The following is a 288,358-nucleotide window of genomic DNA, read 5'->3' on the forward strand; positions in this document are numbered from 1 at the left end:
TTTGTTTGTTTGTTTGAGACAGAGTCTCACTGTGTCGCCCAGGCTGGAGTGCAGTGGAGTGATCTCAGCTCACTGCAACCTCTGCCTCCCGGGTTCAAGCGATTCTTGTGCTTCAGCCTCCCAAGTAGCTGGGATTACAGGTGTGTGTCACCATGCCCGGCTAACTTTTGCATTTTTAGTAGAAATAGGGTTTGTTCATATTGACCATGCTGGTCTCAAACTCCTGACCTCAGGTGATCTGCCCACCCAAAGTGCGAGAATTATAGGTGTGAGCCACCATGCCTGGCCTAGTTTTCAAATTTATTTATTTAGTTTGAGACAGAGTCTCGCTCTGTCTCCCAGGCTGGAGTGCAATGGCACCATCTTGGCTCACTGTAACCTCCACCTCCCGGGTTCAAGCCATTCTCCTGCCTCAGCCTCCCAAGTAGCTGGGATTACAGGTGCTTGCCACCATGCCTGGCTAATTTTTGTATTTTTAGTAGAGACGGGGTTTCACCATGTTGGCCAGGCTGGTCTCGAACTCCTGACCTCAAGTGATCTGCCTGCCTTGGCCTCCCAAAGTGCTGTGATTACAAGCGTGAGCCACCACACCTGGCCTAATTTTAAAAATTGTTTTTAGAGATGGGGTCTCAGTATGTTGCCCAGGCTGGTCTCAAACTCCTGAGCTCAAGCCATCCTCCCACATCAACCTCCCAAAGTGCTGTGATTACAGGCATGAGCCACCATGTCTGGCTCTTCTTTTTAAATATGCATGTTTACAGCTAAAGATTTCCCTCTAAGTGTTGCTTTAGCTGCATCTCATGCATTTTGTTATGTTTTTGTTTTCATTCATTTAAAAGTGTTTTCTAATTTTCTTTGTGATTTTTTTCTTTGACCCATTTATTGCTTAGGAGTGTGTTAATTTCCATATATTTGTGAATTTTGTAAGTTTCTTTTTACTGATTTTTAACTTCTTTCCATTGTGGTCAGACAACATACTTTGTATGTTCAATCCTGTTAAATCTATGGAGGCCTACTGTATGGCCTAGTGTATGATCTGTTCTGGAGAATGTTCCTGTGTACTTCAGAAAAACATGTACAGTTATCCCTGGGTATCCGTGGGAGACTGGTTCCACGACCTCCGGAGGATACCAAAATTCATGGATGCTCAAGTCCCTGATATAAAATGGCATAGTATTTGCGTATAACCTATGAATATCCTACTGTATACTTTAAATCATTTCCAGATGTGACTCACGCCTATAATCCCAGCAATTTGGGAGGCCGAGGCAAATGGATTAAGCCCAGGAGTTCGAGACCAGCCTGGGCAACATGGCGAAACCCCGTCTCTACCAAAAACACAAAAATTAGCTGGGAGTGGTGGTGGGCACCTGTAATCTCAGGTACTCGGGAGGCTGAGGCACGAGAATTGCTTGAAACCAGGAGACGGAGGTTGCAGTCAGCCGAGATGGCGCCACTGCACTCCAGCCTAGGCCGCAGAGTGACACTCGGTCTCAAAAAATATATAAATAAATAAATAATTTCCAGGTTACTAATAATGCCTAATAAAGTGTAAATGCTATGTATATAGCTGTTATACTGTATTGTTTAGGGGAATAATGTCAAGAAAAAAAGTATGCACATGTTCAGTGCAGATGCAATTTTTTCCTGAATATTTTCCATCTGAGGTTGGTTGAATTCACGGACGTGGACCGCCCCCCATAGGGAGAGCTGATTGTATTTTACTATTGTTGGTTGCAGTATTCTATACAGATGTTAGGATGCTTTTCTTAAATGCAGATTTTTAAGGCTATACTCACTGAGTCCTCTGCCCCAGGGCCTGGAATCTGTATCTGTAATAAGTTCCCCACATATTTCCTCCGCAGTACCCACGGATCCGGAAACCATGGCCCCACACGTCCTTCAGGTCTGGTGTCCTTTGATTTAAGTGAGTAACTCTGGTGGTGTCATCGATCGCTCTGACAGATTTTTCTTTTGCTCTAGTCTTGCTGCCAGGTCTGCGGAAAAGAGAATCCTGTGTTCTCAGGCTCGGCTTGCGTCTCGTTCTGCCTGGGCCGAGCTACAGAGGGATTGGGCCGCCGGGACGTCACGTGGACTGGGGCCGGATAATGGCGGGCGCTGCAGAAGATGCGCGAGCTCTTTTCCGGGCTGGGGTCTGCGCGGCCCTGGAGGCCTGGCCGGCCTTGCAGGTCAGTGGGGCCAGGGCCAGGGCAAGGTTAAGGTTAGGGCCCGGGGCAGAACAGGAGTTGGTTGGGCTAGGTGCCTGAGGCTTGGCTGGGCGGCGTAAGAGGAGTTGGCTGGGCGGCGTAAGCGGCCTCCAGGCTACTCCAGGTCTGCTCCCAAGCTGACTTGGTGGGCTTGGACCTGTGTTTACAGATCGCTGTGGAGAATGGCTTCGGGGGTGTGCACAGCCAGGAGAAGGCCAAGTGGCTGGGGGGTGCAGTGGAGGATTACTTCATGCGCAATGGTGAGTGAATGTGAGGCGCTGCGACCCGCCTGTGTGGGGGTGTGGAGAGGAGGAGCCCCATCCCGCAGAGCCTGCATTTCCTCTCGAGCAGTTGTGGATTGGTACCTAAAGGCGAGGTGGAATGAATTCAGCTTTTAGAATCAGAATCCTGGATTCCAGTGCTTTACGGGCTGTACCACTGACTCGTGGGATTACTCTGGACAAGGCAATTTACCTCCCTGAGACTCAGTTTCCTAGTTCCTAAAATGCGTATAAAAGTATCCACCACAGCGCTGTACAGTAGAAATATTATGCTAGTCACATGTAATTTAAATTTTTTTAGTAGCCACTTTAATAAAGCAAATAGCAGATGAAATCAATGTTAGTAAACTCGGTGTGTACGAAATATTTCAACATGTAGTCAGTATAAAACATTGAGATATTTTACATTTTTTAGTATTAAGTTTTCAAAATCTAGTATTTTACAGTTTTAGCACGTTTCCATTTGGCCTAGCCGTATTTCAAGTGCTCAGTAACCACCTGTGGCTGTTTGGACAGCAAAGAGCTACACTGTAGGCTCGTCTTGAGGGATATACAAGAACAAGAGGCCCAGTAGAGGGCCTGTTGCATAGTATGGTTTTTAAAAAAATCTTCAATTTCTAGCTTTGGAGATGACATTAGGCAGAGTCATCTCTCTCAAGAAAGTATACTATCCATTGAGGATCCACACACGTAAATAGTTACAACATTGATAGATTTTCTGATAAAGAGGAGCTCAGGGTGCATGGGGTAACAGGCTGGGGAGACAGCTTCTCAGTGGAGGTGGTGAATTGGGCTGGGTCTTAATGAGAAGGAGTTAACTAGGTGGGGGAAGCAGAGAGAGAGCAACACTCAAGTTCTGTGGCATGAGGGTATAATGTGTTATATTTGGAAAGTAGCAGGGAGCTCAGTATTGGAGTATGGGTGTGTGTGCATGGTGGGGTGGAGGAGTGGTAGAGAATGAAGCTGGGGTGTGGGAAGCCCCCTGAAAAGCATACGACATGGAAGCCCTTATGTGCCTTTGATTTTATCATTTAGGCCAGTGTTTGCCAAAATTCATGCTAACTAGTCCTGTTAGATGTTCAGTGAAGAAGCTTCTCCAGTTACCTTATGTAAGGAAAACTCTTTTCTTCTGCTCCCATTGAAAAGTCTTAACACTCATGAACATATTAAAGGCTTGGGTAAGAATAAGAACCACTAAAAAACCTGTTTGCTTTTGTTTCTCATTAGCTTTCTATGGATAGTGTCCCTTAAGACCCAGCAGAACAGATATTTCTCAAAGGCAAACTGTGAAACACTGCAGTAGCTGGTAAAAATTCGTGGGCAGGTTCTAGGGTGAGAAATAGGATGGGATTTGCTGGCTAGAAAGTTCAGGAAATAATCAGTATGAAGCATAACCTGGAGAGGGAAAGACTGATGAGAACGCTGTTTTTGTCTAGAAACTGATGAGGCCTGAAGTAGGACAGTGGCAACAGGCATGGAAAAGAAGGGGTGGAATAGGGTCTTGGAGATTGGTTGGCTGTAGACAGGGAGGGAAAAAGAGGCAAGTTCCTGGTTTGAGTTGATGGGTGGATTAGGTGTCTTTTGTCGGAGTAGAGGAACCCTGGAGGATGCGAAGCAGGTTTGAAGAGTAAGGTGATGAGTCTGGCTTTAGATATGGAAGATCTGTGGCATCTGTGAAACGTCCAGGCACAGAGTAGTCTCAGTTGGAGATAAATTTGGGGGATATTAAGTTTGAGTGGTAGGGAAAGCCAAGAGTGTGGATGAGCTCTCCCAGGGAAAGCACATAGAGGGGAGAGGGCTAGGAGCTTTGTGGAAGACTTTCTTGAGTTACTCTCTAATTCAGAAAAAGTGGAGCATAGGCCTATAGGTAACTGAAGCCCAGAGAGGAAGGTGGCTTGGTCAGAGTCACACAGTAGGATGTCAGTGTCAAGGCTATGATGATTTCATCATTGGAATTACTATGTCCATTTCTTCTTAACTATCCCATTGGTCTGTGGCTTCTTTTGTCAGTGGAACCACAGTTGTGAAGGTTCTCTACACTTCAAAAACTTCAGCTTTGCATGATAGAAATTAACATGGATTATGGATCTTCACTGTGCTAGGCATTGTGTTGGATGGTTCCTCATAACAGACCTTTGAGGAGGCCATTAGCCCCACTTTGCAGATGAGAAAACTGAGGCTCAGAAAGAAGTAGCTTGCTCAAGGTCTCATAGAGGGGAGGCTAGTTAGACTAGGCCAGATGAGAAAGGGTGAGCGTAGGGCTGGGAGTTGTGGGAAGAGGCCTTGGTAGGATGGAAGAGATTAGAAATGAGGTATCAATATTTAGTGGTTCTTTAAAAAATTATGTTAAAACCCGGAATGCAGAACACTTTAGCAGATAAAAGGCAGGATGGAAGAGATTGGAAATGAGGTATTAATATTTAGTGGTTCTTAAAAAATTATGTTAAAACCTGGAATGCAAAACACTTTAGCAGATAAAAGGCTCACTGTGCCTTTACCCACCCAGTTGCAGATCCACCAAGTAGATATTGAAGAGCAGTGGGCAGGGGTGATGAAGTTGGCTGGTCTTTGACCCAAGGGCCCTGTCCTTTTCTACTTAGCTGACTTGGAGCTAGATGAGGTGGAAGACTTCCTTGGAGAGCTGTTGACCAACGAGTTTGATACAGTTGTGGAAGACGGGAGTCTGCCCCAGGTGAGCTTATCATGGGCACAACTGTAGTCTCCCTACCTGTAGTCTTTCTTCTCCCCAGCTGTCTGTTTTGGGCCAAGACTCTTGACTGTGACTCTCTGTTGCCTAGAGAAAAAAGTGTAGCCTTTCCAAACCCTGCCTTCTTTTCTTTCTTTCTATACATCATTCGCATCCAGGCCTGTTCCTCAGCCCCATCCCAAGGGCAGGTCAGGCCAGTCCAGGTCCATTTTCACCCCCGCTCTGGTTACCATTGCTCCCCAATAAGATTACCTTCCCTTTTACATCTTATTTCTTTCAAAGCCCAGTTCTAGAGCATTCCCTGCTAGTTAGGCTCTCTTTTGATGCTTTAGGCCTTCATTTGAGCCCTTCATATGTGGTTGCTTCATTGGTTAATTCCTTGGGGAGGAAAGAGCTCTGTTCTCTTCTGGAAAAATCCAACCTACTCCCCACTGTTGCTTCAGACACGTGCTGTTTGTATAGTAGATATCTGGAAAATCCAAACTGGTTGAATATTTTCTTGGTAGGTGAGCCAGCAACTACAGACCATGTTCCACCACTTCCAGAGGGGTGATGGGGCTGCTCTGAGGGAGATGGCCTCCTGCATCACTCAAAGAAAATGCAAGGTCACAGCCACTGCACTTAAGACAGCTAGAGAGACTGATGAGGATGAAGATGATGTGGACAGTGTGGAAGAGATGGAGGTGAAGTGGGTGCCCCTTGGGTTGGGGGATACAGATGTTTTCAATTTTCTGGGAGAGCAGCTAGATTCACAGGGAAGTGATAAGGGGATGGTGGTGGTTGGTGGTAGTAGTATTATCCAGAGAGGGCAGGGAACTTTCCTAAAGTTACACAGCCAATCCTGGAAAAGCTGGAGCAGAGCCTGGGTCTCCAGTGGTCAGTGTATTCAGCTCTCTTTTTAAATCTCCCCTCCAGGTCACAGCTACGAATGATGGGGCTGCTACAGATGGGGTCTGCCCCCAGCCTGAACCCTCTGATCCAGATGCTCAGACTATTAAGGAAGAGGATATAGTGGAAGATGGCTGGACCATTGTCCGGAGAAAAAAATGAGTGGGGATGATTGGAAATGGCTTTGGGCCCTTATTTGCTGTTCTGAGAGTTGTCTGTAGGGGGTTTTTTTTTTTGAGGATTGCAGACCTGTGCACTGGTTACCCCATCTCCACCCTCTCCCCTGTTCCTGTCTGGCTCCCTCCAGGGCAAGGAAAACCTAGGGTCCTTGGTCTTGGGGGTGGGGGGACCTTGTCCAGCATATTCCCCTGGGCCTTTAGTTAACATCCAAGTGACGAAGCCGGGTTCCCCAGTACAGTGTCTTTTGGGTGCGGTCATTGTGAGGAAGGGGATGAGTGAGTGTGGGTTTGGCTGGAGGAGGAGCTAGATGCCGGTGGACAGTGGGCAGGTGGATTTGGGGAGGAGAGGATCAGCAGCAGCAGCAGTACTCAGTGATAGGGGGCTGGCTGGGTCAGGAATGGTGAGATGAACATGCAAGTGGAAGAGAGAATAGTTGAAAATGTGAACGAAAGTAGCTCTGGAGCCTCTCCCTTACCCCACCCCCCACACACGCAACAGCTCTGTACCCCTGCCCAGAACTTGGAACCTCCCAGGAATGCTGCCTTCCTTCAGCCCAGCCTCCAGTCCTGGGTTCCCTCAGGAATTCGAAGACCTTGGCTAGGTGGTGAGCTTGGAAGAGCTGGGCTTTGTTTTCTGTCTCCTCTAACCTCTTTCCTTGCTCCTTATCCCATCCCATTTGAGTTCAGGGGTGAGGCTTAAGATCTTAATAAATAATACCTTACTGCTTAATCTGTGGCTTGACCTGTGAGTAGTAGCCTTAGAATCAGCCTTCTGGGAGCTCAGCTTCAGAGTTTACAAGGGAGCGGCGGTTTCTGGGCCACCCTAGCAGCCTGGTACTTTGGACAACCAAACAGATGAACGAACGGAGCACAGCAGTGCTATGAAAGTTACTGTAAGCCTGAAATAAACTGTATTTTTCTTAAAAAAAAAAAAACAAAAACAAAAAAACAAAAAACAAAACCACAAAAAACTGAGTATCCATTGTCCTCCCCCTGTTTCCCTGTCCTGCCCGGTGGCCCTGCCATGGGTCTGGACGATAAAATACTGGGTAGCCTTGGGGCCGGGTAGAAGCTGTAAGCCATGGGAGAGGCAGGAGAGGTCTAGTTGCCACCCCACGTGGAGTTGTACGTGTGAAGACACTGGCTGAGGAGGCAGGGGTGGGTCGGGGCCCTGGGGTCAGTGGCAGAGCTGGCACTTGAATCCAGGTCTCCTACCTCTGGTGCTTTGTGGGGAACTGGGTGGAGGCAGGATCTGTGGTAGGGTATTGAGGGATGAGGGAGAAAAACGACCTAATTCAGGCGGGACTAGCAATGGCTCCCACCCTCCCTGGGGACAGGGATTAATAAAAATTGACATCACTGTAGGAATATATTTTTTAAAAGCCCACGTTTTGTGAAAAGATGAATTAAAAAACCCAAGACCCAGCATTCGGGATTGAAAGTGCCCGTGATGGGAGTTCAAGTATTGACTGAGCTGGGAGGGAAGGGGCTAGAGCCCCCAATCAGACATGGGCAACTAGAGTGTGGGGTGGGGGCTCCCAGTTTGTCCCAAACCCTCTAGGTCTTGTCTCGGGTCTGGGGGGATTCGGGGGGTTCAGCAGTGGCTCCTAAAGCAGCCACCGGTGCCTCCTCCATCTCCCTGTCCTCAGACAGTGTGGGCCCCGGGCAGAACGTGTCCCCTCGGCCCGCCCGGCCAAGCACAGCCATCCAGCGTCGCTGTAGTTCCTCTGTCTCAGGGCTGAAGTACCAGCTGAGGTGGCTCTGGGTGATCTTGAAGACATGCCTTCTGTCAGGCCGCTCCCCTGCCTCAGGTGGTCCCACCTCGAAGCCAATGAGGGGCAGGCTGCGCTGGGCTTTCACATCCTGGCGGGAGGAGGGACAGAGCTGGGGCCACCTTGGGGCTAGACCTTTCCCCCTGCCCCAGCTTCTAACTGGTTTTGCATATGCTCTGTCTTCCGTCCCCTACTCAGGAACCTTCCGTGGCTCCAGTGTTATCAACAGGAACACGTCAGAACTGGGGCTAAAATGCAGGCTGGTTTAAATACCTGTCTCCCCCTGCCCCCGCCTCTTCTCACAAAACTGCTGGGCTAGTCTCTTTAGCATACCAAATAATGTCTTCAGGCCTCTGTCTATGCTATTGCCCCTATCTGCATACTTTTTTTTTTTTTTTTTTGAGACAGAGTCTTGCCCTGTTGCCCAGGCTGGAGTGCAGTGGCGTGAACTTGGCTCACTGCAACCTCTACCTCCCAGGTTCAAGCAATTCTCCTGCCTCAGCTTCCTGAGTAGCTGGGACTACAGGCACACGTCACCACGCCAGGCTAATTTTTGTATCTTTAGTAGAGACGGGGTTTTACCATGTTGGCCAGGCTGGTCTTGAACTCCTGATCTCAGGTGAGCCACCTGCCTCGGCCTCTCAGAGTGCTGGGATTACAGGCGTGAGCCACTGCGCTTGGTCCCATCTGCATACTCTTACCCACTCCAAATTGGACCTAGCAGTTCCCCATCTCTACTCCTTCCAGGAAGCCAGGCCCACAACTCATCCTGGTTTTCCCTACACACCACAACCACTCCTTGTCTCTAGCCAGTCTTTGTCTCTCAAGGGTTGGGGTTCTGATTTCCTCTTAGAGATAGGCTCACCTTATCTTCCAAGGCCAAGGAGAGGTCAAGGACTGGACCTGGCTTTGCCAGGTGGCTGAAAGGGTCCGAAGGAGTAGGATGCATACCTGAGGGGCTCCGTAGATATACAGCACCAAGGGTTCATTTTCAGGGACCACGAACCATGCCTTGTGCCATCCTTTGCCACCCTTCTCCATGTAGTGCAGGAAGCTGCAGATGACGCTGTTCTCCGCAGCCACCGAGGCCTGTTTCTGTGGCCAGAGACACCGGGCATCAATGTTGACAGAAGGCCTAGCCTGGCTCCTCCTGGCTTTAATACTTCCTCAGTGTAGGGACTACTATTCCTGTCTCAGATGAAGATGCTCAAGCTCAGGTGGCAGGAGTGATTTGTCCAGTGCCACCCAGTGAATCAGCTAGAGCTGAGATTCAAAGCTAGGTTCGTCTGCCGCATTTGGGCAACGGCTGCTGCCTCTACAGGCCAGTGGAAGGAGTGTGCGGATCTCAGGCATTCTTTCTTCAGTCAGGGCATTCATTCCTCAAGCCATTCACACATTTAGGCCTCATGTTTTTTTTCTGTCTTTCATCACACATCCATTTCCTACACTCAGTGAGAGGTAATCTAGTATTGTGGTTTTAAGGGGGTATGTGGGTGGTTAATGAAGTCTGGCTTAGAATCCCAGCTCTAGATGAAAATGTATTGACTTGGAGAGCAAAGAGGGCTGATGTGAGAATTAAATGAATTAATAAATGCAAAGTGCTTAGAATAGTTCCTGGCACAGAGTAAGTACTCTTTTAAGTGTTAAATGAATATCTAGATTTGTTTTTAAAAAAACCTCCAAAATGTGTGTTTGTGCATATATGCCTAGAAAGGATAAGCCCTAACAGTGGTAACTTTTGAGTAGAAGGGATACAGTATTTTATTATTTTTTGTTTATATTGTTCTACTTATCCTACTCTGTGATAACAAAAGACAATTTTTAAATTTTTTTTTTTTTTTGAGACGGAGTTTTGCTCTTGTTGCCCAGGCTGGAGTACAATGGCGCGATCTTGGCTCACCGCAACCTCTGCTTCCCAGGTTCAAGCGATTCGCCTGCCTCAGCCTTCCCGAGTAGCTGGGATTGCAGGCGTGCGCCACCATGCCTGGCTAATTTTGTGTTTTTAGTAGAGACAGGTTTTCTCCACATTGGTCAGGCTGGTCCCGAACTCCCGACCTCAGGTGATTCGCCCGCCTCAGCCTCCCAAAGTGCTGGGATTACAGGCATGAGCCACTGTGCCCAGCCAATTTTTTAATTTTAAAAAAATCCAGTGCTGTCACTCATTTGCTGTGTAATTTGGGCAAATGACCCTTCTGGGCCTCAGTTTCCTCATTTGTAAAATAAAGAGAACAATACCATGGGCAGATTAGTTACTGTGGGGATTAAATGTCTAAGTACTTAAAGATGACTGTCTTTCATTCACTCTTGCCATCATTTTACTCACTCCAAGCCTGGGTCCCTTGATCACTACTGTTTCCCAGATACTCGGGCCTCCTCAGTCTCACTGGGTAGAGTTGGAGCCCATTTGCCCACTGTGGGAGAGTTAGTCAGGGGCTGGCTCTTACCTCCAGGATGGACCTCCGGCGTTGGGGTGTATGCTGGCTGCAGGCTGGACTGCTCCCAGGCACCCCGTGCAAGGCCACATAGCAATCAGTGCACACACGGTTGGAGCGGTTGTTGTCATAGACGAGGCGGGCCCGGAACTCGGAGCACTTCCCACAAACCACCTGGGATGGCAAGTGGGCAAGAGTAGCCTGATTCCAGCGGGTCTTCCCTTCAGCATACCAACCTCCACAGCAGACTTGTGGCCTCCCCCCACTTGGAGGGCACCCACTCTGCAGTGGGCCTTTGGGCTGCCATTCTGTCCCCTCCCTAGCTCTGCCCCTGCCTCCCAACACTCACATGCCCGCAGGCCTTGCAGTGGTGCCTGCGTTTGGTGATAGAATTGAAGGGCTCCTGGCAGCGCATGCACATGGTGACTTCCTTTTCCCGGATGGGCGTAGGTGCCCGCTTCCCAAGATCCACGTTCTGTAGGGAGGGCCAGGTCTCAGGTCAGAGACAGCTACTCCCCAACCCAGTCGAGCCAGCCCTTGTTCCTGCTCCAAGGCTTGGATTATCATGGGGTGGGGATGGGCTGGGGGTAGGGGGAGCAGCCACATTCAGAAGACCTGCCTTTAAGTCCTGGCTCTGCTCCTAGCTGTGCTACTGAAGACAAATCACTTCTATTATACTTTCTGGGCCTCAGTTTCCCCAATGATTTCTCTGTGGCCCTACCAATGGAAGACTGCTTCTGAAGTCATGCATTGCCGTCTGGGAAAGGGAGAGGATCATCTAAAGGTCAGGTGGGCATTTGGAAGTCTGGAAGGGGTCCCAGTGCAGGGGAAAGAGGGCGGGGACTCTTACTGGTGAGTTGGGTGGGGTGTCTTCATCTTCCCTGTTTGTTGAGTTCAACAGTTTGAAGGTCTCCAGCGTTTGTTCATGCTTCAGGAGGGTGGAGTTGATGGCCTGGGGAGGAGGTGTAAGAAATGAGAAGTCAGATCACCCCACAAACCACCCATTTCTACCCTCGCCTCACCTTCCTATACCCTAGCCTGAAGTTAGAAAAGCTGGGTTTCAGACCCAGTTCTGTCACTGGTAGGTGGATGACTTTGAACAAATCCCCTCCCAAATCCAGGTCTCAGTGTTACAAGTGTAAAATGGGGGAGGGGAAGTGGTGGCTGAAAAACCTCAGGTGGCTTTCCTGGCCACCTTCTGGGCTTAAGATTTTACAGAGCTTGACACCCTCACCTTATACACCCTCAGAGAAACCAGCTTCCTAAAAGAAGAGTTTGTGAGTTTCTGCTCAACCTCTGCACCTCAGTTTGCTTATCTGTAAAATGGGGATAGTAAAGTTTGTTGAAAGACAGTTGTCCGGGACCATTCTGGTTAGATGTGAGTTTTGAGGGAGACTCTATCAACCCCTAGGAGACCTGTTAATACTCTTCTAGCCCCCTACCACAGAGCCTTGGATGTTACCTGGACCCAGTCTTTCTTCTCCTCCTCAGTCCTTGGGGTGGGGAATAAAAAAAGAAAGATGTTTGGTTAGGCAGGCCCACAAAAAGCAATTGGAGTGGAAGAGCAAGTGTTTTGGAGTCAGAAAGACCTGGGCTTGACCCTCTTCTTCACCTATTACTTATATGACCTCGGGCAAGTCACATAATCTGCCTGGGTTTATTTATTTAACGATTACTAATACTTTCCAGACCCTGTGCTAAGAACTTGAGCTTCAGAGAGGACCCTGCCCTCAAGGAGCTCATTGTCTAGTAGAGGAAATAGACAGGGACAATACAGGGAGATCAGTGTTTTGATGGTGAAAATAAGGCCAAGGAGCCCAGAGGAGGTGACATGCCCCAGTCTGAAGTTTGGGTGAGGACTTTTCAAGGAGGTGCTAGGCCTCAGGTAGAGGGGTAAGGGTGAAATGTGTGGGAGAGAATATAGAACATAAAAGAAACCATGTCAATAATTATCAGTTGGCTGGGTGTGGGTGGCTCACACCTGTAATCCCAGCACTTTGAGAGGTCAAGGCGGGTGGATCACTTGAGGTCAGGAATTGGAGACCAGCCTGGCCAACATGGTGAAATTCTGTCTCTACTAAAAGTACAAAAATTAGCCAGGCGCGATGGCTCATGCCTGTAGTCCCAGCTACTCAGGGGGCTGAGGCATGAGAATCGCTTGAGCCCAGGAGGCGGAGGTTGCAGTGATCGGAGATCGTCCCACTGCACTCCAGCCTGGGTGACAGAGTGAGACTGTCTCAAAAAAGAAAAAAAATTCTCTGTTGCTGGAATGTCAAGTTTGAGAAAAGAGGGTAGTTTTTTTTCTTCATTTGTAAAATGGAGAATGATTATCACTCTCTGGGTTCTCAGCAGTAACTGAGGTAATGTGTACAGTGCTCAGCACAATATCTGGCACACTTGATGCTCAATCAGTGTGAGTTCCCCTTCCCTTTGTCTTCCTTCCCTGACTCTTCTGTCTGCCCTGCACTGCACTGCAATCACTTTATTCTGACTGTATTCTTTTTTTTTTTTTGAGACTCCAGCCCTGTCACCCAGGCTGGAGTGCAGTGGCGCGATCTCAGCTCACTGCAACCTCCGCCTTCCAGATTCAAGCCATTCTCCTACCTCAGCCTCCCAAGTAGCTGGGATTACGGGTGTGTGCCACCACGCCTGGCTAATTTTTGTATTTTCAGTAGAGACGGGGTTTCGCCAGTGTTGGCCAGGCTGGTCTTGAAGTTGTGACCTCAGGTGATCTTCTCGCCTCGGCCTCCCAAAGTGTAGGGATTACACACGTGAGCTACCGCGCCTGGCCTATTCTGATTGTATTCTTTTAAAAAATTATTTTATTGGCCAGGTGCAGCGGCTCATGCCTGTAATCCCAGTACTTTGGGAGGCCGAGGCAGCTGGATCACCTGAGGTCAGCCTAGCCAACATGGTGAAACCCCGTCTCTACTGAAAATACAAAACTTGGCCGGGCGTGGTGGCGGGAGCCTATAATCCCAGCTACTTGTGAGGCTGAGGCAGGAGAATCGCTTGAACCTGGGAGGTGGAGCTTGCAGTGAGCCGAGATGGTGCCACTGCTGCCACTCCAGCCTGGGCAACAAGAGAGAAACTGTGACTCAAAAAAAAGAAATATTTTATTTATCTATATTTTCTAATTTATAATTTCTTAGAAGTGAGCAAGTGTTGCTTTTTATTTTTAAGAGCCACAATAGACGGAGTGGTGGCTCATACCTGTCGTCTCAGCACTTTGGGAGGCTGAAGCGGGAGGATTGCTTGAGGCCAGGAGTTTAAGACCAGCCTGGGCAACATAGTGAGACCTCATCTCTACAAAAAATACAAAAATTAGCTGGGCATGGTGGCATATGCTTGTATTCCCAGCTACTTGGGAGGCTGAGGCAGGAGGATCACTTGAACCCAGGAGTTTGAGGCTGCAGGGAGCCATGATAATGCCACTGCACTCTAGCCTGGATGACAGGGACAGACCCTATCTCAAAAAAAAAAAAGAACTACGGTATAGTAGAGTTTTTTGGCTATTCATGCTGAAGTGTATGGGGTGAAGTGTCCTGATATTTGTAATTTACTTTAAAATGGTTCAGCAAAAGACATTTAATGTCAGTAGTTGCTGACTCTTAAATAAGTGGTTGTACACGCTGATACACACATTAAAATCACCTAGGGACCAGGCGTGGTGGCTCATGCCTGTAATCCCAGCACTTTGGGAGGCCGAGCCGGGCAGATCATGAGGTAAGGAGTTCAAGACCAGCCTGGCCAATATGGCGAAACCCCGTCTCTACTAAAAATACAAAAATTAGCCGGGCGCGGTGGCATGCACCTGTAGTCCCAGCTACTCAGGAGGCCAAGGCAGGAGAATCACTTGAACCCAGGAGGCGGAGATTGCAGTGAGCCAAGATGGCGCCACTGCACTCTGGCCTGGGCGACAGAGTGAGACTCCATCTCAAAAATAAATAAATAAAAATTAAAAAGTAAAATAAAATCACCTAGGGAGCTTTTAGGGCTCTCCATGTTCAGGCTATCCCCCAAGCCAATTAAATCAGAATCTCTGCAGGTGGGTCCCAGGCATCCGTATTTTTTAAAAGCTCCCCAGCTGATTCCAAAGGTTGCCAAAGTTGAGAAGCAGCTGTCTAAGTTGTGGGCATCTGGGTGCTTGTTGTACTTATACTTTTCCGGATATTTGAAAATTTGCATTAAATTTCTTTCTTCTTTTAAGGGCAGTAAAAGTGACTGCAAAGCAAAGCAAACCCTCTACGCCTTCCTGCTGCCACTAGGAGGAAATCCTACACTGCTTGGCTGCCCCTTCTGGGCCCAGTGTCCCACTGCAGCCCCTTTCCTCTCTGCAGATGATGAGTCCCTGTCACGTGGCTTGTCACTCCCTTGGATGTGCAGGGCATCTGCTTTGCTCTCACTTTCCCTGCTGCAGGCCTCCATGAGGCTCTTAATCTCCCCAAGCTTCAAGACCCACTTCATCTCCCAGGAGGATACCCTCTATCTCACATTCATCTCTCTCTCCCACCTCCTTGCAGTCCCAGCCAGTCATTTCTCACTTTCTCACAGCCTGTCAGAAGCAGGCCATCTACTGACATGCATCCATCCTCTGGCCCTCACCATGACCCTGATACCCTTTCACCTGGTCCCTCAGAAGGCAGCATAGACAGTGGTTAGGAACGTGGACTCCAGGGCCGGATGACCTGAGCTCCAATCTCAGCTCTGCTCCTTTCTTGCTCTGGGATCTTGGGCAAGTACATAAATATTCTTTTTCTTTTTCTTCTTTCTTTTTTTAACAGGCGAGGTCTCGTTATGTTGCCCAGGCTGGTCTCGAACTCCTGGCCTCAAGTGATCCTCCTACCTTGGCCTCCCAAAGTGCTGGGATTACAGGCGTGAGCCACTGTGCCTTGCATGCAGAACTGTCCTACACCTAAGTTTCCCCATTTGTAAAGTAGATTTATGGTAACAGTAGCTACTTTTAGGGCTCTTGTAAGCTTTTGACTAGTCAACTTAGACTTAAAATTTTAAGTTAACATTAACTTAAAACAGTACCTGGAAAAAAACTAAGTCTTCAGGAAATATGAGCTATGATTATAATCATCCAAGTAGAGAATGGATATGAAAGGCCCCTCTGTTAAATGGCTGGCCATCATCCCATGCTATTATTTTAAAATGTTTATTATAAAAAACTTCAAGCATACAAAAAAGTAAACAGGATAGCACAAGTACAATACATATCTATATACCCACTATAGAGATGCAAAATTTTTTAATATTTTGCCATATTTACTTCATATATATGTACATACAGTCACGCGTCACTTAACCATGGGGATGTGTTCTGAGAAAGGTGTCGTTAGACCATTTCATTGTTGTGCGAATATCAGAGAGCGTACTGACACTAGTACACTAGATGGTCTAGCCTACGACACACCTAGGCTATAAGGTACAGCCTATGGCTCTTAGGCTACAAACCTGTAAAGCATGTTACAGTTGTACTGAATATTGTATTAATTTGTAGCACATTAATTATTTGGGTATGTAAACATATCTAAACCTAGAAAAGGTATAGTAAAGCCAGGCACAGTGACTCATGCCTGTAATCCCAGCACTTTGGGAGGCCAAGGCGGGCAGATCACTTGAGATCAGGAGTTCGAGACCAGCCCGGCCAACATGGTGAAACCCTGTCTCTACTAAAAATACAAAAATTAGATGGGCGTGGTGGCATGCACCTATAATCCCACTTACTCAGGAAGCTAAGGCAGGAGAATTGCTTGAACCTGGGAGGCGGAGGTTGCAGTGAGCCGAGATCATGCCACCGCACTCCTGGGTGACAGAGTGAGACTCTGTCTTAAAAAAAAAAAAAAAAAAAAAAAAAGAAAAGATAGAGTAAAATATGGTACTTCAATCTTATGGGGCCACTGTGTATATGTGGTCTGTCATTGACCAAAATGTTATTATACAGTGCATGACTGTATATGTGTATGTATATGTGTGCAAATGTGTATGTATGGTTACATATGTATTTTTTGGGTGCTGAACCATTTTAAAGTAATTAACAGACATTGTGACACTAAGCCCTCAGCACGCACTGCTACAAAACAAGGCCATTCTCCTGCATAACCACCATACCATTATCACACCTAAGACAGCAATAATTTCTCAATATCTAATGTTAACTTTACATCCAAATTTTCTCTTATTGTCCCACAAATGTCTTTTAGGGCTCTTTTTCCCAAACCAGGCTTCTGTCATGGACCAAGTACTGCATTTGATTGTTATTTCTCTTAGATCTCTGAATCTACAATAAACTATTTGTGGTGGTATTATTCATGTTGGGTTTCACATCCCATTCTTCTCTCTCCTCTAACAAAATCCACCAGAAGAAATTCTTGCTTTAATTAGGGAGAGCTTATTCATTTTCCAAAAGGTTTCCCTGGCAGGAGTGCCACCTTTCCCCACATCGTGAAGTACTCACCCTGAATCTAAATGGCGTCTAACCCTTAGGGATCACCCCCACCGCTGAAGAGCAAGCCTGCATCTTTGGGGAAAGGTGCCCATCCTTTCTCTGGAACAATCTCTGGGCCTGGAATGCCTCAGCATATCTGAAGAAAAGGGAGGTAGGTGCTGGAGGAAAGGCATAGGCAAGGATAAGTACCTGGCCTGAAGCTCGAGGGAGCGCTGCTTTCCTGACACCAGGAAGGTTCGAGGCAGATTGAGGTTGGAGCTCTCCTTTAGCTGAATGGAGGCAGAAAGGGGCATGGTGAGGCCACTGAACTCCACAGGGCCCTAGCCCTCTGCACACATACACACACAGACTCGGGGTCAAAGCCAGCATCTTTGTTCCTCCCAACACCAATGCCCCACTCCAAGTTCCCATTTCCCACCTCCTGGATGCTTACCTCCATGCCATCTACATCAATGCGTGCCCGCACGCTAAACTTCTGGCCAAGGAGCCGCAGCCTGGGCACGCAGTAAAGGAGGCGGTCGTTGAACTAGGAAGGAAAAAGTTTGGGATGTATGTGCAGAAGGCCTAGTGGGGATGTGGCCCAGCTCCTTGCCCTGAAGCTTTACTGCCAAGGACTGTAGGTAATAGATGGAGAAAAGACAGCCCAAATTGGGCACAGGGGTCACAAGGAAAGAGCCTAGGCATGGAAGACACTTCCTAGTGGGGAACCTCGGGCAAGTCACTTCTCTGCAAGGCTTATTTACCTCATCTGTAAAGTGGAGAAAAAAAATCCTAGCTAGGTAGTGAAAATACAATTTGTTACTAGAGGAGAGAATGGCTAGCAGGAGGTAAAGTCTGTTTTTCTTTTTTTCCTCTTTCAGGAATGAAAAGAGGTATAGTCTTGAATGAGTACCAGGTCACTATGTGTGTGTGTGTTGGGAGGGGCATGACCCACCCACAATTCCATGCCTGGCACTTACTAGTATGAGGTATCGGTCTTGAGTGGTCCCATTCTTTGCTGACAGCTTAAGGATGTGGCCTTCTTTTATGAGCTCTTTGGTGGGGCTGACAATGTCCTCCTCGCCCCCTAACAGCTCATATACCTTCAGCAGCTTATGCATTCGCTCCTGGCAGAAGACAGGGAACAAAAGGCACGGTTGGGGTGCCAGCCTCCCGTCGGATGCCCACAGGTCATGACACCCCCACCCCAGGATGGAGACACCACAGGTGGGTGGCCAAGGAAGGGCAGGGGCTAGAAGGGCCACTCACCATTTTGCGGATGGCAGCATTCGAGTGCTCTGCTGCTGTGGCGATCAGCTCCAGAGACTCTACAGGCATAGAGGGGTGAGGTCAGATGGGGAACTAGCAGAGAGGAGCCTTTCCAGGACTTTGTGGTTTTTTTTTTTTTTTTTTTTTTTTTTTGAGACGAAGTCTCGCTCTGTTGCCCAGGCTGGAGTGCAGCAGTGTGATCGCGACTCACCACAACCTCTGCCTCCCGGGTTCAAGCGATTCTCCTGCCTCAGCCCCCCAAGTAGCTGGGACTACAGGCACGTGCCACCATGCCTGGCTAATTTTTGTTTTTTTAGTAGAGACAGGGTTTCACTATGTTGGCCAGGCTGGTCTCGAACTCCTGACCTTGTGATCCGCCCACCTCAGCCTCCCAAAGTGCTAGGATTACAGGCGTGAGCCACCGCACCCGGCCTCGGGGCTTCTTTCCTCCCTGAATACCTCCTCCTGGCCTGATCACACCCTCCCATCTCAGAAAGCTCCACCCTCAAAGATGTCCACAGCAACATCATTTAAAATCAGAAGTTGTCCAATGTCACAATGCCAGAATCACAATAGATGGAGTAGTTGGCAGCCAATTAAAAAATGCAAGCTTGCCATGATTATTATTACCATTAATAATAACAGTAATAGTTACATATGTAACCAGAAGGAAGCATACCCATGTTGTCTCTGGTTGGTGGGACTGTGGGTGGTTTTTATTGTCTTCTTTAGGTTTTTCTGTATTTTCCATATTTTTGACAAAGAACATGTATTACTTTTATAATCAGAAAAAGCCATATAAAGAAACAATGAGATGATCCTGTTCTTTGTCTCAATGATTCTGATTCTGGGTATCTATGCTAGGAAAATACACATTCTATACACAAACACACTTTTGTCATATTGGTATTTACAACAATTCCAAGTGGGAAACAAAAATGTCCATCTGTAGGGGAGCACACCTTCACCTGTACCTCTTCCCTGCCAAAAAAAATGGCCAACTGTAGGGGTTCAGTTAAATACATTATGGTGTCTTCATATAATGGAACATTAAACAACCTTTACAAATGATCCTCATGTAGGGCTTTTAATAATCTGGGAAATGCTCAGGGTATTTTAAGAAAAGGATACAAACATGTTTATATAGAATGATCTCACTTTTACAATTATACATGTCTAAAAAACACCAGGAAGAATTTATGTCACAATGTTCATTGTGCTTATTCTCTGGGGGCTCAGATCACAGGTGATTTTTTTCCTACTTCATCTTTTTCTGTAATTTCCATATTTCCTATAGTGACCAGGTATCATCAGAAAAAAAAGAAAAAGCTGAAATGAGTCCCTGTACATCTCCACACACTAATAAATCCCACCCATGCTTAAGGCCTGGCCACAGTCTTCGTTTACCCCATTCTGTATGTGCTGGATCTCCCCACTCAGATCAGCCTGTGCTGGAGGAGCAGAGGTGCTTCTGAAGGAGGTCCATATGGCTGGCCAACCAAGTCGTGTTTTCCTAAGAGGCTCTCTCTTCATGACCAAGTTTTGGTGCTCACAGAGATCTATGGCCCCTGTCCCAGCTCAGGCATCCACATGCCTTTCAGGGGCCGGGCTCCAATCTCCAACCCTTCTTCCATCCTGGCTGCCAGAAGGAGCTTTCTCACACAGTTTACTGTCACTCCTCTGCTCAAATCTGTCAGTGGCTCCCCTGTGCCTGCAGGGTAAAGACCTAGCCCTTTAGCCTGACATTCAAAGCCCTTGATGAGGCTGGGCGTGGTGGCTCATGCCTGTAATCCCAATACTTTAGGAGGCCGAGGGGGGCAGATCACCTGACTTCAAGACCAGCCTGGCCAACATGGCAAAACCCCATCTCTACTAAATTTATAAAAATTCGCCAGGCATGGTGGCACGTGCCTGTAATCCCAGCTACTCGGGAGGCTGAGGCAGGAGAACCACTGAACCCTGGAGGTGGAGGTTGCAGTGAGCTGAGATCGCGCCACTGCACTCCAGCCTGGGTGACAGAGCGAGACTACGTCTCAAAAAAAAAGACTCAAAGCCCTTGGTGATGTGGCTTCTGCTGACCACTCCAGCTTCCTACACCTCCCTAAACATGTCCCGTCTTACTTCATCTGGCCAACTGTCATTCTGTCTTCTGGATCCAGCTCACCTCCTCCAGTGAGCCTGCCCTGAGTTCCCGGGCTGGGTTAGGACCCTGTCTGGGTTCTCACATTCTCCTTTGCTCCCTTCTGTCCCACTAGTCACAGTGCTTATCATGTATTTATACATCTGCATCCATATTCCTCAGTAGACTACGAGCTCCCTAGGACAGGGCCAAGGTCCCACTGCCCTCTCCAGGCAGATGCTTTGGATAAATTAGCTCCTTCAACCCTCACAACAACCCTGTAACATAGATGATTGTGCCCCATTTATCCAATGAGGAAACCAAGACTCAGGGAGAAGGTGGCCACCCTAGGTTGCCTACCTGGGTGGCAGAGTTGGCATCAGAGCTGGGAACGATCTCCCAGCTGCCTTTTCTCCTACACATCCTACATCTCCCCCACCCCAAGGCAGGGGGCAGACTGAGTAGTAGAGGTAGGGGGCACCCAGGGAAGGAGATAGGAAGAAGACTCTGGCAAGCTGTGGGCACACAAGCTCAGGCCTGTGTAGGCTGATGGGCTCTGACTGGAGGCTTTGTTACAACGAGCTCTGTCTGGAGATGTCTCATGTGGAGTACAGACTGGCATTTCCAAGGATCCAGGGTGTACAGTCCCTAACTGGGGGCTCAGTGTGGGGATTTCAGTCTAGAATTTCACTTAGGGGTTCAGGCTAGGGAGTGTAATCTGGCGGGCCTGATGTAGGGGCTTGGTTTGGAAGCTTTAGTGGGGCCTGGTCTGGGCTTGGCAGTCTAGGATCTTGGTTTGGAGTTTAGTCTTGGGCCCAGTGTAGGCAACTGAGGCCAGGAGTTCCAGATGGCCCGGTATGGGGAGATTGGTCTAGGGTCCAGGCTCCAGAGTGCAGTCTGGAAAGTAGAAAGTGGGCAAGTCAGTCTGGGGAACCAGACATATGATTCAGTGAGGCTCAGCCTGGGGAATTTAGTCTGAGGGGTAAAAAATTGGGAGCTCAGCTTACAATCTTGGGCTGAGGATCTTAGCGTGCATATCTCAGGCGGGCTCTCATTCAGAGATTCTCATTCTGAACAGCTCAGAAAACCAGACCGGGAAGTTGTTTCTGGGGACAAAGTTTCATCTTTGGACTTGATGTGGGGAGCTCAATCTGGGAGGCTCCATTAAGGAAGCTCAGTTGGCCAAGCTCTAGCTGTGAGGTTCTTCCCGGGGCCTCAGATAGGGTTGGGATTGATACAAAACAGGAAGCTCAATTTCTTCAACTCAGGCTGCTCTGCCTATGGAGTAGCCATTCTTTATTTCTTTACTTTCTTAATAAACTTGCTTTCACTTAAAAAAAAAAAAAATAGGCCAGGCGCGGTGGCTCACGCCTGTAATCCCAGCACTTTGGGAGGCCGAGGTGGGTGGATCAAAAAGTCAAGAGATTGAGACCATCCTGGCTAACATGGTGAAACCTCGTCTCTACTAAAAAAAAAAAAAAAAAAAAAAAAAAAAACAACAAAAATAAATAAATAAAAATAAATAAAAATAATAAAAAAGATAAAAGGCCAGGCGCGGTGGCTCATGCCTGTAATCCCAGCACTTTGAGAGGCCAAGGTGGGCAGATCATGAGGTCAGGAGATCGAGACCATGCTGGCCAACACGGTGGAACCCCATCTCTACTAAAATAGAAAACTTAGCCAGGCGTGGTGGTGCGTGCCTGTGGTCCCAGCTACTTGGGAGACTGAGGCAGGGGAATCACTTGAACCCAGGAGGTGGAGATAGCAGTGAGCCAAGATTGTGCCACTGCACTCTAGCCTGGTGAAAGAGTGAGACTCAGTCTCAAAAAAAATAAAAATAGGCTGGGTGCGGTGGCGCAAACCTGTAATCCCAGCACTTTGGGAGGCCGAGGCGGGTGGATCACGAGGTCAAGAGATTGAGACCATCCTGGCCAACACGGTGAAACATTGTCTCTACCCAAAATACAAAATTTAGCTAGGTGTGGTGGTGGGCGCCTGTAATCCCAGCTACTTAGGAGGCTGAAGCAGAAGAATCGCTTGAACTTGGGAGGCGGAGGTTGCAGTGAGCCGAGATCGCGCCACTGCACTCCAGCCTGGGCGACAGAGTGAGACTCTGTCTCAAAAAAATTTAAAAAAATAAATAAATAAATAAAAATAAAAATAAATAAAAAATAAATAAATTTCTTAAACTCAACCGAGGGCCAATTTTAGAGGGATGGGCATTAGCCAGTGCATTTAGTAATAAAAGCAGCTAACATTTATTGAGCCTTTACCATGTGCCAGGCATTGTGCTAGGAGCTTTACCCAGATTATCTCATTACTTCTCAAAACAACCATATGAGGTAGGTATCATTATCATCCCCATTCTACATGTGAGAAAACTTAGGCTGAGAGGCTGAGCAGCTTGCCCAAGGATATACAGTTGAGAAAATGGACTCTATCTGGAGCCCACCCTAGGTTGCTTTCATTGGTGGCTCACTTTGGGTCTAGTGCAGGGAGCTTATTTGGATAATTTTCACCTGGCGATGTTATGCTGGGGATCCAGTGTGAAAATAAAATTGCAGAACTGAGTCCTGGGAGCTCAATGTAGACATGGGACTAGGCACTTAACCTGTGTGGCTTAATTTGGGGGACAGTCTAATAATCTAGGGCATTAGTCCTGGAGCTCATCATGGGACTCTCCATCTGGTAAATGAAAAATAGGGGTCGTTGGCCGGGCACAGTGCCTCATGCCTGTAATCCCAGCACTTTTGGAGGCTGAGGCAGGTGGATCACGAGGTCAGGAGTTTGAGACCAGCTTGGCCAAGATGGTGAAACCCCGTCTCTACTAAAAACACAAAAATTAGCCGGGCACGGTGGTGGGTGCCTGTAATCCCAGCTACTCGGGAGGCCGAGGCTGCAGAATCGCTAGAACCAGGGAGGCGGAGGTTGCAGTGAGCGGAGATCGCGCCACTGCACTCCAGCCTGGGTGACGGAGCAAGACTCTGTCTCAAAAAAAAAAAAAAAAGAAAAGAAAAAGAAAAAAGAAAAATAGGGGTCATCAGTCTAGGGGACTTGGGCTGGGGAGAACACAGTCTGGAATCTCTGGAGCTCAGTCTGGGCTGCTGAATTTCAGGGTTCCCTCTGGGGAACTCAGGGAATCCAGTCTGGGGGCTCAGTGGGGCTTCAGTCTGTAGGATGGACCTGGAGAGTCAGTCTTTTAAGTTCAGGCTGAAAGTTTCAGTCTGAGGGATATGAAATAGGAGAATTAATCTAGGTTGCTCAGTTTGGCAATACTTGTCTATAGAATGGTGGCCAAGGAGATCAGACTGGGAAGCTCTTTTGGGGACCTCAGGCTGAAGGCTGTCACTGGGAACCCACTCTCAGGGCTCAGTGTGGGAAGAGTATTCCAGGTGGGAAGAGGCCCAGTCTGGGGATCTTAGTTTGAGAAACCAGTGTTGGGATCTATAACTGGGACCTCAGAATGGGCTTAGTATGAAGGTTCAGTTTGGAGATGTCAGTCCATGGGGCCCATCCCAGATAATCAGTCTGGAAGGCCCTTTCTAGAAGTTTAGGCTGGCACCTCAGTGAGGGCTCTTTTTCAGCAGGAGGAATGAGGTACTTACTTATGCTGCAGATGTCTGCTTGTAGAGCTTAGATATTAAACTTTCTAGAGGCCTAGTTCTTTCTAGGGGTCCAGGCTTGGTAGCAAAGTGCCCCATCTGGCGGGGTGGAGAAGGCTCAGTTTGGGAAGCGGACACAGCAGTGGACACAGCTGTCCACTTCCCCTTCTTTTTTTTTTGAGACAGAGTCTCACTCTGTGGCTCAGGTTGGAGTGCAGTGGCACGATCTTGGCTCACTGCAGCCTCTGCCTCCCAGGTTCCAGCCATTCTCCTGCCTCAGCCTCCAGGGTAGCTGGGATTACAGGCACGGCCACCACGCCTGGCTAATTTTTGTATTTTTAGTAGAGATGGGGTTTCATCATCTTGGCCAGGCTGGTCTCAAACTCCAGACCTCAGGTGATCTGCCCGCCTCAGCCTCCCAAATTGCTAGGATTACAGGCATGAGCCACCACGCCCGGCCTCAACCCCCATTTTTATGGCTTTTTAGGACCCCATACTTTCTTGGTTTTCTTCCTACCTTTAGGGCTGCTCCTTCTTTTTTTTTTTTTTTTTTTTTTTGAGATGGGGTCTTGCTCTGTCACCCAGGCTGGAGTGCAGTGGCGCCACCTCGGCTCACTGCAACTTCTGCCTCCCGGGTTCAAGTGGTTCTACTGCCTCAGCCTCCTGACTAGCTGGAATTACAGGCGTGCACCACCATACCTGGCTAATTTTTGTATTTTCAGTAGAGACAGGGTTTCACCATGTTGGCCAGGCTGGTCTCAAACTCTTGACTTTGTGATCCACCTTCCTCGGCCTCCAAAAGTGCTGGGATTACAGGTGTGAGCCACCGCGCCCAGCCTAGGGCTGCTCCTTCTAAGTCTCTTTTGCTGATTCCACTTCCCTGAGCTTTGTCCTTGGCCTCCTTTCTCCTCCTTTTATACTCACTCCCTTCGGTGATCTTAGCCAGCCCTATGGCTTTGGAATACTATCTATGTGCCAATGACATCCAAATCTCTCCCTGGAATTCTAGATCCATCTAACTGCCTGACTAGCAGCTCACTTTGAACATGTCCAAAGTCAGACTCCTAAGATCATCTCAGGAACCATCACCGCTAGCCAAAAACCTACAAGTCATTCCTGACTCTTTCTCCCAAGCCCCACATCCACTCCACCCTAGTCCTCTCAGTGCTGCTTCTGAAAAGAATGTATCCTGAATCCAACCATTTCTCACCGATTCTACTGCTACTGTCCTCATCCAAGCCAACTTTTCTCACGTGGATTATTGCAAAAGCCTTCTAACTGATCTCTCAGCTCTCTCTCTTGCTCCCCAAGTAATCAAGATCGAAACCTTCCCATGGCTACCCACCAAACTCAGAATAAAATCCATCTCCTTATCTTGGCCTTCAGTCTTTGCTCCTCTCTCCAACCTCATTTCTACCATTCTACTCTCACTTGTCATGTTCAGGTCACACTTACCTTCTTCCTGATCCAGAGATATGCAACCTGTCCAGCACCCCACCTCCCCTAATATCTCCCCTTGCCTTGGACACTATACTTGCTGTTGCCTCTGCCTGGAACATGCTCCACCCCAACAGGCATGTGCCTACCTTCTTTTTATTCAGGTTTTGACTCACTGTCTTCTAGTCAGACAGGCCACCCAATCTCAAGTAGGCTCTCCAGCCACTGTCATGCCACCCTCTTCTAATTCTCTGAATTATACTCAGCACCTATCTAATATTCTACTGTGTATTTATTTACTTCTTTATTTATTCTTGAGATGGAGTCTCGCTCTGTCACCCAGGCTGGAGTGCAGTGGCTCATCACAGCTCAATGCAACCTCTGCCTCCCGAGTTCGAGTGACTCTCCTGCCCCGGCATCCCGAGTAGCTGGAATTACAGGCACCCACCACCATGCCCAGCTATTTTTTTTTTTTTTGAGATGGAGTCTCGCTCTGTTGCCCAGGCTGAAGTGTAGTGACGCAATCTCGGCTCACTGCAACCTCCGCCTCCTGGATTCAAGCAATTCTGCCTCAGCCTCGCAAGTAGCTGGGATTACAGATGCCCGCCACCATGCCCAGCTAATGTTTGTATTTTTAGTAGAGACAGTGTTTCACCATGTTGGTCAGGCTAGTCTCAAACTCCTGACCTCAGGCGATCCCCTGGCCTGGCCTCCCAAAGTGCTGGGATTACAGGCGTGAGCCACTGCGCCCGGCCTCTACTGTGTGTTTATTATTTTTGTTTACTGTGTCTCATTGCTGACTAGAATATATGCTCCCTGAGATCAAGGACCTTGTCTGTTTTGTTCACCTCTATATCCCCAGTACCTAGAACAATGCACAAAAACATGGAGGTGCTCAGTAAGTAGCTGTTAAGTGAATGAATGAATGAATGAATGAAAATAACAATCTGGGGAAGAAAAAGTGGGGTAGGCCGGGGGAGCTCTATCTGGGTTGTGGGGTTCAGGTTGATACTGGAGGAATCGGGATAGAAGACTTTTCTAGTGGTTCAATGTGTAAGGATTCAGTCTGGGGAGGACGTATCTCAGCCTAGAGATCCAAATTTGAGAGGTGGAAAATTTGGGGTCCAGTCTAGGGTGCTCAATTCGGAGGTTCTTTTGGGAGGTTCATTCTGGGTAGTGGCTGGCGGACAAGGAAGATAGCTCTAAATCTGGAGGATGGAAAATTGATGAGCCAGGGCTCTTTCTGGGGAGCTCAGCTGTGGAGATTCTGTGATGTGGGCTTGGACCGAGGGGTCAGTCTGGCCTCTCAGCTTGGTGGCTCAGTCCCTGAGGTTTCAGGCTCGTTTCCTTTCTCATTTGGTACAACTTCATTTGGGGGTGAGTCTAGGGGTCAGCCTTGGGGTCTCGATCTAGGAAATGGATGAGTTCCTTTAGGGGATCATAATGGGCATGCCACTCAAACTCTGGGGTTCCAGTTGGGAAGTTCAGGTTGGGGATCTCCTTCTGAATGTTCTCTACAGGTGTTCAGGCAGGGGTCTCAACTTGGAGGTCCCTGCCTGAATACCCAAAGAGAACATTCAGAAGGAGGATCTCATCCTGGGGTCTCACTTCAGAACCTCAATGTGGGCCTTTCAGTTTGGAGATCCTCCTCTGGGATCTCAATCATGTGGCAATGGAAGGCCGACCCTGTCAATTAAGTCTTGGGGTCCTGCCTCAGAGGTCTGGCCTAGAGCTATTAGTGTGGAGGAGTAGGAAGGGGCCTGGGTGCACACACTCACTTTGGGCATCCTTGCTGTCTGGGGAGCCATGGGGCAGCTTTAACAGATAGTCCTTGAGAAGAAGCTCATAGCGGGGGATGCGCTGCACAGGCTCCAGCATGTGGTGCTGCAATGTCAGGTTGCCACAGGCTTCCTCCTTCTGTGACAGGCAGAAGCAGAGGGGCTCAGATCTGGCTGCAGATCCCCCACCACGTCCCTGCAGACCTCTCCTCCCCCAGTCTGCTCCCTCCAGCTTGACCACTTACCTGCACCTCATGGATGATGACTTTAAACTGGGTGGAGCGCTCTGTCCAGGTGTTGACCAGCTCCACGGCCCGGTCAAAGTTCTTCACATACTCACCATACATCTTGAGGAAGGGGGCCAGTTTCTGCAGGATGTCTCCAATGCGTGGGTAGCGGTCCCTGGGGTGGAATTACGGGCTGATGTGGTCCTGCTGCTCTTTGCCCCTCAGAAACTTCCCCCACAGGTTTCCAGCCCCAGGCAGATACCTTTCATCTCAGTCCTAGAAACCTACTTCTCAGCTAGTCTTCTCCTTCAGAAATGCTGCTTACATTACAGGCCAATGAGGCCAAGAGGCTCGGCTTGACTTCAGACCACAGCCTGGGATGCCACCTGCCTCAATTCTGCCCTGCCTGAGTACTGGTTGAGGTACTCACCCTGAGACCCTACTGCCAGGACCACTTCATATACTTATTATCAATTGTGTGCTGGGTGATGCTGGGGACACAGAAATGAGTCACACCCATTTGAGCCCTGAGAGGGTCACCATCTGGTAGGTAAGAAAAAGAGACCAGGCCTGGTCGTACTCCTCATTGGTCAGTCTGGTGCAGGAGCAAAGCAAACCAGACCTGGTCCCAGCCCTCAGGGTTCACAGACTCGTGGGGAGATACAGGAACCAGGCTTCATGCTGGCTCTCTGTGGTCACAGTCTGGTGAGGGGGGCACACTTGACTCTGTAGGTGTGGAGAATCTGTAGGTATGGGGAATGTCGACATGATTTTAAGCAGGGAGAGACATGGTCTGACTGTTGTTTAGAAAGACCATTCTGGCAAATGGTGTGGACTCTAAAGGCTGGATTGGAAGAAGGCCTGAGAGGCTGCCTGTAAACCTTGCCCTTCTACCTCAGGACTCAGCTTAGGCATCACCTTCTCCCAGAATCCTTCTGTAATCTCCAAGCTAGGCTTGGTCCATTTGTCTGGATTCCCACAGCCTCCCATTCTCTGCTCTATCATAGCACTGTAAAAATAACAAAAGCTTACATCCATTGAGCACTTATTGTATATACCTGGTACTGTTTTTTTTTTTTTTTTTTTTGAGACAGAGTCTTGCTCTGTCGCCCAGGCTGGATGCAGTGGTACGATCTCAGCTCACTGCAAGCTCCACCTTCCAGGTTCACACCATTCTCCTGCTTCAGCCTCCTGAGTAGCTGGGACTACAGGCACCCGCCATGCCCGGCTAATTTTTTGTATTTTTAGTAGAGATGGGATTTCACCGTGTTAGCCAGGATGGTCTCGATCTCCTGACCTGGTGATCCGCCCGCCTCAGCCTCCCAGAGTGCTGGGATTACAGGCGTGAGCCACCATGCCTGGCCTATACCTGGTACTGTTCTAAGCTCTTTTATGTATTATTTAATCCTTAAAACAACCCTACAAGGTAAGCCGTTATTATTTCCCCCCATTTTATAGATGAGGAAACTGAGGCATAGCAACTTAAGAAACTTGCTCAAAGCTAGCAAGTGGCACAGCTGGAATTTGAACTCAGCCAATTTGGCTCCTAAGCTCATACTCCTGTAGGCTATGCTATTCTGTTGTAATTTTCTGAGTTCTGGTCTGTGTTCCACATCAGACTGGGAGGTCCTGGAAGGCAGAGCTTGGGCCTGATTCTTTTTTCTTTTTCTTTTTCTTTTTTTTTTAAGACAGAGTCTAGCTCTATCACCTGGTCTGGAGTGCAATGGTGCAATTTTGGGTCACCACACCTCCGCCTCCCGGGTTCAAGTGATTCTTGTGCCTCAGCCTCCCGAGTAGCTGAGACTACAGGCGCGCGCCATCACGCCAGGATAATTTTTAATGTTTTTAGTAGAGACAAGGTTTCACCATGTTGGCCAGGCTGTTCTCGAACTCCTGACCTCAGGTGATTCACCTGCCTCAGCTTCCCAAAGTGCTGGGATTACAGTCGTGAGCCACCGTGCCCGGCTCTGATTCCTTTTTCAAAAGTCACTAAGAGGAAGAGCAAGCAGAAATGAAGTCTTGTGTACACCTCTGGGTCTGGGCTCGGCAGGCAGGTGGACAGGGGAGTGGGCAGTCTAGGTCTAGGGCCCCTCACCATTCCTCCATGCGCTTCTCTAGCTCAGGCAGCAGGAACTGCTGGTGGAAGCAATAGATGGAGCAGATGTTAGAGAAGATGCCGTGGACAACGTCGGCCGGGAAGGAACTGCGGTTCCGAGCTTCTTCCAGCAGCCGGGCACAGAACACCTGTGGGGCAGGGCAGAAGCACTCAGCCCAGCTGGGCCTGGGGCTTGACTGGTGAAGGGTGAGGGCAGTAGTTGTGGGGAGGCTTGTGGAGCTTTGGGATCAGCATTGGTCTTGAGACTGAAGAGACAGGGAATGGGGTTAGGGTTATATATTGGGGAGATGGATTTCAGGTTATTCCAGCAGTCCCTGGCTTTGGCCCCCACACTTGAGGTTGGTCCCGGCAGAGCAAGTATTCTGGCTGAGATCTAACTCAAGTGCGAGGGTGCCTTCTGAAGAAATGTTAGGCTGCTTGGGCACAGAAAGGAGTCCCTGCTGCCAAGAGTTAGGCTTTGGAACAATTAGAAGTCAGGATCAAGGTCAGGCTTAGAATTAGATTCAGGGTCAGAGAGAAAGTTGGAATTAGATCTGTTCATTTAATGAATATTTTTGAGTGTCTGCTGTGTGCGAGGCACTGTCATACAGGGTAAGATAGAGCAGTGAACAAAGATAAAAATCTCTACTCTCAGGGATTCTAGTGGATTTGGGATCTGGAATAGGGCCAGGGTTAGAATGAAGTTCACAGCTAGGGATAAATTCAGGATCTGGGTCCAAGTCAGTACTAGCGTCAGAGTCACAGTCAGGGCTGGTGTACCTGCCCAGCGTTAGGAGTGAGGGTTGGTATCAGCCCTCACTGATCAAGCTTGGGGCATAATCAGAGTTGGCTTCAGGGACAAGTTGACTTCAAGGTCAGAGAGGAGTCTTACCGCCTCTAAATTCTGGCCACAATGGTGGGATTGAACTCAGGCCCTATCACTTCCTCCTTGAAAAGCACCTACAAGGTCCTGGGGCCCTGGTACCCCCAAGGGGCCACTCACCTGATCCAGGAGATGGAGCCTGGAAACATAGGCCTTCTCAGTTTGCAGGAGCTCATTGGCAATGTGAAACACCTTTTGCTGCACAGTCAACTGGAAAGGAGAAATAGTAACCCCTGATCCATCATCCTCTATTGTAACCCTCACCCAAGCTCCCAGAATTCTTAAAACGGTTCCCATGCCACTCTAAGCCTAATACCACCCTAAGATAACCTTGACCCCCATCTCTAGATCTGTAAGTCCTTCAGCTTCATCCCTGAGTCCCCAGTCTACCATAAAGCCTACCCCTCCATTCTGATGATGTGCACTCCCTCACTCAACAACTCATTCACCTGCTCTCTCTATTCACTCAGCAGAGTGTAGTGGTTAAGCATGTGGGATGGTAAGTCAGACTTCCTGGGTTCAAATCCTAAGCTCTGCCATTCACTAGCTTGCGTAAGTTCTTTAACAGCTCTGTATTTAGGATGCCTCATCCATAAATACAGATAATAATAGAATCTATTTAATGTAGAGGCTGGTGAGAAACAAAAACAAAACCAAAACAAAATAATAATAGGACCGAAGTCCATTGGTAATGGAGACAATTAGATAATTTAATATAAATAAAACACATCAGACTACAGATTAAATGGTGTATAAATGTTAATTAATCATTTATTCACCCACTCAGTACACTATCAGCAAGGGCTTGCTGAGTACCTGGGGTGTGAGAAAAGCACAAAAGTATAAGAACGTATAAAACTCATTGCCTGTTGGCCCAGTTTCCTATTCCTTAGATATATGTGTTGACCACCTGCCATGCCGGCAGTCCCTGGCTTTGGCCCCTACACTTGAGCTTGGTCCTAGCAGAGCAAGTATTCTGGCCGAGATCTAACTCAAGTGCGAGGGTGCCTTCTGAAGAAATGTTAGGCTGCCCGGGCACAGAAAGGGGTCCCTGCTGCCAAGAGCCTTCATCTGCACAGCCTTGGGCCCCTGTAGGGCTCTAGCTCTTGCGCCCCTCCTCCAGCTGTTGAGAAGTCTCTATGGATGTAAGAGACTTTCCGTTTTACAAATAAGGAAACTGAGGCTTATGGTAGGGAAGCGGAGAGGGAAAAGACTTGCCCAGTGTCACAGAGCTTGGAAACAAGGTCTTATTTCGAGAAATACTGAGCTAGGGGAAGAATCAAGCATAAACGGCTCCCAGGTTCTCCACATGGACCTGCCTCTCAGTGAACACAGGTCAGTACCTCCACAGACTCCTGTCTCTCCATCAGGGGCACTGGGATTTCTCTGTCCTTCTCTTCCTCCTCCTCCTCGTCGTCCTCCTCCTCCAGGTCACTGTCAACCTCTTGGGAGCCAGGCCGGTGGGGGTCGGCCAAGGCAACAGGCACACTAGCCAGGGCAGGGGGCCCAGGGCAGAGGCTGTGGCTGGGGGGCCCGTCATCACTGACGAAGCAGGTCTCCTCGCTGTTGGATGGCGAGCTGATGCTATCAATGCCGCTGTCCCGGTTGGGCACCTTCTCGCCGTCCCGGGGCCCAGGAGCCAGCAGAAACAGGCAGCGGGAGGCCTCACCCTCGGGGAGCTGGGGCACTGGTGGCTGCGAGGTTGGCTGTGGCAACATGGCTGGCTCTGGGGGACCTGGGCTGGGGCCAGGGGCTGGCCTATCCGAGGCGACAATCACAGGCTCTCTGAGGTGGGTGGTGGACACACATGGAGGCAGGGTATGAGCCTGACTGAGAGGCCTCTCCTGACTATCCCTTCCTGTCCCAGGCTCCCCCTTTCCCCTAGAGGGTGCCCTAGGGACCAGACTCACCTTTCAAACTTCTCAATCAGTGAGGATACTGCTGCAGAACTGGGGCTAGCCTCTGCCCTGGGGGCTAGGCCCTTGGCCACTCGGGGGTCGGCAGGCAGTGGGCGTGATGGTGGAGGGGGGATGGGCTCCAGTGGGGGGGGCATCCGGGGCATCTGCAGGTAGCTGGGCTTTGGGGGCACTGGAGAGACGAATGGGGAAGAGAGAAGGGAGACATCAGTGAGCTGGATTTGAGCCTGGCTAACATGGTGAAACCCCATCTCTACTAAAAATACAAAAATTAGCTGGGCGTGGTGGCACGTGCCTGTAGTCCCAGCTACTTGGGAGGCTGAGGCAGGATAATTGCTTGAACTCAGGAGACGGAGGTTGCAGTGAGCCAAGATCATGCCACTGCACTCCAGCCTGGTGACAGAGTGAGATTCTGTCTCAAAAAAAAAAAAAAAAAAAAAAAGCTGGATTTGGAGGTGGCTGTCTGTCATGGCCAGGCCACAACCCCCTCCACAAACCCCAATCTGCACCTTTGCCTGAGGTAGACACAAAGGGGCTGAGGTGAGATCACAGTATGCACACATTAGCCTCAGGCCACAGCCCTCTGTGCACTAGGTAGGTAGCACTGCCCCGGGAGCACGGTGCCTCCTTATCCTTCTAACAAACCGTCTCTTCTCTGCCACTGGCTAACTTCTCCCCTCCTCTGTCCCCTCCCCTGGGCCACTTCTCTGCTCTTTTTCAGGACCACTTACCCTGTGGCTTCGGGCCCGGTGCCCGCTTCAGTGGTGAAGGACGCTGGCTAGGGGTTTCGGTTGGGGGGCCTGGGTCTGAGCGAAGCCGCTGGGGACCTTCTGGATGAGGCTCTAGGCTTTGGCCAGGGTCAAGGGACAAACTTTTAACCAGGATCCGGTTTCCCTGGTGCAGCCCTGCAGGAAGGGAGAAAATGGGTGTGAAGTAACTGACTTTAACCCAAAGGGGACTGGGGTTAAAGTTAAGACTGGCATGTCTTAGCAGCTATCTGGGGTATTGGGTTTCCCTGAGCCCCTTTCCTGGCCACAGTGTTTTTCTGGGAAGCCCCTATCCTAGCCCTCAGATGGAGAGCCAGACCCAGGGCTGGGGCTGGCTGTTTTCATCAATAGATAAGAATTCTTTGTGACTAGTGCACTGATTCCATGTATGTCAGCAGGCAGTATTACTAGGGAGTTTAACCAGGCTGGGGGTGGCTGTGAACACCCTAAAGTTTATACATGCGTTTGCATCCCTTGTTTCTACAGCCACATAGGTATGCTGAGTATAAACCATTCTTCAATGTTTTTGTTAAGGCCCTGAGAATATCTAGACTTTCTTGTTTACAATTTTGTGCAGCTAAGTGTGCTTAAAAATGATGAAATTGTGTTTCATGAGCAAGTTTTGCTTCTTGAAATCCCAACTTCTGGCTGGGCACAGTGGCTCATGCCTGTAATCCCAGCACTTTGGGAAGCTGAGAAGGGAGGATTGCTTGAGCTCAGGAATTCGAGATGAGTTTGGGCAACAAAGTGAGACCCTGTCTCTACAAAAAATATAAAAGTTAGCTGGGCATTGTGGTGTGCACCTGTATTCCCAGCTACTTGGGAGGCTGAGGTGGGAGGATCACTTGAGCCTGGGAGGTGGAGGTTGCAGGGAGCTGAGATCACCCGACTGCACTCCAGCCTGGGCAAAAGAGCGAGACGCTGTCTCAAGAAAAAAAAAAAAAGAAGAAGAAAAATGAAAAAAAAAATCCCAACTTCTCAGCAATCTGTACTACCTTCCTCAACTTCCACATCTACACAGACCCACATGCATCCCTGCCACACACACACGTGCAGCATCCAGAGTTCAGGTCACAGGAATAACTTTAAATCAAGCAGCCAGTTCAGAAAAAGGGGAGGCCTTTTTATACTGTCCCTCTTCCCTCACTGTATGTCCCCTAAAGCCACCTCTATGTTTGGCTCTAGAGGAGATGATGGTCATGCTTAGGAGAGAGGATTTGGTCTGGGAGGCAGTGAGGGACCCCCCCATCCCAGGGATGGCATGCCCCAAAGAAAGGAATGTGGGGCTCATGTGGTCCTGGCTGGGCAGGGGGCTGTGGGAGTGCCTCAAATGATAGAGAAGTCACGTGGGGCCAGAGAGGCGTGGGAAAGGCCTTGGATGCTAGGCTGACATCCATCCTGTAGCAGAAGGGAGCCACAAAAACCCCTTGCACAGGGAGAGATGGAGGCAAACAGGTGTGAGGACAAGAGAGTGAGCAGTAGTCAAGAGCTCCCGGAGGTACCACCATCACATGGTGTAAGTTATGCTGTGCCACAGCCACATGGCCTCCCACTCACAGCCACAAAGGGTCTGTTAGCCTATATCACACACAGTCTCATAAATGACTAGTCACAAATGGGCCCACTCAGTCACAGAAACACTTGGTGTTATTTATACCATTTCGCCCAACTGCAGGTGATTGCCCTCCTGAAAGCCTAGTTACACACAGTCACAAAGACCTGCGGTCACAACCTCATACGATCACACAGCCTCACAGTATCACACACACCTGCAAACATGGTCATGCAGTCACAAAGACACACAGTCACACAATGGCAATTCTACCATCTCACACACAGCTTCATACAACCACCCAACCACATACAATCATATACCCAGTTAGACATTCTTCAAACATGGTTTCACTGAGTCACAAAAGATATACATTGTCATTTACACTGTGTCTCACAATTGCAGGGCCATGGAGTGTCATACACACCATAATGTCACACCTGCAAACATGGTTACACACAAAGACTATAGGCACACAGAGTCAATTATACCATGTCAGACACAATCACACACAGTGGCGAAACAGCATAAAGTCACATGATACCACACACTCAGAAACACAAACTCACAATCACAGACATGTGGCATACAGGTGGCCCTCCATATTCATGGGTTTTGCATCCTCAGCCTCTGCATGGAGGCTGATTGATCGAAATGTTTGGGAAAAAAAACAAAAAATAACAATACAACAATAAAAATTATATAAATAAAACTCAATACAGTATAACAACTATTTACATAGCATTTACATTGTATTAGGTATTATAAGTAATCTGGCGATGATTTAAAGTATACAGGAAGGGTGAGGTGTGGTGGCTGACGCCTGTGATCCCAGCAATTTGGGAGGCCAAGGCGGGTGGTTCACTTGAGGTCAGTAGTTCGAGACCAGCCTGACCAACGTGGCAAAACTCTGTCTCTACAAAAATACAAAAATTAGCTGGGTGTGGTGGTGGATGCCTGTAATCCCAGCTACTTGGGAGGCTGAGGCGGGAGAATCGCTAGAACCAGGGAGGTGGAGGTTGCAGTGAGCCGAGATCACGCCACCACACTCCAGCCCGGGTGATAGACTCCATCTCAAAAAAAGAAAAAAAAAGTATACAGGAAGATACACATAGTTTATTTGCAAATAACATGCCATTTTATATAAGGGACTTGAATGTTGGCGACTTTGGTATCTTCAGGCTGTCCTGGAACCAATTCCCCCATGGAGACCAAGGGACAACTGTCATTTACTATGTCATACTCATCTAACAAACACATCCACGGTGTCCCTGGGTCTTAGCCATAGGCCCAGGAATACACACATTTATGGGACACTTGCCTCCTCCTAAACAGTCACATACAAACTCTGCTGTCAAAACATACACACACAAAGACCTCTGCACCCTCCCTTCCAGTGTCACACAGGCAGAAAGAGTCACAGGGGATTTTAGGTCTCCCGGTCCCAGAGGGAAGAAATAGCCCAACCCACAGGGTTCCAGCAGCTTCCCTAGGCCCCTGATCTCACCCCTGGCTACATCCCAGCCAGGTCCACCCCAGGGGACTCAGATCAGGGTCCTTTCCCAGCACTGAGGGAACAGGGTGCCCCAGACCCCAGGCCGAGTGCCCCTCCCCAACTCTGTACCTTGCTTTGGGTGTCATTCCTCACTTCCTTCCCCACCTAAGCTGGCAGGGCCTGGCCAGGATGGAGGAGGCGCTCCTCTCCACTCAGCTGTGCCGCTTACCCTGCCCTGCTCAGCACATCCTGGCCTGGTCTTGCCCTGCCCTCCCCCTGGGCGTGGGGGTGAGGAAGATGAATCACCTGGAGGGTGGCACAGGCGGAGACGTGGTTGGAGAGACACACGGCCAGAGCAAGGGAGAGAGACAGAGAGGAGCTGACAGGGCCAGAGTTGCAGTGAGTAAAGCCAGGCACCCTGCCATGCAGAGACCCCTCCTCAGATATACACACATAGGTGCCAGGGTCCCTGGTGCCCCTTGTCTGCCTCCTTGGGCCTGGAGGAGCCCACCTATCTCCACACCTCAAAGCAGGCAGGCCTCTCTGGGCAAGCCCTCCCTACCCTATCTGTAGCAAAGCAGCAGGGTCCCTGGATAAGGCTGCTCTCCTTCTGCTCCAGTGCTGGTCCTCACGATGGAGTGACCATACATGCCACTTTCCATGGCCCTGCCCTAGCCCACCCACTGCTCCCTCCTCACCCATCTCACCTGAGAACCCAGAGACAGGCCTGCCTCTCCATTCTCTCTGCCTCCTTGCAGGCAGCCCTGCAGGAAGAGGAGGCTGAATGAAATGCAAAGATTACCTGGAGTCCCAGGTGAGAGGGAAAGAGATTGTCAGCCCAGTTTCTAGTGAGGAGATGGAGTCAGAGAGAGAGGCAGTGACTTGCCCAACGTCACAGAGCAAATCAATGAATGGCACACTTTCGGGCAGACTGGTCACGGACTGGATTCCTTTCTTATTAACCCTGCTCTCCAAGGGGAAGCTGGAAAAGAGGGGAACCAGGAGGCGCGGGTGGACCCAACGGCTTCAGAAAGTCCCAAACTGCAGTGTAGCTAGTGAGAGGGACACCACTCAACCCTGTCCACAGGGAGTTGAACAGGGGTCCAGTTTAGGAGCCTAGGCCTGGCCAAGAACCAGACTAGGTTTCACTGAGCGGGGGAAGGTTCACGATCCCTCCCTCTTCGTTTCAGGACTCCCTCTCCCTTGTCTCTCTGCCTACATTTCCCTGTCTCCTATTTTCCCTCAGTGGCCTCCTTGGCTCCAAGTCTTGCTCCCTCCAGGTGGCTGAATGAACTTACTTACAGTCCAGCTCAGATCATGCCACTTACCTGCACAACAACCTTCTGTAACTCCCTACTGTCCATGGGAAAATAGAAACTTCTCAGCTAGGCCGGGCGCCGTGGCTCACACCTTTATTCCAATACTTTGGGAGGCTGAGGTGGGTGGATCACCTGAGGTTGGGAGTTCGAGACCAGCCTGACCAACATGGAGAAACCCGATCTCTACTAAAAATACAAAATTAGCTGGGCGTGGTGGCGCATGCCTGTAATACCAGCTACCGGGAGGCTGAGGCAGGAGAATCGCTTGAACCCAGGAGACGGAGGTTGTGGTAAGCTGAGATCGCACCATTGCACTCCAGCCTGGGCAACAAGAAACTCTGTCTCAAAAAAACAAACAAACAAACAAACAAAACACCAAAAAAAGAAACTTCTCAGCTAGCTCTCAGTGGCCCCTCATGACCATGCTGAACTCTATGGCTTTCCTTGGCTGAGTTTGGTCTCCAGAATATTTTTGAACCTAGTAGACCCTGTGCTTGGGGATGAGAAAATCCCATCCCTACCCTTGGGGAGTTCCCAGGGTAGGCCCCCCTCCTCCTTCCTAGCAACCACAGCCCTTCCCACTGCCCCATCCCATCCCTACCCAGCAAGGTCCTGGATTCATTTTCTCTAGCCCGTTTTTTTTGTTTTGTTTTGTTTTTTTGTTAAGACAGGGTATCGCTCTGTTGCTTAGGGTTAAGTACAGTAGTGTGATCAGGTCACTGTAACCTCAAATTCCTGGGCTCAAGTGATCCTCCCATCTCAGCCTCCCAAGTAGCTGGGACTACAGGTACTCACCACCATGCCTGGCTATTTTTTATTTTTTTTGTAGAGATGGGGTCCTTCTTTGTTGCCCAGGCTGGTCTCAAACTCCTGGCTTCAAGAGATCCTCCTGCCTCTCCCTCCAAAAGTGCTGAGATTACAGGCATGAGCCAGTGTGCCCAATTCCAGCTCATTTTTCTTGTGGTTGATAATTCACAACATTATCACACCCACACCCACACCTCCACACCTGACAAGATCCTCCACCAGCACTGCCCCTTCCATCAATGGATTTACAATTCCCCAATGCCCAGTAGAGCAGAGATCACCAAAGAGCCCCCGTCACACACATTTGGTCACACCACCAAATCTTTCTTATTTTTTATTTTTGAGGTGAGGGCTTACTATGTTGCCCAGGCTGGTCTCGAATTCCTGGGCTCAAGCAATCCTCCTGTCTCAGCCTCCCAAGTAGCTGGGACTACAGGTGTGTACCACCACACCCAGCCACCACCAAATCTGATAACACTTTGTGGAAACGTACCCAGCCACACACCAACTGTGCACATCCCTCAAAGACCCAGAAAGAGAACCACAGAGCTACTCATGTCTGTGTGCACCGTGCTCGGCACAACTGCACACACGCAACCACCACTGCCACTCGGACATCTCTTGTCACCTAGGAAAGCATACTCTAGGCACCCCAGGAGTGCCAGTGCACTGTGCCAGCTCTGCTGTGGGGATGGGGGTGGGGTGTGCACCTTTCCTGCCCCACTCTCAAACCCCTGCCCCCCCAGGCATTCAGCAGGCCAGAAGGGCAATCTTGACCCTTACCCTCAGGGAGCTCCCAATCTCAAAGACAAAAGACTCTAACTCAGGAAAGGCAAGGAGGGTGAGCCTGTGGGGACTGGGAAAGCTCAGGGGAGGGGAATGGATAGGGTGGCCAGATAAAATACAGGACACTCACTTAGTTAATTTTTTTTTTTTTTGAGACAGAGTTTCGCTCTTGTTACCTAGGCTGGAGTGCAATGGTGCGATCTCAGCTCACTGCAACCTCCGACTCCTGGGTTCAAGCAATTCTCCTGCCTCAGCTTCCCGAATAGCTGAGATTTCAGGTGCCTGCCACCAAGCCCAGCTAATTTTTGTATTTTTGTAGAGATGGGGTTTCACCATGTTGGCCAGGCTGGTCTCGATCTCCTGACCTTAGGTGATCCACCTGCCTCAGCCTCCCAAGGTGCTGTGATTACAGGCGTAAGCCACCACGCCCGGCCACTCAGTTAAATTTGAATTTTAGATAAACAAGGAATATTTTAGTATAATATGTCTCATGAATACTTATACTAAAAATTTCTTAAGCTATACTTAAAAAATGACTTGTTGGGCCAGGCGCAGTGGCTCATGCCTGTAATCCCAGCACTTTAGGAGGCCGAGGTGGGTAGATCACGAGGTCAGGAGTTCGAGACCAGCCTGGCCAACATGGCGAAACCCCGTCTCTACTAAAAATACAAAAATTAGCTGGGCATGGTGGCAAGCGCCTGTAATCCCAGCTACTCGGGAGGCTGAGGCAGGGGAATGGCTTGAACTTGGGAGGCGGAGGCTGCAGTGAGCCGAGATCGTGCCACTGCACTCCAGCCTGGGTGACAGAGTGACACCCTGTCTAAAAAAAAAATGACTTATTGTATATCTGAAATTCAAATCTAATTGTATTAAATACTTTCTGAAGGCTAATTCTGGCAACCCTAGTCAGGGAAAGCTTCCAAATGAATGTGGCAGAGCCGGGCCTTCAAGACAGCACCTGGTAGCCAGAGTTCCTCCAGACTCTTGTCCACTTAAGCCTCAAGCAGGCTAGGGACTCTACCCAATTTTTTTCTGCAATGGGCATCTGAATGCTCACAACAGTGCCATTATTTCAGGGATGGCCTTGAATCTGGTCTTTTTTTTTTAAGTCACTAATTTAAAAAACCATGATACGTGACTATTCCCAACAAGGGTGGTGTCATCATGATCACTGATTGAACTGCATGGATTGAACTCCTGCAGCACCTGTATTAGGAACAGCTGGCTTAGGACTTGCACAGACCTCAGTTTAGATCCCAACACTACCTTTTACTAGCTGTGTGGCCCTGGGCAAGTCTCCCCATCTACCTGAGCCTCAGTTTCTTTATCTGGAAAAAAGGACAATAATAGCAGTTCCTTGGTTTGGGGGAGCCTATGGGACAATGAAGGGAAAGAGCACAGTGACCCACCCCCACCCCACCACATACACACAGAGTGATATGGGTTAAATTTGAAAACCAACAGAATCACACATCCACAAAGCCCCAAAACTACACACATAGATACATAAGCCCATGGGCTGTAGGCTGCAACCCAAAGTAAAACTGTGTATACACTGAGAAACACAAGCAAACTCAGCCAGTGAGAGACACAGAACCCAGCCCCACTCACCAGGACAGCTCTGCAGATCAGGGCAGGATTCCTATGCGAGGTGGTAAGGCAGTGAAGACAATGGTGCCCTGTCCTCCCCATTCAAATTCAATTCAAAATACAAACCAGAAAAAAACTGTAAAATAAGTGTCAAGAAGTGTAGCTGAGGTTTGAATTTTCCCATGACAACTTATTATTATTGAAATAGGAAAATCCTTGCAAAAATTGTTTCTGGTTGCTGCATGCCCCTGCGTGGCAGGTGCCCTGAGCACATGCTTCCGGGTTTACTGGCAGAGAAAGTCCAGCATCTAGCTGAGTCTGAGGACAAGGGCTCCTTTTGCCCATTCCCACTGGAACTGGACCCTGCATCTCCTTCACCCCTTCCTGGGAATTTCAGCTGCCAAGTTTTCCCCCTCCCCAGCTAGTAGCAGCCCCTCTCGCTTCTCCCAGCTGTAGCCTTGGCTTAATCTCAAGACAGCTATTAGGGCCCCAGACTGGCCCTTGGCCATTAACTCCCTGGTGTCCTGGGACAAGTGGCTTCAAAGCTCTGGGCCCCAATTTCCCCATTTGGGGCCCACAGCTATGAAGGATAGCTCTGCAGAGATGCTAAAATAGGGAGAAAACGTGTGTTCTGCTTGTTGTGAGCAGTCGGCGAGATCCTAGGGTGAGCAGAAGCCGGCCCCTAGCACACAGGCCTCCTGACAGCCCAGACAAACTTCTCCCTACAGCCCTCAAATCTTTTCCTTTCCCGGCTGAGAGGTAGGCTCCCGGGACAGCTGGAATTCCTGGGGGTGGGGTGGGGAAAGGGAGCAGAGGGAGTGGAGAAGAACAGCAGAAAGGAAAGTGCCTTTTGGGAAGCCAATTCTGTCGGGGGAAGGGGCATCCCTCCACTTGACAAAAAAAAAAACAAAAAAAAAACCATAACTGCCCCACCTCTTCCCACCTGCCCCTTGAATGTGAGCTGCAGGCCAGCTGCCCCACTCCGCCTTCAAGGCCAGACTGCACCCAGGCTGCCTGACCTGGCAGATGTTGTCTCTGAAAGTTCAAACACAAAGCTCGGTCAAGTGTGAAATGTGCAGAAGGAGCTGTTTACAGGAACTCTGTGGGTAGCTCAGGGGTTCCTTCCCTGAAGTCGACTATTCTTCTCAACATAAGGACTCTGCAGAAAAATGGAGGCACTTTCTATAGCGTGAAGACACTTTTAAGAAGTGGGGGCCATTCTGGCAAGTCAGGAGCTTCCTAACTCTTTCGAGTTTCCTGAAGAGCGTTCCATCCTTCAAAACGGAGACACTTTCTGTGAAATGAAGATCTCTTTGATAAACAGAAGGCCCTTCTGTAAAGGGAAGAAGTTTTTCCAAAAAGAGGAGCCTTCTTCAAAGTGGAGGGACATGCTGTAAAGTGAGGAGAGTTCTCTAAAGGCCCTTTTGTAAAATGGATGGCCTGTTTGTAACCAAAGGACTCTTAAGGATCATGACAAAACAGAAGACTGTTAAAAAGGAGAACTCCTTTTTGTAAAGTGAGGCCCCTTCTGTAAAGAGAAGGATGTTTCTGTAAAGTGCAGACCCTAGTATAAAAAAAGACTCTACTTTCTGTAGAGTGGGACAGTCTAAGGCCATAGGGAATGGTGGGGACTGGGTTAAACTGGAAACTGGAAAGCACATGCCTAACCTGAAGTAGAAGCAGCAGCTTCTCCCCTCCACCCAGGTGTCACCTTGCAGTAATGCGGCCCTGTATTATCAGGTCTTCCAATATTTCAAGGGAATCCAGAAATCCAGATTTTTCTTCTTTTTTTTTTTTTTTTTTTTTGACAGAGTCTTACTCTGTCGCCCAGGCTGGAGTGCAGTGGCGCAATCTCAGCTCAGTGCTACCTCTGTCTCCCAGGTTCAAGTCATTCTCCAGCCTCAGCCTCCCGAGTAGCTGGGATTACAGGCACGCGCCACTACATCTGCCTAATTTTTGTATTTTTAATAGAGACGAGGTTTCACCACGTTGGCCAGGCTGGTCTTGAACTCCTGACCTCAGGTGATTCACCCGCCTCGGCCTCCCAAAATGCTGGGATTACAGGCATGAGCCACTGTGCCTGGCCGGGAAATCCAGGTTTTTCATGTGAAATCCCTTAATTTTAAAAACTGTGGGCAAGCCAAATGAAACTTGTGAGTCAAATTCAACTTGTGGGCCATCATGTTGCACTATCGGAGTTAGATGATCCTGAAGGCTCATTCTACTCCTGCTGTTTATGCCTTGCCCTATCTCACATGCTCTTGCCCTTGAGTAGAAGACTTGCAGGTCCTATCTCCCACTCCCTGGAAGGGCCCAGTTTCCTCTGTGTCTGAGCAGGCTCAGGGAGCTGGCCCATGCATTACTTGTCAGAAGTTCCCTGAACTGGAATCTGCCTTTTGTTCTGTCTGACCCGGTTTACCTTCTGCCCTGTGCAGGATGCCTAAAGAAGAGAGAGCAGGAGATTGTAAGAACACGCAGAAATCTCTGGAACTCAAGCTGTTCACTTTTTAGTAGAGGATATAAGATATGAGGATTCAACTGCTGAACACCTACTCTGGGCCAGGTGTTGTGTTGATGCTATCTCGTATGGCATCCTCCTAATGATCCGGTGAGCTATTACCCATTTTACAGATGAGGAAACTGACGCACAGAGAGACAAAATAATTTGCCTGCGGACAGCTAAAAGTGGTTGAGCTGGGACCAGATCCCAAGTGTGTCTGTGTCCAGAGTCACAGAGCACATCTTCAGTGACGGCTGAGTTAGGAAAGAAATCCCATTTGGAGGGGGGAGGAGAGAAGACTTCCTAAAGGAGGTGGTTTTTAGTTGTGCCATCCAGGATGGGGTGTGTTTTTTTTAGGTATAGATGGACTGAGAATGGCTCTGCAGACAAGGGAAGAAGAGTGGGCAAAAGTGTGGATATTGGGTGGGGAGGTATGAGTAAAGCACATATTTGAAGCACGTAATGTCATGGGTTTGCAAGAAGGCGCCACAGCAGGAAGAAGGATCAGGAAAGGCCAAAAGATACAAGCAAGCAGACACCCACTTCCCTACACCACAACCACCACCATAGACCTATAGGGGGCATGCAGAGACAGATGCAGGCACGAGAACAGACACAGGTATAGAAACAGACAGACACATCCACAAGATCTAAGGAGACCCAGGCGCAGAAACATCTAGAAACTCCCACATGCTTAGTGCCAAGGTGACATACAACCAGGCACAGAGGAGCACGTAACACATACAGACCCAGAGACACACGTGGATCTATATGCAAACACACAGATGGCCACACAGAAACAAGAACATTAAGACACACACACAAAATCCACGGGGACAAAGAAGGCCAGGCACATGCGCGCAGACACACACACACACACACACACACACACACACACACACACACACACACACACACACACACACCAAGCAGCCACATGAGAGCACAAGCAGCAGACACACACACACACACACACACACCAAGCAGCCACATGAGAGCACAAGCAGCCCATCCCTCTTCCAGTTGCTTGATTACTGTGAGGGCCTGGCCACCTCCTCCCTGCTTCTCTGGACTAGAGGCCAGAGGATAGGGGGCGGTAGCTCCACCCCCGCCCATCTCCCTCCCCCCGCCCCGGGAGGAGCTGGGGACTTCAGAGGACAGGAAGGGAAGGGAGTGGAGCTGCAGCTGGGAGCACTGGGAGCAGTAATTACCAGATGCTGGGGCTGCCACGCTGGCTGAGATTCCCCTTCCCGTGAGGCAAAGCCGCTAGGGGGATGGTCCCTCTGACCCTTGCCTCAACCCCAGGGACCCCAACACCCACCCATCTCCCTTACCATTCACCAGAGGCCTGGCCAAATCTGAGAGTTGGAGACACAGAGGGATTATGAGGGGAAAAGACAGATGATAAGAGAAAGACACTGGGACAAACACAAGGAGGGAGAGGACAGGAAAACAACAGAGACCCAGAGATGGATATAGAGGGAGATGGACAAAAGGAAGGGACAAGTCAGAAGGGAGACAGAGACAGAAAGGTTCACACAGGGCATGGCAATCAGCGAGGGATACAGGCCCAGGCAGAGGGGCAGGGACAAAAAGGGCAGGCCAGGGCCATCTGCTGAATATGGTGACAATGTGCCTTGCCAAGGGCTGGGGATGGATCTGCGGCATTGAATCCCTACAACAACCCTAGAAGGTGGGAATGACAACCCCATTTTCCAGATGAGAAAACCGAGGCTCAGAGGGGTGAGGTGACTTGCCCAAGGTCACATGACACTTTAGAAAGTGGCAGACCTGGGTCTGGGGGGCTCTCTCTGCTGCCAGCCCTTGCCAGAGTCAGGGAGGCCAAAACAGAGATCCCTGAGGGAATTCTCCAGAGAGAGAGAGAAGCAGTCAGCAAGCCTGGGAGATGCTCCCTAAGAGATGCGGTGAAAGTGACCCCAGCCTTCCCTGCCCCTCCCACACCCGCGCAGTGGGGGAGGGGCTGCGTCTACACCTGGAATGCATTAGGTAGGGGGGCCCCCCAGCCTAGGGGAGTAGGGAAGGAGCTGGAGGGGGAGCAGGGAAGGCAAAGGGGAAAGCGAAGGCAAAGGCGGTGGTGTGGGCGGTGGCAGCCCAGGCCTAGCAGGCCCCGGGCGGGCGGAAGGGCTTCTATGCCAGCTGCAGCTCCCAGAGGCCAGCCCTGCCAGTCCCGCCTTTCCCGCTTTCCACAGGCGCCTTCCCTCCGCGATTTAACCCCTTCCCTGCAGGGGCCATAGGGAAGCGCCAAGGAGGGCTCTTCCCTCTTAGTCTCAGCTACATACCTGTGCCCCTCACCCACCTGCCCTTACTCTGGGACCCAGATAGGCATATCTGATGCCAACTGGGTGCTGTCACCTAGATGTCCTGTCTTCAGGCTCCTCAGCCTCAGCACATCGTGAACGACACTCCTACCCCAGCCCCGGTCTGCTTCTCCTCCTGCCTTCCCCATCGCAGGAAGGACAACTCCATCCGCCCAGCTGCCCAAGTCCTAGGTTTCTTCCTCTCCCTCAACCCACATGTCCAGCCAGGCCCCAAGTCCTTTAGATGCACCGTGGTCAGTTGCTCTAGAATCCCTATGCTTCATTCCCCCTCCAGCCCCCTAACTGGTTTCCCTCCCATCTTCCGGGCCTCTACGAGGCATTCTCTACACCACTGCCAGCTTTTGGAAAACACAGTCCCCTGCAATCCCTTCAGCCTTGTGAAGGGCTCCCTTTGCCTTCAGCGGTGAAACTCCTGAGCACAGGGACAAGGAAGGCCTAGCTCAGGAACATTTCCCCGCCCCATGATCCAGCCACAATGGCTGTTTGTCTGTTCCTCGAAAGTGCTCTCTTCCGCCTAGGGCTTTGGCACATGTTGTTCCCATGACCCAAACTGCTAGTCTGCTTCTCCCTACCTCTGGACTCCTATTTATCCGTCAGGTCTCAACTCAAAATATCTCCTTTGCCCTGTCTGCCCACTCCCCCTACCCTCATGTGTTCTTGCAGCATCTGCGCTTGGAACTGCTTGTAGTGTGTCTTTCCTGCTAGATATCAGCTCCACGAGGACAGGGATAGTGACTGTCTTGTTGCCTACCTGGCACCTAAGCACAGGGCCTAGCACATAGTAGGCACTCAACAGGTACATGTTAAATAAAGAAATGCCCCCCTTGCTCCCCTCTTTCACTCTCCCTTCCCCTGTCCCCTATTTGCTCACCAAGTATTATTTACTGATGCCACAATGACCAGGTCTGTGATATTACAAATAGGGAAACTAAGACTCTGAGAGGGGAAGGGAGGCCTGGAGGAACAGTGAACCAATAGCAGAGCCAGGAGTGCTGAGCCTCCCTCGGCTACTGCCCTGCAGCCTTGTCTCAGGAGCTGTGTGTGTTTTCAGACATCGTTTGGAGGTGTCACACCTTCCAGGTCCAAGGAACTGGGCACCAGAGCCCAGAGAGGCTGGACTCATTGCTCCAAAGATGTTTGCTCTCTCCAGATGAGGGAACTGAACTCTGTGGTGCTAGCCAATGGCAGACTGCATTTCCTGCCCTCATTCCAGACAGGTCCTAGCCCCACCCAGCCAGCGTCTGGCCAGCTCTACATCTGCCTAAGGCATTTAGCTAACTGGCCCCCAGAAAGCCACGGCTTGGGTTTGTCTGGGGCATTGTTAGCTGCCACTCCACTCCACTCTCCCTTGAGGAAGCAGGCAGCCCCACCTGGGCCCTCCCCCAGGGACAGAGGGGCCTGAAAGGGCCAAGAGCGGACTGCCAACCATCTGCAATTTGGAAGCTTCTATTCTTTTAGTCTTGTCTGGGGAAGTCCTTTTCCCAGCTACCCAGTCTTTACATTTTGCTGTGTTTGTTTGGAAGGCCCTAGTGGACTAGGAACCAAATCTGGTTCTTTCCCCAGACTCTCCCCTGGAATCTCAAACTACTGCTCTCCAAAACTCCCCAGCAGACCCCACTACCCCCTCCTGTCCCAAACCCTCTCTTCTCCTTTCCATAAGCAAACCCCCTCACTGGCCTCTCAGGATGCCCTCAACAGAGAGAACACTGAGGGAACCACACAAATTTACTTTACCAATGTTTGATTTGCTTTTCAGAAGTACTCCTCCCTCAATACTTTGCAATAGCCAGCTACCCTGGGTGTACGTGAAATGGGTCTCAGCTTCATGCAAATATGTTTATTTATTTATTATTTTTTGAGACAGAGTCTCACTTTGTCACCCAGGCTGGAGTGCAGTGGCACAATCATGCTTCACTGCAGCCTCAAACTCCTGGGCACAAGTGATCCTTCCACCTCAGCCTCTCAAGTAGCTGTGACTACAGGCATACACCACCATGCCCTGCTAATTTAAAAATTTTTTTTGTAGAGACGGGGCCTCACTATGTAGCCCAGGCTGGTCATGAACTCCTGCCCTTAAGCAATCCTCCCCTATCAGCCTCCGAAAGGGCTGGGATTATAGGTGTGAGGCACCATGCCTGGCTTCAAATATGCTTTTTTTTTTTTTTTGAGACGGATTCTCGCTCTGTTGCCAGACTGGAGTGCAGTGGCAAGATCTCGGCTCACTGCAACTCCACCTCCTGGGTTCAGGCAATTCTCCTGCCTCAGTCTCCTGAGTAGCTGGGACTACAGGCGTGCGCCACCACGCCTGGCTAATTTTTGTATTTTTAGTAGACACGGGGTTTCACCATGTTGGCCAGGATGGTCTCAATCTCTTGACCTCGTGATCCATCCGCCTCGGCCTCCCAAAATGCTGGGATTACAGGCGTGAGCCACCGTGCCCAGCAAATATGCTTTATTTTATTTTATTTATTTTATTTTTTTGAGACAGAGTCTCGCTCTGTCACCCAGGCTGAAGCACAGTGGCACAATCTCGACTCACTGCAACCTCTGCCTCCTGGGTTCAAGCAATTCTCCTGCCTCAGCCTCCTGAGTAGCTGGGATTACAGGCGTGTGCCACCATACCCGGATGATTTTTTTTTTCTTTGAGACGGAGTCTCGCTCTGTCACCAGGCTAGAGTGCAGTGGCACAATCTTGGCTCACGGCAACCTCCGCCTCCCGGGTTCAAGTGATTCTCCTGCCTCAGCCTCCCAAGTAGCTGGGACTACAGGCACATGCCACCATGCCCAGCTAATTTTGTATTTTTAGTAGAGACAGGTTTTCACCATGTTGGCCAGGATGGTCTCGATCTCTTGACGTTGTGATCCACCCACCTTGGCCTCCCAAAGTGCTGGGATTACAGGCATGAGCCACTGTGCCTGGCTGATTTCTGTATTTTTAGTAGAGACAACATTACGCCATGTTGGCCAGGCTGGTTTCAAACTCCTGGCCTCAAGTGATCCACCCGCCTTGGCCTCCCAAAGTGCTAGGATTACTGGCGTGAGCCACCGTGCCCGGTCGATTTTATTTTTTAAGACACAGTCTTGGCCCGGCACAGTGGCTCATGCCTGTAATCTCAGCATTTTGGGAGGCCAAGGCGGGCAGATCACAAGGTCAGGAGTTCAAGACCAGCCTGGCCAACAGGGTGAAACCCTGTCTCTACTAAAAATACAAAAATTAGCTGGGCATGGTGGCGTGCGCCTGTAATCCCAGCTACTGGGAAGACTGAGGCAGGAGAATTGCTTGAACGGGGACCTGGGAGGTGGAAGTTGCAGTGAGCCGAGATTGCCACTGCACTCCAGCCTGGGTGACAGAGCAAGACTCCGTCAAAAAACAAAAACAAAGAAAACAACAACAAAAAAACCACAGTCTCGCTCTGTCACCCAGGTTGGAGTGCAGTAGTGCAATTTCGGCTCACTGCAACCTCTGCCTCCCGGGGTCAAGTGATTCTCGTGCCTCAGCGTCCTGAGCAGCTGAGATTACAGGTGTGAGCCACCGTGCCCAGCCCTCAAATATGCTTTAAAAACGGCTGGGTCTCAGCTTCATGAAACTGCTTTCCCCTGAAAAAAGGCATTTCTATGGCAAAGTTCCAGCAGGTACTGAATAATTCATCTGAGTGTGACCCTGCCAACCTTACTGTCTGTCTTCAAGGATGGGACTGGCTCCCAGATCTATACATGGTATGTGTTGGTGGTGAAAACTCCCAAACATCATTGGCCCAGGCCTCTTTCCTGAGCTTTCCAATCTTATGTCCAAATGCCTGCTTGCGAGATGACACAAACAAATGGGAAAACATTCCATGCTCATGGATAGGAAGACTGAATATTGTTCAAATGGCCATACTGCCCAAAGCAATTTACAGATTCAATGCTATTCCTATCAAACTACCAATGACATTCTTCACAGAATTTTAAAAAACTACTTAAAAATTAATATAGAACCAAAAGTGTCCAAATAGCCAAGGTAATCCTAAGTAAAAAGAACAAAGCCAGCTGGGCATGGTGGCTCAAGCTTATAATCCCAGCACTTTGGGAGGCCGAGGCAGGCGGATCACCTGAGGTCAGGAGTTTGAGACCAGCCTGGCCAACATGGAGAAACCATGTCTCTACTAAAAATACAAAAATTAGCCAGGCATGGTGGCGGGCGCCTGTAATCCCAGCTACTCAGGAGGCTGAGACAGGAGAATCACTTGAGCCCAGGAGGCAGAGGTTGCAGTGAGCCGAGATCATGCCACTGCACTCCAGCCTGGGCAACAGAGTGACACTCCGTCTGAAAAAAAAACAAAAACAAAAACCCCAAACCACAGTGGCTCACGCCTGTAATCCTAGCACTTTGGGAGGCCGAAGCGGACAGATCACAAGGTCAGGAGTTCAAGACCAGCCTGGCCAACGTGGCGAAACCCCGTCTCTACCAAAAATACAAAAATTAGCTGGGCACAGTGGCGTGTGCCTGTAATCCCAGCTACTCGAGAGGCTGAGGCAGGAGAATTGCTTGAACCGGGACCCAGGAGGAGGAGGTTGCAGTGAGCCGAGATCATGCCACTGCACTTCAGCCTGGGCTACAGAGCGAGACTCAGTCTCAAAAAAAAAAAAAAGAAAAAAAAGCCAGGTGCGGTGGCTCACGCCTGTAATCCCAGCACTTTGGGAGGCTGAGGTGGGTGGATCACGAGGTCAGGAGATCGAGACCACCCTGGCTAACACGGTGAAACCCCGTCTCTACTAAAAATACAAAAAATTAGCCGGGCGTGGTGGCGGGCGCCTGTAGTCCCAGCTACTTGGGAGACTGAGGCAGGAGAATTGCTTGAACCTGGGAGGCGGAGCTTGCAGTGAGCCAAGATCGTGCCACTGCACTCCAGCCTGGGCGACAGAGCGAGACTCCGTCTCAAGAACAATAACAAAACAACAACAACAACAAAAAACAAAACCAGAGGCATCACACTACCGACTTTAAACTATACTTACAGGGCTACAGTAACCAAAACAGCATGGTACTGGACAAAAACAGATACACAGACCAGTGGAACAGAATAGAGAGCCCAGAAATAAGGCCGCACACCTACAACCATCTAACCTCTGACAGAGTTGACAAAAGATGCAATGGGGAAAGGACTCCCTAGTCAATAAATGGTGCTGAGATAACTGGCTAGCTACATGCAGAAGACTGAAACTGGACCCCTTCCATACACCATATACTAAAATCAACTCAAGATGGATTAAAGACTTAAATGTAAAACCTAAAACTATAAAAACCCTGGAAGACAACCTAGGAAATACCATTTTGGACATAGGACCTGGCAAAGATTTCATAATGAAGGCACTAAAAGCAATTGCAATAAAAACAAAAATTGACAAATGGGACCTAATTAAATGAAAGAACTTCTGCACAGCAAAAGAAACTATCAACAGAGTAAACAACCTACAGAATGGGAGAAAATATTTGCAAACTATGCATCTGACAAAGGTCCAATATCCAGAATCTGTAAGGAACTTAAATCAACAAGCAATAAACAACCCCATTAAAAAGTGGGCAAAGGACTTGAACAGACACTTTTCAAAAGAAGACATACATGTGGCCAATAAGCATATGAAAAAAATGCTCAACATCAGCCAGGCGTGATGGCTCACACCTATAATCCTAGCACTTTGGGAGGCCGAGGTGGTTGGATCACCTGAGGTCAGGAGTTCGAGATCAGCCTGGCCAACATGGCGAAACCCCATCTCTACTAAAAATACAAAAATCAGCTGGGTGTGGTGCCAAGCACCTGTAATCTCAGCTACTTGAGAGGCTGAGGTGGGAGAATTGCTTCAACCTGGGAGGCAGAGGTTGCAGTGAGCTAAGATAGAGCCACTGCACTCCAGCCTGGGTGACAGAGAAAAAAAAAAGAAAAAATGCTCAACATCACTAATCATTAGAGAAATGCAAATCAAAACCACAATGAGATACCATTTCATACCAGTCGGAATGGCTATTACTAAAAAGTCAAAAAATAACACGCCAGGTTGCAGAGAAAAGGACATGCTTATACACTACTGGTGGGAATATAAATTAGTTCAGCTATTGTGGAAAGCAGTTTGGTGATTTCTCAAATAACTCAAGCAGAATTACCATTCAACTCAGTAATCTCATTATTGGGTATATACTCAAAGGAGTATAAATCGTTCTACCATAAAGACACATGCATATGTATGTTCATCACAGTGCTATTCACTATATCAAAGACATGGAATTAACCCAAATGCCCATCAATAGTAGACTGGACAAAGAAAATGTGTTATGTATACACCATGGAATACTATGCAGCCATAAAAAAGAATGAGATCATGATCATGTCCTTTGCAGAAACATGGATGGAGCTAGAGGCCATTATCCTTAGCAAACTAAGGCAGGAACAGAAAACCAAATACTGCATGTTCTCACTTATAAATGGGAGCTAAACATTGAGTACATATGGACACAAAGAAACAAAAAGCAGACACCGGGGCCTATTTGAGGGTGGAGGGAGGGAGGAGGGTAAGGATCGAAAAACTACCTATCAGGTACTATGCTTATTACCTGGGTGGTAAAATAATCTGTATACCAAATCCCCCTGACATGCAGTTTACCCATATAACAAACTTGCACATGTACCCCTGAACCTAAAATAAAAGCTTAAAAAAAGATTATGGTAAACTCATACAATGGCATATTATTATGCAGTCATTAAAATGTTGTTCAAAAAAAATAAAATGTTCATGAAGAGTTTTTAATGATGTTGGAAAAATACATACATTAAATGAAAAAGCATGATATAAAGTTGAACATATAGTATGATTTCAATTATGTAAAATATACATCAATATGTAGAAAAAGATCTAGCAGAAAACAGGCCAAAATATTAAAAGTGATCATCCTGGGTAGTAAAAAACAAAAATGAACCAAACCCACAAATGCCTTCTGGCCATCTTCACCTGCATGTACCCCCAGGCGTTTCGAATTCAACTTGTCTCAAACATAATTCACTATCTTCCCTCAAACCTCCTCCCTCTCTTGTATATAGATGGCCCTACCAACATCCACCAGGTCACTGTAGTTGGTTTCAGAAAACAACATGGAGCAATCTGGACTTTGCCTTCTGTCTCAGCCTCTACATCCAAGCTACTACCAAGGCCTGTCCATGCTAGCATCTAAATATCTCTCAGATCTTACCCTCCTTACCTGCCATCGCTCTAACCCAAGCTATCACTTCTCTCTGGGGAAACTGCAACACTCACCTGCCTGTCTCCCTGCTTCCACTCTTGCACCCCTTCCATCCATTTTCCCCATGCAGCTAGGCAGAGTTTCCAAACACCCCCATCTGAGCATGTCATTCTCATTAATAAACCCTTCGATGGTTTCTCTTCACCCTCAGAAGAAAGTTCCTTGTCAGCCTTGTCACTCCACTCCTCCCAATACCAGCCCTATTCCCCAGTGCCCCATGTCTCGCTGCCTTTGCTCCCACTGAACCTCTTACCTGAATTGTCCTCCATGTTCTTCTCTAGCTCTACAACCCTTTATTGACACCTCTCTAGAGCGCTTCCTTAGGGCCAGACCCTGCACTGGGCACTTATGATGCCAGGGTTTCCTCTGCCTAGAGTCCCAGAATGGCAACTGCCTTCCAATTTGAACTGCCAAATGGCAGCCATTCATGAGAGCTGAGAATAAGGGTAAACTGAGGCAGCCAGTGTTTGTGTGTATGAGGGCGGGAGGTTGACTCTCCCTTTGTGTTTAATCCCGTGCCTCCATTTGCGGTTGGGAGTGAGTTGACAGAAGCCCACGTGGGGCCCTAGGGAAAGGGCCTTAGATGGGGAGGGAGGCCGATGTATTCTCCTGGCCCTAATGATGCTGACTCACTGTAGGACCATGGCTAAAAAAAATCACTACCTCTCTGAGCCTTCCTCACTGCCTCATCTGGAAAACGGACTTAACTAGTGGTTCCCACTCTAGGCTGTGCATCACAATCACCTAAGGAGCTTTTGAAAATAGGTTCCTTAGTTGTCAACCCCAAGATTCTGGCGCTCTGAGATGGAATGTGTAATCCCATTTCTTTTTAAGGTCAACAAGAGATTCTGATGCTCACTCAGTTTGGGAAACCCAGAACGAGACAGTATTTAGAGTCTTTTCTAGCTCCAATTTTTACTCTTGGAGACTGTGAAGATGCCTCAGGATCCAAATGAGAAAGAGTCAGCCCCTCCTCTTGCCCCCCTCAACTGGCTCAGTTTCCCCCATTACCCACAAAACGGCTCTAACATCAGGTGCAACTCCTTTGACTTAGCTAGGGTCAGACACCAATATCCCCACAATCCCCGCATCTGGAAGGACATTCTAGGCCTCAACCCTGAGGAATAGAGCAGCCATCTCTGCAAACCCCTGCAAGCAAACCGCTTTCTGACTCTCTCAAACCCCTCTCTGGCATTTCACTGGGTTTTCCCAGTGATCCAACGAGGACTTTGGTTTAATCAACCTGGAAAATGGGCATAATAACAATTGTCCCTTTCCCCACCAAGAAGCAGACAGGATCACTGAAAGAGAAAGCACTTTGAAGCAATTCAAGGCTGTTCACATGGCTAAGATACAATTATTATTTTTAAAAGCCTCCCCCCACCCCCAGGATGAGCCACTGAGCCCTAAAGATGGTGATTCAATAAAGGTCTCAGCAGTGTTAGGGAGGAAGTCAGCAGGCACACGGAAATCTTAACATATGGACCAGCATGTTTCAGCCCTTTAATTGAAGCTCAGGAAACCCTCTCTGTCTCTCTCTTACACACACACCCTACAACCACTAACTCTGCCCTCTTAGGGCCAATTATAGGCGAGTCCCATGGAGAAGCCAAGTCACTTGTGCCTACCCCTGGGCCGGCTGGGCAGTGGGGGAGGCGGCCTCTCACAACCCATGCTGCAGTGAATCACATGGCCCGGCGCCTGCCTAGTCAGGGCCTGAGTAATTCCTCCGCCTCTTCTTCAGAAGGTTTTTCTCTTATTTTTTAACTTAATTTTATTTTTTTAAACTCCTGGTTGCTAAGGATTTATACCATGCTGCAGGCTTTACAACCATTAACTCATAGACTCCTCATTGCATTCTCTACATGAAGAAACTGAGGTTCAGAGAAGGGAAGTCACTCACCCAGGGTCACAAAGTGAATTAGTTAGGAGGCCAGGTCCTTCCCTGACACTTGTCTTATTCCTAATCCCCATCTTGAATAAAAAAAAAAAGACACCCACTATGCAATTACAGAGGCAGGGACTTCGTTGAGGAAAAGGATCCTGGGAACTCTGTGTTGCGTTTTTGGGGAGGAGGAGAGTGGTTTAGGAAGGGTATTATGATTTGTAATTTGAATGAATTGGTGGATTGGGAAGGCATATTCAGAATCATCACCATGTATTGATTACAGAGGCCAGAGACTGGGGGTCTAGACATTGCCCAGCTATTGACTTTCAGATCAAGAGTATCCAGAGGGCAGGAATTTGGTGTCCTTCTTTTAGGCAATAGTTACTGAGGGCCTACTATGTGCTTCTTTAGTATCTGTTTAGGCATTTATTTAATGAGGATTTCTTGAACACCTGCTGTGTGTTAGGCACTGCGCTAGTTGCTGGGGATACAACAGTGAGCAAAAGAGATATAATCGCCTTGCCCCCATGGAGCTCACATTCTAGTGGAGGAAGATAGGCCATAAACGAGTAGACACATACAATAAGATAATTTCAGATTGTACTAAGTGCAAGGATGGAAGCACACTCACAGTCTCTGATGGAGACTCACAAGTGGCCCTACCTAAAGTGGTTAGGGACAGTCTCTTGGAAGAGGTGACATTGACCTGAGACATGCAAGACAAGGAGCAAGCCAGGTGGAGGGCTAGGGGAAGAGCTTCCAGCCAGAAGGAAAAGCCAATGCAAAAGTCCTGGGGTGGGAGTGCTTGTGGCCTGTTTTGGCATCTGCAAAAAGGCACTGGCTTTACACAGTGTCAAGGGGAGTTTGGAAAGCCAGCAGAAGTAACGTGCAGGCCAGGGCGTTAAGGGCCTGTTGCCAGCTGGTTATCTTCAGCCCACACTGAGGGAGACCCCTGAAATCTCCCAGAGGTTCCATGACTAGCCCAAGGTCATGACGGCACCAAAAGGCACATCCTGCCCATGCTTTATACTTCACTACTGCTACCTGGTGCAAGGCCACGGTCCCAGAGATCTGTGGAGCCTGAGGTGTGAACCCGGGAGCCCCCAAGGGCTTAACAACTCCTTCAGTCCCAGTGGAAGGGAGGGCAGATGTGCGCTGCTCTTCTTCTGTGGCTCCTGGGCTCAGGCCCGTATGAGACTGTCCCCAGATGGGGAAGGTCCTGCTGCGCTCCTCAGACACTCAGGTCTGTGTAGCACAAAGGCAGTGGTCTGTGGCCTCAGCCTGACTTAGAGCTGCTCCACCTTTTCGAATCGAAGAAACCATCCTGATTTCACATCACAACCAACCTCGTGGCCCTGCAGCTCTCCAGCTCCTGCTACAACTGGCTTCTGCCTCTGTTGGCTTTTCTGCTGTCTCCCTACCTATCAGCCCCACCAGCCTTCTCCTCTAGCCTGACTCCCAAGGCCCACCTCTTCCACCTTTCTCTCTCATCAGCACCTTCTACTCCTTCCTTCCCTTGTTCTCCCGCCACACACACCTGGCAAAATCCCAACCTTGGATCAATCCACCATCTTTCTTTCTTTTTTTTTTTTTTTCCGCTCCTACTCCAGGGCTGCTGAATAGTACAGGAGAAAATCACATAAGCAAAAGGCTTGGCATTACTTTCATGGTCTCCAGCCTCAGTTTGGGGAAGCAGAAAGACCACAGACTTTGGACACAAATAGATCTGGTTTGAATCGTGGCTCCATACTAGCTGTGTGACCTTGGGCAAGTTGCTTAACTTCTCTGAGCTTCAGTTTCCTTCCCTACAAAATGGGACTAAAGGTATCTACTTCATGAGGGTTCCTGAAGCTGAAATGAAAATCCACGTAAAGCACCCAGCCCAGTGCCTGGTACAATGTAGGCGCTTGGCAAATGGAAGGCTCCTTTTTTTCTTCTGTTCTCCAAACTAAACCCTGGTTTCCCCAACCAAATATCCGTTGCTGCCTTGCAATCCTCCCTCTTTTTCTCGCGAGTGCTCCCTCTCCCATTAGCCTCAGCAGACAGACAAGAAGGGGGTTGGAGAGGTTGAGGGGCACAAGGGACAGAGAGGAGATGGGGACAGAGGTTGAAAGGACTGGACACAAGGCCAAGGGACGTGGGGAGGGGGAGGGGTTTGAGGGAACCCAAAGGGCCGAGGTAAGCGACCCTGTCCCAAAGTGGGGCATAGAGGGCTCGAGAACAAGAACCCGCTCCCAGTACCAGGCCCATGGCCCGGGCTCCCATGCTCTCTCAGTCACTCACTCACCAGGCCGAGGCTGCGAGCCCTCCAGGTGGTAAGAGAAGCGCAGGGCCCGGTGGTGCTGTGGACTGGGACCGCAGGGCAAGACCCGGTGGCCTGGAGCAGCGCCCAGGCTGGTGTCCGAGGGTCCGACAAACTGGGGATCCAGTGGGCCGCCAAGAACCGAACCTGAGCCCCTGCGCGCCAGCAGTCCGGGTTCCGAAGCTCCAGGGTCCGAGTCGGCACAGGCCGGCGGAGCAGCGCCCGGCGGGTTCGCGGCCGGGTGTTCGGGCTCCGAAGGCCCGGCGCCCCCCGGGGCTCGGTGGCCATGCATGGTCCGGGCCTGGGCGCGGGGCCCGAGCTCCCCGCTTGGCTCCAGCTCCTGGGGCGGAGGCGCGGGCGGAGGAGGCCCGGCGCCCGGCGGAGCAGCGGCCTCAGGATCGGGGGGCGGGGCTGCGGGCTCAGCCCCACTGCGGAGACTCAAGCCCCCAGCCCGGGCCCGGGCCAGCAGCCGTGGCAGCGGTGGCAGTAGCAGCAGCAGCCGCGGCCACCGCCGCTGCCGTGCCAGGCATTGCCGGCCCCGGCCCCGGCCCCGCGCGGGGAGTGGGCTCGGCGGGGCCGGGGGCCCGCTGGGGAGCGCTGTCTATGCGGCTGCGGTTGGGCGAGGGCTGGAGGGCTACGCTCGGCGGGGACTCTCCCGTGGACGGCGAGCCACTTCCGTGGCCCCGGGGCGAGAAGTCGGTCGGATCCAAGTGCGGGGTCTCTTCTTTCTCCCCGAATGGGAATAGATCTGGGCTCTCCTGGCTGGTTGGGAAGCGTTCTTCCTCCCGCCGCAGCCGAGGCCGGGGGCGGAGGAGAGGGGAGGGGAGAGGAAGGGAGGGAAGAGAGAACGGCGGTGGCCGGGGGCGCGCGTGTGCGCTGCGCTTGGGCTGCGGGGCTCGCCTTCAGCCAGTCGTCCCAGACGATGCTCCAGCCGCGGGGGCAGGAGAACGGCCTGGGCCGGGCTCCACCGTCCTCCCCAGCTTCAGCCTGGGTCTCGGCGGCGGCGGGCGGGAAGGAGCCCTGGGAAGGGGGGTGGGGAGGCGGGAGCCTCGCAGAGGGAGCCGCAGCCACAGCGGCGCTGGGACCCAGTTACCGGGGCCCCGCCCCCTCGCCCGGGATTTGCGCCTGACCACGCCCCCTCGCTCGGGCCCGCCTCACTTTTCGCTGCTACGGCTCTCAAGGCCCTCCTGCCCCTTAAAAAATTCCCCCGCTTTCCCCACAGGCAAGTCTCCGGTCTCAAACCCCTCCCCCCATATCTGCCCTTCCAACCCATCTCAGGTCTTCCCCCGTCTGCTTGCCCTTCACTCTCTTTTCCAAAAGCCTTTCCGCATGTTCCCGAGTGTTCCTAGGGCTTGGCTCATAGAGGACCTGTCTCTGATTCTCCTTCACTCTGCTCAGACCAGATATCATGATCCCTTACTTAGTCACTTTCTTAAATACCCTCAGTTCCCTGATTTGTCGCATCCGCCTGGCAACATCCCAGTCTTGAATCGGTCCAACTGTCCGCCTTTTTCATGCCTGCGCCCAGGCAGCTAAACATTGCTGGAGAAAACTATTCAACTTCACAGATTTGTGCCACTATAAACCCATGGTTCCCAGCTTCTACCAGGCCCTCAGTTTTGACCCACAACCCTACTAGTGAGCTCTCCCTCCGTTCTCCACAGTGACCATTTCAAACCTTCTCCTTTCCCCTCAAACCCCAACTGCTCCATCTGCCCTGTAACCCTCAGCAAATAACCTGACCTACTGCAGAGAGTAAACAGAGCCACCGTAGAGGAAGCTCTTGACTTTTTGCTACGAAGCCTAGGAATTTGTCCTTGCTCCTTCCCAACAGCATCTAAACATAGACCTCTTCCATCTAAAAACAAATAAACAATTACCAAGAATTCTGCCTCTCCAACCACCTCCTTCTCTTCTACAAACTTCTCAAAAGAGTTGCCTACACCCAACTGTCTTCATTTTCCCACCTCCCACTTATCTTTCAACCCACTCCAATCTGCCTCCACTACTTGCTTGAAACTGCTCTCTCTCATCAGGGTCTGCCATGAAACATCTCACTAAATCCCATAGAATCTTTTCTTTTCTTTTTTTTTTTTTTTTGAGACAGAGTCTCACTCTGTCGCCCAGGATGGAATGCAGCGGCACGATCTCGGCTCACTACAATCTCCGCCTCCTGGGTTCAAGCGATTCTTCTGCCTCAGCCTCCCGAGTAGCTGGGATTACAGGCGCTCGCCACTACGCCCAGCTAATTTTTTGTATTTTTAGTAGAGACGGGGTTTCACCATATTGGCCAGACTTGTCTCGAACTCCTAACCTTGTAATTCGCCTGCCTGGGTCTCCCAAAGTGCTGGGATTACAGGCGTGAGCCACCGCGCCCAGCCCCCACAGAATCTTTTCAGAGGTTATCCTACTTGGTTTCTTGATAGCATTTGCCACTGTTGACCACTCCCTCCTCCTTAAACCACTTCCATGACACTGCACTTTCTTTGTTTTTCTTCTACTTCCTTAGTAATTCTTTTTTACTTTCCAAGCTCCTCTTTGTCCAACCCTTTATGCTGGTGCTCTTTAGGGCTTTGGCCTGAGCGCTCTTCTCCTCTCTCTACATATAGTTTTTTTATTTTCTTTCTTTCTTTCTGAGACAGTCTTGCTCTGTCGCCTGGGCTGGAGTGCAGTGGCGCGATCTAGGCTTACTGCAACTTCCGCCTACCGGGTTCAAGCTATTCTTCTGCCTCAGCCTCCCAAGTAGCTGGCATTACAGGCATGCACCACCACGCCCGAATAATTTTTGTATTTTTAGTAGAGACGGGGTTTCGCCATATTGGCCAGGCAGGTCTCCAACTACTGACCTCAAGTGATCCACTTGAGGAAAGAGAAGCCTCGGATTACAGGCCGCTCTTTTCTTTATCTCATTTGCTCCCATGGCTTCAATGATCATATCTTTGCTGATGACTCCCAAATTGATACCTCAAAACCAGATATTTCTCCTGACCCATGCATTCAACTGGTTACTAGGCAGCTCTACCTGAATATCCCAGAGACACCTAAAACCTCAGCTTCTTCCCAACTCAAGGCATCCTCCTTCCAACCTGTTTGTCCTTCTTTGTGTCTTACCTTAGTGAATGACCCCAGTCAAAGCAGAAACCCGGGTTACACCCTTAATTCTTTTCTCTCCTCCATCCCCCATGCAGTCACCAAGTCCCATCATTTTGACCTCCTACCAAATCTATTTATGTAGTCTCTACATTTCTGGGGCCACTACCCTGGTTTAGACCAGAACCATTTCTAACCTGCAATCCTGTCACAGCCTCCCTATTTCAGTCTTGTTCTCTGGAATCTATTCTCTACACTATAGGCAGTGTATATCTTTTGAAAACATAAATAAGGCCAGGTGCGGTGGCTCGCACCTGTAATACCAGCACTTTGGGAAGCCGAAGCGGGCGGATCACTTCAGGTCAGGAGTTCGAGATCAGCCTGGCCAAGATGGTGAAACCCCATCTCTACCAAAAATACAAAAATTAGCCGGGCGTGGGGGCGGATGCCTGTAATCCCAGCTACTCGGGAGGCTGAGGCAGAGAACTGCTTGAACCCGGGAGGCGGAGGTTGCAGTGAGCCAAGATCGTGCTGCTTCCAGCCTGGGCGACAGAGCGAGACTTGTCTCAAAAAAAAAATTATAAATATAAATAAATAATTAAATAAAAGTTAAATCAAATTATATCACTCCCATGTTTAGGACCCTTCAGTGAGTCTCTACTGGCTCAAAAGGAAACCGACCTTCCTTAACAGGAAAGGTTAAACAGCCCTTCATGATCTGTGCCCCTGCCAGCCTTTCCATGCTGAAATTCTTAGACTATTCCTTAGTCTCTCTAGCCTCCAAGTTTTTGCATATGCTGTTCTCGCTGAGTGAAACTTTCTCTGCATCTCCCCAATTCCACTTCATTTGTTCTTCAGATCTCAGCTCATTCAACGAATGTCTTTTGAACACAAACTATGGGCCAGGCACCATGTGATGCACTAGCTATGCAGCAGTGAATAAGACAGACATGAACAAGACAATGGTGAAAAAACTGTCCTCAGAGTTCACTGGCTGGTACTGGAGAGGAGGTGAAATAAACACATAATTACAACACATAAACACACATAATTACAAATTGTGATAAGGTTATAAAGGGACAGAACAGGGTGATAGGAAAGAGAATAACGGGTATGTGTATGGGGGGGGGTGATTTAGCCTGAGGGGTCAGGCAAGGGCTGCTATTTAAGCTGAGCCCTGAAGGAGTGGGAGTTGGCCGATGAGTGGACACAAAAGTGCTCCAGGCAAAGGATACAGCAAGTGGGAAGGCCCTGGGGGGAAAGACAAATGGCCTATTTAGGAGCTATAGAAGGCTAATATGGCTAAAGCATAGTGCTTGGAAGGCAAGAGGGGTGGGATATGAGATTCAAAAGGTAGGCAGGAGCTAGATTATGCAGGGCTTTTTAGGCCATGTTAAGAAGAATGGGTTTTATTCTACAAGCAATGAAAAGGTATTGAAGCAGTGCTTTTAAATGTGGGTCAAACTGGAGAAGGTACTGAAATCAATTTAAGAATAGAAAATATAAGAATGGACTGGGCTCGGTGGCTCACGCCTGTAATCCCAGCACTTTGGGAGGCCGAGGTGGGTGGATCACCTGAGGTCAGGAGTTTGAGGCCAGCCTGACCAATATGGTGAAATCCCGTCTACTAAAAATACAAAAATTAGCCGGTGTGGTGGAGCGTGCCTGTAATCCCAGCTACTCGAGTGGCTGAGGCAGGAGAATGGCCTGAACCCGGGAGATGGAGGTTGCAGTGAGGAGAGATCGCGCTACTGCACTCCAGCCTGGGCGACAAAGCGAGACTCCATCTCACATACACAACAAATAAATTAATTAATTAATAAAGAGTGTATCATAAGATCATGTAGGAAGGGTAAATATGTTTCATGAAACGCTTCAGTTTGTATCGTATGTGAACTGGATCCAGAGGAAATAGTATCTCTTTTGCAGATACCTCACATCCCCAAAATGCTGAAATACACATTAAAAGGTTTTAAGCTTGAGATTCACAGGGTGTATTTAACATTTTACAAAGATGACTTTGGTTGCTCTAGATTGAATTGCAGGTGGACAAGATTAGGAACCTACTGCAGCCAGAGATGATGGTGAGCTGACTAAGGAGGTGGCAATGGAGATGGAGAGAGGCAGGCCGATTTGAGAGATATTTAGAATTGGGAAGGCTTGGTGTGAAGGCTTGGGAGAAGGAGGGGGAGGGGGGAATCAAAGATGACTCCAAGGGATCTGGTGATGGTAGGCCAGTCACTCACTGAGATGAGGAAGACAGAAAGAGGAACAGATTTTCAGGGGAAGATCAAGAGTTCAGTTTTGGATATGCTAAGCTGGACATGCCCTTGAGCTATCCAAGTGGAGAAGTCAAGTAGATAGTGGTATATACATCCCAGGGGAGAAGTCTGTTTCAGATATAAGTGAGAGTTGTCAGCATAGAAATGGCATTAAAAGTCAAGAGTAGAAAAAAATCACCCTGAAACAGTAAAGACTGAGAAAGGAAGAGGATCCATGACTGAGCTTTGAGGAACTTCAACTTTACAGGTTGAGTGAAGGAGCAGGAGTTGGCAGAGACTGAAAAAGAAGTAGAGAGCTCCGGGCGCGGTGGCTCACGCCTGTAATCCCAGCACTTTGGGAGGCCGAGGCGGGTGGATCACGAGGTCAGGAGATCGAGACCATCCTGGCTAACACCGTGAAACCCCGTCTCTACTAAAAGTACAAAAAATTAGCCGGGTGTGGTGGCGGGCGCCTGTAGTTCCAGCTACTCGGGAGGCTGAGGCAGGAGAATGGTGTGAACTCGGGAGGCGGAGCGTGCAGTGAGCTGAGATCGTGCCACTGCACTCCAGCCTGGGCGACAGAGCGAGACTCCATCTCAAAAAAAAAAAAAAGAGGCAGAGACATAACCAGGAGTGTGTCAAGGATGTTCCAAGAGTGCTGAGAAGATGAGGATTTAAAAGGGTCCATTGGCTACGGCAACATTGATATCATTGATGACCTTGATAGTAGTGGTTTTGGAGGAGTGGTGGGGGTGAACACCAGAACGGATGAAGAGTGAATGGATACCATTGGTGGGAGTGTAAATTGATACAACCATTCTAGAAAAAGTTGGGCATTTTCTAGTAAAGCTGAATGATGCACATACTCTGTGACCTGGCAATTCTAGGTATATACCCCAGAGCAGCAGTTCTCACAGTGTGATCTGGGGATCCTGTGGAGGGGGGTAGTGGGGAGAACCAAAACCATAATATAGTAAGATGTTACTTGCTTTTTTACTCTCATTTTCTCAAGAATGTAGAGTGGAGTTTTCCAGAGGCTACATGACATGTGATATCACAACAGACTGAATGCAGAGGCAGATATGAGAATCCAGCTGTCTTCTATTAAGCCATACAGTAAAGAGATTTACAAAAATGTAAAACAATGCCACTCCTTACTAAATTCTTTTTGTTTTGAAAAACAGTCATTTTTCGTAAAAATATATTGTTAAGTGTAATTGGTTTATTGTTATTTTAATGTATTTAAACTTTTTCAGCTTTAATTTCAAATACAGCAAATATCAATTGATATAAACCACATAAATCAAAGCTCTTTGGGGTCTGCAATGCTTTTTAAGAATATAAAGGGGTCCTGAGACCAAAAAGTTTGAGAACTGCTCCTTAAAGCAACCCTTGCACATGTATGTGTATTGGGAGTCATGTACAAGAATGTTCACAAGTCTGTTTGTAATAGCAAGAAACTGGAAACAAGAGTAGATAAATACACTCATACTTTTTTTTTTTTGAGATGGAGTTTCACTCTTGTTGCCCAGGCTGGAGTGCAAGGGCGCGATCTCGACTCACTGCAACCTCCGCCTCCTGGGTTCAAGCAATTCTCTGCCTCAGCCTCCCGAGTAGCTGGGATTACAGGTGTCCGCCACCACGCCTGGCTAATTTTTTGTATTTTTAGTAGAGACGGCTTTGACATGTTGGTCAGGCTGGTCTCGAACTCCTGACCTCAGGTAATCCACCCGCCTCTGCCTCTCAAAGTGCTGGGATTACAGGTGTGAGCCACCGCTCCTGGCCCACTCATACATATTCACACAACAGAATACTATAAGGAAATTTTAAAAATGAATGAACTGTAGCTACATGTATCAACATGGATGAGACTCAGGAGACCTAATACTGATTCAAAAAAGTCACAGAAGAATATGTTTATATAAAGCTGAAAACCATGCAGAATTAAACAGTATGTGGATGCAGTCATATATTATAAAACAAGAAAAGCAAGGAATGAAAAACGAAAAATTCAGGATGGCAGTTACCTGTCACAGAGGTGAAGGAGATATGACTGGGGAGAGTCATACAAGGAGTTTTGTCATTAGTAAATGATCTCTTATTGAAGCTAGGTGATAGGGACACAGATTTTTAAAATTGTTTATTCAAACTGTACAGATATGCATATTATAAAATTTATAATGTATATCATGAAGAACAAATATATTAATTAATTTAAAAAATATGACTAATTGCCTAGAGGGCTGGAGGGAGTGTAGATTGTTATAGGATCCTCACTGAGGTTAGAGGGAACACTTCCTCCCACCCCAGTGAAGTGGGGTTATGTGTGTATGCAGTTCTCTTGAGAAACATGGCTGTGAAGGGAAACAGATCCTAGGGAGATAGCATGATCATAGGAAGAGGGTCAAATAATGATTTTTTTTTTAAGATGAGAGATGTTGAACTATGTTTTCTTCTGGGAATGATCCAGTAGAGAGAGAGAGAGAGAGAGAGAGAGAGAGAGAGAGAAAGGCACTAACACAAGGGAAAGGAAAGGTTGGGGTTGGGATCTAGGGTACTGAGCCTCAGAGGGTCCCTGGACCCTTAATTGTAACAGGAAGGAATGAGAAAAAGACAAATGCAAATACAGGTAACTTTACAGATTGAGTGGTGGGAAGATAAAGGCCCTGTAAAAAATTCTCAATGTTTGATGCCTTCTATTTTGTCACTGATGCATGAAGTAAGGTCATTTGCGATAGAGAAAATAGAGGGCCAGGTGCAATGGCTAATGCCTGTAATCCCAGCACTTTGGGAGGCTGAGGCGGGAGAATGGCTGAGCCCAGGAGTTGGAGACCAACCTGGGCAACATAGTGAGACCTGTCTCTACAAAAAATTAAAAAATTAGCCAGGCATGGTGGTGCCTGCTTGTAATTCCAGCTACTTGGGAGGCTGAGGCAAGAGGATCCCTTGAGCCCAGGAGGTTGAGGCTGCAGTGAGCCATGATTGTGCCACTGCACTGCAGCCTGGGTGACAAAGCAAGATCCAGTCTCAAAAAAAAAAAAAATAGTCTTTCTTAATAGCATGGTTGATAGAAATTTGTTTTTTACTATTGACAGTTTAGCAAAGTTTCAGTTTCATATTATAATAATATTTTATACATGTTTAGGACTGCTATCAAATTTGGGAAAACCCTTGTCTAGTTTCTTTCATATATGAGCTGTAAGATTTCAGGACATTATAATTTTTTTGTAGAATGACAAATCTTCAGTACTATGATTGTTCACTGTTCATTAAACAGGGCCTTGGAAGAGACCTGTGCAAAGGAGGGGCCCTGAAGCTTAAGCTTCATTGATTTCTATGTAAATCTACCTCTGGCCTCTTTAAATTACCTCCTCTTCCAGGAAGCTTTCTCTGATTTTCCCAGGCCGAGTTTTTCCCACAGGGCTTTATTTCTGCCATTTCCCCAGTCTCTCTGAGCTTTCCCAGTCTCTCTAAGCTAGGTAGGTCTGCCTCGTCTACTAGGAGGGAGCTCCAGAGTACAAGGAGTCAGGACACACTTACCCTAGAGACCGCAGTCTTCCATTAGTCTGTCAGCAAACCTTCAATTGAAGCAGTATGGCATTGTAGTCAAACATGTAGTCCTTGGAAGCAAGCATACTGGAATTTGGCTTTTTGTATCTTCAGTGCATGGGAAAGGATTCATCCCAATCCTTGGTTTATGATATACTCTCACCATTGGTCCAGGCAGGAGCTTCATTCACTCCTAGCTCCTCTGTGTGATGCTGGGCAAGTTATTCATTGTTTGGAGTCTCAGTTTCCCCATGTGTAAACTGTGGATGATAATAACACCTACTACATCAGAGCTGTGAGGTTCTGATGACATAATCCACGAAAAGGCATGCACAGGACATGGTGCCTAATGTTTAATAAATGGAGCTCTCCATGTGACTGGCACTCTATCATGAGTGTAGGATACAGTAAGGAATAACAAAGGCCTGGGCCTTGCCTTCCTGAACTCATAGTCTAGTGGGCCCCATATGGCCCAGTGCTCGCCCTGATATAGCCAAGAGACTTGTGAATGATTGTTGGATCAGAAAGATTTAATCCTTTTTTCTCTATTTTTGTCTCTCTCTCTTTTTTTTTTTTTTGAGACAGAGTCTCACTCTGTCACCCAGGCTGGAATGCAATGGCACAGTCTCAACTCACTGCAACCTCTGCCTCCTGGGTTCAAGCAGTTCTCCTGCCTCAGCCTCCCGAGTAGCTGGGATTACAGGTGCCCGCCACCACACCTGGCTAATTTTTGTATTTTTAGTAGATACGGGGTTTCACCATGTTGGCCAAGCTGCTCTCGAACTCCTGACCTCGGTGATCCACCCACCTCAGCCTCCCAAAGTGCTGGGATTACAGGCATGAGCCACGGTGCCCGGCCACTATTTCTCTTTCGTGTTTTTGTCTCTCTTCCTCCCAGTTAGCCATTACTGTCACCACCTCTCAGACATCCCGTATCTCTGTCTCTATTTTGCTTTTTCTTGTCTCTCTGTTTACAATTGTCTGCTTCTTTTTCCTGTCTCTCCTATTCTCTTTCTCAAACTCTCTCACCTCTCACTCTTGTTCTCTCATTCTATTAGTTATGTTGCTGGCTACCCTGTCTCCATCCTGTCTGAGTCTAACTCATGATCCTCATCTTGGTCCATGTCTCTGTCCTTATATATATGACCACATTGTTCTCCCTCATCTGTTTTTTTTTTTTTTCTGAGACGGAGTTTCACTCTGTCACCCAGGCTGGAGTGTGGTGGTGTGATCTCAGCTCACTGCAACCTCCGCCTCCCAGGTTCAAGTGATTTTCCTGCCTCAGCCTCCCGAGTAGGTGGGATCACAGGCATGCACCACCACGCCCAGCTAATTTTTGTATTTTTAGTAGAGACGAGGTTTCACCATGTTGGCCAGGCTGGTGTCGAACTCCTGACCTCAAGTGATCTGCCTGCCTCAGCCTCCAAAAGTGCTGGGCGTGAGGCACCACACCCTGCCTGTTTCTAAATTTCTATGTGTTCCAGAATTTGTCTTTTCTGTTTTCCTTTCAATTTCCCTTGGCTCCTTGGCCTCTTTTATGTATTTCCAGAAGTCTCCATCACTCTGTCCCAATTTATCCTACCTCTGGCTGTCTCTCTCAGTCCTCATCTATTTGCGTTGCTGCATTCATCTGTCTCTGCTCCCCGCTACCACTGTCTTTCTCTATTCTCACCTTTCTGTTCCGATCTCTGTATCTCTGTCTTCATTTTTTCCCTCTTAACATTTACATTCTTGTTTCTGTCTTTCCCTCTCTCACACACACCCCTATGTTGGTCTTCTTGCCTCCTTCTCCCTGTCTGATTCTCTCTCATTACTCTATATCCAATTTTTACCTCTATTTCTCTGTCACCATCTCTCTTGTTGGGCTGTTTTCCTCATGTGTCTGACTCTTGTCCCCATCTCTCTGTCGCTAGGTGTGCTTCATCTGCTATCTTGTCCCCAGCTCCATGTCCTTTGTCTCTACCTGTGTCACTGACAAAGTAGTCAAGAGTATGGTCTCTGGTATTTGACTATTTATTTGGATTCCAGTCCTAGATGTGCTATTGACTTGCTGTGCCTCAGTGTCCTCATCTGTAAAATAGGGCTGATAATAGTACCTGTGCTTCATAGTGTTATTATGAGGATTAAATGAGTTAATACATATACACCTCTTAGAAGATGTTTCAGACAGAACAAACGCTCAAACATGTAGACTTTGACATCACTGACATTTTCCTCCCCATTGTCATCACCATCTCTGCTTCCATCTTTGTTTATCTAATCCTAGTCATTCCCCCTCCAACTACCTGGCTATTACTATTGCTTTTTCTCTCTGCCCACAATTGTTTTGTTTATAATTAATTTTATTTATTTATTTATTTATTTAGAGACGGAGCCTCATTCTGTTGCCCAGGCTGGAGTGCAGTGGTGCGAGCTTGGTTCACTGCAACCTCCGACTCCTGGGTTCAAGTGATTCTCCTGCCTCAGCCTCCCGGGTAGCTGGGATTACAGACGCGCACCAACATGCCAGGCTAATTTTTTTTATTTTTAGTAGAGATGGGGTTTCACCATGTTGGCCAGGCTGGTCTTAAACTCCTGACCTCAGGCGATCTGCCCGCCTCGGCCTCCCAAAGTGCTGGGATTATAGGCGTGAGTCACCGCACCCAGCCTAATTAATTTTATTTTAAAACAATTTTTAATTGAGGCATAATACATGTACATATTTTGGGGATACATATGATTTTTTATTTTATTTTATTTTATTTTTGAGACGGAGTCTCGCTCTGTCGCCCAGGCCGGAGTGCAGTGGCGCGATCTCGGCTCACTGCAAGCTCCGCCTCCCGGGTTCACGCCATTCTTCTGCCTCAGCCTCCCAAGTAGCTGGGACTACAGGCAGCTGCCACCACGCCCGGCTAATTTTTTGTATTTTTTAGTAGAGACAGGGTTTCACCGTGTTAGCCAGGATGGTCTCAATCTCCTGACCTCGTGATTCGCCCGCCTCGGCCTCCCAAAGTGCTGGGATTACAGGCGTGAGCCACCGCGCCCGGCCTGATTTTTCTTTTTAAGATGTAGTTTCACTCTGTCCCCCAGGCTGGAGCGCAATGCTGTGTTCTCCACTCACTGCAACCTCTGCCTCCCAGGTTCAAGCGATTCTCATGCCTCAGCCTCCAGAGAAGCTGGGATTACAAGTGAGTCACCATGCCTGGCTAATTCTGTTTTTTTTTTTTTTTCTTGAGACTGAGTCTTGCTCTATCACCCAGGCTGGAGTATAGTGGCGTGATCTTGGCTCACTGAAACTTCTGCCTCCCTGGTTCAAGCGATTCTACTGCCTCAGCCTCCCAAGTAGCTGGGATTACAGGTGCCCGCCACCACGCCCAGTTAATTTTTGTATTTTTAGTAGAGAAGGGGTTTCACCATGTTGGCCAGGCTGGTCTCAAACTCCTGACCTTGGTGATCCACTTGCCTTGGCTCCCAAAGTGCAGGGATTACAGGCATGAGCTACTGTGCCCAGCCTAATTTTGGTATTTTTAGTAGAGATGGTATTTCACCATGTTGGGCAGGCTGGTCTCGAACTCCTGACCTCAGGTGATCCATCCACCTTGGTCTCTCAAACTGGTGGGATTACAGGTATGAGCCACCACGCCTGGCTGGGGTACATATGATTTTTATCAATGTTTATTATTTTTTCAGATAGGGTCTCACTCTTTTGCCCAGGCTGGAGTGCAGTGGCGTGATCTTGGCTCCTATAGCCTCTACCTTCTAGGCTCAAGCCTTCCTCCCACCTCAGTCTACCAAGTAGCTGGGACTATAGGTGGGCACCACCATGGTCTGGCTAATTTTTTATTATTTATTGTGGAGATGGGGTCTTGCTATGTTGCCCTGGCTGGACTCCAACTCCTGGACTCAAGCAATCTACCCACCTTGGCCTTGGCCTTCCAAAGTAGTGGGATTACAGGCATGTGCCACTACACCCATCCACATATGATATTTTAATACGTTTATACAATTTTTAAAAATCAATCAGTGTGACTGGGATATCCATCACCTTAAATATTTGTCTTTATGCTAGAAACATTTGAATTATTCTCTTCTAGCTATTTTGAAATGTGTAATAGGTTACTGTAAACTAGTCACCCTACTGATCTATCGAACACTAGGTCTTATTTCTTCTATCAAATAGTATATTTGTACCCATTAATCTCTCCCTCATTTTTAATGTAGCTGCTTCTCTGACCCCAATCTCTTTCTGTCTCTGTCCCCATCTCTTTATATCTCTCCCTACATTTCTGCCTCATTTCAGCCAGTCCCTCATTCTCCATTTTGCTCACTTCATCTTTCCATATATCTGTCTCTATCCTTCTGTTTCTTCATATTTATACAAAGAAATATTTGAGACAGGGTCTTACTCTGCTGCCCAGGTGGGAGTGCAGTGGCACAATCTCGGCTGACTGCAGCCTCAAACTCCCAGGCTCAAGCAATCCTCCTACATCAGCCTCACAAGTAGCTGGGGCTACAGGCATGTGCCACCACACCCAGCTAATTTTGTCTTTATTTTTGTAGAGACAAAGTCTCACTATGTTGCCCAGGCTGGTCTTGAACTCCTGGGATCAAGTGATCTTTCCGCCTTGGCCTCCCAAAGTGCTGGGATTACAGGTGTGAGCCACTGTGCCTGGCTTATTTAAAAATTTTTTTTTTTTGAGAGATGTGGTCTCATTATGTTGCCCAGCTTCGTCTCAAACTCCTGGGCTCAAGCGATCCTCCCACCTCAGCCTTCAGCCTCCCAAAGTGCTGGGATTACAAGCACGAGCTACAGCACCCAGCCTCCTATTTTTTTGTTTTTTTTTTGACACAAGGTCTAACTTTGTCACCTAGGCTGGAGTGCAGTGGCGTGGTTGTGGCTCACTGCAGCCTGGACCTCCTGGGCTCAAGTGATCCTCCTGCCTCAGCCCGCTAAGTAGCTGGGACTACAGGTGCACACAAACATGCCCGGCTAATTTTTTGTATTTTGTAGAAATGGGTTTCACCATGTTGCTGAGGCTGGTCTCGAACTCCTGGGTTCAAGTGATCTGCCCACCTTGGCTTCCTAAAATGTTGGGATTACAGGCATGAGCCACTGCACCTGGCCCTCCTTCTGTTTCTTTATCTCCATTTTTTACTGTCTGTTCTCACCCTTCAAACCCTATTTCTTGGTCTCTGTCTTTCTGTCCCTCTATAGATCTTTATTTACTTACTTAATCTTATGCTGTTTCTTTGTCCCCATCTCCTTGTGTTTTCCTCTGGCTGCTCTGGACAATTTAGATTGGAATTGTTTTGGTAGATAATGTGGAGCTATAAAAGGGTTCAAGAGGAAGAAGTAGGCCTGGCAAGAGGTGAGTGGCAGGGTGTGGAATTTCATGGGTCTGCCAAATCCTCCTGAAAGACGTGGCCTCTGAGGTCAAGGTTAGCATAAACCCCCTCAACTCAGTCTCCTGAAAGACAAAGAATGCTGCATTTATTGGGAGGACCAGGAAGGGGTATTTTTCTGAGTGAAATTCCATCCGGAAGCTGGAATCCAGAGCATTTCCTGTTGTAATGTTTCTTCCAGACTTGGAGAGTCTGAACTTACCACGTAGCATGTGCACTCCATGCATATGCTTCTACAGCGAAAGACAGGGATGCATACAGAATCCTCTACCCTTAGAGACCCAGATGTGTGCAGAGACAGAGACACACATGGAATCAGACTCTCACAGATGCAGATACTCAGAGACATGGAAAAGCACACAGAATGAATCACCCGCTGGCAGAGATGGAGACATGCATAGGGACATTGAGAGACCCCCGGAATTACCCCCTCTCAGCTCAGGAACTGTGTGAACAGATACAGAAGAATAGCTACACAGAGGATAATTTAACCAATTCCCTTTTGAAAAATTGTTCTTGCCGGGCGTGGTGGCTCACGCCTGTAATCCCAGCACTTTGAGAAGCAGAGGTGGGTGGATCACCCAAAGTCAGGAGTTTGAGACCAGCCTGACCAACATGGTGAAACCCTGTCTCTACTAAAAATACAAAATTAGCCGGGCGTGGTGGTGCATGCCTGTAATCCCAGCTACTAGGGAGGCTGAGGCAGGAGAATCGCTTGAACCTGGGAGGCAGAGGTTGCAGTGAGCCAAGATCGTGCCATTGCACTCCAGCCTGGGCAATAAGAGCAAAACTCTGTCTGAAAAAAAAAAATTGTTCTCTTTCAGTCTTATATTTTCATATAAACAGAAGCACAGTAGAGCATCATGTATAAACATACACATTCCTAGAAGTATGCATAATCACATACAGTCACAAATATCCAAAGTCACAGAGAATCCCATTCCTTTGCTGGAAGTACAAAGGTAGGCAAACTCCCTCTGTTCCCCAAATGACAGGCATGCTGCTCCTCTGCTGCCCTCCTCTCTGTGAAGCCACCATCAGGCACTCAAGTCAGAAACCTGACCATTAGGAACTAGATGGGCTGGGTGCGGTGGCTCACGCCTGTAATCCTAGCACCTTGGGAGGCCAAGGAGATGGGGGATCACTTAAGGTCAGGAGTTCAAGACCAGCCTGGCCTTGAACGTGGTAAAACCCTGTCTCTACTAAAAATACAAAAATTAGCTGGGTGTGGTGGTGCTGTAGTCCCAGCTACTTGGCAGGCTGAGGCAGGAGAATTGCTTGAACCCAGGAGGAGGAGGTTGTAGTGAGCCGAGATTGTGCCACTGTACTCCAGCCTGGGTGACAGAGTGAGAGTACGTCTGAGAAAAAAAAAAAAAAAAGAAATATAAAATAAGAAAAATGGTATCTGAAGAAATAGAGAATTTGAATAGACCACTAAGTATTAATGAAATTAAAATCGGCTGGGCACGGTGGCTCACGCCTATAATCCCAGCATTTTGGGAGGCTGAGGCAGGTGGATCACCTGAGGTCAGGAGTTTGAGATCAGCCTGGCCAATATAGCGAAGGCCAATATAGCGAAACCCCATCTCTACTAAAATTACAGAAAATTAGCTGGGCATGGTGGTGCTTGCCTGTAGTCCAAGATACTTGAGAGGCTGAGGCAGGAGAATTACTTGAACCCAGGAGGCAGAGGTTGCAGTGAGCCGAGATTGTACTATTGCACTCCAGCCTCTGTGACAGAGCGAGACTCCGTTTAAAAAAAAGAAGAAAGAAAATAAATTAAAATGGTAGTCAAGGATGTCCCCCCAAATTCAGGCCAAGATGGTTTACAGGTGTATTGTGCCAGATTCTCAAGAGAACCATTAATTCTCTTCTTGCAGAAATTATTCCAGAAAATAGAAAAGGAGAGAAAGCTTCCTGGCTCACTTTATCACTCTAGTACAATCTTGAAATCTTGATTCTAAAACCCGATAAGGACAACAGAAGAAAAGAAAATTTTAGGTTCATTTCACTTACAAATATAGATGCACAACTTTTTTTTTTTTTTTTTTTTTTGAGACAGAGTCTCGCTCTGTCGCCCAGGCTGGAGTGCAGTGGCGCGATCTCGGCTCACTGCAAGCTCCGCCTCCTGGGTTCACACCATTCTCCTGCCTCAGCCTCCCGAGTAGCTGGAACTACAGGCACCCGCCACCATGCCCGGCTAATTTTTGTATTTTTAGTAGAGATGGCGCTTCACCGTGTTAGCCAGGATGGTCTCGATCTCCTGACCTCGTGATCTGCCTGCCTCGGCCTCCCAAAGTGCTGGGATTACAGACGTGAGCCACTGTGCCGGGCCAGATGCACAACTCTTAACTGCCTGGGCAACATGGTGAAACCCCACCTCTAAAAAAATAATAATAAGGCCGGGCACAGTGGCTCACGCCTGTAATCCCAGCACTTTGGGAGGCTGAGGTGGGCAGCTCACTTGAGGTCAGGAGTTTGAGACCAGTCTGGACAACATGGTGAAACCCCATCCCTACTGAAAATACAAAAATTTGGCTGGGTGTGGTGGCTCACGCCTGTAATCTCAGCACTTTGGGAGGCCGAGGTGGGCGAATGATGAGGTCAGGAGATTGAGACCATGGTGAAACTCCGTCTCTACTAAAAATACAAAAAATTAGCCGGGCGCAGGGGCGGGCACCTGTAGTCCCAGTTACTTGGGAGGCTGAGGCAGGAGAATGGCGTGAACCTGGGAGTCAGAGCTTGCAGTGAGCCAAGATCACACCATTGTACTCCAGCCTGGGCGACAGAGCGAGACTCTGTGTCAAAAAAACAAAACAAAACAAAACAAAAACAAAAATTAGTCAGGTGTGGTAGTGGCCACTTGTAATCCCAGCTACTTGGGAGGCTGAGGCATGATAATCGCTTGAACTTGGGTATCAAAGGTTGCAGTGAGCTGAGATTGTGCCACTGCACTCCAGCCTGGGCAATGCAGCAAGACTCTGTCTTAAAATAATAATAATAAAAAAAAATTAGCCAGGCATGGTTGTGTGTGTCTACGGTCCCAGCTACTTAGGAGGCTGAGGAGGGAGGATCATTTGAGCCCAGGAGGTCAAGGCTGCAGTGAGCCGAGGTGATGCCACTGTACTCCGACCTGGGAGACAGAGTGAGACCCTGTCTCAATAAACAAAACAAAACAAAACAAAAACAAAAACAAACAAAAGAAGAAAATACAGGCCAGGAACAGTGGCTAACACCTGTAATCCCAGCACTTTGGGAGGCTGAAGCGGGAGGATCACTTGAGCCCGTGAGTTCAAGAGCAGCCTGGGCAACAAAGCGAGACTCTGTCTCTATAAAAAAAAAAAAAAAAATTAGCCGGGTGTGGTGGCATGCCCCTGTAGTCCCAGCTACTCCAGAGGCTGAAGTGGGAAGATTCCTTGAGCCCGGGAGGTCAAGGTTGCAGTGAGTTGTGATCATGCCACTGCACTCTAGCCTGGGTGACAGAGTGGAAACCTTGTCTCAAAAAAATAAAAAAGAAAAAGGTAATTAAAAAAAGATACTTAAAATTAATCAGCAGACCAAAATATAAGCTTTTCTAAATGTCAGGATAATTACAAAAACAAGCAAACAAAACAGACTATATAGTGAAATGCTTTTAATATATAAACATATAGAAAGACATTAAAATAATATGACAGGCCGGGTGCGGTGGCTCACGCCTGTAATCCCAGCACTTTGGGAGGCCGAGGCGGGCAGATCACGAGGTCAGGAGTTTGAGACCAGCCTGGCCAACATGGTGCAACCCCATCTCTATTAAAAATACAAAAATTAGCCAGCTGTGGTGGCATGCAGCTGTAATCCCAGTTACTTGGGAGGCTGAGGCAGGAGAATTGCTTGAATCAGGGAGGTGGAGGTTGCGGTGAGCCAAGATCGTGCCACTGCACTCCAGCCTGGGTGAAAGAGCAAGACTCTGTCTCTAAAAAAATAAAATAAAATAAAATAATATGGCAATACTATCACTAAACATCTTTCATATATATAAATACAAACTGTCTTAGCTCAAGTGTTTAAGGAAAAATATTTTTCTATTGGATCACTGAGCAAAATTCAACACTAAAACAAATTGACTCAGAAAGGCTAAAAATACAAGAAAGGGCAAAGGCGTACCAATAAAAGGCAAACAAAAAAAGCAAAAATGTTGCATCTTAATTTCCGATAAGTTAGGAACTCATAACAAAAAGCATCGACAAGGTCATCAGAAACAAGGGAAGACTGGGAAACTGTCACAGATTGGAGGAGATATGGCGACTAAATGCAATGTCACATCTGAATTGAAGCCTAGGATAGACAAAGGATATCTAGTGGAAAACTGGTGAAATCTGAATAAAGTTTGGATTTTAGTTAATAGTAACACACCAATGTTAATCTCTCAGTTAGCTCAGATGAAGGTAGTCATACAAGATGTTAACATGAGGGGCAACTAGGTAAAGGGTGTATGGAAACCCTGTACTATCTTTGCAACCTTTCTGTAAATCCAAAATTAATCAAAAATAAAAAGTTTATTACAAAGAAGCATTGAGACAAAAAAGGCCACTGATATGGTTTGGCTGTGTCCCCACCCAAATCTCAACTTGAATTGTATCTCCCAGAATTCCCATGTGTTGTGGCTGGGACCCAGGGGGAGGTAATTGAATCAAGGGGGCCGGTAGTTCCAGTGCTATTCTCGTGACAGTGAATAAGTCTCATGAGATCTGATGGGTTTATCAGGGGTTTCCACTTTTGCTTCTTCCTCATTTTCTCTTGCCGCCACCATGTAAGAAGTGCCTTTTGCCTCCTGCCGTGATTCTGAGGCCTCCCCAGCCATGTGCAACTGTAAGTCCAATTAAACCTCTTTTTCTTCCCAGTTTCAGGTATGTCTTTATCAGCAGCGTGAAAATGGACGAATACAGCCACAATTCACAATGAAGATATAAAGTTACTAATATTTTTGTACCACATGAAATAGCAATTTTCACAAAGCTGAAATAATAAGATACAAGGAGAAATAGATTATAAATTGAAACACACTAAGAACAGGAGAAATTAAACTTACCTTTCTCATTCCGAACAGAGCAAAGGATCAAAAAACCTAGTAAGAACCAGAAAACCTAAACAGCAAACTCAATATTAGGACAAGAAGAAAATCTCAATAAATTCCAAAAAGTAAAACCAATATAGACAATGTTCTATGATCACAATTGGATAAAACTAGAGATCAGTGTAAAATGGATCTGAATACGTGAAAACTCTCAAACAACTCTTGGGTCAAGGGGAAACTCAAGCTGGTTTCAGTGGCTCATGCCTGCAGTCCCAGCACTTTGGGAGGCTGAGACGGGGGGATCACTTGAGGCCAGGAGTTTGAGACCAGCCTGGGCAACACAGTGAGATCCCTGTCTCTACAAAAAATAAAAAAGTAGCTGGGTGTCGTGATGCATGTCTGTAGTCCCAGCTACTTGGGAGGTTGAGGTAGGAGGATCCCTTGAACCCAGGAGTTTGAGGCTGCAATGAGCTACGATTGCACCACTGCACTCTAGCTAGGGCAACAGAACAAGACCCTGTCTCAAAACAAACAAATGAACAAACAAAAAACAAACCAAAATTGCTGAACTTCTAGACAATAACGGCAATAAAAACATTCCGTATCAGAATCTATGGATACAGCTAAGGCAGTGGTCAGCGGAAAGTTCATAGCCTTAAAATACTTATATTACAAACAAAAAAACTAAATGAATAAGCGTCAGATTGAAAAAGTTAGAGAAAGACAAAACAAATACAGGGAAGCAGAAGGAATGAATTAACAAAAATAAAAGTTAAAATAAAGGAGTTAGAAAATAGACAACAGTAGGACGAATAAATGAGTGGGTTGATTCTGTAAAAAAGAATTATATAAGCTATTAGATAACATAATCAGGAAAAGGAGAAAGCACAAATATACAAAATAAATGAAAAGTTGCAGATAACTATAGTAAGAAGACATTTTAAATATCACAAAACACAACTCAATAGAAATTGTTTAAAGAACTGGAAGAAATGGATAATGTCCTAGGAAAATGTAATTTACAAACTGACCCTAAAAGACAAGTCCATGTAGATCAATTTTCTTTTCTTTCTTTCTTTTTTTTTTTTTTTTTTGAGATGGCATTTTGCTCTTGTTGCCCAGGCTGGAGTGCAATGGCAGGATCTCGGCTCACCGCAACCCCCGCCTCCCGAATTCAAGCGATTCTCCTGCCTCAGCTTCCCGAGTAGCTGGGATTATAGGCATGTGCCACCAAGCCTGGATAATTTTGTATTTTTAATAGAGACAGGGTTTCTCCATGTTGGTCAGGCTGGTCTCGAACTCCCGACCTCAGGTGATCCACCCACCTCAGCCTCCCAAAGTTTTGGGATTTCAGGCGTAAGCCACCGCACCTGGCCTTGTAGATCAATTTTCATGGAAATAGAGAAAGTTATAAAGAGCTCCCCAATTCCTCAAAGCACCAGATAGACCAAGATCCTTTCACAAGGGGAAGTCTTTTCACACTAAAAAGCAGATAATTCAAATACTATTCTTATTTTCCTGAGCCTAAGGAAGGAACACTTTAAAAATGTTTTTATCAAGTGAATAATAACACTGATACCAAGATCTGACAAAGATTCCACAAGAAAAAGAAAACCATATAGACTAATTCTCACTTAGGAATATCGGCACAATATCCTAAATATTAACAAATAGAATCCATGACTGTGTGGGTTTTATTGCAGGAATGCAAGAATTGTTCAATATTAGGAAATCCATTAATATAATCTAACCTATTATTAGATCTAAGTAAAAAATCCTATCATTTTATTCAGAGATACCAAAGAGTTGTTTGTCAAAACTCAACACCCATTCTTTTATTTTTCTTCTCCTTCAGTAACTTTGGTATCAACACCCATTCTTTATAAAAACATTCAATAAAAGAGGAATATGTGGTTTCTTCCCTGATATATTTTTTATCTCATTCTCTATAGATAGATAGATCCCCCAAATCCAGCATTTCACTTAACCAGGAAATACCACCAGTATTTATATGCTAAAATCAGAAACCAACTAAGGGTACCTACTCTCTCCACTACAATTTAGCATTTTATTGGAGGTTGTCTGGGCACTGGGGCTCACGCCTGTAGTCCTAGCACTTTGGCAGGCCAAGGCAGGTGGCCAGGAGTTTGAGACCAGCCTGGCCAACATGGTAAAACCCCATCTCTACTAAAGTTGCAAAAATTAGCTGGGTGTGGTAGTGCACACCTGTAATCCCAGCTACTCAGGAGGCTGGGGCATGAGAATCACTTGAGCCTGGGAAGTGGAGGTTGCAGTGAGCCAAGATCGTGCCACTGCCCTGTGGCCTAGGTGAGAGAGAGAGACTCTGTCTTAAAAACAAAAAACAAAAAAAAAATTGCATTGGAGGTAGTAATCATTACAATTAGAAAAGAGAAATAAATTAAATATACAACTGAAATGGAAGAAGTAAAGCTATCACCATTTATAGATGATCAGATTGTATAGCCACAAAACCCAAACAAACCAATAGAGAAACTACTACAAACGAGAATTCTGTAAGGTAGCAGGATATAAAATTAATATATAGAAATCATTCAGTTAGAAGATATATGGAAGAGAAGGCTCCATTTATTAGAGCAACAAAAAAGATAAAATACCCACAAACAACCTTAACAAGAAATGTCTAAAACCTTAATGAGAAACATTCGTAACACTCTGAAGGAACTAATGGAAAGACATGCCATGTTCTCAGATGGGAAGACTTAAAATCATAAAGATGTCAAATTAATTTATAAATTTAGTATAAGCCCATTATCATTTTTTGGCTGCACTCGGTGGCTCATGCCTGTAATTCCAGCACTTTGGGAGGCCGAGGTGGGCAGATCACGAGGTCAGGAGTTCGAGACCAGCCTGGCCAATATGGTGAAACCCTGTGTGTACTAAAAATACAAAAATTAGCTGGGTGTGGTGGTGGGTGCCTGTAATCCCAGCTACTTGGGAGGCTGAGGCAGAAGAATCGCTTGAAGCCAACAGGCGGAGGTTGCAGAGAGCCGAGATCGCACCACTGCACTCCAGCCTGGGCGACAGAGCGAGACTCTGTTTCAAAAAAAAAAGCATATCATTTTTTTTTCTTTTTCTGAAACTAGATAAGCTGATTCTAAGTTCATATGGAAAAATAACAAGCAAACATAGCCAGCATACCTCTGAAAAAAAAGAACGATGATGGGGGACTACTGCCACAATAATGCTCTGTTGTAAACCAAAGTGAATAATTATGTACCAAAACTTAGAGTCTATGGGTCAGCTGGGAGGTTCTATGATCTGGACTAGGCTGTGTTAATCTCAACTGGGCTAGCTTATGTGTCTGCACCAAGTTGGTGGCTTGGCTGGAGGTTGGTTGGCTGCTATAGGACACATTGGCTGGGATGACCAAGCTCATTTCTACTTGTCTCTCACATCTCTCCAGGAGGCTAGTTTGAATATGTTCTCACAGCTGTGGCAGGGGTCCAAGAGAGGAATCAGAATATGCAAGAGCTTTTTCAAGTCTTTGCTTATATAAAGTTTGCTACTATCCCATTGATTAAAGCAAGTTGTATGGCCAAACTCAAGAGTCAGTGTGGGAAGGTACTACCTTTACCAAAGTTAGATAAAGAGACACATGAAAAATTGGGGTCATTAATGCAATCTATCACAAAACTATGACTCAGTATCTAGAATCCACGAAAGAAAACATAAATTTATTTATATAAATATAAAATCTGCAGCTGCGTGTGGTGGCTAACGCCTGTAAGTTCCAGCACTTTGGGAGGCCGAGGTGGGCAGGTCACCTGAGGTCAGGAGTTCGAGACCAGCCTGGCCAACATGACGAAACCCCATCTCTACTAAAAATACAGAGGCCGGACATGGTGGCTCACGCCTGTAATCCCTACACTTTGGGAGGCAGAGGCGGGCAGATTGCCTGAGGTCAGGAGTTCCAGACCAGCCTGGCCAATATAGTGAAGCTCTGTCTCTACTAAAAATACAAAAAATTAGCCGGGCATGGTGGCAGGCATCTGTAATCCCAGCTACTCAGGAGGCTGAGGCAGGAGAATCGCTTGAACCTGGGAGGCAGAGGTTGCAGTGAGCCGAGACCATGCCACTGCACTCCAGCCTGGGCAAGAGAGCGAGACTCCGTCTCAAAAAAAAACCAAAACAACAAAAAACCAAAAAAACAAAAACAGAAGTTAGCTGGGCGTGGTGTCAGGCGCCTGTAATCCCAGCTGCTCGGGAGGCTGAGGCAGGATAATCGTTAGAACCCAAGAGGCAGAGGTTGCAGTGACCTGAGATTGCACCACTGCACTCCAGCCTGGGCGACAGAGCAAGACTCCATCTCAAAAAATAATAATGAATAAATAAAATAAAATTTGCTTTGGAAAAAAGTCCATTAGCAGAGTCTGAAGAATGATGAACTGGGGAAAAAATTGACAGCTGAGATCATTGACAAAGGTCTATCTCTCTATTTATTTAATTTTTTTTTTTGAGACGGAGTCTCACTCTGTCGCCCAGGCTGGAGTGCAGTGGCGCGATCTCGGCTCACTGAAAGCTCCGACCCCCCAGGTTCACGCCATTCTCCCGCCTCAGCCTCCCGAGTGGCTGGGACTATGGCGCCCGCCACCACGCCCGGCTAATTTTTTGTATTTTTAGTAGAGACGGGGTTTCACTGTGTTAGCCAGGATGGTCTCGATCTCCTGACCTTGTGATCCGCCCGCCTGGGCCTCCCAAAGTGCTGGGATTACAGGCGTGAGCCATTGCGCCCAACCTATTTATTTAATTTTTAAAACTTGTATTTAAAGGAGTAGAGTTTATGATCTAATTATATAACAAAGTTCTGAAATGAATGAAAGGCCAGAGACCAAACAGAAAAAGGGACAGAGGACATAAATAGATAATTAATAGAAAAACACATAAAAAGTCCCTTAAACACATGAAAAAATTATCATCACTCATAATAAATGAAAATCAAAACTACACTGAGATACCATTTTTTTTCTTTTTTTCCTTTTTTTTTGAGATAGTTTTACTCTTGTTTCCCAGGCTGGAGTGTAGTGGCTCTATCTCGGCTCACTGCAACCTCTGCCTCCTGGTTCAAGCAATTCTCCTGCCTCAGCCTCCCAAGTAGCTGGGATTACAGGCATTCGCCACCACGCCCAGCTAATTTTGTATTTTTAGTAGAGACGGGGTTTCCCCATGTTGGCCAGGCTGGTCTTGAACTCCTGACCTCAGGTGATCTGCCTGCCTCGGTCTCCCAAAGTGCAGGAATTCCAGGCGTGAGCCACCGTGCCTAGCCTGAGATACCATTTCTATCCTATCATTGTCAAAAATCCAAAAGTCTCACAATACACTCCGTTGCTTGTGAGGCTGTGGTGAAACAGATACAATCACATTTGGCTGGTAGAAATGCAAAATGATACAACACCTGTGGAGGCAATTTTGGCAATATCTCCCAAAGTTACAAATGTAATTCTTGGAATTTATCCTACAGAAATATTTGCATATGTATGAACTATCTATCCTTTGTGGCACAGTCATTAAATAAATGTGCACATAACATACATTCACATTACCTAATACTCTGAGGTAGTAGTCCTATGTGCTTTCATACAGAAAGCTTTGTACTTTCATGCTTTCTACTTATCAGAAACTCTCTAGTGCTCTGATAGGGAAAGACCTCCAGGATGTATTAATTAATTAATTAATTAATTAATCTATTTATTTTGAGACGGATTCTAGCTCTGTCACCCAGGCTAGAGTGCAGTGGTACAAACTCGGCTCACTACAACCTCTGTCTACTGCGTTAAAGCGATTCTCCTGCCTCAGCCTCCTGAGTAGCTGGGATTACAGGCGTGTGCCACTACGCCTGGCTAATTTTTGTATTTTTAGTAGAATCTGGGTTTCACCATGTTGGCCAGGCTGGTTTTGAACTCTTGACCTCAGGTGATCCGCCCACCTTGGTCTCCCAAAGTGCTGAAATTACAGGCGTCAGCCACTGCACCTGGCCTCCAGGATGTATTATTAAGTGAAAAAAGCAATATGTATAACAATATACATAGTATGGCACCTTCTGTGTAAGGCAGAAGGTGGAACATGCTATACATTTATATTTGTTTGCATCTGTATAAAGAAACACTAGAAGAAGACAAAATAAACTAACAAAACTGATACCTGTGGGGGTGCGGGGGAACTAGGTGGACTAGATGGGGATAAGAAATCTCAAAGTATAATTTTTAAATAGTTTCAATATTCAAAATATGTGTTTTATCTATTACAAATGATATATTCAGGCTGTGCGCAGTGGCTCATGCCTGTAACCCCAGCACTTTGGGAGGCTGGGGAGGGTGGATCACTTGAGCCCCGGAGTTCAAGACCAGACTGGCCAACATGGTGAAACCCATCTCTGCTAAAAATACAAAAATCAGCCGTGCATGGTGGCACACAGCTGTAATCCCAGCTACTCGGGAGGCTGAGGCAGGAGAATCACTTCACCCCAGGAGGCAGAGGCTGCAGTGAGCCAACATCACGCCACTGCACTCCAGCCTGTGTGACAGAGCGAGACCTGATCTCAAAAAAAATAAAGTTCACAAAGTAACAAAACTTGAAGGCAATTAGAAATCTAATAAACATACAATTCTTTTTTAAAACTTACTTGTTAATGTATTTTAATGCATACGTAATTCCTGAACACATCTGGAGGATTTTTTTTGTGTGTTTTTTTTGCGACGAAGTCTTGTTCTGTTGCCCAGGCTAAAGTACAATGACGCCATCTAGGCTCACTGCAACCTCTGCCTCCTGGGTTCAAGTGATTCTCCTGCCTCAGCCTCTCGAGCAGCTGGGATTACAGGTGCCTGCCACCATGCCCAGGTAATTTTTGTATTTTTAGTAGAGATAGGATTTCACCATGTTGGTCAGGCTGGTCTTGAACTCCTGACCTCAGATGATCTCCCCGCCTCTGCCTTCCAAAGTGCTGGGATTACGGGCATGAGCCACTATGCCCAGTCATGGAGTATTTTATCGCAAATTCCAGACCTGAGGTAATCTCACACATAAAAACCATGTTTCTCTAACACACTTTTTTTTTTCAAAAAAAGCATAATTACAATAATGTTGACATACCCAACATTTTTTTTTGTGTGTGAGACATTGTCTAGCTCTGTTGCCCAGGCTTGAGTGCAGTGATACGATCTGGGCACACTGCAACCTCCGCCTCCCGGGTTCAAGCAACTCTCCTGCCAAACCCTCAGGAGTAGTTGCGATTACAGGTGTGCACCACCACGCTTGGCTAATTTTTGCATTTTTTTTTTTTTGAGACGGAGTCTCGCTGTGTGGCCCAGGCTGGAGTGCAGTGGCACAATCTCGGCTCACTGCAAGCTCTGACCCCCCAGGTTCACGCCATTCTCCTGCCTCAGCCTCCCAAGTAGCTGGGACTACAGGTGCCCGCCACCATGCCTGGCTAATTTTTTTGTATTTTTAGTAGAGACAGGGTTTCACTGCATGAACCAGGATGGTCTCAATCTCCTGACCTCATGATCCACCCGCCTTAGCCTCCTGAAGGGCTGGGATTACAGGCGTGAGCCACCGTGCCCCGCCTAATTTTTGTATTTTTAGTAGAGACGGGGTTTCACCATGTTGGCCAGGCTGGTTTCGAACTCCTGACCTCAGGTGATCCACCCGCCTCAGCATCCCAAAGTGCTGGGATTACAGGCGTGAGCCACTGTGCCTGGTCTAACATACCCAGCATATTTAACATTTATTCCTGAATATCATCTAACACCCAGTCCATGTTCTACTGTCCTTCATTATCTCAGAAATACCTTTTTTAGCCTGGCCAACATGGTGAAACCCCGTCTCTACTAAAAATACAAAAATCAGCTGGGCATGGTGGTGTACCCCTATAATCCCAGCTACTCAGAAGGCTGAGATGGGAGAATCGCTTGAGCCTGGGAGGCGGAGGCTGCAGTGAGCCGAGATCTTGCCACTGTACCCCAGCCTGGGTGACAGAACAAGACCCCATCTCAAAAAAAAAAAAAAATCTTTTTATACTTCATTGGAATCTGGTTGTTAACAAGACCCACACATTGCATTTGTTTGCTTTATCTCTGAAATTTCCTTTCCTTTTTATTTCTTTTTAATCTTTTTTTTTTTTTTTTTTTTTGAGACGAGGTCTCGTTCTGTCCCTCAGGCTGCAGGGCAGTGGTGCGATCTCGGCTCACTGCAAACTCTGCCTTCCGGATTCAAGTGATTCTCCTGCCTCAGCCTCCCCAGTAGTTGGGATTACAGGCATGTGCCATGATGCCTGGCTAATTTTTGTATTTTTAGTAGAGATGGGGTTTCACCATGTTGGCCAGGCTGGTCTTGAACTCCTGACCTCAAGTGATCCACCCGCCTCGGCCTCCCAAAGTGCAGGGATTACAGGCATGAGCCACCATGCCCAGCTTTATTTTCTTTTTAATCTGTAATTTTCCCTCTCTTTTCTTCCTTCCATTTATTTGTTGAATATACTGGCTCATTTGTCCTGTAAAATTTCCCAAGTTCTTGCTTTGGTGTATTGTTTCTCCCGGTATCATTTAACATGTTCCTCTTCCTATATTCCCTGAATTTTTTGTAAATGAAGTTAAATAGAGATGCTTGATTAAATTGTTTCCTTTTTCCTCCTTGTTTAAAAGTATACTTCATGAATAGTGCTGTATACTTCTTATTGCACAACATAAGAAGACGCATATATCTTGTTTTCTGTCTTTGATGATAAGTTTGATGAGTAGGGTCAGATGGTATCAGCCTAATTCCTGTGTTATAATTCCCCAAATGTTTTTCACCTATGGTTTTAGCAGCCATATTTTTTCTTAAATCCATTATCTCATTAGGGATTGAATTGTAATACTGCCATTTCTCTTGCATTTATAAGTTGTGAGTCTTCCATAAAGAAGTTCTTAACCTGCAATATGATTCATGTGGGAAGGCAGGAATAATGCCAGATTTTTTCCATTTGTTGATTAATTATCAGCAGAATCAGCTGATGCCTTAGCAACATCCAAGATAACCAATTCATTTTTATTTATTTATTTTTTTTTGAGACAGTCTTGCTGTCACCCAGGCTGGAGTGCAGTGGCGCAATCGGCTCACTGCAACATCTGCATCCCGGGTTCAAGCGATTCTCCTGCCTCAGCCTCCCAAGTAGCTGGGACTACAGGCGCCCACCACCATGCCCAGCTAATTTTTGTATTTTAGTAGAGATGGGGTTTCACTACGTTGGCCAGGCTGGTCTTGAACTTCTGACCTTGTGATCTGCCCACCTCGGCCTCCCAAAATCCTGGGATTACAGGTGTGAGCCACTGTGCCTGACCTCATTTTTATTTTTTAAAATATACAATTCTTAAGAGAAAACTTTAATAAAGAACACAGAAGAAGATGAACTGAAGAAATGAGGGTATGTTCCATGTTGTTGGATGGAATGAGTAATTATTACAATGATGGCAGTTCCTCCAAATTAATCTATAAATTTAGTGTGATCCCAATGAAAATCCCAGTTGGATTTTTGAAGACCTTGATAGACTCATTTTAAAATTTATGTGGCAATAGATCTAAGACACCTAAAAAGAACACTAAAGAGGAGGAAATGCTCCATGTGATATTTAGACACATTACAAAATACTGAAACCAAGGTGGTATTAGCCCAAGGACACAAAAAGACGTATGTGTGTTTACGTGTGTATGCATAATAACATATGATAATGGTGGCACGGCAAATCAATGGGAAAAGGAGGAATTGTTCAGTATTTGATGGTGGGAAATCTGGCTCACCATGTGGAGAATAATAAAACTACATCCCCATGTATTACCACATATGAGGGTGGAATCTAGATGGATTAAAACCTATTCCACCTATTAGACTGGCAAAAATTAGCCATCTTGGCCGGGCGTGCTGACTCATGCCAGTAATCCCAGCACTTTGGGAGTCTGAGGTGGGTGGATTGCTTGAGGTCAGGTGAAACCCCATCTCTAATAAAATACAAAAATTAGCAAGGCATGGTGGTGGGCGCCTGTAATCCCAGCTACTAGGGAGGCTGAGGCAGCAGAATTGTTTGAACCCGGGAGGTGGGAGTAGCAGTGAGCCAAGATCGCACTACTGCATTAAGACTCTGTCTTAATATATGTGCTGCCGAGGAGAGCAGAAGAGAGACTCTGTCTTAAAAACAAAAAATAGCAAGCTAGAGAATGTCAAGTGTTAGTGAAGATGTGGGGATACAGAAATCCTCACACATGGTGAAAGTGTGAACTGATACTGCCATCCCAGAGAACCATCTAGAAGTATTGGTGTTCTTAAGTCAAACTAAGTATATGCATACTTTAGAATGTAATCATGTGGCTCTTGAGTGTATGTTCCAAAAGAAATCCTCACACAGGTCAATAAGGGAATATGTACAAGGATGTTCACTGAAGCATTATTGGAGAGCTGGAGGAAATCTATGCAGTGAAGGCACAGTATGGTTACCATGAGCAGATAGAAGCAATGGATGAGGTCAGGTTGGGCGCAGTGGCTCACGCCTGTAATCCTAGCACTTTGGGATGCCGAGGTGGGTGGATCACCTGAGGCCAGGAATTCAAGACCAGCCTGGCCAATATGGCAAAACCCCATCTCTACTAAAAATACACGGGCATGGTGGTGGGCGCCTGTAATTCCAGCTACTCGGGAGGCTGAGGCAGGAACCCGGGAGGCAGAGTTTGCAGTAAGCCCAGATAGTGCTACTGCACTCCAGCCTGGGCAAGAGTGAGACACCGTCTCAAAGAAAAAAAAAGAAGCAATAGATTAGATGTACACACAGCAACATGGATAGACCTTAAAAACACTAGGCTGCATGGAAAACAGAATGAGTTTTTTTTTTTTTTTTTTTTTTTAAGACAGAGTCTTACTCTGTTGCTCAGGCTGGAGTGCAGTGGTGTGATCTCAGCTCACTGCAACCTCTGCCTCCCAGGTTCAAGCGATTCTCGTGCCTCAGCCTCCCCAGTAGCTGGGATTACAGGTGTGCGCCACCACACCCGGCTAATTTTTGCATTTTAGTAGAGACAGGGTTTCGCCATGTTGGCCAGGCTGGTCTTGAACTCCTGGCCTCAAGCAATCCGCCTGCTTCAGCCTCCCAAAGTGTTGGGATTACAAGCATGAGCCACTGCACCTGGCCAGAATGAGATATTTATGTAAAAGAAAAACAACAAGTACAAAGTATGCTCAATAGTGAGACAATCATATCATGTGCCTCTTGAGGTGACACAATACAAAATAAAGGATATCCCCTATGTACTGTTCTTGCTAAAAATATTTATTCTAAATCTATTCATGTGAAAAGAACAAATGAATCCAGAATATGGGACATATTATAAGACAATTGGCCTGCACTCTTCAAAAACATGTCATTTGAAACAAAAAATATAGGGGTATTATTCTAGATTAAAAGAGGTTAAAGGGATATAACAACCAAATGTAATACATAAACGTCAGGCGTGGTGGCTCATGCCTGTAATCCCTGCACTTTGGGAGGCCAAGGTGGATGGATCACTTGAGGTCAGGAGTTTGAGTCCAGCCTGGCCAATGTGCAGAAACCCTGTCTCTACTAAAAATATAAAAATTAGCCGGGCATGGTGGCGGGCGCCTGTAGTCCCAGCTACTCGGGAGGTGGAGGCAGGAGAATTACTTGAACCCAGGAGGCAGAGGTTGCAGTGAGCCAAGATTGCGCCACTGCACTCGAGCCTGGGCAACACAGCGAGACTTCGTCTCAAAAAAAAAAAAGAAATATAATACATAAACCTTGATTAGATCCTGGGATCAAAAAATGAAAGCTTTATTTTGGGGATAATTGGGCGGACATGTGAATATGGGCTCTACGTGATGGCATTATTGAATTATAGTTAAATCTTCTTAGGTTTGATAATGGTATTGTGGTTATGTAGGATGATATTTGGTGAAGTATAAGCGTATATGGGCTTTCATTATACCATTCTTTCAACTGTTCTGAATCTGGAAACAATATAAAATAAAAATTTGGCTGGGTACAGTGGCTCACACCCACAATCCCATCACTTCAGGAAGCCGAGGCAAGCAGATTGCTTGAGCCCCGAGTTCAAGACCAGTAAAAAAATCTTTTTTTTTTTTTTTTTTGAGAGAAGTCTCGTGCTTGTCCCCCGGGTTTGAGTGCAATGGCTTGATCTTGGCTCACTGCAACCTCTGCCTCCCGGGTTCAAACGATTCTCCTGCCTCTGCCTCCCAAGTAGCTGGGATTAAGGCGCCTGCCACCACACCCAGCTAATTTTTTGTACTTTTCTTTTTAGTAGAGACAGGGTTTCACCATGTTGGCCAGGCTGGTCTCGAACTCCTGACCTCAGGTAATCCGCCCGCCTTGGCCTCCCAAAGTGCTGGGATTACAGGTGTGAGGCACAGTGCCCAGCCGAGACCAGTAAAAACATCTTTAAAAATTAGCTGGGCATGGTGATGTGCGCCTGTAGTTCCCCAGCTACTCGGGAGGGTGAGGTGGGAGGATCCCTTGAGCCCAGGAGGCGGAGGCTGCAGTGAGTGGAGGTCACGCCACTGCACTCCAGCCTGGGCCACAGAGCAAGACCCTGGCTCAAAAAAAAAAAAAAAGGAAATACACATAAAGCAATAATACGTATTTCGTAAGAATGCATATATGCAAAAATATGCATAAAACACCTTTGAATGGCTGCCTATATGAGGGAAATGTAAGTGGGAAGTAGAGATGAAAGAGATTTTAAAAAATAACACAATCTCTCACTAAAGTAATAAATATTCATCAAATACATGGAAAACACAGAAAAGTACAAGGAAGAAAATTAAATTCACTGATAATGTCACTTTGATTTGTTAGAAATGCAAATCCTGGGCCCTAAACCAGACTTACTGAATCAAAACTCTGGGCATGAGGCCCAGTAATTGGTGTTCTAACAAGCCCTCCCAGTGATTCTGATGCTGGGGAAAGTTAGAGAACCACTAATCTAGATTTAACTATTATTAACATTTTGTTTCAGATCCTTGTAGTCTTTTAAAAAATATGAAATATTTCAGACATACAAATAAGTATAGAGAATATAACAAAAACCCACGTACCTACCACCTAGCTTAGAAAGTAAAATATTAGACAAACAGTTGAAGTTCCCTGTGTATCTCTCTCTCATTCTGTTCTTTTGTTTTCTTCCCCAGAGGTAATCAGTACTCTGGATTTGGTATTTCTCCTTAAAAATTATCGTTGGCTGGGGGCAGTGGCTCACACCTGTAATCCCAGCACCGTGGGAGGCCAAGATGTGGTTGGATCACTTGAGCTCAGGAATTCGAGATTAGCCTGGGCAACATGGCGAAACCCTGTCTCTACAAAAAATACAAAAATTAGCCAGGTGTGGTGGTACATGCCTGTAGTCCCAGGTACTTGGGAAGCAGAGGTGGGAGGATGGCTTGAGTCAGGGAGGTGGAGGCTGCAAGGAGAGGAAATCAAGCCACTGCACTGCAGCCTGGACAACAGAGCAAGATCTTGTCTCAAAAAAATTATTGTTTATATATCTATATAATCTATAAGCAACATTGTTTGCTGTTTTCTAGATTTTAAAACTTTATATAAATGGTTTCATACTTTATGTGTCCTTCTGCAATTTGTATTTTATCTCAGTATTTTGTTTTTGAAATTTAGCTGGGTCAATGCATACAACATGATTCATCCTTTTTCATTATAGTATTCTGCATAGTATTCTGTCATATGGCTATACCATAATTTACTTATTCATTCTCCTGTTGGTGGAATTTTGGGCTGTTCTCATTTTTTTCTCTATTACAAACAGTTCTGCAATGAACATTCTTCCACATGCTCATTGAGCAAATGTATAAGAATTTCTCTAGGAGTCAAAGTTTAGGGGTAATCTCTATCCATCTATCTACCTATCTATTAATCAATCATCTCCAATACTAGAACTGCTGGGTCCCAGGGTCATCTTCAGCTATTCTGGATACTTCCTAATTGTTTTCCAAAGTCGTAATAACTAGTTTCCACAAGATTTCATTGTATTTTTTCCCTTATATCTTGTGCATTTGGGATTTTGTTTAAAAAGTCCTTCCCCAGTCACAAGTCACAAAGATATTCTCCTGCATATATTAACTTCATAGTTTTACCTTTCACATTCACAGTCTACCCTCTTAGGTGGAATAAACAGAGATCCAGTTTTATATTTCTTTTCATGGAGAGCCAAATTTCCCAATGCCATCTACTAAACAGCCCATTTCCCATTTTTTGTGGTGCAGGCCTGTAAACTCACCCATTTAACAAACAGTTGTTGAAGCCTGCCTCGTACCAGTCTTGTGCTGGGTGTTGTTGAAAGCTTGAAGATACATGGCCCCTGCTCTCAGGGAGTTCACCCTCCTGTGGAGACACAGTCACATAAACAACTACAGTATTGTGATAAGTGCTAGCTTAGCTGTATAGGTAAGGTGCTCTGGGTTTCTAACTCATCTGGGAAAGTCAGGGAAGGTTTCATCGAAGTGACAAGAGTTAGGTCTTAGAGAAACAGAAAAAAATTGCAAATGCAGGGGGAAAGGTGAAAGTGGTCAGGGCTGGTTTGGGGGCCACAGGAATTTCATGTGTCTCTAGGATGAGAGGTTAGAAGCCCTCCAACGATGTAGAGAGGTAGTGAGTCCTGTTTATGTAAGGGATAAAGGGACAGAAGGAGTCATTTTCAGCCCGTCTGTACTTGAAGTGGAGAAACAAACCCACCCTCGGAGGCACAGAGTTCCACCTACTCTGTGCCCCACCCCAGGGTTTAGGCTTGAGGAGGAGGAGGAGCTGGAATTAAACCATCAAGAAGAAAACATTTGCAGACTAATATTTACTATTTTGTGGGGGGAGACCTCACCTCCCAGCCAGCTCCTTGACACGGCTTCAGAAACCCCTACTTGCCCCACTCCAGAGATATAAATTCATTCCCTTCTGCAGACGCTGCTCCGGGATTGAGGGAAGGATGGAGTAGGAGGGGAAGAAGGCAAAAGGGTGGGAGATGCTTCTAGTTGTTCTGGCTCCTGCTCCAGCTCGGGTTGGGTATGGCCATAGATCTGAACGTATGCAGAAAAAGCTGGGAGTGCTCAGGGATGGTCTGGGGCTCAAGGACCCGGGAAGGTGGTTGGGAACAGCTAATCAATTCACTTCAGGTGGGGAATACTCGGCCAGACATGTGACCCAGGCGGCCATTTTCTCACACTCTGCTGTCGCCATCTTCCAGGCAGACAAAGACACCATCCCCCACCCTTGTCTGATTCGGGCGTGGTGACTTCCTGGTTATTGAGATTTGGGAGCACGCATATTTAACCCCAGACAGATGCCCGCAGACAAAATTTTGGCTTGCAAGTAAGGTATATGGCCGCACCAGTAGACCCGCCGCTTCTTCCCGGTCACTTCGCCGTCCTCCTCCCTCCTCCGCTATTTCCTTACCAACGGGGCAGCCAGGAGGCGGGGCCAGCGTGGTCGCGAGGAAGGGACGGGCGGGCGTGAGCTGTCAGTCAGAAGCTCAGCCCCCCCCCCCCCCCGGGGAGACCGCACGGTGGGCGGAGTCGGGCGCCGCCGGCCTGGGATCCGGAAGTCGGAGCCTAGCTGCGCGAGAGTTTCTGCTCACCCAACCGAGTTGTCTTGTTGCCCTCGCTTCTCAGATCCCCGCCGGAAGTGTAGGTAAGAAACTTCTTTCCTCTTTTCTCACAGTGTGCGCTTACCTAGACGGCCGGGCAGTTAGGATCGTCTATTGGATGTGAAACCAGAGATGCCCGCCAACCTGGAATAGAGAGGTAAACAGCCGGATCCCTTCCAGGGTAGAAGGGCCCGGAAGAGGGGCAGGGATCGCGGCACACGTGGAGACGCGCCGAATTGCCTTTTCGCGGAGTGGAGTTTGCCGGGAGAGGAGCATTGCCCCATCCCACCTAGAAAGGTGTAGACCCGGGACACACTGTGTAGAGAGGCACAAACTTCACTTGGGTGGTGAAGCGTTGATCGTCCTCAAGATAGTGAGGCTCCATTCTGCATTCACCCTGTATAGACTGGAGTCGACCCACCAAAGGCATGGGGGACATCCACCCCAACCGTGTAGAGACATCTCCCTCCACCCAGCTGAGCAGTGCAGACTTCTCCCGACTTAAGGCACTTCCTTGGCTTGGCTCTAGACAGCCGCCTCGAGGCACCTCCTCAGGACAGACAGAGGCTTTGATGTATCTGCCCCCATACCAGTATAGAGGAGCTTAGAAACATTTAATATACAGAGGGAGGGCACCTCCTCCCCATTCGCGTAAACCTAGAGCCCTCCGTATCGCTCCCCAACTCACCCGTCCCCAGAGTGGTTGCGGTTACAGGCCTCAGCCTGTGGACAACTAAGCTGATTGATTGCCCCCTCCTCTTAGGTTGGAGTGAGTCCCCATTATGGAGAATCAGACCTGATCCCTACTTCCGTAGCCCCCGTTTTACCGAATGTGTAATTTTTCGAAGCACCCAACGTGCTTCGAAGCAAACAGGAACAGACCTTAATCCATGAAGAGACAGTGAGGGCTGCCCCTTGAGGGGCCGTGGGGGTAGAGGGGTTCAGATGTGTTCCTCTCCCTTTGAGGTAGACACAGATCATCCCCCTACCTCCCCTACCTCCCTCAAAGATTTAGAATCACTAAATGAAGCAAAGGAGATACCCTGTAAGGAGCAGATATGCAGGTCTCCCTCCCTGTAATGTTGAGAGGGAGTGACATCGCTGATTACCTGGCAGTTCAGTGCGTATGGTCTCTCCCCTTTACCCAAGGTAGTGGAGCTCAGATCTGTTTCTCTCCACCAAGGGTAGAATCACAGACGCCCCTACCCCCAAGTATTAGGGCTGATCTATTAATTTATAGCTGCGTTGCCAGCCCCCTCCACACACCACCCATGCAGAGAACCAGAGCCCCTATTTCTTTCAGTGTTAGTATGCCGCTGACTTCAACCAGCATAAAAGATGACAGCTGTCACAGTCCACCTCCCATAGAAGGGTCCAGAATAGCTCACTGCAGGTAAGGTGCAGACCCGCTTATTCAAAGCTGCATAGTTGTGGAATCAGACATATCGATCCTGTACCACAGTCCTCTCCAGGGTAAAGAGACGCAGGACCCATCCCCACAATCTAGAGATAAACAGATCTGTGATTCTTTTCCCATGCAGCAGAGATGCACACAGCCACTTTGTGGGTTTCCCCAGTTTCTCTGCACCCCAGAGTAGAGGGACAGATGGCAATCCCCCCAACCCACATCACCAAGGTATAGACCCCAGGCATATGCAGGCACAGATTTTTACCCCCTCCTCCAAGATTTTGTACTTATTTCAGTCCATATAGACACTCAGGTAAGAATCCCTGTTCTCAGGCCCCTTTTCCCCAGGGTAGACTCCTGGGATCTATTTACGCCCTTCCCCACCACCTCTCCCAGGGTAGATGAGATATGGAATCCCCTACTTGGGAAAAGAGGCACTATTATCACCCCATATAGAAATAGACCATCCTTGCATGTCCCTTTCCCCTCAGTGTGGAGGTGTTGAGCACTAGTCCCCTACCTAGAATATAACACTACCGTGTGGAGGAATAAAGACCAAAAACCCTATCTGACCCCATTTGATCCCACTGGGCTCAAAGCCCAGTGGCTTTGAGCCACTGACTCCACCCGGGATGAGGTTGAGACCTATTCCTCCCTTTGGGTAGTATGACACTGCCTTCTCTGTGTGGACTCAGCCACATGCGGCTTTAGCTCCAGCTTCTCCCAGTTTTCCTAATTATTACGCCTTCCTCATAATGTTCTTTAACATTTTACCTTTAGGGGACTTAGGAGGGGGCTTGTGGCATTGTGGTTCCCAGCTGTCTCCAAATTGCTTCTTCTCCCATTCTGACAGGAAGAGAGCAAGCAGATTTGAACCTATCTGCTTTCAAGCTGGTCATCATGATGAAACTTAGACACAGTGAGTTTCCTTTACCACCCCTCCCAATCCTGTGCTTTTAATGAATATTCATAGAATTTCACAGCAACTTTTTGTTTTTTTGGTTTTTGTTTTGAGATGGAGTCTCGCTCTGTCACCTAGGCTGGAGTGCAGTGGTGCAATCTCAGTTCACTGCAACCTCCGCCTCCCGGGTTCAAGCATTTCCTGCCTCAGCCTACCGAGTAGCTGGGATTATAGGTGTGTGCCACCATGCCAGGCTACTTCTTGTATTTTTAGTAGAGATGGAGTTTCACCATGTTGGCCAGGCTGGTCTCGAACTCCTGACCGCAAGTGATCTGCCCGCGTGGGCCTCCCAAAGTGCTGGGATTATAGGCATGAGCCACTGCGCCCGGCCTTCACAGCAACTTTTAAAAACTGTTGAATATGTTTCACATCACTCAGTCTGGATCTTTTTCATATGGTATCATTGCTGTCCTCCTGACTTCCTTGTAAGAGAATGTTTCCATTATGCCCCATTCTTAACTTACAGATGAGGAAACTGAGGCTTAGCAAGGTTAAGTGACTTGATCTGAGGTGAATTGCGATAAATAACATATCACACTGCCTGTAACCCCGACATGTCCTAACATTTTTCTCTATCAGTTGGTACCATAAGTTGTACTAGTGGTTAAGAGCGTGCCTGTAATCCCAGCTGCTTGGGAGGCTGAGGCAGGAGAATCGCTTGAGCCTGGGAAGCAGAGGTTGTGGTGAGCCAAGATCATGCCACTGCACTCCAGTCTGGGTGACGGAGTGAGACGCTGTCTCAAAAAAAAAAAAAAAAAAGAAAAAAACCAAAAAAAGAAAAGAAAATGATAACATTTGGATAGCACACTGGCACTGGGCAGGCTGGATGAGGATTGTGCAACCCAGTGGCTCTGTTTTCTGTGTGAATACTGGCCCTGCCAGTGGACAGCTTGGTGGGAAAAAAATACATTTTTTATATAATCATAAAAATGTCATCAAGAATCATACTGTTAATACCAAAAGCAAATAATCATACTTTTATTTTATTTTATTTTTTATGTTTTTTTGAGATGGACTCTTGCTTTGTTACCAGTAGAGATGGGGTTTTGCCATGTTGGCCAGGCTGGTCTCGAACTCCTGACCTCAAGTGATCCGCCTGCCTTGGCCTCTCAAAGTGCTGGAATTGCAGGCGTGAACCACCGTGCCCGACCAAATAATCATATTTATAAGTAACACAAGAAAGGTGGTAATTATACTTTATTTAGGAACATCTAATACTAGATGATAAAAATATTGATAGTGATGGAAAAGACAAAAATTACCTGGTTAAATAAAGTAAGATATATGCATACTTAAGAATTCTGGCTGTTTAAAAGATAAAGAAGTATTGTATAGAAAGATTATATGGAAAAACTGTATTGTGTGGAAAGACTGTTAGATGGAAAGATCTTCAGATTTGCTAACTGAAAGAAGTTGGCCAACAGGACTACAGTATGTTATCTTTTATGGAAGAAAATGGGAGGAAATAAGAATATGTATTGCTATTTACATAAAGAAAATGATACACAATAAACTGATAAAGTGGTTTCTTGTGGCAGTGAGGGGACTGCAATGGATAGGGACAAGCATGGGAGGGAGACCTCTCAAAATAACACTTTTTGTTTTGGAATCATATGACTATCACCTGTTAAAAATAAAGAATAATTCTACACATTTACATTAGTGAGGAAAATGGTAAAAATTAAATAGAAAAACTTCCTATGTGCACACAAAACCAAGACCTTCACTGGTAAATTGCAATTAATGATCAGACTAACTGGGATGATTGCTGGGAAAGATGGGGGGAGGTACCGTGTGGTGCAGCTGTCTGCACTCTGGGCTAGGGATATCTTGGACCCAAATGATATTAAGTCTGGGAAGGTTTTCGAGGAGTGCTAAAGAGTGTTCAAATGCAGTTTTAACTGTTGTGCATTCTTTTAAATTTTTAATTTTTTTCGAGATAGAGTCTCACTCTGTCGCCCAGGCTGGAGTACAGTGGTGTGATCTGAGCTCACTGCAACCTCCGCCTCCTAGGCTCAAGTGATTTTCCAGCCTCAGTCTCCTGAGTAGCTGGGATTACAGGTGTGTACCAACACGCCTGGCTAATTTTTTTGTATTTTTAGTAGAGACGGGGTTTTGCTATGTTGGCCAGGCTGGTCTCCAACTCTTGACCTCAAGGGATCCACCCACCTCGGCCTCCCAAAGTGCTGGGATTACAGGCACGACCCACTGCGCCTGGCCGCTGTTGTTCATGTTTGAGTGGTTATTTTTTAAGGGGGGAGTGTTCTATCACTTAGAAAGTTTACAACTGGCCGGGCGAGGTGCCTCACGCCTGTAATCCCAGCACTTTGGGAGGCCTAGGCGGGCGGATCATTAGATCAGGAGTTCGAGAGCAGTCTGGCCAATGTAGTGAAACCCCGTCTCTACTAAAAATACAAAAATTTAGCCGAATGTGGTGGTGTGTGCCTGTAATCCCAGCTACTTGGGAGGCTGAGGCAGGAGAATTGCGTGAACCCGGGAGGCGGAGGTTGTAGTGAGCCGAGATTGCGCCATTGCACTCCAGCCTGGGTGACAGTGCGAGACTTTGTCTCAAAAAAAAAAAAAAAAAAAGTTTACAACTATTGGTGTTGGTGGCACAGGTGTATACTCCATGGAACTTGCCTGCCTGCCTGCCTGCCTTGTCTGCCTGCTGGTCAGTTATCAAACACTGATAAAGATGTCATAGTAGGGCAATGGAGAGGCAAAGGAATTGCGGCTTTTTGCAGGAGTGCAATTGTAATAACAGACTGTGGGATGCTAGCTGGACAGGAAGGGAAGAAGGATGGCTGACAAATAAGGAACTGAGTAGAACGTTCAAGTCTCTAGGAGGTTGGACAAATGAGCTTGAAGATAGGAGAGAGGGGTGTCTGAGACTGCTTTCAGAAGTCCAAGCAGTTGCAGGTGGTTCCCCCATAGGTGTAACCACAGGAATGGATGGGTGAGTGGCTATGATTGAGTGGAGATCCTTGGAGATGAAGATGTCAAGGAAGTGGGAAACCTAGATTGTTGGAAGGGTTGCCCAGTGATCTCCAAAGTCACCCAGGTTGTTGGTGGCAGGAGTTGGGTCAAAAGAAAAGCAATGAACCAGGTGCTTCAATAGATGAGGAAAAGTAAGTCATAGATGACAGGCATAGCAGCCTAGTTGGGGCCTCAAAAAGAGCAGGGTTTTTATCTTATCCCCCTCCACACGTTTTTGAGATGGAGTCTCACTCTGTCACCCAGGCTGCAGTGTGGTGGCGCTGTCATAGCTCATTGCAGCCTCGACCTCCTGGGCTCAAGTGATCCTCCTGCCTCAACCTTCTGAGTAGCTGGGACTACAGGCATTTACCACTATGCCCCACTATTTTTTGTTTTTCAGTAGAGACGAGGGTCTTTCTATGTTGTCCAGGGTGGTCTTGAACTGCTTAGCTCAAACAATCCTCCCATCTTGGCTTCCCAAAGTGCTGGGATTACAGGCGTGAGCTACCAAATCTGGTTTTTTTTTTTTTTCTTTTCTTTTTAACGAGGGAAAAATAGTCTCAGCTTGGCACTGGTGAGTCTGGACGACTACGTTCTCTACCTACTGACCCCAGGATAAACATGTGCCAGTGAAAACAACAACCACCTTTTGAGAGTGCTGCAAGTGAAGCATTGTCCTTGGGAGAGCCAAGTATCAAGGCAGGAGCTTGGAGAATTGATCCCAGGGAGAGGTTGTTAGGGGGGAGTGCTGATCACCCAGGTGGGAGTTTCAGAGAATGTTGTGGGAAATTTGATGCTACGGCAGAGGAAGGATGAGGGGAATGAAGTCAGTGGCTGTACAGGGACATCTGTGGGTGACAGTATGGGAGATGAGGGATTAACGAATACAGAGATCTGCTTTTGAGTACTGATGAATTGGTGATTTTAGGCCTAGATGATGTTGGTGGATGCATTGAGGCTCAGAGAGGTTTTAAAAAATTCTTCAAGGTCATATAGCTAGGTAGTTGAGCCAGAGTAAGAATGTCTGCTGGTTGTAAAATGGTAGCTGTTTTTTCTCTGGAGTTGTTGAAAAACCTATGAGCAGAGGCTCCTGAGTGCTGGGAGGGATGACTGACTGCACCCCCTTCTCCTTTTTCCCTCCCCCCTTCTCTTCTCCCCTTTGAAGCACATTCTTTTTCTCTCCAAGTGATGTATTTTCTTTCATTGTGTGCTTGTATCCATTGCAGGTACTCAGTTTCCAGGGAAGTTAGGCAGATGGAAATTGTTGAGTAAAATGTCCAGACCCGGTTCATTCCAAACCTCACATTTTTTTGTTGTTGTTGTTGCAACATGAGTACTTTAGAAGAAAGGAGACTGGGGGTCTGTTTTGTGTTTATTTAAACTGTGTTTATTTAAATTCGATCCATTCACATTTGTTAGTTTATGTCTGGTCAGATTTCTACCGTCTTATTTTTTATTTATTTATTTTTTGAGACGCAGTCTCGCCCTGTCACCCGGGCTGGAGTGCAATGGCGCGATCTCAGCTCACTGCAACCTCCGCCTCCTGGGTTCAAGCGATTCTCTTGCCTCAGCCTCCCGAGTAGCTGGGATTACAGGTGCCTGCCACCATACCCAGCTAATTTTTGTATTTTTAGTGGAGACAGAGTTTCACCATGTTGGCCAGGCTGGTCTCGAACTCCTGACCTCGTGATCTGCCCACCTCAGCCTCCCAAAGTTCTAGGATTACAGGTGTGAGCCACCGTGCACGGCTCTCTACCATCTTATTTTATATTTATTATTTATTTTGTTTCTTCTTATTCCCTTATTTGTGTTTTGCTAACTTGATGAAGTTTTTAAACAATCCTCTATTGGTAATTAAAGTTATGTTGGTAATTGTATTCATATTTATATCAAACATAATTAATTCTGTATTTATCACTTTACCAAAGTTAAATAATGACTATTTTGTAACCTACCCTTTCAAAATGAAACCTTTAGCATGCTTTCATGCTTTTGCTTTTCCAACCCCCATTACTTGATTCCTGGATTTTGTTGAAATAATTTGGTATTTCAGTTCTGAGCTATTTCCTTATGATATGCTTCTTGGATTTTAAGAATCCTTTTTTTGTTGTTTTTTTGAGACAGGGTCTCACTGTGTTGGCCAGGCTAGAGTGCAGGTGTGATCATGGCTCACTGCAACTTCCACCTCCTGGGCTCAAGTGATCTTCCTGCCTCAGCCTCCTGAGTAGCTGGGACAACAGGCATGTGCCATCACACTTGGCTAATTTTTTTTTTTTTAAGAAGAGTCTTGCTATGTTGCCCAGGCTGGAGTGCAGTGGTGCGATCTTGGCTCACTGCAACCTCCACCTCCTGGGTTCAAGCAATTTTCCTGCCTCAGCCTCTCGAGTAGCTGGGATTACAGGCGCGTGCCAACATGCCCAGCTAATTTTTGTATTTTTAGTAGAGACGGGGTTTCATCATGTTGGGCAGGCTGGTCTCAAACTCCTGACCTCAAGTCAGGCACCCGGCTAATTTTTGTATTTTTAGTAGAGACGGGGTTTCACCATGTTGGGCAGGCTGGTCTCAAACTCCTAATTTTTGTATTTTTAGTAGAGATGGGGTTTCACCATGTTGGCCAGGCTGGTCTTGAACTTCTGACCTCAAGTGATCCACCCGCCTTGGCCTCCCAAAGTGCAGGGATTATAGCTGTGAGCCATCGCTCCTGGCCTCAGTGATAAGTTTTAGTAGATTTCCTGCCCACCACTATTTGTTTCCTTTAGCTTGGGATCTTTATACTGATTTAATTTTTATTTTGCCAGTAGTTTTATCCAAAAGGAAAAACAGGGCCAGGCGTGGTGGCTCATGCCTGTAATCCCAGCACTTTGGGAGGCCAAGGTGATCCAATGACTTGAGGCCAGGAGTTTGAGACCAGCCTGGCCAACATGGCGAAACCCCGTCTCTACTAAAAATAAAAAAATTAGCCAGGCACAGTGGTTCACGCCTGTAATCCTAGCTACTCCAGAGGCTGAGGCAGGAGATTTCCTTGAACCCGGGAGGTGGAGGTTGTAGTGAGCTCAGGTGGCACCACTGCACTCCAGCCTGAGCGACAGAGCGAGACTCTGTCTCAAAAAAAAAAAAAAAAAAAACAGAAAGAGAGAGAGAGAGAGAGGGAGGGAGGGACGAAAGAAAGAAAGGAAGGAAAGGAAAGAAAGAAAGACAGGTGGTAATCTTTGCTCACCTGAAAATGTCTTTTTCTTACCTTCACATAGTAAGAGTGATCTATTGGTTAGAATTTTATCCCTTTATCTTTGGAGTTCAGAAATTTCATCAGGATGTGTCCAGGGTATGTCTTTTTGGTTGTTAATATATATATATATTTTTTGAGACAGGGTCTCTGTTGTCTAGGCTGGAGTGCAATGGTGCCATCATAGCTCACTATAACTTTGAACTCCTGGGATCAACCAGTCCTCCCGCCTCAGCTTCCTGAGAGCTAGGACTACAGGTGCACGCCACCATACCTGGTTAAACTTTTTTTTTTTGTATAGACAAGGTCTCACTATGTTGCCTGGATTAGTCTCAAACTCCTAGTGTAAAGCGATCCTCCCACCTCAGCCTCCCAAAATGCTGGGATGACAGGGTGAGCCATGGCACCCAGCCTTGGTTGTTAATCTTGCTGCTGCCTGTGTCTTTCCAATCTGAAACCTCAAGCCTATGTTCAACTTAAGGAACTTTCGTCTGTTATTTCAGAAAATTATTGCTTCTCCATTTGTACCCTTTTCTCTTTCAGGAACTCCTGTTGTTTAGATTTTAGCTCTCTTGGCTCTGTTGTCCATTTTTTCTTTTATATTTTTGCTCATCATTTCCATTTCTTTGAATTTTTGCTCTAAGTAAGCCCCCTCCTTTGGTCTTCCAGCTTATTAATTTGGTTGTTAGTGATGTCTTTTTTGTTTTTCACTATTTCTATTGAATTTTTTTAAGAGACAGAGTCTCACTATGTTGCCTAGGCTGTTCTCAAACTCCCAGGGTCAAGTGGTCCTCTTGCCTCAGCCTCCTAGCTAGCAACAGGCAGGTGCTACTGTGCCCAGCTTAAGTTTTGACTGTTAAAGCAGTCTGTGTTTGTGTATTTTTTTAAGAGATGGAGTCTTGCTATGTTGCCCAGGCTGGATTAGAACTCCTGGGCTCAAGGGATCCTCCTACCTTAACCTCCCATGTAGCTGGGGCTACAAGCATGTGCCACGGCACCTGGCTTTTGAATTTTTATTCAATGTCAAGTTTTGGGAAATCTTTTTTTCTCACACAGTTCCTTTGAAGTATCTTCTTGATTCTCCTTGAGAATTTGCAGTAGCTCGAGGCTAACCTGGCTAACATGGCAAAACCCCATCTCTACTAAAAATACAAAAATTTGTATTTTTGTATACGAATACGGGAGGCTGAGGCAGGAGAATCGCTTGAACCCGGGAGGCAGAGGTTGCAGTGAGCCCAGATCACACCACTACACTCCATCCTGGGCAATAGAGCAAGAGTCAGTCTCAAAATAAAAAGAATTTGCAGTAGAACTTAAGTTCTGTTTCCTACATTAACTCTGCAGTGGGAGCCAACTGATGTGATTGTGGAGCCTGTTCTCTGTGTGGTATTCTTGAGCTGCTCATATAATATATTTGTTTGTGTATGTCCTGACCTTCCAGAAACTCCTGTCTCTCTAGGAATTCCTTGAACCCCTATGAAGGTGGTAAGAATTAAAGGGAGCCATTCTTCCCAATAGGCCAACTGTGAACGGGATGAGAGATGGGACTTCTTATTGAAGAAGGGGAGAGGCCTCATAAGTTCCTGGGCTTTGCTAGGAACTCCATGATTGGAGAAGTGGTAGATCTCTCCTTTTTGTATCTGAGGGAGGCGGCAGCATTTTGGCTGAGTAGGTCAAGTCCCTTTGGAGGCAATGGCCTGAGCAGGGTCAGCAGGAAGGATAGTTCTTTCCCCACATATTGAGGGCATCTGCCCAGGCTTAGTGGGCTGGGACTCCTTAGATTACCTTCTCATGCTGCCAGCTCCCTCACCTCAGCCTGGCACTTAAATTGTTGAGTTTCCTCCAGTAGGAAGTTCTAGGGGAAAGAGGAGTCACAAGCACATATTCAGGTTACTCTCTGTACAGAATTCCTCTCAGAATTATTTGAATTTGCAATGAAATAATGTTGCAAATATTATATCCAGTACTTCTCTGATACTATTGCTGCCGTCCGCATCTCTTGTCTTCTGCTGGATCTAGACAGACATGGTATCTGAGGCTTCCTAGCTAGGTTCCCAATGTGGCCTGGCCTTGATTCAGGTGTCAACAAATATCGTGTAGATGGATGACGGCTCTTTTCTTTCTTTTTTTTTTCTTTTGTAGAAAATAAAAAGCCAGGTGAAGGTTCCAAGGGCCACAAGAAGATAAGTTGGCCCTACCCTCAGGTAAGGTATGCCTGTTGTTGAGGGTAAGGTCACGAACAGGTTGCTTGCGCTGGGAGAGGCCCACTAAACCCAGTAAATATTGGGTGACTCTGGATAGAGTGCCACAATGGAGTCAGTGGATCTGGCTTTCGCTCCCTCTCTGGGTGGCCACAGCAGAGAATCAGCAGCATTTTTCCCAAGCCATATGCAGCTTCGTGCTTGATTTACCTTGGTAGGGATTATCATTATCCCCATGTTTTAGTTGAGGAAACTGTCCGTGAGAAAGTTCCTAGGTTCAAGGTAACACAACTGGGATTTGAGACTGTCTGATTCTCGAGTCCCTGTTTCTTATGGAGAAGAGGGAGGCCAAAACATCATCTTTGGTTCCTGGATCTCCTGGTCCTGCTTGGAAAGGTGTGGGTAAGTAAGGCTTGGGAAAGAGCAATGAGAAGAAGGTATAGGCCAGAGAAGGCTTGGGTTCTCACAATTTAGTATGGGTGAAGCTCTCAAACTTTAACCAGTCCTCTAGAATCACCTGGAGGATGGGGGAGAACATCGATTGCTGGGCCCCACCTCAGAGTTTCTGATTCAGTAGGTCTGGCATGGCATCCCATGATTTGTATTTCTAGCAAGTTCCCAGGTGCTGCTGCTACTGCTGGTCTGAGGACCACTCTTTTGAGAGTCACTTATCTAGAAAGGTTTTCCCTGGGCCTTGGGAAACCTTCCCAGCTGCCTGTCCCCTCTGAGCGGTCTCCTGTCAGTCCCTGCCTAGCTATGGGAGAGAGGACCTCTACCCAGCCAGATGGGCAGATCTTTGGGGATGGAGCCCATTTTGCCTCTCTCCTTTCTTTGTCCCCACAACTACACTTATCTGAGAAGCTGTAACTCCTGCTGCTCACCTTGGGAGTGAGAGGATGAGAGGATGAGAGGATTGAGAGATAGAAGGGGCATTTATGAGGGGATGTTGTCTTCCTTCTAGGGCTTCTTGCTGCCTTTTTGAGGTGATTTCCATGGGTTCATTACCTCTGTTTTTTTTCTCTTATGTGGTGGCCAGCCTGCAAAGCAAAATGGGAAGAAAGCAACCTCCAAAGTGCCCTCTGCACCTCATTTTGTTTACCCCAATGATCATGCCAATCGAGAGGGTGAATTAAAGAAGAAGAGGGTAAGCTTTTTGCCTTGGTGGGGAGAGAGAGGGCCTGCCTTGAATGCCAGGTCCGCAGAAGTGCTGAATGGAAGGGCAAAGGCAAGAGTTGTTAGGGTTGATGAGGCTATTTGTGGAAGCCAGGAGAGAGGGAGGTTACCATGATACTGGATTTATGTCTGCATTTGTTCACCACCCAGTCCATTGCTGTCTGGCTTATGCTTCCACTGCTCTGCTGACACTACCCCTGCTGGCCTCATCAGCACCTTCCCTGACATCACATTCATGAATAGTGTTCTTCCCTCATCTTATCGGAATGCTCAGCATTTGAGGCTATGCTTTCTTTGAAGCATGTGAACTTTCTTGTCATCTCACTCTCCTGGATGTCTTTCTTCTTCTTTGACTAGCCACTGACAGTCTCTTTTGCCACTTTTTCCTCTTTCTTATCTTTTTTTTTTTTTTTTTTGAGATGGAGTTTCACCTTGTTGCCCCGGCTGGATTGCAGTGGTGTGATCTTGGTTCACTGCAACCTCTACCTCCCGGGTTCAAGCGATTCTCCTGCCTCAGCCTCCTGAGTAGCTGGGATTACAGGCGCGCACTACCACGCCCAGCTAATTTTGTATTTTTAGTAGAGACGGGGTTTCACCATGTTGGTCAGGCTGGTCTTGAACTCCTGACCTCAGGTGATCCACCTGCCTCGGCCTCCCAAAGTGTTGGGATTACAGGCGTGAGCCACCCTGCCTGGCCTTCTTCCTTATCTTTAAATGATGAAGCATCCCAGGACCTTAGCTTCTTTCCATTTCTGGTCTTAAGTGGTTCCACCTGCCTAGGATACATTCTCTCTGCTTTTTATACCCTCTTTTCTCTGCAACTCTTTTCTTCCTTTCATCTCTCTTTTTCTTCTTCTCAAACCCTCATCTCCTGATGTCATATCTTCCCTCTCCCTGGGCCCTGCTCCTCCCACCTCTGCCATGTCACGCCATTTCCTCTGTCACCCATCCCTCCCTTGGGCTGCAGACCCAGTCAGCTCCAGTACCAGTGTGTGTTCACTCGTTAGGTTGAGGAGATGATGGAGAAGCAGCAAGCTGCCCGGGAGCAAGAAAGACAAAAACGCAGGACCATCGAGAGCTACTGTCAGGATGTCCTAAGACGCCAGGAGGAGTTTGAGCATAAGGTAAGAGTGCAGCCCTTGCCCCTGGATAGGTTTGCTCAAAGCGTCTTTTGCCGTTTTTCTGTGAAAGGGAAGAAGGAAGGGTGTGAAGTTGTTGGAGGGGAACAAAGGAATCAGTGTAGAGAGGATAGAAAACCGTGGGGACGGAGGAAGGGAGGGAGGGAGGGATAGAGGGAGATAAAGGGCCATTTTGAGCCTTACCCGTGACTGGACACCTCTGGAGAGCTCCTCTCTCCCAAGGTTGAGCCTAAAGACTGGAGCTGGTGGTGGGGTCAGGGGCTGGGAGAGTTACATGTGACCAGAAGATGGAGTTGGGGGAGAGGGAGCGAGAGTATGAGGAGAGGATTGAGAGACAGAAAGGAGCATATGTGAGGGGATGTTATCTTCCTTCTAGGGCTTCTTGCTGCCTCTTTGGCAGGTGTTCTTGTCTCACACACAGAATACATGCTTGCCAGCTCATACTCCCTTTTCTGACATGCAGTATGTATGCCTCCCCCATCCTGTGTCCCTCATAGATTGTTTTTTTCACACCTCCCTCCTCCATCCCTCCCTTTCACACCCATGTGCACGCTCAGGTCTCCACCTGGTGCTCGAGCACGCACATACACATAGGCGCACACATGAACCATGGGGTTCTGTCCATTTTTCTTCCACTTCCCAGCTTTATTGTTTGGTCAAAGCTACTTTTTGGTGGCCTGAGACTCACATGATTTTTTTTTTTTTTATTATTTTACTTTAAGTTCTAGGGTACATGTGCACAACGTGCAGGTTTGTTACATATGTATCCATGTGCCATGTTGGTGTGCTGCACCCATTAACTTGTCATTTACATTAGGTATATCTCCTAATGCTATCCCTCCCCCCTCCCCCCACCCTACAACAGGCCCCGGTGTGTGATGTTCCCCTTCCTGTGTCCAAGTGTTCTCATTGTTCAATTCCCACCTGTGAGTGAGAACATGCGGTGTTTGGTTTTTTGTCCTTGTGATAGTTTGCTGAGAATGATGGTTTCCAGCTTCATCCATGTCCCTACAAAGGACATGAACTCATCATTTTTTATGGCTGCATAGTATTCCATGGTGTATATGTGCCACATTTTCTTAATCCAGTCTATCATTGAACATTTGGGTTGGTTCCAAGTCTTTGCTATTGTGAATAGTGCTGCAATAAACATATGTGTGCATGTGTCTTTATAGTAACATGATTTATAATCCTTTGGGTATATACCCAGTAATTGGATGGCTGGGTCAGATGGTATTTCTAATTGTAGATCCTTGAGGAATCGCCACACTGTCTTCCACAATGGTTGAACTGGTTTCCAGTCCCACCAGCAGTGTAAAAGTGTTCCTATTTCTCCACATCCTCTCCAGCACCTGTTGTTTCCTGACTTTTTAATGATTGCCATTCTAACTGGTTTGAGATGGTATCTCATTGTGGTTTTGATTCGCATTTCTCTGATGGCCAGGACTCACGTGATTTTTTAAGCCTCCTGTAGTTTCCAAAGCCCTGCTTCTCTTTCTCGCTCTCTCCCCCTCCTCCCCTGGACCATTCTCTTTTTTTTTTTCTCCTTTAGGAGGAAGTTTTGCAGGAATTAAATATGTTTCCTCAGCTGGATGACGAGGCCACGAGGAAGGCTTATTACAAGGAGTTCCGTAAGGTACAGGGTTCCATTTTTTCAGGCTTTTGGGGGAGGGTTCCAGTCCAGCCCTTTTTCCTCTCCATTTCTGTTTTTTCCTGACTGAGATGGAGATTTTTGTTTCACGGGCCTGCGTCACTGCCACCCTATCCTTTCCCTGCCCTCATCCCCTGGTCCTCTGCCCTGCAGGTGGTGGAATACTCTGATGTGATTCTGGAAGTCCTGGATGCCAGAGACCCATTAGGCTGCCGCTGCTTCCAAATGGAGGAGGCTGTCCTGCGAGCACAAGGCAACAAGAAACTGGTCCTAGTCTTGAACAAGATTGGTGGGTGTTAGGCAGGATTGGGTGTGACAGGGAAGGTGGGCAGGCCATCTTTAATGTCTAGCTTGGACCAGACACTGAACCCAGCAACTCAGTGATACTCATAATAGTCATGCAAAGTAGAAATTTTTGTTCCGACTTTCAAAGCCTGTATCACAGAGTATGGTACAAGTTAGGTGTGGAGTCCAAGCCTGTCTGCCTTTCAGTCCCCTGTTCTTGCCATTTTGAGCCTTCTCTGTTTTTGGACAACCCTGGAGAGTTCCTCCTCCCTCAACTCAAAGACTAGGGCAGAGGAGCACATGGTCTCAGGAGTCACTCATGTCTGGGGTTCAGCCCCCCACCTGTCCTGATTCTTTTCTCTGAGACACTGGATAAGTCATGCCACCTCCAAGAGCTCCTGTTTCTCTAGCTGTAAAATGGGCCATGGGTATCCCAACTTCACAGATTTGTTGTAAGAATTAATGATAAAATGCTTGGTACATGATGGTCAGTACTTCACACATGATAGCCATTCTTTTTAGTGTTATCTTTGACATTTGGCCCAACCTAGAATGATCCAGAGAGGGGATAGGAAACACAATATTTGGGGGATCTTTGATGCTCCTGGCGCTGTTTTGGAAAGAGAACATTTGGGACCAGATAGCTAGTTTGTCCATTTTCCCTGAGGAAACAGAGGCCCCCTCAGGGAGGGCTAACGCATCCCATAGACCAGACTGTCCTTTCTAACTCCAACCTGCGGACTGGATGGGAATGACAGGGCCAGTTGGGAGACCTGTTGATGGTAGGTGGGCCTAGCTTTGGGTACGGGTGGAGGTGTCTTTGGAGGGAACCATGGAGGTGTTGTTCTGCTTACCAGCCCCATCCATTCCTATATTTAACCCAGACCTGGTCCCCAAGGAGGTTGTGGAGAAATGGCTGGATTACCTTCGGAATGAGTTGCCAACCGTGGCTTTCAAGGCCAGTACCCAGCATCAGGTCAAAAACCTGGTAAGCCTGGGGCTAGGGTCATCTAGCCGCTTTCAGGGTAGTTTGGAGCCAGAGCTGGGAGGGTCGTGACTTGGACTGGGACCTCCAGCCCTTTAGTAATTGAACTGGGCCTTCAACTTTGAGCTTTTTGCTCCACCGAGTGACTTTTTTTTTTTTTTTGAGATGGAGTTTCACTCTTATTGCCCAGGTTGGAATGCAATGGTGTGATCTCGGCTCACTGCAACCTCCACCTCCTGGGTTCAAATGATTCTCCTGCCTCAGCCTCCAAAGTAGCTGGGATTACAGGCACGCGTCACCATGCCCTGCTAATTTTTGTATTTTTAGTAGAGGTGGGTTTCGCCATGTTGACCAGGCTGGTCTCGAACTCTGACTTCAGGTGATCTACCCGCCTCGGCCTCCCAATGTGCTGGGATTACAGGCATGAGCCACCATGCCTGGCCAGTGACTTCTTAATATTAGTTTCACTTGACTTCTTCCTGTATTATCACTCTTCAGGAAGCATTTATTTTTTTTTCAGTTGTAAGGATAAAACATAATGTCTATAGGGAATTTGTAAAATACAGTTAACTACTTGTTTGTTTTTTTATTTATTTGAGACAGAGTCTCACTCTGTTTCCCAGGCTGGAGTGCAATGGCATGATCTTGGCTCACTGCAACTGCTGCCCGCCAGGTTCAAGCAATTCTCCTGCCTCAGCCTCCTGAGTAGCTGGGACTACAGGCATGTGCCACCATGCCTGGCTAATTTTTGTATTTTTAGTAGAGATGGGGTTTCGTTGTGTTGGCCGGGCTGGTCTCAAGCTCCTGACTTCAGGTGATCCACCCGCCTTGGCCTCCCAAAGTGCTGGGATTACAGGCGTGAGCCACCACTTCCGGTCTAACTTTATTTTTTATTTTTTGAGACAGTCTCACTTTGTCACCCAGGCTAGAGGGCACTAGCACCATCTCGGCTCACTGCAATCTCTGCTTCCTGGGTTCAAGTGATTCTTGTGCCTCAGCCTCTAGAGTAGCCAGGATTGTGGCTAAGTTTTATGTGTTTTTTTTAGTAGAGATGGGGTTTCACCACGTTGGCCAGGCTGGTCTCGAACTCCTGACCTCAGGTGATCTACCAGCCTTGGCTTCCCAAAATGCTAGGATTATAGATGTGAGCCACTGTGCACAACCAACTACTTGTTAACTTTAAAAAATATGTATACCTCCAATCATTTTTCTCTTTGAAACAAATCACAGTTCTTCCCAATTATATCATTAATAGAGAAATATGTATGCTTTGTAAAATATTAATACAGAAACTGATTGTTTCTGGGAGAGAAATTGGATACTAAGGGACTTTTTTTTTCAATTTTGCATTGGATGTTAAACGTATTTAAAAATAAAGTAGAAAAAATAAAATTAACTGCAGATAAAGGTTAAATACCCTTTCACCAGTCTCCCTAATTCTAGTCTCCTTTATTCATACCCAGAGGTAACTACCATTGACAATTTGGTGTGCATTCTTCCAGACTTTATTTATTTTAGATACAGGGTCTCAATTGGTCATCCAGGCCTCAGTGCAGTGTCGTGATGATAGCTCATTGCAGCCTCAAACTGCTGGGCTCAAGCCATCCTCCTGCCTCAGCCTCCTGAGTACCTTGAACTATAAGTGCATGCCACCATGCCAGGCTAATTTTTATCTTTTTTATTTTTGTAGAGATGGGGGGGGTCTTGCTTTGTTGCCCAGGCTGGTCTCGAACTCCTGGCCTCAAGTGACCCTCCCATCTCAGCCTTCCAAAGTGCGGAGATTACAGGCGTAAGCCACTGCACTCGGCCTTCTTCCAAATGTTATTCTGTGCTTTGGATATACATAGAAGTGTATATATAAAGAGGGAATACTGTTTGGAAGTATTATGTATATCATTCTGTGGCTTAGTTTTTTTTTTCTTTTGGACATCTTTATATAGAGATGTGCCTTTTCGATGCTGAATACAATTAGTTTCCAGTTTTTTATCGTTATAACCTGGGCTTCCACAAATACCCTTGCACATGTCTCCTTGGCACATGGGCAAGTGTGTGTTTGTAGGTGAGGTAGAGAAAGGGAGTGGCTGGGTCATAGCCTTTCTGCATTTTACCTTTACCTAGACACTGATGAATCACCCTCCATGATGGCTGTACCAATTTATACTCCCACCAGTGGGGTAGATGAATGTGTGAGAGGGCCTCTTTTCCGACACCCTTGGCAACATTTGATAGCATTAAACTTTTAAACCTTTCAGAAACATGATACCTTATTTACATTTTCTTGGCCTTTTTTAAATTTAAATTTTAATTTTTTTTGAGACGGAGTTTCGCTCTTGTTGCCCAGGCCAGAGTGGGATGGCACGATCTCGGCTCACTGCAACTTCTGCCTCCCGGGTTCAAGTGATTCTCCTCCCTCAGCCTCCCGAGTAGCTGGGATGACAGGCATGCGCTACCACGCCTGGCTAATTTTGTATTTTTAGTAGAGACAGGGTTTCACCATGTTGGTCAGGCTGGTCTTGAACTCCTGACCTCAAGTGATCCACCTGCTTTAGCTTCCCAAAGTGCTGGGATTACAGGTGTGAGCCACCGTGCCCAGCTTCTTGGCCTTTTTGATGGCAAAAATAGAAGCCGCCTTTTCTTTCTTTTTTTTCTTTCTTTTTTTTTTTTTTTTTTTTTTGAGATGACATCTCACTCTATCGCCCAGGCTGGGGTGCACTGGTGCAATCTTGAGTCACTGCAACCTCTGCCTCCTGGGTTCAAGTGATTCTTCTGCCTCAGCCTCCCGAGTAGCTGGGATTACAGGTGCGCGCCACCACACCCAGCTAATTTTTGTATTTTTAGTAGAGACGTGGTTTTGCCGTGTTGGCCAGGCTGGTCTTAAACTCGTGACCTCAAGTGATCCGCCTGCCTTGGCCTCCCAAAGTGCTGGATTACAGACATGAGCCACAGCACCCGGCCAGAAGCCACCTTTTCTAACAGCTGTATTTCATTTGTATTCCACTTTAAGGCTACAGCTTTTTAACCTGTTTCTTATCGATGGATCTATAGGCTAATTGCAATTTTGTGATATTGGAAACAATGCTGTGGCTGGGCGTGGTGGCTCATGCCTGTAATCCCAGCACTTTGGGAGGCCAAGGTGGGCAGATTGCTTGATGCCAGGAGTTTGAGACCAGCCTGACCAACATGGTGAAACTCTTGTCTCTACTAAAAATACAAAAGTTAGCCGGGTGTGGTGGTGCATGCCTGTAGTCCCAGCTACTTGGGATGTTGAGGCATGAGAATTGTTTGAACCCAGGAGGTGGAGGTTGCAGTGAGCCAAGGTTGCGCCACCACACTCCTGCCTGGGTGACAGAGTAAGACTCTTTCTCAAAGAAAAAAAGTAAGGGAAGAGGAGGGAGGGAATTCTGGGCAGGGGAGGTGGCATCAGGAGTAAAAGTTGGGATGGCCTTGTCCTGTGTGAGGAATTGAGGGAGGGTAGGCTGTGGGCCAGGCTCCCTCTCATCCCTGCGCAGGCAGGGAGGGTGGGCATCCCTGTTGTGCACACAGGGCACTGAGGCCTGGAGAAGGGAAGCAGGCTTTGCTGGACATAGGCCCGTGAGAAGTAGACGTGGAGCTCAAACCTGGCCTATTTAGAGCCAGGATGCCATCCTGCCACTGCCGAGGGAGGCAAGTGACATGTGTCGAAGCAGAGGCAGGGGCAGAGAAGACTGGAGACACAAAGACAGTGGAGGGGAATGGGGAAGTGACACGTGTTCAAGATCTGTGTGAGAAGCCTTCCGTTTCAGGCTGAGGAGCTCAGTGATCATAGGGAGGCCCTGAAAGTTGGAAATCTGGGCTCAGACCCCATCTGCTACCTGATGTCTCTCCTGTAATATTCCTTTTTTTTTTCCAGAATCGTTGCAGCGTGCCAGTAGATCAGGCCTCTGAGTCATTGCTGAAAAGCAAAGCCTGCTTTGGAGCTGAAAACCTCATGAGGGTTCTGGGGAACTATTGCCGCCTTGGTGAAGTGCGCACCCACATTCGTGTGGGTGTTGTGGGTAAGACCTGCTGGGTGGTCATGGGGCCCAGGCTTCTTTCTTGGGCGGACACTTCACTGGGGGAAAGGATCCTGGGAGCTTCATTGTCTTTTGGGGGAAGAGAGGAGTGGTTCAGGAAGGGTTTCGTGATTTGTAACTTGGATGAGTGGGCATCACTGTGTATTGAGTATTAGATCCGTGGAGCAAATGCAGGGTGCCAAGCTTGGAGTTGGTACCATCTCATCCTATCAGAGCTATGGGAGGGTGGGATGACCATCTACCTTTTACGGATGTGAATTCTAAGTGAGGCCCAGAGAAGGGCAAAGGGACTTTTGGAGCTCAGCCCTGTGCAAGACAAGGCAGAGCTGAGGATCAAACCTGGGCCTTTCTGGAACACAGGTTCCTGAGGGAGGGATGATGGGAATGGAGTAGGGAAATTGAGAGAGGCAGAGATAGATCACCAGAGAGAGAATGTGAAGCCATGTGAGAAAGACATTGGAGAGAGAACTAGACACTGAGAAGGTATAGCTACGCATACCGGGATAGATACAGAAGAAGACACAGAGAATGCACTGGGAAGCCAGATGGCAGGATTGGTGGGGAATGGAAAGAGGAGACAAATTTACATGATGGAGGCATGTAAAGAGGGAGATACAATCAGAAACACCAAAAGGGACATAGAAACAGACATGTGTACAGAGATCTGCCGAGGGAGACATAGGAAGGGTAGAGATAACCCATGTATGTAGAGAGGCAGACATGTGTTCCCAAAGAAAGAATGAGAGAGACAAACACACTATAGGGATAGAGACAGATTCAGAGAGAGATATACATGGAAGCAGACTGGACAAGGCTGTAGGTACAGAGGAACACATACACATAGCTCTTAAGTACACATACAGATCCACAAACATATACACAGACCCACGCTACAGACCCAGAGATCCAGAGGAGACACATCTAGAGAGACAGAACCAGAGTCAAAATGCATGTATACTAAGCCCTTCCCACACACACCTATCCCAACGCTGCTCCCCCAACGCGCATAGAACCACAAGGAGGGCTGGATGTAGCAGCTCATTCATGCCCGTAGCCCCAGCACTTTGGGAGGCTGAGGCGCACAGATCACTTGAGGTCAGGAGTTTGAGACCAGCATGGCCAACATGGCGAAACCCCATGTCTACTAAAAATACAAAAATTAGCTGTGTGTGGTGGCGGGCATCTGTAATCCCGGGTACTCGGGAAGCCGAGGCAGGAGAATCACTTGAATCTGGGAGGTGGAGGTTACAGTGAGTTGAGATCCTGCCACTGTTGAGATCCAGCCTGGGCAACAGAGCGAGACTCCGTCTCAAAAAAAAAGAAGACACGCATGTGCCCACATACACTTTGACCCTCGAACATAATCACATACCCAGAGTCACAGAGGGATACAAATACACAGACATGTCACGTTGAGGCAGGTATGTGTACCTGTACAGAGAGAAATAGAGACATACAGAGAGGAGGTTAAGGAGGCGCAGCCAGGGAGAGAGTAGAAGAGACACCGTGAGACACATACAGAGAGGCATCCATGAAGTGACCAGCCCACAGAGATGAGGAGCATGGACAGAGGCTGACAGGAGTTGACATGGAGGAATTACAAATAGAGGCAGGATTGGTGGGGTGGAGAGAATCAGAGAAAAGAACAATGGCCAGAATGAGAGACAGACAAATTGGCAGAGAAAGATACAGAGACACAGAGAGAAACAAAGATAAGATAGAGAAAGAGACTGAGTGGGAGAGAGACAAGAAAAGGAAAAAGTGGTGATACTGAGAATGGGAATGACAGAGAGAGAGAGAGAGAGAGAGAAAGAGAGAGAGAGATGTGTAGAGACTTCCATGCATGATGATATTTAGAATGAGAATGACCTAGAGAGGGAGGGGGGAGAGAGGTGTGCAGAGGCTTCATGCACGAGAGGTATACTTAGACATATACTTTTCTTTTCTTTAGGCAATCAGCTTTCTCGGGTTGAAACAAGCATATGCTTGAGACAATAGTACACACATGTAAATTGAGCACATACAGAAAGAGAACGGTGAGAATGAGGCCCAGTGAGGGGAAACACAAAGACATCCACAGGCTGAGAATGGCTGACAGATGCCCAAACAGCAAAATACACACCTCAGGTAGACAGCTGCACAGAGAGACTGGCATCTGGAGATGACCTCCATCCCCATCCATGGAATGATACACCCAGACAGGTTGTTCTCTGTTTCTTAGACATTTTTTGATGTCCACCTTCTGTTGGATTGTGCCACTGAGGCCTTGCATTGAGGACCTCTGCCTGGCTGATTGTGGGTGGGAGGTTGGTGTCACGTCTAGAAAGAGGGACATACCTATCTAGCATGCTCACAAATGGAGGGGAGAGGTAGAAAGGCCCTGTAGGGGCTTTGTCAGGGCCTGGGGTGGGAAGGGAGGAGGCCAGGCTCAATTTTTTGGCTTTCCCATGGCCTGGTTACTGCCCCTGGCTAGGCCTCCCTCACACAGGCTGGCCTGAGTGTTCCTGAGGGCCTCTTCTGCCCTGAGCCATCTGCTGCTACTTTGTAGGTCTTCCCAATGTTGGGAAAAGCAGCCTGATCAATAGCCTGAAGCGCAGCCGCGCATGCGGCGTGGGAGCTGTTCCTGGAATTACCAAGTAAGCACCTGCCTGCTCCTCCACTCCACAATTCCTTGACCCTACCATTTCCCCCCAACTCCCATGCCTTCAGCCCCTGTCCCTTTCCTTATCATGGACCATCCCCTGATGCTTTCCCCAGGCATGGGAGTCTCATAGCCCTCATTTTCCTGATACACCCTAGGTGTAGGCCAGGTCCCCACATGGGTGGTTCCCATTAGCGCCTTGAAGCTTCTGAATAACGATGCAAGATTGGGCTACTAATGGGAGCTCTGTTGACTGGATGAAGCAGCTGAGGCTTGGAGAGTCAAGCTTGCCCAAGGTCTTGCAGCTCAGTTCCCAGTGGCAGAGGATAGATTAGAATCAGCCTCAAGTCTGTAGAGCCCCAGTCACCCCTCCTCCAGCTCTACATCTCTCCACCTTCGTCTCTAATACACCCTCCCCTCACTCCTTTACACTCCCACATCCCAGGCCCACCTTTGTGATTGGGGCCTCTATGATGCCAGGTACATCCGGGCTTTCTTCTTCCCCGCCCCAGATTCATGCAGGAGGTCTACCTGGACAAGTTCATCCGGCTGTTGGATGCTCCAGGCATTGTCCCAGGGCCCAACTCAGAAGTGGGCACCATCCTGCGTAACTGCGTCCACGTGCAGAAGCTGGCAGACCCTGTGACCCCAGTGGAGACCATCCTGCAGCGCTGCAACCTGGAGGAGGTCCGCAGCAGAGCCCTGGCTGATGCCCTGCCCTACTCCAAGGGCCCTTCATTCCTCCTCATGACTTCTCTCCTTCCTCCCTTCACCAGATTTCCAACTATTATGGTGTCTCTGGGTTCCAGACCACTGAGCACTTTCTGACGGCAGTGGCCCACCGTTTGGGGAAGAAGAAGAAGGGAGGCTTATACAGTCAGGAACAGGCGGCCAAAGCTGTCCTAGCTGACTGGGTGAGGTGAGGAGGGGGTTAGGGGTAAGGGTGAGGCTCGCTGGGAGCCTGGTTCCCTAAAGGGGCTCATCTGTGCTCATTGCCGCTGGGGCAGCTTGACTTCCTGGGTCTTGGGGCAGAGGATGGCCTAGGTGCCAGGTCATGTTCTGCTTGAGACTTTATGCCCAGTGATTATCCAGCAACTCAGTGCCTTCTTGTTCAGAAACCACTGTCTGGGTTTTCTTGTTCCGTTGCTGTTTCTGGCCTGCAAACTCGTCTCTTGGATTGTCATTGGTTCTCTCAGTGACAGCACCACTAATCTCCCCTATCTCCCAATGCAGTGGGAAGATCAGCTTTTATATACCACCACCAGCCACTCACACTCTGCCCACCCATCTCAGTGCTGAGATCGTTAAGGAAATGACTGAGGTCTTTGACATTGAGGATATTGAGCAGGCCAATGAAGACACCATGGAATGTAAGTGTGGGCAGGGTGGGTGCACTTGGTCTTGCACTAGTGGGGCCACACAGACCTGACAGCAAATCTCACGTTTGACCTCCCGCTTCCTTGGCCCTACTTGGGCTTTGGGCAAGTTGCTTAAGCAGCTTGAGGCCTAATTTCTTTTCTTGCAAGGTGGGGAATTCTAATCTGGCCCTGGCAGAGCGGGTTGGGGGAGGGTGGTTGTGAGCTTTTGGTAAATACGAAAGAAAAAGTTCCTGGTACCCATTGAGGTGCTCTGGAAATGTGAGGCTCCATTCCTGTCTCTTGCGACCTGGAATGGACTGAGACGTTCTCTCAAAAACTCTCTAATGTTGCCTTAGGCTTTTTCACAACCATTTCAGGTCCACTTCTAGATTTTCCTTCTTACCCCCATCGGTGAGTAAGGTACCCAAATCACAGAAAGCTGATATTTGCCAAAAGGATGTCAGCAGAGGTGGCCTTTGACCCAGTTCTCCTGCCCTGTTGAAGACTCTTCCAGCTCAGAGGAGCTGGGTGTCCAAAAGTATAGACTGCCTGGATTCAAATACGAGCTTTGTTTCCTTTACTGTGTGATGCTAAACAAATTACTTCACTTCTTTGTCTCAATGATTTCATCTGTAAAATGGGGACAGTAAGTCCACCCAATAAGGTAGTTATGAGGATTTATTTAATAATGTAAAAGACATTTAGAACAACAGTGCCTAGCATATAGTAAATAGATGCTCAGTAAATGTTAGTTTTTATTAAGATGATTATTTGCTGGGGAACAGAGATGTGACTCTCAGAAACTCCTGAGAATGTTTACTCTCTTCAGATATTACTCTCTGCAGCCCTGGCTTGTGGCTCCCTGCTTCATTCTCTACACTGCCTAAGAAAGGTATCCAGTGCCTTCTGGGCTTCTCTATAGACATTATGGGGTAGTTGAGGAAGCCTTGGCTAGCCTGGCTTCTAGATTCTCTGTTTTTTCTCTTGAGGTCTAGTAGTTTTCCTTCTCTGGGTCTTTTAGTGTCCTTGTATTACACATGAGGTTAAGAGGACTTGCCTGCTTTCTAGTTTGTATTCCATGTGGCTTTGGGCAAGTCAGCCCCCTTTCTGAATTTGTTTCCTCTTTTTGTTTTTTTTTTTTGAGGCAGAATCTTGCTTTGTTGCCCAGGCTGGAGTACAGTGGTATGATCTGGGCTTACTGCAATCTCTGCCTCCTGGGGTCAAGTGATTCTTGTGCCTCAGCCGCCTGAGTAGCTGGGACTATAGGTGTGCACCACCATGCCTGGCCAATTTTTTTTATTTTTAGTAGAGATGGGGTTTTGCCATGTTGGCCAGGCTGGTCTCGAACTCCTGGCTTCAAGCAATCTGCCTGCCTTGGCCTCCCAAAGTGCTGGGATTACAGACATGAGCCACTGTATCTGGCCTTAGTTTCCTCTTCTGTTAAGTAGGGCAGTTGAGAGGGGTTTGAGTTTATGTTCTTATGATGATGCTTGACCCGGGCTGGATGTGAGGGCAAGAGGTGCTCCATCACTGAGAATACATTTTGGCAAAAGACTGAGGTCTGAGAAATTGAGAAGACAGTGAGGAACAGGTTTAGTGGTGAAGGTTTCCTGGAGGAGTTGGCCCTAGTGCTGGATCTTGAAGGGTGAGTAGGGATTAGAAGGCCGAGGGTAGGGAATAGGGGCACAATTATAGAAGCAGGCATGAGGGTAGTGGGGCACAGGGCAGTGGGCACATCTGAGGGTTGCAGTAGAGGCCAGCTCCAGGCAAGGGGCCAGAGAGAGGAGGAGAAAGTCTGGTCCTGGGGAGGGAATCCCAGTGCCTGCCATTTACAGAGCAGCATCTTGGGCCAGAGCATTACAGACATCTGCCATGTGTCACAGCAGCCCAGTGTGAAGAGGGCTTGTGGAATTCCCATTTTCTAAATGAGGAAGCTGAAGCTCTGAGTCCAGCTCCCAGCAAGTGAATGTCCTACTGCAAAACCCTACTGCTTTTAATTCTTGGTGATGTGGCCTCTCAGCAGGAGTGAAAAAGTTCCTGCACCTGACTCCCCTGGGAAGCATCCATGTATCCTTTTCACTGAGGCCTGACCAGGGGGCTGGCGACAGAGGGGAGCCAGGGCCCTGACAGTGGTGTTGGTTGTGTTAAAGGCTTGGCCACCGGAGAATCTGATGAGCTGTTGGGTGACACGGACCGACTTGAAATGGAGATCAAGTTGCTCCATTCTCCGATGACGAAAATAGCAGATGCCATTGAAAATAAAACCACCGTGTATAAGGTACCTGTCATCTTTGTTCATGCAACCCTCTTCATTCCCCAGGGCTCTGGGAAGTGGTCAGTCCCTTTTACCTGCCTTTCATGTGGTGAGATGTGGGTGGTTCACTCGCTTTCTGTGGGCTTCTGGATGCCTGGCCTAGTGCATCCTTTATCAAGCAATGACAGGTCGGAAGCAGGCATGCTCTCTAAGGCAGCTTTCCCAGCCCTGGTTCTAGCCCATAGAACAGGTATCACTATCTAGCCACCCAGTTGTCCAACTTGCAAACGACTCTTTCTTCCCCCTAACTAGTATCAGGATTTTATTTTATTTTATTTTATTTTTTTTATTTTTTTTGAGACAGAGTCTCACTCTGTCACCCAGGCTGCAGTGCAGTGGCGTGATCTTGGTTCACTGCAACCTCTGCCTCCCAGGTTCACGTGATTCTCCTGCCTCAGCCTCCCAGTTAGCTGGAATTACAGGCGTGCGCCATGACACCCGGCTTAATTTTTGTATTTTTAGTAGAGACAAGGTTTTGCTATGTTGGCCAGGCTGTTCTCGAACCCCTGACCTCGGGTGATCTGCCTGCCTCGGCCTTCCAAAGTGCTAGGATTACAGGCATGAGCCACCATGCCTGGCCTGGGATCTTATACTCTGTCAGTCAGCAAGACCTATGTCTTCTCCCTCCTAAATCTTGACAAGCTTTTCATCCTTTTCATCCCTACCATTCCTGTAACCCTAAACTAAGCTTCCAGCCCTCACTTACTTGGACATATGTCCCAAGGTTTCTTTCTTTCTTTTTCTTTTTTTTTTTTTGAGACGGAAACTCGCTCTGCCACCAAGGCTGGAGTGCAGTGACGTGATCTCAGCTCACTGCAACCTCTGCCTCCTGGGTTCAAGCAATTCTCCTGCCTCAGCCTCCGGAGCAGCTGGGACTACAGGCGCCCACCACCATGCCCGGCTAATTTTTTTTTTTTTTTTTGTAGAGATGGAGTTTCACTATGTTGGCCAGGCTGGTGTTGAGCTCCTGACCTCAGGTGATCCACCTGCCTTGGCCTCCCAAAGTGCTGGGATTACAGGCGTGAGCCACTGCACCCGGCCGTGTCCCCTCGTTTCTAATGGCCCAGTCTGATCATGTCACCTCCCCTGCTTAAACTGATTTCATGGCTCCCCAACACCTACACGATCAAGTCCATATGCCTGTGGCCTGCTATTGAAGATCTGCAGGGCATGATATGATGACTCCTAGAAGTTTTTTCAGCCTCTTCTTCTGCCAGTCCATCCCCCATCTCTGCCCTTGAGGAGTTCATATTTTAGGGGGTTTCAGACACAGACATCCGCACTGTGATGGGAGACACATAGGGTGCGGATAGGGGTCGAGGTTGGGACAGCATGGATCCAAGGACCCTAACCTGTACTACCTGTGGGTCAAGGAAGTCTTGCTTGAGTCATGTATTAGTCCGTTTTCATACTGCTATAAAGAACTGCCCGAGACTGGGTACTTTATAAATGAAAGAGATTTAATTGACTCACAGTTCAGTACGGCTGAGGAGGACTCAGGAAACTTACAATCATGGCAGAAGGTGAAGGGGAAGCAGGCACCTTCTTTACAAGGTGGCAGGAAGACGAATGAACACAGGAGGAACTACCAAACACATAAAACCATCAGATCTCATGAGAACCCACTATCATGATAAGAGCATGGGGGAAACCACCCCCATGATTCAATTACTTCCATCTGGTCTCTCCCTTGACATGTAGGGATTATGGGAATTATGGGGTTTACAATTCAAGATGAGATTTTGGGTGGGGACACAGCCAAACCCTGTCAAGCCACGTCTTGAAAGCTGAGGAGTTCTGTGGGCAAGGGGGTCAGCAGCATGTGGTCCAGGACCCAGCCATGTCAGCCAGGCTGGTCTCGAACTCCTGACCCTAAGTGATCTGCCCTCCTTGGCCTCCCAAAGTGTTTGGATTACAGGTGTGACCCACTGCACCCAGCCAGAGACAGACACTGTTTTTGGTACTCAGGTGTGCTCTGTGTTTTTTCAGTGTTCAGTCAGGAATGACCCCTCCCTATCAGTAGTATGTTGACCACCACTATCGTCCCTAACCTCAGTCACTCATCCTTCATGTTTCTGATGGTTAGTTACCATACTCTGATTAGTGGTATAGATCATTGTACCTTCTTTAGCCTGGTTGTTTCCTGAAGACGGAACTGAGGCCGGACGCGGTGGCTCATGCCTGTAATCCCAGCACTTTGTGAAGCCAAGGCAGGTAGATCACCTGAGGTCAGGAGTTCGAGGCCAGCCTGGCCAACATGGTGAAACCCCGTCTCTACTAAAAATAAAAAAAATTAGCCAGGTGTGGTGATGCACACCTATAATCCCAGCTACTCGGGAGGCTGAGGCAGGAGGATTGCTTGAACCTAGGAGGCATAGGCTACAGTGAGCCAAGATCATGCCACTGCACTCCAGCCTGGGTGACAGAGTGAAACTCTGTCTCACAAAAAAATAAAAAATAAAAAAGATGGAATGGAGTCACTCATTTCTCTGTCCCCAGCATTGCCCCACACAGAGCTGGACACAAAGTAGATGTCAAAAAAAAATTTTTTTTTTAAGACAGGGTCTTGCTCTGGCACCCAGGCTGGAGTGCAGTGGTGTGATCTTGGCTCACTGCAGCCTTGAACTCTGGGCTTAAGCAATCCCCCCACCTCAGCCTCCCAAGTGCCTGGGATTACAGATGCAAGCCACCATGCACAGCTAATTTTATTTTTATTTTTATTTTTTGAGACAGGGTCTTGCTCTGTTGCCCAGGCCGGAGTGCAGTGGTGCAGTCTTGGCTCACTGCAACCTGCTCCTCCTGGGTTCAAGTGATTCTCCTGCCTCAGCCTCCCAAGTAGCTGGGATTATAGGCACCCCCCACCATGCCTGGCTAATTTTTGTATTTTCAGTAGAGAAAGGGTTTCACCATATTGGCCAGGCTGGTCTCGAACTCCTGACCTCAAGTGATCTGCCCGCCTCAGCCTCCCAAAGTTCTAGGATTACAGGAGTGAGCCACTGCGCCCAGCCTCCCAGCTAATTTTTAACAGAATTGTTTGTAGAGACGAAGGTCTCATTTTGATGCTTAGGCTGGTCTCAAACTCCTGGGGTCAAGTGATCCTCCTGCCTTGGCCTCCCAAAGTGCTAGGATTACAGACCTAATCCTAGTGAACCACTGCATCCGCCAGAAATTTTTTTTTTTTTGAGACAGTTTCTGTTACCAGGCTGGAGTGCAGTGGTGCGATCTCGGCTCTCTGCAACCGCCGCCTCCGAGGTTCAAGCGATTCTCTTGCCGCAGCCTCCTGAGTAGCTGGGACTACAGGCGTGTGCCACCATGCCCAGCTAATTTTTGTATTTTTAGTAGAGACGGGGTTTCATCATGTTGGCAAGGATGGTCTCGATCTCTTGACTTTGTGATCCGCCTGTCTCAGCCTCCCAAAGTGCTGGGATTATAGGCATGAGCCACCGTGCCCGACCTACCTTTTCATTTTATTCTTGTAAAAGCCATGCAAACTGCCCCTTATCCACCCCCCATTTGACAGATAGGAAACTGAGGCTAAGGGTTAACTAAGCACCTGCTGGAGTGTGGTGGGGCCAGAATTGGAGCCTAGTTCCACATGGCTCCAGGCTCCTGTTCTTACCCAAGCCTGTGTCCCTACCTTTTCTGCAGAAGTCTTTGGAGGTTCTCTGGGGGTTAAGACCTCATCGTTATGTTTTCTGTCTCTCCCTAGATTGGAGATCTCACTGGGTATTGCACCAATCCGAACCATCATCAGATGGGGTGGGCTAAACGCAATGTGGACCACCGCCCTAAGAGCAACAATATGGTGGATGTCTGCTCAGTGGACCGCCGCCCAGTGCTGCAGAGGATCATGGAGACGGACCCCCTGCAACAGGGCCAGGCTCTGGCATCTGCCCTGAAAAATAAGAAGAAGATGCAGAAACGTGCAGGTGGGAACCCCTGACGAACCCTGTGCTCTAGAAAGGGCCCACATGGGATCTTTTTTTGTTTTTTTTTTTTTCTGGCTCACTGCAGTCTCCGCCCCCTGGGTTCAAGCGATTCTCCTGCCTCAGCTTCCTGAGTAGCTGGGATTACAGGCACCTGCCACCATGTCCGGCTCATTTTTGTATTTTTAGTAGAGACGATGTTTCGCCATGTTGGCCAGGCTGGTCTCGAACTCCTGACCTCAGGTGATCCACTTGCCTCGGCCTTCCAAAGTGCTAGGATTACAGACGTGAGCCACTGCACGTGGCCCCACCTGGGATCTTGATTGGGGCTCCTGAATGAGTATCTCTCTATGTCCAGCTCCAGTCTAGGGTTGGGGGCAGGGATGAGCTAGGAGGCTCAACTACTAGCACAGTGGTTCTCAAACTTCAGCTCGCATCAGGATTCCCTGGAGGGTTTGTTAAAACACAGATTTCTGGGCCCCTCCCTCATAGTTTCTAATTGAGTAGGTCTTCTGTGGGGCCTGTTAGAATTTGTATTTCTAACAGGTTCCCAGCTGATGCTATTTCTCTGGGGATCACACTGGGAGAACCACTGGCCTGCCTAGTCTATGTATCAAATAACGACCATTTATTTATCAGGTACTCTCTATGTGTTAGGTATCTTGCAGGCTATATATCAATAGGCAATATACTCAAAATCCTACAGGTACAAGAGGATATACAGTAAAATCTCTCCCACCCGCTAGTCATCCAGATCACCCCCTCGTCAGCCAGTTAGTTTATTGTGTCTTTCCTGAGACACACAAGCAAATATCTATATATTCTTTATTCTCTTTTTCCACACAAATGCCAATCTACTGGACACATGGTTTTGCCCTATCATTTTTCCACTCACTATATCTTAGGAATATGTCTATGTTAATACACAAAAGAACTTCTTCCCCTCGTTTTAATGGTGGTACATTGTGTAGCTGGCCCATTTGGGTTTCCATGCTGTACTTATTTTTGCTAACTCATTGCAAAAGTCTTACCCTTATTTGATAAGTGAGAAAACTGAGGTCCAGAGACATTAAGTGACGCACTGAAGGTAAGACAACTTGTAGTTGATGGAGCCAAAATATAGACTTTGGGTTGATTGACCCCATCGGCCCTATTCTTTGAACTAGATTGTGTTCTGTAACCAAACATACACAGTCAGACATTCACTCTTGGCCTGGCTCCACACTGAGTCCTGGGAATTCATATGAATTGCCTTTGAACTCCCAGTCTTATTAGGGAGTGAGGAGGAGACAAGAAAACAGACCTTGGCAGCATGAGCACATAGTAATCACATTGAAGACCCAGCAAGCACAGTGAGGGAACCTAACCCAGCCTGGGGATGGTGGTTGGATAGGGGTGATCAGAGAAGGCCTCCTGGAGGAGGTGAAGTCTGGGGGGCATCCTGAGGAACAACAGGGTGTGTCTGGGGGATGGGAGGTGTGCGTGGTGAACGTTCAGGCTTATGGTGAACATACGGCCATGTTGCCCTTTGCTGTGAGAGCTTTGTTTTGAGGGTAATGGTAGAGCACTAAGTTTGACACACTTAAAGAAAATTATTGCTTTGGTATTTGGACAAAAATACTTGGAGCCCAGTGAGTCTGAAACCCTGAGATAGAAGCTGTGTTGGGATGATCATTTCACAGATAGAAAAATGGATTGTTTACCTGTGAAGCTGAGCAGTGGCTTCCAGCACTCACCAGTTTTGTGGTGGTGTTTGGGGGTAAGTGAGCCAGTTCAGGAGCTTGGTGTAGACCAAGGTAGATGTAGGCCAGCGTCAGCAGGCCTCCTGGTGGCAAGCCAGCCACCAAAAGATTGCCTGTATTTCTCCATTTGCAGATAAAATCGCCAGCAAGCTATCTGATTCCATGATGTCTGCTCTCGACCTCTCTGGCAATGCTGATGATGGTGTTGGTGACTAATCGACTGATCTCACTTCCCTTCCGCTCCAAGCACCAGTTCCGGTGGTACGGGGGAATACCAGTGAAATAGTTTGGTTCTCCCTGAAGCATCTGCATATTGAAAGAACGCTTTCCCCACTATGTGTCTTCTCCCCCTCCTGCAGTAAAAACAGTCCTGGCTAGGTGCTGTGGCTCACGCCTGTAATCCCAGCACTTTTGGAGGCCGAGGTGGGCAGATCACCTGAGGTCAGGAGTTCGAGACCAGCCTGGCCAACATGGTGAAACCCCGTCTCTACTAAAAATACAAAAAAAATTAGCCGGGTTTAGTGGCAGGTGCCTGTAATCCCAGCTACTTGGGAGGCTGAGGCAGGAGAATCGCCTGAACCTGGGAGACTGAGGCAGGAGAATCGCCTGAACCTGGGAGGCAGAGGTTGCAGTGAGCCCAGACGGCACCATTGCACTCTAGCCTGGGCGACAACACGAAACTCTGTCTCAAAAAAAAAAAAAAGTCCCAAGGGGCTGCAGCTGCCAAATCCGATACCCTCTATTTAATCCCTACTCTGTTTTACAAGAGAAATAAAAGAAGTATCAGCAGAGCTCAGGTGCTAACACCTGTTGAGGGCTGACCTACAAAACTCTGCCTACGAAACTCTCTTAGACAGGTGAATATGCCACTAGAAGTTAGGTTGCTGGTAGACCTGGGGGTCCCTGTGGGAGGGTGATGGTTTCTTTACCACCCCACAGGAGATTTCAGTGGCAAGGCATGCCTGCAGTGGGCTTTGGGCCATGCATCTTCCAAGTCCATAGGTCTTCACCTGGGTGGCAGTGAGAGAAAGTAGAAAGTACTGAGCCTTCTGTGTCTCTGGAAGGTTCTAGGGATAGGGTAGAGGGAAGAAGAGAACAAACAAGCCTGGCTTGTGCTGAAGTATGGTAGGCACTACCCTGTTTGCGTGAAGAGAAAACAAAGCACCTGTTAGGGAGGCTTTAGGGGGAAGCCCCGTCTTGGGGGCATTTCTGGGCAGATTGTGAATTGGTGGAATCTCTTTAACTGAAGTACTCTGGCTGGACCCTGCCCTTGTGGTGTGACCATGTCTCCTATTGCACCAACATTTGAATTCCATGGCTCAAGAGGGTTCTGGTACCATTTATTCACAGACTGTATCCTCGAGAGAGCTGCTATATATGGGAGTATACCAGCCAACTCCTTTTCCAGTGTCTGTAAGTCATCTCATTAAAGTATAATTAGCTATCTCCTCTGGGAGATCCTACCCCATCAGACAAGGGCAGTGAGCCCAAGCAGTGCCAGAGGCCCTCAGAAAGGGATTAGGGTAGATGATTGCAACTGAAACACAATCTTCTTTCTTTGCCAGGGTATTTTGGGGGTTTTGCCCACAACTTCACTTCCCAGCAATTTACTTGAGTTGACACATTTGAAGTGGGTGGGCATAGCATTACTGCAGTCTTGGACATCTACCCCAAACTTCCACACCATCCTTCGACCCACAGCTGCACCTTTATTTATTTATTTTGCTCTGTTGCCCAGGCTGGAGTGCGATGGCGTGATCTTGGCTCACTGCAACCTCTGCCTCGGGTTCAAGTGATCCTCCTGCCTTAGCCTCCCAAGTAGCTGGGATTACAGGCACCCGCCACCACGCCCGGCTAATTTTTGTATTTTTAGTAGAGATGATGTTTCACCATGTTGGCCAGGCTGGTCTCGAACTCTTGACCTCAAGTGATCCACTCGCTTCGGCCTCCCAACGTGCTGGGATTATAGGCGTGAGCCACTGTGCCCCGGCCCCACAGCTGCATCTTAACCTTGCCTTTGCTTCTGCCTCTCAAGCTGGTACCTCCTAATTTACATCCTAAGAGTGGAACCATGTGACAAGGACTGGAGTGCCATTGGCTGCGGGCTGTTCAGGCAGGGAAGTACAAGACCACTCTTGTATTCAAGGGCAACCAAAGGAGAGAATTACGTACTTGTTGAGTACAAACTGCACCAAGCCCTGGAGATCCATTACCACCTTTAACCCTCAATGCAGCTCTGCTAGTAAGGGATTTGTCTCCCCAAATGAAAAAAAGAAGTAATCTCAGAATGTTGGCCGAGCATGGTGGCTCACACCTGTAATTCCAGTTATGCAGGAGGCTGAGGCAGGAGAATCACTTGATCCCAGGAGGCGGAGGTTGCAGTGAGTTGACATCACACCACTGCACTCCAGCCTGGGGGACAGAGTGAGACTTCGTCTTGAAAAAAAAAAAAAAAAAAAGTTGACAGGATGGCCAGACCCAAGTGGGCATATTAAGTGGTGGTGCTAGGATTGGAACCCAAGCATGATTAAAACCCTATGCAGGCCCTTTCCTCTATATTGTACTGCCTCCTTAACAAAGGAAGATTGATTAAGCCCCTACTTTGTGCCAGTCTCTATTATCAAGTCCTTTAAACGCATTTTTTCTTTTTTGGTTTAAAAAACTCTTTAGTTTTTTAAGCTACTAGTTTTTAGTGTCTTGCTAAAACTACACTCAGTGCTGTTGAATAGGCCACAACTTATTTCACACTATCTCATTGAACTCTCCTGGTATGTGATAGTGTTATAATGAAAAATTGCATACCAGGACAGCTAAGTCTATTTTGCAACCATACAGCGTTTCATAATTTAGCATTTAAAATACAGACAGTCCCCGACTTTTGGTGGTTTGATGTGGGATTTTTGGTGGAAAAGCAGTATACATTCAGAATGCACCTTTACTTATGATGGGGCTACTTCCTGGTAAACCCATTGTAATTTGCAAATTACAGGTTTATCAGGAGGTGGCCCCATCGGTAATGGAGAAGTGCTGGGAGGTAAATATTAGAAATGGAAGTATCTAAATGAGTAAGAAACAGCATGGGAGCATAATTTGGCCAAAATCAATCAGAACTAAAGTAGTCATGTCGGTAAGAATTTGGGACTGCAGGCTGTCACCTGTAATCCCAGCATTTTGGGAGGCCAAGGCAGGCAGATCACTTGAGGTCAGGAGTTCAAGACCAGCCTAAACAATATGGCGAAACCTCATCTCTACCAAAAAAAATACAAAGATTAGCTGGGCATGGTGTCTCATGCCTATAGTCCCAGCTACCTATGGGGCTGAGGCAGGAGGATCTCTTGAGCCCAGGAGGTCGATGCTGCATTGAGCCGAGATTGTGCCACTGCACTCCAACATGAGCAACAGAGTGAGACTGTCTCAGGGAAAAAAAAAAAAAGAGGAAAACAAAAAAGACGTTGGGAGTGCAGTTTCTCTACCTACAGCATATCTCAAAGGTTTTTTTTAAAAAAGTATTTTCTTAACTTTTTACCTTCATTTTTCAAAACAATTAGGGTATAATTTACATATAGTAAAGTTTACTCTTTATAGTTTTAGTTATGTGAGTTTGTACAAACATATACAGGAGTGAACCACTACCACAATCGAAATATAGTTGCATCACCCCCCTAAAACTCTCCAGGCCCTTTTGTAGTCAACTCCTACCCCCAACCCTCAGATTCTGCTAACCACTGATTTGTTTTCTGCCCCTATAGTTTTGCTTTAGCATGACTGTCATATCAATAGAATCATACAATGAGTAGGCTTATTTTATGCCTTCAGGTTTTAAAAATTATAAACATTTACATTACAGTAAAATTCACTCTGGTGTACAGTTCTATAAAGCTCTGATAAATGTGTAGAGTTGTGTAACCACCAATGCAACCAAGGTACAGAAAAGTCCTCTTAGCCTCTCCCTACCAAATTCATTCCTGCTACTTTGTAGTCAAAACCAGTCCCCTACACCCAAACCCTGGCAGTCACTGGTTTTTTTCTTCGTTCTTTTTTTTTTTTTGAGACGGAGTCTAGCTCTGTTTTCCAGGCTGGAGTGGTGCAGTGGCGTGATCTCGGTTCACTGCAACCTCCGCCTCTAGGGTTCAAGCGGTTCTCCTGCCTCAGCCTCCCGAGTAGCTGGGATTACAGGCGCCCGCCACCACGCCCAGCTAATTTTTGTATTTTTAGTAGAGATGGGGTTTCACTGTGTTGGCCAGGCTGGTCTCGAACTCCTGACCTCATGATCCTCCTGCCTCAGCCTCCCAAAGTGCTGGGATTACAAGAGTGAGCCATCGCGCCTGGCCTTTTTCTTTGTTCTTATATTTTTGTCTTTTTTTTTTTTTTTTTTTTTTTGAGACAGAGTCTCTTTCACTGAGGCTGGAGTGCAGTGGCGTGATCTTGGCTCACTGCAACCTCTACCTCCCGGGTTCAAGCGATTCTCCTGCCTTAGCCTCCCGAGTAGCAGGGACTACAGGTGCTTGCCACCATGCTGGGCTAATTTTTGTATTTTTAGTAGAGGCGGGGTTTCACCACACTGGCCAGGCCGGTCTTGAACTTCTGACCTCAAATGATCCACCCACCTCGGCCTCCCAAAGTGCTGGGATTATAGGCATGAACCGCCGTGTCCGGCCATATATTTTCGTCTTGAAGAATGTTATATACATGAAATTATATGGTATGTAGCATTTTGAGAGCGACTTCTTTTGCTATGAGTAATACATTTGAGATTCATCCATATTCCTCAGTATATTAATAGTTCTTATTTCTGAGTCACTCCATTGTGTGGATTTACTACTGTTTATTCCCTAGTTGAAGGATGTTTAGGATCTTTGCAGTTTTGGACAATTACAAGTAAAGCTGCTATAAACATTTGTATGCAACATTTTGTGTTTTCATTTATCTATAGTAAATACCTAGAGTTGGATTGCTGGGATATATGGTAAGCATATGTTTGACATTTTAAGAAACTTCTAAACTGTTTTTCAAAGTGGCTCTACCATTTCACATTCCCATCAGTATGAAAGTTTCAGTTCCACATCCTCTCTAGTACTTGGGGGTGTCAGTTTATTTTTTTAAGTTTTAAATTTTTTAATACATTTAAATAGAGATGGGGTCTCACTGTGTTGACCAGGATGGTCTTGAACTGCTGGCCTCAAGTGATCCTCCCATCTAGGTCTCCCAAAGTGCTAGGATTACAGGTGTGAGCCACCATGCCCGGCCAGGTTTTTTGACATTAGGTATGTGGTGGTATCTCATCGTTTTTATTTGCATCCTCTAATGATTTGAGCATATTTTATATGCTTATTTGCTATCTACATATCTTCTTTGGCAAGGTGTTCACATCTCTTGCATATTTTGGATTGTTTTATTGTTTTTGAGTTTTGAGGATTATATGCTGGATACAAGGGTGTTTTTTTTTTTTTTGAAACAGAGTCCTCACCCAGGTTGGAGTGCAGTGGTGCAATCTCGGCTCACTGCAACCTCCGCCTCCTGGGTTCAAGCAATTCTCATGTCTCAGCCTCCTGAGTAGCTGGAATTACAGGTGCACGCCACCATGCTTGGCTAATTTTTATATTTTTACTAGAGACAAGGTTTCACCATGTTGGCAAGGCTGGTCTTGAACTCCTGACCTCAAGTGATACACCCGTCTTAGCCTCCCAAAGTTCTGGGATTACAGGCAGGAGCCACTGTGCCTGGCCAGTATCTTGTCTTCTCATTCTGTAAACAGTGTCTTTTTTTTCATTATGGGAAAGCTTTATTGACACATTTGTTTTTATTTTTAAAAATTATGATAAAATACACAGAACATAAACGTTACCATCTGATATGGTTTGGCTGTGTCCACACCTAAATCTGGAATTGTAGTTTCCATAATCCCCACACATATGTACCGCATTTTCTTTATCCAGTCTGTCGTTGATAGACATTTAGGTCGATTCCATGTCTTTGGTATTGTGAATAGTGCTGCAGTGAACATATGTGTGCATGTGTCTTTATGGCAGAATGATTTATATTGTGCATAACCAAAACTGTACTTATTAAACAATAACCTCCCAACCCCTTCTGCCCACAACCTCTGGCGACTGCCATGCTACTTTCTGTCTCTGAATTTGAATACTCTGATGGTCATATAATATTTATCTTTTTGTGACTGGCTTGTTTCACTTTGCATAATGTATTCAAGCTTAATCTATGTTGTAGCCTGTGTCAGAATTTCTTTTCTTTTTAATGCTGAGTATTATTCTATTGTATATATATACCACATTTTATTTATCCATTCATCCACTGATGGACATGTGCATTGCTTCCACCTTTTGGCTATTGTGAAAAATGCTGTTATGAAGATGGGTATGGAGATCTCTTCCCTGTTTTAGAGACAGGATCTCACTCTGTCACCCAAGCTGGGGTGCAGTGGTGTGATCATAGCTCACTGTAGCCTCGACCTCCTGGGCTCAGGTGAACCTCCCACCTCCGCCTCTTGAGTAGCTGGGACCACAGGCATGTGCCACTATGGCTGTTAAATTTATCAATTTGTTCTTCTATGGATCATGCTTTTTGTGTTACATCAGAGGAGTCTTTGCTTAACATGAGATGACAAAGGTTTTCTCCCATGTTTCCTCCTAAAAGTTTTATGTTTTAGGTTTTACATTTAGGTCTATGATCCATTTTGAGTCAATTTTTGTATATGGTACAAGGTATGAATCTATGCTTTTAAAAAAAATACGGTTACCCAGTTTTTCTAGCAGTATGTGCTAAAACTTTGCTAAAGTCACTTAGTTCTAGTAGCTTTTTTTGCAGATTTAACCAGACTTTCTACATAGACAATCATATCTTCTGTGAATAAACATGGTTTTATTTCTTCATGTCTAATATTTATGTCTGCATTTTTTTTTTGTCTTTTTGTAGTCGCTGGGACTTCCAGTACTACACTGAGTAAGAGTGGTGGCCGGGTGCGGTGGCTCACGCCTGTAATCCCAGCACTTTGGGAGGCTGAGGTGGGCTGATCACCTGAGGTTGGGAGTTTGAGGCCAGTCTGACCAACATGGAGAAACCCCGTCTCTACTAAAAATACAAAATTAGCTGGGCGTGGTGGCGCATGCCTGTAATCCTGGCAACTCAAGATGCTGAGGCAGGAGAATCACTTGAACCCAGGAGGCAGAGGTTGCAGTGAGCCGAGATCGCACCATTGCACTCTAGCCTGGGCAACAAGAACGAAACTCCATCTCAAAAAAAAAAAAAGAATGGTGAGCACAGGCATCCCTGTCTTGTTTTTGACTTTGGGGGAAAGTATTCTTTCTGCCTTTAACCATTAAATATGTTAGATTTTTGTATTGCCCTTTACTAGTATGAGGTGCTAAGGGTTTGTTTTAGGAATGGATGTTAGATTTTCTTGAATGTTTTTATGCATCTATTGAAATGATTACATGGTTTTTCTTTTGTGGTTTGTTTTTAATGTAGTTTTAATAAATTATATTGATTTATTTTCTTATGATAAACCAATCCTGCATTCCTGTGATAAACCCCACTTTGTCATGATGTATTATTCTTTTTTTTTTTTTTTTTTTTTTTTTTTTTTGTGAGACAGAGTCTCACTCTGTCACCCAGGCTGGAGTGCAGTGGCATGATCTTGGCTCCCTGCAACCTCTGCCTCCCGGGTTCAAGTGATTCTCCTGCCTCAGCCTCCTGAGTAGCTGGGACTACAGGTGCGTGCCACCACACCCGGCTAATTTTTGTATTTTTAGTGGAGACAGGGTTTCACCATATTGGCCAGGCTGGTCTCGAACTCCTGACCTTGTGATCCACCTGCCTTGGGCTCCCAAAGTGCTGGGATTACAGGCATGAGCCATTGCACCCAGCCTATTCTTTTAATATATTGTTGGGAAGTTATATTAGTTTCTATTGCTGCTGTAAAAAATTAGCACAGACTTTGTGGCTTAAAACAACACAAATCTATCATCTTACACTTCTAGAGGTGAGAGGTCCCAAATGAGTTTCACTGGGCCAAAACTGGTGTTGTCAGGGTTACACTCTCTCCAGAGACTCTAGGGGAGAATCCATTTCCTTGCCTTTTTCAGCTTCCAGAGGCTGCTTAGATTCCTAGAATAATGGCTTCTTTCCTCATCTTCAAAATAACTATGTAGTATCTTCTTTTTTTTTTTGAGACGGAGTCTCACACTGTCACCCAGGCTGGAGTGCAGGGGCCCGATCTCTGCTCACTGCAACCTCTGCCTCCCGGGTTCAAGCGATTCTCCTGCCTCAACCTCCCAAGTAGCTGAGATTAGAGGCATGCGCCACCATGCCCGGCTAATTTTTTGTATTTTTAGTAGAGACGGGGTTTCACCATGTTGGCCAGGCTGGTCTCGAACTCCTGACCTCATGATCCATCTGCCTGGGCTTCCCAAAGTGCTGAGATTATAGGTGTGAGCCACGACGCCTGGCCAACAATGTAGTATTTTTTCTCTTTTCTGAACCTCTCTTCCAATCCTTATATCTTCTCTGACTCTGATCTTCCTGCCTCTCACTTAAAAGGACTCTTGTGATTACTTTGCATGCGTTGGGATCATCTAGGATAATCTCCACATCTCAATATGTTTAAGTTAATCACATCTGGAAAGTTCCTTTAACCATGTAAAGTAACATATTCAAAAGTTTTGGAGATTAGGATCTGTAGATCTTTGAGGATGGGAGGCATTATTCAGCCTACTGCAGATGTAATTTGATAAATTTTTGCTTAGAATTTTTGCATCTACATAAGGATATTGGTCTGAAGTTTTCTTTGGTTTAATGTCTTTATCTTTGGTATCAGGGTAATGCTGACCTCATAGAATGGGTTGGGAAGTGTTTCCTGTTTTTGGAAGAGTCTGTGTACAATTGGTATCATTTCTTAAATTTTAGAGTTTACCAGTAAGTTTTATTTGTGGGAAGGTTTAAGACTACAATTTCAATTTTTAAAATATATAGAGGGCTATTCAGGTTATATTTCTTCTTGTGTGAGGATTGGTAATTAGTATTTTAAAGAAAGTTCTTCATTTCATGTAGTTTATCAAATTAATTTTTGTAAAGTTGTTAATATCCTCTTATCATTTTGTATAAATTGTTAAAACGATTCTAAAATTGATAAGAAAATGCAAAGTAGTTAGAATGTAGTCAAAACAACTCTGAAAAAGGAACAAAGTTGGAAGACTAACACAATGTGATACCACTTTTGTCATTCCTGATATTAATAGTTTGTGCCTTTTTCCCCTTGATCATCTGGCTAAAGATTTATCAATTGTATTGATCATCTCAAAGAATCACATTTTGGTTTAATTGATTTTCTCTATTTTCTGTTTTCTAATTCATTGGTTTCTGCTTTATCTTTATTGTTTCCTTTTGCTTATTATCCAAAAAGTTTATGATTTTTGTGTTACTTAGAACTGTGTTATTTAACTTCCACATATTTGGACATTTTCCAGAGATCTTTCTGCTATTGACTTCTAATTTAATTACATTACGGTAAGGGAATGTACTTTATATGACTTGAATATGTTAAAACATATCAAAACTTGTTTCATGGCCCAGAATATGGTCTGTATTGGTAATATGTTTCATGTGCACTTGAGAAGAATAAATTTTGCTGTTGAGTAGTCTTCTATAAATGTCAACCAAGTTAAGTTGGTTGATAGTGTTTTTCATGTCTACTATATCCAGGCTGACTTTATGCCTACTTGTTCTATCAGTTATTAAGAGAGGACTATTGAAGTCCCCAACAATAATTGTGGGTTTGTCTGTTATTTTTTGTAGTTGTATCAGTTTTTATTTAATTGATTTTGAACCTTTCATGCTAGGTGCATAGACCTTTAGGATTGTCATGTCCTCTTCATTAACTGACCCCACTATCATTCTGAAATGAACTTCCTTATATTCTTTGTTCTGAAATGCATTTTGTCTAATATAAATATAGCTGCTGCAGTTTTTTTTGGCTAGTTTAACTATGGCATATCTTTTTCTTCCTTTTACTTTTTATGTATTTGTGTGTTTATGTTTAAAGTGCATTTATCATAGGCAGCATATAATTGGTTCTTGCTTTTTTATCCAATTTGACAGTCTCTGCCTTTTAATTGATGTTTGGATCCATTTACATTTAATGTTATTATCAGTATGGCTAGGTTTGAGTCTATCATCTTGCTATTTGTTTTGTATTTGTTCCATGTATGCTTTGTTCCCTTTTCTCCCTTTTTCTGCCTTTTGGATTACTGTTTTTTTTAAATGATTCCATTGTTTGTTCTTCCTTGATTTATTAGCTATACCTCATTGTTTTATTATCTTAGTAGTTGCTTCAGAGTTTATAGTATAAATGTTTAACATCCTCCTCCTGGCTTTCATGCTAGTGTCATAAATTTTACTTGTAGATTTTATAAACCTTAAAATGCATTGTTGTTATTTTTGTTTATACATTAAGTCCTCTTTTAAAGAGATTTAAATAATAGAAAATAATTATATACTCACATAGTTACCATTTCTGGTATTCTTCATTCCTCTGTGTGGCTCCAGACTTCTATAAGGTAGCACTTTCTTTCTGCCTGAAGAACTTTCTTTAACATTTTTTGCATTGTGAGTCTATTGGGCAATGAATTAATTCAGCTTTTGTATGTCTGAATGTATTTTTTTTGCCGTCATCTTTGAAAGGTATTTTTCTTACATATAGAATTTAAGTTGATAGGTTTTGTCTTTCAGTACCTCAAAAGCATTGTTTCATGGTCTTCTCAATTATGTTGTTTCTAAGATGTCATCCTAATTTTTTTTTTTTTTTGAGACGGAGTCTTGCTTTGTTGCCCAGGCTGGACTGCAGTGGCGCAATCTCAGCTCACTGCAAGCTCCACCTCCCGGGTTCACGCCATTCTCCTGCCTCAGCCTCCCGAGTAGCTGAGACTACACGCACCTGCCACCACGCCCGACTAATGTTTTTATATTTTTTAGTAGAGATGGGGTTTCACCGTGTTAGCCAGGATGGTCTCGATCTCCTGACCTCGTGATCCATCCACCCGCCTCAGCCTCCCAAAGTGGTGCTGGGATCACAGGTGTGAGCCACTGCGCCCGGCATTTTTTTTTTTTTTTTTTTTTTTTTTTTTGAGACAGGGTCTTGCTATGTTACTCAGCCTAGTCTCAAATTCCTGAGCTCAAGCAATCCTCCCACCTCAGCCTTTCGAGCAGCTGAGATTATAGGCATGCACTGCTGCACCTGGCTTGAGACATCTGATGTCATCTTAATTTGTTTCTTCTATAGATAATGTGTTTTTTAATCTTTATCTCTTTTGAGCAATGTAATTATAATATACATTCGTGGGTTTTTTTCTTTTATGTTTTTCTGCTTGGAGTTTATTGAACTTCTTGGATATTTAGGTTTATAGATTTCATCAACTTTGGAAAGTTTTTGGCCATTAATTTATCAAATATTTTTTCCTCTTCACCTGCTTTCCTCCTTCACGGACTCCAGTTACCTATTTTAAGCTGCCTGAAGTTGTCCCACAGATCATTGATGTTCTTTGGAATTTTTGGATTTTATTTTTTCTCTCTGTGTTTTATTTTGGGTAGTTTCTATTTTATGCCTTCAAGTTCACAAATCTTTTCTTCTGCATTGTCTAGTGTGCTGTTTGTCCCTCCAGTGTATTTCTTCAACTCAGACATTGTAGTTTTCATCTCTAGAAATTAAATTTGGGTGTTTAAAAATATTTTTTATTCCTCTATTTACCTGTTTGAACATACGGAATATAGATAACAAATGTTTAATGTACTTCTCTGCTAATTCTAACATCTTTGGAAGTTCTCAGTCAGCTTTGTTTGATTATTCTCATTATGGGTCATATTTTTCTGCCTTTTTTTTTTTTTGCATAACCAGTAGTCTTTGATTTGATGCCAGGCCCTGTGAATTTTGCCTTTTTCATTGCTTGCATATTTTTATATTCTTATGAACTTTTGAGCTTTGTTCTTTGATGCAGTTAAGTTATTCCGAAACAGTTTGATCGTTTTGGGTCATGCTTTTATGATTTGTTAAGCAGGTTCAGGGCACAAGTTTTTCCAGTTTGGTTGGATCATATCATCTGTGAATAAAATGGTTTTACATCTTTCTTTACAATCGATGTGCTTTTCATTTCTTTTTCTCAACTCACTACACTGACTAGGACAGTGTTGTGCAGAAGTGGTGAAAGCAGACACCCTTGACTTATTTCCAACCTTAGGAGGAAAATACCGAGTCTCTTACTATTAAATATAATGTCTATTGTAGGTTTTGTAGATGCCCTTTATCAGGCTGAGGAAATTCCATTTTATTTTTAGTTTGTTGAGAAATTTTTTCATCATGATTGAGTGTTGCATTTGTTACATGCTTTTTCTGCATTTATCGAGATGATTATATAGGTTTTCTTTTAATTCTACCAATATAGCATATTGCATTAATTGATCTTTGAATGTTAAACCAACCTTATATGTTTGTGGAGTAAATAGCACTTGGACATAGTGTATAATACATTTCATATGCCACTGGATTCATTTTGCTACTACTTTCTTGAGAATTTTTATGTCTATTCAAAAGGTATATTTGTATATAGTTTTCTTGTGATGTCTCTGTCTGTTTTTGGTATCAGAATAATGCTAACCTTATAGAATAAGTTGGGAAGTGTTACTTTCTTTTATTTTTTGGAAGAATTTGTGAAAGATTGTTATTGTTTATTCTTTAAATGTTTGTTACAGTTCAGCAGCAAAGCAAGCTGGGCTTGGGCTTTTCTTTGAGGCAAGATTCGTGATTCGGTATCTTGCTGAATTTCTATTAGATTTTCTATTTATTGCATTTCTTCCTGAGTTAGTTTTGGTAATTTGTGTTGAATGTATTCATATTTTTCAAGTTATTTAATTTGATGTCATAAAATTGTTCATAGAATTTGCTTATAATCTTTTTAACTTTTTTTCAGTAAGGTCAGTAGTGATATCTCTTATTTCATTCAGATTTGATAATTTGTGTTGTCTTTGTTTCTTGGTTAGTTTACCTAAAGTTTTGTCAAATTTATTGATTTTTTTGAAGAATCAGCTTTTGGTTTCATTGACTTTCTCTATTGTTATTCTGTTTTCTATTTTGTAGATTCCTGCTCTGATTTTCATTATTTCCTTCATTTGGTTTGCTTTGGGTTCAGTGTGTTCTGTTTTCATTTACTAAAGTACAAGTTTAGGTTATTGATGGGAGATCTTTCTTCTCTTGTAAAATAGATGAGTTTGTTCTGTTTTATTCAGCTCAATATATTTTAAATTTTCCTTGTGATTTCTTTTGTCCATGGATTACATAGAAGTATGTTGTTTAATTCCAAATATTTGTAGAATTTCCAAATTTCCTTCTGTTGTTGATTTATAATTTATCATTTTAATTTTTTGGATGAACGCACCTTCTATGATTTCAAATCCTTTAAAATGTATTAATAAGGCCGGGTGCAGTGGCTCACGCCTGTAATCCCAGCACTTTGGGAGGCGGAGGCGGGCAGATCACCTGAGGTCAGGAGTTTGACATTAAGTTCATTCACATTGTTGTGAACCATCAGTGCATCTATCTCCAGAACTTTTTCATCTTCACCAAATGAAACTCTGTACTCTCTAAACACTAGCTCCCCATTCTCCTTTCCCTCCAGTCCCTGGTAAACACCGTTTTGCTTTCTATTTTTAAGAATTTGACTATTCTAGGAATCCCAAATAAGTGGAATCATATAATATTTCTGTTTTTGCGACTGGCTTATTTCACTTAGCATAACGTTTTCAAGGTTCATCCATGTTGTAACAGTTCACAATTTCCTTCCATTTAAGACTGAATCATACTCCATTGTATATGTATCACCTTTTTCTACCCCACCTTTTGAAGTGTAATTGACAAGTAAAACTTGCATATATTCGAGGTGTACAGTGTGGTGCTTTGATATGCATATCCTTTGTGAAATGATTATCACAGTCCTGCTAATAACATCATTATCTCACATAGTAACTTTTTTTTTGTTTGGTGAGAATACTCAAGATCTCTTATAACAAATTTCAAATATACGTTATTATTAACTATAGTCATCATGCTGTACCATAGGTCTCTAGAAATTATTCATATTATAACTGCAAATTTGTACCTTTTGACTAACATCTTCCCATTTCCCTCACCACCTCCAGCCTCTGGTAACCACCTTTCTACTGTTTCCAAGAGTTTAACTTTTTAAGATTTCACTTAGAAGTGAGATCATGCAGTATTTGTCTTTCTATGTCTAAACTATTTTACTTAGCATAATGTCCTCCAGGTACCTATGTTGTCACAGATGGCAGAATTTCCCTTTTTTTTTTTTTTTTTTTTTGGCAGGGTCTCACTCCCGTTGCCCAGGCTGGAGTGCAGTGGCATGATCTTGGCTTCCTGCAGCCTCGAATTCCCCAGGCTCAGGTGGTCTTCCCATCTCAGCCTCCCAAGTAGCTCGGACTACAGGCGTGGGCCACAATGCCTGGCTAATTTTTTGTATTTTTAGTAGATACAGGGTTTTGCCATGTTGCCCAGGCTGGTCTCAAACTCCTGGGCTCAAGCAATCTGCCTGCCTCGGCCTCCCAAAGTGCCGGGATTACAGGTGTGAGCCACCGCACCCGGCCCTTTGTGGTAGTATTATCGTGTATTACTTCTACATATGCTATAAAGACACACCAGATTGGTACTAGTTTTTCTTTAGTCAATTATCTATTAGAACAAATAGAAAAATAAAATTTATATTTACTTTCATTTATTCCATTTTTGGCATTTACCATTTTTGTGTGTGTGTATTCAAATTTCTGTCTGAAATATTGCTTCTGCTGGAAAAACTTCCTTTTACATCTCTTGTAATGAAATTCTGCTGGGATTTTTAGTTTTTGTCTGATTTATTTCTCCTCATTTATTTATACTTTTAATTATCATATAGTAACACTTACTCTTTTTGTGTACAGTTCTATGATTTTTGACAAATACATAGATATTTAACCAACACTACAGTTAGGATAAATTAAAAACTTCATCATTCCCAATAATTCCTTGTGCTATCCTTTTTAAGTCAAATCTTTGGCCATGTATAATGTGATCTTTTAACTAACTCTAATAGTTTTGCCATTTTCAGAATGTCATATACATGGAATCATAAAGTATGTAGGCTTTTGTTTAGCTTCTTTCACTTAGCATAATACATTTGAGATTCATCCATTTTGTTGCATGTATCATAGTCTTCCATTGTATGGCTATACTAGAGTTCATTAGTCAATTCAAGTGCTTTCCAGTTCTTAGCAGTGATGAATAAAGCTGCTATCAATATTTGCAAGCACATTTTTGTGTTAACCTAAGTTTGTATTCCATTTGGTAAATACCTAGAATTTGGATTTCTGGGTAGTGTATATTCTATGTTATTAGAAACTGCAAAAATGTATGGGAGTTCCAGTTTGTCTGCATCTTCACCAGCACTAACTAGTGTTAATGTTTTCTTTTAACTTTACCCATTTTAATAGTTCTGTAATAGTATCCTATTGTGGTTTGAATATGCATTTCTCTCATGACTAATGATGTTTGGCTTTTCATGTTCTTATTTGACATTCATACATAATCTATAAACAAGGATTTGTTTAAATATTTGGCTTGTTTTTAAAAAGTGGGTTGTTTTGTCATTATTTAGTTTTGTGAATTATTTATATATTCTACATATATGTCCTTTGTCCTATATGTGATTTGCATATGTATTCTATAAGTCTGTGGCTTGCTTTTTTATTCTCTTAACCATGTCTTTCACAGAGCAAAGGTTTTAAATTTTGTTGAACTTTATCTTTTTTTAATATGAATTGTTTTTGGTGTTCTATCTTAGAAATCTTCACTTTACCTGAAATCACAATTATATTCTCCTATGTTTTTTCTAAAGTTCTATAATGTTATATTTAAAAGTTAAGTCTATTACCATTTCAATTTCTTATATAAATTGTGAGGTTTTAAAATTAATTTAGTTTAAGTTTTTGAGACAGTATCTTGCTCTGCCGCGCAGGCTGGAGTACAGTGGCACAATCGACCTCCAGGGCTCAAGCCATCCTCCTCCCTCAGCCTCCCAAGTAACTGGGACCACAGGCATGCACAACCGTACCTGGCTAATTTATTTTAATTTTAATTTTAATTTTAATTTTTGTGGAGGTGGGGTCTTGCTATGTGGCACCGGCTGTTCTTGATCTTGAACTCTTGGGCTCAAGAGATCCTCCTGCCTCGGCCTCCCAAAGTGCTGGGATTATAGGCATCAGCCTCTACACCCAGCTAAATGGTGAGGTTTAGGTTAAAGATTTTTCTTTTAAAATGTGTTTGTTTGCTCACTGCAGCCTCCACCTCCTGGGTTCAATCGATTCTCCTGCCTCAGCCTCCCTAGTAGCTGAGACTACAGGCATGCACCACAACGCCTGGCTAATTTTTGTATTTTTAGTAGAGACAGGGTTTTGCCATGTTGGCCAGGCTGGTCTTGAACTCCTGACCTCAGGTGATCCACTAGCCTCGGCCTCCCAAAGTGCTGGGATTACAGGCATGAGCCACTGTGCCTGGCCTAAAGTTTTTTTTTTTTTTTTTTTATTATACTTTAAGTTTTAGGGTACATGTGTACAACGTGCAGGTTAGTTACATATGTATACATGTGCCATGTTGGTGTGCTGCACGCATTAACTCGTCATTTAACATTAGGTATATCTCCTAATGCTATCCCTCCCGCCTCCCCCCACCCTACAACAGGCCCCGGTGTGTGATGTTCCCCTTCCTGTGTCCATGTGTTCTCATTGTTCAATTCCCACCTATGAGTGAGAACATGCGGTGTTTGGATTTTTGTCCTTGCGATAGTTTGCTGAGAATGATGGTTTCCAGCTTCATCCATGTCCCTACAAAGGACATGAACTCATCCTTTTTTATGGCTGCATAGTATTCCATGGTGTATATGTGCCACATTTTCTTAATCCAGTCTATCATTGTTGGACATTTGGGTTGGTTCCAAGTCTGTGCTATTGTGAATAGTGCCACAATAAACATACATGTGCATGTGTCTTTATAGCAGCGTGATTTATAATCCTTTGGGTATATACCCAGTAATGGGATGGCTGGGTCAAATGGTATTTCTAGTTCTAGATCCCTGAGGAATCGCCGCACTGGTTGAACTAGTTTCCAGTCCCACCAGCAGTGTAAAAGTGTTCCTATTTCTCCACATCCTCTCCAGCCCCTGTTGTTTCCTGATTTTTTAATGATCGCCATTCTAACTGGTGTGAGATGGTATCTCATTGTGGTTTTGATTTGCATTTCTCTGATGGCCTGGCCTAACCTTTTAAAGAATTTATTTATTTATTTATTTTAATTTTCTTTTGAAATTGAGTCTCACTCTGTCACCCGGGCTGGAGTGCAGTGGCGCAATCTCGGCTTACTGCAACCTCCGCCTCCTGGGTTCAAGTGATTTTCCTGCCTCAGCCTCCCGAGTAGCCAGGACTACAGGTGCGTGCCACCACACCTGGCTAATTTTTGTAGTTTTAGTAGAGACGGGGTTTCCCCATGTTGGCCAGGCTGGTCTTGAACTCCTGACCTCAGGTGATCTGCCTGCCTCAGCCTCCCACAGTGCTGGGATTATAGGTATAAGCCACCGCGCCTGGCCTAAACTTTTAATTTTTAGATGCAGTTGTACAAAACAATACTGAGAAATTCCATGTAAGCTTTACCCAGTTTCCCCCAATGGTAACATCTTGTAAAACTATAATACCGTATAACTAACAGAATATTGATATTGATAAAGTCAAAATACAAAACATTTTAATTTTATTTTTATTTTAGAGACAGGATTTCACTCTGTAACCGAGGCTGGAGTGCTGAGGCGCTATCTTGGCTCACTGCAGCCTTGAACTCCTGGGCTCAAGTGATCCTCCCACCTCGGCCTCTGGAGTAGCTGGGACTACAGGTGCATGCCACCACACCTGGCTAAAATTTTTAAATTATTTTTTGTAGAGACGGGGTCTTGCTGTTGCTTAGACTGGTCTCAAACTCCTGGCCTCAAGTGATCCTCTTGCCTCGGACTCTCACAGTGTTGGGATCACAGGCATGAGCCACTGTGCCCCATCAATGTTGCCCTTTTATAGCCACCCACTTCTTTGCTGTCATTACGCCCTCTTTAAACCCTAGCAACTACTAATCTACTGTGCATTTTGATAATTTTGTCATTTCAAGAATGTTATATTACTAGAGTCATATAGTAATCTTTTGTGATAGGATTTTTATAGTTAGAGTAATTCTTTGGAGATTCGTCCAGGTTGTTGCAACAAACAATAGTTTGTTCCTTTTTCTTACTGAATATTATTCCATGGTATAGATGTACAAGTTAGCTTAACCATTCATCTGTTGAAGGACATTAAGGCTGATTCCAATTTTTTACTGTTATCAATAAAGCTAGGATGAACATTTTTTTTGGTGCAGATTTTGGTATGAACATGTTTTAGTTTCTCTGGGATAAGTGCCCAAGAGTGGAATTTCTGAGTTATATAGGAGTAGCTTTATATTTATTGTTTGAAGAAACTGCCAAACTGTTTTTCAGAGTAGGTGCTGTCATTTGGATGTTTGTTCTCCAAAACATCATGTTGAAATTTGATCCCCAGTGTTGGAGGTGGTGCCTAATGAGAGGTGTTTGGGTCATGGGAACAGTTCCCTCATAAATAGATTAAATCTCCCCCTTTTGGGGGCTGCTGAATGAGTTCTTATTCTGTTAGTTCCCAGGAGAGCTAATTGTCAAGAGCTGATTGTCTGGCACCTCCCCTCTCTGTTGCTTACTCACTTGCCTTGTGATTTCTGTACATGCTGGCTCCCTTTTGCCTCCCGCCATGGGTAGAAGCTGCTTGATGCCCTCATCAGAATTAGATGTTGGTGTCATGTTTCTTGTACAGCCTGCAGAAGCATGAGTCAAATAAATCTCTCTTCTTTATAAATTACCTAGCCTCAGGTATTCCTTTATAATAATACAAATGGACAGTAGGTATACCATTTTACATTTTCACTGACAATGTATGAGTGATACAGTTTCTTTGCATCCTCACCAGCATTTGGTGTTGTCATTAGTTTTTATTTTAGCCATTCTATTAGATGTGTAGTGGTTCTAGTTTGCATTTCTTTTTTATTTTTTTGAGATGGAGTCTTGCTCTGTCACCCAGGCTGGAGTGCAGTGGCGCGATCTTGGCTCACTGCAACCTCCGCCTCCTGGGTTGAAGTGATTCTCCTGCTTCAGCTTCCTGAGTAGCTGGGATTAGCGGTGCGTGCCACCACACCCAGCTAATTTTCGTATTTTTAGTAGAGATGGGGCTTCACCATGTTGGCCAGGCTGGTCTCCAACTCCTGGCCTCAAGTGATCCACCTGCCTTGGCCTCCCAAAGTGGTGGGATTACAGGCATGAGCCACTGCACCTGGCTTCTAGTTTGCATTTCTCTAATGGCTAATGTTGTTGAACATCTTTTATGTATTTATCTGTCATCTGTATTATCTCTTCAGTGAAATGTCTGTTCATGTCTTCTGTATATTTTCTAATTGGATTTATTATTATTATTTACTCTGGAGTCTTGAGAGAGTTCTTTATGTATTCTAGATACTAGTCATTTGTTGAATGTGTGGTTTGCAAATAATTTCTCTCAGTCTATAGCTCGTCTTTTCATCTTCCTAATAGAGTCTTTCACAGAGCGAATGTTTTAAAATTTGATGAGGTCCTATTTATTTATTTATTTATTTATTTTTTTTTTTTGAGACAGAGTTTCGCTCTTGTTGCCTAAGCTGGAGTGCAATGGCATGATCTCGGCTCACTGCAATCTCCGCTTCCTGGGTTCGAGCGATTCTTCTGCCTCAGCCTCCTGAGTAGCTGGGATTACAGGCGTGCACCACCACGCCCAGCTAATTTTTTGTATTTTTAGTAGAGATGGGGTTTCACCATGTTAGCCAGGCTGGTCTCGAACTGCTGACCTCAGGTGATCCGCCCGCCTCGGCCTCCTAAAGTGCTGGGATTACAGGCGAGAGCCACTGCGCCTGGCCATTGATTTTTTTCTTTATAGATCATTGATGTCAAGTCTAAGAATTCTTTGCCTGGTCCTAGATTCTGAACATTTTGACCTATTTTTTCTATATGTTTTATGATTTTGGGTTTTACCTTTAAGTTTGCATCCATTTTGGATTGATGTTTATATAATTTTTTTTTTTTTGAGACAAGGTCTCACTGTCACCCAGGTTGGAGTGTAGTGGTGTGATCACAGCTCATTGCAGCCTCGACCTCCCCAAGCTCAAGTGATCTTCCTACTTCAGCCTCCCAAGTAGCTGGGACTACAGGCGCCTGCCACCATGCCTGGCTAATTTTTGTAATTTTTGTAGAGACGGGGTTTTGTCATGTTGCCCAGGCTGATCTCCAACTTCTGGGCTCAAGTGATCCGCCTGCCTCAGTCTCCCAAAGTGCTAGGATTATAGGTGTGAGCCACTGCACCCAGCCCAAATTCAACATCTTTTCATGATAAAAACTACAAAATTGAGTTTGGAAAGAACATACCTCAACATAATAAAAGCTATATATGACAGATCCACAGCTAGTATCATACTACAGTATTCTCCAGTATTTTCTTCTAAGGATTTTTTTTGTTTTGTTTTTTTTTTGAGAGCGAGAGTCTCTCTCTGTTGCCTAGGCTGGAGTGCAGTGGCAATCTTGGCTCACTGCAGCCTTTGCTTCCTGGGTTCAAGTGAGCACGTCTGGGTAATTTTTGTAGTTTTATTAGACAAAGTTTCACCATGTAGTCCAGGCTGGTCACAAACTCTTGGGCTGAAGTGATCTACCCACCTCGGCCTCTGAAAGTGCTGAGATTACAGGCATGAGCACTGCTCCTGGCCATGTTTATATTTTTTAAAATTTTTATGGATACATAATAGTTGCACATATTTATGTGGTACATGTAATTTTTGATACAAGCATATAATGTGTAATGATCAAATCAGGGTAATTAGGATATACATCACCTCAAGCATTTATCATTTATTTGTGTTAGGAACATTCCAATTATGATCTTATGAGATTGCCATCATATATGTGGTCCATGTTGACTGAAATGTTATGCAGCACGATTGTACATATATCATATTTTATTTCTTCATCTGTTGATTGCTCAGGTTGTTTTTTTTTTTTTTTTTTTGAGGGCAGAGCCAACATTAATTTATTTATGAGGGCAGACAAATTAAGTTTCCAACACATGAAATTTGGGGGACATTTTCAAACCATAGCATATGCCCTGAATCCAGGCAGAGAAAGTGTCCCGTCAGTGCACAAGTATTGTCACAGCTGCGTGCTCTGAATGCTGCAAGGTTTTGGAGAACGTTAAAGCTACTTTTTTTTTTTTTTTTGAGTTGGAGTCTCACTCTGTCACTCAGGCTGGAGTGCAGTTGCATGATCTCCGCTCACTGCAACCTCCGCCTCCTGGGGTCGAGTCTCCTGCCTCAGCCTCCTGAGTAGCTGGGATTACAGGCATGTGCTACCACACGTGGCTAATTTTTGTATTTTTAGTAGAGACGGGGTTTCACTGTTGGCCAGGCTGGTCTTGAACTCCTGATCTCAAGTGATCCACCTGCCTCAGCCTCCCAAAGTGCTGGGATTACAGGCATGAGCCACCGCTCCCAGCCAAAGCTACTTTTTAACTGGGTTCCTGATCTTTCTTGGCCTGTCTCTGCTCCCAGCCTGGCATTAGTGTGGGGAAAGGAAGGAGAGATCAGATTGTTGCTGTGTCTGTGTAGAAAGGGGTGGGCATAGGAGACTCCATTTTGTTCTGACTAGGAGAAGTTCTTCTGCCTTGGGATGCTGTTGATCTATGGCCTTTCCCCCAGCCCCCTGCTCTCTGAAACATGTGCTGTGTCAACTCAGGGTTAAATGGATTAAGGGTGGTGCAAGATGTGCTTTGTTAAACAGATGCTTGAAGGCAGCATGCTCTTTAAGAGTCATCACCACTCCCTAATCTCAAGTACTCAGGGGCACAAACACTGCAGAAGGCCGCAGGGTCCTCTGCCTAGGAAAACCAGAGACCTTTGTTCATGTGTTTATCTCCTGACCTTCTCTCCACTATTATCCTATGACCCTGCCATATCCCCCTCTCCGAGAAACACCCAAGAATGATCAATAAATACTTCAGAAATTAAAAAAAAAAAAAAAAAAAAAAGAAAAAAAAAAAAAAAGATTAGCAGGAAAGATGCCAAAATGCTAATACTAGTTTTAGCCCTACATGCTAAGATTAAGGGCAAGTTTTATTTTCTTTTGCTTACTAATTCTATTTTCTAAATGTTTGCATTGCAATTATGTATCACTTCTGTAATAATAAAAAAATTAAAATATAAAAAAAAAAAATAAAAAATAAAAAAAAAAATAAAATAAAAAAAAAAAATAAAAATAAAAAAAAGTGGAACCAGCCATATCGGCAATGCTTTAACTTTATTCCTCAAATTTTATTATGCTTTATTTTATTTTTTATTCAATTCAATTTTTTTGATATCCTTTTAAAATACTTCCTCTTTGACCCATGTATCATTTTCAAAATGGGTTGTTTAGTTTCCAAATGTTTGAAGATATTCTTGTTATTTTTTGATATTGATTTTTTCTTTTTTTTAATTTAAAAAATTTTTGTGCGTACATAGTAGGTATATATGTTTATGGAATACATGAGATGTTTTGATACAGGCATGCAGTGTGAAATAAACACATCATGGAGAATGAGGTATTCATCCCCTCAAACATTTATCCTTTGAGTTACAAACAATCCAATTACACTCTTTAAAATGTACAATTAAGTTATTATTGACTATAGTCACCCTATAAATAGACGGAAAAATAGTCTATTATTGACTATAGTCACCCTATAAATAGTTAGATGGAAAAAATAGTGTAACTACCATCGACTATAGTCACCCTATAAACAGATGGAAAAATAGTCTATTTTTTTTGTCCCATTAACCATCCCTACTTCCCCTCCCAATCCCCCATTACCCTTCCCAGCCTCTGGTAACCATCCTACTCTCTATGTCGATGAGTTCTATTGTTTTGATATTTAGATCCTGCATATAAGTGAGAACATATGATGTTTATCTTTTTGTGCCTGGCTTATTTCACTCAACATAATGATCTCTAGTTCCAGCCATATTGTTGCAAATGACTGGATCTCATTCTTTTTATGACTGAATAGTACTCCATTGTGTATGTGTACCGCATTTTCTTTATCCATTCGTCTGTATAGACACTTAGGTTGCTTCCAAGTCTTAGCTATTGTACACAGTGCTCCAACAAACATAGGAGTGCAGATAGCTCTTCCTTATACTGATTTCCTTTCTTTTGTGTATATACCCAGCTGTAGGATTGCTGGATCGTATGTTGGCTCTATTTTTAGTTTTTTGAGGAACTTCCAAACTGTTCTCCATAGTGGTTGTACTAATTTAAATTCCTACCAACAATGTGCAAGGTTTCCCTTTTCTCCACATCTTTGCCAGCATTTGTCATTGCCTGTCTTTTGGTTACAAGCCATTTTATTTTTTTATTAATTATTTTTTTTTGAGACACAGTCTTGCTCTGTTACCCAGGCTGACGTGTAGTGGTGCGATCTCAGCTCACTGCAACCTCCGCCTCCCAGGTTCAAGCAATTCTCCTGCCTCAGCCTCCCAAGTAGCTGGGATTACAGGCACGTGCCACCATGCCCAGCTAATTTTTGTATTTTTAGTAGAGACGGAGTTTCACCAGGTTGGTCAGGCTGGTCTTGAACTGCTGACCTTGTGATCCGCCTGCCTCAGCCTCCCAAAGTGCTGGGATTACAGGCGTGAGCCACCGTGCCTAGCCCACAAGCCATTTTAAATAGGGTGAGATGATATCTCATTGTAGTTTTGATTTGCATTTCTCTGATGATGAATGATGTTGAGCATCTTTTCATATACTTGTTTGCCATGTGTATGTCTTCTTTTGAGAAATGTCTATTCAAATATTTTGCCCAATTTTGATCAAATTTTTAGTTTTTTTCCTGCATCAATTGATATGATTGTATGATTTTTCTTGTTTAGTCTGTTGACCTGGTGGGTTCCATTGATGAAAGAGTTGTTTGAACTCTTTATATATTGTGATTATTTAATCTCTTGTCAGATGGGTAGTTTACAAATATTTTCTCCCATTCTGTGAATTGTCTTTTCACTTGTTGATCATTTCCCTTGCTATACAGAAGCTTTTTAACTTGATGTGTCTTATTTTTGCTTTGGTTGCCTGTACTTATTGGGTATTATTCAAGAAAATTTTTACCAGACCAATGTGCTTGAGATTTTCCCCAATGTTTTATTGTAGTAGTTTCATAGTTTGAGGTCTTAGATTTATTTATTCATTCATTCATTCATTCATTCATTCATTCATTCATTCAGTCGGAGCCTTGCTCTGTCGCCCAGGCTGGAGTGCAGTGGCACGATTTCGGCTTGCTGCAACGTCTGCCTCCTGGGTTCAAGCGATTTTCCTGCCTCAGCCTCCTGAGTAACTGGGACTACAGATGCACACCACCACAGCTGGCAGATTTTTGTATTTTTAGTAGAGATGGAGTTTCGCCACGTTAGCCAGGCTGGTCTTGAACTCCTGACCTCAGGTAATCCACCTGCCTCTGCCCCACAAAGTGCTGGAATTACAGGCGTGAGCCACCGTCCCCAGCCTGAGGTCTTAGATTTAGAATTTAATGTATTTTGATTTGATTTTTGTATATGGTGAGAGATTGGGGCTCAGTTTCATTCTTCTTCATATGGATATCCAGTTTTCCCAGCACCATTTATTGAAGAGACTGTCTTCCCCCTAGTGTATGTTTTTGGCACCTTTGTCAAAAATGAGTTCACTTAGGCGGGGCGCAGTGGCTCGCTCCTGTAATCCCAGCACTTTGGGAGCCCAAGGCTGGCAGATCACTTGAGGTCAGGAGTTTGAGACCAGCTTGGCCAACATGACAAAACCCCATCTCTACTAAAAATAGAAAAATTAGCCAGGTGTGGTGGCAGGCGCCTGTAGTCCTAGCTACTCAGGAGGCTAAGGCAGGAGAATTGCTTGGACCCAGGAGGTGGAGGTTGCAGTGAGCCCAGATCACACCACTGCACTCCAGCCTGGGTGACAGAGCGATACTTTGTCTCAAAAAAAAAATTTGAGTTCACTGTAGGTGTGTAGATTTGTTTCTGAGTTCTCTACTCTGTTCCTTTGGTCTATGTGTGTGTTTTTATGCTAGTACCATGCTGTTTTGGTTACTAAAGCTCTGTAGTATAATTTGAAGTCAGGTAATGGGATTCCTTCAATTTTGTGTTTATTTTGCTAAGGATAGCATTGGCTATTCTGTGTCTTCTGTGGTTCCATATAAATTTAAGGATTTTTTTTTCTATTTCTGTGAAGAATGTCATTGGTATTCTGATAGAGATTGCATTGAATCTGTAGATTGCTTAGGGTAATATGGACATTTTAATAAAATTGAATCATCCAATCCATGAACATGGAATATTTTTCAATTTTTGGTGTCCTCTTCAATTTCCTTTAACAGTGTTTTATAGTTTCCATTATAGATATCTTTCACTTCTTTGGTTAATTCCTAGGTATTTAATTTTATTTGTGGCTATTGTAGATGGGATTACTTTTTTACATTTCTTTTTCACATTGTTCACTGTTGTCATATAGAAATGCTACTGATTTTTGTGTGTTGATTTTGAAACCTGCTACTTTTCTGAATTTGCCAGTTCTAATAGAGCTTTCTTGTGGAGTCTTTAGGTTTTTCCAGCTATAAGACCATATCTCCTACAATGAAGAATAATTTGATGTCTTCCTTTCCAATTACAATGCCCTTTATTTCTTTCTCTTGTTTGATTGCTCTAGCTAAGACTTCCAGTATTATGTTGAATAACAGTGATGCAAGTGGGTGTGCTTGCTGTGTTCCAGATCTCGCAGGAAAGGCTTTCAGTTTTTCCCCATTCAGTATGATACTAGCTGTGGGTCTTTTGTATATAGCTCTTATTATGTTGAGGTATGTTCCTTCTATACCCAATTTTGTGGAGTTTTTATCATGAAAAGATGTTGAATTTGCCTGGGCGCGGTGGCTCATGCCTGTAATCCTAGCACTTTGGGAGGCTGAGGCAGGTGGATCGCTTGAGCCCAGAAGTTGGAAACCAGCCTGGGCCACATGGCAAAACCCCTTCTCTACAAAAATTACAAAAATTAGCCAGGCATGTGGCAGGTGCCTGTAGTCCCAACTACTTGGGAGGTTCAGGTGGGAGGATCACCTGAGCCCAGGAGGTTGGGGCTGTGATGATTCGTGATCATGCCACTGCACTGCAGGCTGGGTGACACAGTGAAACCCTGTCTCAAAAAAAAAAAAAAAAAAAAAAAGATGTTGAATTTTATCAAATGCTTTCTAAACATCGATTGAAATGATTTTGTGGTTTTGTTCTTCATGCTGTTGATGTGATGTACCAGAGTAGTTGATTTGCATATGTTGAACCATCCTTGTGTCCCTCGGATGAGTGTCACTTGGTCATGATGAATGATCTTTTTAATGCGTTGTTGAATTTGGTTTGTTAGTATGTTGAGGATTTTTGCATCAATATTAATCAGTGATATTGTCCTATAGTGTTTTTTTCTTTTTCTGACGTGTTTTTGTCTGGTTTTAAGATCAGGATAATACTAGCTTAATAGAATGAGTTTGGAAGTATTTTCTCCTCCTCTATTTTTTGGAATAGTTTAAGTAGTATTGGTGTTAGTTTTTCTTTAAATGTTTGGTAGAATTCAGCAGTGAAGCCTTCAGGTTCTGGGCTTTTCTTTTCTGGGAGAGTTTTTATCACAGCTTTTATCTTGTTACTTGTTATTGGTCTGTTCAGGTTTTGGATTTCTTCTTGTTTCAATTTTGGTAGGTTCTATGTGTCTATAAAGTAATAATTTCTTCTAGATTTTCCAATTTATTCACATATAGTTGTACGCAGTAGTCACTAATGATCCTTTGAATTTCTGTGGTATCAGTTGTAATATCTCCTTTTTCATCTCTGATTTTATTTATTTGGGTCTTTTTTTTTCTTAGACTAGCTAAAGGTTTGTCAATTTTTATCTTTTCCCAACTTTTTGTTTCATTGAACTTTTATATTGTTTTCATTTCATATTTATTTATTTCTGCTCTGGTCCTTATCATTTCTTCTACTAATTTTGTTTTTGGTTTTCTCTTGCTTTTCTAGTTATTTAAGATGCATCAGTAAGTTGTTTAAGTTTTTCTTCTTTTTTCATGTAAGCACTTATAGCTATAAACTTCCCCTCTTAGCACTGCTTTTGCTCTATCCCAAAGGTTTTTGTATGTTGTGTTTCCATTATCTTTTGTTTCAAGAAATTCATCAATTTTCTTCTTAATTTCCTCATTTACCCAGTGGTCATTCAGGAGCATATTGTTTAATTTTCATGTCTTTATATAGTTTCCAAAATTCCCCTTTTTATTGATTTCTAGTTTTATTCCATTGTGGTCAGAGAAGATGCTTGATATTATTTCAACTTTTTGAATGTTTTAAGACTTGTTTTTTGACCTAACATAACATATGGTCTTTCCTTGAGAAAGATCCATGTGTTGAGGAAAAGAATGTGTACTCTGCAGTCACTGGATGAAATGTTCCATAAATATTTTTAGGTCCATTTATTCTATACTGTAGATTAAGTCTGATTTTTTTTGGTTGATTTTCTCTCTGCAAGATTTGTCCAGTGCTAAAAGTGGGATGTTGAAATCTACAGCTATTATTGTTTTGGAGTCTGTCTGTCTTTTTTAGCTCTAATAGTATTTGCTTTATATATCTGAATGCTTTAGTGTTGAGTGCGTATATATTTAAAATTGTTATATCCTCTTGCTGAATTGACACCTTTGTCATTACATAGTGATCTTCTTTATCTCTTCTTATAGTTTTTTTGTCTTGAAATCTATTTTGTCTGATATAATTATAGCTACTCCTACTCCTTTTTGGTTTCTGTTGAGATGGAATATCTTTTCCCATCCATTTATTTTCAGCCTATGTGTGTCTTTATAGGTGAAGCATGTTTCTTGTAAGCAACAGATCATTGGGCCTTTTTTTAAAAAAAATCTATTCAGCCACTCTGTCTTTTGATTGAAGCATTTAGTCAATTTACACTCAATGTTATTGATAAGTAAGGATTTACTCCTGCCATTTTGTTACTGGTTTTTTGGTTGTTTTGTGGTGTTCTTCTTTCCTTCCTTCCTGTCTTCTTTTTAGTAAAGGTGATTTTCTCTGGTGGGATGATTTAATTTCTTGCTTTTTATTTTTTGTGTATACATTGTATGTTTTTTGATTTGAGGTTACCACAAGGCTTGTAACTACCTTATTAACCCATTATTTTAAGCTGATAACAACTTAACACTGTTTGCCTAATTAAACAAACAAGCAATCGAAATGAAAACTAATAAAAACTCTACACTTTAACTTTGTCTCCCTGCTTTATAACCTTTTGTTTCTATTTATAGCTTGTACTATGTCTTGAAAAGTTGTTCTAGTTATTATTTTTGATTGGTTCATTATTTAGTCGTTTTACTTACGATAAGAGTAGTTCACACACCACAGTTACAATGTTATAATATTCTGTGTTTTTCCGTGTACTTACTATTAGCAGTGAGTTTTGTACCTTCAGATAACTTCTTATTGCTCATTAGTGTCTTTTTCTTTCTGACTGAAGTACTCCCTTTAGCACGTCTTGTAGGACAGGTTTGGTGTTGATAAAATCCCTCAGCTTTTGTTTGTCTGGGAAAGTCTTTATTTGTTCTTCATGTTTGAAGGATTTTTTTTTTTCGCTGGATATGCTATTGTAGGGTAAAAGTGTTTTTTGTTTGTTTGTTTTTCCTTCAGCATTTTAAATAATCGTGCCACTCTCTCCTGGCCTGGAAGGTTTCCACTGAAAAGTCTACTGCTAGACATATGGGAGCTCCATTGTATGTTCTTTGTTTCTTTTCTCTTGCTGCTTTTAGAATCCTTTCTTTATCCTTTGGGAGTTTGGTTATTAAATGTTGTGAGGTTGTCTTTTTTAGGTTAAATCTGCATGGCGTTCTATTCCCTTCTTGTACTTGGTATTGATATATTTCTCTAGGTTTGGGAAGTTCTCTGTTATCCCTTTGAATTAACTTTCTACTCCTATTTCTTTCTCTACCTCTTCTTTAAGGCCAATAACTCTTAGATTTGCCCTTTTGAGGTTATTTTCTGGATCCCTTAGGTGTGCTTCATTGTTTTTTATTCCTTTTTCTTTTGTCTCCTCTGACTGTGTATTTCCAAATAGCCTGTTCTCAAACTTACTAATTATTTTTTCTGCTTGATCAATTCTACTATGACTGTGATGCATTCTTCAATATGCCACTTGGATTTTTCAACTCTAGAATTTCCGCTTAATTTTTTAAAATTATGTCAATCTCTTTGTTAAATTTATCTAATAGAATTCTGAATTCCTTCTCTATGTTATCTGGAGTTTGAGTTTGCTCAAAACAGCTGTTTTGAATTCTCTATCCGAAGGGTCTCATATCCAGCATTGGTGCCTGGTGCCTTATTTAGTTCATCTGGTAAGCTAAATGATCTAATGAACCCTGGTGATTTATTTAGTTCATTTGGTGAGGTCATGTTTTCCTGGATGGCCTTCGTACTTGTATATGTTCATCTGTGTCTGGACGTTGAAGACTTAGGCATTTATTGTAGTCTTCACAGTCTGGACTTGTTTGTACCCATCTTTCTTGGGAAGGCTTTCCAGATATTTAAAAGAAGTTAGGTGTGATCTAAGTTGTATCTGCTTTAAAAGGCACCTAAGCACAGTAACGCTGTGGTTCCTGCAAACTCATAAAGGTAGCACCTTGATGGCGTTGAACAATATTCTGAGGAATTCTCTGGATTAGTAGGCAGAGAGTCTTGTTCTCTTCCCTTACTTTCTCCTAAACAAACAAAATCTCTCTCTGTTCTGAACCACCTAGAGCGGGGGGTAAAGTGACAGAAGCACCCCTGTAGCCACCACCACTAGGACTGTGCTGTGTCTCGCCCAAGGTTTACTGTAAACACTCTCTGGCTACTGCCAATGTTCGATCAAGGCCCTGGGGGCTCTACAATCAGCAGGTGGCAAAGCCACCCAGGCTTGTGTCCTTCTCTTTAGGGTAGTGAGTTACCCCAGGCCCTGGGCAGGTCCATTGTTGCCACTGGGGAGCCAGGGACTGGAGTCAAAAATCTTAGAAGTCTACCTGGTTGACTTCTAAGATTTGAGCTGGCACTCAAACCACAAGACACAGTCCTTCCCACTCTTCCCTCTCCTTTCCAAATGCAGAGTAGCCTCATCCCATAGCCACTGTCACCATAGGCCCGTGGAAAGTACTGCCTATGTTCCCTTATGGCCCAAGGTCTCTTAAGTCAGTTTGTGGTAAATGCTTCCTGGCCTAGGACTCACCCTGCCCTCCCCTCTGGCAAAGGGCAGGTCCAGAAATGCCGTCCAAGTCATATCCTGGAATTGAAAACCCCAAGAGCCTGCTTGGTACTCTGCCTCCCTGCGGTGGAGCTGGTATCTAAGGTGCCAGACAAAGTCCCCTTTACTTTTCCCTCCATTTTTCTCAAGAGGATCCTTGCTCCATAGCCACTACAGTTGGTAATGTGCTGAGTCTCAGCTGAAGCCAGCAAGTCTCAGAGTCTCACCCAAGGCCACTGACATAGTATCTGGGTATCACTGCTGGTTATTCAGGGCCTGAGGGCTCTTCCGTTAGCAGGTGATTAATGGTGCCAGGACTGGGTCCTTCTCTTCAAGGCAGTGGCTTCCTTTCTGGCCCAGGGTGCGTCTAGAATTGTTGTCTGGGAGCTAGGGCCTGGAAAGGGGGCCTCACAACTCTGACTTATGCCGTATCTTGTGTGGCTGATCTGGTTTCCAAGATGTAAAGTCAAGTCCTCCCCACTCTTCTGTCTCCTCTCCTCAAATGGAAGGAAGGCATCTTTTTTGGGGCTGCAAGCTGTGCAGCCTGGGGTGAGGGGAGGGTGATGCCAGCACTCCCTTAGCCATCCAGGCTGGCATCGTAGTAGGTCCTGTGCCCCCCCGCCCCCATCCCGTGGCCTTGGGCCCAGTTTAGCACTTGGACTTGCCTAGGTGTTGCAGTCCTTGTGGCCTAGACTGGCTTTCAAGTTTATCTGTGGCCCCAGAACACTTTAGCCCATGGTGGCTAGGCTTGCAGGAACTCAAATTCTGACTCCTGGGATCATTGATTCCCTCTGACTAGGGCTGATTGAAATGCAGCCTCTATGGGTGGGCATCAGCTGAGTTTGGTCTGGTTTTGCTTTCTGCTATAATAGGGTAGCATTGAGTTCAATGCCTCACAATTGCTGCACTCTCCCTGCCGCCAGCACACAGGAATGCTTTCTACACCCCGCTGCCACTGCTGGGGGGATGGTGGAGGGGTGGTGTTGGTGCTTCAGGACTGTTTTGCTACCTTTTCAGTTCCTGTTTCAGCAATATGAAATTAAAACCAGGTACTGTAAGTGCTTACCTGATGTTTTGTTCTTATGAAGGTATTCTGTTGTGTGTAGTTAGTTGTTAAATTGGTGTTCTTGCAAGGGGGACAATTGGTGGAGCCTTTTATTCTACTATCTTGCTCCACCCCCTTACTATAATTATTGCTATATTAGGTAATAAGTTCATCACTTAATTTTTAATTTTCTATTTATTTCCTCTGTTTTCTTTTTCTCTGCCTTCCTCTGTCAACAAATTCTTTTAGTTTTCCTTTATCTGAAACAGATTTTCTCTGAGGAGGAGTATTTAGGAAAGCACAAAGTCAACAGGAGTGACAAAAACAAGGGTCACTTGAGGTATTTGAAGCCTCTGGCACCAATAGCTACAGCACACATAAAAGAACCCAACTCCTAATCAGACTAACAAATTCTTATACTAAAGATATTTTACTTTAGCTTGTATAACTTGATACCATATATTTGTCTTTTAACAAAAAAATTAGAAGGCACATCAAAAAGCAAGCAAAAGCAGTCTCAAAGGACCAAGCAAGTATCAGAACCAAACTCAGATATGATACAGATATTGGAATTTCAGACAGGACCTTAAAATATTTATGATTAATATATTGAGGGCTATAATGGAAAAATTAGAAAACATGAAATTGGTAATATAAGTAGATTGGTAATATAAGTAGAGACATATAAATTCTTCAAAGGGATGAAAATGAAATACTAAGAATCTAACAGAAATGAAGAATATTTTAGATAGATAGGCTCATCAGTAAATTCATTATGGCTGGGTTATTGAACTCAGTGAGTTTGAAGAGATGTCAATAGGTAATTCTAATATAAATTGCAAGATATAAAAGGATTTTAAAAACTCAGAACATTCAATAACTGTAGACTACTTCAAAAAGATGTAGCATGAACATAATTGGAATATGAGGAGAAGAAAGAGAATGGAGCAGAATAAATATTTGAAGTAACAATGGCTGAGAAATTTCCAAAGTTAATGACAGGCACCAAACCAGAGATCCGTAATTCTCAGAGAATAGCAAACAGAATAAATACCAAAAGTTAACCAAGGATATGTCATATTCAAACTGAAGGAAACTAAATACAAGGAGAAAATCTCAAACCAGAGGATAATAAAAATCGTTTCTATAGGGAACAAGAATAAAAGTTACAGCAGACTTCTTTTCAGAAATAATGCAGGCAAGAAGAGTATGGAGTGAAATATTTAAAGTACAAATATTTAAAGTTCAAAACTCACCAACCTAAAATTTTATATCCAGTGAAATTATCCTCCCAAAGTGAAGAAGATATACTTTCTCAGAGTCAGAGGAATATAGAAATTTATCAGCAGCAGACATACCCTTCAAGAAATGTTAAAATATTTTCTTTAGGGAGAAGGAAAATGATATAAATCTGAATCTTGAGTCTACATATACAGGAAATTATCTATCTATCTATCTATGAGAAATCTGTGTGCTATAATCATTTTTCCCCTGTAGCTGAGTTTGGTTTCTCTTTTGCTGATTTTCAAGACTTTGCCTTTGGTTTCAGCAGTTTGACTATGATAAGTTTGGGGTTCTTGTGAATTCTTGAATTTGTAAATTTCTTTGTTTCCAAATTTGGGAAATATATATCCATTATTTCTGAGTGGTTTTTTTTAAGCTCTCTCTTTATTCTCTTTTCCTTTCAGGAGTCTGATGACATTAATGTTATATATTATTGTCTCTTGCTATAGTTCCACAGGTTGCTGAGGCTCTCTTCATTTTTCTGAGTCTGTTTTCTCTCTGTTTCTCTGATTGGATAATTTCTACTGTTCAATGTTTGAATTCCCTGATACTTTCCTCTGTCCCCTCCATTTTTTCTGTTGGGACCATTCATTGAATTTTAAAATTTTGGTTAATGTATTTTTCTATTCTAAAATTTCCATTTTCTTCTTCTTCATATCTTCTATTTATTTGTAGAGGCTTTATATTTCTTTGATGAGACTTTCTATTTTTTCATTTGTTTCAAGCACATTCATAATTGGGTGTCAATTGTTGACCAAATTTATGATGGCTAATTTAAAATCTTTCTCAGATAGTTAAAAAATCTCTGTTATCTTGGTGTTAGCATCTAATGGTTGTCTTTTGCATTCAGTTTGAATTATTTCTGGTTCTTGTTATGATGAGTAATTTTTTATTAAAATCTGGACATTTTGGGGATTATGTTATGAGACTCTAGGTTTTATTCCAATCTGTTTTTTTTTTTTTTTTAAGACGGAGTTTTGCCCTTGTTGCCCAGGCTGGAGAGCAATGGCGCGATCTTGGCTCAGTGCAATCTCCGCATCCCGGGTTCAAGCGATTCTCCTGCCTCAGCTTCCTGAGTAGCTGGGATTACAGGCATGTGCCACCATGCCCAGCTAATTTTGTATTTTTAGTAGAGAGAGGGTTTCTCCATGTTGGTCAGGCTGGTCTCGAACTCCTGACCTCGGGTGATCTGCCTGCCTCAGCCTCCCAGAGTGCTGGGATTACAGGTGTGAGCCACTGTGCCTGGCCCCAATTTGCTTTATCTGGGTTCCTGTGACTGCTCTGCTGGTTGAAGTGGGTGGGGATGCACTGCTTCATTACTGCCAGATGTGGGAAGAAGTCTAGGTTCTCCACTTGGCCTTCATTGACACCCAAGGGGAGGCTCTTTATTATTGCTGGGCAAGGAGGGGACTTCTGTCTCCCTACTTAGGCTTTCACTTATACCTCTCTAGTGGGAGACGTTGGAGTTCCTTGTTACTGCTACTCACATGTAAAATGGTACAGCCACTTTAGAAAACAGTCTGGCAGTTCTTCAAAAAGAGGTACCATAAGTCCCAGCAACACCACTACTAGGTATAAGCCCAAGAAAAATAAAAACATATGTCCAGACAATAATTTGTACACCAATGTTTGTAGCAGCATTATTCATTGTAGCTAAAAAGTGAAACAATTTAGTTGTCAACTGATGAATGGACAAACCAAATGTGGTATATCCATACAATGGAATATTATTCAGCAATAATAGGAAATGATGTATTGATCATGCTACAACATGGATAAACCTTGATACATTAAGCTAAGTGAAAGAAGGCAATCACAGAGGACTAAATATTACATGATTCCATTCATATGAAGTGCCCAGAATAGGTAAGTATATAGGAACATAAAATAGATTCATAGCTGTCTAGAACTGGGGGGTGAGTTGGGGGCATATGAGAAATGACTGCTGATAGGTATGGAGTTTCTTTTGGGGCTAATGAAAATGTTTTAAAATTGATTGTGATGGTGGTTGCACAATCCTGGAAATATACTAAAAGCCATTAATGTGTATACTTTAAATGGGTGTATTATATGCTATGTGATTTATATTTCAGTAAGGATTTACAAACAAGAAAAGAAAACCCAGAGAACTTAACACGCTGTATTTCCTCAGGTTCCAACATCTCTAGCCAGTATGCTTTTTTCTCTCCACCTTTCAGAGCCTTCTTATCTTTGTTTTATGTATAATATCTAGGGTTTTTAGTGGGATGAATAGAGAAAATTGCATTTAATTCATCTTGTCCTGTTAGCAGAAGTCATTTGTTTTCAAAATTACCTTTTAACTTCTAAAATTAGCTTATTATAAATTTTTTGTTTATTGTCCTATAAACTTTAACACATACGTAGATTGGTTAACAGATATGTGTTAATCCTGGTTACCACAACCAGGATACAGAACAGTACTATTAACCCCAAAACTGCCATGTGCTCTTTCTTTGTAGTCATGGCCTTTCCTCATTTCTAAATTCTGACAACCACTGGTCTGTTTTCTGTTACTATATAAATGGAATTATAAAAAGAATAAGTGATTTTTGAGAGTAGCTTTGTTTATTCAGTGTAGTGCCTTTGAGATTCATTGAAGTTGGTTTGTGTATCAATAATTTGTTTTTTTCTTCTGGATTAGTATTCCATTATATGGATATACATACCACAGGTTGTCTATACATTCGGTCATTAAAGGATATTGGGTTATTTCCATTTTTGATGATTATGAATGGACTTCTTAAAAACATTTGTGTACGGGCTTTTTATGTACATAGTTTTAATTTCTCTAGGGTAAATACTTGGTATGGGATTTCTGGGTCATATGTTAAGTATATGTTTAAGTTTATAAGGAACTGCCAAACTGTGTTCCAGAGCAGTTCTACCATTTTTCATATCTGTCAGCAAGGTTTGAGAATTCTAGTTCTCCTGCATCTTCACCAGCACTCGATATTGTTATATTTTTAAATTTTAGGTATTGTCGTAGTATATGTCAGTAGTTATTGTACTTTTAGCTTTTATTTCCATAATGGCTAATTATGGTGAATATCTTTTCATGTGCTTATTTGCCACACTATAGCCTTTGTGGTCAAGTGTCTGCTTGGGTCTTTTGCCCATATTTAAACTGGGTATGATTTAAACCTCCATGATAACCTGCCTGCTGGTATCATGGAGGAGGTGCTTTAGAGTTTGTGAGTCTGTCCACCACAATTATACCTTTGAATAATCTATCCCCACTTTTTAGTGCAAACAGGACCCATAACTTGTGTCTAACTAGTAGAATATGACAACAGTGATGGGATGTCACTCCCACCATTAGGTTATATTACGTAAAACTCTGTCTTGCTGGATGGAGACTCTAGAGACTTTTCTTGGCTTGATGAAATAAGTGGCCATGTTGGAATAGCCTGTGTGACAAGGTACTTCAGGTAGTCTCTGCAGGTGGCTTTTAGGAACTGCAGGAGGCCTCTTGTTGCTAACAGCCAAGAGCCAGCAAGAAGCCAGGGCCCTCAGTCCTACTGACACAAGAAAACAAAGTCTGCCTACAATCTTAGCAAACTTTGAGGTGGATTCTTCCCCAGTCATGCCTCCAGATGATAAGGCAGGTTGGCTGACATCTTGATTTCAACCTTGTTAAATCCTAAGCAGAGGACTCAGATAAACTGTTCCTGCAATCCTGACCTATAGAAATTGTAAGATAATAAGTGTGTAGTATTTTAAGCTGCTAATTTTGTGGTAATTAATTTGCTATGCAGCAATAATAAAACAATATAAGCCTAGAACATCTTGCTCTGTCAGAAAGTAAGAAGGGACTCAAATAACTGTAAGCTATGACAAAAGGACCCTGAAGTAAATTTGAAGGTGCTCTCACTAGCCATATCTGGGACAATATGAGAGTCAAAATAAATAATAGTATTAATATAACTCCTTGAATAAAATGGGAAATAATGAGTTCACATTTATATAAATAAATAACCAATCAATCAATGGAAAGAAGAGAAAGCTCTTCCTTGCTACTATAAGGACAACTAATTAATATAGAAGAAATAATATAATTAGAAAATATTTATTTTGCAATCATCATAGTAATAGTTAATTCAGGCAGAAACATCAATAATTGCTAAAACTAGGGGTGAAAGTGGGATGATAAATGAATATTTATATAGCTTCAAAGTATCTTTCCACAAACTAATTAATTACAAAGGTAAAAGAATAAATTTACAGTGGAAAATCTGGAAGGTATCACCAAGAAATCAAACTTAACGTTAGCAGCAATTGGACATATTGACATTTGTACTTCTGATATGATGTACTGTGAAGGGTACAACATCACTTTCATAGTATTCCTGCCAAACATGCTTAACCTGCATCTAATCATGAGGAAGCATCAGACAAATCTTAACGTTTTGCCCTTTTGCCATTATTGCAATAGTTGGTGAAACTTGAATGTACTCTCTGGGTGAAGAATACATGGGAGTTGTTGTATTTATCTTGTAGTTTTCCCTCTGTAAGTTTAAAATTGTTTCCAAATAAAAAATTTAAAAAGTGGCCAGGAGTGGTGGCTCATATCTGTAATCCTAGCACTTTGGGAGGCCAAGGGAGGTAGATATGTTGAGCCCAGGAGTTCGAGGCCTGGGCAACATGGTGAAACTCTGTCTCTACTAAATATATAAAAATTAGCCAAGTGTGGTGGCATATGCCTGTAGTCCCAGCTACTTGGGAGGCTGAGGTGGGAAGATCACCTGAGCCTGGGGAGGTCGAGGCTACAAGTGAGCTGTGATTGTACCACTGCACCCCAGCCTGGGTGACAGAGTAAGACCACCTCTCAAAAACACAAAGAAATTTAAAAAGGAAATATGTGCCAGGCACTGTCCCAGGTAGTAGAATACTTCTGGCAACAAAAACAGACAAAAATTCCTGCTCTCATGGATTTTACCTTTTAGTGGGAGGAAATGAACACTAAATAAATCATTATACTGTAGTGTGAATAAGAAAAAATATTTAAAAAATCATTATATCAAGTCATTTGGGAATAAATGCAATGATTAATAATAAACCAGAGGAAGAGCATAAGAGAGTGACTCCAGGACCTAGCTATGTGGGCTGATAGGTGCTCTATTTAAATTAGGCTAGTCAGCAAAGGTCTCTTTGAGAGGTAATGTTTGAGTGGAGACCTAAAAGATAAAGATTCAGTTATGCAAAGGTCTAGGGAAAGAGCACTCCAGGCATAAGAACCAGCAAGTTCAAAGTTCAAAGGACCTGAGGTGGGAATGAGCTTGGAATTTTTAGGAGTACCCCCTGGGATTATGAAGGTAGTTTAACATTGACTCCAACATTAAAAACAAAAACAAAAACAAAAACAAACAAAAACAAAACAAAACAGGTGAGAATTTAAAGCTATAGAGTATGAACAGCAGAACTCTGAAATTTGACTTCTGGGTTCAAATCCAATTTCTGCTACCAGCTATGTGACTCTGTGAAAATGCCTTAACCTTTCTGTGCCTCAGTTCCCTCATTTGTACATGAGAATTAATAATAGCTCCAACTTAAATAGGTTACTTGGAGAATTAAACGGATGAGTGCATGTAAAATGCTTAGGACAGTGTCCAGTGTGCTAACCCAATATATATTAGAAATTATCTTAACTGATTTGGCCTGGGCTCATTAACTGCCTGGTTGGTGTGTGTGTGGCAGGATCCCAGGAAGTATAGTTTGTCTGGTTGTATGTTTCTGAGAGGGGACAGAGGAGCCCAGTCCTAAGAAATGTGACGTTGCACAGTAAGGGATGAGGGCTGCTTCCTGCTCATTCCTAGCCCCTACCAAAACCAGGTCCTGTGAAAGGGATTCTATCAGGTGTGACCCATTGAATAAAACAGGAAACCATGAATTCCCATTTGCATACATAAATAAAGGCACAGTCAAAATCCCTTATTGAAGCCTAATTCTAATTTTTTATACTTAACCTAGACCCAAATTCAACTCATGTTTGAGCTCTTCTAAATAAAAGCCATTCCTAATCTCTGTCCTGTATACAAATGAAGTCCTAACCCTTTGTCCAACCAAATCCTGACCACTTCTCCAATCAGAGGTCTGCTGCTGGCTCCAAATCTAGCCTAGATCCAAATTTCACTCCAAGAGGTCCAAACTTGGCCCCCTCTTCGGCCCCCTATCTTCACTTAATCTGTTATGGGCCTTGACTCAGGCCCCGTTACAGCTCTGGTCTCAATCTTGGTGCTGTACTGGATAACTGTGCTGATCTTAGAAACATTTCTTATGAGGCACTCAGATTCCTGCCTTTCATTCCTAACATTTTTTAGGGGAACCATCGTGTTGGGGTGAATGAAATTATCTTGGGTGATGAGAGATGCTACTTCCATAATTTATTAGGGCCTGATCTTTCACTTATTTATTATTATCCCCTCAATGTGCTATTCCTTTTTGTCTTTGCTCACGTTCTTCTCTTTAACTGCAATGCCTCCTCTGCTCCTGATCACCTCCCCAAATCCTTTAATGATCAACTCTTGATGCTATATCTAGTGATACTATACTTCCCTTAGGACATGTTTTTGGGCCAGTGGATTCTATACCAATGTCCTTTGGACTTGTACTCACACTTTGTTTTACATCCTGATTTTTGGTGGAAAATTTCTATATAGGAGAGGCTGATCATTGGCATTCTGGGTGAATTGGTTCTTGAAAGTACATTTGCACAGCACTTTACCAGAAATTGAGAAAACAAATTTTCTAAATCAGATAATTTCAGGTGGGCTTCCATTTTGGGGAGCAGGATAACCTGAATGACTTTTCTGATTTAAACAACTAAAATTTTTAATAGAATATAAAGAAAATTAGATAGTTTAAAATGCCCTGTTGAACTACCATTAGATTAAGAAGCAGATAAATCCTCAAAACAAGGTAGAGTATATGCATACAATGAGATTCTACTGAGAATTAAAGAGGACAAATGATGGAAACATGCCACAACGTGGATGAACCTCAGAAACCTCATGCTAGGTGAAAGAAGGCAGGTACAGATGAGTGTATGCTATTTGATTCCACTTAAATGAACTTCAAGAACAGGTAAAACTAACCTATGGTATTAGAAGTCAAGATAGTGTCTACACTTAGGGAGTAGGACTGGGAAGGGGCATGACGGAAACTTCTGAGAGAAATGTTCTATCTCTCTCTTTTTTTTAAGAGACCGGGTCTCACCCTGCAGACTGGAATGCAGTGGTACGATCATAGCTCACTGTAACCTCAAACCCCTGGGCTCTAACAACCCTCCCACCTTAGCCTCCCAAGTAGCTGGGACTACAGGTGTGTGCCACTATGCCAGGCCATTTTTTTTTTTTTTTGAGGCGGGGTCTCAGTCTGTCACCCAGTATGGAATGTAGTGGTGCGCTCTTGGCTCACTGTAGTCTCTGCCTCCCGGGCTCAAGTGATCCTCTGACCTCCGCCTCCCAAAGTGCTGGGATTATAGGTGTAAGCCACCATGCCTGACTGTTCTATATATCTTGTTCTGAGTGATGAAGATTTCTTTCTTTCTTTCTTTCTCTCTCTCTCCCTCTCTTTCTCTCTCTCTCTCTTTCTTTCTTTCTTTTTGTATATTTGCAAATTCATACAGCTGTTATTTGTGCTTGGAGCCTACCCAAAGTCGGAAATGTAGTAGGAGAACCCCTGAGCAGAAAAAAAATGAAATTTCTAAAGACTGCACCTTAGTGTAAAGGTAAAGGAGAAGTAAACCCTGTCAAGCAGAAGGGCAGAAAGAAAAATTGCTCATTTTGACTTTGTTGCTGAATTGAAAGAAAAAATTTCCCTATTGTAGCAATGGGCACACCTAGGACCCAGATCCTGGATTTTAAGTATTACTTCTGACTAAAAAGGACTCAGAATGCCTTGGAATAATAGCTGATTCCAGGGCTGGATCAGGGAAGTTATAAGGCTGGAACATCTTGTGGTGGCAGAAAGTAAGGAAATGTCCTCCAGATGGTAGGTGCATGTCACAAGGACATAGGAGTCACCTTGAAGGAGTTTCCACTGGTCAGATCTGAGGCAATTTGATCATCATAATAAATAAAAATGTTAACAGATTATAACCATTGAATAAAATATTGGGTTCTATGAGTCTGCTCCAATAAATAAATAAATAAATAAATGCAAGTCACGTGTAGCTGGTGGCTACCTTATTGGATAGCACAGCTCTAGAGAATCTCACATATTTACATGAGGAGTCATGTATAAAAATGCCTATTGTAACATTGTTTGTAATAGAAAATTAGAAGCAATATAAAAGTACATCAGAAGTAGAATGAATAAATAAATAAAATTGTGGTTTATTTAGACAATGAAGCACATACAGCAGTGAAATGAATAATTTACTTTTACATGGGCCAACGTGTATGAAGCTCAGAAACATGTTAACTGAAAAAGCAAGTCATAAAAGAAAACATAAAATAATCTTTGATATAAAATTCAAAAACAGGCAAAACAAGTTATATAAGGATACAAACATAGCTAACAAATTAAATAGAAACAAGAAACTACAAAATTTAGGGTAGTGGTTGTTTTTGTATAGAGGGAGTGCTGTGTGTATTGGGAAGGGCTTTTAAGGTAATATGTACCTGGGTAGTCATGTCTTTATTTTTCTTTTTTTTGCCTGGCACTTTCCACATGGAGATACGTGTCATTATTTTTAAATTGCCTTTATATATGACACTTTAAGTTTTTAAATTAAAATTTTTTATTGAGGTGAAGTTCACATAACCATAAAACTAACAATTTTATTTATTATTTTTTATTTTTCCGTAAGTTATTGGGGTACAGGTGGTATTTGGTTACATGAGTAAGTTCTTTAGTGGTGATTTGTGAGATTCTGGTGCACCCTTCACCCAAGTAGTATACTCTGCAACATATTTATAGTCTTTTATCCCTTGCCCCCCTCCTACTCTTTCCCCCGAGTCCCCAAAGTCCATTGTATCATTCTTATGCCTTTGCATCCTCACAGCTTAGCTCCCACATATCAGTGAGAACATACGATACTTTGTTTTCCATTCTTGAGTTACTTCACTTAGAATAATAGTCTCCAATCTCATCCAGGTCACTGCAAATACTGTTAATTCATTCCTTTTTAGGGCTGCATAGTATTCCATCATATATACATATACCACAGTTTCTTTATCCACTCGTTTATTGATGGGCATTTGGGTTGGTTCCACGATTTTGCAGTTGTGGATTTTGCTGCTATAAACGTGTGTGCAAGTATCTTTTTTGAATAATGACTTCTTTTCCTTTGGGTAGATACCCAGTAGTGGGATTGCTGGATCAAATGGTAGTTGTACTTTTAGTTCTTTAAGGAATCTCCACACTGTTTTCCGTAGTGGCTGTACTAGTTTACATTCCCACCAGCAGTGTAGAAGTGTTCCCTGTTCACTGCATCCACACCAATATCTACTGTTTTTTGATATTTTGATTATGGCCATTCTTGCAGGAGTAAGGCAATATCTCATTGTGGTTTTGATTTGCATTTCCCTGATCATTAGTGATGTTGAGCATTTTTTTCATGTGTTTGTTGGCCATTTGTATATCTTCTTTTGAGAATTGTCTGTTCATGTCCTTATCCCATGTTTTGATGGGATTATTTGTTTTTTTTCTTACTGATTTGAGTTTTGTAGATTCTGGATATTAGTCCTTTGTCAGATGTATACATTGTATAAATTTTCTCCCACTCTGTGGGTTGTCTGTTTACTCTGCTGACTGTTCCTTTTGCCTTGCAAAGCTCTTTAGTTTAATTAGGTCCCAGCTATTCATCTCTGTTTGTATTGCATTTGCTTTTGGATTCTTGGCCATGAAATCCTTGCCTAAGCCAATGTCTAGAAGGGTTTTTCCAATGTTATCTTCTAGAATTTTTATAGTTTCAGGTCTTAGGTTTAAGTCCTTAATTTATCTTGAGTTGATTTTTGTATAAGGTGAGAGATGAGGATCCAGTTTCATTCTCCTACATGTGGCTAGCCAATTATCCCAGCACGATTTGTTGAATAGGCTGTCCTTTCCCTGCTTTATGTTTTTGTTTGCTTTGTTGAAGATCAGTTGGCTGTAAGTATTTGGGTTTATTTCTGGGTTCTCTATTCTGTTCCATTGGTCTATGTGCCTATTTTTATACCAGTACTACACTGTTTTGGTGACTATGGCCTTATAGTATAGTTTAAAATCAGGTAGTGTGATGCCTCCACAGTTGTTCTTTTTGCTTAGTCTTGCTTTGGCTTTGTGGGCTCTTTTTTGTTTCCATATCAATTTTAGCATTGTTTTTTCTAATTCTGTGTGGAATGATGGTGGTATTTTGATGGGATTGTGTTGAATTTGTAGATTGCTTTTGGCAGTATGGTCATTTTCACAATATTTATTCTACCCATCCATGAGCATGGGATGTGTTTCCATTTGTTAGTGTCGTCTGTGATTTCTTTCAGCAGTGTTTTGTAGTTTTCCTTGTAGAGGTCTTTCACATTCTTGGTTAGGTATATTCCTAAGTATTTTATTTTTGCAGCTATTGTAAAAGGGGTTAAGTTCTTGATTTGATTCTCTGCTTGGTCGCTGTTGGTATATAGCAAAGCTATTGATTTGTGTACATTAATTTTGTATCCAGAAACTTGGCTGAGTTTTTTTTTTTATCAGTTCTAGGAGCTTTCTGGAGGAGTCCTTAGGGTTTTCAAGGTAAACGATCATATCGTCAGCAAACAGTGACAGTTTGACTTCCTCTTTAGCGATTTGGATGCCTTTTATTTCTTTTTGTTGTCTGATTGCTCTGGCTAGGACTTCTAGCACTGTATTGAAGAGGAGTAGTGAGAGTAGGTATCCTTGTCTTTTTCCAGTTCTCAGAGGGAATGCTTTCAACTTTTCCCCATTCAGTATTATGTTGGCTGTGGGTTTGTCATAGATGGCTTTTATTACACTAAGATATGTCCCTTGTATGCCGATTTTGCTGAGAGTTTTAATCAAAGTGATGCTGGATTTTGTCGAATGCTTTTTCTGCATCTATTGAGGTGATCATGTGATTTTTGTTTTAATTCTGTTTATGTGGTGTATCACATTTATTGACTTGTGTATGTTAAATCACACCTGCATCCCTGATATGAAACCCACTTGATCATGCTGGATTATCTTTTTGATATGTTGTTGGATTCTGTTAGCTAGTAGTTTGTTAAGGATTTTAGCATCTATGTTCATCAAGGATATTTGTCTGTAGTTTTCTTTTTTGGTTATATCCTTTCCTGGTTTTGGTATTGGGGTGATGCTAGCTTCATAAAATGAATTAGGGAGAGTTCCTTTTTTCTCTATCTTGTGGAATAGTGTCAAAAGGATTGGTACCACTTCTTCTTTGAATGTCTGGTAGAATTCTGCTATGAATCTGTCTGGTCTTGGACTTTTTTTTTGTTGGTAATTTTTAAATTACCATTTCAGCCTCGCTGCTTGTTATTGGTCTGTTCAGGGTATCTAATTCTTCCTGATTTAAGCTAGAAGGGTTGTATTTTTCCAGGAATTTATCTACCTCTTCTAGGTTTTCTACTTTATTTGCATAAAGGTGTTCATAGTACCCTTGAATGATCTTTTGTATTTCAGTGGTGTCAGTTGTAATATCTCCTGTTTCATTTCTTAGTGAGGTTATTTGGGTTTTCTCTCTTCTTTTCTTGGTTAATCTTGCTAATGCTCTATCCATTTTATTTATCTTTTCAAGGAACCAGATTTTTGTTTTATTTATCTTTTGTATTTTTTGTTTGTTTGTTTCAATTTCATTTAGTTCTGCTCTGATCTTGGTAATTTCCTTTCTTCTGTTGGGTTTGGGTTTGGCTTATTCTTGTTTCTCTAGTTCCTTGAGGTGTGAACTTAGAATGTCAGTTTGTGCTCTTTAAGTCTTTTTGATGTAGGCACTTAGGACTATGAACTTTCCTCTTAGCATTGCCTTTGCTGTATCCCCGAGGTTTTGATAGGTTGTGTCATTATTCTCTCAGTTCAAAGAATTTTTAAATTTCCTTCTTGATTTCATTTTTGACCCAATGCTCATTCAGGAGCAGATTATTTAATTTTCATTTATTTGCATGGTTCTGAAAGTTCCTTTTGGAGTTGATTTCCAGTTTCATTCCACTGTGGTCTGAGAGAGTGCTTGATATAATTCTGAAGTTTCCTTTTGGAGTTGATTTCCAGTCTTATTCCACTGTGGTCTGAGGGAGTGCTTGACATAATTTCAATTTTCTTAAATTTACTGAGGCTCATTTTATGGCCTATCATATGGTCTACCTTGGAGAAAGTTCCATGTGCTGTTGAATAGAATGTGTATTCTGTGGTTGTTGGATGAAATGTTCTGTATATATCTGTTAAGTCAATTTGTTCCAAGGTGTAGTTTAAATCCATTATTTCTTTGTTCACTTTCTGTCTTGATGACCTGTCTAGTGCTGTCAGTGGAGTACTGAAGTCCCCCACTATTATTGTGTTGCTGTCTATCTCATTTCTTAGGTCTATTAATAATTGTTTTATAAATTTGGGATCTCCAGTGTTAGGTGCATATATGTTTAGGATTGTGACATTTTCCTGTTGGACAAGGCCTTTTACCATTATATAATGTCCCTCTTTGTCTCTTCTAGCTGCTGTTGCTTTAAAATTTGTTTTGTCTGTTATAAGAATAGCTATCCCTGCTTGCTTTTGGTGTCCATTTGCATGAAATGCCTTTTCCCACCCCTTTACTTTATGTTAGTCCTTATGTGTTAGGTGAGTCTCCTGAAGGCAGCAGATGGTTGGTGAGTTCTTATCCATTCTGCATCTTTTAAGTGGGGCATTTAGGCCATTTACATTCAATGTTAGTATTGAAATGTGAGGTACTGTTACTTTCATCATGCTTTTTGTTGCCCATGTACTTTGATTTTTTTGTTTTTTGTTTTTGCTTTTTAACATGTATTTTTGTTTTATAGGTCCTGTGTGATTTATGCTTTAAAGAGGTTCTGTTTTGATGTGTTTCCAGGATTTGTTTCAAGATTTAGAGTTCCTTTTAGCAATTCCTGTAGTGGTGGCTTGGTAATGGTGAATTCTCTCAGCATTTGTTTGTCTGAAAATGACTGTATCTTTCCTTCATATATGATGCTTAGTTTTGCTGGATACAAAATTCTTGGCTGATAATTGTTTTGTTTGAGGAGGCTGAAGATAGGGCCCCAATCCCTTCTAGCTTGTAGGGTTTCTGCTGAGAAATCTGATGTTAATCTGCTAAGTTTTCCATTATAGGTTACCTGGTGCTTTTGTCTCGCAGCTCTTAAAATTCTTTCTTTCATCTTAATTTTGGATAACCTTATGACAATGTGCCTAGGCGAGGATCTTTTTGCGATGAATTTTCCAGGTATTCTTTGTGCTTCTTGTATTTGGATGTCTAGGTCTCTAGCAAGGCCGGGGAAATTTTTCTTGATTATGCCACTGAATATGTTTTCCAAGCTTTTATGGTTCTCTTCTTTCTCAGGAACACTGATTATTCTTATGTTTGGTTGTTTAACATAATCCCAGACTCCTTGGAGACTTTGTTCATATTTTCTTATTCTTTTTTTCTTTGTCTTTGTTGGATTAGGTTAATTCGAAGACCTTGTCTTTGAGCTCTGAATTTCTTTCTTCTACTTGTCCAGTTCTATTGCTGAGACTTTCCCAGAGCATTTTGCATTTCTAAAATTGTGTCCAAACTTTCCTGAATTTTTGACTGTTTTGTGTTTAAGCTATCTATTTCTTTGAATATTTCTCTCTTCAATTCTTGTATCATGTTCTTGGATTTCCTTGCATTGGGTTTCGTCTTTCTCTGGTCCCTCCCTGATTAGCTTAATAACTAACCTCCTGAACTCTTTTTCAGATAAATCTGGGACTTCTTGGTTTGGATCCATTGCTGGTGAACTAGTGTGATTTTTTGTTGGGTGTTGAAGCGTCTTGTTGTGTCATATTACCAGGGTTGGTTTTCTGGTTCCTTCTCATTTGGGTAGGCTCTGTTAGAGGGAAGGTCTAAGGCTGAAGGGATGTTCCCTTGATGTATTAGTCTCCCCCTTTTCCTATGGATGTGGCTTCCTATGAGTCGAAATGCATTGAATGTTGTCTGTCTTCTGGGTCTAGCTACCCAGCGAATCTACCTGGCTCCCGGCTGGTACTGGGGGTTGTCCGCAGAGTCATATCATGTGAACATGAACCATCTGTGGGTCTCTCAGCTGTGTATACCAGCGCCTGTTCCTGTGGAGGTGGCAGGGGCGGGGTGGGGGGTGTGCAATAGATTCTGTGAGGGTTCTTAGCTTTGTTGGTTTAATGCTCTTTTTTTGTGCTGGTTGACCTCCTGTCAGGAGGTGGTGGTTTCCAGAAAGCATCCACTGTAGTAATATAGACAGGGACCAGCAATGGGCAGGGCCTTAAAACTCCCAAGATTATATAACCTTTGTCTTCCACTACCAGGGTGGATAGGGAAGGACCATTCAGGTGGGAGTGGGGCTAGGTGTGTCTGAGCTCAGACTCTCCTTGGGTGGGTCTTGCTGTGGGTCTGTGGGGGATGGAGGTGAGATTCCCAGGTCACTGGAGTTGATTACCTAGGAGAATTATGGCTGCCTCAACTGAGTCATGCAGGTTGTCAGGGAAGTGAGGGAAGGCCAGCAGTCACAGATCTCACCCAGCTCCCAGCAAACGAAGGGCCTGTCTCATACCCACCATGCCCCCACAACAGCCCCAAGTCTGTTTCCAGGCGGAGGACATGACAGGCTTGAAAACTTGCCCCCGGCTAGTCACCTTCCAGCTGTGATAGAAAAGGGCTTGGTTCTTCCCCTGCTTGTGGAGTCTGCACACTGGATTTGCGCCCTCCCATGAGTTCTGATCAGGAGGCTTCTTGCCTGTTCAAATTGTTACAAAGTTCATCTAGAGATTTCCTTCTCCCTGTGGAGCTTTACCCCCTGCTCCTCTGGTCACCATCCCGATGGATCCCTGTGGTGCCAGGCAGGAATAGCCTGTGAGGCTATTCCTCACAGCCAGCTCCCCAGGCCTTTCTGCTGCTTCCTCTACCCCTATATTTCGCTCGGCTCTCTAAATTGACTCAACTCCAGGTAAAGTCAGAAACTTGTCCTTCAAACAGACCTTCAGCTTCTCCAGTGGGAGTGTGTGTTCAGGAGAGGAGGGTCTCCCTTTCCCACTTCAGCTGTTTGGGCACCCACAGTATTTGGGGTGTCTCCCGGGTCCTGCAGGTGCAGTCTGCTTCCTTCAGATGGTCTTTGGGTCCTCTTGGGATTGCTGGTTTGTTCTTGCAGTTGATCTGGAGCTGAAATTTACAACGTGAGCTTCCACAAGCTGCTCTGTCCAGAGCTGCAATCTAATCCTACCCTCTGTCTGCCATGATTGCCAAACACCTGAAACTAGTTTAAAGTGTCTTCTTCAGTGGCACTACTGTGCAACTACTCCATCTATCTAGTTTCACAACATTCTCATCACCCCAAAAGAAAACCCTATTACCATCAAGAAATCAATTCCCATTCCCCACTTCCCCAGCATCTGGAAACTACCAATCTACATTCTTTTTCTATGCATTTATCTGTTCTGAATACCTCATATTAAATAGAATCATTAAATATGTGATCTTTTGTGTTTAGCTTCTTTCACTTAGCGTAATGATTTTGTGGCTCATCCATGTTGTAGCATGTATCAGTTTTTCATTCCTTTTCATGGCTGAATAATATTTCATTGTAAGTAAATACCACAATTTGTTTCTCCATTCATCTGTTGATGGACATTTGGGCTCTTTCCACCTTTTGGCTATTGTGAATAGTGTTGCTATGAACATACATGTACATGTATTTGAGTACTAGTTTTCATTTCTTTTGGGTAAATACCTAGGAGTGGAATTGCTGGGTCATATGGCAACTCCATGTTTAACTTTTAGAGTAACTGTCAAACTGTGTTTCACAGCACCTTATATGTGTACTTTACAATAAAAAAATTTTAAAAACCCAATGAAAGGCTGGAGATGTTGATGGAGTTAACTGGAGATGAAGTCTTCCCCTTTATCTCTACTAAGTATTTCCACCTCTGCTTTTCATCTAGTCTGTGCATTTTCTTTACCTTCGAAAACAGATGAAGGGAATTTTCCCAGAAGCCAGTACTTACTTTCTTTTTTTTTTCTTCTGAGACAGAGTCTCACTCTGTTGCCCAGGCTGGAGTGCTGTGGCGCAATCTCAGCTCACTGCAATCTTTGCCTCCCGGGTTCAAGTGATTCTCCTGCCTCAGCCTCCCGAGTAGCTGGGATTACTGATGCCCACCACCACTCCCAGAAGCCAGTACTTCTGAATCCCAGGAGAAGCCTGTGTCAACAGCTTTTCTGAAACCTGGAAAATATAACTGAAAAAGTAAAATATTTCCAGCAAGCATTTGTTATGTGCCAGGCAGTCTGTTAGCTGTTTCACGGATGTCATCACTTTGAAACTAATCGACTCTCCTGTGATTTTAATATTATCATGGTTTCAGTTCGTCTCTCTTGTGGTATCTAGCACAGAGCTGGAGGAACTCATTGAATGATATGGCTGGATAGGCAAGAGGTGGTGAATAAGAGGTTCAGTGTTCTCTGGGCACAGTGAGAAGGTCTGGCAAGGGCAATGCCCGCCATATGGGCACCACAAGCAGGCTACAGAAAGGGTTCTTCTTCAAACTGATATTCTTTAAATATTTGTTCAGCATTTATTTGGCAGGAGAAAGGAAAAACCAATTTTTTAAAAATAAAAATTGCATACCTTTCTGCATGTTCAAAATAAGGAACATATTATATGCACCAAACAGCATAATATTTTAACTTATTTGGAATTGCCTTTCATTTCATGGTTTTTCCATTTCTTGTAATTGGAGTGCGTTAGTCACTCACACTCACTAAGGGGAAAAGTAACTAACTGCCCGTGGATAGAGACAGGAAGTCTTGTTTAAATATATTTGAAAAGTATTTGGCAAAATTATTTCTACTTTTAAGTAGTTTTTGTTCCTGTTTTAGTTTTTTTTCCCCCTGAACCTAGCAACTCCTTAACAGGCACATTAAAATATTTTTATTTTGATAATAAACTAGATGACTTGTTGTAGACCGCCTTACACTGTGCATTATTCAGTTTTAGGCTTTGAGAGTAAGGCTACTGCTAACCCTGGCTCCTTCTCCCCAAGTCAGCTGGATAGTGTTAGCCTCAGGGCCTGGGGGGTATGAGTGTGCACAATTGCAAAAATATTCCATAAATAGTATGAGCTTGTAAGGGGTTTGTTACTATTGTGTTTATTTCCATGTCAGTTAACTTTGGTAGAGAGGATGGGACCAATTTTTGCTTCACCAGTTAGTTGAGAAGTTTCTTATAGAAATCTGAGTTAATTAGCAGAGATTTAATCCCATGATATTGTTTCCTTTTGTGTAGTGGGAAGCAACTGGCTAACTGGTCCACTACTTAAACTGGCTTGTTATTTGTGTGGGAAAAGGAAAAGGTCATTCTTAACCAAGAAGGAGGCTGTTCTTTAGATTTCAAGTCCATGTGCCAAGAATCTGGGGAAAGAGAAAACTTCTGTGCTTGTGCCTGGATCCCATCCCCTTCTGTTTCTTCAGCTACTTCACCAATTATCCCTTTCTTTTCAGAAGTTTCAACTTACCTTCTATTAGCATTGGAGGATGTTCAATATTTTTCCATTGGAAAAAGGAAACCCACATCCCTTTGGCTACTTCCCCATAACCCTTCTCCTTCACACAAAACAATTTCTTGAATGAGTTGTCCACACTTATGTTTCCTCACCTTTTACCCACTCATCAACCCACTGTGATTTGGCTTTTCCCTCTGCCCCTCTACTATAATTGCATCTACCACCATCAACCAACTATCTCTTACTTGTTAAATTCAGTGGCTTTTAGCTGTGTTTTCTCTCTCCTTGTCACCACATTTATCTCTGTTGACAATTTCCCCCCCCGCTAGAAACTTACTCTGGCTTTCAGAAACTTCTCTGGTTGCTGGGGTCTGAATGTGTACTCCCTTCCCGCAAATTCATATGTTGAAACCTAACCTCCAAGGTGATGGAATTAAGAGGTAGAGCCTTTGGGAGGTGATTAAATAATGAGGAGACCTCATAAATGGGATTAGTACCTTTATGAAAGAGGCCTGAAGGATCTTGTTTGCCTCTTCCACTGTGTGAGAACACGGCTAGAAATCACCATCTATGGGGAATGAGCCCTCACCAGACACTGAAATTGCCAGCACTTGGATCTTGGACCTCTACACCTTCGGACCTGTACAAAATATGTTTCTGTTATTTATAAGCTATCCAGTTTATGGTATTTTGTTGTAGCAGCCCAAACAGACTAAGACACTGATTCTCCCACTATTCCAATGGGTCTCTTTCAGTCTTCTTCATGGGCCTTTCTCAGTCTCTTTTATATATTCTTTTCCTTCCTATTCTCTAAATTTGAGTACTTTAAAAAAATTTAGCTCTCAGTTAAAAAAATCTCATTTATTCCCCTGGCTTTCCCATGCTGGAGAGGCCACATATAGGAGCTGGCTTCAGTTATCATCTGTATGCTGATGGCTCCTAGATCTTTCCCTCTTGCTCATTCCTCCCTCTTGAGCTCTAGACATTTATATTTGAAGGCCTCCTGATTATCTGCCCTGGCAGTCTTGCAAGTATCTGAAACTCAACATATATTAAACTCTGCTTATCATCTTCATCCCCCTAGTCCTTCTAAACTTGCTCCTCCTCCTGGCTTTCCCAAGTCAGCAAATAGCCCCTCTCTCTGCTCAGTTATCCAAACAGAAACTTGAGCATCAGCCTAGAGTCAGCCCTTTCCTTCGAAGTCTTATTAATTTTCTCTTTTCAACAGATCCATGTTCTAGGTGATGTGGTAATCTTGCCTCTAGTCATTTTCCCTACAGTAAGATTGATCTTCTTGGAGTCTAGTTCTGATCACATGACTTCTATGCTCAAAAGTAAGCACTAGATCACAATAGAAAAATGGATAAAGAACACAAATAGACAATTCCCAGAAGAAACACAAATGGACTGGGCTGGGCATGGTGGCTCATACCTGTAATCCCAGTGCTTTGAGAGGCTGAGGCAGGAGGAGTTGGAGCCCAGGAGTTGGAGACCAGGCTGGGCAACGTAGTGAGACACCATCTCTACAAAAAAATTAAAAAAAAATTGCCAAACATGGTGGCATACACCTGTCATCCCAGCTACTTGGGAGGCTGAGGCAGGAGGATCCCTTGAGTCCAGGAGTTCAAGTCCATAGTGAGCTATGATTGTGCCATTGCACTCCAGCCTGGGTGGCAGAGTGAGACCCTGTTTAAAAAAAAAACCCACAAATGGGCAATAAATATCTAAGAAGGGGCTCAATCTCACTTATAATAAAAATTAAAGCACCATGATACCAGTTTTCACTTGCCAGATTTGCTAAAACCTAGGGTTAGTGAGGGGAAATGGATACTCATACACAGATGGTGGGAGTGTAAACTGGTAGAACCTTTTGGAGGCAATTTGGCGGCATGTATCAGAATATTAAGCATGTATACCCTTTGATGCACTTTTAGATTTTATTCTACAGAAATATACAAGTATGTGTGTATATATATATATATATATATATATATACACAAAGACATTTATTACATTATTGTTCACAATAAGGAATTGGAAATAATCTAAATATCAACAATGAAATTATTAAGTAATGGTATATACAACATATACATAAAATTACTAAGCTGCTTTTAAAAATAATAAAGTGTCTGTTTAACACGACATGGAAAGATGATGACAATTTATTAAGCAAAAAGAGAAAGTTTCACAATAGTATGTTAATCTCATTTCTGTAAATAATTATTTTTTGTTTATATAAAAACTTTTGGAAATATAGGTACAAACATTAACTGTGGGAGTAGCAGTTACAGGAGTAGGGAGGATGGGGGCTTATACATTCTGTTTTGCACAATTCTTTTTTTTTTTTTAATTTTTAAAGACAAGGTCTCACTGTATTGCTCAGGCTGGTCTTGAATTCCTGGGCTTAAGCAATCCTCTTGCCTCGGCCTTCCAAAATGCTGGGATTATGGGTGTGAGCCACTGTGCCCAGCCTGTTTTACACACTTCTATACCCTCGATTGAGGGTTTCCTGAGGTAGAGATATGATATGGGGATGGAGTTAGGTGGGAAACCGATCTAGGGATATGGATGTTACCTGGTGCCAATTATAATCTGGGAAGTCCACAGAAAGACTGAGGCAGCCATTAGCATTGCTAGAGGATGATGCAGATTATAGTGAACCAGGCACTGGTACAAAGAAGTTAGATTTTTTGGGGTGCTATTCGCTAGCAGAAACATTAAGGCCCCAGGTTTTTTCCACCTTTCACTTGGCTATTTGAAATATGTCTGCCTGTTTTATTTATTTATTTGTTTTTATTTTTTGTGGGTACATAGTAGGTATATATAATAATGGGGTACATGAAATTTGCTGATACAGGCTTGCAATGTGTAATAATCACATCATGGAAAATGGGGTATCCATCCATTCAAGCATTTATCCTTTGTGTTACAAACAATACGGTTATACTCTTTCAGTTATTTTAAAATGTGCAGTTAAATTATTAGAGACCATAGTCACCCTGGTGTGCTATCAAATTCTAGATCTTATTCATTCTTTCTATTTTTATTTTGTACCCATTAACCACCCCAACTTCTCTCTCACCACCCCCCACACCCCCATTACCCTTCCCAGCTTCTGGTAACCATCCTTATACTCTCTCTCTCTGTGGGTTCAATTGTTTAATTTTTAGCTCCCACAAATAAGTGAGAACATGCAATGTTTGTCTTTCTGTGCCTGACTTATTTCACTTAACATAATGGCCTCCAATTCCATGTTGTTGCAAATGGACTGGTTCTCATTCTTTTTTAATGGCCAAACAGTACTCCATTGTGTGTATGTACCACATTTTCTTTATCCATTCATCTGTTGATGGACACTTAGGCTGCTTCCAAATCTTAGCTATTATGAACAGTGCTGCAACAGACATGGGAGTGCAGATATCTCTTCCTTATAATGATTTCCTTTCTTTTAAGTACATGCCCAGCAGCGGGATTGCTGGATCATATGGTAGCTCTATTTTTAGTTTTTAAAGGAACTTCCAAACTGTTCTCCATAGTGGTTGTACTAATTTACATTCCCACCAATAGTGTGTGAGGTTCCCTTTTCTCCATATCCTCTCCAGCATTTGTTATTGCCTGTCTTTTGGTTAAAAGCCTGTCTGCCTTTTTTGTAGGTGAGCTTCCTCATGTTTTCACAATGGCTGTCACAGCTCCAGACAACACATGAAGAAAGCTGTGTCCAAAGAATAAAGTGGACCTTCCTTTTTCTATGTTTCTTTTAAAGATCAAGAAAAACTTTTCTGGGAGAAAAACTTTATTAGTCAGAGTCCTGGCAGGAAACAGATCGCTACACAATGACAGGTTATCTTTTTCATAAATGGCTGCAGAAATCTCACTCATCCCACATACTTTAATACAATGAGACCTTATCATTTCCCCATTAAGAGGTGAAGTCAAGTTCTCCTCTCTTTGAATATGAGTGGGCTTGTGAATTTATCAGTCATTAGCGTATAGCAGAAATGATGGCTGTGTGACCTTTTAGGCTAAGTCATATAAAATGATGCAGCTTTTGCCTGATTAATTGGAACACTTATACTTGTAGCCCTGAGCTGCCATGTAAGAAGTCCAACTGAGACAGTCATGCTGTAGAGACCAAATGTAGAAACTCTGGTCAACAGCTCAGTTGAGCTCTTAGCTGACAAGCAGTATCGACTATAAGCCATTTGAGTGAGCCTTCTTGGACATCCAGTACAGTTAAGTTTTCAGATGACTGCAGCCCAAGCTGACATCTAACTACAACTGCAAGAAAGACCCAAAGAGAACATTTTCCACCTGAGCCCTTCCCAAATTCCTGACTCAAAAATTGTGAGAAAAATAAAATGATTGTTTTAAACCACTAAGTTTTGGGGTATTTTGTTACACATCACTAGTAATTGGAACACACACAGCCTGAGCAACATGGCAAAATCCCATCTGTACAAAAATTACAAAAATGAGCCGGGCATGATGGCCTGCACCCATAGTCCCAGCTACTTGGAAGACTGAGGAGGGAGAATCGCTTGAACCCAGGAGGTTGAGGCTGTAGTGAGTTGTGCTCACCCCACTGCACTCCAGCCTGGGCAACAGAGAGAGGCCCTCTCTCGATAAAAATAAATAAATAATTGTAGGAAAATCATTTTGGATTTCCATCCACATCTCAGTTTTCATCACATGCACACCAGTTATCTTCCTTGGTGTAAAATGACAGGAACCATGTAAAAAATTATTGTATTCTTATCTGGTTGCTTTTTCAGCAGTTTCTCTTGTGGCACACATACATTTATACTTTAATTGCCTAATATAATCTCAACATACAAAGCACACAAAGATTTTTATTCCACTTTAGTTTTAGAGTGCTTATCATATTTGACAGAGTGGCACCCTGTCTCTTAAAAAAATTATACCAATTTTAATAGATATGTAGTGATTTGGTTTGGATTTGCATTTCTCTAATGACTAATAATGTTAAGCATTTTTTCACGTGCTTATTGTTTATTTGTATGTCTTTTTGTTGAGAAATATCTAAGTCCTTTTCTCCTTTTAAAATTGGGTTGTCTTTTTGTTGTTGAGTTGCAGGAATTTTTATTTTTATTTTATTTTATTTTTTTTGGAGACGGAGTCTCGCTCTGTCGCCCAGGCTGGAGTGCACTGGCATGATCTTGGCACACTGCAACCTCTGCCTCCTGGGTTCAAGTGATTCTCCTGCCTCAGCCTCCTAAGTAGCTGGGACTACAGGCATGTGCCACCACGCCCGGCTAATTTTTATATTTTTAGTAGAGATGGGGTTTCACTATGTTGGCCAGGCTGTTCTTGAACTCCTGACCTCAGGTGATCCACCCGCCTCGGCCTCCCAGAGTGCTGGGAGTACAGGCATAAGCCACTGCACCCGACCGAGTTGCATGAGTTTTTAAATACTATGAATATTAAATACTTATCAGATACATAATTTACAAATATTTTCTTCCATTCTGTGAGGTTGTCTTTTCACTTTCTTGATAATGCCCTTTCATGCATGAAATTTGTAAACTGATGAAATCTAATTTATTTTTTTCTTTTGTTGCTGTTTCATATGTTTTGGTATCATATTCTAGAAACCACTGCCAAGTCCATTGTTATGAAGATTTACCCATATGTATTTTCCTAAGGGTTTTATGGTTTTAACTCTTACATTTAGGACATTGATCCATTTTGAGTTAATTTTTGTATATGATGTGAGGTAGGGGGTCTGACTTCATTCTTTTGCATGTGAAAATTCAGTTGTCCCAGCACCATTTGTTGAAGAGACTTTTCTTACCCTATTTAATGGACTTGTCACCTTTGTCAACAATCAATTGGTCATAGGTGTATGGGTTTGTTTTTGAACTCTTAATTCTATTCCAATGGTCTATATGTCTATCTTTATACTAGTACCACACTGTTTGGATCACTTTAGTGGTAAGTTTTGAAATCAGGAAGTATGAGTCCTCCAATGTTCTTTTTCAAGATCATTTTGACTATTAAGGGCTCCTTGCAATTCCATATGAATTTGAAAATTGGCTTTTCCATTTCTGCAAAAAAAGGATGTTGAAATATGTTTTTTTTCCTTTGAGACGGAGTCTCACTCTGTCGCCCAGGCTAGAGTGCAGTGGCATGATCTCAGCTCACTGCAACCTCTGGTTTCCAGGTTTAAGTGATTGTCCTGCCTCAGCCTCCTGAGTAGCTGGGATTATAGGCATGTGCCACTACACCCGGCTAATTTTTGCATTTTTAGTAGAGATGGGGTTTCACCATGTTGGTCAGGCTGGTCTTGAATTCCTGACCTTGTGATCGGCCTGCCTCGGCCTCCCAAAGTGCTAGGATTACAGGCGTGTGCCGCTGTGCCCAGCCAGGTGTTGAAATTTTGATAGGGATTGTTTTATATCTGTACATCCTTTTGGATAGTATTGATGTATTAACAATATTAAATCTTCCTGCCCATTAACATGGCACTTGTCTTTTCATTTTTTTCAGGAATGTTTTGTAGTTTTCAGTGTACAAGCCTTTCACATTTTTGGCCAGATTTATTCTTGGTTATTTTATTCTTTTAGATGGTGTTGTAAATTGAATTATTTTCTTAATTTCCATTTTGGATTGTGCATTGCAGGTATATAGAAACAACTAATTTTTTGTATGTTGATCTTATACTCTGTAACTTTGCTGAATTTGTTTATATACTCTGGTAGCTTTCTTGTGGATTCTTTGGGATTTTTTTTTTTTTTTCCCTTGAGACAGGGTCTCACTCTGTCACCCTGGCTGGACTGCAGTGGCGTGAGCTCAGCTCACTGCAGCCTCGACTTCTCGGGCTCAAGTGATCTTCCTGCCTCAGCCCTATGAGTAGCTGGGATCACAGGCATGTGCCACCACGCCTGACTAATTTTTGTAGTTTTTGGAGAGACGGGGTTTTGCAATGTTGCCCAGGCTGTTCTCAAACTCCTTGGCTCAAGCAATTCACCCGCCTCGGCCTCCCTAAGTGCTGGGATTATTATCCTGGCTGGGCGCAGGCATAAGCCACTGCATCCAGACAGGATATTCTATATAGAGGATCATGTCATCTGTGAATAGAGATAGTTTTACATCTTCCTTTCTGTATTGTTTGCTAGGGCTGCTATAACAAAGTACCATAGGCTGGGTGGCTTAAACAACAGACATTTATTTTCTCACAATTCTTTTTTTTTTAATTATTATTATTATTATACTTTAGGTTTTATGGTACATGTGCGCAATGTGCAGGTAAGTTACATATGTATACATGTGCCATGCTGGTGCGCTGCACCCACCAACTCGTCATCTAGCATTAGGTATATCTCCCAATGCTATCCCTCCCCCCTCCCCCCAACCCTGCAACAGTCCCCGAAGTGTGATGTTCCCCTTCCTGTGTCCATGTGTTCTCATTGTTCAATTCCCACCTATGAGTGAGAATATGCGGTGTTTGGTTTTTTGTTCTTGTGATAGTTTACTGAGAATGATGGTTTCCAATTTCATCCATGTCCCTACAAAGGACATGAACTCATCCTTTTTTATGGCTGCATAGTATTCCATGGTGTATATGTGCCACATTTTCTTAATCCAGTCTATCATTGTTGGACATTTGGGTTGATTCCAAGTCTTTGCTATCGTGAATAATGCCGCAATAAACATACGTGTGCATGTGTCTTTATAGCAGCATGATTTATAGTCCTTTGGGTATATACCCAGTAATGGGATGGCTGGGTCGAATGGAATTTCTAGTTCTAGATCCCTGAGGAATCGCCACACTGACTTCCACAAGGGTTGAACGAGTTTACAGTCCCACCAACAGTGTAAAAGTGTTCCTATTTCTCCACATCCTCTCCAGCACCTGTTGTTTCCTGACTTTTTAATGATTGCCATTCTAACTGATGTGAGATGGTATCTCATTGTGGTTTTGATTTGCATTTCTCTGATGGCCAGTGATGGTGAGCATTTTTTCATGTGTTTTTTGGCTGCATAAATGTCTTCTTTTGAGAAGTGTCTGTTCATGTCCTTCGCCCACTTTTTGATGGGGTTGTTTGTTTTTTTCTTGTAAATTTGTTGGAGTTCATTGTAGATTCTGGATATTAGCCCTTTGTCACATGAGTAGCTTGTGAAAATTTTCTGCCATTTTGTAGGTTGCCTGTTCACTCTGATGGTAGTTTCTTTTGCTGTGCAGAAGCTCTTGAGTTTAATTAGATCCCATTTGTCAATTTTGGCTTTTGTTGCCATTGCTTTTGGTGTTTTAGACATGAAGTCCTTGACCATGCCTATGTCCTGAATGGTAATGCCTAGGTTTTCTTCTAGGGTTTTTATGGTTTTAGGTCTAACGTTTAAGTCTTTAATCCATCTTGAATTGATCTTTGTATAAGGTGTAAGGAAGGGATCCAGTTTCAGCTTTCTACATATGGCTAGCCAGTTTTCCCAGCAACATTTATTAAATAGGGAATCCTTTCCCCATTTCTTGTTTTTCTCAGGTTTGTCAAAGATCAGATAGTTGTAGATATGTGGCATTATTTCTGACGGCTCTGTTCTGTTCCATTGATCTATACCTCTGTTTTGGTACCAGTACCATGCTGTTTTGGTTACTGTAGCCTTGTAGTATAGTTTGAAGTCAGGTAGTGTGATGCCTCCAGCTGTGTTCTTTTGGCTTAGGATTGACTTGGCGATGCGGGCTCTTTTTTGGTTCCATATGAACTTTAAAGTAGTTTTTTCCAATTCTGTGAAGAAAGTCATTGGTAGCTTGATGGGGATGGCATTGAATCTGTAAATTACCTTGGGAAGGATGGCCATTTTCACGATATTGATTCTTCCTACCCATGAGCATGGAATGTTCTTCCATTTGTTTGTATCCTCTTTTATTTCCTTGAGCAGTGGTTTGTAGTTCTTCTTGAAGAGGTCCTTCACATCCCTTGTAAGTTGGATTCCTAGGTATTTTATTCTCTTTGAAGCAATTGTGAATGGGAGTTACTCATGATTTGGCTCTCTGTTTGTCTGTTATTGGTGTATAAGAATGCTTGTGATTTTTGTACATTGAGGTTGTATCCTGAGACTTTGCTGAAGTTGCTTATCAGCTTAAGGAGATTTTGGGCTGAGATGATGGGGTTTTCTAGATATGCAATCATGTCATCTGCAAACAGGGACAATTTGACTTCCTCTTTTCCTAATTGAATACCCTTTATTTCCTTCTCCTGCCTAATTGCCCTGGCCAGAACTTCCAACACTATGTTGAATAGAAGTGGTGAGAGAGGGCATCCCTGTCTTGTGCCAGTTTTCAAAGGGAATGCTTCCAGTTTTTGCCCATTCAGTATGATATTGGCTGTGGGTTTGTCATAGATAGCTTTTATTATTTTGAGATATGTCCCATCAATACCTAATTTATTGAGAGTTTTTAGCATGAAGCGTTGTTGAATTTTGTCAAAGGCCTTTTCTGCATCTATTGAGATAATCATGTGGTGTTTGTCTTTGGTTCTGTTTATATGCTGGATTACATTTATTGATTTGCGTATATTGAACCAGCCTTGCATCCCAGGGATGAAGCCCACTTGATCATGGTGGATAAGCTTTTTGATGTGCTGCTGGATTCTGTGTGCCAGTATTTTATTGAGGATTTTTGCATCAATGTTCATCAAGGATATTGGCCTAAAATTCTCTTTTTTGGTTGTGTCTCTGCCCGGCTTTTGTATCAGGATGATGCTGGCCTCATAAAATGAGTTAGGGAGGATTCCCTCTTTTTCTATTGATTGGAATAGTTTCAGAAGGAATGGTACCAGTTCCTCCTTGTACCTCTGGTGGAATTCAGCTGTGAACCCATCTGGTCCTGGACTTTTTTTGGTTGGTAAGCTATTGATTATTGCCACAATTTCAGCTCCTGTTATTGGTCTATTCAGAGATTCAACTTCTTCCTGGTTTAGTCTTGGGAGGGTATATGTGTTGAGGAATTTATCCATTTCTTCTAGATTTTCTAGTTTATTTGCGTAGAGGTGTTTGTAGTATTCTCTGATGGTAGTTTGTATTTCTGTGGGATTGGTGGTGATATCCCCTTTGTAATTTTTTTATTGCATCTATTTGATTCTTCTCTCTTTTTTTCTTTATTAATCTTGCTAGCAGTCTATCAATCTTGTTGATCCTTTCAAAAAACCAGCCCCTGGATTCATTAATTTTTTGAAGGGTTTTTTGTGTCTCTATTTCCTTCAGTTCTGCTCTGATTTTAGTTATTTCTTGCCTTCTGCTAGCTTTTGAATGTGTTTGCTCTTGCTTTTCTAGTTCTTTTAATTTTGATGTTAGGGTGTCAATTTTGGATCTTTCCTGCTTTCTCTTCTGGGCATTTAGTGCTATAAATTTCCCTCTACACACTGCTTTGAATGTGTCCCAGAGATTCTGGTATGTTGTGTCTTGGTTCTCGTTGGTTTCAAAGAACATTTTATTTCTGCCTTCATTTCGTTATGTACCCAGTAGTCATTCAGGAGCAGGTTGTTCAGTTTCCATGTAGTTGAGCGGTTTTGAGTGAGATTCTTAATCCTGAGTTCTAGCTTGATTGCACTGTGATCTGAGAGGTAGTTTGTTATAATTTCTGTTCTTTTACATTTGTTGAGGAGAGCTTTACTTCCAAGTATGTGGTCAGTTTTGGAATAGGTGTGGTGTGGTGCTGAAGAAAATGTATATTCTGTTGATATACATGTGGGGTGGAGAGTTCTGTAGATGTCTATTAGGTCCACTTGGTGCAGAGCTGAGTTCAATTCCTGGGTATCCTTGTTGACTTTCTGTCTCATTGATCTGTCTGATGTTGACAGTGGCGTGTTAGAGTCTCCTATTATTAATGTGTGGGAGTCTAAGTCTCTTTGTAGGTCACTCAGGACTTGTTTTATGAATCTGGGTGCTCCTGTATTGGGTGCATATATATTTAGGATAGTTAGCTCTTCTTGTTGAATTAATCCCTTTACCATTATGTAATGGCCTTCTTTGTCTCTTTTGATCTTTGTTGGTTTAAAGTCTGTTTTATCAGAGACTAGGATTGCAACCCCTGCCTTTTTTTGTTTTCCATTTGCTTGGTAGATCTTCCTCCATCCTTTTATTTTGAGCCTATGTGTGTCTCTGCACGTGAGATGGGTTTCCTGAATACAGCACACTGATGGGTCTTGAGTCTTTATCCAATTTGCCAGTCTGTGTCTTTTAATTGGAGCATTTAGTCCATTTACATTTAAAGTTAATATTGTTACGTGTGAATTTGATCCTGTCATTATGATGTTAGCTGGTTATTTTGCTCATAAGTTGGTGCAGTCTCTTCCTAGTCTCGATGGTCTTTACATTTTGGCATGATTTTGCAGTGGCTGGTACTGGTTGTGCCTTTCCATGTTTAGCGCTTCCTTCAGGAGCTCTTGTAGGGCAGGCCTGGTGGTGACAAAATCTCTCAGCATTTGCTTGTCTGTAAAGTATTTTATTTCTCCTTCACTTATGAAGCTTAGTTTCGCTGGATATGAAATTCTGGGTTGAAAATTCTTTTCTTTAAGAATGTTGAATATTGGCCCCCACTCTCTTCTGGCTTGTAGGGTTTCTGCCGAGAGATCCGCTGTTAGTCTGATGGGCTTCCCTTTGATGGTAACCCGACCTTTCTCTCTGGCTGCCCTTAACATTTTTTCCTTCATTTCAACTTTGATGAATCTGACAATTATGTGTCTTGGAATTGCTCTTCTCGAGGAGTATCTTTGTGGTGTTCTCTGTATTTCCTGAATCTGAATGTTGGCCTGCCTTGCTAGATTGGGGAAGTTCTCCTGGATAATATCCTGCAGAGTGTTTTCCAACTTGTTTCCATTCTCCCTGTCACTTTCAGTTACACCAATCAGACGTAGATTTGTTCTTTTCACATAGTCCCACATTTCTTGGAGGGTTTGTTCGTTTCTTTTTATTCTTTTTTCTCTAAACTTCCCTTCTCGCTTCATTTCATTCATTTCATCTTCCAGGGCTGATACCCTTTCTTCCATTTGATCACATCGGCTCCTGAGGCTTCTGCATTCTTCATGTAGTTCTTGAGCCTTGGTTTTCAGCTCCATCAGCTCCTTTAAGCACTTCTCTGTATTGGTTATTCTAGTTATACATTCTTCTAAATTTTTTTCAAAGTTTTCAACTTCTTTGCCTTTGGTTTGAATATCCTCCCGTAGCTTGGAGTAATTTGATCTTCTGAAGCCTTCTTCTCTCAGCTCGTCAAAGTCATTCTCCGTCCAGCTTTGTTCCGTTGCTGGTGAGGAACTGCGTTCCTTTGGAGGAGGAGAGGTGCTCTGCTTTTTAGAGTTTCCAGTTTTTCTGCTCTGTTTTTTCCCCATCTTTGTGGTTTTATCTACTTTTGGTCTTTGATGATGATGATGTACAGATGGGTTTTTGGTGTGGATGTCCTTTCTGTTAGTTTTCCTTCTAACAGACAGGACCCTCAGCTGCAGGTCTGTTGGAGTACCTGGCCGGCCGTGTGAGGTGTCAGTTTGCCCCTGCTGGGGGGTGCCTCCCAGTTAGGCTGCTCGGGGGTCAGGGGTCAAGGACCCACTTGAGGAGGCAGTCTGCCCGTTCTCAGATCTCCAGCTGCGTGCTGGGAGAACCACTGCTCTCCTCAAAGCTGTCAGACAGGGACATTTAAGTCTGCAGAGGTTACTGCTGTCTTTTTGTTTGTCTGTGCCCTGCCCCCAGAGGTGGAGCCTACAGAGGGAGGCACGCCTCCTTGAGCTGTGGCGGGCTCCACCCAGTTCAAGCTTCCTGGCTGCTTTGTTTACCTAAGCGAGCCTGGGCAATGGCGGGCGCCCCTCCCCCAGCCTCACTGCCCACTTGCTGTTTGATCTCAGACTGCTGTGCTAGCAATCAGCGAGACTCCGTGGGCGTAGGACCCTCTGAGCCAGGTGCGGGCTATAATCTCCTGGTGCACCGTTTCCTAAGCCCGTCAGAAAAGCACAGTATTCGGGTGGGAGTGGCCCGATTTTCCAGGTGCAGTCTGTCACCCCTGGAAAGGGAACTCCCTGACCCCTTGCGCTTCCCGAGTGAGGCAATGCCTTGCCCCTGCTTCGGCTGGCGCACGGTGCACTCACCCACTGACCTGCGCCCACTGTCTGGCACTCCCTAGTGAGATGAACACGGTACCTCAGATCGAAATGCAGAAATCACCCGTCTTCTGCATCGCTCATGCTGGGAGCTGTAGACCGGAGCTGTTCCTATTTGGCCATCTTGGCTCCTCCCCTTCTCACAATTCTTGAGGCTTGAAGTCTGAGATCAAGGAGTTAGCAGGAATGATTTCTTTTTTTCTTTTTTTCTTTTTTTTTTTTGAGACAGAGTCTCGCTCTTTTGTCCAGGTTGGAGTGCAATGGCGTGATCTCGGCTCACTGCAACCTCAATCTCCCGGGTTCAAGCGATTTTCCTGCCTCAGCCTCCCAAGTAGCTGGGATTACAGGCACCCACCACTACACCTGGCTAATTTTTTTTGTATTTTTAGTAGAGACAGGGTTTCACCATGTTACTCAGGGTGGTCTCAAACTCCTGACCTCAGGTGATCTGCCTGCCTCGGCCTCCCAAAGTGCTGGGATTACAGGCGTGAGCCATCGCGCCTGACAGGAATAATTTCTTCTGAGGCTTCTGTCTTTGGCTTGTAGATGTGTCTCCGTGTGTCTTTACATAGTCTTTTTTCTGTGTATATCTGTGTTCTAATCTCTTTTCATAAGAGCTTTGGCTTTGATACCATGTCATAATGAAAGTAGTTCTCTACCATTAGATATTTTGGTTATTTCCAATTTTCCCCTATTATAAGTAAGGTTATAGTAAATACTTAAACTAATCATATTGAAGTAGAGCCCATCTTAGTGAGCTCATTTTAACTTAATTACCTCTTTAATTACCCTATCTACAAATTCAGCTACATTCTAAGGTACTGGGGTTTGGGACCTCAATATATGCATTTTGGGGGGACAAAATTGAGCCCATAACACTTTCCAATTTGGATGCCTTTTATTTCTTGTTCCTGTCAGATTCCTCTGACTAGAACTTCAGTACAGCATTGAACAGCAGTGGTGAGAGAGGGCATTCTTGTCTTGTTCCTTATTTTAGGAAGAAAGCTTTCAGTCTCTCACCATTGAGTCAGTCTGATGTTAGTGCTGGGTTTTGTTTTTTTTTTTATAAATGCCATTTATCATGTAGAGGAAGCTCTCTTCTATCCCTACTTTTCTGAGAGTTTTTATCATGATAGGGTGTTGGATTTTGTCAAAGAGCTTTTCTGTATCACTTGGGATGATCATATGTGTTTCTTTGACTTTGTTCTATTAATGTAGTGTATTATATTGTTTGATTTTCTTATGTTCAACCTCCCTTGCATTCCTGGGATAAATTCCACTTGGATATGGTGTATAGTCCTTTTAATATGATGTTGGATTCAGTTTGCTAATATTTTATTGAGTACTTTTGCATATATATTTGTAAGGGATATTGGTCTGTAATATTCTTGTTTTTTTGGGCACAGTAGTATTTATTATAGCCTTATTTATAATAGGGGAAAATTGGAAATAACCAAAATATCTAATGGTAGAGAACTATTTAAATTATGGCATAACATCAAAGCCAAAAGTCATAGTTAAGAATATGGATAGATTTGATTATATTTCAATATTTTAAACCACTGTATCAAAATTTTTGGACAATGACAAAGCAGAAAAAGTTTTTATAACATGACAAAATATATGTATATATACATATATGTTTCAACACATATTTTTCCTTTTATTTTTAGTTGACAGGTAATAATTATACATATTTATGGGATACAGACTGATATTATGATACATGTATACAATGTATAATGATCAAATCAGGGTGATTAACATATTCATCACCTTAAAATAAATTTGTGTTGTAAACATTCAAAAGTCTCTTCTGACTTTTTGAAAATATACAATAAATTGTAGTTTAACCATATTAATTCTACAGTGCTGCAGAATGATAGAACTCATTCCTCATATCTAGCTGTAATTTTGTATCCGTTAACCAAACCCTCCCCAGTCTCCCCTCCCACTCCCAGTCTCTAATACTCACAATTCTACTCTCTACTTCCATGAACTCAAATTGTTTTTAGCTCTCACATATGAGTGAAAATATGCAGTATTTATCTTTCTATGCCTGACTTATTTCACTTGATATAATATGCTGTCGGCTTGCCCATGTTGCCACTAATGACAGGATTTCATTCTTTTTAAGGTTGAGTAGTATTCTATTGTGTATATATACCATGTTTTCTTTATCCATTCATCCACTGATGGAAACTTAAGTTGATTCCATTTTGACTATTGTGAATAGTGCTGCAATAAACATAGGGGTGCAGGTATCTTTTTGATATACTGATTTTGTTTCCTTTGGATAAATAATCTGGAGTTGCTGAATCATATGGTAGTTCTACTTTTAGTTTTTTGAGAAACCTCCACATGGTTTTTTATAATGTCTGCACTAATTATACTTCCACCAACAGTGTATAAGTGTTCCCCTCTCTCCATGTCCTTGCCAACATTTGTTATTTTTGTCTTTTTGAAAATAGCCATTCTGAGGTAATGTGATATCTCATTGTGGTTTTGATTTGCATTTACCTGATCATTAGTGATGTTGAGCATTTTTTCCATATGCTTGTTGCCATTTGTATGTCTTCTTTTGAGAAATATCTATTTAGTTCTTTTGCCCACTTTTCAATTGGATTATTTGATTTTTTTTGCTTTTGAATTGTTTGATTTCCTTGTATATTCTGAATTTTCATTCCTTGTTGGATGAATAGTTTACAAATATTTTCTCCTATTCTACAGGCTGTCCCTTCACTCTGTTGGTTGTTTTCCTTTGATGTGCAGAAACTTTTCAATTTTTTTTTTTTTTGAGACAGCATCTCACTCTGTTGCCCAGGCTGGAGTGCAGTGGCATGATCTTGGCTCACTGCAACCTCTGCCTCCCAGGTCCAAGCGATTCTCCTGCCTCAGCCTCCTGAGTAGCTGGGAGTACAGGTGTGTGTCACCATGCTCAGCTAATTTTTATGTTTTTAGTAGAGACGGGGTTTCACCATGTTGGCCAGGCTGGTCTCGAACTCCTGACCTTGTGATCCACCCACCTCGGCCTCCCAAAGTGCTGGGATTACAGGTGTGAGCCAGCGTGCCTGGCCAACTTTTCAATTTAATATTGTTCCATTTGTCTGTTTTTGCTGCCTGTGCTTTTGAAGTCTTAGCCGTAAAATCTTTGTCTAGACCAATGTCATGAAGTGTTTCCCCTATGTTTACTTCTAGTACGTTTATAGTTTTGGGTATTATGTTTGAGTCTTTGATCCATTTGAATTGATTTTTTGTATATGGCAAGAGATGGGGGTCTAGTTTCATTCTGCTGCATATGAATGTCCAGTTTTTCCAGCACCATTTATTGAAGAGGATGTCCTTTTCCCAATGTATGTTCTTGATATCTTTGTTAAACATCTGTTGACTGTAAATATTTTGGTTTATTTCTGGGTTCTCTATTCTGTTCCATTAGTCTATGTGTCTGTTTTTATACCATCACCATGCTGTTTTCATTACTATAGCGTTGTAGTATAATTTAAAGTCAGGTAGTAGGATGCCTCCAGCTTTGTTCTTTTTGCTCAGGATTGCTTTGTTTATTTGTGGACTTTTGTGCTTCCATATGAATTTTAGGATTTTTTTTTAATTCTGTGAAGAATGTCATTGGTATTTTGATAGGGATTGCATTGAATCTGTAGATTGCTTTGAGCAGTATGGTCACTTTTACAATAGTAATTCTTCTGATCCATGAGCATGAGGTGTTTTTCCATTTGTTTGTGTCCTCTTCAATTTCATTCATCAGTGTTTTGTAGTTTTTCTTGTAGACCTCTTTCATCTCTTTAGTTAAATTTATTCCTAGGTATTTAATTTTTCTGTAGCGGTTGTAAATGGGATTGCTTTCTTGATTTCTTCTTCACATTGCTTGTTATTGGTGTATAGAAAAGCTACTGATTTTCATATGTTGACTTTGTATCCTGCAACTTTATGGAATTAGTTTATCAGTTCTAAGAGTTTTTTGGTGGCGTCTTTAGGGGTTTCTAAATATAACGTCATGTCGTCTGCAAAGAGGGACAATTTGATTTTCTCTTTTCTCATTTGGATGTCTTTTATTTATTTTTCTTGCCTGATTGCTATGGCTGGGACTTCTAGCACTATGTTGAATAAGAGTGGTGAAAGTGGGTATTCTTGTCTTGTTCAGTTCTTAGAGGAAAGGCCTTAGGCTTTCTTCCATTCAGTATGATGTTAGCTGTGGGTTTGTTGTATATGGCCTTTATTATGTTGAGGTATGTTCCTTTTATTCTTAATTTGTTGAGTTTTTATCTTGAAGGGATGTTGAATTTTATCAAATGCTTTTTCTGCATCTATTGAGATAATCACATGGTTTTTGTCCTTTCTGTTTATGTGATATATCACATTTATTGATTTACATTCATTTAACCATCCTTATATCCCTGTGATAAAGCCCACTTGATCATGGTGAAGTATTTTTTTGATGTGTTGCTGGATTTGGTTTGCTAGTATTTTTTGATATTTGTATCTAGGTTTATCAGTGATATTGCACTGTAGTTTTCTTTTGTGTGTGTGTGTGTGTCTTTCTGGTTTTGGTATCAGGGTAATGCTGGCCTTGTAGAATGAGTTAGAGAGAATTTCCTCCTCTTCAGATTTTTGGAATAGCTTGAGAATAATTGTTGTTAATTCTTCTTTATAAGTTTGGTATAAATCAGCAATAAAGCTATCTGGTCCTGGACTTTTCTTTGTTGGGAGACTTTGATTACTGATTCAATCTTGTTACTTGTTATTCTTCTGTTCAAGTTTTCTATTTTTTCTTGGTTCCCTATTGGTAGGTTATATGTGTCCAGGAATTTATCCATTTTTTTCTAGGTTTTCCAATTTGTTACCATATAGTTGTTTATTATAGCATCTAATAATCTTTTGTATTTTTTTTTTTGAGATGGAGTCTCACCCAGGCTGGGTGCAGTGACATGATCTTGGCTCACTGCAACCTCCACCTCCTGGGTTCAAGCGATTCTCCTGCCTCAGCCTCCCAAGTAGCTGGGACTATAGATGTGTGCCACCATGCCCGGCTAATTTTTGTATTTTTAGTAGAGATGGGGTTTCACCATGTTGGCCAGGCTGGTCTCAAACTTCTGACCTCAAGTGACCCGTCCACTTCGGCCTCCCAAAATGCTGGGATTACAGGTGTGAGCCACGGTGGCCAGCAGAAGTTAAACTCCTCATGTATTTCTGAAGTATCAATTGTAATGTTTCCTTTTTCTTTTCTGACTTTATTTATTTGGGTCTTCTCTCTTTTTTTTTTCAGTTTTTCTAGCTAGTGATTTATCAATTTTGTTTATCTTTTCAAAAAACCAACTTTTTATTTTGTTGATCCTTTGTGGTTTTTTTTTAAGCCTGTATTTTGTGAAGTCCTGTTCTGATCTTTATTATTTCTTTCCTTCCACTAATTATGGTTTTGGTCTATTTTAACTTTCCTAGTTCCTTGAAATGCATCATTAGATTGTTTACTTGAAATTTATTTTTTTGATGTAGGCACTGATTGCTATCAAGTTTCCTCTTAGCAGTGTTTTGCTCTATCCCATAAGTTTGATATATTGCATTTCTATTTTCATTTGTTTCAAGATATTTAAAAACTTTTCTTCTTAATTTATTCATTGACTCAATGATTGTTTATTAGCATGTTGTTTGTTTCATGTGTTTTACTGTTTCCAAAATTCCTCTTATTATTTTTCTTTATTATTTTTATTTCAATAGTTTTTGGGGAACAGGTGGTGTTACAGGTGGTATTTGGTTACATAGATAAGTTCTTTAGTGGTGATTTCTAAGATTCTGGTGCACCCATCACCCGAGCCGTGTACACTGTACCCATTGTGTAGTCTTTTATGCCTCACACCCCTCTCTCCCTTCCCCCCAAGTCCCCAAAGTCCATTGTATCATTCTTATGCGTTTGTGTCATCATAGCTTAGCTCCCAATTTTAAGTGAGAATATATGATGTTTGGTTTTCCATTCCTGAGTTACTTCACTTAGAATAATGGTCTCCAACTCCATCCAGGTTGCTGAAAATGCCATTATTTTGTTCCTTTTTATGGCTGAGTAGTATTCTGTGGTGTGTGTGTGTGTGTGTGTGTGTGTGTGTGTATGTATATATTCTTTATTTACTTGTTGATTGATGGGCATTTGGGCTGGTTTCATATTTTTTCAATTGTGAATTGTGCTGATATAAACATGCATGTGCAAGTGTCTTTTCATAGAGTGACTTCTTTTCCTCTGGGTCAGATTGCTGGATCAAATGGTAGATCTACTTTTAGTTCTTTATGTAATCTCAACACTGTTTTCCATGGTTGTTGTACTAGTTTACATTCCTACCAACAGTGTAAAAGTGTTGCCTTTTCAACACATCCATGCCAACATCTATTTTTTTTTTTATTTTTAAATTATGGTCATTCTTGCAGGAGTAAAGTGGTATTGCATTGTAGTTTTGATTTGCATTTTCCTGATAATTAGTGATATTGAGCATTTTTTCATATGTTTGTTTGCCATTGGTATATCTTCTTTTGAGAATTGTCTATTCCTGTCCTTAGCCCACTTTTTGGTGGGATTATTTGTTGGTTTTTTTTTTTTCTGCTGATTTGTTTGAATTCCTTGTAGATTTTGGATATTAGTTCTTTGTCAGATGCATAGTTTGCGGGTATTTCCTCTCACTTTGTGGGTTGTCTGTTTACTCTTTTGGTTATTTCTTTTGCTGTGCAGAAGTTTTTTTAGTTTAATTAAGTTTCCTCTGTGTTTTTGTTGCATTTGCTTTTGGGTTCTTGGTCATTAACTCTTTGCTCTTTGTCTAGAAGAGTTTTTCTGATGTTATCTTGTACAATTTTTATGGTTTCAGGTCTTAGATTTAAGTTTTTGATCCATCTTGAGGTGATTTTTGTATAAGGTGACAGATGACGATCCCATTTCATTCTCCTCCTACATGTGGCTTGCCAATTATTGCAGCACCATTTGTTGAATAGGCTGTCCTTTCCCTACTTTATGTTTTTGTTTGCTTTGTCAAAGGTCAGTTGGCTGTAAGTGTTTGGCTTTATTTCTGGGTTCTCTATTCTGTTCCATTGGTCTATGTGCCTATTTTTATACGAGTGCCATGCTGTTTTGATGACTATAGCCTTGTAGTATAGTTTGAAGTCAGGTAATGTGATGCTTCCAGATTTGTTCTTTTTGCTTAGTCTTTCTTTGGCTATGTGGGCTCTTTTTGGGTTCCATATGAATTTTAGGATTGTTTTTTCTAGTTCTGTGAAGAATGATGATGGTATTTTGATGGGAATTGCATTGAATTTGTAGATTGCTTTTGGCAGTATGGTCATTTTCACAATATTGATTCTACTCACTCATGGGCATGGGATTTCATTTGTTTGTGTCATCTATGATTTCTTTCAGCAATGTTTTGTAGTTTTCCCTGTAGAGTTCATTCACCTCTTTTGTTAGGTATATTCCTGAGTATGTGTGTATATATATATATATATATGTGTGTGTGTATATATATATGTGTGTATATATATATATAATGTGTATATATATGTGTGTATATATATAATGTGTATATATATGTGTGTATATATGTGTGTATATATGTGTGTGTGTGTATATATATATATAATTTTTTTGCAGCTGTTGTAAAAGGGGTTGAGTTCTTGATTTGATTCTCAGCTTGGTTAGTGTTGGTGTATAGTAGGGCTACTGATTTGTGTACATTGTTTTTGTATCCTGAAACTTTACTGAATTCATTTATCAGATCTAGGAGCTTTCTGGAGGAGTCTTTAGGGTTTTCTAAGTATAGGATCATATCATCAGTGAACAGTGACAGTTTGACTTCCTTTTTATCGATTTGGATGTCTTTTATTTCTTTCTCTTGTCTGATGGCTCTGGCTAGGACTTCAAGTACTATGTTGAATAGAAGTGGTGAAAGTGAGCATCCTTGCCTTGTTCCAGTTCTCAGAGAGAATGCTTTCAACTTTTCCCCATTCAGTATAATGTGGGCTGTGGGTTTGTCATAGATGACTTTTATTACACTAAGGTATGTCCTTTGTATGCTGATTGTGCTGAGGTTTTAATAATAAAGGGATGCTGGATTTTGTCAAATGCTTTTTCTGTGTTTATTGAGATGATCATGTGATTTTTGTTTTTAATTCTGTTTATGTGTATTACATTTATTGACTTGTATATATTAAACTATCCCTGCATTCCTGGTATAAAACCCACTCGATCATGATGGATTATCTTTTTGATATGCTGTTGGATTTGGTTAGCTAGTATTTTTTTTTTTTTTTTTTGAGATGGAGTCTCGCTCTGTCATCCAGGCTGGAGTGCAGTGGCACGATCTCAGCTCACTGCAAGCTCCACCTCCTGGGTTCATGCCATTCTCCTGCCTCAACCTCCCGAGTAGCTGGGACTACAGGTGCCTGCCACCATGCCCAGCTAATTTTTTGTATTTTTTTTAGTAGAGACGGGGTTTCACCATGTTCACCAGGATGGTCTCGATCTTCTGACCTCGTGATCTGCCCGCCTTGGCCTCCCAAAGTGCTGGGATTACAGGCATGAGCCACCGCGCCCAGCTTGGTTAGCTAGTATTTTGTCAAGAATTTTTGCATCTATGTTCATCAGGGATACGGTCTGTAGTTTTCTTTTTTGGTTATGTCCTCTCCTGGTTTTGGTATTAGGGTGATACTGCCTTCATAGAATGATTTAGGGAGGATTTCCTTTACTCTATCTTTTGCAATAGTTTCAGTAGGATTGGTACCAATTCTTTGACTGTCTGATCAAATTCAGCTGTGAATCCATTTGGTCCTCTACTTTTTTTTTGTTGGCAATTTTTTATTTTCATTTCAATCTCACTGCCTGTTATCAGTCTATTCAGAGTTTCTGTTTCTTCCTGGTTTAATCTAGAAGGGTTGTATGTTTCCAGGTATTTATCCATTTCCTCTAAGTTTTCTAGTTTGTGCATGTAAAGGTGTTCATAGTAGCCTTGAATGATCTTTTGTATTTTTGTGGTATCAGTTGTAATATCTCCCATTTCATTTCCAATTGAGCTTATTTGGATCTTCTGTCTTCTTTTCTCGGTGAATCTCATTAATGGTCTATCAATTTTGTTTATCTTTTCAAAGAACCAGCTTTTTGTTTCATATATCTTTTGTTTTTTTTGTTTAAATTTTATTTAGTTGTGCTCTGATCTTTGTTACTTCTTTTCTTCTGCTGGGATTGGGTTTGGTTTGTTCTTGTTTCTGTAGTTCCTTGAGGTGTGACCTTAGCTTGTCTATTTGTGCTTTTTCTGACTTTTTGATGTAGGCATTTAATGCTGTGAACTTTCCTCTTAGCACCGCTTTTGCCATATCCCAGAGGTTTTGATAGGTTATGTCACTATTATTGTTCAGTTCAAAGAACATTTTAATTTCCATCTTGATTTCATTGTTGACTCAAAGATCATTTAGGAGCAGATTATTTAATTTCCATGTATTTGCATGGTTTTGAGGGTTCTTTTTGGAGTTGATTTCCAATTTTGTTCCACTGTAGTCTGAGAGAGTACTTGGTATAATTTCGATTTTCTTTTGTTTTCTTTTCTTTTCTCCTTCCTTCCTTCTTTCTTTCTCTTTTCTCTCTCTCTGTCTCTTTCTTTTTTGAGACAGAGTGTCACTTTTTCACCCAGGCTGGAGTGCAGGGCGCAGTCTTGGCTCACTGTAACCTCTGCCTTCTGGGTTCAAGTGATTATCTGCTTCAGCCTCCTGAGTAGCTGGGATTACAGGCGTCCATCACCACTCCCGGCTAATTTTTATATTTTTAATAGAGACGGGGTTTCACCATGTTAGCCAGGCTGGTGTCTAACTCCTGACCTCAGATGATCCACCCGCCTCAGCCTTCTAAAGTGCTGGGATTACAGGCATGAACCACCTCTCCTAGCCTAATTTCAATTTTCTTAAATGTATTGAGACTTGTTTTGTGGCCTATCATATGGTCTATCTTGGAGAATGTTTCATGTGCTGATGAATAGAATGTGTATTCTAAAGTTGTTGGGGAGAATGTTCTGTAAATATCTGTTAAATCCATTTGTTCAAGGGTATAGTTAAAGTACATTTTTTCTTTGTTGACTTTCTGTCTTGATGACCTGTCTAGTGCTGTCAGTGGAGTATCAAAGTCCCTCACTGTTACTGTGTTGCCGTCTATCTCATTTCTTGGGTCTAGTAGTAATTGTTTTATAAATTTGGGAGCACTTATATATAAAAGTGCATATATATTTGGGATTGCGATATTTTCCTGTTGGACTAGTCCTTTTATCATTATGTAATGTCCCTCTTTGTCTTTTTTAACTGTTTTTGCTTTAAAGTCTGTTTTGTCTGATATAAGAATAGCTACTCCTGCTCGCTTTTGGTGTTCTTTTGCATGGAATATCTTTTTCCAACCCTTCACCTTAAGTTTATGTGAATCCTTATGTGTTAGGTGAGTCTCTTGAAGACAGCAGGTACTTGATTGGTGAATTCTTATCCATTCTGCCATTCTGTATCTTTTAAGTGGAGCATCTAGGCCATTTACATTCAGTGTTAGTATTGAGATGTGAGGTACTATTCTATTCATCATGCTGTTGTTGCCTGAATATCTTGTTTGCTTTTCCATTGTGTTATTGTTTTATAGGCCCTGTGAGATTTATGCTTTAAGGAGGTTCTATTTTTGGTGTATTTTGAGGTTTGGTTTCAAGATTTAGAACTCCTTATAGCAGTTCTTGCAGTGCTTGCTTAGTAGTGGCAAATTCTCTCAGCATTTGTTTGTCTGAAGAAGACGTTAGCTTTCCTTCATTATGAAGCTTAGTTTCACTGGATACAAAATTTTTGGCTGATAATCATTTTGTTTAAGGAGGTTAAAAATAGGACCTCAATCCCTTCTAGCTTGTAGGGTTTCTGCTGAAAAATCTGCTGTTAATCTGATAGGTTTTCCTTTTTGGTTACCTGTTGCTTTTGCCTCACAGCTCTTAAGATTCTTTCCTTCATCTTGACTTTAGATAACCAGATGACTGTGTATCTAGGTGATGATCTTTCTGTGATGAATTTCCCAAGTGTTCTTTGAGTCTCTTGTATTTGGATGTCTAGATTTCTAGCAAGGCCAGGGAAGTTTTCCTTAAACTGAAATAAGTTTTCCAAATTTTAGATTTCTCTTCTTCCTCAGGAACACCAATTATTCTTAGTTTTTTTTAACATAATTTCAAACTTTTTGGAGGCTTTGTTCTTTTTTGGATTTTTTTTCTTTGTTTTTGTTGGATTGGGTTAATTCAAAAGTCTTCGAGCTGTAAAGTTCTTTCTTCTACTTGTTCTATTCTATTGTTGAAACTTTTCAGTGTATTCTTCATTTCATCGAATGTGTCTTTCATTTCCAGAAGTTGTGATGTTTTTTATTTATACTGTCTATTTCTCTGGAGATTTTCCGTCCATATCCTGTATTATGTTTTTAATTTCTTTAAGTCGGTTTTCACTTTTCTCTTGTGCCTCCTTGAGTAGCTTAATAATCAACCTTCTGAATTATTTTTCTGGCAATTCAGAGATTTCTTCTTGGTTTTGATCCATTGCTGGTAAGCTAGTGCGATCTTTTGGGTGTGTTATAGAACCTTGTTTTGTCATATTACCAGAAATGTTTTTCTGGTTTCTTCTCATTTTGGTAGACTATGTCAGAGGGAAGATCGGTGACTCAAGGGCTGCTGTTCAGATTCTTTAGTCCCATGGGGTGGTCCTTTGATGGGGTGCTCTCCCACTTCTCCTAAGGACAGGGCTTCCTGAGAGCGAGAGTGCAGTGATTGTTATTGCTCTTCTTCTACTGGGCTCTGGGCTGGTACTCGGGAGTGTCTGCAAAGAGTCCTATGATGTGATCCATCTTTGGGTCTCTTAGCCATGAATACCAGCACCTGCTACAGTGGAGGTAGCAGGGTAGTGAGGTGGTTGTAGTTTTGTTTAGTGTGCTGTTTTTCTCAAATCCTGTTTATGCTAGCCATGAAGTTGTCACATGGGCAGATTCTGGACCTCTGGTTAGTCAGAATGTTACAGGCAGTGGAATTAGCTATTATTGTCTCCTTCCTTGGAGTAGGGTTGTTCTGTTATGAGTTGTTTTAATGGCTTGAGTTGATTGGCCTTCAACCAGGAGATAGCTTTCAAGAGAGCATCAGCTGTGGTAGTATAGGGTGATACAAGCTTGCCTTAAGGTCACCTGGATAAGTATTCAGGTTTCTCAGGTGATGGGCAGGGCCATAGAGCACCCATGAGTTTTATGTCTTTTGTCTTCAGCTACCAGGGCTTGTAGAGAAAGAATATCAGGTGGGGGCAGGGTTAGGCACGTCTGAGCTCAGACTGTCTTTCAGGGGGACTTGCTGCGGCCAAAGAGAGGGATGGCAGGGGTGGTTCTCAGGCCAGTGGAGTTATGTTCCAAGGGGGGATTATGGCTACCTCTGCTCCTTCATACAGGTTGCCAGGGAAGTGGGGGAAAAGCCAGCAGTGACAGGCCTCACTCAGTTCCCACACAGCCAGCAAGGCCAGTCTCAGTCCCGCCATGCTCCCCCAACAGCCAACAGAGCTGAATTTATATCCAGGCCTCTGGTGTGCAAGGCTGAGATCTTGCCTCTGGCTGCAAAGCTTCCAGCTGAGAAAGCAAGCAGGGCTTTCAGGCCTCACTCCTTCCTGCCTTCTGCAGCTGGATAGATAATTCTTGGCTAACAGATTCTTTCAGCATTTAAAGTATGTCATCTTAGTGTGTTTTGGCCTTCATGATTTCTGGTGCAAAATCAACTGTCAGTTGTATCAAGGATCGTATGTAATGAGTCACTTCTTTCACTGCTTTCGAGATTCTCTTTGTCTTTGTGTTTTAACAGTTTGACTCTAATGTGTCTCAGTGTGTGCCTCTTTGAGAGTATGCTGCTTGGAGTTCATATAGCTTCTTGGATTTGTAGATTCTTATTTTCCTTTACATTTGGGAAATCCTTGACCATTATTTCTTCAAATATTATTTTGTTCTCTCTTCTCTTTCTTAGACTCAAATAATATGTATGTGGGTTAGCTTATGGTGTCCTATGGGTCCCTTAAGCTCTGTTCACTTTTATTAATTCTTTTTCCTTTCTTTTTTTTTTTTTTTCTGAGATGGAGTTTCGCTCTTGTTACCTGGGCTGGAGTGCAATGGCGCTATCTCGGCTCACTGCAACCTCCATCTCCTGGGTTCAAATGATTGTCTTGCCTCAGCCTCCCAAGTAGCTGGGATTACAGGCATGTGCCATCACACCCGGCTAATTTTGTATTTTTTTTGGTTTGTTTTTTTGAGACGGAGTCTTGCTCTGTCGCCAGGCTGGAGCGCAGTGGCGCGATCTCGGCTCATTGCAACCTCTATCTCCTGGGTTCAAGCGAGTCTCCTGCCTCAGTTCCCGAGTAGCTGGGAGTACAGGTGCATGCCACCAAGCCTGGCTAATTTTTTTTTTTTTGTATTTTTAGTAGAGACGGGGTTTTACCATGTTACCCAGGATGGCCTTGATCTCCTGACCTTGTGATCTGCCTGCCTTAGCCTCCCAAAGTGCTGGGATTACAGGTGTGAACCATTGCGCCCGGCTCTATTTTTTTTTTTTTGAGATGGAGTCTCGCTCTGTCACGCAGGCTGGAGTGTAGTGGCATGATCTCGGCTCACTACAACCTCTGCCTCCTGGGGGTTCAAGCGATTCTCCTGCCTCAGCCTCCTGAGTAGCTGGGATTACAGGTGCCTGCCACCATGCCCAGCTAATTTTTGTATTTTTAGTAGAGACAGGGTTTTGCCATGTTGGCCAGGCTGGTCTTGAACTCCTGACCTCAAGTGATCCACCCATCTCGGCCTCCCAAAGTGCTGAGATTATAGGCGTGAGCCACCACGCCCAGCTCCTTTTATTTTTCTTTTTGAGATGGAGTTTCGCTTTGTCAGGCAGGCTGGAGTGCAGTGGCATGATTTTGGCTCTGCCTCCTGGGGGTTCAAGAGCATCTCCTGCCTCAGCCTCCTGAGTAGCTGGGATTACACGTGCCCGCCATCATGCCCAGCTAATTTTTGTATTTTTAGTAGAGACGGGTTTGCCATGTTGGCCAGGCTGGTCTTGAACTCCTGACATCAAGTGATCCACCCATCTCGGCCTCCCAAAGTGCTGGGATTACAAGCACGAGCCACTGTGCCTGGCCAATTCTTTCTTTTCTCCTCAGACTTGATAATTTCGATTATCCTATCCTTAAGTTCACTGATTCTTTATTGTGCCATCTTAGATCTGCTGTTCGATACCTCTAGTCAGTTTTTCATTTCAATCATTGTACTTTTCAGCTCCAAAATTTCTGTTTGGTTCCTTTTTATGCTCTCTGTCTTTTAAATTGATATTCTAATTTTGCTCATATGTCATATTCCTAATTTCCTTTAGTTATTTGTTCATGTTTTCCTTTAGTTCTGTGAGCATATTTAAGTCAGTTGTTTTAAAGTGTTTGTCTATTAAATTTGATGTCTGGACTTCCTCAGGAATAGTTTCTGTCAATTTAGTTTGTTTCTGTAAATGGGCCATAATTTCCTATTTCTTTGTATGTTTTGTGATATTTTTTGTTGAAAGCTGTATGTTTGAATATCATAAAATGTTAAGGGGGTACATTAAATTCTCCTTTTTCCTCTGAGTTTGCTGTTTATTTAATTTATGTGAAGGCTATAGTAGTCCATTTGTTTAGTGACTTTCCCAAAGTACTTTTAGGAAGACCTTTTTTTTCGTGTGTAGTCATTGATATTTCTGTTTTTCAGTTTGTGCTCAGCTAGTGTTTTGATAGGATTTCCTTGAATGTCAGGAACTAAAAAAAAAAAAAATCAAAAAAATCAATCAAACAAACAAAAATTACCTCCCCCACCTCATCTTTGCAGAATCATTTTGTTCTAGGGCATTTTTTTTCAACACCTAACTAGGCTTGCACTAAGCATAGGACTCAGCCCGTGGTGAAACATTAGAGTTTTCACATGTTGTTTTTCTGAGGATGTGTCTTGTGTGGAGCATGCACATGGTTTTCTAAATCCCCCCATATATGTGGCTTCTTTTGAATATCCTAATTTCTCAAATAAACTCTCCCCAGCTCTTGCTCTCAGTCCTTAGGTGGTCTGTTTTGTTTTGATCATAATCGTTTCCCCTGAGATCTGCATATTGCTCATTTTTTCTTGCATTGATTTTGAGCTTGCCATTTTATAGCCTCGGTTTTGAGTGAAGTGAAACCCAGATGAATACCTTATGTCAGTCTTTTAGCCCCAAGGCAGGTTAGAACATACATACACAACAATATGCAAATAAGGTCTGCTCTGTTTCCTCCAGAATCAGGGACAAGTTTCCCGCATGAGAATGTGGACTTTCCTATTCAAGACCATGACTACACTGGAGAGGAGGTGGAGCAAGAGCAAGTAAAAATGCCATAAAACTTTCTTACCATTTTGAAGTTGCCTTTATCTTTCTTTTTTTCAACTTTTATTTTAGGTTCAGAGAGTACATATGCAAATTTGTTACATGGGTAAGTTGCATGTCACCGAAGTTTGGTGTACAAATGATCCCATCACCCAGGTAGTGAGCATAGTATACAATAGGTAGTTTCTCAACCCTGGCCCCCTCCCCCTCCCACCTCTAGTAGTCCCCAGTGTCTGTTGTTCCCATTTTTATGTCCATGTGTACTCAATGTTTAGCTCCCACTTATAAGTGAGATGTGGTATTTGGTTCCCTGTTCCTGTGTTAATTTGCTTAGGATGATGACCTCAAGCTGCATTCATATTGTTGCAAAAGACATGATTTCATTCTTTTTTATGGCTGCACAGTATTCCACAGTATATATGTATCACATTTTCTTTATCCAATCCACTGTTGATGGGCATCTAGGTTGATTCTGTATCTTTGCTATTGTGAATAGCACTGTGATGAACATACACGTGCATGTGTCTTTTTAGTAGAATGGTTTATTTTCCTTTGGGTATATGAGATTTCCAGTAATGGGACTGCTCAGTCAAATGGTAGCTCTGTTTTAAGTTCTTTGAGAAATCAAACTGCTTTCCACAGTGGCTGAACTAATTTACATTCCCACCATAAGTGTATAAGTGTTCCCTTTTCTCTGCAACCTCACTGGCATCTGTTATTGCCTTTTTCTTTATTCAGCATTTGCTTGGTTGCTATAAACCTGTCATTGTTTTCCAGAGTTTTGAGAAAGTTGGTTCTGTCAGTTTCTGCTTGATTATCAGTTTCTGTAGGGGAACAAGAGTTTGGAGCTGCCTACTTCACCATTTTGCCAATGTACTACTGCCTCCATCATTTTCTACTGCCTTATCTTCTTTCTTTATTTTTTTCATTGTACATATTATGACCCCGAAATTAAATTCTGAATTTATTTCTTGACTTGGTAATTATCTATTTCTCTCAGTAGAATGTTGGCTCCAGAAGTACAGGGACTGCATCTGTCTTATTTACCCTTGTGTACCGCTAGAAGTGTCAGGCTGTGTGTGTGTATACATACATATATATTTTGCAGTTTGTATGTATGCACACGTGTGTGTGCACACACATACACATATATATCTCACTATCTACTTTTGAATGAATGTTATGCCAGTAGTTCCCAATACTGGTCTGTCATCTTGTGCAAGGGCCTGATATAGTTTTTGCCAATCTGCAGTAAAATGAAGATAAAAAGGACACTGTAGTGTATATTTGATTTAAAGGCCTCTGCTTTATCTTATTTACTTGCTAATTTGTGCAAAACTGCAAAAGAAATGTATAAATCAGGGAAATGTAAATACTTGGATATTTTATAATATTAGGAAATTATTCTTAAATTTTTAGATATTCTGTGGTATTATGGTTATTATTATAAAAGAGTTCTTATATTTTAAACACATGAACTCAAATATTTATGGAGAAAATGGCATCTAGCATTTGCTTCAAAGTAATCTGGGATACGATGTGTTGGGGTTTGAGATGTAAGATGCTTGGCCAGGAATTGATAATTGAGAAGCTGGGTGAGAGGTACTTGGGGGTTCATTTACTCTTCTTTCTACTTTTGCGTGTGTTAAAAATTTTCATATTAAAGATAAATTAAAAAGTTCATTCCTTTAATGGGGGATTATGTGTAATTGTCTTTTCTTAAAATGATGGTGATAGAAGGCAGTAGTTTGTTTTTAGTGTCCTTCTTCCACAATATTTTATCCATCCCTTGCAATTTTTTTAAATATTGTTTGGGCTGTAAAGTCCTAAACTCTTGGGACTGTGAACTTGTGGGACTGGATCTGATCACATGAGGCCACAAACATTTACTGACAAGATCCTGGGTGCCAGACCCTGTTCTGGACTAAAAATATACAGCGAATTAGACACAGTCCACACTCCTGAGAATTGCTGTAGAAAATGAGATAAGAAATGTAAAATCCTTCACACAGTGCCTGATACAGTGTAAGTGCTCAATAAACATTAAGTATCATCATCACCACCCTCACTACTATCATCATCACCTTCGATATCTTTCCATGTCAGTTTATATATAGCTCATTAAATTAATTAATTAATTAATTGAGATAGTCTGGCTCTGTTGCCCAGGCTGGAGTGCAGTGGCGTGATCTCGGCTCATTGCAACCTCCGCCTCCGGGTTCAAGCGATTCTCCTGCTTCAGCCTCCTGAGTAGCTGGGATTACAGGCGCCTGGCTAATTTTTGTATTTTTAGTAGAGACGGGGTTTCACCATGCTGGTCTCGAACTTCTGACCTCAGGTGATCCACCCACCTCGGCCTCTCAAAGTACTGGCATTACAGGCGTCAGCCACCATGCCCGGCCTATATATAGCCCATTTTAAACTGATAAGTTTATCAATCATCTCCTGCCCCCACTGATACTTTCAATTTTTCGTTATTGCCAACAAATCAGCACGGCTTACACTTGTTCATAAGGCTCCTTGCAGTTTTTTGTCCTCTAGATCTAAGGTTCTTAAGTGTGGTCTTGAACCAGTTTGCCCCAGCATTACCCTGGAAGTTGTTAGAAACACAAGTTCTTAATCTCTGATAGTAGACGGGCCACAACAATCTGTTTTAACAAAGCCCTGTAGGTGATCCGCATACACTTCTCTAGGAGTCTTGGATGTATATATATGGAAATGGGATTGCTGAGCCAATAGGATACATACCTTTAAAATAATGTTTTTTAAAATAAAATAGAGAGGGAGGGTCTCACTGTGTTGCCCATGCTGGTCTCAAACTCATGGACTCAAGTGATCCACCCACCTTGGCCTCCCAAAGTGCTGGGATTACAAGCGTTACATTAAAAAAATTTAATAGTCAAAGAGCTCTCCAAATAAGGCACAAACTTCTACTTACATATTAAGGTCTCACTTTGAATAGGGTTACTAAGCCTGCTGAAATAACCCGTTCTCTTCCGGTACCCACTTTCATCCGACGTGCCCCGCCCGCCCGACTCGATTGCATCAGCCTCCTGTCAGCCCCGCCCCAGTGTACTTGCACTCGCAAGCGCAGCTGGGTTATCTTGGGACTAGACGCTCACGGGGCGGGGCTTCGATTCTCACTCTTGGAGCGGGGAGGGCAAAGGAGTCGGAAAGGGGCGTTATCTATTTCGGAAGTGAGTGGGACAATGGCGAGCAAGCGGTCGTGAGCCTTGAGCTTTGCAACTTTTCTTGGCTCCCATTTCCTCCTAAAGCCACGAGTTTACCAGCGTCTCTTACAAGTAGTGTGTCGCCACTTTAAAAAAAACATCAGGAAAGGAAAAGGGAGAACCCCGGAGCCCGAAGCTACGCCCGCCTGCGGCAGGGGTGCGCCAGTTGTCCAGTGGTGAAGGCGCATGCGAACCATTGACGATGACGTAATCTTGCAGCTCACAGCCGGAGTGAGGCTTTTGGGGAGGGAGGAGCTCCGGTGAGAGTAACAGGATCGGATTTGTCTGGGCCAGGCCCGGGCTGAGACGCTTGCTAGGGGATGGAGGGTCCCAGAAGGAGGGAGAGGGAGGAGTCTTGGACTGTCTCGGAGAACCAGGCTGGGGCTGGCCACCGAGAGTGGAAGCCGCTGTCCAGAGGTTAGAGCCACCCAAGAGCTGGTAGTCGAGTGGCCGCCAGGGGGTGACCGTGCCTGCATACGTCCACAAGTGGGCCCACAAAGACTGGCCCATATATTTTTGAAACTGTTTATTTTTGTATCTGTTTCCTCTTCTGCCCTGACATCCCAGAGAAAGAGTTGTGGGTGATTCACCTTTGAATCACCAGCACCTCGGGGAGGGCCTGGTACAAAGAAGACACATTTTTAAGGCGGTTGATTGACGGAAGGAAAAGACTGAAAAAACGAAAACAAGCCAAAAACCCCAAACCCAGAGATACCCATGCGTGACATAAAGTTAAGGCCTTTTTAAAAATTAATAATAGAGGAGAAATTTTAAATGTCCATCAGCAGAGCTTGAGGCCATGCAGTTTTTAGGTTGTTGCAGTCAGAGTGTACACATAACCCTGTGTCCTTAGTTATAGCATAATAATTTTTCTCTGTTGCTATAGAATCTCCACAGCCGTCATCTCTCAGCAATGGTTGTAGAATGTTCTATTAGAGAGCTGTGCCACAATTCACTTAACCCTTCTCTTGTTGGATATTAAAACTACTTTCTAGTGTTTGACCATCAAAAAATATCTCTGCAAGGAATAATTTTGTGCTTAGAGCTTTTCCTGTGGGAGTAGGGGTGGGTGGATATTGATTTAGGAGCAGGATTACCGGGAAAATGTCATAAACATGTTTTAGGCTCTTGTCTACCCGCTTTCCTGAAAGGGATCATACCCGTTGACATCAGAGGCCAAATCCGAAATCAAACCTGGTGGACTCCGGGTCTTGTCTGTCTCCAGGCTGGTTTTAATTTCCGTATCCTGCAGCAATGCTCAAGTTTATTATTAGTTCTGACCTTTGGGGCAAGGCAAACACACACCAAAGGTTCGGGGACAACTTTAGCAACTGCAACAGCTGACATTGTGAGCGGGTGCAGCTCAGGTTTCAAGCTTGAGCAACTGGGTTGGATGAACTTGCCTCACTGAGACAGGGAATCTGAGAAGAGGAACAGGTTTGGGAGGGAGCAGATGAGATCAGTTTTAAATACGTTTAGTTCGAGGTGCCTTTGGGACATCTAAAGGGAGGTATCCAGGAGACAGGCATACATACGGATAAACAACAGTTTTTGCCCTTCTCTGAACTCCCAGAGCTCCCTTTCTGTGGATTTCTCATGGCTCAGTTTGCCTTTTACCTCTTACTACTCTCAGAGCTCCTTGAGGCCAGGATAAGGGCCTCATTCATTTGTGTATCCTTCCTCCCAGTGCCCAGTACAGTGCTTTATACCTAGAAGGCCATAAAAGTCCGTCCTGTATAATGAAATTTCATTGATTTCTTAATTGGATGATTCCTGCAGTAGGGGTTCTGATCTGGGTGAAAAAGTTTGGGAAACTTGAGAGTTCTGGGAAGGCTTCCTGTAAGAGGTGGCATAATGTTACCGTGAATAATTATGACTATTTGTTGAACACCTGCCATGTTCCAGTCACTCTGCTGCACACATGCATCAGAGATGTCACCACTGTCTTTGATGGCCACTGGCCATCTTTACATCCCCTTCTGGGAGAATTGGCTCTACTTACAGCTCCTACCAAATGATCAAGCAAGGACTAACTATGTATTACATCCACCCTTCCTTTAGGATACAGCACCTGATCCAAGGCCAGCCCACAGCCTGTGGGTTGTATGGCCCAGCTTTAGAAGATGAGGTGGGCCAATCAGATTGCTCTCTTGGGAATGTAAAATAAGAGATCCAGAGGAGAGTTGCCAGTTAGTTGTGGGGAGCTGAGCTGACAGGTCCAGTAGACCAGGATGCTGGGTAGGTGGGTGCGGCATTATGAATCAGGTCAAGTGCCTGTTAAAATCCTGGGGGAGCAGTTCAAGGTGGTTGGCTGAATGAGGAAGCTGGGGCAGATGTACAGAGAGAAGCAGACATGTAGTGCAGTTGAATTACATTAATGGTAAAGCTCCAGAGCAGAGGGTCCATGCCTCATCCAGAAATTTCCTGCAGCTCCAGGCTTAATAAGCTTTATCTGTACTTCACTTCCTGCCCTTGGATTTCTGATTCGTGATCTAGCTTCACTGGGTTTCTGTTCCTTGCATCCAAAAGAGTCTTAACAAAAACAGCCTTTTAAATAGGTTTAATTTAATTTGCACTTCGGCCCTCTGAGGTGAGTGTACTTTTCCTCATTTTACGAGTGAAGAAACTGAGGCTTAGTGAGATTAACTTGACTAAGGTGACACAGCCAGTGATGGAGCTGGTCTGTCAGATTCTCTTAATCTTTTTTCTTTAAAGCATTAATATGTTATTTTTATTTTTAAAAATGACCACAAGCTTGTCATGTAAAAACAAAAGCAATCAATACAGACATAATCTGATCTGAACATCAATCAGCTCCTTCGACTCTTCCTTTCAATGTAAAGGAATGTAGGTCCAGCTACATTGGCCTCTGTTTCCAGAACACGCCAAGGTTGTTCTCACCTTTGGTCCTTTATACTGAGTGTTCCTTCTCTTTATTAAAAAAAATTTTTTTTTTTCCTTCGACAGCTTTAAACAGAGAGTCCCTTCTCTTTGTATTGCTTTTCCCCTTGCTTTTCCAGTGGCTGGCTCCTTCTTGTCATTGTCTTCACTCAATTGTCACTTCTTCAGAGAGGACTTTGCCAAACCACGCAGTATGAAATAGCCCACACAACTCTTTGCCCCACTGCTTTCTGTCATATAACTCCTTTTTATTCCCTGCATAGCCCTTGTCACTGTTTGAAATTGCATTGCTCATTTATGTAATTGTTTATTGTCTGCCTCCTCTTCAGAAATGAGAACAGAAGCCTTATCTGTATCCTGAGGATCTAAAACTGTGCTGGTGTATAAGTTCAATCAATATTTGTAGAATAAATGAATGTATAAAATAAAAACAAAGTTCTTATCCAATGCTTTTCTCTCCTAATACCAATCCCCAGAGACAGTAACTGTTAACAGTTTTGTCTACATCTTCCTGTTTTCCATGCATATACACACAAGCATGTATCTTTCTGCATAAAGATAAATATGAATATATGCTTTTGTTTACACCAATGAAAGTTCTATAATTGCCTTTTTCATGTAACACTTAACATCTTTCTGCACCAATACATATACATCTACCTTATTAAAAACAAAACAAAACAAATTCATATTATTACAATATATGGAGTTACCAGGATTTAATTGGATGTCTTTTAGTGGTTATTTTTTTTTCTAATTTTTTGTTTTTATGTGTTGTAATATTGAAATAAATATTCTTATTATATATGTATTTGCACAAATGTCTCCCACACCCATTTGTTGTCTTTTGGCTTTGCTTGTGGTATGTGCAAAGATAAACTTTGTTTAAACTTATATGGTTAGGTTTACCAATCATTCCCTTTATGGTTTTTGGATTTTGTTTTATTTTTAAATAATTTAATTTAATTTTAATTTTTATGGGTACACAATTTAATTTTTATGGGTTGTACATGCCTATGGCTTGCATGTGATATTTTTATACCTGTTTATGATGTGTAATGATCCAGTCAGGGTAATTGGGATAACCATCACCTCAAACATTTATCACTTCTTTGTGTTGGGAATATTCCAAATCTACTCTTTTAGTTATTTTGAAATATACAATAAATTATTGTTAACTATAGTCACCCTATGGTGCTACCAAACACTAGATCTTATTCCTACTATCTAACTGTATTTTTGTACCCGTTAACCAACCCCTCCTTATCCCCACCTCTCCACTACCCTTGCTAGCCTCTGGTAATCATCCTACTACTCTCTATCTCCACAAGATCAGTGTTTTCTTAACTCCCACATATGAGTGAGAACATGTGATATTTGTTTTTCTGTGCCTGGCTTATTTCACTTAACATAATGTCATCCATGTTGTTATAAATGACAGGATTTCACTCTTTTTGCATGGCTGAATAGTATTCAATTATGTATATATACCACATTTCCTTTATCAATTCATCTGTTGATGGACACTTAGGTTGATTCTGTGTCTTGACTATATTGAATAGTGCTACAGTAAACATGGGAGTGCAGATATCTCTCCAATATACTGATTTCCTTTCTTTTGGATGTATACCTAGCACTGGGATTGCTGGATAATATGGCAGTTCTATTTTTAGTTTTTTGAGGAATCTCCATACTGTTTTCCATAGTGGGTGTACTACTTTCCATTCCCACTAACAGTGTACAAACATTCTCCTTTCTCAGCATCCTTGCCAGCATCCATTATTTTTTTGTCCTTTTGATAAAAGCCATTTTAACTGCAGTGATTACAAATACTTTACCCACTCCAAAATTATGTATTAAAAATGATTCATCCATGTTGTCTGCTAGTACTTTTATGGTTTCAGTTTTACAGTTAAATCTTTGATCTGTCTGGAATTTATTTTGGGGTAGGATTTAGGACAGGGATCTAGCTTCTTTTCCTTTCAAATGCTAAGTCTACTGTCTCTGTACCATCTATTGACTAATAATTATTGACTCATTGAATTGGAATGTCACCTTTATCAAATATGGAGTTTTCATATGTGCTTTTGTTTATTTCTGCACTATTTTATTCTATTGATCTGAATGTCTGTGCCTGCACCAGTGCCACCCCATTGTAATTAATGTAACTTCAAAATGTATATCTTCATATCTGGTTGGGCAAAGCCTCTTTTGTCTTCTTTTTCAGAAAATTTCTGCCTGTTTTCACATATTTATTCTTCCAGGTGAATCTTAGCACACATCGTGAAAGTAAAAATAATATAAAATTGCCTATTGACATTTTGACCGGGATTATATTGAATTTATAGGTTAATTTAGAGAAAATCATTGTCTTTTATAATATTGACTCTTCCTATTGGAGAGTAAGGTATGGATTTCTAGTTATTCAATTTTTTTATGTTAGTAGAATTTTAAAGTTTTATTTTTATATGTTTTATGTGTTCCTTGTTACATTTATTCCTATTTTAGTTGCTATTGTGAAGGGGATATTTTTCCCTTATCTTTTTGAACTGGTTGTGGGAAAGCAATTCCCAGTACGTCACTAAATCCTATTATTGTTTCTAATAGGTTTTCCATAAATTTCCTCAGGCTTTCAAGTTATACAGCTATGTCATCAACAAATAGAGATTATTTTGCTCCTATAATAGCTATCCCAAGTTTGTGCCTCATTTAATTCTCTTGTCTAATTGTGTTATGTATTGCCTTCAGAATAGTAATAGTGGTGATAATGGGGCTTGCACCTTTTCTCTGACTTTAATGGAGAGTCTCACATTTCATTATTCAGCATGATACTGGTTTTTGGTTAGAAATATAGAGTATAAAAATTATGTCAAGAAAGTATCCATTCCTAGATAACTAAATCAGAAATACATCTTGAATTTTGTTAAATTCATCTTTTGGGCATCTATTGAGATGACCATGTGGATTTTCTCATTTGACCTATGAGCACAATGAATTATGTGTATTTCCTAATATTGAATAACTCTTGCACTCTTAGAATGGACCCCACAGTTTTTACTTCTTCAATTTACTGCTGAATTCCATTTGTTAATATTTTATTTATTTTACATCAATATGTATAAGTGAGATTTGTCTGTGGCTTTCTTACATGTGAACTTTGTTCGGAGTCCATGCATTTCCCAAACTGTTTTATGTAGTCCCTGACCATTCAAGGACTGAAGATGTGCCTATATTAAGGGAGGACTCCACTGAATGCCAGCCATCCATCCCTTCCATGTTTCTTTGCTGCATATTATGGTTTCTGAGAGATTTTTTATGCTCCTTGGCTATCTGTGGGAATAAACATCATTAATTGTAAATGTGGAGATGCTAGCACAGATTGTTTAATCCAAGTAGACCATTTAAACAAACTGCAATGGAATTTACTGAGAAATGATAAATGATGGCTATTCTATTATTTTATGTTTGTTCTTTAAAAAATCAATATTGTTTATAAAGGTAATTATTACTTTGTATTAAGTAATTAATACAGTATTAAAGGCTCTTAATAAAAAAAGTTAGCCTCCGTCCTGTCATTCCACATACCCTATTCTTTCCATGTCAACAAATGCAGTTCTAGCTGTTTCCCCTCATATTATGTCCATGTTTCTATATAATGTGCATATATTGCTATTTATTTATTTTAAAATAATGGACTTCATATTTTAGAGCAGTTTAAGGTTTATAGAAAAAAATGAATGGTCGCTGGGCATGGTGGCTCACGCCTGTAATCTCAGCACTTTGGGAGGCCGAGGCAGGCGGATCACTTGAGGTCAGGAGTTGGAGACAAGCCTGGCCAACATGGAGAAACCCCGTCTCTACTAAAAATACAAAAATTAGCCAGGCATGGTGGCAGGCGCCTGTAGTCCCAGCTACTCGGGAGGCTGAGACAGGAGAATCGCTTGAACCCGGGAGGGGGAGGTTGCAGTGAGCTGAGATCACTGCACTCCAGCCTGGGCGACAGAGCGAGACTCTATCTCAAAAAAAAAGAATGGAAAGTACAGAGAGTTCCTATATGACCCCTCTCCCCACTCCCCCCTGCTCACCAATTTCCCCTATGATTAATATGTTGCTTTAGATATTTAGATAAAAATATTTTAGATATTATTTTAAATTATATTTAAAAATATTTAGATATTTAGATCAAAATGGTATATTTTTTATAATTATGAGCCATTATTGATACATTATTATTAGCTAAATTCCAGAGCTTACATTAGGGTTCATTCTTTGTGTTGCATATTCTATGGGTTTTGACAAATGTATAATGACGTATCCACTGTTACAGTGTCAGAGAAAATAGTTTCACTGTCCTACAGTCCCTTGCGATTCGCCTATTCATCCTTCTCTCCCTCCTCCAGAAATGCTGGCAACCACTGATCTTTTTACTGCCTGGAAAGAGGGAAGTTTTTGCTTTTCCCAAAATGTCATATAGTTGGAATCACACAGCCTTTTCACGTTGGCTATTTTCACTTAGCAATATATATTTAAGGCTTATCCATGTCGTCTTGTGGTTTGGGAGCTTATTTCTTTTTATTGATGAATGACATGCCGTTCTATGAATGTACCAGAATTTGTCCACTCCTCTATTGAAGGACACCGTGATTGCTTCCAAGTTTTGGTAATTCTGAATAAAGCTGCTGTAAACATTTCTGTGCAGTTTTTGTATAAACATAAATCTCAATTCATTTGGGTAAATAGCAAGGAGTGCAATTACTGGATCATATGGTAAGAGTATGTTTAGTTTTGTAAGAAAATGCCAAACCGTCTTCCACAGTGGCTACACCATTTTGCTTTCCTACCAGCAATGAATGAGAGCTCCTGTTGCTCCACATCCTCGCCAGCATTTGGTGTTTTCAGTATTTTGAATTTTGGCTATTCTAATAGGTGTGTAGGTGTGTAGTGGTATCTCTCTCTCTCTCTCTCTCTTTTTTTTTTTTGAGACGGAGTCTGGCTCTGCTGCCTAGCCCGGAGTGCAGTGGTGCCATCTCAGCTCACTGCAACCTCTGCCTCCTGGGTTCAAGTGATTCTCCTGCCTCAGCCTCCCGAGTAGCTGGGACTACAGGCAACCACCACCATGCCTGGCTAATTTTTGTATTTTTAGTAGAAACAGGGTTTCGCCATGTTGGCAGGGCTGGTCTTGAACTCCTGGCCTCAAGTGATCCTCCTGCCTCTGCCTCCCAAAGTGTTGGGATTACAGGCGTGAGCCACTGCGCCCGGCCTCATTGTTTTAATTTGCATTTCTCTGATGACATATGATGTTGAGCATTTTTTCATATGCTTGTTTGCCATCTGTGTATCTTTCTTGGTGAGTCATCTCTTCAGATCTTTTGTCCCAATTTTAATTGCTTCCTTTTTTTTTTTTTTTACATTTTTTTTTCCTTTTATTATTATTATTATTATTATTATACTTTAGGTTTTATGGTACATGTGCACAATGTGCAGGTAAGTTACATATGTATACATGTGCCATGCTGGTGCGCTGCACCCACCAACTCGTCATCTAGCATTAGGTATATCTCCCAATGCTATCCCTCCCCCCTCCCCCCTCCCCCCACCCCACAACAGTCCCCAGAGTGTGATGTTCCCCTTCCTGTGTCCATGTGTTCTCATTGTTCAATTCCCACCTATGAGTGAGAATATGCGGTGTTTGGTTTTTTGTTCTTGCGATAGTTTACTGAGAATGATGATTTCCAATTTCATCCATGTCCCTACAAAGGACGTGAACTCATCATTTTTTATGGCTGCATAGTATTCCATGGTGTATATGTGCCACATTTTCTTAATCCAGTCTATCATTGTTGGACATTTGGGTTGGTTCCAAGTCTTTGCTATTGTGAATAATGCCGCAATAAACATACGTGTGCATGTGTCTTTATAGCAGCATGATTTATAGTCCTTTGGGTATATACCCAGTAATGGGATGGCTGGGTCGAATGGAATTTCTAGTTCTAGATCCCTGAGGAATCGCCACACTGACTTCCACAAGGGTTGAACTAGTTTACAGTCCCACCAACAGTGTAAAAGTGTTCCTATTTCTCCACATCCTCTCCAGCACCTGTTGTTTCCTGACTTTTTAATGATTGCCATTCTAACTGGTGTGAGATGGTATCTCATTGTGGTTTTGATTTGCATTTCTCTGATAGCCAGTGATGGTGAGCATTTTTTCATGTGTTTTTTGGCTGCATCAATGTCTTCTTTTGAGAAGTGTCTGTTCATGTCCTTTGCCCACTTTTTGATGGGGTTGTTTGTTTTTTTCTTGTAAATTTGTTGGAGTTCATTGTAGATTCTGGATATTAGCCCTTTGTCAGATGAGTAGGTTGCGAAAATTTTCTCCCATTTTGTAGGTTGCCTGTTCACTCTGATGGTAGTTTCTTTTGCTGTGCAGAAGCTCTTGAGTTTAATTAGATCCCATTTGTCAATTTTGGCTTTTGTTGCCATTGCTTTTGGTGTTTTAGACATGAAGTCCTTGCCCATGCCTATGTCCTGAATGGTAATGCCTAGGTTTTCTTCTAGGGTTTTTATGGTTTTAGGTCTAACATTTAAGTCTTTAATCCATCTTGAATTGATTTTTGTATAAGGTGTAAGGAAGGGATCCAGTTTCAGCTTTCTACATATGGCTAGCCAGTTTTCCCAGCACCATTTATTAAATAGGGAATCCTTTCCCCATTTCTTGTTTTTGTCAGGTTTGTCAAAGATCAGATACTTGTAGATATGTGGCATTATTTCTGACGGCTCTGTTCTGTTCCATTGATCTATATCTCTGTTTTGGTACCAGTACCATGCTGTTTTGGTTACTGTAGCCTTGTAGTATAGTTTGAAGTCAGGTAGTGTGATGCCTCCAGCTTTGTTCTTTTGGCTTAGGATTGACTTGGCGATGCGGGCTCTTTTTTGGTTCCATATGAACTTTAAAGTAGTTTTTTCCAATTCTGTGAAGAAAGTCATTGGTAGTTTGATGGGGATGGCATTGAATCTGTAAATTACCTTGGGAAGGATGGCCATTTTCATGATATTGATTCTTCCTACCCATGAGCATGGAATGTTCTTCCATTTGTTTGTATCCTCTTTTATTTCCTTGAGCAGTGGTTTGTAGTTCTCCTTGAAGAGGTCTTTCACATCCCTTGTAAGTTGGATTCCTAGGTATTTTATTCTCTTTGAAGCAATTGTGAATGGGAGTTCACTCATGATTTGGCTCTCTGTTTGTCTGTTATTGATGTATAAGAATGCTTGTGATTTTTGCACATTGATTTTGAATCCTGAGACTTTGCTGAAGTTGCTTATCAGCTTAAGGAGATTTTGGGCTGAGACAATGGGGTTTTCTAGATATACTATCATGTCATCTGCAAACAGGGACAATTTGACTTCCTCTTTTCCTAATTGAATACCCTTGATTTCCTTCTCCTGCCTAATTGCCCTGGCCAGAACTTCCAACACTATGTTGAATAGAAGTGGTGAGAGAGGGCATCCCTGTCTTGTGCCAGTTTTCAAAGGGAATGCTTCCAGTTTTTGCCCATTCAGTATGATATTGGCTGTGGGTTTGTCATAAATAGCTCTTATTATTTTGAGATACGTCCCATCAATTCCTAATTTATTGAGAGTTTTTAGCATGAAGGGTTGTTGAATTTTGTCAAAGGCCTTTTCTGCATCTATTGAGATAATCATGTGGTTTTTGTCTTTCGTTCTGTTTATATGCTGGATTACATTTATTGATTTGCGTATATTGAACCAGCCTTGCATCCCAGGGATGAAGCCCACTTGATCATGGTGGATAAGCTTTTTGATGTGCTGCTGGATTCGATTTGCCAGTATTTTATTGAGGATTTTTGCATCAATGTTCATCAAGGATATTGGTCTAAAATTCTCTTTTTTTGTTGTGTCTCTGCCAGGCTTTGGTATCAGGATGATGCTGGCCTCATAAAATGAGTTAGGGAGGATTCCCTCTTTTTCTATTGATTGGAATAGTTTCAGAAGGAATGGTACCAGCTCCTCCTTGTACCTCTGGTAGAATTCGGCTGTGAATCCATCTGGACCTGGACTTTTTTTGGTTGGTAAGCTATTGATTATTGCCACAATTTCAGCTCCTGTTATTGGTCTATTCAGAGATTCAACTTCTTCCTGGTTTAGTCTTGGGAGGGTGTATGTGTTGAGGAATTTATCCATTTCTTCTAGATTTTCTAGTTTATCTGCATAGAGGTGTTTGTAATATTCTCTGATGTTAGTTTGTATTTCTGTGGGATCGGTGGTGATATCCCCTTTATCATTTTTTATTGCATCTATTTGATTCTTCTCTCTTTTTTTCTTTATTAATCTTGCTAGCGGTCTATCAATTTTGTTGATCCTTTCAAAAAACCAGCTCCTGGATTCATTTATTTTTTGAAGGGTTTTTTGTGTCTCTATTTCCTTCAGTTCTGCTCTGATTTTAGTTATTTCTTGCCTTCTGCTAGCTTTTGAATGTGTTTGCTCTTGCTTTTCTAGTTCTTTTAATTGTGATGTTAGGGTGTCAATTTTGGATCTTTCCTGCTTTCTCTTGTGGGCATTTAGTGCTATAAATTTCCCTCTACACACTGCTTTGAATGCATCCCAGAGATTCTGGTATGTTGTGTCTTGGTTCTCGTTGGTTTCAAAGAACATCTTTATTTCTGCCTTCATTTCGTTATGTACCCAGTAGTCGTTCAGGAGCAGGTTGTTCAGTTTCCACGTAGTTGAGCGGTTTTGAGTGAGATTCTTAATCCTGAGTTCTAGCTTGATTGCACTGTGATCTGAGAGACAGTTTGTTACAATTTCTGTTCTTTTACATTTATTGAGGAGAGCTTTACTTCCAAGTATATGGTCAATTTTGGAATAGGTGTGGTGTGGTGCTGAAAAAAATGTATATTCTGTTGATTTGGGGTGGAGAGTTCTGTAGATGTCTATTAGGTCTGCTTGGTGCAGAGCTGAGTTCAATTCCTGGGTATCCTTGTTGACTTTCTGTCTCGTTGATCTGTCTAATGTTGATAGTGGGGTGTTAAAGTCTCCCATTATTAATGTGTGGGAGTCTAAGTCTCTTTGTAGGTCACTCAGGACTTGCTTTATGAATCTGGGTGCTCCTGTATTGGGTGCATATATATTTAGGATAGTTAGCTCTTCTTGTTGAATTAATCCCTTTACCATTATGTAATGGCCTTCTTTGTCTCTTTTGATCTTTGTTGGTTTAAAGTCTGTTTGATCAGAGACTAGGATTGCAACCCCTGCCTTTTTTTGTTTTCCATTTGCTTGGTAGATCTTCCTCCATCCTTTTATTTTGAGCCTATGTGTGTCTCTGCACGTGAGATGGGTTTCCTGAATACAGCACACTGATGGGTCTTGAGTCTTTATCCAGTTTGCCAGTCTGTGTCTTTTAATTGGAGCATTTAGTCCATTTACATTTAAAGTTAATATTGTTATGTGTGAATTTGATCCTGTCATTATGATGTTAGCTGGATATTTTGCTCGTTAGTTGATGCAGTCTCTTCCTAGTCTCGATGTTCTTTACATTTCGGTATGATTTTGCAGTGGCTGGTACCGGTTGTGCCTTTCCATGTTTAGCGCTTCCTTCAGGAGCTCTTTTAGGGCAGGCCTGGTGGTGACAAAATCTCTCAGCATTTGCTTGTCTGTAAAGTATTTTATTTCTCCTTCACTTATGAAGCTTAGTTTGGCAGGATATGAAATTCTGGGTTGAAAATTCTTTTCTTTAAGAATGTTGAATATTGGCCCCCACTCTCTTCTGGCTTGTAGGGTTTCTGCTGAGAGATCCGCTGTTAGTCTGATGGGCTTCCCTTTGATGGTAACCCGACCTTTCTCTCTGGCTGCCCTTAACATTTTTTCCTTCATTTCAACTTTGGTGAATCTGACAATTATGTGTCTTGGAGTTGCTCTTCTCGAGGAGTATCTTTGTGGCGTTCTCTGTATTTCCTGAATCTGAATGTTGGCCTGCCTTGCTAGATTGGGGAAGTTCTCCTGGATAATATCCTGCAGAGTGTTTTCCAACTTGGTTCCATTCTCCCCGTCACTTTCAGGTACACCAATCAGACGTAGATTTGGTCTTTTCACATAGTCCCACATTTCTTGGAGGCTTTGCTCGTTTCTTTTTATTCTTTTTTCTCTAAACTTCCCTTCTCGCTTCATTTCATTCATTTCATCTTCCAGGGCTGATACCCTTTCTTCCATTTGATCGCATCGGCTCCTGAGGCTTCTGCATTCTTCACGTAGTTCTCGAGCCTTGGTTTTCAGCTCCATCAGCTCCTTTAAGCACTTCTCTGTATTGGTTATTCTAGTTATACATTCTTCTAAATTTTTTTCAAAGTTTTCAACTTCTTTGCCTTTGGTTTGAATATCCTCCCGTAGCTCGGAGTAATTTGATCGTCTGAAGCCTTCTTCTCTCAGCTCGTCAAAGTCATTCTCCGTCCAGCTTTGTTCCGTTGCTGGTGAGGAACTGCGTTCCTTTGGAGGAGGAGAGGTACTCTGGTTTTTAGAGTTTCCAGTTTTTCTGCTCTGTTTTTTCCCCATCTTTGTGGTTTTATCTACTTTTGGTCTTTGATGATGGTGATGTACAGATGGGTTTTTGGTGTGGATGTCCTTTCTGTTAGTTTTCCTTCTAACAGACAGAACCCTCAGCTGCAGGTCTGTTGGAGTACCTGTCCGGCCGTGTGAGGTGTCAGTCTGCCCCTGCTGGGGGGTGCCTCCCAGTTAGGCTGCTCGGGGGTCAGGGGTCAGGGACCCACTTGAGGAGGCAGTCAGCCCGTTCTCAGATCTCCAGCTGCGTGCTGGGAGAACCACTGCTCTCCTCAAAGCTGTCAGACAGGGACATTTAAGTCTGCAGAGGTTACTGCTGTCTTTTTGTTTGTCTGTGTCCTGCCCCCAGAGGTGGAGCCTACAGAGGCAGGCAGGCCTCCTTGAGCTGTGGTGGGCTTCACCCAGTTCAAGCTTCCAGGCTGCTTTGTTTACCTAAGCGAGCCTGGGCAATGGCGGGCGCCCCTCCCCCAGCCTCGCTGCCGACTTGCTGTTTGATCTCAGACTGCTGTGCTAGCAATCAGCGAGACTCCGTGGGCGTAGGACCCTCTGAGCCAGGTGCGGGCTATACTCTCCTGGGGCACCGTTTCCTAAGCCCGTCGGAAAAGCACAGTATTCGGGTGGGAGTGGCCCGATTTTCCAGGTGCCGTCTGTCACCCCTGGAAGGGGAACTCCCTGACCCCTTGTGCTTCCCGAGTGAGGCAATGCCTCGCCCCTGCTTCGGCTGGCACACGGTGCGCTCACCCACTGACCTGCGCCCACTGTCTGGCACTCCCTAGTGAGATGAACACGGTACCTCAGATGGAAATGCAGAAATCACCCGTCTTCTGCGTCGCTCGCGCTGGGAGCTGTAGACCAGAGCTGTTCCTATTCGGCCATCTTTAGTTTTAAGAGTCCTTTGTATATTTTGGATGTAAGTCCTTTATTAGAAGTATTTTACAAATATTTTTTCCTAGTCTGTGGCTTTTGTTTCATTTTCTTTACAGTGTCTTCCTGTGTCTATGGTTGAATATATGTTATTAATTTTGAAAAATTCTCAATCATTATTACTTCAAAGCTTTATTTTGTTTCTTTCTCTATTTGCCTTTTGGTATTCCCATTATGCATATGTTACCCTTTTTGTAATTGTCCCGCAGTTCTTGAATATTTTGTTTCATTTTTCTAATTCCTTTTTCTCTTTGTATTTCCATCTTGGAAATTTCTATTGGCATATCTTCAAGCTCACTGATTCTTTCCTTGGCTAGGTTCAGTCTATTGATGTGCCCATCAAAGGAATTCTTTATTTCTCTTATGGTGTTTCTGATTTCTAGCATTTCCTTTTGATTTTTTTTTCTTAGAGTGTCCATCTGCCTGCTTACTTTTCTTAGAGTGTCCATCTGCCTATCCATTTTTGCATATTGTCCACTTTTTCCATTAGAGCCCTTAGCATATTAACAGTAGTTAATCTAAAGTCCTGATCTGATAATTTCAAAATATCTGCCATATCTAAGTCAGGTTCTGATGCTCACTCTGTCCCTTCAAACTGTGTTTTATTTTTTAGTATGCCTTGTAATTTTTTGTTTAAAGCTAGACATGATGCAATGGATAAACGTAACTTGGTACTGGTTCCAGTGGTAGGCTTCTGCTCCAGTAAGCTGTGATTTTCTGTATTTGCTTATAGCTCCAATTTTTGGAGTAGCAGTTTGCCCTGTGACCTCAATGCCTTGATAGACCTAAGAAGAGTTTAGTTTCAGCTTGTTCAGATTTTTTCTTATTGTGAGGACAGAGGCAACAACTTCCAAGCTCCTTCCATGTTGGACTAAGAGTTCTTATTTGTTATTTGTTAACATCGTTTATTTTGAAAACAGCTTTATTGAAGTATTATTTAAATACATTTAACTGCACCCATTTAAAATGTGCAATTTCATCAGTTTTAATATATATATCATAAGACAATCACTATATTTAAGATAAAGAACATAGTTATGCTGGGTGCAGTGGCTCACCCCTGTAATCCCAGCACTTTGGAGGCCGAGGGGTGTGGATCACCTGAGGTCAGGAGTTTGAGACAAGCCTGGCCAACATGGTGAAAACCCGTCTCTACTAAAAATACAAAAATTAGCCAGGCATGGTGGCAGGTGCCTGTAGTCCCAGCTACTTGGGAGACTGAGGCACGAAAATCGCTTGAACCCAGGAGGTAGAGGTTGCAGTGAGTTGAGATCGTGCCACTGCACTCCAGCCTGCGCGACAGAGCCAGATTTCATCTAAAAAAAAAAAGGTAAAGAACATAATTATTATTTCTCAAAATTTCTTATTTCCCTTTGTAAATCTTTCCTCTTGCTCTACCACACTTTCCCAAGGTTTATTAATTTGTTTTCTCTTACAATAGACTAGTTTGCATTTTCTAGAGTTTTATAATCTGGATTTTTTCATTCAGTATAAATATTTTGAGATTGAGTTTGTTGTGTGTATAAATAATTCATTTCTACATATTACTGAATAGTATTCCATTGTATGACCATATCAAAATTTGTTTACCCATTCACTTGTGGATTGATATTTAGGTTGTTTCTAGCTTTTGATTATTACAAACACAGCTGTTATGAACAAGTGGACATTTTGTGGACATTTTGTGGACATTTGGTTATTTCTTTTGAATAAATTCCAAGGAGTAGAATGGCTTGTTTATATGGTAGGTGTATGTTTCATTTTTAAATAAATTATAATTCTTAGTTATAAATAGAACATTCTCCAAGATAGAGTATATGTTTGTCACAAGATGGGTCTTAACAACTTTAAGAAGATTGATATCATACCAAATATCTTTTCTGACAATAGTGGAAGGAAATTACAACTCAGTAGCAGTGGGAAATCTGGAAAATTCACAAATATGTGGAAATTAAATAGCACATTTTTGAAAAACCAATGGGTCAAAGAAGAGATCCAAATTAGAAAATATCTTGAAACAAACAAAAATACAACATACCAAAGTTTATAGGATGCAGCAAAACCTATACTAAGAGGTAAGTTTATAGTGGTAAATGCCTACATTAAAAAAGAAGAAAGGAAGAGGGACAGTACAAGATGGCAGAATAGAAGTCTCCACCAATAGTCCCCCATACAAGGACATGATTTAACAATTATCTATGCAAACAAAGTACTTTCAGTACTTTTCAGGTGAGTACTCACAGTACCTGGTTTTAACATCACGTCACTGAAAGAGGCATGGAAGAGGGTAGGAAAGAGTCTTGAATTGCTGCTGCCACTTATCCCCCATCCCTTGGCAGCTGGTGCATGGCACGAAGAGAGAATCTGAGCACTTGGGAGAGGGTGAGTGCAGCAATTGTGAGACATTTCAGGGAACTCAGTGCTGCCTTTTCATAGCAGAAAGCAAAACCAGGCTGCATTCAGCTGATGCCCACCCACAGAGGGAGTATTTAAACCAGTCCTAGCCAGAGGGGAATTGCCCATCCCAGCAGTCAGAACTTAAGTTCTGGCAAGCCTCACCACCACATGCTAAAGTGCTCTGGGGCTCCAAATAAACTTGAAAGACAATTCTAGGCCACAAGCATTGCAACTCCTAGGTGAGTCCTAGGGCTGAACTGGTGAGTTCAGAGCCAGTGGACGAGGTGGGGGCAGGCATGTGACCTATTGGAGACACCAGCCAGGCAGCTAAGAAAGTACTTGAATCACCTCTACCCCAGCCCTAGACTCCACAGCTTCTGGCTCCAAAAGAGACCCCTTTCCAGGCTGTAGCTTGCAGACTAAATTTCTAGACACACCCTGGGCCAGAAAGGAACCGACTACCTTGAAGGGACTCTAGTCCCTGACTCCTGGATGGCACCTCTGGACCTGCCCTGGGCCTGAGGGAGCTCATCACTCTTAAGGGAAGGACACAGGCCTGGCTGTATTTTCTACCTGCAGATTGTAGAGCCTCAAGGCCTAGAGTGAACATAGGTGGTAGCCAGGTAGTGGTTACAATGGACCTTGGGCAAGACTCAGTGCTGTGCTGGCTTAATGTATGGCCAGTACAGTCCCAGTGGTGGGTGCTTGTGTCACTCCACCGTCAGCTCCAGGTGGCCTAGAACAGAGAGAGAGAGAGAGAGAGAGGTTCTGTTTGGGAGAAGAGAAAAAAAGTCCCTGGTAATCCAGAGAATTCTTCCAGATCTTTTTTTTTTTTTTTTTTTGAGACGAGTCTCGCTTGTCACCCAGGCTGGAGTGCAGTGGTGCAATCCCGGCTCACTGCAAGCTCCACCTCCTGGGTCCACACCATTCTCCTGCCTCAGCCTCCCGATTAGCTGGGACTACAGGTGCCCGCCACCACACCCGGCTAATTTTTTGTATTTTTAGTAGAGACGGGGTTTGGTTTCACTGTTTTAGCCAGGATGGTCTCGATCTCTGACCTGGTGATCTGCCTGCCTTGGCCTCCCAAAGTGCTGGGATTACAGGCGTGAGCCACCGCGCTTGGCCAAATTCTTCCAGATCTTAAACAAGATCACCAAGGTAGTATCTCTTTGAGTCAGCAAGAATCACAGTGATATTGAGCTTGGGGTGTCCCCTAATACAGATAGAGCTTAGATCACAAAACTCAAGTTCCTTTGGATACCTGGAAAGCTTTCCCAAGAAGGAACAGTACAAACAAGCCTAGATTGTGAAAACTACAATAAATACCTAACTCTTAAAATGCCTAGACACAGATGAACATCTGTAAATGTCATCAAGACCATCCAGGAAAACATGACCTTGTCAAATGAACTAAATAAATCACCAGGGTTTATTAGTCACCAGCACTACTCCTGGAGAGACGGAGATATGTGACCTTTCAGATGGAGAATTCGAAATAGCTATTTTGATGAAACTAAAAGAAATTCAAGATAGCACAGAGAAGGAATTCAGAATTCTATTAGATAAATTTAACAAAGAGATTGAAATAAGAATCAAGCAGAAATTCTGGAGTTGAAAAATGCAAGTGAAATACTGAAGAATGCATCAGAGTCCTTTAATAGCAGAATTGTTCAAGCAGAAGAATTAGTGAGCTTGAAGACAGGCTATTTGAAAACACACAGAGGAGACAAAAGCTAAGAGAATAAAAAACAGTGAAGCACACCTACAAGATCTAGAAAATAGCCTCAAAAGGGCAAATCTAGAAGTTATTGGCTGCAAAGAGGAAGTAGAGAAAAAGATAGAGGTAGAAAGTTTATTCAAAGGGATAATAAAATCCCAAAGGCTGGGTGTGGTGGCTCATGCCTGTAATCCCAGCACTTTGGGAAGCTGAGGTGGGCAGATCACATGAGGTCAGGAGTTCAAGACCAGCCCTGCCAACATGATGAAACCCTGTCTCTGCTAAAAATAGAAAATTAGCCGGGCTTGGTGGTGGGCGCCTGTAATCCCAGCTACTTGGGAGGCTGAGGCAGGAGAATCACTTGAACCCAGGAGGCAGAGATTGCAGTGAACCGAGATCATCCACTGCATTCCAGTCTGGGCAACACAGCGAGGCTCCATTTCAGAAAAAAACAAAACAAACAACAACAACAAGAAACAAAAACAAAACCCAACAAGTGATAATAACAGAGAACTCCCCAAATCTAGAGAAATATATTAATATCCAAGTTCAAGAAGGTTATAGAATACCAAGCAGATTTAACTCAAAGAAGACTACCTCAAGGCATTTAATAACCAAACTCCCAAAGGTCGAGGATAAAGAATGGAACCTAAAAGCAGCAAGAGAAGAGAAACAAATAGCAGACAATGAGTCTTCAATATGTCTGGCAGCAGACTTTTCAGTGGAAACCTTAAAGGCCAAGAGAGAGTGGCATAACATATTTAAAATGCTGAAGGAAAAAACTTTTACCCTAGCATAGTGTATCCAGTGAAAATATCCTTCATAAGTGAAGGAGAAATATAGACTTTCCCAGACAAAGAAAAGCTGAGGAATTGTATCACCACCAGACCTGTTCCACAAGACATGCTAAATGGAATACTTCAGTCAGAAAGAAAAGAACATTAATGAACAATATCATCTGAAGGTACAAAACTTCTTGGTAATAGTAAGTACACAGAAAAACACAAGCTATTATAACACGGTAACTGTGGTGTATAAACTATTCTTACCTTAAGTAGAAAGACTAAATGATAAAGCAATAAAAAATAACTAGAACAACTTTTCAAGACATAGATAGTACAATATAATATAAACAGAAATAACGAAAGGTTCTAAAGTGGGGGGATGAAGTTAAGGTGTAGAGTATTTTTAGTTTTCTTTTTGCTTGTTTGTTTATGCAAACAATGTTAAGTTGTTATCAGCTTAAAGTAATAGGTTATAAGATAGTATTTACAAGCCTCATGGTAATCTCAAATAAAAAAACATACAATGGATACATAAAAAATAAAAAGCAAGAAACTAAATTATATCGCTGGAGAAAATCACCTTCACTAAAAGAAAGACAGGAAGGAAGAAAAGAAGGAGAACACCACAAAACAACCAGGAAACAAATAACAAAATGACAGGAGTAAGTCCTTACTTATCAATAATAACATAGAATGGAAATGGACTAACCCCCCCAATCAAAAGACATAGAATGGCTGAATGGATTAAAAAAAAGTCTCAATGATCTGATTGCCTGCAAGAAAAACACTTCACCGATAAAGATACACATTGGGCGTGGCGCGGCACGGTGGCTCACACCTTTAATCCCAGCACTTCGGGAGGCCAAGGTGGGCAGATCATGAGATTAGGAGATTGAGACTAGCCTGGCCAACATGGTGAAACCCTGTCTCCACTAAAAATACAAAAAATCAGCCGGGTGTGGTGGCACTTGCCTGTAGACCCAGCTACTTGGGAGGCTGGGGCAGAAGAATTGCTTAAACCCAGGAAGCAGAGGTTGCAGTGAGCCGAGATTGCACCACTGCACTCCAGCCTGGGTGACAGAGTGAGACTCTGTCTCAAAAAAAAAAAAAAAAAAAAAAAATACACATAGACTGAAAATAAAGGGATGGGAAAAGATATTCCATGCCATTGGAAACCAAAAAAGAGCAGGGATAGCTGTACTTATATCAGAGAAAACAGATTTCAAGATAAAAACCACAAGAAGAGACAAAAAGGTCACTATATAAAGGGGTCAATTCAGTAAGAGGGTATAATAATTGTAAACATATATGCACCCAATACTAGTGCACCTAGATTTATATAGCAAATGTTACTAGAGCTAAAAAGAGAGATAGACTCCATACAGTAATGCCTGGAGACTTCAACACCCCACTTTCAGCATTGGACAGATCTTCCAGACAGAAAATCAACATAGAAATGTTGGCTTTTGTCTATAGTATACAACAAATGGACCTAATAGACACAGAACGTTTCATTTAGTGGCTGCAGAGTACACATTCTTTTCCTCAGCACATTGATCATTCTCAAGGATGGACTGTATGTTAAGTCAAAAAACAAGTCTTAAAACATTCAAAAAAGTGAAATAATATCAAGCATCTTCTGTTACCACAATGGAATAAAACTAGAAATCAACAACAAGAGGATTTTTGGAAACCATAAAAACACATCGAAATTAGACAATATGCTCCTGAATGATCAGTGAGTCAATGAAACAATTATGGAGAAAACTGATAAATTTCTTGAAACGAGATAATGGAAACACAACGTACTCAAATCTTTGGAATACAGCAAAAGCAGTACTAAGAGGGAAGTTTATAGCTATAAGTGCCTACATCAAAAAAGAAGAAAAGTTTTAAAAACAACCTAGTAATGCATCTTAAAGAACTAGAAAAGCAAGGGCAAACCAAATCCAAAATTAGTAGAAGAAAAGAAATAAAAATCAGAGCAGAAATGAGTGAATATGAAATTAAGAAAACAATACAAAATTAAATGAAACAAAAAATTGACATTTAGACACCAAAACTGACAAATTATAGCCAGACTAACCTAGAAAAAAAGAGAGAAGACCCAAATAAATAAAATCATAGATGAAAAAAGAGATATTACAACTGATACTGCAGAAATTCAAATAATCATTCATGGTTGCTATGAGCAACTATATGTGAATAAAACTGGAAAATCTAGAAGAAATTGATTAATTCCTGGACACATACAACCTACCAAAATTGAAACAAGAAGAAATCCAAAAGCTGAACAGACCAATAACAAATAACAAGATGAAAGCCTTAATAAAACATCTCCAATCAAGGAAAAGCCCAGAACCTGATGGATTGACTGCTGAATTCTACCAAACATTTAAAGAAGAACTAATACAAATCCTATTCAAACTATTCCAAAAAAATAGAGGAGGAGGGACTACTTCCAAACTCAGTCTACGAGGCCAGCATTACCCTGATCCTCAAACCAGACAAAAGCAAATAAAACAAAAACTATAGGCCAATATCACTGATGAATATTGATACAAAGATCCTCAACAAAATATGAGCAAACCAAACTCAACAACACATTAAAAAGAACATTCGTTAAGACCAAGTGAGATTTACCCGAGGGATGTAAGGATAATTCAACATATTCAAATTAATTAATGTGATACATCACATTGACAGAGTGAGGGACAAAACCACGTGTTCATTTCAATTGATGCTAAAAAAGCATTTGATAAATGAATAAAGAAAATGTGGTATATACATACAATGGAATACCATTCCATTGTTTTTCTTACTGCTTTCAAAATATTCTCTTTTTCTCCATCTTTTCAACATTTTTGATGTGTATCTGGGTATGGATGTCTAGTTAATCCTACTTGGATTTTGTTGAGCTTCTTGTGTTCATAGATTAATGCTCTTCATCAAATTTGGAAAGTTTTTAGCCTCTGTTTATTGTAATATTTTTTTCTGCTCCTTTTTTATCTTTTCTCTCTTTCTTGTACTCTTGTTGTGCATACATTGGTGTGTTTGATGATGTCCATATTTCTCTGACACTCTGTTCATTTTTCCTCATTGTGTTTTCTTTCTTTTTTTTGAGATGGAGTCTTGCTCTGTCGCTTAGGCTGGAGTGCAGTGGTGTGATCTCGGCTCACTGCAACCTCCGCCTCCCGGATTCAAGCGACTCTCTTGTCTCAGCCTCCTGAATAGCTCGAACTACAGGCGCCTGCCACCATGCCCAGCTAATTTTTGTGTATTTTTAGTAGAGACGGGGTTTTGCCATGTTGGCCAGACTGGTCTCAAACTCCTGACCTCAGGCGATCCGCCCGCTTTGGCCTCCCAAAGTGCTGGGATTACAGGCGTGAGCCACCACGCCTGGCCTATACTGCCTTTTAATATGTATAACATATATAGCCTCTTTATATATATAGCATATATACTATATTTTATATATATCATTATGAGATAGTATAAACTATATATATATATATGTGTATATATATATATATATATATAATGCCTGGTATATATACTAAATATATTTTATATACATATATATATATAAAGTACAAAACAATCCAGGCATTTTATATTTTTGTATATATAAGTATATATATGTAAAGTATATTTATATAAAGTATAAAATAAACCAGGCATGGTGGCTCATGCCTGTAACCTAGTTCTTTGGTCAGCTGAAGTGGGAGGATCACTTGAGGCCAGGAGTTCAAGATCAGCCTGGACAACACAGGGAGACCCTGTCTCTACAATAAATAAATAAATAAAATTAGTTGAGCATGGCAACGTGCACTTGTAGTCTTAGCTACTCAGGAGGCTGAGGTGGGAGGATTGCTTGAGCCCAGGAATTTGAGGCTGCAGTAAGCTGTGATCTCTGCACTCCAGCCTGGGTGACAAAGCAAGACCCTGAGTCTAATATATATGTGTGTGTGTAGTTTGTACAGTTACCTGTGTAGTTACCTTTACTAGTGGTCTTTATTTCTTTTTATTTTTCTTTTTTTTTTTTAGAAGGGGTCTCACTATGTTGACCAGGCTGGCCTTGAACTCCTGGGCTCAAGCTATTCTCCCGCCTTGGCCTCCTAAAGTGCTGGGATTACAGGTGTGAGCCACCATACCCGGCTGGTCTTTATTTCTTTATATAGATTTGAATTGCTGTTTAGTGTCCTTTTATTTCAGCCTTGATTAACTTCCTTCAGTATTGTTTGCAGTGTAGGTGTGCTACAAACAAATTCTCTCAGTTTTGGTTTATCCTGTAATATCTTAATTTCTGCTTCACTTTTTAAAAATAATTTCGACTTTTATTTTAGATTCCAGGGGTATATGTGCAGCTTTGTCACATGGGTATATTGCGTGATGCTGAGGTTTCGGATTCGAATGATCCTGTGACCCAAATCGTGAGTATAGTACACAACAGTTAGTTTTTCAACCCTTGCCCCCTCTCCTGTGTCTACTGTTGCTATTTTAATGTCCATTAGCACCCAATATTTAGTTCCATCTTATGTGAGAACATGCAGTATTTTGTTTTCTGTTCCTGTGTTAATTTGCTTACGATAATTGCCTCCAGCTGCATTCATGCTGCTGCAAAGGATGTGATTTCATTCTTTTGTATGACTGTGTAGTATTCCATGGTGTATATGTGCCACATTTTCTTTTTCCAATCCACTGTTGATGGGCATCTAGATTGATTCCAGGTCTTTGCTATTGTGAATAGGGCTGTGATGAACATACAAATGCATGTGTTTTTGCTAGAATGATTTATTTTCTTTTGGATATATACCCAGTAATGGGATTGCTGGGTTGAATGGTAGTTCTTTTTTAAGTTCTTTGAGAAATCTTCAAACTGCTTTCCACAGTGGCCAACCTAATTTACATTCCCACCAACAGTATATAAGCATTCCCTTTTCTCTGCAGCCTCATCAATATCTGCTGGCTTTTTACTTTTTAGCCATTCTAACTTGTGTGAGATAGTATCTCGTGGTTTTGATTTGCGTTTCTCTGATAATTAGTGATGTTGAGCATTTTTCATTTTTATTGGCTGCTTGTATGTCTTCTTTTGAGAAATATCTGTTCATGTCTTTTGCCCACTATTTATTTATGTATTTATTTGAGATGGAGTCTTGCTCTGTCGCCCAGGCTGGAGTGCAGTGGTGCGATCTTGGCTCACTGCAACCTCTGCCTCCCAGGTTCAAGTAATTCTCCTGTCTCAGCTTCCCAAGTAGCTGGGATTACAGGTGTGTGCCACCATGCCTGGCTAATTTTTTGTATTTTTAGTAGAGGTGGGGTTTCGCCATGTTGGCCAGGCTGGTCTCGAACACCTAACCTCAAGTGATCCACCCACCTTGGCCTCCCAAAGTGTTGGGATTACAGGCATGAGCCGTTGTGCCTGGCCTTGCTCACTTTTTAATGGAGTTATTTGTTTTGCTTGTTGAATTGTTTAAATTCCTTTTAGATTCTGGATATTAAACCTTTGTTGGATGCATAGTTTGTGAATATTTTCTCCCATTCTGTAGGTTGTCTGTTTACTCTGTTGATAGTTTCTTTTGCTGTGTGGAAGCTCTCTGGTTTAACTAGATTCCACTTGTCAATTTATATTTTTGTTGCAATTGCTTTTGAAGACTTAGTCATAAATTCTTTCCCAAGGCTGATGTCCAGAAAGGTATTTCCCAGGTTTTCTTCTAGGACTTTTATACTTTGAGATCTCACATTTAAATCTTTAATCTATCTTGAGTTAATTTTTGTATATGTTGAAAGGTGGGGTCCAGTTTCATTCTTCTGCATATAGCTAGCCTGTTATCCTGGCACCAAGTATTGAATAGGGTGTCATTTCCCCATTGGTTATTTTTGTTGACTTTGTTGAAGATCAGATGGCTATAGGTTTGTGGCTTTATTTCTGAGATCTCTATTCTGTTCCATTGGTCTATATGTCTGTTTTCATACCATTACCATGCTGTTTTGGTTACTGTGGCCTTATAGTTTGAAGTTGGGTAATGTGATGCCTCTGGCTTTGTTCTTTTTGCTTAGGATGGCTTTGTCTATTTGGGCCCTTTTTTGGGTTGGATATGAATTTTAGAATAGTTTTTTTCTAATTCTGTGAAAAATGATATTGGTAATTTGATAGGCATAGCATTGAATCTATAGATGGCTTTGGGCAGTATGGCCATTTTAATGATATTGATTCTCCCAATCAATGAGCATGGAATTGTTCTCCATTTGTTTGTGTCATCTATGATTTCTTTTAGCTGTGTTTTGTAGACCTTGTAGAGGTCTTTTTTGTCCTGGTTACATATATTCCTGGTATTTTACTTTTTTGTGACTATTGTAAATGGGATTATGTTCCTGATTTGGCTCTCAGCTTGAATGTTATTGGTGTGTAGAAATGCTACTGATTTTTGTACATTGATTTTATATCCTGAAACTTTACTCAAGTTATTTATTAGTTCTAGAAGCCTTTTGGTGGAGTCTTTAGGGTTTTCTAGCTATATAATCATATCATCAATGAAGAGAGATAATTTGACTTCTTTTTTCCTTATTTGGATGCCTTTTATTTCTTTCTCTTGCCTGATTGCTCTGGCAAGGACTTCCCGTACTATACGGAATAGGAGCAGTGAGAGTGGACATCTTTGTCTTGTTTCAATTCTCAACAGGAATGCTCCCAGCCTTTGTCCATTCAGCATGATGTTGGCTGTGAGTTTGTCATAGATGGTTCTTGTTATTTTAAGGTATGTTCCTTCAATGGCTAGTTTGTTGATCTCCTTCAGTTTTGAAAGATAGTTTCGGTGGATATGGAAATCTTGTTGGACAGTCTTTTGCTTTCAGCTGTTTGAATATGTCATTTCAGTTCCTCAAGCTTCCATAGTTTCTGATAAGAAATCAGCTGTTAATCTTATTAGGATCCCTTGTTCATGACGAGTTGCTTCTCTCTTGCTACTTTTAAGATTCTGTCTTTCTCTTTGGCTTTGTAAAGTTTGACTATTTTGTGAATTTTGTCAAGCTTCTTGAATTCATTGATTGATGTTTTTCATCAAATTTGGGAAATTTTCAGCTATGATTCCTTCAAATATTCCTTCTACCCCTTTCTCTTTCTGGAAATCTCATATATTGCTGGTAAGAATGCAAATTCTTGATGGTGTCCCACATTTCTCTGAAGCTCTGTTTGTTTTTGTTCATTCTTTTTTTTTCCTGTTCATTTCAGTTGACCCATCTTCAAGTTTAGTTTTTTTTTTTTTTTTTTTTTTTTTTTTACTTTTTTTCCAGTTGAAATATGCTGTTGAGCTTGTCTAGTGAATTTTAAAATTTGGTCATTATATTTTTCAACTCTAGAATTTCTATTTGGTCTTTTAAAACTTCTCTTTATTGATATATTCTACTTTCTACTTGTTCTCTTTCCTTTTGTTCTTTAGATATAATTTTCTTTAGTTCTTTGAACATACTTATAAAAGCTGTTTAAAAATCTTTAGTAATTTTAAGTGCAAGCATCCTCAAAGTCAACTTCTTTTGACTTTACCTTTTCCTATGTGTGAGCCATACTTTCTTGTTTCTTTGCATGTCTCATAGTTGTTTGAACAAACTTGGACGTTTCAAATAATAAAGTGACAATTCTGTAAATCAGATTTTCTTCCCTCCTATTCCCAGGGTTTTTTGTTGTTATTTGTTGTTGTTGATGGTTATGTTGCTGTTTGTCTGTTTAATGACTTTCCTGAACTAATTCTGTAAAGTTTGTGTTCTTTGTCATGTGTGGCCACTGAAATCTCTGCTCAGATAGCTTAATGGCCAGGTAATGACTGGCCAGAGATTTTCTTAAATTCATTGCACCACTAAATCTCCTAGACTTTGCCAAGGGGCTCTGTTTGAGTGTTGGGAATATCTTTAACACTCCAACAGGCACTTTACAACACTGCCTTAACCTTCACTTTTTGATTGCACAAAATCTCCACTTACACCAGATGTGAAAGATTAGATTTCTCAGGTCTTTCCTGGACATTCATGCAGCCCTGCACATGCACATAGCCTTTTAGATTCCCAGGAATGTGTTGGAGCTTTTCAAAGCCTTCCATGGACATCTAGTTTCCCAAGTTTTCCTTTTAAGTTTTTCAGTAAGCTTGTTTGTCCCAACTGTGATTCTCCATCTCAGACAACTGTGATGTTTAATAATTGCAGCTGATTGTCTTCTGCAAACACCCTGAGGAAAAGGCTGTACACATGAAGAAAGGTCTGAGTCAGGTCAAATAAGACAGAGTCCTGTAATTGGGGTTTCCAGATAATGTCCTGACAGGTCGAATAGTGACAATACACTTGAGATGGGGCTTTGGGGAGCAGCAAAACCTGTATTTCTCATCAGATGGCTACTAAGCTGCTGGATTTCATGGCTACAATGATTGTGAGGCTGTTGGTTTTCAAGGCTACCATGGAGCTGGAGAAAGGTGATGAGAATAGGGCAAGTTAGAAAGTCACACAGCTCAATATTCTTACCAAGATTCTGTTATTTTATTGAATAAATGCTCCTCGAATTGTTGGCATGCCTTTTTAAAAAAAGAAAATTTCCAGAGTTAAGAAAAAGTTGCTTTTGATAATTTTTGGAAGTATTTTTGTTGCTTTTATGGTGAGCAGATTTTTGGAAGTCCTTATTCTGTCATTCTGTTGTTTATTTCATCCTACTACTTTCTTTCATTATATTTGTATTTTTATATTTTCCCTATTTTAACTTTTAACTTGCCTCTAATGTTATATTTCAAGTCAGTTTCTTGTAACCAGCAGATATTTGTATTATTTTCCTCCATTTTTTCAATGTCTGCCATCTAATTTGTGTATTTAGACCATTTTTCTTTTGTTTTTAATATACTTTATTTTTATTTTTTAATAGGCTTTATTTGTTAGAGGAGTTTTAGGTTCACAGTAAAACTAAGTGGAAGAGATTTCCCACTTACTGTCTGTCCCCACACTTGCCTATCCTCTCCCATTATCAATATCCTCTTCCAGAGTAGTACTTTTTTTTATAACTGATGAACCTACCTTGGCACATTATTATCATCCAAAGTCCATAGCTTATATTAAGATTCACTCTTGGCATTGTACATTCTATGGGTTTTGACACACATATATAATGACACATATCCAGTCCAGCACTATAGTGTCATACAAAATAGTTTCACTGCCCTAAAAATTCTCTGTGTCCTGTATATTTATCCTTCCCTTTCCCCCAAATCATGGTAACCACTTATCTTTTTACTGTATTCATAGCTTTGCCTTTTTCAGAACATCATATAGTTGGAATCGTATATAGCCTTTTCAGATTGTCTTCTTTTAAGTTTCTATATCTTTTTATGGCTTGAAAACTTATTTCCTTTTAGTGCTTAATAACATTCCAATGTCTGGATTTACTGTAGTTTAATTATCCATTCACTTACTGAAGGACATCTTGGTTGTTTCCAAGATTTGGCAATTATGAATAAAGCTGGTTTTTTTGTTTGTTTGTTTGTTTGTTTTTTTAAGGCAAGGTCTCACTCTGTCACCCAGTAGGCTGGAGTGCAGTGGCGCTATCTTGGCTCACAGCAACCTCTGCCTCCTGGGCTCAAGCGATCCTCCTGCCTCAGCTTCCGAGTAGCTGGGACCACAGGCATGCACCACCATGCCTGACTAATTTTTGTATTTTTTATAGAGACGAGATTTTGCCATGTTGCCCAGGCTGGTCTTGAACTCCTGGGCTCAAGTGATCCACCTGCCTTGGCCTCCCAAAGTGCTAGGATTACAGGCATGAGCCACTGCACCTGGCCTTAAAGCTGTTTTTTTTTCTTGTGTGTGTGTGTAGACATAAGATTTTAACTCATTTGTGTAAATACCAGGGAACACAACTGCTGGATCATATGGTATATTTAGTTTTGGAAGAAACTGCCAAACTGTCTTCTGTAGTGACTGTACCATTTTGCATTTCCACCACCAATAAATGAGAATTTTGTTGTTCCACATCCTCACCAGCATGTTGTCAGTGTTCTGGATTTTGGTCACTCTAATAGGTGTATAGTGGTATCTCGTTGTTTTAGTTTATAGTTCCCTAATGACATATGATGTTGAGCTTCTTTGCATATGCTTATTTACCATCTGTGTATCTTTTCTGGTGAGTTTTTTTTTTTTTTTGAGACGGAGTTTCGCTCTTGTTGCCCAGGCTGGAGTGCAATGGCGCGAGCTTTGCTCACCGCAACCTCTGCCTCCCAGGTTCAAGCAGTTCTCCTGCCTCAGCCTCCTGAGTAGCTGGGATTACAGGCACGCACCACTACACCTGGCTAATTTTGTATTTTCAGTAGAGATGGGGTTTCTCCATGTTGAGGCTGGTCTTGAACTCCCGACCTCAGGTGATCCACCCACCTCAGCCTCCCAAAGTGCTGGGATTACAGGCGTGAGCCACTGCGCCTGGCCTCTTTTATCTAATTTTTAATCAAGTTGTTTATTTTCTTATAGTTGAATTTTAAAGAGTTCATTGTGTATTTAGGATAACAGTCCTTTATCAGATGTGTCTTTTGCAAGCATTTTCTTCCAGTCTGTGGCTTGTTTTTTCATTCTCTTGACAGTTTCTTTCACTGAGCAGAACTTTTATATTTTAATAAATACCAGCTTATCAATTATGTTTTTCATGTATTATGCCTTTGATATTTATGTATAAGTATTTGTTTTAATACTTGTTTTCAATTCTTTTTGTTATATACCTAGGAATGGAATTGCTTGGTCATGTGATAACATGTTTAACTTTTTTGTGCAACTGCCAAACTTTTTCAAAGTGGTTGCACCATTTTACATTTCCACCAGCCATGTATGAGGGTTGCAATTTCTCCTTATCCTCACCAATACTAGTTAATATTCCTCCTTTTTATTATAGCCATCCTAGTAATGTAGAGTGATATCTCTTTATGGTTTTTATTTGTATTTCCCAGATGTCTTAATGATATTGAGTGTCTTTTTATATGGCTGTAGCCATTTGGCTATCTTTTTGTATCTTTTTTGATGAAATGTCTATTCAAATTCTTTGCCCATTTTTAAATTGGGTGATATGTTTTCATTGTTAAGGTATGTGCTTTATATATTCTGTGCACAAATTCCTTATTATATATATAATTGGCAAATATTTTCTCCCACTCTGTGTATTATCTTTTCACTTTCTTGATGGTATCCTTTGAATCACAAACATTTTAAGTTTTGATGAAGTCCAAGCAATTTATCTCACTTTTGTCATTTTTGCCTTTGGTGTCATATCTAAGAAAACATTTCCTACTTCAAAGTCATGAAGATTCTTGCACAGGTTTTCTCCTGGGAGTTTTGGCTCTTGCATTTAGGTCTTTGATCCACTTTGAATTAAGTTTTAAAGGCGGTGAGGTAGAGATACATCTTCATTTTTAAATGTGGATCTCCAATTCCTCCAGCATCATTTGTTGGAAATACTATTATTTCCTATTGAGTTGTATTGGCATCCTTGTTGAAAACCAATTGATCACAAATATGTAAGTTAATTTCTGGACTCTCAACTTTTATTCCATTGATCGATATGCCTGTTATTATGCCTGTACCACATTGTCTTGTTTACTGTAGCTGTTTAGTAAGTTTTAAAATTGAGAAGTGTGAGTCTTCCAACTTTGGTCTTCTTTTTCAAGGTTGTCTTGGTTATTCTATGTTCCTTGTATTTTCACATGGATTTTAGAATCAGCTTTGGCAATTATAGCTGGGGTATTGGATATGTATTTCAATGAATCTGTATTAGTTTGGGGAGTATATTTCTATTTCTTGATTTATCAATTTTAGACTTTACCCATAAAAAGTAAGAGCTTGTATATCCCACCCTTCCCATTATTTCCTGTCCTCCAAAATGTTGTATCTTAATTTTTCATCAAGTCAATAACTTGTATTTACATTATTATAAATACATAAATACTGTTTACTGTTGAGTTATGTAGTGCTCTGTGACTAATCCTCCTTTCTTTTTTTTTTAATTATACTTTAAGTTCTAGGGTACATGTGCACACCGTGCAGGTTAGTTACATATGTATACATGTGCCATGTTGGTGTGCTGTACCCATTAACTCGTCATTTACATTAGGTATATCACCTAATGCTATCCCTCCCCCCTCCCCCCACCCCACGACAGGCCCCGGTGTGTCATGTTCCCCTTCCTGTGTCCAAGTGTTCTCATTGTTCAATTCCCACCTACGAGTGAGAACATGTGGTGTTTGGTTTTCTGTCCTTGTGATAGTTTGCTGAGAATGATGGTTTCCAGCTTCATCCATGTCCCTACAAAGGACATGAACTCATCCTTTTTTATGGCTGCATAGTATTCCATGGTGTATATGTGCCACATTTTCTTAATCCAGTCTATCATTGTTGGACATTTGGGTTGGTTCCAAGTCTTTGCTATTGTGAATAGTGCCGCAATAAACATACGTGTGCATGTGTTTTTATAGCAGCATGGTTTATAATCCTTTGAGTATATACCCAGTAATGGGATTGCTGGCTTAAATGGTATTTCTAGTTCTAGATCCTTGAGGAATCGCCACACTGTCTTCCACAATGGTTGAACGAGTTTCCAGTCCCACCAACAGTGTAAAAGTGTTCCTACTTCTCCACATCCTCTCCAGCACCTGTTGTTTCCTGACTTTTTAATGATCGCCATTCTAACTGGTGTGAGATGGTATCTTATTGTGGTTTTGATTTGCATTTCTCTGATGGCCAGTGATGATGAGCATTTTTTCATGTGTCTGTTGGCTGCATAAATGTCTGCTTTTGAGAAGTGTCTGTTCATATCCTTTGCCCACTTTTTGATGGGGTTGTTTGTTTTTTTCTTGTAAATTTGTTTGAGTTCTTTGTAGATTCTGGATATTAGCCCTTTGTCAGATGAATAGATTGCAAAAATTTTCTGCCATTTTGTAGGTTGCCTGTTCACTCTGATGGTAGTTTCTTTTGCTGTGCAGAGGCTCTTGAGTTTAATTAGATCCCATTTGTCAATTTTGGCTTTGGTTGCCATTGCTTTTGGTGTTTTAGACATGAAGTCCTTGCCCATGCCTATGTCCTGAATGGTATTGCCTAGGTTTTCTTCTAGGGTTTTTATGGTTTTAGGTCTAACATTTAAGTCTTTCATCCATCTTGAATTAATTTTTGTATAAGGTGTAAGGAAGGGATCCAGTTTCAGCTTTCTGCATATGGCTAGCCAGTTTTCCCAGCACCATTTATTAAATAGGGAATCCTTTCCTCATTTCTTGTTTTTGTCAGGTTTGTCAAAGATAAGATAGTTGTAGATGTGTGGTATTATTTCTGAGGGCTCTGTTCTGTTCCATTGATCTATAACTCTGTTTTGGTACCAGTACCATGCTGTTTTGGTTACTGTAGCCTTGTAGTATAGTTTGAAGTCAGGTAGCATGATGCCTCCAGCTTTGTTCTTTTGACTTAGGATTCACTTGGCAATGTGGGCTCTTTTTTGGTTCCATATGAACTTTAAAGTTTTTTCCAATTCTGTGAAGAAAGTCCTTGGTAGCTTGATGGGGATGGCATTGAATCTATAAATTACCTTGGGCAGTATGGCCATTTTCACCATATTGATTCTTCCTATCCATGAGCATGGAATGTCCTTCCATTTGTTTGTGTCTTCTTTTATTTCATTGAGCAGTGGTTTGTAGTTCTCCTTGAAGAAGTCCTTCACATCCCTTGTAAGTTGGATTCCTAGGTATTTTATTCTCTTTGATGCAGTTGTGGATGGGAGTTCACTCATGATTGGCTCTCTGTTTGTTATTGGTGTAGAGGAATGCTTGTGATTTTTGTACATTGATTTTGTATCCTGAGACTTTGCTGAAGTTGCTTATCAGCTTAAGAAGATTTTGGGCTGAGATGATGGGGTTTTCTAAATATACAATCATGTCATCTGCAAACAGGGACAATTTGACTTCCTCTTTTCCTAATCGAATACCCTTTATTTCTTTCTCTTGCCTGATTGCCCTGGTCAGAACTTCCAACACTATGTTGAATAGGAGTGGTGAGAGAGGGCATCCCTGTCTTGTGCCAGTTTTCAAAGGGAATGCTTCCAGTTTTTGCCCATTCAGTATGATATTGGCTGTGGGTTTGTCATAGATAGCTCTTATTATTTTGAGATATGACCCATCATTACCTAATTTATTGAGAGTTTTTAGCATGAAGTGTTGTTGAATTTTGTCAAAGGCCTTTCTGCATCTATTGAGATAATCATGTGGTTTTTGTCTTTGGTTCTGCTTATATGCTGGATTACATTTATTGATTTGCATATGTTGAACCAGCCTTGCATCCCAGGGATGAAGCCCCCTGGATCATGGTGGATCAGCTTTTTGATGTGCTGCTGGATTCTGTTTGCCAATATTTTATTGAGGATTTTTGCATCAATGTTCATCAGGGATATTGGTCTAAAATTCTCTTTTTTTGTTGTGTCTTTGATACCAAAGCCAGGCTTTGGTATCAGGATGATTCTGGCCTCATAAAATGAGTTAGGGAGGATTCCCTCATTTTCTATTGATTGGAATAGTTTCAGAAGGAATGGTACCAGCTCCTCCTTGTACCTCTGATAGAATTCGGCTGTGAATCCGTCTGGTCCTGGACTTTTTTTTGGTTGGTAGGCTATTAATTATTGCCTCAATTTGAGAGCCTGTTATTGGTCTATTCAGAGATTCAACTTCTTCCTGGTTTAGTCTTGGGAGGGTGTATGTGTCTAGGAATTCATCCATTTCTTCTAGATTTTCTAGTTTATTTGCGTAGAGGTGTTTATAGTATTCTCTGATGGTAGTTTGTATTTCTGTGGGATCGGTGGTGATATCCCCTTTATCATTTTTTTATTGTGTCTATTTGATTCTTCTTTCTTTTTGAATGAAGGCAGAAATAAAAATATTCTTTGAAACCAATGAGAACAAAGACACAACATACCAGAATCTCTGGGACACATTTAAAGCAGTGTGTAGAGGGAGATTTATAGCACTAAATGCCCACAAGAGAAAGCAGGAAAGATCTAAAACTGACACCCTAACATCACAATTAAAAGAACTAGAGAAGGAAGAGCAAACACATTCAAAAGCTAGCAGAAGGCAAGAAATGACTAAGATCAGAGCAGAACTGAAGGAGATAGAGACACAAAAAACCTTTCCAAAAATCAATGAATCCAGGAGCTGGTTTTTTGGAAAGACTAATCCTCCTTTCTTGTAGGAGTTTTCATTTTCCCTATCACTTATAATTGCCTCATTTTTTTTTTCATTTACCTAGTCAGTTTTCTCTACTTATTCTTAAATGTTACTCCAAATGCTCCAAAATTTATGCCACATGTCTATTAATATTTTTATATGCTCAAACACATCAGTTAATTTTTCTTGAGAGCCCACTCCCACAGTCATCTCTCCTCCTGCTACAGTTTGGTTGTGCACTGTTATTCTGGGATCTGTCTTCATTATACTTCTTTATTAAGTCCCTTCTTTCCTGCACTGAATTTCTTCCTCCTTTTTGCTTTATGCCTTCATTTTCATGAAGCACATGATTCAGTAGCTTCATAAGAAGGAGTATATGGTAGGCAGAATAAAGGCCCCCCCAAGTTGTCCATGTCCTAATCCCAGGAACCTGTATGTTTCCTTACACTGCAAAAGAGACCTTGTAGATGTGTTTAAGCTACGCATCTTGAGATGGGGCGATTATTCTGAATCATCTATGCGGGCCCGATGTAGTCACAAGGAAGCAGGAGGTCAGAGAAGAGAAAAAATGTTATACTATTGGCTTCGAGGATGAAGGAAGAGGACATGAACCAAAGAAGGCAGGCAGCCTCTAGAAACTGGAAAAAGCAAGTAAACAGATTCTCCCCTAGTGCCTCCGGGAGCAACACAGTCTTGCTGCCCCATTTTAGACTTCTGACCTCTAGAACTGTAAGATAATACATTTGTATTGTTTTGAGCCACCACGTTTGTGATAATTTGTTACAGTAGCAATACAAAATAATACAGATCACACGGAAAATAAATTATTTGATACCTTACCAGAATACAAATGTATTGTTTCTATACTCTCATGTGATTGATACTTTGAATTCTGGGTTGGAAATTATGTTTCCTTTAGAATTGTGAAGATACTGCTCCATCATCTTTTTGTTTCCAGTGTTGTTTTGGAAAAATGTATGGAATTCTACTTTATGATATTTTGTGACCTGAATCTTTTAGTGTCTTCTCTTTAACTTGTTCAAAAATGTCATCATGATATAACCTGATTTCAGTGTTTTAAAATTTATTGTTCTGGGATCTTGTTCTTTCAGTCTGGAGATGCATGTCCTTCAGTTCTGGGAAATTTTTTTGTATTCTTTTTTAGTATTTTCCTTTCTTTCATTTTTTTGGTTCTCCTTTTCTGGAAGTTTATTAGTTAATTGATGCACTTCCTAAATATATGATCTTATTACTATTTTCCACTTGTTACTTTTGTTATACTTTCTGAAATATTTCCTTTTATTGAATATTCTATATTGGTAATTCTACTTTTAGTTCCCCATAGTTCCTTTAAAGTGTATCTAGTATACCTTAAATATACACAATACAATTTATTTTTTTAAAATAAAGTGTTTTCAGATCAGTTTCATAAGCTCAGTGTCTTTTCTTGTCTCTATGAGGATATTTATTAAAATTGTAGAAAGTTTTCTTCTGCTCCCTGAATTTACTGTTTCCTCTGGCTTTATTTTTTTATTTTTTATTTTTTTTTGAGACAGAGTCTTGCTCTGTCACCCAGGCTAGAGTGCAGTGGCACAATCTCGGTTCGCTGCAACCTCTGCCTCCCGGGTTCAAGCAATTCTCCTGCCTCAGCCTCCTGAGTAGCTGGGATTATAGGCATGTGCCACTACACCTGGCTAATTTTTGTATTTTTAGTAGAGACACGGTTTCACCATGTTGGCCATGCTGGTCTTGAACTCTTGACCTCGTGATCCACCCACCTCAGGCTCCCAAAATGCTGGGATTACAGGCATGAGCCACTGCGCCTGGCCTATTTTTCTGTTTGTCTGTATTTGTCTGTCTGTAATTTTAGGAGAACCTCAACATGTCATTGTTACAAGGAGATGCACTGAAAAGCTGACTGTAATTTCTTTGTGAGTTGTGGAGAATTGTCAACTATTGGGTTTATTCAGAGGATGCTATGTCAAAAAGATAGTTTTGACTAAAGTAATACTCAAATCTTTGTATGTGGAGGTTTTTTCCCCCCCTTCTGAGGTCTTTAATCTTACCAGACAAAAATCTTCTAGACTCTTACTTCAGCCATTTAAACTAGGCTTTGGTATTCTGGAAGCAAGCAAATGGGAGGAGGCTGTGATCCCACTGTTCCAGATGCTGGCTTTGATTTTATCCTTTTGTTTGCAGCTCTATGTTTCACTCCAATCTATACTGTGCTTGATGTCCCCATGTCCAAAACCTCTCAGCTTCAATTTCTTCTGAGAATAAATCTCAGGAATGTTGTGGAGTGGGGGAATAGTAGTTATTAATTTGCATGTTGGGGGGACAGGATTTGAGTGTTCAATTGCTATGTATACAGATTTTCAACCAATTTTCTTTGTTTTCAGGCCAGTACTCCATTTCCACTTTCCAAAGTGCTTTGTGCCACCAACTCCTAATTCTTCCTCAGTTCTATGGGGGCGAAATGACTTGTTTCTTGGTGGCATTCAAATTTTTTCTTCCTTTTCTCTGCTAAGTTAATTATTGCTTATCAATCTGCTTTTCATCTCTCCAGAACTTGCTGAAACTCATCTATTATTGTTTTATTTCCTACTCCCTTTACCCCCATGGGCTTTTATGTTTTTTTTTCTTTTACTATCATTTAGTAGAGTTTGGGATTGTGTTAAAGTTGCCTGTGGATTGATATTTAGCCATATTAAAAACACATAAATGTAATGTAACTATGAAATTGTAACTGGCACAAACTATGCTCTGGCACCTATCTGGATTGTGTTCACATCAATGCATAATCATTTTCAAAGGAGTTTAGTTGTCTTAGCTGATGTGATGGACTCAAGGCTGTTTTTGCAGAGTTCGTGTTTCTGTTGACTATAATCATTTATTTTAATGTTAAAGTTGTTTACTACTTGATTATTGGAAGGTATCTCTAGACTAAAATCATTGACATAATAAAAAGAAATCTTTTAATCTTATTTTTAAAAAGTAATATATGCACATAGTAACAAAAATGTCAAATAGCACAAAAGAGTATTCACTGAAAAATAAGTCTCCTTTACTCTCCAGTCCCCCAGCTACCCACTTCCTTTCCTTAGAGGCAATTACTGTTGCCAGTTTCTTGCATTCTTTCAGGTATATTATAGGCATATTCAAGCATATATACCTTTCACTGTCACAGAAATGGCAGTATTCTATGTGTACTGACATGCATCTTGCTTTTTTCATTTAAGAGTATATCTTGGCAATCTTCCATTTCAATGCACATAGGATCTTACCTTTTTTCTTCTGGTGGTTTTATAGTATTCTGTTGTATTAATACACTGCAATTTATTTAACCAGTTTCTTATTGATGGACATTTAGTTTGTTTCCAACCTTTTCTGCTACAAATATTGCTGCAGTGAATTTCTTCACTTTTTGTTCATGTTTGAGTGTATTTGTGATATAAATTCCTATAAGTACAGTTGTTGGTTCAAAGAATATTTTGCTTTTTTTTTTTTTTTTTTTTTTTTAGACAGAGTCTTGCTCTGTCACCTAGGCTGGAGTGTAGTGGTGTGATCTTGGCTCACTGCAACCTCCGCCTCTCCTGAGTTCAAGTGATTTTCCTGCCTCAGCCTCCCAAGTAGCTGGGATTATAGGCACCTGCAACCATGTCCAGCTAATTTTTGGATTTTTAGTAGACATGGGGTTTCACCATGTTGGCCAGGCAGGTCTCGAATTCCTGACCTCAAGTGATCCACCCACCTTGGCCTCCCAAAGCGCTGGGATTACAGGTGTGAGCTGCCACGCCTGACCAATATATAGCCTTAAAATTTGTCTTTGTCTTTTTGAAATGTCCCAGAGATATTTGTGAAAGCATCCTTGCTTTATGACAATAAGATATTTTTAGGAACATTTTGCTTTCTTTCGTCTGCTGCTCAAGGAACCCTGATTCCATTTGGCAGAAAAAAGATCTGGGGGATTGGGGGGGTTTTAGATTTTTCTACATGACTACTGTTGGTAGGGAGAGGCAATCTGAATGATTTAAGTAGCAAAGTGAAAGTTTTTAAGGGTGCGAGTTCATGTTGATATTTCCAGTTTAACTTCAAGTCCTTTCTTGCTTACTGCTGTTATGAGAAATTTAAATAATTTATTCTTTTTCTTTTTCATTTGTGCTACCATCTTTAATGCTCTTTTATTTATCTTCTTCTACTAACTCAAATATATTATGTTGCATATTGTCATACCAAACCATGTATTTAAATTATAATACTGTTCTGAGCTTGAGAAATATCTATTTCTTTTCTGCTCCTTGACAAAATAGGTTTCAAAGCATATGAGTTTAGATAATCCTTTATGACCACACCATCTGAACACAGAACTGGCTGTGGAAAGAAATTTTAACCTCCTGCCCATGGAGTCTCAGAGAATTCTGAGGGCATAGGGCACCCAGCATCAAAATAGAGTCCCCATGCACTTAATGGAAGTTAATGGGAAGGACAGCTAAGCAAACACTGGCTTGTGAGGTTTTTAACTAAAACCTTCCTCCAGCTTTTCTTTCCCACATGCCAAAACAGTCTTGGCTTTTTTCCTTTGAGCCTCACTACTTCAACTTGTTTTTTTTTTTTCATATTTTTCTTCACTGATGCTGCTGCTCATTTATTTGTTATAGGCAGTTTGAGCACTGAACTTCAATTTTTCATAGGACCTTGACTTCTTTGTTGGCTTGAATGACTTCAAGGTTGTCCTAGTTTAAAGCCATCTAAGACAGTAAAAAAAAAAAAAAAAATCCCAGAAAATACATTATCAAGAATTGTGAGCCCGCTGCCACAGCCACTCCAGGTTCCAGAGCAAGAGCACCCAGCAGACCATGAGGAGGTGAATCACAGTGGGCAGGTGCTGCCAGATGCTGGCTATGAGTTTGACATATGCTTCCCATCAGCGCAGAAGAGAGCAATCTGGACTCTCTGGACACTGTGCATGCTATTGACCCAATGTAGTGGCCTGTAGTGAGGACTTGGCACCTCAATGAATGGCACTATGGGGATCTGACCAGACTCCATAAAGCAGAAACTGCTGCCAAGAATGGTGAGGCCTAGGTAAAGATGTGGATGTGCTCTTATGATGTCTCGCCACCTCCGATGGAGCCCTACCACCCCTTCTATAACAGTATTAGTAAGGATTGCAGGTATACAGACCTCACTGAAGATCAACTACCCTCTTGTGACAGTCTGAAGGATACTATTGCCAGAGCTCTGGCCTTTTGGAATGAAGATATAGTTCCCCAGATAAAGAAGAGGAATTGGATATTGATTGAAGCCCATGACAACAGCCTTACAGGCATTATCAAGCATCTGGAGGGTCTCTCTGAAGTGGCTATCATGGAGCTGAACCTGCTTACTGGTATTCCCATTGCCTATGAATTGGCCGAGGACTTGAACCCCATCAAGTCCATGCAGTTCTTAGGGGATGAAGAGACTATGTGTAAAGCCATGGAAGCTGTGGCTGCTCAGGGAAAGGCCAAGAAGTGAAGACCATCAGGCAGACTACTGTCCTCAGAAACACTCTCCCTGCCCATCCCTTCTTCTGCCCCTCCTTCCTGTACATGTCATATTGACCACATCTGTAGGCATCTGAAGTTGTAGATGCAGATGGGGACTGATGGCTCCCATTTTCATTTCAGCCATTCGTCTCCTGCACCCACTCTCTTCATACAATCCAGTCAGGATAGCACCTCTGGGGCATGGGGCTCAGTCCAAGCCCAGGGAAAGCTCCCCTTATCCAAGAGGGCTGAGAGGTAGTGACCTGGGTTTTTACCAGGGCTTTGTGTGCAAAGGACCTGCTTTAGTAAGGGATAGGAATAAACCATGCTAAGCCATGGCCAATAAGGAGAAGCAAGAGAGCCTTTTTGCCCTCAGGAGGCAATCTTGTGTTCTTCTGTAGTCAGGCCACTTACTGGGGTACTCTAGTCATTCCAGTGGAAGATGAACGGAACCTGCATGGTGATGTAAAATAAAAAAGTCCCCAAACCAAACAAAAAAACCCTGTTTCCTTCCTGTCCCCAGAGGAGCTGGCTCCACTTGAAGATTGAGATCAATCCTGAATTAAATTTCTGTTGCATTTACTTTTACAAAAAAAGTATAGAAATAATATGAAACAAAAACCCTCCTGGGGTTTCTAGTGGTGGTTGAAATAGTCCCACATGTGGTTATCAGAAAATAAGCCCTTCCTCACACCAATATCAGATAATCTCCTTGACTTGTAAGGGATAGCAGTGCATCCTGCTGTGTATTTTAGAATTCCCCCCGATATGGTTTGAATTTGTGTTCCTGCCCAAATCTCATGTGGAATTGTAAATCCCAATGTTGTAGAAGGGGCCTGGTGGGAGGTAATTAAATCATGGGGGCAGATTTCCCCCTTGCTGTTCTCATGATAGTGAGTGAGTTCTCACAAGAACTGGTTGTTTGAAAGTGTATGGCACTTTCCCCTTTTCCCTCTTCCTCCTCCTCCAGCCGTGTAAGATGTGCCTACTTCCACCTTCACCTTCGGCCATGATTGTAAGTTTCCAGAGGCCTTCCCAGCCATGCTTCCTGTACAGCCTGCAGAACCATGAGTCAATTAAACCTCTTTTCTTTATAAATTACCCAGTCTCAGGTAGTTCTTTATAGAAATTTGAGAACAGATTAATACACCCCCCACCACCTTGTTTTGAGGCAGTGAAATGCGTCTTGATCATGTTCCCGTGTTTTTTTCATGGCCTGATTTCTTTTCTTTCTTTCTTTTTTATTTCAATTGTTTTTGGGATACAGGTGTTTTTTGGTTACATGGATAAGTTCTTTAGTGGTGATTTCTGAGACTTTAGTACACCTGTTACCCGAGCAGTGTACACTGTACCCTATATATGTAGTCTTCCCCTCTGAGTCCCCAAAGTACATTATGTCATTCTTATGCCTTTTCATTGCCTGATTTCTGAATCATGTTCTAGTTGCTTGGCCCTGCCACATGGGCCCAGTACTCATTTTGGGCATAAATATACTAAATTTTTTTTCCAGATCAGTATAATAAAAGAGTGATGTACAATTACAAAATTGTGATGAAAATGTGCCAAATAATAATTTTAAAATCTACTTACTGACCTCATGTGGCTCAATTTCAATAAGGTCCTATAATTTTCACAACACTGGGTGTGCTTCATGAAGACCAATTCAAAAAAGACAAAAGCACAATTGAATTATCCACATTATAGTTACAATTTTACATTCTTAATATGCCTAGGTAACTCTTGATACCATTTCAAATAAGCTTCAGTCATATTTGGCATATACTGAGGCTGGCATTTTTTTCCACATGAAAGCAAATGGAAAATCGATAAAATTACAGTTATAGAGAACCTCAGCAATTCCAGATTTGGTGCAAATATCCATATTTTTGCTAAATATTCTAGAACCGTATCCCCAACTTTGCATTGGGGATCGATGTAGAAATTATTATTTGTTTACCATAGGGATAAAACCTATAGTTACTTTTGAAGAATTAAAGCCAACCCCAAAAGATTTATGCACCTAACAAGGTTTTTTTTCATACTTTATTAGTTTTGTCTAAAGAAAAGGTTTTTAGCACGAAAATTTCCAGTTGTCTATGTATAAATGTAAATCTTTAAGAATCACTTAATATAGGAATTTACCAAAGATATGGGAACTGTGTAGCCCTATTCTCAGCACAGAAGTGGTGACTTCTAGTGAAGATTTAAAATGGGCTCAGATGAGAGGAAAAAACTCAGAACCCTAGCCTTGGAAAAGAACTGTTAAAAACCCCATCTCTGAGCATGTTGTCACTTATGGATCTTTCTCTTTTATCTGCTATTGAAGTATTATGAGTTTCAGTCCAGCAAGGTCATATCTTTCTTCAAAAGAAAAATCAATGCCCCAAATATGAAAATTACACAACTTATTGACACACTACTAGCTCCCATCCCAGTATGGCCAAATCTTTCTCTGAAAAAAAAAAGAAGTATACTAAAATACAAAATTTCACAACCTTATTTCTGGTAACACTTTAGTTTAATTGTCACACAATTATTCAACTTCAATAACTTAGATATTTATGGGTCATAGCAGAACTGGTAGTGCTTATAACTTTGTAACTTGCCATGCATAGAACCCTTCTAGGTTAAGCACACATATTTCAAAAAGAAGTTTCAAAAAACAGTTTCTGAAATAATGTTAGGAATGAGAAATAAATAAAGGGCATCCAAATAGGAAGAGAGGAAGTCAAACTATCCCTGTTTGTAGATGATATGATTCTATATCTAGAAAACCCCATAGTCTCAGCCCAAAGGATCCTTAAGCTGATAAACAACTTCAGCAAATTATCAGGATACAAAATCAATGTGCAAAAATCACTAGCACTCCTATACAACAACATTCAAGCTGAAAGCCAAATCAGGAACACAGTCCCATTCACAATTACCACACACAAAGTAAAATACCTATGAATACAGATAATCAAGGAGGTGAAAGATCTCTACAAGCAGAACTACAAAACACTGCTCAGAGAAATCAGTGATACAAACAAATGGAAAAACATTCCATGGTTATGGATAGGAAGAATCAATATCATTACAGTGGCTGTACTGCCCAAAGCAATTCATAGATTCAACACTGTTTCTATTAAACTACCAATGACATTCATTCCAGAAATAGAAGAAACTATTTTAAAATTCATAAGGAACCAAAAAGGAGCCCGAATCGCAAAGCAATCCTAAGCAAAAGAACAAAGCTGGAGGCATCACGCTATCTGACTTCAGACTATATTACAGAGCTATGGTAACCAAAACAGCATGGTACTAGTACATAAACAGGCACAAAGTCAAATGGAACAGAATAAAGAACCCAGAAATAAGACCACACACCTACAACTATTGGATCTTTGACAAAGCTGACAAAAACAAGCAATGGGGAAAAGACTCCCTATTCAATAAATGATGCTGGGATAACTGGCTAGCCACATGTAGAAGATTGAAAATAGACCCCTTCCTTACACCATATACAAAAATTAACTCAAGATAGATTAAAAACTTAAATGTAAAACCCGAAATTATAAAAACCCTGGAAGGCAACCTAGGCAATACAATTCTGGAATAGGAACAAGCAAAGATTTCATGACAAAGACACCAAAAGCAACTGCAACAAAAGCAAAAATGGACAAATGGGATCTAATTAAACTAAAGAGCTTCTGCACAGCAAAAGAAACTATTAACATAGTGAACAGATAACTTACAGAATGGGAGAAAAATTTTGCAAGCTGTGCATCTGAGAAAGGTCTAATATTCAGCATCCATAAGGAACTTAAACAAATGTACAAGGTAAAAACCTCAAACAACCCAATTAAAAAGTGGGCAAAGGACATGAAAAGACACTTTTAAAAGGAAGATATGCATGTGGCCAGCAATCATATGAAAAAAAAGCTTAACATCACTGATCATTAGAGAAATGCAAATCAAAACCACAATGAGATACTGTCTCATACAAGTCAGAATGGCTATTATCAAAAAGTCAAAAAATAACATGCTGGTGAGGTTGCAGAGAAAAAAGAATGCTTATACACTGTCTTCAACCATTGTGGAAGACAGTGTGGCCATTCCTCAAAGATCTAAAAACAGAAATACCATTCGACCTGCAATCCCATTGCTGGGTAAGGAATCAACCTAAATGGCTATCAATGATAGACTGGATAAAGAAAATGTGGTACATATACACCATGGAATACTATGCAGCCATAAAAAGAACAAGATTTTGTCCTTTGTGGGAACATGGATAGAACTGGAGGCCATTATCCTTAGCAAACTAACACAGGAACAGAAAACCAAATACCACATGGTCTCACTTATAAATGGGAGCTAAATGATGAGAAAACATGAACACATAATGGGGAACAACACACACTGGGGCCTATTGGAGGAGGGAGGGTGGAAGGAGGAAAAGGATAAGGAAAAATAACTAATGGGTACTAGGCTTAATACCTGGGTGATGAAATAATCTGTAAAACACACCTCCATGACACGTTTACCTATATAAAAAACCTGCACATGTACCCTTGAACTTAAAAGTTAAATTAAAAAAGAATGAAAATGTTGTGTTCTCAGTTAAATATTATTAATTGTTTGCTTAAGAGATGCCTTTCCAAGCAAAGGATTAATGTAGATACTTTGAAGCCTATGAACACTATTTTTTTTTTTTTTTTTTGTTTAAGGGACACATTATGCTTTTTATTTTTTATTTTTATTTATTTATTTATTTTTTTTTCTTTTATTATTATTTATTATTATTAAACTTTAGGTTTTATGGTACATGTGCGCAATGTGCAGGTAAGTTACATATGTATACATGTGCCATGCTGGTGCGCTGCACCCACCAACTCGTCATCTAGCATTAGGTATATCTCCCAGTGCTATCCCTCCCCCCTCCCCCCACCCCACAACAGTCCCCAGAGTGTGATGTTCCCCTTCCTGTGTCCATGTGAACACTATTTTTTTAACCCAATTAATTAGTTTCAATTGCTTTTGTACATGGCACAAACTCAATGTCAGAACCTCTTATATTTACTCTTATACTTAGAAGATCTAGATACTTGCTAGCAAGCAGATAAAAATTAAGAACACACACTTTAAAAACAGAGTTACTCTCAATAAAATAATGTTTATAATGAGTTCTAGCACTCAGAAATAGTCACAGTTTAAGAACCTAGCTGCTTCTTTAAAGAAGGGTCAGAAGAGCTGGAACATCATTTATTGTTTATCCTCATCACTTCCCCTTAGAGTTTTCTGTAGTTTTTTTTTTTAATATATGTAGTTCTCCTTGCTTTGTGGGCCCTATATCATCAACAAATGTCAGAGATTTCTTCCACTTTTCCTCGAGAGTTTCCTTGTAAAAGGCCAGTTCATTTCCCCCTTATCCTCAACACTTCATCCTTGGAACGAAATTCCTAAGGGTCTCTTAAAAATATATTTTTTTAAATTTCCATAGGTTTTGGGGGAACAGGTGATATTTGGTTACCTGAGTAAGTTATTTAATGGTGATTTGTGAGATTTTGGTGCACCCATCACTGAGCAGTATACACTGAACCCAATTTGTAGTCTTTTATCCCTCGTCCCTCTCTCACCCTTTCCCTTGAGTTCCCAAAGTCCATTGTATCATTCTTATGCCTTTGCATCCTCATAGTTTAGCTCTCACTTATGAGTGAGAACATACGATATTTGGTTTTCCATTCCTGAGCTACTTTACTTTCTTTATCTATCATTGATGGGCATTTGGGTTGGTTCCATGTCTTTGCTATTGTAAATAGTGCTGCAATAAACATACTTGTGCATGTATCTTTATAATAGAATGATTTATATTCTTTTGGGTATATACCCAGTAATGGGATTGCTGGGTCAAGTGGTATTTCTGGTTCTAGATCTTTGAGGAATCACCACACTGTCTTCCACAATGGTTGAAATAATTTGCATTCCCACCAACAGTGTAAAAGCATTCCTATTTATCCACAGCCTTGCCAGCATCTGTTGTTTCTTGACTTTTTAATAATCTCTGTTCTGACTGGCATGAAATGGTATCTCATTGTGGTTTTGATTTGCATTTCTCTAATGATCAGTGATATTGAGCTGTTTTTCATATGTTTGTTGGCCTGCATGTATGTCTTCTTTTGAAAAGTGTCTGTTCATGTCCTTTGCCCACTTTTTAACGGGATTGTTTGTTTTTTTCTTATACATTTGTTTAAGTTCTTTGTAAATTCCGGATAGTAGACATTTGTCAGATGGGTAGATTGCAAAAATTTTCTCCATTCCATAGGTTGCCTGTTTGCTCTGATGATAGTTTCTTTTGCTGTGCAGAAGCTCTTTAGTTTAATTAGATCCCATTTGTAAATCTTAGTTTTTGTTGTAATTGCTCTTGGTGGTTTCATCATAAAATCTTTGCCTAAGTTTTCTAGGGTTTTGGGTTTTACATTTAAGCTTTTAATCCATCTTGAGTTAATTTTTGTTTAAGGTGTAAGGAAGAGGTCCAGTTTCAGTTTTCTGCATATGGCTAGCCAGTTACTCCAGCACCATTTATTAAATAGGGAATTCTTCTGCCATTGCTTGTTTTTGTCAGGTTTGTCGATTGTTATAGATGTGTGGTGTTATTTCTGAGGTCTCTGTTCTGTTCCATTGTTCTGTATGTCTGTTTTGGTACCAGTACCATGCTGTTTTGGTTGCTGTAGCCTTGTAGTATAATTTGAAGTCAGGTAGCGTGATGCCTCCAGCTTTGTGAATTTTGCTTAGGATTGTCTTGGCTATACAGGCTGTATTCAAGAGACCCATCTAACTTGCAAAGATGCACATAGGCTCAAAATAAAGGGATGGAGAAAAATTTACCAAGCAAATGGAAAGCAGAAAAATCAGGGGTTGCAATCCTAGTCTCTGACAAAACAGACTTTAAACCAACAAATATTAAAAAAAAAAGACAAAGAAAGGTATTTCATAATGGTAAAGGGATCAATGCAACAAGAAGAGCTAACTATCCTAAATATATATGCACCCAATACAGGAGCACCCAGATTCATAAAGTTCTTAGAGACCTACAAAGAGACCTAGACTCCCACACAATAATAGTGGAAGATTTTAACATGACACTGCCAATATTAGACAGATCAATGAGACAGAAAAGTTAACAAGGATATTCAGGACTTGAACTCAGCTCTAGCTCAAGTGGACCTAATAGATATCTACAGAACTCTCCACCTCAAAACAGAGTATATATTATTCTCAGCACCACATGGCACTTACTCTAAAATCAACCACATAATTGGAAGTAAAACACTCCTCAGCAAATGCAAAAGAATGGAGCTCATAACAAACAATCTCTTAGACCACAGTGCAATTAAATGAGAACTCAAGATTAGGACACTCACTCAAAACCACACAACTACATGAAAATTGAACAACCTGTTCCTGAGTGACTCCTGGGTAAATAATGAAATTAAGGCAGAAATCAAGAAGTTATTTGAAACCAATGAGAACAAAGACACAACATACCAGAATCTCTGGGATGCAGCTAAAGCAGTGTTAAGAGAGAAATTCATAGCACCAAATGCCCACATTGGAAAGCTAGAAAGACCTCAAATTGATATCCTGGCATCACAATTAAAATAACTAGAGAAGCAAGAGGAAACAAATCCAAAAGCTAGCAGGAGACAAGAAATAACTAAGATCAGAGACGAACTGAAGGAGATAGAACACGAAAGACTCTTAAAAAAATCAATGAATCCAGGAGTTGTTTTTTTGAAAAAATTGATAAAATAGACCACTAGCTAGACTAACAAAGGAGAAAAGAGTGAAGAATCAAATAGATGCAACAAAAAGTGATAAAAGGGATACCACCACTGACCCCACAGAAATACAAACTACCATCAGACAATACTATAAACACCTCTATGCAAATAAACTAGAAAATCTAGAAGAAATGGATAAATTCTTCAACACATACACCCTCCCAAGAGTAAACCATGAAGTCGAATCCCTGAACAGACCAATAACAAGTTCTGAAATTGAGGCAGTAATAAATAGCCTACCAACCAAAAAAAGCCCAGGACCAGATGGATTCACAGCTGAATTGTACCAGAGGTACAAGGAGGAGCTGGTACCATTCCTTCTGAAATCTTTCCAAACAATTGAAAAGGAGTGACTTCTCCCTAACTCATTTTAAGAGGCCAATATCATCCTGACACCAAAACCTGGCAGAGACACAACAAAAATGAAATCTTCAGGCCAATATCCCTGATTAACCTCAATGCAAAAATCCTCAATAAAATACTGGCAAACTGAATCCAGCAGCACATCAAAAAGCTTATCCACCACGATCAAGTCAGCTTCATCCTGGGATGCAAGGCTGCTTCAGCATGTGCAAATCAATAAACATAATTCACCATATAAACAGAACCAATGACAAAAACCACACAATTATCTCAATAGATGAAGAAAAGGCCTTTTGTAAAATTCAACATCCCTTCATGTTAAAAACTCTCAATAAACTAAGTATTGATGGAACATATCTCAAAACAATAAGAGCTATTTGTGATAAACCCACAGCCAATACTGAATAATCAATAGCTGAGAGCATTTCCTTTGAAAACTGGCACAAGACAAGGATGCCCTCTCTCACCACTCCTACTCAGCATAGTATTGGAAGTTCTGGCCAGGGCAATCGGGTAAGAGAAATAAATAAATTGTATTCAAATAGGAAGAGAGGAAGTCAAATCCTTAAACTGACAAGCAACTTCAGCAAAGTCTCAGGATACAAAATCAATGTGCAGAAATCACAAGCATTTCTATACACCAATAATAGACAAGCAGAGAGCCAAATCATGAGTGAACTTCCATTCACAATTGCTATGAAGAGAATAAAATACTTAGGAATACAGCTAACTAGGGACATGAAGGATCTCTTCAAGGAAAACTACAAACCACTGCTCAAGGAAATAAAAGAGGACACAAACAAATGGAACAGCATTCCATTCTCATGGATAGGAAGAATCAATATCATGAAAATGGCCATACTGCCCAAAGTAATTTATATATTCAATGCTATTTCCATCAAACTACCATTGACATTCTTCACAGAATTAGAAAAATCTACTTTAAAATTCAACGGAATCATTCACTCCTTTCATTCCTCTTCATGAGTGCTGCAGACTGCAGCTGCTTCCAATTGGCATTTTGGCCCCTCTGAAGAACATTTTTTCAATATTAACCTGGTATTTTGCAGCTTCACTAAACTCACATCTTAGTTTTAGTTGCTCTTTTATAAAGTGCATCGAATTTTCTGTGTAGATGATTGCATCATTTGCTAAGAAATACATTTTACATTCTTTCTTTTTAATCTGGATCTTTTTCTTGCCTGATTGCACTTGCTACCACCTTCAGTACGATGTTGGAAATAGTGAAAGTAAACATCCCTGTTTTGGTCCTGATGTTGGCTGTGGATTTTTCGAAGATGTCCTTTATCAGGTTGAGAAAATTTCTTTCTATTCTTATTTTTCTGTGAGTTTTTAAAAAACAGAAATGAGTGTTTGATTTTATCAAATGCTTTTACAGTATTTGTTAGTATAATCATGTGATTATGTGATTTTTCTCAGTTTGTTAATATGGGGAATGTCAGTGTTTGATTTTTTTTTCTGTTTATCTCCAACTTTTTTTTTATTATACTTTAAATTTTAGGGTACATGTGCACAACGTGCAGGTTTGTTACGTATGTATACATGTGCCATATTGGTGTGCTGCACCCATTAACTCATCATTTAACATTAGGTATATCTCCTAATGCTATCCCTCCCCCCTCCCCCCACCCCATGACTGTCCCCAGTGTGTGATGTTCCCCTTCCTGCGTCCATGTGTTCTCATTGTTCAATTCTCACCTATGAGTGAGAACATGCGGTGTTTGGTTTTCTGTCCTTGCAATAGTTTGCTGAGAATGATGGTTTCCAGCTTCATCCATGTCCCTACAAAGGACATGAACTCATCATTTTTTTGGCTGCATAGTATTCCATGGTGTATATGTGTCACATTTTCTTAATCCAGTCTATCATTGTTGGACATTTGGATTGGTTCCAAGTCTTTGCTATTGTGAATAGTGCCACAATAAACATACATGTGCATGTGTCTTTATAGCAGCATGATTTATAATCCTTTGGGTATATGCCCAGTAATGGGATGGCTGGGTCAAATGGTATTTCTAGTTCTAGATCCCTGAGGAATCACCACACTGACTTCCACAAGGGTTGAACTAGTTTACAGTGCCACCAACAGTGTAAAAGTGTTCCTATTTCTCCACATCCTCTCCAGCACCTGTTGTTTCCTGACTTTTTAATGATCGCCATTCTAACTGGTGTGAGATGGTATCTCATTGTGGTTTTTATTTGCATTTCTCTGATGGCCAGTGATGATGAGCATTTTTTCATGTGTCTTTTGGCTGCATAAATGTCTTCTTTTGAGAAGTGTCTGTTCATATCCTTTGCCCACTTTTTGATGGGATTGTTTGTTTTTTTCTTGTAAATTTATTTGAGTTCTTTGTAGATTCTGGATATTAGCCCTTTGTCAGATGAATAGATTGCAAAAATTTTCTCCCATTCTGTAGGTTGCCTGTTCACTCTGATGGTAGTTTCTTTTGCTGTGCAGAAGCTCTTTAGTTTAATTAGATCCCATTTGTCAGATGACATGATTGTATATCTAGAAAACCCCATTGTCTCAGCCCAAAATCTCCTTAAGCTGATAGGCAACTTCAGCAAAGTCTCAGGATATAAAATCAATGTGCAAAATTCACAAGTATTCTTATACACCAATAACAGACAAACAGAGAGCCAAATCATGAGTGAACTCCCACTCACAATTGCTTCAAAGAGAATAAAATACCTAGGAATCCAACTTACGAGGGACATGAAGGACCTCTTCAAGGAGAACTACAAACCACTGCTCAATGAAATAAAAGAGGATACAGACAAATGGAAGAATATTCCATGCTCATGGGTAGGAAGAATCAATATCGTGAAAATGGCCATACTGCCCAAGGTAATTTATATATTTTTTCATAGCGCCTCCCTGCATATGCAAGTTTTTCTACTCTTATGACATTTACTATTACCTCCAAGCCATTAAATTCCATCTTTACATCTTGTACTGGAAAAGCATTAAATAAAGAGTTTAAATGTGTGGAGACAGAGAACATTTTGTATCAGTGGAATGATTTTAGTTTCAAGCCCTTATAGGGAATCCATTCTGTTTATACAAACTTTTTTCCTAAACTACTCCTCATCACAAACCATTGATAAAAGGCAGATTGCTGATGCTTCCTTTACCTCTTTTCAAAAATAATTCATGTGCAGAGGTTTTTGATGAGCTTCCAATTTTTAGCTTACTTACTTTAATTAACTGAAGTCCGTTGTTTACATTAGAGTTCACTATTTGTATTGTACATTCTATGGGTTTGAGCAAACATATAATGTCATGTAGCCAGCATTAAGTATCATACAGAATAATTTTACCGTTCCAAAAATTCCCGTGCTTCACCCATTCATCTCTCTCCCCTGGACTCTCGGCAACCACTGATCTTTTAGTTCCTATAGTTTTGCTTTTTACAGAATGTCATATGGTTGGAATCATATAGTAGGTAGTCTTTTCAGATTGGTTTCCTTCACTTAGCAATATCTATTGAAGGTTCCTCCATATCTTTTCATGACTTCAAAGATTACCTCTTTTTAGTGCTAAATAATATTCCATTGTCTGGATTTACCACAGCTTATTTATCCCTTCATCTACTGAGGGGCATCTTGATTGCTTCCAAGTACCGACAATTATAAATAAAGCTGCTATAAATATTTGTGTGCAGGTTTTTGTGTGGACATGAATTTTCAACCCATTTGGGCAAATCCAAGGAGCACAATTTCTGGATCATATGGTAAAAGTTTGTTTAATTTTGGAAGAAACTGCCAAACTGTCTTCCAATGTGGCTGTACCATTTTTCAGTCCCACAAGCAATGAATCAGAGTTCCTGTTGTTCCACATCCTTGCCAGCATTTGATAGTGTTAGTGTTTTGGATTTTGGTCATTCTAATAGGGGTATAATGGTATCTCATTGTTGTTTTAATTTGTAATTCCCTAATGACCTATGATATTGAGCATCATATGCTTATTTGCCATATCTTTGTTGGTGAGATGTATATTCAGGTATTTTGCCCATTGTTAAAGTAGGGTTACTCATTTACTTATAGTTGAGCTTTAAGTGTTCTTTGCATATTTTGGATAACAGTCTCTTTTACAAGTGTTTTCTCCCAGTTTGTGACTTGTCATTTCATTCTCTTGACAATGTCTTCCACAGAGCAGAAGTTTTTAATTTTTATGAAGTCAAGCTTATTGGTTATTTCTTTTATGTATTATACCTTTGATTTTTTACCTGAAAGGTCATCCCCATACCCAACGTCACCTAGATTTTCTCCTATGTTATCTTCTAGGAGTTTTACAGTTTTGCATTTGCATTTTACTTTTAGGTTTATGATTTATTTTGAGTTTTTTTTTGTGAAAGATGTAAGGTTTGCATCTATATTTGTGGGTTTTTTGTGCATATGGGTGTCCAGTTGTTCCAGCACTACTTGTTTAAAAGGCCCTATTTGCTCCACTCTATTGCCTTTGCTTCATTGTCAAAGATCAGTTGACTATATGTGGGTCTACTTCCGGGCTTCCATTATATTCCACTAATCTATTTGTCTATTTTTTCATCATTACGACACAGTCTTGATTACTATAGCTTTATATTAAGTCTTGAAGTCTAGTAGTGCCAGTACTCCAACTTTGTTCTCCTTCAATACTATGCTAGCTATTTTGGGTCTTCCACCTCACCTTATAATTTTTAGAATAAGTTTAGTAATAACCATAAAATAAAATGCTGAGATTTTAATTAGGACTGCTTTGTACCTATGGAACTAGTTGAGAAGAACTGACATTTTCACAATATTGAGTCTTCCTACCCAAGAGCATGGACTATCTCTTCATTTATTCAGTTTTTGATTTCCTTCATCAGGGTTTAGACGTTTTTCCTTTCCTTTCCTTTTCTTTTCTCCTTCCTTCCTTCCTTCCTTCCTTCCTTCCTTCCTTTCTTTCTTTCTTTCTTTTTGAGATGGAGTCTTACTCTGTCACCTAGGCTGGTGTGCAGTGGTGTGATCCAGGCTCAGTGCAACCTCTGCCTCCTTGATTCAAGTATTCTTGTGCCTTAGCGATCCAAGTAGCTGGGACTACAGGTGTGTGTCACCATGCCTGACTAATTTTTGTATTTTTAGTAGAGACAGGGTTTCACCATGTTGGCCAGGCTGGTCTTGAACTCCTGACCTCAAGTGATCCACCCACCTCTGCCTCCCAAAATGCTGGAATTACAGGCATGAGCCACCACACCTGGCTATGGGTTTTGCAGTTTTTCTTATACAGATCTTTTAGAGATTTTGTTAGATTTATACCTGTGTTTCATTCTTTTGGGTACTAATGTAAATTATGTTGTGTTTTAAATTTCCAGTGCTACTTGTTCATTGTTGGTATATAGGAAAATGATTGAATTTTATATATTAAGTTTATATCCTGCAACCTTGTTGTAATCACTTATTAGTTCCAGGAGATTGCTTTTTTTTGTATCACAGAAAATATTTATTTTATATTTATTGAAACAGCACTTTGAGTTAAACAGATTTTTATCACATCAGTCTTGTGCATATGTAAAGAAAATGTATGAAATAAATTGGTTAAGTGATAATTATAACTTCATATTCTGAGTCCAACTCTTCTTACTCACTTTTCAAACCACAGTCATTGATGTCTACATTTTTTCACACAATGTCTGCTCCGGTGTTGTCAAGAGTATTGGTTATGCAGCACTTTTTGACAGAGTGCTCCAACAGTGTCTTCTGTTTAATGGCAGCAGGGAGCTTTGGACAAAACGATGTTTGATGCCTTAATAATAGTACTGTTCGACACTACTGTCACACCAGCCTCTTGTTGCTATGAATTTTGTTTAGTCAATTCACAGGGTTTTGACAATTTCTAGTTCCAGGAGATTGTTTAATGAATCTTTTGGATTTTCAACATAAACAATCACATCATCAGTGAAGATAGACAGCTTTATTTCTTCCTTCCCAATATGTATACCTTTTATTTTCTTTCCTTATCTTATTGCATTAACAATATTGATTTCCAGCATAATATTGAAAAGGAGTGGTGAAAGGGGACATCCTTGCCTTTTTACTGATCCTAGTGGGAAAGTTTCTAGTTTCTCGCCCTTAAGCATAATGTTAGCTGTAGGCTTTTTGTAGATGTTCTTTATCAAGTTAAGGAAGTTTCCCTCTATTCCTAGTTTGCTGAGAGTTTTTTGAAAAAACTCGTGAATGGGGCTGAGCATGGTGGCTCATGCCTGTAATGCCAGCACTTTGGGAGGCTGAGGTGGGTGGATCCCCTGAGATCAGGAGTTTGAGACCAGCCAGGCCAACATGATGAAACCCTATCTCTACTAAAAATACAAAAATTAGCCGGGCATGGTGGCACACACCTGTAATCTCGGCTACTTGGGAGGCTGAGGTAGGAGAATCACTTGCACCCGGGATGTGGAGGTTGCAGTGAGACGAGATCATGCCAACTGCACTCCAGCCTGGGTGGCAGAGCAAGATTGTCTCAAAAAAAAAAAGTACCTCATGAATGTGTGTTGGTTTTGTCAAATGCTTTTTCTGCATCTATTGATATGATCATTTGATTTTCTTCTTTAGCTTGTTGATGTGATGGGTTACAAAAACTGATTTTCAAATGTCAAACCAGCCTTGCATATGTGGGATAAATCCCACTTGGTCATGATGTATAATTCTTTTTATACATTGTTGGATTCAATTTGTTAATATTTTGTTGAGGCTTTCTGCATCTATGTTCATAAGATAAAATTGATAAAAGATATTGGTCTGTAGGGTTTTTTTCTTGTATGTCATTGTCTGGTTTTTGGTGTTAGGGTAATGCTGACCTTACAATGAGTTAGAAAGTAGTCCCTGTGCATCTATCTTCAGGAATAGATTGTAAGGAAATGCTATAATTTTTTCATAATTATTTGGTAAAATGCAACAGTGAACCCATTAGTGTACTTTCTGTTTTAAAAAGTTATTACTTTTTTATTCAATTTCTTTAATAGATATAGGTCTATGCCAATTGCCTGTTTCTTCTTGTGTGAGCTTTGGTAGATGTATCTTTCAGGAAATTGGTCCATTTTATCTAGGCTACCAAATTTGTGGATGTAGAGTTGCTCATAATATTTCTTTATTATCCTTTTAATGTCCATGGTGTCTGTAGTGATGTTCCCTCTTTCATGTCTGATATTAATAATTTGTGTCTTCTTTCTTTTTTTCTTAACCTAGCTAGAGGCTTATTTTATTTATTTTTTCAAAACACCAGCTTTTGGTTTTGTTGATTTTCTCTATTGATTTTCTGTTTTCAATTCCATTGATTTTGCTCTAATTTTTAATTATATTTATTATCTTCTTTTACTTTGGATTTAATTTACTCTTCCTTTTCTAGTTTCCTGAGGTTGAAACTGAGATTATTGATCTCAGATCTTCTTTTCTAAAACATGCATTTAATGCTAATAAGTTTCCCTGTAGGTACTGCTTTTGCTGCACCCCACAGATTTTTATATGTGGTACTTTCATTTTCATTTAGTTCAAAATATTTTTATATCTACCTTGGAAATTTTTCTTTGACCTATGTATTATTTAGAACTATGTCATTTAATCTCTTAAGTATTTGGGGGTTTTCCAGCTATCTTTCCTTATTTATTTCCAGATTAATTTCATTGTGGTCTGTGAGCAAATATTATATGATTTCTATTCTTTTAAATGTCACGATGTATTTTATGGCTCAGAATGTGGTCTATCTTGAAGAATGTTCCATGTGAATTTGGGAAGAATGTGTCCACTGTTGCTGGATGAAGCTTGATAGATGTCAATTATACTCAGCTTTATTAATGGTGCTGTTGAGTTTAACTCTGTCCTTACTGACTTTTTATCTGCAGAATTTGTCCATTTCTGATAGATGAGTGTTGAAGTCTCCAACTATAATAGTAGATTCATTTATTTCTCTTGCAGTTCTATCAGTTTTTCCTCATATATTTTGATGCTCTGTTATTAAGTGCATACATATTAAGGATTGTGTTATGTCTCTTTGAAGAAATGACCTCTTTATCATATGTAATATTCCCCCTTATCCCTGATAGCTTTTCTTGCTCTGAAGTCTTTTCTGTCTGAAATTAGTATAGCTATTCCAGTTTTCTTTTGATTAGTGTTAGCATAGTATATCTTTCTCTATCCCTTTTAAAAAATCTATTAAGTCAGTTTCTCTAACACAGTAACAGAAAGCCAAATGCCACATGTTCTCACTTATAAGTGGGAGCTAAATGATGAGAACACATGCATTCTAAGAGAGGAACAACAGACACTGGGGCCTATCAGAGGGTGAAGGGTGGGAGGAGGGAGAGGATCAGAAATAACAACTACTGAAGGCTTAGTACCTGGGTGATGAAATAATCAGTACAACCAACCCCCATGACATGAGTTTACCTATATAAAAAATCTGGACATGTACCTCTGAACCTAGAATAAAAATTAAAAAAATAAAGTGGGTTTCTTGCATACAGCATATAGTTGGGCCTTATTTTCTGATCCATGCTTAATATCTCTTTTATTGATATATTTAGACAGTTGATGTTTAATTATTGATATAGTTGTATTAATATCTACTACTTTTTAAAAGTATTTTCTATTTGTTGCTTTTGCTTTTTGTTCCTATTTTTGTCTTCTACTCTTTTTCTGTCTTTTGCACTACTAATTGAGCATTTGATGATTCTGTTTTCTCAACTTTATTAGTATATCAGTTATACCATTTTGTTTTCTGCTTTTTCAAGTGGTTGCCTTAGACATTGCAATATGCATTTAAAACTAATCCAGGTCCATTTTCAAATAACATTATACCACTTCACAGGTAGTGCAAATACCTTATAATCAAATATAATAAAAATACTATTCCTCCCTCCCATTCTTTGTATCAGTACTGTCATTCATTTCACTTATACATATGCATGCCCACACACACATACACCCATCCCTACACACAAGCATACATAATTGAATAAAGATGCTCCTTGACTTATGATGGGGTCACATTTTGAGAGTATTGAATGTATATCACTTTCACATTATCATAAAGTTGAACATCATAAATGAGACCACCTAAGTTGGGGACCATCTGTACATTGTTACAATTATTATTTGAACAAACGGTTTTATTAGTTAAATCAATTAAGAATAAAAAGGTTTTTATTTTACCTTTACTTATTCCCTCTCCAGTTCTCCTCCTTTTTAAAATGCTGATCTGAGTTTCGGACCTAGATCATTTTTTTTTTGTCTCTGAAGAATTATCTCTTAAGATTTCTTGCAAGGCAGGTCTACTGGCAACAAATTTCTTTCATATCTTTTTGTCTGAGAAGTTCTTTACATTTGAAGGATAACTTTACAGGGTAGAGAATTCTAGGTTGTTTTTTTTCCTCTCAACACTTTAAACATTTCACTCTACTCTCTTCTTGCTTGCATGGCTTCTGAGAGGTCAGATATATCTCTTAACTTTTCTACAAGTAATATATTTTTCTTTCTGACATTTTCTTTATTTTTTATTTTCTCCAGTTTGAATATGATATACCTGAGTGTAGTTTTTGACATTTATCCTGCTTGGTGTTCTCTGAGCTTCCTGGACCTGTGGTTTGGTATCTCACATTAATTTTGGGGAAATTTTCCATCATTATGGTTTCAAATATTTATTGAGTCCCTTTCTCTCTTCTCCTTCTGGTGTACTTACTAATGTGTATGTTACACTTTTTGTAGTTGTCTCACAGTTCCTGGATATTCTGTTCTTTTTAAAGTCTTTTTTCTCTTTGCTTTTTCATTTTGGAAGTTTCCATTGATATATCCTAAAGCTCAGAATTTTTTTCCTCAGCCATGTCCAGTCTACTAATGAGCCCATCAAAGACATTTTTTATTTCTGCTATAGTTTTTTTTTATTTTTAGCTTTTTAAAATTCTTTCTTAGAATTTCCTTCTGTGTACTTGCATTGCCCATCTATTCCTGCATGTTTTGTATTTTACCCATTAGAGCCCTTAGCATAGGTAATAGGGTTCTCCAGAGAAGCAACCAATAGGAGATACACACACACACACACACACACACACACACACACACGTGCATGTGCTTTATTATAAGAAAGTGGCTCATGTGATTATGGAGGCTAGTCCAGTCGAGTTCCTGGAGGTAAAACTCACAAAAGTGTAGAATCTTCTCTATGCTTGGGCCCCTCTCAGGTTTTTTACTTTCAAACTTGTCTATGTTGAACTTTAGCAATTAGTCAATTAAAATTCAGGTTTTTCTACCACTGTACTGGTTCCCATGGAGGTTTCAGCTCATGGTTTTCTGCTTTGGTAAGTTGTGATTCTTTGTCCTTGCCTGTCTGTCTCTCCAATTTTTGGAAAAATGATTTGTTGTCTAACTTAACTTCTCTGAAAGATCTAAGATGAGTTGGTGATTTTTCCGTTTGTTCACCTGTTTACTTTTTGTTAGGATGGAGTGACAACTTCCATGCTAGGCTGGCTATTTTATTATTGTTATTATTCTTTCATCACTCCTGCATTTCCAAACATCTAATTGCTTTGAGACATGTTCTTGTTGACCAAATCATATTCATCCAATCCCCCCAAATCAATATATTTTGCTTCTGCCAGTGAAACATAATGTATGAAACATTCTCAAAATGCTTGATTGCATAGAATCTTTTACAAGTACTTGTCCCATATATACTTCTGAATCTGACAAATTCTCCTTATTTTAATATATTTCCATCCTTAGCAATGCTACCCATGAAATCTGATTTTTACTAAACTTATCTAAGTGGCTTCATTATCTCCAAATCAGTGGTAAGAAGAGGAGCCTGTGTGGCCTTCAGGTACTGATAACTCTGTGTCCCAGAAAGGGATACTCCAACTTTACCACCATGACGAATGAGCAGAGTGAATTGAAACCTAGGAGAATCTGCGGATAGAGCTAGAAGGAGCCTGCTACTAGTGGGAAATTAGGTCCCTTCGAGATCATGTGTTTTATCTTAAAAATTTATTTAAGTTTTATATTCTCCTTCATGCTATATCAGTGTTATTGTCATGCAAACATAATATTTTTAATGCCTCTTAATGCATAATCCTGTGATCTGTCCCAAGCATGTGTACCATAAGGTACAAACACTTTATATCAGTAAGAATATAACTATGACCACATTTGACAAAGACTCAAAATAATAGAAACTTAAACAAGACAGAAATAGAATTCTCTGTCATGTAGCAGTTCCAAGCTGATATGGCAGGTTGGCTCTGTGAAGTCTATCTGGGGCTCAGGTTTCTTCTGTCTTGTTACTCTGCAATCCCTAGGCAATTGATTACAGGCAAATGGTCCATAAGATAAGGGATCAGTGCAGAGGCTATTGTATTGATACAAATGATGTTAGCTTGGATTAGCCCAGTGAAGGTAAAGATGGAGAAACCTGAATAGATTCAAGAGATGTTTAACAGAAAAATAGACATAACTTAATGGTGATTGGTTATGAGGGGTGATGAGGTGAGAGACATAAAGTTACCAAGGATGTGTTCTACCTGGTAAGAGTAGATGGTGATGATTGTCATAGATACAGGGAAAGCTGGAAGAGGAACAGAGTTGAGGAAAAAGATCATGAGTTTGATTTTGAATATGTTGAGATAATACTGAATAGTCATTAAGAACATGGGTTCTGTAAAGACAAAAACCACATGATTATTTCAAAAGATGTAGAAAAGCCTTTTGATAAAATTCGACATCCATTCATGTTAAAAACTCTCAATAAAGTGGGTATTAAAGGAACATACCTCAAAATAATAAGAGCCATATATGACAAACTCACAGCCAATATCATATTGAATAGGCAAAACCTGGAAGCAGTCCCCTTGAAAACTGGCACAAGAAAAAACGTGCCCTCTCTTGCCATTCCTATTCAACATAGTATTGGAAGTTCTGGTCAGGGCAATCAGGCAAGAGAAAGAAATAAAGGGTGTTCAAATAGGAAGAGAGACAGTCAAACTATACCTGTTTGCAGATGTTTATGGCTTTTATTTTCTAATCCCAATTCTAGAAAACCCCATCATCTCAGCTCAAATACTTCTTAAGCTGATAAGCAACTTCAGCAAAATCTCAGGATACAAAATCAATGTGCAAAAATTGCCGGCATTCCTATACATCAACAACAGTCAAGCAGAGAGCCAAATCGTGGATGAACTCCCATTAACAATTGCCAACAACAACAAAAAAATACTGAGGAATACACCTAACAAGGGAAGTGAAGGACCTCTTCAAGGAGAACTATGAACCACTGCTCAAAGAAATCAGAGATGACACAAACAAATGGAAAATATTCCATGCTCATGGATAGGAAAAATCAGCATCCTGAGGATGGCCATATTGCCCAAAGCAATTTACATATTCAATGCTATTTGCATTAAACTACCATTGACATTCTTCACAGAACTAGAAAAAACTATTTTAAAATTCATACAAAACCAGAAAGATCCTGAATAGCCAAGGCAATCTTAAGCAAAAAGAACAAAGCTTGTGGCATCATGCTACCCAGCTTCAAAGTAGACTACAGGGTTACAGTAACCAAAACAGCATGGTACTGGTACAATAACAGACATGTAGACCAATGTAACAGAATAGAGAACCTGGAAATAAGACAGCACACCTACAACTATCATATCTTTGACAAACCTGACAAAAACAAGCAATGGGGAAAGGATTCCCTACTTCATAAATGATGCTGGGATAACTGGCTAGCCATACGCAGAAAATTGAAACTGAATCCCTTCCTTACACCATATACAAAAGTTAACTCAAGGTGGATTAAAGACTTAAATGTAAAACCCAAAACTATAAAAACCCTAGAAGAAAACCTAAGCAATACTATTCAGGACATAGGCACGGGCAAAGATTTTATGATGAAAACACCAAAGGGAATCGCAATAAAGGCAAAAGTTGATAATTGGGATCTAATTAAACTAAAGCACTTCTGCACAGTGAAAGAAACTATCAACAGAGTAAATAGACAACCTGCAGAATGAGAAAATTTTTGCAAACTATGCATCTGAAAAAGGTCTAATATCCAGCATCTATAAGGAACTTAAACAAATATACAATAAAAAACAACCCCATTAAAAAGTAGGCAAAGGACATGAAAAGACACTTCTCAAAAGAAGGCATACATGTGGCTAACAATCACATAAAACAGCTCAACATCTCTGATCATTAGAGAAATGCAAATCAAAAACCACAATGAGTTGCCATCTCACACCAGTCAGAATGGCTATTAAAAAGTTAAAAAATAACGTGCTGGCGGGGTTGTGGAGAAAATGAAATTCCTTTACACTGTTGGGAGTGTAAACTAGTTTAATTATTGTGGAAGACAGTGTGGTGATTCCTCAAAGACCTAGAGACAGAAATACCATTTGACCCAGCAGTCATATTGCTGGGAATATGCCCAAAGGACTATAAATCATTCTATTATAAAGACACACACACATATGTTCATTTTAGTACTGTTCACAATAGCTAAGACATGGAATCAACCTAAATGTCCATCAGTGATAGACTGAATAAAGAAAATATAGTACATATACACCATGGAATACTATGTAGCCATAAAAAGAGTGAGATCATGTTTTTGCAGGTACATGGATGGAGCTGGAGGCCATTATCCTTAGCAAACTAACATAGGAACAGAAAACCAAATATGGCATGTTCTCACTTATAAGTGGGAGCTAAATGATGAGAACACATGAACACATAGAAGGGAGCAATGCACACTGGGGCCTACCAGAGGGTGGAGGGTGGGAAGTGGGAGAGGATCTGGAAAAATAACGAGCGGATGCTAGGCCTAGAACCTGGGTGATGAAATAATCTGTTTAACAAACCTCTAGTGACACAGGTTTACCTTTGTAACAGACCTGCACATCCTGCACATGTACCCCTGAACTTAAAATAAAAGTTAAAAAAAAAAACCATGAGTTGTTGAGTCAGATTGGCTCGGATTGAATCTTTGTCCCACAAATTACTACATGCATAATCTAGAGGTGAGTTGTTAACCCTCTCTGTGCCTGAGCTTTATCTGCAAAATGCAGCTAATACTACTTTATGTGATTTTCCTGAGGATTAAATAACTTAGTATATGTAAAGTGCTTAGAATAGCACCAGGGACAGAGTAAATTTTCAATAATTAGTAGCTATGATGTCAAATCTGAAATACCTTTGAGAGTTTAGTAGAGTTATCAAGTAGGCAGTTGGATATATGGGAATTCAGAGTGGCCACCAGGGCTGGAGATATAATTTATAAGTGGGCAGAGTTAAAAGAGTTAACGTAGCAGGTCTGACAACGATCCTTTGAAAGGCCATATTGCAAGGTTGGCCCTTGGCTGACATCAGAAAACTTGGATTTCAGGAGTTTTTTCACCCTTCCTAGGACTGATAAGAGCGGCTCACTGTGCCTAAATTGTTTGTATAAAGAATGTAGTTTTATGCTGAATACTTGTTTTCCTCATGAGAGTCTGGAATTTTTGGTACATGCTAGGCAGAGGGTATCTATATGACCCATCTTCAATAAAAACCCTGGTCACTGAGTCTCTAAGGAGCATCCTTGGCAGACAAGATTTCAGTCACATTTTGTTGCTGGAGGAAATAAGCATGTCCTGTATGGCACCACTGGGAGAGGAATCTTAGAAACTTGTACCTGATTTCCTCCAGAGAGCGCTCTGTACGCCTTTTCCCTGTGCTGATTTTGTTTGTATCCTTTCACTGTAACAAATTTTAGCCACGTGTATGACTATATGCTGAGTCCTGTGATTCTTCCCAGTGAGTCAAACTTAAGATTTTAAATTTTGCCTTCAGATCTTGTTATACTACAATATGTATAAGACTAGAAAATGTTAGCAATACATTTTTATGGAGCATTTGATTAATATTTAGTCCCATTACAAACTTAAACTCCTTAACCCCATTTTACCAATGAAGAAATTGAAGGTCAGAGAGGTTAGTTTCCTTGCTCAAGGTCCCAAGGCCCTAAGTCTGCCTGATTCCTCAGCCCCACAGTCTTTCCATTAAACCACATTCTTTCATAATAATGTTGTATATTTTATTTCACAGGCTCCATCTTCTGTTCTTGTGGCTCTACTTGCCCCTGTATTCTTAAAATCTGCAAAATACTGTTTAGACTGTCTTTAGGAGACAACTTCCACAGAAAGGTTACTTGAAGTCTCTTGATATTTTTCTCCCCACAGGGGAACTCTGCAGGTGAAACTCTGCAGGTGAAACTCTGCCCAGCTGAGAGAGGTACATGGCTTGGAGGCAGGCCTTTCACTTCCTCTTTCCTAGTAAACATCAGTTTCTGGGGAGCTACTGTCTCTTAGAAATAGATCCCACTTAAAGGGCCAGAACAGTAGGGGTAGCCCCAGCTTAAAAACCCTTCAGGCTATGAAAGATCCCATCTTCCTTGAAGCTGTCATTTTCCAAGCTGCCTGTCCTTATAGAATCGTAAACGGCCAGACAACATGAGCCCAGTCCTGTTGGTGTCAGTACAGATCCTCTGAGATCTGATTGAGTGCTCTGACTTAGTACTTCACAAGGATGTTCTGCCTTACTGGGTACTGGATTGTCCTGCTGTGAATCATATTAGGACAGGGTGGCTGTGTAAACAGAAATGACATCTACATCTCAGCATCTTTAAAACAAGTGAAGTGTTGCCATGATAAGTGGGAAGAGACTGGCTTTGGAGTCAGACAGACCTGAGTGTGTATTCCAAGCTCTACCCCCTACTAGATCAATAACTAAACCACCATCAGCTGTGTCTACATCTGTACAAGGTCAAGACCTACCTCTCAGGATCTCTGTGGAATGACATATGTAAAGAGTCCAGCACCAGTTAGAGATTTGATCAAGGCTATGATTGAAATTGTCTGTCCACGTGTTTCTCCCTCAACATTATGAGCTAGCCGCTCAAGGGCAGGGACTCTCTGCATCATCTGTGTCACCCATACATCCTGAATACCACCCAGAACATAACAGATGCCAGTAAATGCTTGTGAAGCAAAACTAAACCAGGACTGTCTCTTTTTAAAATTTTTGTGGGTACACAGTAGGTGTATATATTTATGGGTTACATGATAAATTTTGATAGAGTCATGCAATGCATAATAATCACATCGGGGTAAATAGGGTATCTGTCTACTCAAGCATTTATCCTTTGTGTTACAAATAATTCAATTATATTCTTTTAGTTATTTAAAAATGTACGCTTAAATTATTTTTGATTATAGTCACCCTGTTGTGTTATCAACCACTAGATCTTATTCATTCTTTCTATTTTGTACCCATTAACCATCCCCACTTTTCCACCACCCCCAATTACCCCTCCCAGCCTCTAATAATCATCCTTCTAGTCTCTATCTCCATGAGTTCAATTACTTTAATTTTTAACTCTTACAATTAAGTAAGAACATGTGAAATTGGGCCTGTCTCTTCATCTGAAAAGTGAGGGGGTTCAACTTGCAGGTTCTTTGTAACTCTGACATCCTGTGTTTCTATGGAAATTGATGATGTGTCTATGTTGATATCAACCTCCTTTACACAGAAGTTAAATTTGCTACATTGTGACCATTGTCATGATTTTTTTTTATCGTGTGTCTTTGAGCTGCATATGACTAAGGCTGGGCCAGATATGGTTTCTTACTCTCCACCAGATTGGATGACACAGAAACAGAAGTTTCACACATGATAGCCTTGGTACCATAGTAATATGATTATCCATAATGAACAGCATTCACCCATTTATGAAAACACAGCTTGCGGCGGTTCCAAGATGGCCGAATAGGAATAGCTCCAGTCTACAGCTCCCAGCGTGAGTGATGCAGAAGATGAATGATTTCTGCATTTCCAACTGAGGTGCCAGGTTCATCTCACTGGGGATTGTCAGACAGTGGGTGCAGGACAGTGGGTGCAGTGCACCGAGCATGAGCCAAAGCAGGGCGAGGCATCGCCTCACCTGGGAGCACAAGAGGTGAGGGAATTCCCTTTCCTAGCCAAGGAAAGGGTGATAGACGGCACCTGGAGAATCGGGTCACTCCCACCCTAATACTGCATTTTTCCGATGGTCTTAGCAAACGGCACACCAGGAGATTATATCTTGTGCCTGGCTCGGAGGGTCCTACATCCACGGACCCTTGCTCATTGCTAGCACAGCAGTCTGAGATCAAACTGAAAGGCGGTAGCAAGGCTGGGGGAGGGGTGCCCACCATTGCTGAGGCTTGCGTAGGTAAACAAAGTGGCCAGGAAGCTCGAACTGGGTGGAGCCCACCGCAGCTCAAGGACGCCTGCCTGCCTCTGTAGACTCCCCCTCTGGGGGCAAGGCATAGCCAAACAAAAGGCAGCAGAAACCTCTGCAGACTTAAATGTCCCTGTCTGACAGCTTGGAAGACAGTAGTGGTTCTCCCAGCATGCAGCTTGAGATCTGAGAATGGACAGATGGCCTCCTCAAGTGGGTCCCTCACCCCCGAGTAGCCTAACTGGGAGGCACCCCCTGTAGGGGCAGACTGACACCTCACACGGCCAGGTACCCCTCTGACACAAAACTTCCAGAGGAATGATCAGACAGCAACATTTGCTGTTCACCAATATTCCCTGTTCTGCAGCCTCCACTGCTGATACCCATGCAAACAGGGTCTGGAGTGGACCTCCAGCAAACTCCAACAGACCTGCAGCTGAGGGTGCTGACTGTTAGAAGGAAAACTAACAAACAGAAAGGACATCCACACCAAAACCCCATCTGTACATCATCACCATCAAAGACCAAAGGTAGATAAAACCACAAAGATGGGGAAAAAACAGAGCAGAAAAACTGAAAATTCTAAAAATCAGAGCACCTCTCTTCCTCCAAAGGAACACAGCTCCTCACCAGCAATGGAACAAAGCTGGATGGAGAATGATTTTGACGAGTTGAGAGGAGAAGGCTTCAGACGGTCAAACTTCTCTGAGCTAAAGGAGGAAGTTTGAACCCATGGCAAAGAAGTTAAAAACCTTGAAAAAAAATTAGACGAATGGCTAACTAGAATAACCAATGCAGAGAAGTCTTTAAAGGACCAGATGGAGCTGAAAACCATGGCACAGGAACTATGTGACAAATGCACAAGCATCAGTAGCCAATTCAATCAACTGGAAGAAAGGGTATCAGTGATGGAAGATGAAATGAATGAAATGAAGCAAGAAGAGAAGTTTAGAGAAAAAAGAATAAAAAGAAATGAACAAAGCCTCCAAGAAATATGGGACTATGTGAAAAGACCAAATCTACGTCTGATTGGTGTACCTGAAAGTGGCGGGGAGAATGGAACCAAGTTGGAAAACACTCTGCAGGATATTATCCAGGAGAACTTCCCCAATCTAGCAAGGCAGGCCAACATTCACATTCAGGAAATACAGACAACGCCACAAAGATACTCCTCGAGAAGAGCAACTCCAAGACACGTAATTCTCAGATTCACCAAAGTTGAAATGAGAGAAAAAATGTTAAGGGCAGCCAGAGAGAAAGGTCCGGTTACCACAAAGGGAAGCCCATCAGACTAACAGCTGATCTCTCGGCAGAAACTCTACAAGGCAGAAGAGAGTGGGGGCCAACATTCAACATTCTTAAAGAAAAGGATTTTCAACCCAGAATTTCATATCCAGCCTAACTAAGCTTCATAAGTGAAGGAGAAATAAAATACTTTACAGACAAGCAAATGCTGAGAGATTTTGTCACCACCAGGCCTGCCCTACAAGAGCTCCTGAAGGAAGCACTAAACATGGAAAGGAACAATTGGTACCAGCCACTGCAAAAACATGCCAAATTGTAAAGACCATCAAGGCTAGGAAGAAACTGCATCAAGTAACAAGCAAAATAACCAGCTAACATCATAATGATGGATCAAATTCACACATAACAATATTAACCTTAAATGTAAATGGGCTAAATGCTCCAATTAAAAGGCACAGACTGGCAAATTGGATAAAGAGTCAAGACCCATCAGTGTGCGGTATTCAGGAGACCCATCTAATATGCAGAGACACACATAGGCTCAAAATGAAGGGATGGAGGAAGATCTACCAAGCAAATGGAAAACAAAAAAAGGCAGGGGTTGCAATCCTAGTCTCTGATCAAACAGACTTTAAACCAACAAAGATCAAAAGAGACAAAGAAGGCCATTACATAATGGTAAAGGGATCAATTGAACAAGAAGAGCTAACTGTCCTGAATATATATGCACCCAATACAGGAGCACCCAGATTCATAAAGCAAGTCCTGAGTGACCTACAAAGAGACTTAGACTCCCACACAATAATAATGGGAGACTTTAACACCCCACTGTCAACATTAGACAGATCAATGAAGCAGAAAGTTAACAAGGATATCCAGGAATTGAACTCAGCTCTGCACCAAGTGGACCTAATAGACATCTACAGAACTCTCCACCCCAAATCAACAGAATATACATTCTTTTCAGCACCACACTGCACTTATTCCAAAATTGACCACATCGTTGGAAGTAAAGCACTCCTCAGCGAATGTAAAAGAACAGAAATTATAACAAACTGTCTCTCAGACCACAGTGCAATCAAATTAGAACTCAGGATTAAGAAACTCACTCAAAACCACTCAACTACATGGAAACTGAACAACCTGCTCCTGAATGACTACTGGGTACATAACGAAATGAAGGCAGAAATAAAGATGTTCTTTGAAACCAACGAGAACAAAGAATCTCTGGGACACATTTAAAGCAGTGTGTAGATGGAAATTTATAGCACTAAATGCCCACAAGAGAAAGCAGGAAAGATCTAAAATTGACACCCTAACATCACAATTAAAAGAACTAGAGAAGCAAGAGCAAACACATTCAAAAGCTAGCAGAAGGCAAGAAATAACTAAGATCAGAGCAGAACTGAAGGAGACAGAGACACAAAAAACCTTCAAAAAGTCAATGAATCCAGGAGCTGGTTTTTTGAAAAGATCAAGAAAATTGATAGACCACTAGCAAGACTCATAAAGAAGAAAAGAGAGAAGAATCAAATAGATGCAATAAAAAATGATAAAGGGGATATCACCACCGGGCCCACAGAAATACAAACTACCATCAGAGAATACTATAAACACCTCTACACAAATAAACTAGAAAATCTAGAAGAAATGGATAAATTCCTGGACACATACACCCTCCCAAGACTAAACCAGGAAAAAGTTGAATCTCTGAATAGACCAATAATAGGCTCTGAAATTGAGGCAATAATTAATAGCTTACCAACCAAGAAAAGTCCAGGACCAGATGGATTCACAGCCGAATTCTACCAGAGGTACAAGGAGGAGCTGGTACCATTCCTTCTGAATCTATTCCCATCAATAGAAGAAGAGGGAATCCTTCCTAACTCATTTTATGAGGCCAGCATCATCCTGATACCAAAGCCCGGCAGGGACACACACCAAAAAAGAGAATTTTTGACCAATATCCATGAAGAACATTGATGCAAAAATCCTCAATAAAATACTGGCAAACCAAATCCAGCAACACATCAAAAAGCTTATCCACCATGATCAAGTGGGCTTCATCCCTGGGATGCAAGGCTGGTTCAACATATGCAAATCAATAAATGTAATCCAGCATATAAACAGAACCAATGACCAAAAACACATGATTACCTCAATAGATGCAGAAAAGGCCTTTGACAAAATTCAACAACGCTTCATGCTAAAAACTCTCAATAAATTAGGTAATGATGGGACGTATCTCAAAATAATAAGAGCTATTTATGACAAACCCACAGCCAATATCATACTGAATGGGCAAAACCTGAAACCATTCCCTTTGAAAACGGGCACAAGACAGGGATGCCCTCTCTCACCACTCCTATTCAACATAGTGTTGGAAGTTCTGGCCAGGGCAATTAGGCAGGAGAAGGAAATAAAGGGTATTCAGTTTGGAAAAGAGGAAGTCAAATTGTCCCTGTTTGCAGATGACATGATTGTATATCTAGAAAACCCCATTGTTTCAGCCCAAAATCTCCTTAAGCTGATAAGCAACTTCAGCAAAGTCTCAGGATACAAAATCAATATGCGAAAATCACAAGCATTCTTATACACCAATAACAGACAAACAGAGAGCCATATCATGAGTGAATTCCCACTCACAATTGCTTCAAAGAGAATAAAATACCTAGGAATCCAACTTACAAGAGATGTGAAGGACCTCTTCAAGGAGAACTACAAACCACTGCTCAATGAAATAAAAGAGGATACAAACAAATGGAAGAACATTCCATGCTCATGGGTAGGAAGAATCAATATCATGAAGATACGTTTTCCAAAAGAAGACATACTTTTGGTCTTTGATGATGGTGATGTACAGATGGGTTTTTGGTGTGGATGTCCTTTCTGTTAGTTTTCCTTCTAACAGACAGAATCCTCAGCTGCAGGTCTGTTGGAGTACCTGGCCGGCCGTGTGAGGTGTCAGTCTGCCCCTGCTGGGGGGTGCCTCCCAGTTAGGCTGCTCAGGGGTCAGGGGTCAGGGACCCACTTGAGGAGGCAGTCTGCCCGTTCTCAGATCTCCAGCTGCGTGCTGGGAGAACCACTGCTCTCCTCACAGCTGTCAGACAGGGACATTTAAGTCTGCAGAGGTTACTGCTGTCTTTTTGTTTGTCTGTGCCCTGCCCCCAGAGGTGGAGCCTACAGAGGCAGGCAGGCCTCCTTGAGCTGTGGTGGCAGGAGAAGGAAATCAAGGGTATTCAATTAGGAAAAGAGGAAGTCAAATTGTCCCTGTTTGCAGATGACATGATAGTATATGTAGAAAACCCCATTGTCTCAGCCCAAAATCTCCTTAAGCTGATAAGCAACTTCAGCAAAGTCTCAGGATACAAAATCAATGTGCAAAAATCACAAGCATTCTTATACATCAATAACAGACAGACAGAGAGCCAAATCATGAGTGAACTCCCATTCACAATTGCTTCAAAGAGAATAAAATACCTAGGAATCCAACTTACAAGGGATGTGAAAGACCTCTTCAAGGAGAACTACAAACCACTGCTCAAGGAAATAAAAGAGGATACAAACAAATGGAAGAACATTCCATGCTCATGGGTAGGAAGAATCAATATCATGAAAATGGCCATCCTTCCCAAGGTAATTTACAGATTCAATGCCATCCCCATCAAGCTACCAATGACTTTCTTCACAGAATTGGAAAAAACTACTTTAAAGTTCATATGGAACCAAAAAAGAGCCTGCATCGCCAAGTCAATCCTAAGCCAAAAGAACAAAGCTGGAGGCATCACGCTACCTGACTTCAAACTATACTACAAGGCTACAGTAACCAAAACAGCATGGTACTGGTACCAAAACAGAGATATAGATCAATGGAACAGAACAGAGCCCTCAGAAATAATGCCACATATCTACAAGTATCTGATCTTTGACAAACCTGACAAAAACAAGAAATGGGGAAAGGATTCCCTATTTAATAAATGGTGCTGGGAAAACTGGCTAGCCATATGTAGAAAGCTGAAACTGCATCCCTTCCTTACACCTTATACAAAAATCAATTCAAGATGGATTAAAGACTTAAATGTTAGACCTAAAACCATAAAAACCCTAGAAGAAAACCTAGGCATTACCATTCAGGACATAGGCATGGGCAAGGACTTCATGTCTAAAACACCAAAAGCAGTGGCAACAAAAGCCAAAATTGACAAATGGGATCTAATTAAACTCAAGAGCTTCTGCACAGCAAAAGAAACTACCATCAGAGTGAACAGGCAACCTACAAAATGGGAGAAAATTTTCGCAACCTACTCATCTGACAAAGGGCTAATATCCAGAATCTACAATGAACTCCAACAAATTTACAAGAAAAAAACAAACAACCCCATCAAAAAGTGGGCGAAGGACATGAACAGACACTTCTCAAAAGAAGACATTTATGCAGCCAAAAAACACATGAAAAAATGCTCACCGTCACTGGCCATCAGAGAAATGCAAATCAAAACCACAATGAGATACCATCTCACACCAGTTAGAATGGCGCTCATTAAAAAGTCAGGAAACAACAGGTGCTGGAGAGGATGTGGAGAAATAGGAACACTTTTACACTGTTGGTGGGATTGTAAACTAGTTCAACCCTTGTGGAAGTCAGTGTGGCAATTCCTCAGGGATCTAGAACTAGAAATTCCATTCGACCCAGCCATCCCATTACTGGGTATATACCCAAAGGACTATAAATCATGCTGCTATAAAGACACATGCACACGTATGTTTATTGCTGCATTATTCACAATAGCAAAGACTTGGAACCAACCCAAATGTCCAACAATGATAGACTGGATTAAGAAAATGTGGCACATATACACCATGGAATACTATGCAGCCATCAAAAATGATGAGTTCATGTCCTTTGTAGGGACATGGATGAAATTGGAAATCAGCATTCTCAGTAAACTATCGCAAGAACAAAAAGCCAAACACTGCATATTCTCACTCATAGGTGGGAATTGAACAATGAGAACACATGGACACAGGAAGGGGAACATCATCACACTTCGGGGACTGTTGTGGGGTGGGGGGAGGGGGGAGGGATAGCATTGAGAGATATACCTAATGCTAGATGACGAGTTGGTGGGTGCAGCGCACCAGCATGGCACATGTATACATATGTAACTAACCTGCACATTGCACACATGTACCATAAAACCTAAAGTATAATAATAATAATAATAATAATAAAAGAAAAAAAAGAAGACATACAAATGGCCAACAAGCATATGAAAGAATGCTCAGCATCACTAATCACCAGGGAAATGCAAATTAAAGCCACAATGGGATATCATCTCACACAAGTCAGAATGGCTATTATTTAAAAGACAAAAAATAACAGACGTTGGTAAGGATGTGAAGAAAAGGGAATGCTTATACACTTTTGGTAGAAAGGTAAAGTAGTACAACCTCTATGGAAAACAGTATGGAGATTTCTCAAGCAGCTAAAAATAGAGCTACCATTTGATGCAGCAATTCTACTACTGGATATCTACCCAAAGGAAAATAAATCATTGTATCAAAAACATACCTGCACTTATATATGTTCATAGCAGCACTATGGAATCAACAAGCAAGGATATGGAATCAACCGAAATGTCCATCCATGGATGACTGGATAAAGAAAACGTGACATATATACACCATGGAATACTATTCAGCCATAAAAAGCATGAAATTATATATATATATATATATAAATTTATATATATATATATATATATTTTTTTTTTTGAGACTTAGTCTCACTGTTGCCCAGGCTGGAGTGCAGTGGCCTGATCTCAGCTCACTGCAAACTCCACCTGCTGGATTCACGCCATTCTCCTGCCTCAGCCTCCCGAGTAGCTGGGACTACAGGCTCCTGCCACCATGCCCGGCTAATTTTTTGTATTTTTAGTAGAGACAGGGTTTCACTGTGTTAACCAGGATGGTCTCGATCTCCTGACCTCATGATTCACCCGCCTCGGCCTCCCAAAGTGCTGGGATTACAGGTGTGAGCCACTGCGCCTGGCTGAAATTATATCTTTTGCAGCAACTTGGATAGAACTGGAAGCCATTATCATAAGTAAAATAATGCAGAAACAGAAAATCAAATGCCACATGTTCTCACTCATATATGAGAACTAAATAATGTGTACATATGGACATAGAGAGTGGAATAAGAGATATTGGAGACTCAGAAGGGCTGCTGGATAGAAGAAGGGAGTGGATGATGAGAAATTACTTAATGGGTACAATGTACATTCTTCGGCTGATAGGTATGCTAAAAGCCCAGACTTCACCATTACACAATATACTCATGTAACAAAACTGCACTCGTACTCCCTAAATTTATATTAAAAAGGCCAAAAAAAAAACCCTCAAAACTAAATCTTGAGTGAAAAGCAAGATACAGAGTGATATATTTACTATGATACTATTTATACTTAATTACAAAACCTATAAAACAATACTCTATGTTGTCAATGAATAGGTTAATATGTAGTGAAAGTATAAGAACTTCCAAGAAAATAATAAACAACAAATTCAGAATAGTGGTGACCACTGGACAGAGAGAAAGAGAGGAGAGGAAAAGGATTGGGAGGGGTACACAGAGATTTTAACTGTATCTCTAATATTTTATTTCCTAAAAAGAAAGATATCTGAATCAAATTAGGCAAAATTCCAAGATTTGACAAATCTGAGTGGGGACTGTAGTATTATTCCCTGTGATTTTGAATGCTTGAAATATTTTATTGAACAAAGGAAAAGCATGAACAAGGAGATAAAAGAATTTGCTACTCTTGGAAGCTTCATTTTCTCAACAAGCCAGCATTTCTTTTTCCTCCATCTTTACCAGGAAAATTTCATTTTCTCAAGCTAGTTCCATGGTAGGTCTTTCTTCATTTACAGGTCAGCACAGGCTCCCACAAACACTTGACCCATCTGGCTTTGAGCTTAATCCTTGGTGGGGGTAGTGGTGAGCCCTTTTGTGTCCTATTGACCCTTGATAGGGTAGCATCAACCAGGACACTGTCACGTAATTACTAAATGAAACAGATTTCGGAAGATGTTGGTTTCCAGATCACTATTTCATGACTAATAATTCATACTCACATTCGGGTCTCACATACTATGTACAAGGCAATGCACATAAGTTTTTATTGAACTCTTCTTTATTTTACATTTATCTTAGAGCCCTATTGGATGCGACTTCTTTTTGCTATTAAAAAGCTGCATATTAGAAATGTTATGCGCCTTCCTTGGTGGCATCTCATATGCTGCAAGCTGAACAGCTTTACCTCCACTTTTCAATATACACTTTTCAGTGAGCAAACATCTCACACTTGTCCTTAAAAGTTGTTAGTACAAACAAGCTCATTTTATACTGGGATGCATTTCTCTTTGTACAGTTACAAATCTCTAAACATTTCCTCAGAGGTGGAGGATCAGTCTATTGCTTGATTCCTTTGATGCCATGCTCTAGTCATATTGCATTCCTCTGCCCTCCCAATCTAAGTCCACTAATGAGGTCAGACTTACATCATGTAGTGCCATTACCCAAACTGATTTGTGCCAGAATGGTCTTAAATTATTCCCTATTATATGTTGAGGTGAGAGAAGAAGAGCTCAGAGCAAAGCTAAGAAAGACTAGTGTGTTACAGTGGTTTCCATTTTCCAATTCTGTTCATCTGAGTCCTGAAAATCTTAGCTCTAAAGCTCGCTGTGAGCCTATGTTATCAATATAAGCTCATGGATTATGTAGCACAACCTGAAGCTTGAGAAACATTTCCATTTGAATGCCAATTTACAGTCACTTGTTTCCAATGATTCTAGTTAATATTCCAATGATCCTAGTTAATATTACCGAGTTAATATTATTCCACATACTACAAATTTCCTGATGTTAAATACTTACAGTTGTCGATATATTTTTGAGCCAATGCATCTACATTTTCATGGCTCCTGAACTTATTTATTTTAGTCAACTTATTGGTATCTAGTACGTTTAGAATAGCAGAACCAGTGCAATTTTCACCCAATGTCTTCATTTTCATCCAAGAAGTTCAGATTTTGACCCAATGGCTAGTAAAGCTGTGCTACATTGACTTGATAACAGAAACATGTACATTTTTAAATTAGCATTAAGTGTCATTTTTCACAGAATGCAAACAACATATCAATATAATTACAGAAGGTAAAACTTGTATTGCCTGCTAAGATCTATGCTTTTGGGAATAACTGTGATATACGAGTTGTGTTCTTGGCAGAGCAGTGTGTATCCGATCAAGGACAAGTTTGAACAGTGTTATCTCTAGGAAGTCTTCATTGTCTGGACTTTTGTCTGAATTAGAATTGACTCTTCATCTTGAATTTGTACAAATGTTCCCCATTTGTGACAGTTAGTTCCCATACCTTATGTTCTTTTCTCTAGTCAGGCCAATTGATAAGTCCACTACAGAAACTCCTTTTGAATATAATCACTGTCAACAGAGAACAAGCGAGGATCTTCTAGGGTTGTTGGATCAGGCCTGAAATTCTGCCACTTGGCAATTCTCCATCCTTTCATCTGCCTACTGGATAAAATGCTGAATGTATCCAATTTCCAGTGGAAATTAGAGGAAAGAGCCAAATAGGCTAGCTTAAGAAATTAAATCTACCCCAGATAGCATAAAGTTGTTTACCAGTAATATGTCTCAATATAACAAACAAATTTATTTCTGTTCATCACAAATATTGATGATATATCCAAACTCTTTTTTAGTTAAACAAAATACCCACGTGCATCACATGCTCAGGACTCTTCAAACACTATTCCTCAGACAATTGCTTGCAAAATAAGTAACACTTGCATAGCAAAAGTACTCCATGAGAAGCTCCCAGGAGATAAAGTTGAATCCAATTAAACCTGAAAAACAATACTGTACACTTTTTAAATTAGTTTGATGTACAGGCTGACTTTTTTATCATGCTCACACCAGCCAGATGTGAGAACACAAATTCTGGTAGAACTTACATTTCATTTCTCCAAAGAATTTTGTCTTCATGAATTTTTTATATTTGATATCATTTCTTTTTTAATTTTTAATTTTTGTGGGTACATAGTAGGTACATATATTTATGGTGTGTATGAGATATTTTGATACAGGTATATAGTGTGTAATAATCACATTAGGGTAAATGGGTGTCTGTCACCTCAAGCGTTTATCCTCTGTGTTACAGAAAACACAATTATACTCTAGTTATTTTTAAATGTACAATTACATTATTTCTTTTTATTTATTTATTTATTTATTTTTAATTTTATTATTATTATACTTTAAGTTTTAGGGTACATGTGCACAATGTGCAGGTTAGTTACATATGTATACATGTGCCATGCTGGTGCGCTGCACCCATTAACTCATCATTTAGCATTAGGTATATCTCCTAAAGCTATCCCTCCCCCCTGCCCCCACCCCACAACAGTCCCCAGAGTGTGATGTTCCCTTTCCTGTGTCCATGTGTTCTTATTGTTCAATTCCCACCTATGAGTGAGAACATGCGGTGTTTGGTTTTTTGTTCTTGCGATAGTTTATTGAGAATGATGATTTCCAATTTCATCCATGTCCCTACAAAGGACATGAACTCATCCTTTTTTATGGCTGCATAGTATTCCATGGTGTATATGTGCCACATTTTCTTAATCCAGTCTATCATTGTTGGACATTTGGGTTGGTTCCAAGTCTTTGCTATTGTGAATAGTGCCGCAATAAACATACGTGTGCATTTGTCTTTATAGCAGCATGATTTATAATCCTTTGGGTATATACCCAGTAATGGGATGGCTGGGTCAAATGGTATTTCTAGTTCTAGATCCCTGGAGAATCACCACACTGACTTCCACAAGGGTTGAACTAGTTTCCAGTCCCACCAACAGTGTAAAAGTGTTCCTATTTCTCTACATCCTCTCCAGCACCTGTTGTTTCCTGACTTTTTAATGAGCGCCATTCTAACTGGTGTGAGATGGTATCTCATTGTGGTTTTGATTTGCATTTCTCTGATGGCCAGTGATGGTGAGCATTTTTTCATGTGTTTTCTGGCTGCATAAATGTCTTCTTTTGAGAAGTGTCTGTTCATATCCTTCGCCTACTTTTTGATGGGGTTGTTTGTTTTTTTCTTGTAAATTTGTTTGAGTTCATTGTAGATTCTGGATATTAGCCCTTTGTCAGATGAGTAGGTTGTGAAAATTTTCTCCCATTTTGTAGGTTGCCTGTTCACTCTGATGGTAGTTTCTTTTGCTGTGCAGAAGCTCTTGAGTTTAATTAGATCCCATTTGTCAATTTTGGCTTTTGTTGCCACTGCTTTTGGTGTTTTAGACATGAAGTCCTTGCCCATGCCTATGTCCTGAATGGTAATGCCTAGGTTTTCTTCTAGGGTTTTTATGGTTTTAGGTCTAACATTTAAGTCTTTAATCCATCTTGAATTGATTTTTGTATAAGGTGTAAGGAAGGGATCCAGTTTCAGCTTTCTACATATGGCTGGCCAGTTTTCCCAGCACCATTTATTAAATAGGGAATCCTTTCCCCATTGCTTGTTTTTCTCAGGTTTGTCAAAGATCAGATAGTTGTAGATATGCGGTGTTATTTCTGAGGGATCTGTTCTGTTCCATTGATCTATATCTCTGTTTTGGTACCAGTACCATGCTGTTTTGGTTACTGTAGCCTTGTAGTATAGTTTGAAGTCAGGTAGCATGATGTCTCCAGCTGTGTTCTTTTGAATTAGGATTGACTTGGTGATGTGGGCTCTTTTTTGGTTCCATATGAACTTTAAAGTAGTTTTTTCCAATTCTGTGAAGAAAGTCATTGGTAGCTTGATGGGGATGGCATTGAATCTATAGATTACTTTGGGCAGTATGGCCATTTTCATGATATTGATTCTTCCTACCCATGAGCATGGAATGTTCTTCCATTTGTTTGTATCCTCTTTTATTTCACTGAGCAGTGGTTTGTAGTTCTCCTTGAAGGGGTCCTTCATGTCCCTTGTAAGTTGGATTCCTGGGTATTTTATTCTCTTTGAAGCAATTGTGAATGGGAGTTCACTAATGATTTGGCTCTCTGTTTGTCTGTTATTGGTGTATAAGAATGCTTGTGATTTTTGTACATTGATTTTGTATCCTGAGACTTTGCTGAAGTTGCTTATCAGCTTAAGGAGATTTTGGGCTGAGACATTGGGGTTTTCTAGATATGCAATCATGTCATCTGCAAACAGGGACAATTTGACTTCCTCTTTTCCTAATTGAATACCCTTTATTTCCTTCTCCTGCCTAATTGCCCTGGCCAGAACTTCCAACACTATGTTGAATAGGCGTGGTGAGAGAGGGCATCCCTGTCTTGTGCCTGTTTTCAAAGGGAATGCTTCCCGTTTTTGCCCATTCAGTATGATATTGGCTGTGGGTTTGTCATAGATAGCTCTTATTATTTTGAGGTACGTCCCATCAATACCTAATTTATTGAGAGTTTTTAGCATGAAGGGTTGTTGAATTTTGTCAAACGCCTTTTCTGCATCTATTGAGATAATCATGTGGTTTTTGTCTTTGGTTGTGTTTATATGCTGGATTACATTTATTGATTTACGTATATTGAACCAGCCTTGCATCCCAGGGATGAAGCCCACTTGATCATGGTGGATAAGCTTTTTGATGTCCTGCTGGATTCTGTTTGCCAGTATTTTATTGAGGATTTTTGCATCAATGTTCATCAAGGATATTGGTCTAAAATTCTCTCTTTTTTTTTTTTGTGTCTCTGCCAGGCTTTGGTATCAGGATGATGCTGGCTTCATAAAATGAGTTAGGGAGGATTCCCTCTTTTTCTATTGATTGGAATAGTTTCAGAAGGAATGGTACCAGTTACTCCTTGTACCTCTGGTAGAATTCGGCTGTGAATCCATCTGGTCCTGTACTCCTTTTTGTTGGTAAGCTATTGATTATTGCCACAATTTCAGAGCCTATTATTGGTCTATTCAGAGAGTCAACTTCTTCCTGGTTTAGTCTTGGGAGGGTGTATGTGTCCAGGAATTTATCCATTTCTTCTAGATTTTCTAGTTTATTTGCATAGAGGTGTTTGTAGTATTCTCTGATGGTAGTTTGTATTTCTGTGGGCTCGGTGGTGATATCCCCTTTATCATTTTTTATTGCATCTATTTGATTCTTCTCTCTTTTCTTCTTTATGAGTCTTGCTAGCAGTCTATCAAATTTGTTGATCTTTTCAAAAAACCAGCTCCTGGATTCATTAATTTTTTGAAGGGTTTTTTTGTGTCTCTATTTCCTTCAGTTCTGCTCTGATTTTAGTTATTTCTTGCCTTCTGCTAGCTTTTGAATGTGTTTGCTCTTGTTTTTCTAGTTCTTTTAATTGTGATGTTAGGGTGTCAATTTTAGATCTTTCCTGCTTTCTCTTGTGGGCATTTAGTGCTACAAATTTCCCTCTACACACTGCTTTGAATGTGTCCCAGAGATTCTGGTATGTTGTGTCTTTGTTCTCGTTGGTTTCAAAAAACATCTTTATTTCTGCCTTCATTTCGTTATGTACCCAGTAGTCATTCAGGAGCAGGTTGTTCAGTTTCCATGTAGTTGAGTGGTTTTGAGTGAGTTTCTTAATCCTGAGTTCTAGTTTGATTGCACTGTGGTCTGAGGGACAGTTTGTTATAATTTCTGTTCTTTTACATTTGCTGAGGAGTGCTTTACTTCCAACTATGTGGTCAATTTTGGAATAGATGTGGTGTGGTGCTGAAAAGAATGTATATTCTGTTGATTTGGGGTGGAGAGTTCTGTAGATGTCTATTAGGTCTGCTTGGTGCAGAGCTGAGTTCAATTCCTGGATATCCTTGTTAACTTTCTGTCTTGTTGATCTTGTTGTTACCTTTCTGTCTAATGTTGACAGTGGGGTGTTAAAGTCTCCCATTATTATTGTGTGGGAGTCTAAGTCTCTTTGTAGGTCACTCAGGACTTGCTTTATGAATCTGGGTGCTCCTGTATTGGGTGCATATATATTTAGGGTAGTTAGCTCTTCTTGTTCAATTGATCCCTTTACCATTATGTAATGGCCTTCTTTGTCTCTTTTGATCTTTGTTGGTTTAAAGTCTGTTTGATCAGAGACTAGGATTGCAACCCCTGCCTTTTTTTGTTTTCCATTTGCTTGGTAGATCTTCCTCCATCCTTTTATTTTGAGCCTATATGTGTCTCTGCACGTGAGATGGGTTTCCTGAATACAGCACACTGATGGGTCTTGACTCTTTATCCAATTTGCCAGTCTGTGCCTTTTAATTGGAGCATTTAGCCCATTTACATTTAAAGTTAATATTGTTATGTGTGAATTTGATCCTGTCATTATGATGTTAGCTGGTTATTTTGCTCGTTAGTTGATGCCGTTTCTTCCTAGCCTCGATGGTCTTTACAATTTGGCATGATTTTGCAGTGGCTGATACCGGTTTTTCCTTTCCATGTTTAGTGCTTCCTTCAGGAGCTCTTGTAGGGCAGGCCCGGTGGTGACAAAGGCTCTCAGCATTTGCTTGCCTGTAAAGTATTTTATTTCTCCTTCACTTATGAAGCTTAGTTTGGTTGGATATGAAATTCTGGGTTGAAAATTCTTTTCTTTAAGAATGTTGAATATTGGCCCCCACTCTCTTCTGGCTTGTAGGGTTTCTGCTGAGAGATCAGCTGTTAGTCTGATGGGCTTCCCTTTGTGGGTAACCTGACCTTTCTCTCTGGCTGCCCTTAACATTTTTTCCTTCATTTCAACTTTGGTGAATCTGAGAATTATGTGTCTTGGAGTTGCTCTTCTCAAGGTGTATCTTTGTGGCGTTCTCTGTATTTCCTGAATGTGAATGTTGGCCTGCCTTGCTAGATTGGGGAAGTTCTCCTGGATAATATCCTGCAGAGTGTCTTCCAACTTGGTTCCATTCTCCCCGTCACTTTCAGGTACACCAATCAGACGTAGATTTGGTCTTTTCACATAGTCCCATATTTCTTGGAGGCTTTGTTTGTTTCTTTTTATTATTTTTTTCTCTAAACTTCCCTTCTTGCTTCATTTCATTCATTTCATCTTCCATCACTGATACCCTTTCTTCCAGTTGATTGCATCGGCTCCTGAGGCTTCAGCTTTCTTCACATAGTTCTCGAGCCTTGGCTTTCAGCTCCATCAGCTCCTTTAAGCACTTCTCTTTATTGTTTATTGTAGTTGTACATTCGTCGAAATTTTTTTCAAAGTTTTCAACGTCTTTGACTTTGGTTTGAATTTACTCCTGTAGCTCAGGGTAGTTTGATCGTCTGAAGCCTTCTTCTCTCAACTCGTCAAACTCATTCTCCATCCAGCTTTGTTCCATTGCTGGTGAGGAGCTGCGTTCCTTTGGAGGAGGAGAGGTGCTCTGCTTTTTAGAGTTTCCAGTTTTTCTGCTCTGTTTTTTCCCCATCTTTGTGGTTTTATCTACTTTTGGTCTTTGATGATGGTGATGTACGGATGGGTTTTTGGTGTGGATGTCCTTTCTGTTTGTTGGTTTTGCTTCTAACAGACAGGACCCTCAGCTGCAGGTCTGTTGGAGTTTGCTAGAGGTCCACTCCAGACCCTGTTTGCCTGGGTACCAGCAGTGGTGGCTGCAGTGGATTTTCGTGAACCGTGAATGCTGCTGTCTGATTGTTCCTCTGGAAGTTTTGTCTCAGAGGAGTACCTGGCCGTGTGAGGTGTCAGTCTGCCCCTACTGGGGGATGCCTCCCAGTTAGGCTGCTCTGGGGTCAGGGCTCAGGGACTCACTTGAGGAGGCAGTCTGCCCTTTCTCAGATCTCCAACTGCGTGCTGGGAGAACCACTGCTCTCTTCAAAGCTGTCAGACAGGGACATTTAAGTCTGCAGAGGTTACTGCTGTCTTTTTGCTTGTCTGTGCCCTGCCCCCAGAGGTGAAGCCTACAGAGGCAAGCAGGCCTCCTTGAGTTGTGGTGGGCTCCTCCCAGTTCGAGCTTCCTGGCTGCTTTGTTTACCTAATCAAGCCTGGGCAATGGCGGGCACCCCTCCCCCAGCCTCGCTGCCGCCTTGCGGTTTGATGTCAGACTGCTGTGCTAGCAATCAGTGAGACTCCTTGGGCGTAGGACCCTCCAAGCCAGGTGTGGGATATAATCTCCTGGTGCGCTGTTTTTTAAGCCCGTCGGAAAAGCGCCGTATTGGGGTGGGAGTGACCCAATTTTCCAGTTGCCATCTGTCACCCCTTTCTTTGACTAGGAAAGGGAACTCCCTGACCCCTTGCGCTTCCTGAGTGAGGCAATGCCTCGCCCTGCTTCAGCTGGTGCACAGTGCGCTGCACCCACTGTCCTGTGCCCACTGTCTGGCACTCCCTAGTGAGATGAACCCGGTACCTCAGATGGAAATGCAGAAATCACCCGTCTTCTGCGTCGCTCACG

The 288,358-nt window shown here is 42.5% G+C and overlaps 4 protein-coding genes and 1 pseudogene across 10 annotated transcripts; 3 read left to right on the top strand and 2 right to left on the bottom strand.

The window, feature by feature from the left end:
- Positions 1 to 1,989: 1,989 nt before the first annotated feature.
- TSR2 (TSR2 ribosome maturation factor) lies at positions 1,990 to 6,992 on the top strand. The gene is made up of 5 exons (XM_054471280.1): positions 1,990 to 2,189; positions 2,377 to 2,467; positions 5,089 to 5,180; positions 5,702 to 5,878; positions 6,111 to 6,992. Exons 1-5 carry the CDS (start codon positions 2,109 to 2,111, stop codon positions 6,243 to 6,245), a joined length of 576 nt encoding a protein of 191 aa, XP_054327255.1. The 5' UTR covers positions 1,990 to 2,108; the 3' UTR covers positions 6,246 to 6,992.
- A 152-nt stretch (positions 6,993 to 7,144) lies between these two features.
- On the bottom strand, positions 7,145 to 57,135 carry FGD1 (FYVE, RhoGEF and PH domain containing 1). Its single transcript, XM_054471278.2, has 18 exons — positions 56,829 to 57,135; positions 32,957 to 33,130; positions 32,220 to 32,397; positions 31,653 to 32,094; positions 30,430 to 30,519; positions 29,427 to 29,575; positions 27,350 to 27,506; positions 27,105 to 27,243; positions 18,169 to 18,227; positions 17,880 to 18,026; positions 17,354 to 17,446; positions 17,110 to 17,189; positions 11,929 to 11,959; positions 11,317 to 11,418; positions 10,816 to 10,941; positions 10,479 to 10,640; positions 8,986 to 9,129; positions 7,145 to 8,125 (listed from the first exon to the last, which is right to left on the bottom strand). The coding sequence occupies exons 1-18, from the start codon at positions 57,133 to 57,135 to the stop codon at positions 7,820 to 7,822; spliced, it is 2,886 nt and encodes a 961-aa protein (XP_054327253.1). The 3' UTR covers positions 7,145 to 7,819.
- Positions 57,136 to 75,644: 18,509 nt separating this feature from the next.
- Positions 75,645 to 92,837, bottom strand: LOC134739010 (uncharacterized). The gene is made up of 5 exons (XM_063660220.1): positions 92,653 to 92,837; positions 92,001 to 92,145; positions 91,602 to 91,727; positions 90,501 to 90,604; positions 75,645 to 76,123 (listed from the first exon to the last, which is right to left on the bottom strand). The coding sequence occupies exons 1-5, from the start codon at positions 92,835 to 92,837 to the stop codon at positions 75,895 to 75,897; spliced, it is 789 nt and encodes a 262-aa protein (XP_063516290.1). The 3' UTR covers positions 75,645 to 75,894.
- GNL3L (G protein nucleolar 3 like) lies at positions 91,776 to 178,793 on the top strand. 7 transcript variants are annotated; one of them, XM_054471462.2, is made up of 18 exons: positions 91,847 to 92,013; positions 93,160 to 93,249; positions 94,118 to 94,183; positions 102,567 to 102,628; positions 103,662 to 103,769; positions 104,806 to 104,922; positions 106,490 to 106,573; positions 106,742 to 106,877; positions 107,758 to 107,861; positions 111,748 to 111,892; positions 114,459 to 114,546; positions 115,064 to 115,238; positions 115,328 to 115,470; positions 115,785 to 115,921; positions 118,060 to 118,187; positions 121,933 to 122,152; positions 124,025 to 124,152; positions 178,068 to 178,790. In XM_054471462.2, the coding sequence occupies exons 3-17, from the start codon at positions 94,165 to 94,167 to the stop codon at positions 124,105 to 124,107; spliced, it is 1,749 nt and encodes a 582-aa protein (XP_054327437.1). In that variant the 5' UTR covers positions 91,847 to 92,013; positions 93,160 to 93,249; positions 94,118 to 94,164; the 3' UTR covers positions 124,108 to 124,152; positions 178,068 to 178,790. The 7 variants fall into 7 exon arrangements, with proteins under 7 accessions (XP_054327433.1, XP_063516326.1, XP_054327435.1 ...); XM_063660256.1 differs by lacking the exon at positions 93,160 to 93,249 and having other exon boundaries at positions 91,777 to 91,900; positions 178,068 to 178,793; XM_054471460.2 differs by lacking the exon at positions 93,160 to 93,249 and having other exon boundaries at positions 91,837 to 92,013.
- A 66,718-nt stretch (positions 178,794 to 245,511) lies between these two features.
- Positions 245,512 to 246,179, top strand: LOC129024413 (phosphoglycerate mutase 1-like; annotated as a pseudogene).
- Positions 246,180 to 288,358: the final 42,179 nt, after the last annotated feature.

Source organism: Pongo pygmaeus, chromosome X (assembly GCF_028885625.2).
Source record: "Pongo pygmaeus isolate AG05252 chromosome X, NHGRI_mPonPyg2-v2.0_pri, whole genome shotgun sequence".
Lineage (NCBI taxonomy): Eukaryota > Metazoa > Chordata > Mammalia > Primates > Hominidae > Pongo > Pongo pygmaeus.

Bases quoted from the DNA above. Each gene is read 5' to 3' on its own strand.
- GNL3L (XM_054471458.2), top strand. The intron at 103,770-104,805 runs GTAAGCTTTTTG...TTCACTCGTTAG, and splicing joins GTGAATTAAAGAAGAAGAGG to GTTGAGGAGATGATGGAGAA. The intron at 111,893-114,458 runs GTAAGACCTGCT...GCTACTTTGTAG, and splicing joins CATTCGTGTGGGTGTTGTGG to GTCTTCCCAATGTTGGGAAA.
- FGD1 (XM_054471278.2), bottom strand. From the start codon at position 57,135: ATGCATGGCCACCGAGCCCCGGGGGGCGCCGGGCCTTCGGAGCCCGAA. The intron at 33,131-56,828 runs GTGAGTGAGTGA...CCCTTCCTGCAG, and splicing joins GGGCTCGCAGCCTCGGCCTG to GGCTGCACCAGGGAAACCGG. The intron at 18,027-18,168 runs GTGAGTGGCCCT...GTCTTCTGCCAG, and splicing joins ATGCTGCCATCCGCAAAATG to GAGCGAATGCATAAGCTGCT.
- LOC134739010 (XM_063660220.1), bottom strand. From the start codon at position 92,837: ATGATCTGTGTCTACCTCAAAGGGAGAGGAACACATCTGAACCCCTCT. The intron at 92,146-92,652 runs GTCTGATTCTCC...ACACCTTTCTAG, and splicing joins GCTACGGAAGTAGGGATCAG to GTGGGATGGGGCAATGCTCC. The intron at 90,605-91,601 runs GTGCGGCCATAT...GTGTCTCCACAG, and splicing joins AAGAAGCGGCGGGTCTACTG to GAGGGTGAACTCCCTGAGAG.
- TSR2 (XM_054471280.1), top strand. From the start codon at position 2,109: ATGGCGGGCGCTGCAGAAGATGCGCGAGCTCTTTTCCGGGCTGGGGTC. The intron at 2,190-2,376 runs GTCAGTGGGGCC...CTGTGTTTACAG, and splicing joins AGGCCTGGCCGGCCTTGCAG to ATCGCTGTGGAGAATGGCTT. The intron at 5,879-6,110 runs GTGAAGTGGGTG...TCTCCCCTCCAG, and splicing joins ACAGTGTGGAAGAGATGGAG to GTCACAGCTACGAATGATGG.